Genomic DNA, 261,326 nt, shown 5'->3' with positions numbered 1-261,326 from the left:
TGAACAAAACTGAATTGAAAATGGTCTGTTCCCAGGGCTTTAGCACATGTGATAAGTAGGTATGGGTAACATAGCCAGGCCAGGGGTTAGAACATAGAACAATACAGCACAGTACAGGCCCTTCAGCCCACAATGCTGTACCGACCCTTAAACACTGCCTCCCATACAACCCCTCCACCTTAAATTCCTCCATATACCTGTCTAGTAGTCTCTTAAACTTCACTAGTGTATCTGCCTCCACCACTGACTCAGGCAGTGCATTGCACACACCAACCACTCTCTGAGTAGAAAACCCCCCTCTAATATCCTCCTTGAACTTTCCACCCCTTACCTTAAAGCCATGTCCTCATGTATTGAGCAGTGGTGCCCTGGGGAAAAGGTGCTGGCTATCCATTGTTATTCCTCTTAATATCTTGTATACCTCTATCATGTCTCCTTTCATCCTCCTTCTCTCCAGAGAGTGAAGTCCTAGCTCAGTTAATCTCTGATCATAATGCACACTCTCTAAACCAGGCAGCATACTGGTAAATCTCCTCTGTACCCTTTCCGTTGCTTCCTATAGTGAGGCGACCAGAACTGGACACAATACTCCAAGGGTTACTGTGACCATTGGTTACTTCAGACCTTTCACATCTATATCTCACTGTGTGGGGGACACTAATCCAAGCACCAGCCCCAGCCCCCATACGTACGTACTCTCCCGACTGCAGCCCTGGTTACTCCACGTGCACTGATTCCGGTGGCCAACGATAAGTATGCAATTTTGAGTACTGTCGGAGGGACGATCTTCCTGAGGGAAGCAATGGTGGCCGTGCCTCTGGTGCTGAGTCTAATGCTATAGCTCAGAAGGGCGGGAAACTGAAGAGGGACAGACAGGCGATTCTGTGGACGCAAAAAGGAAACGCGGGTGGTAGATTGCCTCCCAGGTGCCAGGGTCCGTGATGTTTTTGAACGCGTCCACAATATTCTGAAAGTGGAGGGTGAGCAGTCAGAAGTTGTGGTACATATTGGTACCAATGACATTGGTAGAAAAAGGGAGGACACCCTGAAAACAGAATACGGGGAGTTAGGACAGAAGCAGAGCAGCAAGGGTAGTAATCTCGGGATTGCTAACTGTGCCACGTGACTGAATGAGGTGACAGATAAATGAGTGGTTGAAGAATTGGAGAATAGAGCAGTGATTCAGATTTCTGGAACACTGGGACCTCTTCTGGGGCTGGTGGGACCTGAACAAAAGGGACGGATGCACTTGAATCCAAGAGGGAGCAATATCCTTGCGGGCAGGTTTGCTAGAGCTGTTGAGAATGGTTTAAACTAATATGGTAGGGGGATGGGAGCCAGTATGATAGAGCTGAAGATGAGCCAGCTGGTTTACAAGTTGATGTTCGGTGTAACGTGAATGTAAGGAAAGACAAGGCAATGATTAGGTTCGATATTGTCATTTTAAAAAATTGGATAGTTATATGGATAGGAAAGGAATGGAGGGTTATGGACTGAGTGCGGGTCAGTGGAATTAGGTGAGAGTAAGCATTCAGCATGGACTAGAAGGGCCGAGATGGCCTGTTTCCGTGCTGTAATTGTTATATGGTTATATGATTAGATACAAATGCAGACAGAGCAAAGGGCTTAGTCCTACAGGGAGGCAGAATTTGTAAGGGTGAAGAATGCAGGACTGATGGTGTTGTATCTAAATGCGCATAGCATTCGGAATAAGGTGGACAAACTCATGGCGCAATTAGAGATTGGTTATATGACGTTGTGGCTATCATTTAGTTGTTGCTGAAAGAAGGTCATAGTTGGAAGTTTAACATTAAATTATATACTTTGTATCGAAAGGACAAGCAGGAAGGCATAGGCGGTGGTGTGGCTCTGTTGGTAAGAGGTGGAATTACATATTTAAAAAGAGGTGACATCGGGTCAGAGAATGTTGAATTGTTGTGAGTGCAGTTAAGAAACTGCAATGGTGAAAAACTATTATGGGAACCATATATAGGCATCAAAATTATAGCCAATCTGTGGGGTTGAGATTGGAAAGAGCATGTAATAAGCGTAATATCACAATTGTAATGGGGGAACTTCAATATGCAAGGAGATTGGGAAAACCAAGTTAGTATTGAGTCACCCAAGAGGAAATTTGTTGAATGCCGACAAGATGGTTTTTTAGAGCAGCTTGTGCTCGAGCCTACTCGGGGAAAGGCTGTCGTAGATTGGGTGTTGTGTAATAACCAGATTTTATTAGTCTGTTCAACTAAAGGAGCCCTTAGGCGGAAGTGATAATGATATAATTGCATTCATACTGCAATTTGAGAGGCCGAAGCCTAAGTCACATGTATCTATATCGCAATGGAATAAAGGGCATGAGAGAGGAGCTTGCCCAGGTGGATTGGTCGGTGATACTGGCGGGGATGACGCTGGAACAGAGGTGGCTAAAGTCTCTAGAATAGTTCACAAAGCAGTGGATAGATAGGTGCCAAGGAAGAAGTTCTCAAATGGCAGGGGAAGTCAAGGAAAGGGCATATAATTTAGCAAAAGTAGGTGGAAAGTTGTATGATTGGGAAGCGTTTAAATTCCAACAAGGCAACTAAAACAGCTTTAAGAAAGGAAAAGATGAAGTATGAGGGCAACACACACAAAATGCTGAAGGAACTCAGCAGGCCAGGTAGCATCTATGGAAAAGAGTATAGTCAATGTTTCAGGCTGTACTCAACTGTACTCTTTTCCATAGATGCGACCTGCCTTGCTGAGTTCGTCCAGCATTTTGTGTATGTTGCTTGGATTTCCAGCATCTATAAGACCATAAGATATAGGAGTAAAAGTAGGCTATTCAGCCCATTGAATCTCCCCAGCCGTTCAATTGAGGGCTGATCATCTGCAGATTTTCTCTTGTTTGAAGCATAATGGCAAACTAGCCAATAATATAGAGTGAGATACTAGAAGTTTTTTTCAGTTATAGAAAGAATAAAAGGGAGGTGAGAGTTGATATTGGACCACGGAATGCTGGTGAGGTAGTAATAGGGGACAAATAAATGGCAGATGAACTTAATAAGTATTTTGCTTCCGTCTTCACTGTGGAAGAGACTAGCTGTATGGCAGAGGTCCGTGGGTGTCAGGGAGGATGAGTGGCATTGCTATTACAAAGGAAAAAGTGCTAGGCAATCTCAAAGATCTTAAGGTGGATAAGTCAACTGGATCAGAAGGTCTACATCCCAGGGTCCTGAAAGAAGTTGCTGAAGAGAAAATGGATGTATTGGTCATGATCTTTCAATAATTACTTGATTCTGGGATGGTCCTGGAGGACTGAAAAATTGCAAATATCACTCCAGTCTTTAAGAAAGGAGGAAGACAAAAGAGATGAACTTATAGGCCAGTTAGCCTAACTTCTGGGGATGGGAAAGTGCTGGAGTCCATTATTAAGGATCAGGTTTTCGGGTAGTTGGAGACTAAAGATAAAATTAATTAATTAAAGATTTGAGTACAGGAGCAGGGAGGTTCTACTGCAGTTGTACAAGGCGTTGGTGAGACCGCACCTAGAATATTGTATGCAGTTTTGGTCCCCTAATCTGAGGAAAGACATTCTCGCCATAGAGGGAGTACAGAGAAGGTTCACCAGATTGATTCCTGGGATGGCAGGACATTCATATGAAGAAAGACTGGATCGACTAGGCTTATACTCACTGGAATTTAGAAGATTGAGGGGGGATCTTATTGAAACGTATAAAATTCTAAAGGGATTGGACAGGCTAGATGCAGGAAGATTGTTACTGATGTTGGAGAAGTCCAGAATGAGGGGTCACAGTTTAAGGATAAAGGGGAAGCCTTTTAGGACCGAGATGAGGAAAAACTTCTTCACACAGAGAGTGGTGAATCTGTGGAATTCTCTGCCACAGGAAACAGTTGAGGCTGGTTCATTGGCTATATTTAAAAGGAAGTTAGATATGGCCCTTGTGGCTAAAGGGATCAGGGAGTATGGAGAGAAAGCAGGTACAGGGTTCTGAGTTGGATGATCAGCCATGATCATACTGAATGGCAGTGCAGGCTCGAAGGGCCGAATGGCCTACTCCTGCACCTAGTTTCTATGTTTCTATCATATGAAGTAACAAAAAAGGGTTAATTAATAATGCTGTTGGTAAAATGAGCCAGAGAATAGAGTGACAAATTTACATTAGATTCAACAATGATGCAATTCAGTTTGAAACCAACATGTTGTTGGAGGTGCCTGAAGCTGGTGTGATGTAAGCCAATTAACATTATGCTCCCAAGTTTTCTGGGCGAATACAATCCTGTCTTGTGGTCAGGTCAGTTGCAAACAATATCTCTTGAGTTGCCTCCTGCTATGAGCCTGTGCTCTTTGTTTACAATAATGTTTGCTTACAAAGCTATGCTTTAATAAAACTGATTACAGCCTCTAATTTATAGTTGAACTGGTTTTTTGAAGATTGTTAGAAAGAAAAAAAGGGAAAAAGAGAGAAAGAAAAAAATAAACAAATAAATACTTTTTTTTACAAGAAACTTAAATAAAAGCAGCAACCTGCTTCTCATTTGACCCTTTATATTCACACAATTTCATAGCTCCTAATAATCCCCCACAAACACAAAGTTCCGCAACCTTGAAGGCCTGGCAGGCAAAGACAAGAGAGTGATATTCACAGAAATATAGTCACTCCACTGAAAGGGACTGAACACCAAATGGCCTAGCTAGCAAAAGGACAAAGAAGAGGATGTCACTGGGGTGAGATCCAAGCCACCATTTAATAGTAGGCCACCTCAAACTCTCCTGAAGACAGGTCAAAGGGACCAGCCAAGGGATTTGTCATTATACTGACCTTGACATCCTCTGTCATAGCACAGAATATGAATTGTTGCTTGTGATCTTCAAACTGAGAGAATCTAATTTCCCCACAAGTGCCCCTTGCCCAGTAACTACTGACAGCCATATTCTGTAGTCAGCTATGCAGGAGGTGAGGTGGTACAAAAGCTACACAAGTGACAAAGCCACCATTTTTAAGCTTTGGATGAAATCATAACGATGGTAAAGTATATCTAAGAAGAGGCTGTGATCAGATGCCTGGAATAACATTTTACTGCTATCCAGTACTAGATTATGGCTGATAGATGGTGAACATCTAGGTCCTCATGGGGCCACAGTGGCCTACTGATTGGGGAGGTCATCTTTAATATTGCCCTATTTAATTAGATCTCTCTGTTTGACTTTGGCCTCCATTTCTGACAATGGAGTCAAGAGGAATGTGAATTAGGGATTGTTAGACATTGGTTGTCATTCAAAAATTTTGTGTTTAGTAGGTATTAATGCAAACATCAGGCAGGATGATTGGGAGTCTAAAAACCACATCTCGTGGTTCAACATAGCTTCTTCCCCATTGCCATCAAATTCCTGAACCAATCTGAAAAACTCTAATTCTACCTTGCTCTATATTTCTCTTAATTTGAAATAATGTTGTGTTTATTTTCATTTATGTATAATTTATATTAATTTAAGCTTATGTAATTTATTTTGTTACATTTGTAATTTTACTGGGCTGCTGCTGCAAAAGGCTAATTTTCATGGAATTGATGCCCTGGATATGCATGCTAATAACAATAAACGAACAAGAGCCAGTTTTCGATATAACCTGTTTAAATGTAAATTACAAGCAGTAATAAGTTTCAAAATTAAAAGGACAGCTTTGTAAATGAGCAGTAGTGATGCAGAGCACGGGCTACTGGTTCACTGCAGGAAGTTGCTCAGGACATGCGGTTTGCAAAGGAACATGACCACAATACTTGTGCACATCCTCCCTTTTCTTGATCTCTCTGTCTCCATCTCTGAAGAAAAATGTCAACCTACATCTTTTATAAACCTACTGATTCCCACAGTTATCTTTACTACACCTCTTCCCACCCTATCTACTATAAAAATGCTATTCCCCTTTCTCAGTTTCTTCATCTCCACCACATCTATTCCCAGGTTGTGGCTTTCCTGTCCAGGACATCGGAGATGTCCTCGTTCTTCAAAGAACGGAGTTTCCCTTCCTCCACAATTAACGCTGCCCCTGACCTGCATCTCCTCCATTTCCTGAACATCTGCGTTCACCTCATCTTCCTGCTGCCCTAACAGTACAGAGTTTCTCTTGTCCTTATCTCCACATCCACAAGCCTCCACATCCAACACATAATTCTCTGTAACTTACACTATCTCCAAAGGAATCCTGCCACCAAACATATCTTTACCTCCCTCCCTCCCTCCATCTCTCCATTTTCTGCAGGGATTGTTCCCTCCGTGATCCACTTTTCCATTTGTTCCTCCCCACTAATCTTCTTCCCGCATCCCTGCAAGTGACTGAATGCTACACCTGCCTATTTACCTCCTCCCTCAACTGCATTCAGGGCCCAAAGCAGTCCTTCCAAGGGAGCCAGTACTGCTTAGGTTGTCCATTGAGTCCTGCGCTCCTGGTGTGGCCTCCTCTGCTTTGGTGAGACCTGTCGTAAATTGGCAGACCGCTTTGTTGAGCGCCTCTGCTCTATCCACCAAAAACACAATTTCCAGGTGGCCAAACATATTAATTCCCATTCCCATTCCCATTCCTATTCCAACATGTTGGTCCATGGCCTCCTCTTCTGCCAGGAAGAGGGCACCCTGAAGGTGGAGGAGCAACATCTTATATTCCGTCTGGGTAGCCTCCCCCTCCACTCTTCTTCTATTTCCCTCTCTGGCCTTTTACCTCTTCTCACCTCCTGGGCCCCTTCTCCTTCTATTGTCCGCTCTCCTTTCCTATCCAATTCCTTCCTCTCCAGCCTTTTATCATTTTCACCCACTTGGCTTCACGTATTGCCTTCTTAGTATCCTCCTTCCCTAACCTCCCACAATTTTATTCTTTCCCTTTCCTTTCCAGTCCTGAAGAAGGGTTTCAGCCCAACACATTGCCTGTTTACTCAATTCCATAGATGCCACCTGATCCATAGGGTCTCAGCCTGAAACGTCGGATGTACTTTTTTCCATAGATGCTGCCTGGCCTGCTGGGTTCCTCCAGCATTTTGTGTGTGTTCGGATTTGGACTGCGTGGTCCAGTGAATGGGAGCATGAAAAGAAGTGGAGATTTCACTTAGGTCCACCACGGGAAATTAAGAAAGGCAGTGCTTATTGGCAGCTTTCAGAGTTGGACTGCACTCAATCAGTCATCAGGGTTCATTAAGGCCGAATAAAAATAAGGCAGGGGCAAGTGGAGCAGCCATTGTGTGAGAGGGCCAGTGTTTGAGAGGCTTTGGCGAGATCAGGCTGAGGCCTGATCTACTTCTTCTTTATTCTTCATTCCTCACCTGTTAGGGTACAGTTGTATAGCTGAAGAATTGGTGCAGGGACAGGGCTCAGTTTGATGGATCATTGGGATCTCTTCTTGGGAAGGTACAACCTGTACAAAAAGGGATGGGACACCTGAACCTGAGGGGGGACCAATGTACTTGCAGCCAGGTTTGCTAGAGCAGTTCAGGAGGGTTTGAACTAATTTGGCAGGGGATGGGAACTGGAGCGATAGGGCTGAGGGTGGGGTAGATAGTTTCCATACAGAGGCAGTGTGTAGTGAGACTGCTAGCAAGGACAGGCTGATGATGGTGCAAAATTGCAGCCAACAGGATGCATTGTGTAACCCCTGGTTACGAGCTGAGCGAGCCTGAGGCGACCCAGGGATTACATTGTAGGGGCTCATCCGGGATCAATGTAACCCCTGGGTCGCCTCAGGCTCGCTAAGCTCATTCTCGTCTAGGGGGACCAGCCTTCGGCCCCGCCAAACTGGGTAATCAGCTGGTGTGGATGCTGTGTGATGTCCCCGCCTCATCCAAAAACAGACAGTACACCATATGCGATTAAATGAGTACAATTTATAAAGGTTACTATAACTAAGTGATTAATAATGATACAGTATATATGCAGAAAAAAATAAAGAAAAGGCGCCAAACTTATCAAAGTCCAAACCACTTCGTGCACAACTGTTGGAGCTCAATTACTGAAGTCTTCTGGCCACCATTCGATCCCCTCTGAACTCCTCGAGTCGCAGCTTAGGACCATCCAAAGTGGTCAACCAAGCACATCTAGCTTCATCTCCTCTCCTTGGAGTACCTCCTGGCCTCGGACCCCTGCTTGGGGTCCGTTCCTCGCCCAGCTTACAGCATTGCATCCTCTCTCTCAACCCCTCGCGCTGATCTCCCCAAAAGCCCGCCAACAATAGCTTACAGACTCAGGAGAAAGAACAACATTAATCCCAATTGGTTTACAAAGGAATATAATTCTCATTATCAGTAAATTTTAACCCAAACAAGCTTCCAGCACTCTCTTGCAACAAAGGTGCATTCCTGCTTTTAACAAGACAAAGAAGCCATTTTGATTACATACACGGTAACAAAGAAAAAAGAAGAAACCCCCTTTACACTTGCAAAGTAAAAAGGGGACAAAGTTGAAAAGCGTGATGAATACAGGGCTGAAAGTGTCATATTTGAAAGCACACCATATGCATACTTACAGCACAGTATGATATTGTGGGCATCACTGAAGATTATACCTGAGAGCTTAATGTCAAAGGTTACACATTTTATCAAAAGGACAGGAAGGTAGGCAGAAGGCTGGGTTGGCTCTGTTGATAAAAAATGAAATAAAATCATTAGGAAGAGGTGACATGGGATTGAAAGGTATAGAATTGTTGCAGGTAGAGCTAAGAAACTGCAAGGGTAAAAAGATCCTGATGGGAGTTATATACAGAGCTCCCAACAGTAGCAAGGATATGGTTCTCAAATTACAATGGGATATAGATATTGCATGTCAAAAGGGCAACGTTATGGTAGTCATGGGGGATTTCAATATGCAGGTAGATTGGGAAAATAAGGTTGGTGCTGAATTTATAGAATTCCTTTGAGATGGCTTTTTAGAGCTGCTTGTGTTTGAGCCCAGAAGGGGCTCAGCTATTCTGGATTGGGTGTTGTGCAATGAACCAGAATTGATTTCAGAGCCTAAGGTAAAGGAACCCTATAGGGACAGTGATCATAATAAGATAGAATTTACCCTGAAATTTGAGAAGGAGAAGCTAATGTTAGATGTATCAGTATTACAGTGGAGTAAAGAGAATTACAAAGGCATGAGTGATAAACTGACCTAAACTGATTGGAAGGGAACACTAGCGGGGATGATGGCAGTGCAGCAATGGCTGGAGTTTCTGTGTGCACAGGTTAGAAGGCAGGATGACAGCACCATGACTGTTAAGAGAAATGAAAGCCAACATAAAAGTCAAAGAGAGGGCATATAATAGAGCAAAAATTAGTGTGAAGTTAGAGCACTGGGACGTATTTAAAAGCCAACAGAAGGCAACTAAAGAAAGTCATAAAGAAGGACAAGATAGAATACAGTACAAAGGCAAGGTAGCCAATAATATTAAATAGGATACCAAAAGTTTCTTCAGATATATAAAGTGTAAAAGAGAGGCAAGAGTAGATATCAGACTACTGGAAATGATGTTGGAGAGGTAGTAAAGGGGAGCAAGGAAATGGTGACAAACTAAATAAGTATTTTGTATCAGTCTTCACAGTGAAAGACACTCGCAGTATGCCACAAGTTTGAGAGTACCATGGAGCAGAAGTGAGTGAAATTGCCATTGCTAGGGAGAACATGCTTGGGAAACTGAAAGATCTGAAGGTAGCTAAGTCACCTGGACCAGATGGTGTATGCTCCAGGGTTCTGAAAGAGGTGTCTGAAGAGACTGTGGAGGCATTAGTAACGATCTTTCCAGAATCAATAGATTTTGGCATCGTACCAGAGGACTGGAAAATTGCAAATGTCACTCCACATTTTAAAAAGAGAGAGAGGCGAAAAGGAGATAATAGGCCATTTAGATTAACCTCAGTGGTTGGGAAGATGTTGAAGTTGATTGTTAAGGATATGGTTTCAGGATACTTGGAGGAACATGGCAAAATAGGCCAAGGTCAGCATGGTTTCCTTAAGCAAAAAATCTTGTCTGATAAGTCTGTTGGAATTCTTTGAAGAAATAACAAGCAGGATGGACAAAGAAAAACGGGTTGGTGTTCTGTACTTGGGTTTTGGGAAGACTTTTGACAAGGTGTTATACATGAAACTGTCTAACAAGCTAAGAGCCCATGGTATTACAGGAAAGGTACTAGTGTGGAGAGAACATTGGCTGATTGGTAGGAGACAAAGAGTGGAAATAAAGCCATTTCTGGTAGGCTGCCAGTGAATAGTGGTGTTCAACAGAGACCTGTTTTGTGACTGCTGCTTTTTACATTACAGTATATGTCAATGATTTGCATGACAGAATTGATGGATTTGTGGTCAAGTTAGTGAATGATACAAAGATAGATGGAGGGACAGGTAGTGCTGAGGAAGCTGAGAGGCTTCTGTAGGATTTAGACAGGTTAAGAGAATGGCTAAAGAAGTGATAGATGGTATACAGTGTCGGGATGTATACGGTCATGCACATCGTTAGACGAAATAAAAGCATTGACTATTTTCTAAATTAAGAAAAAATTCATAAATCTGAGCTGCAAAGGAACTTGGGAATCCTTGAGCAGGACTCCTTTAAGGTTAATTTGCAGGTGAAGAAGACGAATATAATGCTAGCACTCATTTCGAGAGAACTAGAATGTAAAAGCAAGGATGTGAGGTTGAGGCATTGGTGAGGTCTTACTTGGAGTATTGTGAGGAGTTTTGGGCCCCTTATCTAAGAAAGGATATGCTGACATTGGAGAGGGTTGAAAGGAGGTTCATGAAAAAAGATTCTGGATTAGAAGGTTTATTGTATGAGAAGCTTTTGATGGTTCTGGGTCTCTAGTTGATGGAATTCAGAAGAATGGGGGAGGGGGCGGGTTCAAGAGCTCATTGAAACCTAACTAATTTTTAAAGGCCTTGATAGCATGGATGTGGAGAGAATGTTTCCTGTGGTGGGGGAGTCTAAGACCAGAGGAAACAGCCTCAGAATAGAGGGTTGTTCATTTAGAATAGAGATGAGGAAGAATTTCTTTAGCTAGAGAGTGACGGTTCTGTGGAATGCATTTCTACTGACTGTTGTGGAGGCCAGGTCAATGGGTATACTTAAACCAGAGGTTGATAGATTCTTGATTAGTTGAGGCATGAAGGGATGCAGGAAGAAGGCAGGAGATTAGAACTGAGAGGGAAGTGTATCAGTCATGATGAAATGGTGGTGCAGACTCGATGGCCTAATTCTGCTCATATATCTTATGGAATTATGGTCTGTTGCATCAGTCAAATATTGGCCTTTATCAGTCAGGCTTCAGAAACTTTCAGCTAAGTTATTTTGCATTTGGTCTAAAATCTATGAAGCTTCCAGACCAAATTTAGTTTATCTCTTAGCATATCAAACATGGTTATGGAGAGTTTGCTTTGTGTACCCTGACAATCAACCCCCACAACACTGAGTGACGGGGCTTTCTGTCCTCAAAAGCCTTTAGTAAACCATGCCAACTACTTTGTCCTTGCAAAGGTGTTTGAATTTCTAGAGTTGTCTCGTTACTCATATTGATAATCTACAAATCAATTGAACAATTTATCTGCCTCGAGGGTATTCGAATAAATGTTGTCAAGGTAACGATTAAAGTGGTGTTGAATCACCTGCTGTTATGTTTCTTATTAAAAGTATAAAATGTGAATGTACTTAATGTCAGGGAGATTTTACTGAGAGCCTCTCCTTCAGAAGATGTGCTTATAGTGATTTGTAAATACCCTTTACAACCATTACCTTTGATCTCCAGCGACTTAGTCACAGACACAGCAGACAGCACTGGAGGTGTGGATCAAACCCAGGACTCAAGCAGCAGCACTGTCAGCTGTGCCACTCTACACCTTGCTGGATCTATTCAGAAGCGGAGAGAGGAAGCAATTTCCTGGGTGTCAGTATATCTGAGGATCTAATCTGGTCCCTACACATCTATGCAGTGATGAAGAAGACAAGACAGTGGCTATATTTCATTTGGAATTTGAGATTTGGTTTGTCACCTAAAACACTCAAAAACTTATACAGATGTACCATGCAGTGCATTCTGACAGAATGCAACACCAGCTGATATTGGGGTGAGTGGGATTGGGGTGCTATTACACAGGATTGAAAAAAGCTACAGAAAGTTGTAAAGTCAGTCAGCTCCATCATGGGTACTCGCCTTCGTATATCCAAGACACCTTCAAGGACTGGTGCTTTAGAAAGGTGGCGTCCAATGTCCATTATTAAGGACCCCCATCACCGAGGACACGCTCTCTTCTCAATATTACTGTCAGGAAGGAGTTACAGAAGCCAAAAGGCACACACACAGTGATTCAGGAACAGCTTCTTCCCCCCCCCCCCCCCGCCATCCGATTTCTAAATGGACATTGAACCCATGAACACTATCTCACCTTTTTAAAATTATTTCTGTTTTTGCACCACTATTTTTAATTTTAACTATTTAATATACATATACACACTTACTGTAATTCTTTTTTTCTGTATTTATCATGTATTGCATTGTACTGTTGCCGTTAAATTACGCCAAATTTCACGACATATACTGGTGATATTAAACCTGATTCTGATTCTGATGGGCACATCATTCAACCATCACGAGTACTTGTGTGTCACTCTCTACTGGTTTCAGGCTGATCATGTTCCTTCCTTTTAGTCGCCTCTACTCTATACACCTATAATAAAAACATAAAGTTTACTATCTTACAAGACCATAAGACAAAAGCAACAGTAGTTTGTTGAGCTCAGATCCTTATTCAAATGGTTGTAAATAGTCGGAAGATGTGATGCCACTCCTCAGCTTCTTTGAAATGAAGATTAAGGATAGAGAGGTCAAAGTGGAAGTGAGGTGAAGAATTAAAGCGATGGGCAACAGGAAGTTCAGGGTGACATTTTTTGACAGAGAGGGAAGATCTATGAGCGTCTTCCTAGAGCAGGATGTTTAGTTAAAGATTAGATGGACTTAGATTGTTTTCTATACACAGAGGAGGCTGGGGGAGACTTAATTAAAGTGCACAATACAATGAAAGTATAGATAAGTTAAAATCAACCTGTCAAGGGTGAAATATTTCTGTATGGCAAGTGGCTGGGATCCTTAATGTACTCCCAGGTATTGTGGCTGCAGTACAACTCAGTTGCAAAGACCAATTAGTCTACTTGCTGTACCATTTTGTGATTCTGTGAATATCTTGTAGCTGGTATTAAAATGTACATGTAGAGTAATTAAAGGATGATTATTTTTTTTCCCCACCTAGAGAATTGTGGGGTTTAGAACTCACTCTCTGAAAGACTGGTTTAGGCAGAAATCCTCATCGCAGTGAGAAGTATTTGATGGGCTTTAGCAGAGAGGTCTGTGCACTGAGAGCTAAACAAACAGAATTAAATTCAATGGTTGTTTATGGTTAGTGTGGGTGCAATACAGCGAGCAGAGTGGGCTTCTATTGTACGGTAAATTCCCATGATTCTATGATGATTAATACATATTGTCGTGGTTACTTGAAATGACCTGGTGACACAGACAATTCTTCAAGAAATTTAAACCTTTATTTGCAAACAAACGCTGGGGCAATCAATGAACTTGTCACTGAAAGCCCACCGAGCTCCGGTGTACAGCATTCTTTATAGTAATTTCTTATCTCAGCTACATTTCGGTTTCATCAGCATACCCAATCAATTTTTAATTGCATATCATCTTTATATTAACTAATCAATCGCTCTTGCCTAGCTCTCGGTGTGCCACCATTATGTTTCACCTGTTTGCATTGGGGCCTTATTCCTGGCCAAGGTTATTTTTTCCAGACAACCTCGCTCACATTACATTCCTGCTCGCACCATCCTGTCCGCCACCGTTATCTCGTACTAAACAAAGGCTGAGTGTAATACATGGGTACATTTCAGCTAATAGTGCTGCTAGCTAAACCAGGTGTTCTGTAAGTGCCACAGTATGCAGCTAAGAGAGTACAAAGTATCTAGTTAAAACAACACACAGCAAAATGTGTCTAGTAAAATAATACATAGTAATATTCAGTACCTAGAAGTGATTACATAGTATAGTAAATAGCTAATACATAGTGATTATATTCCAGGTATATATAATGATTATGTTAGGTATAGTTCTCCATATAATCTATAAAGAAAGTAATTCACTTAACAGCTATCCTGGTCTCTCTTCTAGCCCATGAAGTACTTCTGATGGATTGTAGAGAACTATTGTTTTGTAGGGGACAAAGCAGACAATGTGAGAAAGGCCAGGTGAACTATTTCAGTAATCTTGAGTGAGCAATGAAGATAAACCAGCAAGTGTGGATAACTTCACTTCACTCCTCTTCATTGTGATCCCAAGGGACCTCTTACATCATCAAATGTTGAAGGTCTGTTAGTCTGGCTTGAACAAATGTGCCTGTGCAGTCACGCAATTAAATGTAACAATTAATCATTCACCTGTAGGCTGTGGCTGCAACAGTAAGAATTGTCATTAATGCAGTATCATTAATGTAGCAAAGTTGTCCCTGGCCAAGTTATTAAACTAATTCAGTTGTCAAATGGCTGGAATTGATAGATGTGAAATTAAGCATTTGCATATGCTAAACATTTTTATTTACGTCAATACAAGTTTTATCCTCTAAAAAAAACAACAATCTTTCTTCGAAAAATCACTCATTTTTTTCTGTTTAATTAATAAGACAGAAGGCCTTGGGGTTATTTCTGAATTTATGCTTTTTACACTGAAGTTACATTGAATGATCTGGAGAATTGCTGCTGGAAATTCAACATTTCATCTCAGTATTATGTTCTGCATTCACGCCTATGGCTGTGTAGTTAAGTGTATTCTTATAATATTTGTGGTAAGTTACAAAAAATGTTTGTAACTGTACAATGACATCTATATTGTCTGTTTATTTACTCCGTAAAATGTGCTACGCCTAATAGGTTTAGAAACCGTCTGTCTGAACATCGCTCATCATAAGTTGCATACATAGATTTATATCTGTAGGCATAACTAATTCATTAGTGATATACAATTGTACTTATTTTAGTTATTTAAAAATACCGCGTGGAACAGGCCTTTCTAGCCAAACAAGCCATGCTAGCCAGTAACCCACTAGCCTAATCACACAATTTACAATGACCAATTAACCTACTAACCAAGGCGCCTTTGAACTGCAGGAGGAAACTGGAGCACCCGAAGGAAGCCCACAGAGTCAGAAGTACAACGTACAAATTCCTCACAGGCGGCACTGGAACTGAACTCTGAACTCCAACTGTGATGAGCTCTTTGGGTTTTTGCAGGGCACCAGAGAATGTTGGGCTCCGAGGTTCTTAGAGCACCTGAGCTGGTTAATTGTCGTTTAATGAGAGACATTAACCATTTTGTTTTCTCCCCCAAGCAACTCGCTCTTTGTAACGGGGCCTCATGGTGCTTTCTGTAAAGTTTATTTTGATAGGCTTGGGGATTCCGTGTTACTTGTCACAGATGCCCGATTAGCTCTAATAGCAGGGTCCTACTTTTGAGGATGTTACTTCTCACTGTCGCTCAGCCAAGACACTGGTATTTTTTGAATTATAAACTCATGCCACCATCACTACTTCAGCACCTCTTTCCTCTGCTCTTGGGTTCTGATATTGCCAGTGCATATCATGATAATGTTACCCTGAGCTGTAATAGTGTTGCACTAACTGCTATGCTACTGTGGCACACTGAGACATACAGTAGGTTCACCAAAATTCAGACCTTTGTTAACTTATAACTGAAGCACAAGTCAAATTTTAAAAAAAATTCCTTTCCTTCTGTACTTCAATGGCCATATTTTACTTCTAGTTTATCAAGAAAATAATATGCTCAAAGTTAAAGTAAATTTATTAAAAACACCACAGATAGTAGAAAAGTGAAACAAAAGCTCTCTGGAAACAAGAAGACTGAGTCGCACCACAGCTTGATACTGTTTGGATCACTGATTTGCAATGCAGTTTAGTTGATAAGGGTGACCCGGTGTTTTTCTGTCAGCTAATTCTTTAATTTTCTGTCCCATTCCCACTGCAATCTTTCGATGGGTTCCTGCATTATTGTAGCAAGAATCATTGTAACTTTAAAGAATGGTACCTTAACCCCCTTCTTGGCACATTACAGCCTTCAGACCTCAATGACAAATTTTGCAACTCTCAATAGCTCACTTTGACTGTGATAAGAACTGCCCACTTCTAATGCATCTGTATTATTGGCTTACTTGTTCTCTCTGTACTAGAATGGCCTGACGTACGAGGCATTTTTAGTTTTGTATTTCACAGTTTTAACCATCCTTACTTCAATTCCCCCTATTAGCCTATAACCCAGAAGATTTAAACTGAGCTTATCTGAGTAGGAATGCTGGCCTCATCCTATCAAGGATATTTCATATCCTTTCCACTCCCACTGTCGCTACAACTTAAAACATTTCCTTTCTCCCTTTGCCAGTTCTAAGGTCCTTAATATAATACGTTAAGCTTTATTTCACTTTCCACTAAGAGTGCCTGACATATTCAGTTCATCCGTTAGTTTGAACTTTTTATTTCAGTTTACCTGCAGTTGCAGTTTTTTTGATTTCTTATTGAAGCACCCTGGTTTCCTCGGCTGCATAAGTCTAGGGAAGACACTCTCAAGTCCCACTAAACTTGTGAGATTGAGATTGCTCAATCCCACCCCAACCCTAGTTTGTGTGGATGCTGTGTCATTTGCTACCATTACAAATTAGTGCCACAAAATAACAGATAGTACACAGCATACGATTAAAGTAATTGTATTTATGAATCTTAACTTATCTAAAGGGTTAGTAAAGAATAACAAAAAGGGCCCATTCTAATTAAACAGTCAAATGTGCACAAGGTGAGCTCACCTTGAAATTCTCTGTCACTCACTCACTGGCCTTTGGTCACTATGAACGCCCACATCGCCTTCTCAACGTTGCTCGTAATCCATCTCGGACAATCGGGTCTCCCACCAGATCTATGCTACGACTGGTTTTCCCCAGCATCTTCTCTCTTCACCTCCTGTCGAACAAAAGCCCAAGCCCAACCTTAACATCCCTCACCAGAGAAACCTCCCCTTAATTCGACCATCTTAATTGGATGGATGGCACACATTTCTCATCTTTTATCTTCAACAATAACCCAAACAAGCTGAAAACAAGCTGCTCATACAGAACTGCCAAAATGAAATACATACAGCATAACAGCAAAATATAAACCATGGCATTACATTATTGTTACTTAAAGTGGTTTCTTTCAGCCCTTGGTAACAGCACAGCATTTGATTCTATAACTTGGTTGTGAATATAAAGATAATTTACTGAACAGATTAATTTGATTTAGAATATTTCAATTGCAGAATTAAAACAAATTTGGACCACTTGAGATTTAATATCCAAAATGGTTATGTTTATGATTAAAGTAATACTGCAGTCATACAAAACTTCTCAGGTTCTTGTGAAAGTGTCATTGTCATAGTCAACTTCATCAGGAGGTAGTAATCTGACCTTTTATGCAATATTGTGAATGTGAAATGCAAACATGGAAAGAAACAACAATTTTATATCTATGTTTCCTTTCACATCCTCAGGATGACCCACAGCATGTGAAGTAAATGCAAGTGTAATCAGTTTTGCAATGTACGGAAATAGAATTCAATGTATTTACAATTGCAAACATACCCTGGGGTGATGATGGTAGGGTGCTTGACAATCAAAAAGGGGCACTACTTTAAAAATTTTTGATTAGATATAGTGAAAACAAATCTGTTTCATATTCAGAATTAACTCTCTCACAATCAAACATCAATTAATGATGTTAATTTTAAAAGTCTAATTATTAAAAGGATTGATAGGACATATCTAATCCTGATTTTCTGGAGCCATTACGCTTTATTTTGCATCCTGTTGTTGTTCACCTTGATCCACTTCACTGTGTGATGATTTTTATGTATGAACAGATAATAGGACACACTTCACACTGTATTTCAGTATATATGACAATAAAGAACAAATTCCAGTTCTAAATGAAGGGAATTACATTGACAGATTCCTAAGGTAGAACTTCAGACATGGTGATTATATGACCATAAGTCATAGGTGCTTAATTAGTCTATTCGATGCATTGAGTTCGCACAATTCCATCATGTCTTTCAACCTCATTCTCCTGCTCCTCCCTGTAACCTTTGCCACCCTGACTAATCAAGAACCTATCAAATTCAACTTTTAATATACTCAATGACTTGGCCCGTCTGTGGCAATATATTCCACAAATTCACTACCCTCTGCTAAAGAAATTCCTCGTCTCTTCTAAATGAATGTCCCTCTATTCTGAGGCCGTGCCCTCTGGTTGTAGATTTACCCACCATAGGAAATATCCTATCCACATCCACTTTATTTAGGCCCTTTAATATTTAATAGCTTTCCATGAGATTCCTCTTATCCCCTAAACTTCAGTGAGTACAGGTCAGAGCTGTCAAATACCCCTCATGTGTTAAACCTTTCCTCTCCAGAATCATTCTTGCTAATCCCCTTTGGACACTTTGCGACGGTAGCACATCTTTCCTTAGATTGGGCAGCCAAAACTGCTTATAATACTTGAAGTTCCGTCTGACCAGACACTTACAGTACAAAGTCTCAGCATTATATCCTTGCACTTATGCTCTAGTCCTCTTGAAACAAATTCTAACATTGAAGTTGCCTTCCTTACCACCTACTCAACCTGCAAGTTAACTTTTGGGGAATGCCAAATCCCTTTGCTTCTCTGATTTTTGAATTTGTTCCATGTTCAGAAAATAGGCTATCTACCAAAGTGCATGACCATGCACTTCGCTACACTATATTCCGTTTGCCACTTCTTTTCCCATATTCCCAATCTGTCCAAGTCTTTCTGCAGACCCTCTGCTTCCCCAACACTACCTGCCACTCCATCCATCTTCATATTGTCTGCAGATGTGGCCACAAAGCTATCAGTCCCTTCATCCAAATCTTTGACATATAACGTAAAAAGAAGTGGTCCCAACACCAGCCCTTGCTGAACACTTGTCACTGGCATCCAGCCAGAAAAGGCTCCTTTCTTCCCACTCTTTGCCTTCTGCCAGTCATCTATCTATGCTAACATCTTGCTTGTACCAACCTGATTTCCCCAGTCTATCTGCATATTGGAAATCCTCCATGACCATTGTAACACTGCTCTTTTTAAATGACATTTCTATCTTCCATTGTAATTTGTAGCCCACATCTTTGCAACTGTTCATAAGCTTGTAAATAACCTCCATCAGGGTCTTTTACCCTTGCAGCTTGTTAAGTCTACCCACAAGGATTCTACTTTTTCTGATCCTTTGTCACTTCTAAGGATCGGATTTTTTTTTAAAAAAAACAAAGAGCCACCCCATCTCCTTCACCTATCTTTTCAATATAATTTGCATCCTTGGATGTTAAGCTCCCAACTATGATCTTCTTTTAACCACAACCCAGCAATGCTGACATCATACTTGCTAAACTCTATCTGCACTACAAGATCATCTACCTTATTCCATATACTATGGTCATTCAAATATAACACCTTCAGTCATGTATTCTTCACCCTTTTCTATTTTGGCCCTGTTACACTTTAACTCATCCCACTGCTTATCCTTCCTCACAGTCTCACTGCATCTACTTGTATACCAAGCACCCTATCATTCCAGTTCCCATTCCCCTGCCAAATTATTTTCAACTCTCCCAACCTCCTTAGCAAACCTGCCCACAGGATATGGAACCCCCATAGTGTAACCCATCCCTTGGTTGTTTCAGTAAAGATATAACAATTCTTTATAAAGCAAATGTTCTGCAGCAATGATTGGAATTAATCCCTGACCTCAGATTACTAAGCCATAGTGATAGTAAAGGACAACCAAGAGATGAAGTTAATAGATTTATCCATCATGCCGATATTAGTTGTGTATATCATAAAAGGTTAAAAAGACACATAACCCATAATTCAGGAAGAAGGAAAATTGATTCAGGAGCAACCGGAGAACATGACACCTCAACAATATTAATAATTTAAAGTCGGCCCATAGACTAAAAGCAAAAAAATAAAAATCAAAAGCGTGAAAAAAGATCCCAACCCCCTCCCCCCACCCTTTGAAAGAAAGCCAAGCGGCAGGCGCATAATCTAATACTAACATTACCCCCATTTTAAGATGGCAGCTCCATAAAAAGATTTTTAAAAAACTATGTAATACCCAGATTTAAATATAGGGTTGCAAAAAAAATATATATATCAGTCAGAATGAAAAAACTAATATAATAAAACAAACAATCATTAATAAAAAAAGTATAAACATTAAAATTTAAAAGTGTAATATACCTTTAAAAAAAATCCATATTCAAATACAAGAAAAATGATGTTTCATAAGCAAAGGCTTATGGGAAAAAGAAACGACATTTTGAAAAGCCATATTACTAAATACAAATGTAAGTTCAGCAATCTATTAAAAGAAATTTAATAAAAAATGTTATCAAAATAGGATTAAAAAAGGATTTAATAGACACTACAATATATAAAAAAAAGACCAAAAAATCCAAAACATTCGTCCCATTTCTAAGTACAGGCAAACAAATAAATGCTTACAGAAAACAAAGTCTTACGGGAAAAAGAAACGACATCTTGAAAAAAAGTAAATCATTATTACAAAATATAAACGTATATATCTGAAACAGAAAAAAGAATAAAAAAAAGATATTATAAAAATTAAAAAGAGCATCTAAAAACAATGATGATAGTAAAAAAAAACCAGACCCGTAGATCAGGATAAGAAGTTATAACCCAGCTTCATAGGTTAAAACTTAAAATGAAATGGCATCTTCTCTCCAAAAAATCTTCAACATAACACATAGTTCAAGTTGCACTAGAAGATCGATATTCTTCAACAAATTTCTTCGCTTCTTCCGGAGTGTTAAAAAATTGCTGACTGTTGTCATTCAGTGTAATTCTAAGCTTCGCTGGATACATTAAAGCTTGTTTAAGTCCAATCGAGTGAATCTCTGCCATCACTGGTTTAAAAGCGATTCTCGCTCTCATTACTTCGAACGAATAATCTTCAACAATACGAAATGTGTTGGTGTTGTAAGAAATCATACCTTTTTTATGAGCTAATCGAACTAAAAGCTCTTTCTCCCGAGGATAATGAAGGCGAACAATCACCGCTCGTGGTTTACCAGACACAGCCGAAAATCTCGTAACTCTGTGAGCGCGGTCGATAACAGGTTGAGCTTGCAAACCTTCACCACCGAAAATTTCCCACAGTAATTTAGAGAAAAATTCAGTTAAATCACCGGACTCAACTTTTTCGGGAAACCCGATGATTCGCAAGTTCTGTCTGCGAGATCGGTTTTCGAGATCAGTAATTTTAAACTTATACTGATCTACTGTTTTAACAGTCGATTGTATCTTCTTGTCCAGCGCTTCAATTGTATGTACTTTTTCACAAATTAATTTTTCAAGAGTCGTGAACTTATCTTCATGCCGCTGAATATCCGATGCCTGCGATTGAAGCTTAGTATCAAGCGATCTAACAACTCCTTCAAGTTCAGACATTTTCGTGGTAAGCTTGTTTTCCAAACTTGCCAGTTTACTTTCCAAACTTGTTGCTTTACTTTCCATTTTACTTTCCAGCTTGCTTTCCAAACTTGCAAGTTTAGCATCCAGAAGATTAGAAATTGCGTCGATAGATAAAGGCTCCTTAGACGATTTCTTGCTTGTAGCCATTTTAAGTTTGAGAGAATTAGATCAAATATAGTTTTAGGAAAAAAAAGTTAATCAAAAGTATTCCATAGATTGAACGCTAATATTATTTTTGCACAGGAGACCCATATTAGGAGGGAGGATAATCAGCGTTTTTTTAGGTTCTGGAAGGGTCAACAATTTCACTCGAATTGTACCGCCAAAATTAGGGGTGTGTCTATTTTTATAGACCCCTCAATTTCGTTTACACATCATGAAATTATTTCTGATCCACAGGGCAGATTTTTGTTGATAACTGGTTCACTTTTTAGTCGAAAAGTGGTTCTAGTTAATATTTATGCTCCAAACTTTGACTGCCCTGAATTTTTTAAACGTTTATTTACTTCCCTTCCTAATCTAAATGAATATATGTTGATAATGGGTGGAGATTTTAATTGTTGTTTGAATCCTTCGATGGATAGATCTAAACCTATCCGTATCCTTCCGAATAGATCAGCCTCACTTATTAATTCTTTTATGGTTGATTCGGGAATCACTGAAATATGGCGGTTTTTGAACCCTAAAGATAAAGAATTTTCATTTTTTTCACATGTATATCATAGCTATTCTAGAATCGACTATTTTCTTATTGATCATCGGTTATTAACGGATGTTATTGATTGTAAATATGATTCTATTACTATTTCGGATCATGCACCTTTGAAGTTATCTATTAAGATTTCGGACTTTTCCAATAATATTAGATCTTGGAGACTTAATGCTACTTTGCTTCAAGACCCAGAATTTATCACCTACATAAAACAGCAAATTGACTTGTTTTTCTCAACAAACTATACTGAAGAAATCGACAGAGGAATACTTTGGGATTCTTTTAAGGCTTTTATCCTTGGACAAATTATCTCATATTCCGTTGGTAAAAGAAAACAAAGATATTTAGATATTGCTTTATTAGTGGATAAAATTAAGGAAATTGATAAGATTTATTCCGTGACTCCTACCAAAGAACTTTATAAGAAGAGAGTTGAGCTTCAAATGGAACATAGTTTACTATTATCTTCTTCAATTGAAAATCAATTAATTAGGACCAGGGCTCAATTCTATATTCATAGTGATCGAACTGGTAAACTGTTAGCTAATCAATTAAAAGCTATTTCGACTAAGCGACAAATTATTAAAATTCGTAAACAAGATGGTAATTTAACTACTGATCATAAAGAAATCAATAACACTTTTCAAGATTTTTATAAATCTTTATATCAATCAGAATTTGATGGTGACCTGTCCATGATGGATAATTTTTTTAACAATTTGAATATTCCTAAACTGATAGATGAAGATCGTAGCTTGTTAGATGCTCCTATCTCTATGGCCGAAATAGGTATCTCATCAATGAATTCAGGGAAAGCTCCTGGCCCTGATGGTTATATTGTAGAATTTTTTAAAACTTTTTCTTCTTTGCTTTCCCCTTGGTTATGTGAAATCTTTAATGATGCGTTTGCTAAGAAGAGATTACCTCAATCTTTTTATGAAGCTACTATCTCTCTAATTCTTAAAAAAGATAAAGATCCTACTTTATGTGCATCTTATCGCCCTATATCATTATTAAATGTAGATTCTAAGATTCTTACAAAAATTTTAGCCATTAGATTAGAAAAGGTCCTATCACAGATTATTTCAGAAGATCAAACTGGTTTCATTAGGAATCGGTATTCCTTTTTTAATGTTAGAAAATTGATTAATATAATTTATACTTCATCACCCACAATCTCAGAATGTGTTATCTCATTAGATGCTGAAAAAGCTTTTGATAGAGTTGAATGGACATACTTATTTAATACATCGAGAAATTTTAATTTTAGTCCCAACTTCATATCATGGATTAAATTAATATATTATAATCCTGTTGCTTCTGTTCTTACAAATAATTATAGATCCTCTTTTTTTCAATTATCTCGTGGTACGAGACAAGGCTGTCCCTTAAGTCCTTTATTATTTAATATCACATTAGAACTTTTAGCCATTGCTATTCGTGAATCTCCTAATATTTTTGGTATTACCCGTAATGAGAAGTTATACAAATTATCACTTTATGCTGATGACTTGCTGTTATATATTTCTGATCCTGACAGGTCTATTCCCGCTATTTTATCCTTGTTGGCTCAATTTGGTAGCTTTTCTGGTTATAAACTAAACTTGGATAAGAGTGAATTATTTCCCTTAAACGCACAAACTTTATTGAATGACAGGATACCATTTAAAGTTGTTACTGATAACTTTATCTATTTAGGTATAAAAATTACCAAGAAATATAAAGATTTATTTAGACTGAATTTTTTACCTATGCTTCATCAAATTCAACAACTTACTACAAGATGGTCTCCCTTATTCATATCATTAATTGGTCGGATTAATGCTATTAAAATGATGATTTTACCGAAATTTTTATACTTATTTCAAGCCTTACCAATTTTTATTCCTAAATCTTTTTTTGATAACATTGATTCAAAAATTTCCTCATTTGTGTGGCAAAATAAAAACCCCAGGTTAAGTAAAAAGCAATTACAAAAATCTAAAAAAGATGGTGGTTTAGCTTTACCTAACTTTAGATTTTACTATTGGGCGAATAATATTCGTAACTTAATGTATTGGAAATTAGATTTGGATTCACCACTGTGCCCGCAGTGGGTAAATTTGGAATGTAACGAGGTAAAGGGATATTCTCTATTCTCTGTTCTTGGTTCTTTTCTTCCTGCTGATTTAGTTAAATTCAATAAACAGATATCTAATCCTGTTATCAAACATACATTACGAATTTGGTTTCAATTTCGTAAGTTTTTTACTCTGAAAAACTTTGTTCTTGATAGCCCTATCTTATTTAATTTTTTTTTCAAACCTTCCTGGACAGATCAAGCTTTTAGCATATGGAAAAGGAAAGGTATAAAATGTTTTCGTGATCTTTTTTTTGAAGGTACTTTGATGTCCTTTGACCAACTTTCCAACAAATTTAAATTACCTAAATCTAATTTTTTCAGATATCTACAAATCAGAAATTTCTTACATAAAGTTCTACCATCTTTTCCCAATTCAACCAGTGGATTTCTCAGATTTGATTTTTACTTTAAACCCTTGTCAGAAGGGATTAGTAGCTTTTATTTATAATATGATTATGAAGATACAACCAGAAATATCAGATAGAATTAAACAAGAATGGGAAAAAGAACTTCGATATAATATTTCAACAGATAAATGGGAAAAATTTTTACAAATGGTTAATTCCTCTTCTATATGTGCTAAACATGCTTTAATACAATTTAAAATTGTACATAGAGCTTATATGTCTAAAGATAAGCTTACTCGATTCTACTCTTATATTAACCCTCAATGTGACAGGTGTCATCTAGAAGTGGCTTCATTGACCCACATGTTTTGGTCATGTCCCACTTTACATAACTATTGGAAGGACATATTTGTTACCATTTCCTCAATTTGGAATATCGATTTACAACCTCATTTTATTACTGCAATTTTTGGTATACCAAATGAGGATGGTATTCAGTTTTCCCCTTCAATCAGACGAATGATTGCTTTTGTAACATTAATGGCCAGAAGGTCCATATTACAAAACTGGAAAGAAGTAAATCCTCCTACCACGTCTCAGTGGCTTTCCCAAACTATTTCATATCTAAGTTTGGAAAAAATCAGAAGCACTATTTTTGACTCATCAGTCAAATTTGAAGAAACTTGGGGACCTTTTATTCGACATTTTCATATGAATTAATCTGACCTTTTCCAGACCTTCTTTCTGCTTATTCTTGTTCAGGTATGGAATTCCGGAGTTTTTTTGACACTATCACATACTTAAAAACTGTTATTATTGCCCATGTTAGCTTAGTTTAGTGTTTTTTTTCAATATACATTCTCTTTTACTTATTTTCAATTTTTTTTTCTTTTTTGATGATTATTTGTTTTTTTTCATATATAGTTATACAGACTTGATTGATTAATGTACTTTTTTCTGTTGATGTTTAACAGGATATTATTATCTTATTACCAATGTAATTTCAAGTCTATTGTATTCATAACCTATTCATTATGATGTTATGTTTTTCTTTATATATATATGAAACTCAATAAAAAGATTGAAAAAGAAAGATAGTAAAGGACAACCAATGTGGATATTTTTGTACGTTATTTAGTGAAGTAATTGCAACATCAGAAGATGAGCTTTTCAAGAAAGTTAATGTATATGATATGGCTCCAGAACCACTTGTACACCTTGGAAAGAGGTTTTCCATGTAGCATTTCACAAAACTTACTTTGGTGGATCTCTTTTATAATATGGTTTCATGTTTTGGAACATTGGTGTGCCTTATTGCAAATGGTTAAATTTATTTGTATAGCACTTCTTTTCTGTTATTTAAATTCTTTATGCAGTATAGACATGGTTTTAGGATACACAAGAGTGTACAGAGCAAACAGTAGTGTTTCAATAATCAAACAAATATTTTATTGAAATGGAGTGATACATGTAGGTCAAGATATGGGAGATAACTTCCCTTGCATTCTTCAGTTCAACATTTTGTTCAAAAAGCATTGCAGCCTTTCTGCACTGATGCATCAGCTTGGAATTCTGAATTGGTGTCTTTGACACAACCACAGCATATCAAAATGATGTAAGATATAGACTCTATAGAAATCAGCAGATTTTTAAGCTGTAATGCACCATTTCTTCCTGACGTCCAACAGGCTCATCTTAATTATATTGAACTTTATTTCAATGACTGGGTTTTCTCTCTATACAGCGAGGTAGTCTGGATTGGATCTGTTCCTCCCCTCCTAAAGCTCTGCATTACCAAAATCCTGCTCCCAGTTTTAGATTTTACCCACTGCTAGAGGGAGAAATTTATTTCTCAAGTGAGTGGACCCAGCAAACCCACTGATTTAGGGATATTGTTGATTGTCTGAACTTAGCTTTAAACTGCATCCTGTGAATTAGATATTATCAAATTTATATTATAGACTGAAAAATGGCTGCAGAAAAGTTGTAAGCCCAGCCAATTCCATCATAGGCATTGGCCTCACTAAATCAAGAACATCTTGAAAATGCAATGGCTCAAGAAGGTGGCAACCATCAATAATGACCCCCACCATTCAGGACGTAATCTCTTCTCATTACTATCAGCAGGGAGGAAGTATAGGAATCTGGAGACTCACACTCAATGTTACTCTCTGCTATCAGATTCACGCCACTGTCTGCAAGGAGATTGTATTTCTCCCTGTGACCTTGTGGGTTTCCTCCGGGTGCTCAGGTTTCCAAAGTCCAAAGACATGCCAGTTAGGTTACTTTATAAAGAAATAGATTTCTAAACAGTCCATTAACCCATGAACACTACCTCACTCTTTTGCCCTCTTAATGTACTATGTAACTCAAAGCAATGTTTTTAATGTATTGTACTGTACTGCTGCTGTAAACCAACAAATTATATGATGGATAATTAACCTGATTCTGTTAATTCAATTGATATTTACTTCTAAATGGGTAGTAGGGTTTGCCAGGGATTTTGTCTTCATTATTACAACAAATTCCCAATTGACAACACTGTAGGTGTTCTGCCATGTAGTAACTGAAATGCTCCCATGCAGCCTGTGCGCTTTCTATTCTATGTTTTAATAAAGTGTCATGCAGTTTTCAGGCAATGGTTAGTCCATGCAGCTGTTAAAAATTTAGAGGGAATGTTTGTTTGACAACCTTTCAGAGAGCACATTTAGTGCTTTCTCTTGAAATTTCAGTATCAAAAAATGTTTTCTTTCCAACAATGATAAAAGATAAGTTTATTCCATTACATGGTTAAAACTAAGCACTGATATAGGATCATTTAAACAGTTTTGATACTTTGTCAGAATTCTTTAACAAAATTTTATGAAAAAGATAAAAATTAAACTGTAAATGTTTTAAAAAGAAATGGGATGTGAAATACTGGCAGCTTATATACATTGAAATGAATTTTGCTGAGAGTATGCAGAAGAAAATAAATTAAAAGTCTATTAGCATCTGATTTTCTCTTTAATAAGGCATCTGTGTTAGTGAGTGGACTATTATTTTGTATACTCTATTTTTCCACAAGTCGATTGGTTGTAAATTAACAACTCATTTTAAACAGTTCCTTGTATTTCAGAATTGGGACATAATAAAACCGACAGATTTTTAACTATAAATACATAATCTTCAGTCCATTGGATTGACAGCAGCATGTCTAACCTCTTCCTGAGGCTTGAAGGCTGTGATAATTGGTTCTATGCTCTGCAACAAAAGATTCATTTTAAAATGTGGAGTCAGTGAGACTTCAAGAACCAGTTTAGTTAACATATGACGAAATTGCACATTACTCAGCACAGTTAAAACAAACAAATCATATAGTAACACATTCCAAACAAGTAGTAAATAAAAATTAGAACATTGCAACATGCACATTTCTGAAGGAACAGGTACCAAGAGGATTAAAGTCAAGAAAAACTGCAATGGCTAGAAATCCAAAATAAAAACAGACAATGTAGGAAGTATTGAGGGCAGGAAGCTGATGCAACTTTGATTTTTTTTGTAATTGCAGAAACCCTTGGGACAGTCATTAACAGCAGTGCATGGTCAAGTTTTTGACTGCTACCTACACAGGACTTCAGGCACCAAGTTGCAGAAATTCCCTAAACATGCAGTTGGGAATCCAGTCAAGTAACCTAAATAAACCTGCTGAAAGGGAATATTCTCCCCCACTTTCACCAGAGAGAAATTACTGTTTCCCTTAATTCCTCCAAGTTGAGTTCCTTATTTAAAAAAAAAACACTTGTTGAATGGTTTTCATTGGTTGTATTTCAGAGCTTTATTGAAAAATCAATTTTGACAATCAGCTGACTTAGCCTGTTGTCAGCCTTATGAGTTCTTTTGTAGAGAGTATAGGACAGGTCATTACTGTTGCTGAAGGCCATGTTGTTAAGTGTTGAGCCCCAAATGAGAGAGCTGGCTTTTCCCTCAAGTTTCTACTGAGAGAAGTGGGAACACTTTGTAAATCAACAGTAAGCCCATGACCTCATCTTATGGGCTTTCAGAAATTGCAACTGGAGGAACTATCATTGCGATTTCTTACCATGGACATCTGTAGATCAGCATTAAGGCAATGCACACAAACCCACATAATTTCAAAATTTCAGATAGACCATCTTGCTGACAAAACACTGCATTTGTGGAGTACTGCAAGACTTCAGAGAGCAGAAACATTACATTCCTCAATTATGAGACAAAGGGGTGAACACTCCCATTATATCTCATCAGCATTTGTAATGTAATAAAACATTAATGTTTTAACGAACACCAATTCACAAAAGGATGACCTCAAGCCATTGAAACTGTAATTAAGACCTCGGGATGCTTTAAAGCTGGGGTTCCTTACTTTTTTAAAAAAAATTAAAAGTGGCATGGACCCCTACCACTAACAGTGAGGTCGGTGGACCTCAGGTTGGGAACCCTTGCTTTAAAAGCATACATTTGGAAGGACAGATGTTTTAGGACAATATTCCAGAGTTTTGAGCCAACTGAAGGCAAATGAGGAAAAAGTAATACAATTAAATGTAACAATTCTGCAGAATCTAGAACTCACCATATTCATTAATGATTGTACTGTACCTGATTAAGCAATTCTTGACACTGAATGGACTTCTTCATCACCTTCTGGGAGTCATTTAATTTTTCTAACAAGGATCCTGAAACAAAGAAATTTATAGGATTTGTTTCAGATATAGTGGGGAAAAATGCTTTATTGAAACACTCAAAACACAGAAAAACATTTCCTCATCACAATAAAAATAAAACAAGCACTTTGGTTTGGTTAGGGTAGTTAGGAATTTAAATTAATGTGGATAACATTCTGACCAAAGTAAAAAGCAATTTCCAAGCCGGAATGGGAAAAAAAAGTGACACGAGTAAGGAGCAACACACACACAATACTGAAGGAACTCAGCAGGTCAGGCAGCATCTATGGAACTGAATAAACAGTCAGCGTTTTGGCCCAAATTGTCTACTGTTTATTCAATTCCATAATGTTGCCTGACCTGCTGAATTTCTCCAGTATTTCATGTGTGAGGCTTTAGATTTCCAGCATCTACAGACTTGCCTGTGTTTGAGTGAAGAGTCCTAGCTGAGGATTGGGAAAACATAAATCATATAACTTAACCCAATTTATTTTGAAAAGTAGTTGCAAATTATTTAAATATCTGTGCCTCTATGGACACTGAAAAACGATGATCAGAAAACATTTTTGCTCCAAAAGGACCAAATTATCTTTGTAATTTTGTAAGGTACTACAGATGTTAGAAATCCATAAGATAATGGTTCACTAGTCATTAATTTGAATTGTTAGCCCTTTCAGACCCAAGTACTTGCTGCATTTTCTATCGTTAGAAATAGTTGCAAAATTTATGAAATTCGATCACGTTTGTACTCTTAAACCATGGCAAATTTATGGAAGATTCCAGCAGTATTAGAAATCTAAAACAAATTTGAGAACATCCCTCTTCCAATATTTGCAGAATTTGTTTGGTCTGAAATTATCATGCTATATGAGGTGCAGGACGATAACCCTGTTACAATATGAAAGTTCATGAAATGCAGTGCAAATCTAATAATTTTTATGGTATCTTTCTTTACAAATCATCGTGAAGTATTTTTCTGTTAAGTACAAATCCATAGAAAAAGTACTTTTACAACACAGACTATCTCAAAATGTCTAATTTTTGATGTGGTCATTCAAGCCTGGCCCTGACGTTGCCTAGGTTGGTTTAGACAGTCTTGATGATCATGCTAGTTCTCGGCGGGTGTTCACCTTTGAATTAGATACTTTGAAGTTGCTGGTTGCCTTGGCCTACGTTGGACAATTACTGGGGAGTAGGCTGGAGTTATTGAATAGTGAATGACAAAAACAAGGTATTGTACTGCAAAGTGATCAAGTGTTGCTGTACTGAGATCATGATCAAGGTCATTCAGGGACCAAATAGTTGAAGGTAGGTGACTGCTCTTGAACCTGCTGGTGTGGGATTTTGGGCTTTCATTGCCTAATTCTGCAGGACAGTTCCTGGCTCACAAAGTTAAGTAAATAGTAACACTACAAGCATCAATAAGGTACTGCCGTTTGGAAGTGGCTAGATTGTATCCAAGCAACATGCACAAAATGCTGGAAGAGCTCAACAGGCCAGGTAACATCTATGGAAAAGTACAGTCAAAGTTTTGGGCCGAGCCCCTTCATCAGGACTGGACATATTTGGGATTTGGCCCAAAACATCGACTGTACTCTGTTTTCATAGATGCTGCGTGGCCTGCTGAGTTTCCTCCAGCATTTTGTGCGTGTTGCTTGCTTGCACTTCTAGCATCTGCAGATTTTCTCTTATTGTTCAAATCTTACCACTGCAGCTAGGGAACTTAAATTCAAGTAACTGCCAATTTGGAGTAAAAAAAAAGAGACCAATGGAAGAGACTGTAGATGTTACAAAAGGCAGGTTCAGTTCTGCTGACTGGGAAATCAGCGTACCACCTGCATCACCCCTGCAGAGCCAGGTCATGTACATGCAGAAACTGAAACAGGAAACAGCCACAGTGAAAACCATCCAGTACTGGTCCAACCAATCAGACTCAATGTTACAAGACTGCTTTGATAGCATCACCTGGAAGATATTTCAAGCTGAGAACATCTCTGAATACGTGTGTAACCCTTAGGTTCTGCTAGTGGTGTTAAACTAGGGGAAGGCAACCTCCGGCCCGGCCAAACTTGAGAAATCTTGTTTGGGTGGATGCTGCGTGATGTGTTCCTGTTACAAATAAGCACCATGAAATAACAAACAGTACACAACATGCAATTAAACCATTAAGCTTTATTTTCTGAATTTTACAACAGGGCTCCTAAAGAAAACAAAAAAGAAAAAAGGACCCATTTTCACGAAACAGTCCAATGCGCACGTTGGAGCTCACTGTTTTCCCATCTATCTATTCTCCTTCGATTTCCCAAGCGCCGACTCTGTCCTGCAGTCTACAACTACCCCATTCTAGCACCTTCTCTCTCCATCTTCCACCAAAGACTGCAAAACCTTCTCTCCGGCACACAAGAAAAACCTCTCCTCATTGGCCAGCACTCATTCCAAACCCCCATTATTTCTAGTCATAACCCAAACACTGAGAAACAGACAGAGAAACCATTACATTAGCAGTAAAACCTTTCCCAGGTTGTTACACTCCCACCCAACACCCAATTTAGTCATGTCATGACTTTGAAATAATTTGCTAACCCTTCCTGCAAAACACAAAATCTAACCCAGGCGTAAAAGGCAGTGACATAGCTCCCCAAAATGGTAGGAGCCGCACTCTGTCCCCCTGATGCTACATAGGCCAGCCTATCCAGTGGTCTTCTGATTCTGTGTGACCTTCATACCCCCTCATCTATCTCTTCATGTTCTAACATTACTGGGGATACCTCTGGTCTACTGGGCGAGGCCTCCCCCAGCCTATCACTCATGTCCACCTGCCACTCGGACCTCTCTGTCCCTCGGCTAAGCCCTGCTTCATCCCTTGCAGGGTCCTGCTGCAACCCAGGCTGCCCACAGATACTGCCACCCACCCCCACACCCCTTTCCCCGATTTCACTCGACTCAGTAGAAGGGCTGGGAGTTAGCAAAAGGCACACCCCCAGGTCCTCATCCTCTGAATCAGTATCCCTCTCAGGGGTGGGGGCCAGCCTAACCTCTCCTGCTGTGGGCCCTGCAGTCCCCCGCGTCGCAGCAGAGTCCTCTTACTAGGTGTAGGCTCCAGGTTGGGTTCTGCCATCAACCTGCACCTCCTGTCCCAGAGGCAGCAGGTGGTTCCGATGGAGAATCTTGACAGGCCCATTCCCATCCTCTGGTTTCACCCAGAAAACTGGTAGTCTTGGCATCTGACTCTCCACCACATAGGGCGTAGCTGCCCAGCAGTCAGCCAACTTATGTCTCCTAAGTAGCCCCAAATGTCTTATGAGAACTCGGTCTCCCGGTAGGAGTTGGGAGAACTTCATCTTCTGATCATACCTCCTCCTGTTTCCTTGATTCTGCTTGGCAGCCGTGACCCCAGCTAATTCATAAGCCTTTTTCAGTTCTCTTCTCATATCAGACACATACTTCAGAAAAGTCCTCAGTAGCAAGTCATGCTCGTCAGTTCTAAAACAAAGGTTAACAGGCAACCTCGCTTCATGCCCAAAAACCAGGTATTATGGCAAGTACCCGGAAGCTTCATGTTGGTTGTAAAGCAAATGGTACAGTAACATGATCTGCCACCTGGTGTTGAGTATGGCTTTAGCGATACACTAAGCCTGGAGCATGGCCCCACTAAGCCTTCAGTAATAGGGTCTTTTGCTTTTGGGAGTTCCTTGGTATATTGCTGGGAAAGGGTTCCCCTAGAGACATCAGGCTGTTCCCTCACTGGGTCTCTGAAGGCTGATTTATATTTGTGCGTTGCATCGACGCCAGAGGTATCGCGTACCCTACCCAGCAGGGTGATGTGCACCTCACCAGAAAAGTTTCTCACGTCGCTGCGACGCAGACAGCAACAACTGATTGGTCCGCTTGGTAGCATCGCATTTCCTCCTACGCATTTCCGGTTGCTTCTTCTCTGCCATGTTTGTAGGCTGTGCGTACATCGATGCGAAAGAGATGAATCAAATTGTCAAATCTACCTGCCGACATGCGAAAATGTTTGAAATGCATTTCCTCGCCCATGTCTCTTACGAAGAAACTCAACACAGTGGCATAGAAAACCCACCGCCAACCAGTGTTTTGGTGCATACCAACTCATGCTCGCTACGGTGTAGAGCAACACAGAACTGAAACTCAGGGTTACAGTGTAGCCCATACACACAAGTATAAATCAGCCTTAAGATTTCCCAATGACTCTCTCTGCTGAGGTACCTAGGGGCTCACTATCCTTTTTGTGTGACACCAGCTGCTAACAGCCCTCCTCATTATTCGTCCCCTTAGAGGATCCACCCACTCCATCATGGGGGGAGTGGGGTGTCACATCTGCTGATAATAACCGAGATATCCCAGTTCTCAACTCTGTCACAATCTCTTCCACCGCTCCTCAGGGCAGGCTATCAATGGTCACTTTACCACAGGGAACCATTACCAAGGACTGTACCCTGCTGATGGAGGCCTCCCGTGCCTACAACGCCTCCTCCTCTTCCTTTCGTACTTCTCTGAACAGTTCAACAAACAAGGGAATGGGACCGGTCTTACAAGACCGTCAGAGACACCAAACAATCAGGTCCTGGGACTGAGCACCCTTTGCTATCTGGTCTAATCTTAACTGTTTCACCTCAGCTGCCTGAATGGCCCCTCCGTGCTGCAAGCAATTTAGCTGTCTCTCTAGCCAAAAGATGTAGGCGGAAAGCTTCTCCCCCTTCTCCTGACGCATGTTCTGAAAGCCCACCATGAGATCCATTGGACTTCCTGTCGTGCCAAAAGCATTTTCCAGTGGTGTCATGTAATTGGCCATATTTGCTAGAGGGTATCGTGACACGACAGCTCTGACAATGTCAGCAGCCCACCCACTCAAACTCTCAACCAATCTGTCACTTTATGTCATCAGAGCACTGCCACTCATCTAACAATTGAGAGGTCTGCCCCACCCAAGTCTCATACTCCTCTTCACCTTCAGGGGTGGGTGTTATTCCGGAGAATAGGTGGAGTCTACCATAGCAGGGACTTTGAACCTGAGCAGTTTTTTTCATTTATTTGCCAGAGGTAAGGGCGGATACCAACTCAGAATTCCAACTCTTCCGTGGGATGGGGGCTAATTAGACATTCTAAATCCAACAACTCCTTCTCCTCACTCATCAGGAACGCCAGAACCTTGCCTTTGAAATCTCTGCCCCCAACTATGGGAAACTCGACTTGAGATTCGGCTGGCTCTGCTGTCAGCACTAGTCTGCAGTAAAATGAGAGCTGAGCCCACCATTTTATGAAACTGCTGCCAAGCAACTGCAACTGTGTAGACTACGTTAACAGTACTTAACAATGCATTCAGAGTACGAATATCTAATCCACTCAACACGTGCACACTAGTTACCAGTAACCTTTGTGGAGAACACAACCGCTCCACCCTGGTAGTACACACAACCCACTGGTTCAATGCTTAGGGCAATCACACAGCATCCAACGGAATCAATCCCGAACAATACCCCACAACTGTCATCCTCAGGTTCAGCTAGCGGCATTAATCTAGGAGAAGGCAGCCTCGGGTCTGGCCAAACTTGAGAAATCTTGTTTGTGTGGATGCTGCGTGATGTGTTCTCCAGTTACAAATCAGCACCACGAAATAACAGACAGTACACAACTAAATGATTGAGCTTTATAATTCTTAATTTGACGATAGGGTTAATAAAGACAAAAAAGGGCGCATTTTCATGAAACAGTCTAATGTATATGTTGGAGCTCAGTTTTCCCGTCTGTCCGTTCTCCATCAATTTCCCCCGAGCGACGTCGACTCCTGATCCCATTCCAAGTTCACTCCATCCTGCAGACTATGACTTCCCCATTCTGGCATCTTCTCTCTCCATCTTCCTCTGAACAGAAGACCACAAAACTTTCTCTAGGGTACACAAGAAAGAAAAACATCTCCCCTCATTGGCCAGCGCACATTCCAAGCCCCCATTATCTCTAGTCATAACCCAAACACTGCACTACAGAGAAACCATTATATTAGCAATGAAACCTTTAAGTCATTACACATGCAAGTGGTCACAAGCTTCATTCAGAAGTGCACTGAAGATATTGTTTCCCGAAAATTGGTCAGGGTTTACCCAGGATAAATGTTGCTCTCAGTGCAAGGAATAAAGCCTTTGCCTCCAGAGACCAATAGGAGCTCAAGAGACGCCAATATGATTTATGTAGAGTCATCAAGGTGACAAAATGGCAACACAAGGACAAAATTCAATCACAACTCTGTGACAATGACACAGGCAGCATATAGCAAGGACTGCACATCATCGCCAGTTTCAAGAGGAAACACAACAGTACAGCCAACATTGCTGCCTCACTCACGGATGAGCTAAATGTTCTTTTAAGTTCGATATGAGGCTGATAGGACTGAATCCCCAAGGAGAGCCACTCCTTGGTAATCTCTGAGGCTGTGGCACAAAGCGCACTCCAACTTGTCAACAGCTGCAAGGCAACAGGGCCAGCCAGTTTTCCAGGTTCATCAAAGTGTATGTGGAACAGCTGACTGGTGTGTTTATGGACATTTTTAATATTTCTTGTCCCAGGGTGTAGTGCCCTCCAGTTTCAAATCATCCATATCTCTGTACCCAAGAAAACCAAGATAGCATACCTGAACCATTGTCGCCCTATTGCATAGACCTCAATCATAAGCAAAGGCTTTGAGAGGCCAGCTAAAGGCTACATCTGCAGCATACTACACCCACATTGGACCCCCAATAATTTGCCTACTGACAGAACTAGTCTACCGATGATGCCATAGCCACAGTACTACACGCCATCCTCACTTACCTGGAGAAGAGGGATGCATACATTAGAATGCTGTTTCTGGAATACAATTCAGCATTCAACACCACAATTTCTTCCAGGCTTGATAGGAAGCCAAGAGATCGCGATCTCCACCTCACATTGTGCAGCTGGATCTTAGACTTTGTACTGGATCACCGATAGGTGATAAGAATGGGCTCCCTCATTTCTGCCCCTTAAAACAGGTCCCCCCCCCCAGGGTGTATAGGAGGAACAGAGCTTGGCCCGATCAACATCAATGGGATTGCATTTGAGAGGGTGAGCAGTTTCAAGATCCTCAATACACACATTTCTGAAGACTTCACCTGGAATGTAAACATCGACTGTGTGGCAAAAAAAAGCACAACACTGTCTCTTCCACCTTAGGTGACTGAAGAAGTTCAGCATGAGCCCCCAAATCCTTAAGACCTTCTTCAGGGGCACCATTGAGAGCATCCTGACTGTATCACTGCCTGGTACGGGAACTGCACCAACCTTGACCGCTGAGCACTACAGAGAGTGATAGGGCGGACAGCCCAACGCAACTGTGGACGTGAACTTCCCTTCATTGAGCACACTGACAGCAACAAGTGCATGAAGAAAGCCTGTAAGATCATCGGGGACACCAATCACCCCATCCACAAACTGTTTTAGCTGCTTCCGTCTGGCAAATGGTACCGCAACATTAAAGCCAGGACCAACAGAGTACGGGACAGATTCTTTCTACGAACCATAAGACTTATGAATGCAGGTATCAGCACTCTGCGACGGAGTCATAACGCAAAGATTTTTACTCCTTCACGTTGTGGGACGGATGTAAGATTTAAATAAGTAAATGCGACCAGCAACGTCCGCAGCCCAAAAATACACCTATAAGCAATGTTCTGGACTAACATCGCCAGCAGACACACCTCACCTACCGAAAGTTTCATTAACAGCCGTTAACTCAGCCAGCAGCGCCAAACAGTCTGTAGTCTTTAGTTTACCCGCCATCCTTGTCCCAGAATTCCCTGCCCTGCGCAGCCAATCATACCACGGCCAACAACTTCGATCAACTCTGCCCCCGAGCCACCTTTGATCAAGGCATCACCAACTGCCGCTCCGCCACACGCCATCTTTGATCAAGGCAAAATGCCGATTACTGCCGTCGCGTGCCGTCTTTTCGTCTGGCAATATTAACAAAATATTTTATCAGTCCGCTGGCAGCGTCGCGAACAGATTCACTAATCTTGCATCTCCTCCAACCACGATAAAACATGGAAGTAAATTACAGCCCCGCTGATGGTTTCGACCCGACAGCCGCTGGATTTCCTCAGCCTCTCCCAGGGTTGCTGCACAATTCCAGCCATTGCCGTACTCCTGCCGACCACGTGACCCGACCGGCGGGAGACCGATCACGTGATCCGACCGGAAGCGGTGGCCAACTGAGGGGAAGTGTGCCCGAGCGGAGCAGACCTGGTGAGTCTGACGGCAACTGTGCAGACGGAGAGACGGTTGTCGTTGCGGGACGAGATCCTGCATCGGGACTGCGTGCGGAGGAAGGGAGCCGCTGTTCTGAAGGGGAGGGTTGAGCCTGGGGCAGCGGAAGTGATAGTAGAATCGGGTGAGTTGGCGGGGGAAGAAGGAGCTTTGGACAAAGCAGCTGGTGAGAGATAAACAGGAGACAAGGGGGTCAGGTAGAGGGGTTGGTGAAGCTGGGGGGAAACCACGACGGATCAGGAGAGCGAGAAAAACACAGGGCTTAGAATTTGAGAAGGAGAAGGGAAAATCGGATGTGTCAGTATTACAGTTGAACAAAGGGAACCATGGAGCTATGAGGGAGGAGCTGGCCAAAGTTCAATGGAACAATACCCTTGCAGGGAAGACAGTGGAACAATAGCAGGTATTTCTGGGAATAATGCAGAAGGTGCAGGATTGGTTCATTCCAAAGAGGAAGAAAGATCCTAAGGGGAGTAAAAGGCGGCCGTGGCTGACAAGGGCAATATAAAAATAAAAGAGAAGTATAACATAGCAAAGATGAGCGGGAAACCAGAGGACTGGGATGCTTTTAAAGAGCAACAGAAGATAACAGAAAAGGCAATATGCCAAGAAAAAATGAGGTACTGAGATAAACTAGCCAAGAATATAAAGGAGGATAGTAAAAGCTGCTTTAGGTATGTGAATAGCAAAAAAATAGTTAAGACCAAAATTGGACCATTGAAGACAGAAAAGGGTGAATTTATTATGGGAAACAAGGAAATGGCAAATGAGTTGAACAAGTACTTTGGATCTGTCTTCACTAGGGAAGACACAATCTCCCACATGTAATAGTGGTCAAAGGAACTAGGGTAAAGGATGAACTGAAGGAAATTTATATTGGGCAAGAAACGGTGTTGGATAGACTGTTGAGTCTGAAGGCTGATAAGTCCCTGGGACCTGATGGTCTGCATCCCAGGGTACTTAAAGAGGTGCTCTAGAAATCATGGACGTGTTGTTAATCATTTTCCAGTGTTCTATAGATTCAGGAACAGTTCCTGCTGACTGGAGGGTGGCTAATGTTGTCCCACTTTTCAAGAAAGGAGGGGGAGAGAAAATGGAATTATAGACTGGTTAGCCTGACGTCAGTGGTGGGAAAGATGCTGGAGTCAATTATAAAAGATGAAATTATGACACATTTGGATAGCAGTAGAAGGATCAGTCTGAGTCAGCATGGATTTATGAAGGGAAAATCATGCTTGACTAATCTTCTGGAGTTTTTTGAGGATGTAACTATGAAAATGGACAAGGGAGAGCCAGTGAATGTAGTGTACCTGGACTTCCAGAAAGCTTTTGATAAAGTCCCACATAGGAGATTAGTGGGCAAAATTAGGGCACATGGTATTGGGGGCAGAGTACTGACATGGATTGAAAATTAGCTGGCTGACAGGAAACAGAGTAGTGATTCACGTGTCCCTTTCGGAATGGCAGGCTGTGACCAGTGGGGTACCGCAAGGTTTGGTGCTGGGACCACAGCTGTTTACAATATACATTAATGATTTAGATGAAGGGATTAAAAGTAACATTAGCAAATTTGCTGATCACACAAAGCTGGGTGGCAGTGTGAAATGTCAGGAAGATGTTATGAGAATGCAGGGTGACTTGGACAGGTTGGGTGAGTGGGCAAATGTATGGCAGATGCAGTTTAATGTGGATAAATGTGAGGTTATCCATTTTGGTGGCAAGAACAGGAAGGCAGATTACTATCTAAATGGAATCAAGTTAGGAAAAGGGGAAGTACTATGAGATCTAGGTGTTCTTGTACATCAATCAATGAAAGCAAGCATGCAGGTAAAGCAGGCAGTGAAGAAAACTAATGGCATGCTGGCCTTTATAACAAGAGGAATTGAGTATAGGAGTAAAGAGGTCCTTCTGCAGCTGTACAGGGCCCTGGTGAGACCCCGCCTGGAGTATTGTGTGCAGTTTTGGTCTCCAAATTTGAGGAAAGACAGTCTTGCTATTGAGGGAGTGCAGCGTAGGTTCACAAGGTTAATTCCCGGAATGGCGGGACTGTCATATGTTGAAAGATTGGAGTGACTGGGCTTGTATACACTGGAATTTAGAAGGATGAGAGGGGATCTGATTGAAACATATAAGATTATTAAGGGATTGAACACGCTGGAGGCAGGAAGCATGTTCCTGCTGATGGGTGAGTCCAGAACTAGAGGCCACAGTTTAAGAATAAGGGATAGGCCATTTAGAACAGATATGTGGTAAAACTTTTTCACCCAGAGAGTGGTGGATATGTGGAATGCTCTGCCCCAGAAGGCAGTGAAGGCCAAGTCTCTAGATGCATTCAAGAGAGAGTTAGATAGAGCTCTTATAGATAGCAGGGTCAAGGGATATGGGGAGAGGGCAGGAACGGGGTACTGATTGTGGATGATCAGCCATGATCACAGTGAATGGCGGTGCTGGCTAGAAGGGCCAAATGGCCTACTCCTGCACCTATTGTCTATTGTTACCTGAAATTGGTGGAGTATGAACTGTTGTTCATCCATAGAACAGAGAATGTCAAAGTACAGGCCCTTCAGTCCACTGTGTTGTTATAGCCTTTTAACCTACTCTCCAACCCTTACCTCCATAGCCCTCCATGTTTCTGTCATTCAACGTTCAAAATAAGTTTGTTGTCAAGATCCCAATTTACATCTCCACCTGATATATTTTCTTGAGGGCATGCTCAGTAAATCAAAGAAACACAATAGAATCCAAGAAAGACCATACCCAACAGGACAAGCAAACAACTAACGTGCAAAAGACACCAAATTGTGCTAATGCAAAAGAAAAATAATAACTCTTGAGAACATGACATGAACAGTTTGAAAGTGAGTCAGAGAAGGAAATCTGCAGATGCTGGAAATTCATGCAAGACATACAAAAAAATGCTGGAGGAACAGCAGGCCAGGCAGCATGTATGAAAAGGAGTAAACAGTCGATGTTTCGGGCTGAGACCCTTCATCAGGAAAGTGAGCCTAGAGATTTTTGGGTATGGTTCAGTGATGGGGTGAGTGAAGTTATTGTAACTGATTCAAGAGCCTGACGGTTGAGGGATAATAACTGTTCCTGAATTTGGTGGTATGGGCTCTGAGACTCCTGTACCTTCTACCTGATGAGAAGAGAACATGTCCTGTGCTGTGGGGGTCCTCAATGATGGACGCTTCTTTCATGTGACAGCAATCTGTCTAGATGTGCTCAGTGGTGGGAAGGGCTTTACTGATTATGATCTGGGCAGTATCCACTACTTTTTGTAGGATTTTTGTAGAAAGGGGCTTTGGTGCTTCCATACCAGGCCAACAAGTCAATGTACTCTCCACCACACATCTTAAGAAGTTTGTCAAAATTTTGGATGACATACCGAATCTTTGCAAACTTCTAAACAAGTAGAGGTGCTGCTGTCTTTTTTTTCCCATAAAGGTACTTTAATTCAGTTTAGTTCAGTTTCAGTTTATTGTCATTTAGAAACCACAAATGCAATGCAGTTAAAAAATGAGACAACGTTCCTCCAGAATGATATCATGAAAGCACATGACAAAACAGACTACACCAGAAAATCCACATAACGTTTGGCAATCCCCAACCCAGAGTACGGAGAGGCTGCTGTGTATTAATATTGCGCTACCCTCTTAGCGCGTTCCCAGAAAGGAGCTCCTAACCCACCAGACAAAACAAGACCAAAAACTAAAGCTACAAGACCTGCACAAAACCACATAGTTACAGCATTATACTTAATGCTGGGCTCAGGACAGATCCTCTGAAATGATAACACCAAGAAATTTAAAGGTGCTGACCCTCTCCACCTCTGATACCCCATTTTGGACTGGATCATGGACCTCTTGTTTCCCCCTCCTGAAGTCAATATATCAGCTCCTTGATCTTATTGACAGTGGTTGTTGTGGCACCACTCAGCCAGATTTTCAGTCTCCCTGTTATATGCAGATTTGACATCGTCTTTGATTCCGCCAACTTAAACATGGCATTGGAGCTGTGCTGAGCCTTACAGACATAGATATAGAGCGAGTAGAGCAGGGGCATACAGTCTTGTGGTGCACCTGTGCTGATGGTGCAAGAAATGGTGTTGCCAATCGGAACTGACTGGAGTCTGCAAGTGAGGAAATTGAGGATCCAATTGCACAAGGAGATTTTAATGCCAAAGCCTTGAATCTTATTGATTAGTTTTGAGGGGGACGGCAGTATTCAATGGAGAGCTGTAAACAATAAAGAGCATCCTGATGTATGCATCTTTGCCATCCACGTGTTGCATGGTTGCGGGAAGAGCCAATGAAATGACATCTGCAGTGGACCCAAGTTGTTTCTCAGGCAGGAGTTGCTACATTTTATCACCGACCTCTGAAAGCACTTGATCATAGTAGATATAAGTTCTTCTGAATGATAGTCATTGAAGCAGGTTCCCATGTCCTTCTAATCACCAGTACAACTGAAGCAGATGGGTACCTCAGATTGTAGAAGTGAGAGGTTAAAGATACCGGTGAACATTCCATCCAGTTGATTAATGCAAGTCTTTAGTAGTTGGCCAGGTACTCCATCTGGGCTGGATGTTTCTCGTGGGTTCACCCTGCAGGAGGCTGCTTTTACGTTGGCCTCAGTGACTGAAATTACCAGGTCATCGGGGACTGTGGGAGTTAATGAAAGTTTTTCCATGTTTTTATAGTCAAAGTGAGCATAGAAGGAAATGAACTCAATCTGGGAGCAAGCCCTTGCTGTCATCTATGTTAATGTGGTTTCACTTTGTGCAAGATGACAACATCCAAGCCCTGCCACAGCTGTTGAGCAACCTTTTGTATGGAATTGCCACTTTTCTCAATGAGATGCCAGACATTGTACCTGGATCTTACTTGGTCAGTGGACTTGAATGCCACTTATCTGGCACTTAGCAGATTATGCATCTCATGGCTCATCAGAGCTTCTGGTTGGGGAAGACTGATTTTGTGGGGACACACTCATCTAAAACTGTTTTTGTCAAGTATGTGGCAACTGTGGTGTATTCGTTCAGATCCTCTTATGAGTGCTGTCCACCGACTCAAAGCAATCCCATAGCCATTCCTTTGGTCACTGAATACTCTGCCTTCTATGGCAAGCCAATTCTATGTCAATGCAGCCAAGCCAAGTTTCCCTGGATCCCATGCACCCTGACTTCCTGAATGAGCCTACCATGGGGAACCTTATCATATGCCTTACTAAAATTGAAATGCACCACACCTACTCCCTTAGCTTCATTATTGTGCTTTATCAAAGAAGTCAATCAGGTTCATGAGGCATGCTCTCAATGGCATACTGACTATCACTAATCAGACTATGTGTCTGTAAATACTTGTAAATCCAGTCTCTGAGAAATCTCTCCTATAATTTGCTTACCACTAAAGTGAGACTCTGTCTAATTTTCAGGGTAATTCCTACCCTCCAGTGATCTGTGAAAGGCACAAAGATCATCATCAAAGGTGTAGAAATCTGTCTCCTCATTTCCCATAGTAACCAGGGGTATTGGGTATACCCTGTCTGGCACTGGGGACTTAGCTATCCTAATTTTTTTTTCATAAGTACTAGCTCATCCTCTTTCTTATCATCAGCACGTTCAGGAATATCAGCATGCATTACACTGTCCTCGCAAATGTCAAGGTCCCTCTCGCTAGTGATTACTGAAACAAAGTATTGATTAAGAACCTCCTTTACCTGCTCCAACTCCAGGCATAATTTTCCTCTTTTATCCTTGATTGGTCCTACCTTCACCTGTTGTTCACATGTGTACAACACCTTGAGGTTTCCTTTATCCTACTCGTTAAGGCCTTCTATGCCCCCTTCTAGTTTTTACAATTCCATTCGTAAGCTCCTACCTGGTGACCTTGTAGCTCTCTAGAGCCCTGTCTGATTCTTGCTTCTTAAACTTTAAATAAACTTATTTCTTCCTCTTGCAGATCTTCAACATCACTTGTCAACCATGGTTCCTTCACTCTCCCATCTTTTTATCTTTTTCCCTAGCTCATTGAGACAGACCTAGCCGAAATCCCCAGTAAGTGTTCCTTAATCAACCCCACATTTGTGTTATGTATTTCTCTGAGTCCATCTGTGCCCAATTTATGCTCCCCAATTCCTGCCTAATAATATAATTCCCCCTCTCCCAATTAAATACTTCCCCGTACTGTCTGCTCCTATCCCATTCCAAGGCCAGTTTGTACTTGGTTTCAGCTGGTAATGGTTCAAGTTCAACGATCATTCAACCATACATGAATATAGCCAAACAAAATGGTGTTCCTTTGGGCCAGGTTGCAAATTATATTACCAATAACACACTCACTGCAAATAGCACCTAATACAATTAGCACATATGGTTACGATTTCAGAAAAAAATAGAGAAAAAGTATGGAGCCCGTCCCTGAGTGGCCTGACTCTCGATTGTTCTGGCCCAACTTGTTCTTCCACAGAGTGAACACTGGAGAGCAGCACCAATAGGTGGGGTCAGCCCCCAACCCAACGTGATTCCAGCATGCCCAGCAGAGGCCTGTGCTCTCTTTCCTGGGCAACTGCAATAAGTCACTGTGTCCAAGGCCCAATCTTCGCCACTACCAAGGCAATGTAGCTCCCCTGCCGTCAATCTCCCTATCGAACAGACACAATATTCTACATTATCAATGTCCAACAGGGCCCTATGATTTAAGATAATCACTCACTCTGTTTATTGTATCTCGGTACAACAGTATGCAACAAGTCTAAGCAACAACACAACACGATTGCCATCGAGCAGCTCGCTAATGGGACAGTCCTGCAGTATGATATTTTTTGCATCCAGCAGTGACTTGCGATCGTAAACAGACAAAAGAGGAACAAATGCGCCTTTGATTGTACCCGAGTGGCCGCTTCTTCTGAGTGTGCTGCCATCGTACTACAAGTATGTGAAGGCAGACAGGTCGATGTGGAAAGTGAAGTTGAAATAATGCAACCATGGACTCAAGGTAGTCACTGTGGACAGAGAACAGGTGTTCAGAATGATATTCACCTATTCTATACTTGTTTTGCTGATCTAGAGGAGGCTACATTGAGAGCACCAAATGCAGTACACTGGGTTGGAGTTGGTATACATGAATCTTTACCTCACTTGGAGGGACTGTTTAGGGCTTTGGATGGTGCTGAGAGAGGAAGTGTAGGAACAAATGTTTCAACAAATGCTTTTGCAGGGGAAAATGCTAGAGGACTGGGAGGGCTGGCTGGGTTCCCAGGGATGAATCGATCTAGAAGTCAATTGAGGAAGTGGTCACCTTGGAAAGCAGACAAGGGAGGTAAAGATGTGACCGGTGGTAATATGCTGGATGTGGGGGCAGTTAGGGTGAAAGGTAGTGACCAAGGAAACTATGTTGGTATTTCCTGTGAGTGACGGAGAACAGACGTCCAAGATGTATTGGCGATGTAAATGTGGGCGCCATTAAGCACAGTAGAGGGGAAACCCCATTTCATAAATAAGGAAGATATTTCAACTGTCAGAACAGAAAGCCTCGTGCTCACTTAAGGTGTGGCAGAGATCAAGATTCAAGGTACATTTATTATTGAAGAATGTATGAATTATACACCTTGAAATTTGTCTACTTACCTGAAGAACCTAATTTCAAAAAGAGAAAGACCAAAACCACTGCGCAAAGAAAGAAAAGAAACAGTCATACAACCAATAGAAGCAAGGAATGGCATTCCAAACCAGACTGAATCCTTGGATCTGCCTCCTGGAGCAGCCGGAATAGGCCTAAACCTCAGTCTCAGTAGTGTGGCAGCCAAAGCAGTTCACTGCCGAGAGGTGAATGAACGGCGCGGGAGAGCAAATGAAATCAGCCCGACCATCACACTTTTACCTTCCAATCTACCTGGACTGACATTTAAATTCTCCAGTTACCCGGTGGTAGTGGCTCACTCTAGGACACAAACTCCTGTGTAGTGATAAGCTTGGAGCAATCCAACTTCTCCCCCAGGTTAGGTGTGGTGGTACAGAAACTATTCTGCAACGACTTCTCCCCAAATTCTTCACTCCAGCGACCAACTCCGTCTGTGACTCCATCTTGAACATGTTGAGCTTTGACTTTGCAATGCACTCGCATGCCCCATCCTTCGAATCAGCTTCGCCTCTTCCTGCTCCTTCATTGTTTGCATTGATATTTACCACAATTTTCTTCAGAAAAGTTATTAATAATATTTTTAGTCAAATTTCTCTTCGTTCCAACTACCAGTAAGCCTTTGGTAGCGCCACCTTAAACTTGAAACTGATAGAAATGGATGGCATCTTTTTGAGAGACTGAGTGGGAGGAAGTGTGGGGAATGTAGCTATGGGATTCAGTGAGCTTATATTAAATATCAGTGGTTAGTTTGCTAAAATTGAGATATGTAGAAAAGCAGAGATGTTAGAAAAAGTCTGAATTTGAAGATCAGATGGGTCTTTGTAATGAAGGTGATAAAACAAGTGCCCATGGCTGCAAATTTGATTTGTAGAAAATCAAGGGAATCAAGAGTTGCTCAGGATATCAAGTTATGGCAGGCAAATGATTGTGTTAGTGGAGTGGAGTGGAGCCTGTTGGATTTTTGTCCAGCCTATTCTCACCTACATCTAGATCAATTTGCAGGCATTCGACCATTTTGAGAGGTTTCAATTCCCAGGCATCTACCCCAACCTCTTCAGAATAGGCATCCAGTCTTTATAAATGTCCATCCCCCATCAGGAAGGACTTGGCGCCCTGTACTTCAATCTGGAACATGGATCCAAGCATCTCCCTTTCACTGATACTATCACCTTCCTGACAGAATTGCTTCTTACTTTTAGTCAGCATTTTTTGGGAAATGTAGCTTCGCCTTTATTGTGGTCAATGGAGCCCTCTCACATTTCATCTACGGTCTTCCTCTCCTCTTCCCAGACAAAACTGAGATGGAGTTTCCATCGCACCTCACCTTACCAGTCTTCACATCCAGATATTGGCCACGTCCATGATACAGGGTCTCTTCTTGAAACTTCCACAGATGATGCCGCTGCATGACCTGCTGAGTTCCTTCTACAGTTTTTATTTGGTTCTAGATTACGGCATCTGCAATCTCTTGTGTCTCTAGATTAAATAGTGCAGGTCTCAACTGTCCAGTCTGGTGAAGGTATTTGTTGCATTTGTGAGCTAGTGGTCTGTGTTATGCACAAGGATCCCCTCTATGCTGTAGCCTTGTCCATTTCTTCTCTAAAGTGCTTTTTTCATTTTTCCTCATGTGCCGACTTTTTGCTTGCTCATTTTATCACTTTATCAATATCTCTGTGTAAATTGTTAGTCTTCGTGCCAAATTAAGTTCCTGCTTAATCTTTTGTCAGAAGATATTCAACAGAAGTGTTCAAAGAATTTGTTCTTAAAATCAGTATCAGGTTTATTATCACTGTCATATATCGAGAAATTTGTTAACTAAGCAGCAGCAGTTCAATGCAATACATAAAATAGAAGAAAAAAAGTAAAAATAATTAAGTAAATCAAAGACAGTATATGTATATTAAATAGATTAAAAATTGTGCAAAAACAAATAATATACAGTATATTAAAAAAGTGAGGTAGTGTTCATTGATTAAATGTTCATTTAGAAATTACATGGCAGAAGGGAAGAAGCTGTTCCTGAATCGCTGAGTGTGTGCCTTCAGGTTTCTGTACCTCCTACCTGATGGTAACAGTGAGAAAAGGGCATGCCCTGGGTGCTGGGGGTCCTTAATAATGGATGCAACTTTTCTGAGACACTGCTCCTTGAAGATGTCCTAAGAAAGACGTATTTTATACATGTTGTGGTTTTTATTCTCAAATGTTTGACAGCAATGTCCTGATCTTATTTTAGTTTTCCTGGAGACCTCAGATGAACTGTGAAGGCTGTATCTCAAAATATAGTATGGATATGGAATAAAATGTGCATAAATACCAGCACGTAGTACAATGTAAGCAACATTATAAAAATTGGTTTGAAGTGTTTACAGTGCAGTGACTGGAGTAACAGAGGGCTAACAAGAGTGATTGATCAGATTAACTGCCTGCGGAAAGGAACTTGTAAGATGTCGTAAAGTTTTTGTTTTAATAGTGTTATGGCTCTTCTTTGTCCTGGGCACATGGAGGTTCTGCAGTGATGGTAGACTGCAGCCAGCTAACCTGACAGTTTCCAGCAGTTTTCATATACTGTACGAAGATGTTGCATCAAACCAAACAGTAATGGTTGATGTGTGGCTGCTCTGGGATGGCAGTGTAGGATGCTATTTTTTGTATATGACATCATTATATCTCAACTGCTGCACCAGTCTTTTTCACATCCTAGTATTTATTTTGTTTAATATGTAAAAAAAAAGTTCTTCAAATAAGTATTTTACTTTCTTCCTTGGTTCTGGTTTGGTTTTAGTAAGAACAATCCAAATATAGTTTCTGTTAAATTACAGACCAAGTCTTTGTAGCTTAATGTTAGAAATCCTCAGCAGCTAAACTGACTTTGGGAAGGGTGAAATCCACACAATTTCTTTTTCCCTGCTTCTCTACAATAAATCCAAAAGCCCATTTCTAGATATTTATCAGTATCTGATATTGTGATTTTTTTTTCCAGAGGAGTCATATTTACGTTTATTTTAAACGGCTCAATATTGGACATTTAATCTCAATGGAGAGATCAGAAAAGATTACAGCACCTGAAACTGTTCTGATAACTGGTGGGGGAGGTTATTTAGGATGCAGGTAAGACCCTTCTTGATATATTAGAGTTAAATTATAATTACATATTGTAGTTTCAGTGTGAAACTGACAAATAATAATTACATTTTAAAAGGATGTTTCTGTGCCGTGAATTTGACTTTCCATTGTGTGAAGTAAAAAAAAACATTCACAGTTGTGATTATGTGCTATTCTGTTTCTGTGCATTCTGCTATTTCAAAATTTCTTGGCAGGAAACAAAGTTAGATAATATAAAATATATTTAGTCCATTAACAGTAGAGCAATAACAAGACAACATCAAATGGATTCCATTTTCCTATATGGTTGTTCTCGAATTTTTTGTCAGCTGAATTGATTCCTATTTGATCATCAGTTCACCTTTGGAAGATAGGAGAAAAATACCAAGTAATATTAGCAAAGACGTAAAATTCAGTGCACATTGGGATTGTTAAAGATTCTAGTAGTAACCTTTCTCTGCAATTAAAAGTTGGATTAAAGATATTATAAAGGTTCTAGTGAATGCAAAATCTGCCTGCTGGAGTAACTGATGACTATTGAAATATTTAGTACCTACACCCTGCTTTACATGGTTAACTGAATGATATAGAAGTCACCAATGCGATGAGTTATCAATAAAATCATAAGTATGGAGTAAAAAGGTCCATCAAAACTCGTGCTTTTCCTTCACTCACACACCTTCCCCACATTATTTTCCTTAGCAACCTTTTAGAGAAGTGACAACCTCTCACTCTCTAGCATTGCTAACTCCAATCCCTAAACTGTATTTTCCCAGCATTTCTTACAACTCGTATACTCTCTGAAAAGCTTAGTGCAGAATTTTGTTGAAAAACATTCTTTTCTATTCCAGTAGATTTTACAGTAAGCTTGGTCAAGATCTGGAATTCTTGTTGTCTGTGATTTTTTTTTGGATGTACTTTTCCTTAATAACCAGCATATAGAGACTTCTTGCACTGTCTCAATGCTACTCCACTCGGAATGTACATCTGCTACGTGCCATATTTATTTTGTAAATAGCAATTAACTAGTTATGGGGTGGAATGCACTGCCAGGGTAGCGGTAGAGAAAGAGGGTGCTTTAAAAGACTCTTTGGCACCTGAGTGAAAGGGCTATGTGGGAGGGAAGCATTAGGTTGATCATTGAGCAGGTTAAAAGGTTGGCACAACATCATGGGTTTAAGGGCCTTTACTGTTTCTATGTTTTATTATCTAGTTTTAGCAAATACCTTTAAGCTGTCTTTTTTTCTGTGTTTTAGATTGGGGTGCACCCTGCAGAAGATGGGCCATAAGGTGATTCTGTTTGATATCCACAGTCCTTTAGAGGAAGTGCCTGATGCAGTGAGCTTCATAAAGGGAGATGTCTGCAACTATCTGGAGGTGGAGGCTGCACTCAGGAATGTAGATTGTATCTTCCATTTAGCTTCGTATGGCATGTCTGGAAGGGAGCAGTTAAATGTAAAGCTGATAGAGAATGTTAATCTTAAAGGAACAGATAATGTAATCAAGGCATGCCTGACGAATGGCATACCAAGACTTCTTTATACAAGTACATACAATGTTGTATTTGGGGGCCAAGTAATTGAAAATGGAGATGAATCACTCCCTTATCTTCCATTGCACCTTCACCCAGATCACTATTCAAGGACCAAATCTTTAGCAGAAATGAAGGTGCTACATGCCAATAGCACAAAGCTAAGGAAAGGCACTGGCGTGTTACGAACTTGCGCTCTCCGGCCAGCAGGCATCTACGGACCTGGTGAGCAAAGACATCTTACAAGGATAGTTAATTATATAGAGAATGGACTCTTCAAGTTTGTATATGGGGCAGCAGATTCTCTGGTGGAGTTTGTCCACGTTGACAACCTTGTTTCTGCAGAAATACTAGCATCAGAAGCTCTAAAAGGAGGAAGAAATTACATAGCAGCTGGCCAAGCTTACTTTATCTCTGATGGCAAACCAGTGAACAACTTTGAATTTTTCAAACCTTTGGTGGAAGGCCTTGGCTACAAATACCCCACAATTCGGCTGCCACTCAGGCTGATTTACTACTTTGCTTTCCTAACTGAAATCATTCATTTTTTTGTAGGTCGCATTTATAATTTTCAACCATTTCTAACTCGCACAGAAGTCTATAAAACAGGAGTCACTCATTATTTCAGCATACAGAAGGCTAGAAAAGATCTAGGGTACCATCCAAGGGAACACAGCTTTATGGAAATAGTGGAGTGGTTCAAAACACGCGGTCATGGGCGGAAATCATCGCGGTTTAACATTAGGCGCCTTATGTCAGATGTCATATTTTTACTGTTGCTGTCGCTTGTTATCATGTCTTGGTTTCCTGTCGTTTCAGCATAATATTCTATGCAATTAATATTTTGCTGAATGTTTCTTACAGCTCAGAGTTTACTGGTAAAATTTGATATTTGACATGGGTTTGAAAATAGAGGAAACAACGTGTTCAGTGTATTTTCACGATACAATGAGCTTCAATTATCTGACAGCCTGACATCATGAGAGTCATCTTGGTTTTAATCTTCCCGTGAAGATAAGTTAGTGGGAAGAAAAGTTGCAGTCAGAAAGGAATAAGAACTTAGATGCTATGAAATAAACAGGCAATCATGCTCCTATGTGCCTGCTGCCTTTGCCCTCCTTGTTGGAAGGGTTTCGAGATGTTAGGCTAGCTGAGGTCAGTAACTATAAGCATTGATGGTACATACTGCATCCTCAGTGAGCCAGTGGCAAAGGGAATGAATGTTAACTGAGGTTGAAAGGGGACCAGTTGAGAGCTATTTTGCTCAATCACACCAAACTACATGAGAATTGCTGGAGCTGCATTCATCCAGACAAGCATTTCTGACTTGTTATCTGATTGTTTGAGGCTATTACTGCTTTACATTTTGCCTATCATGATTATAAGTAGTATGTTTATATATTGAAATAGAAAAATGTAGAAACATTTTATTGAACTTAAGGAATTTAATCAAATCTCTAACTGAATTAATGGGAAACAAAAAGTGGAATATTAATTTAAATAAAGATATTTTATATTATTTATTTTTAAATTGCTTTTAAAATAAGTAACGTCTCATTTTTATATTTCCAAATGGCATGAAGGCCACTTGGCCTATCAAACCTGTGGCAGCTCTCCAGAAATTCCCATTTGTTTCATTTCCTCACAGTTCCCTATAACCTATCCTCTTTTATATGCCTAATAACTTTACCTTGAATCTACTGCTACCCACCTCCATTACAAATTATCCTTCTGCAAGCAATTAACCTACCCACCAGCAGGTCCTTGAGATGGGGGAGGAAATGAGTACCTGTCAAATGCTCGAGTCACAGGAAGAGCATATGAACTGTGTACTGGAAGTCAGGAGGTCGCTGGAGCCATACAACAGTAGCACCACTATTATGCCATTGCACCACCAAAAAAAAATCAATGTCTAATCTGAGTGAACTCAGTCACTAACCTTCCAGTTATTTGTTGAATGCAATAACCAGTTGCAGTGTTGAACCTGACATACGTCATCTTCTTCACAATCTTTTGCATAAATTAAAACATGTTGATGAATATATATGAATTTTAAAATAGTTGAGAGCATTTTTTTCAGTTAAGCAGAAGTGAGAGAGACCCTTGATATGAAAACATGCAGCAAAGATTATATTATCAGCTGAAGGGAATTTGGCAAATCTTTTAGCTTTTATCATGTAACTCTTAAGAGGAAAGGCAAATCTGAATTGAGGTCTTTTTAACAATTTTTATTTTAGATTTCTGGTCATTTCCAGCAATTATTTTTGTATGCAATATTTGCACTAAAGAAGGTAATCTTAAGCAAGATAATTTGATGGACTAATGTTTAGTAATAATTTCTATGTAGGTACAATGCTGCATTTTAAAATAAAAATGATTGTCAGGCAAACCTCTAGCAAAAAAAGTTATATTGTTAATATGTAGCATTTTTAAAGGTATTTAAAACATTGCATTTATTACTAATAAATTTATCTTGCAAATTTCTGTTTAATAGTTTGAATGACTATTTTGTTCATTGTGTTTTTCATATGAAAAATAGTGAGATTCAATATGGAAATAGGCCTGCATTAATCAAGTACCCCAACTAGTTGAAAATGTATGCACCTCATATTTAATGGGCTCTGCTTCGTAAATAACCACTTTGGCCACACTCTTTCAGAAAGAAATGTAACAATTATTGTGGTTGGCCAAACTTTGTTGCCATTAATATTCTTGATACCTACCAAGATTTATCTTTACATAGCACTTTTATATATTTAAGCCACTGCACAGAAACAAGAAGAGAATCCCTAATCATAGGAGGAGATGTCAGGAGGAATTGGTACGAGGTGCATTTGCCATTTGACACTCTGTTTTACAACCAAAAACATTACACAGGGCAATACACAATAATGTATATCACTTGACTGCTTGATATTGTGGTGGCCCTTGTGTGATATCGTCGATCCAATTGACTGAAAAATATGGTGTATTCACATAAGGAAATTTTGGGATACAAGCCAATAGGAAACTCTTAAGCTTCATAGTAAATGAGGCACCTACATTTGAATGTTCATGGTGTAATTTTATACATGTAATTATATAATTTTACATAATGCTCAGATACTATGGCAGTTAATATATAATTGCGAGTACTTAAATCATATTTTAGCAATTAACGTACACTGAATCGGAAACAAATATATGAATATTTATTTGTACATGTTAAATAATTGAGAATACAAAGCAAAATACACAATGTTCAGAACGGTTTTACTTTTTAAAATAGCATGAAACTACCCAAATTTATCCTTAAAAATGTTGAAATGTCTATATTTAACCAAATCAAATTTAAAGTCAACAAAGCTACTTTTTTCCCCCCCATTTTCATTTTTTTCCAGAAACAAATGCAAAAAAAGTTAACAGATTCTGGAAATAACATGACCTACCTTTCATTTTACAAGGATTGCTTCCCTTCAATTAAGTGGAATTTAACTGCCAAATTGCTATAACTAGAAATCATTCATCAGAAGTTATGTAAGATAACAGAGAAAGCAAAAAGAAAAATATAAAGACATTTTCCATCAGGTCAAGAAAGTCATTAGCATTCCTTAGATTTTTGTTTGAGCCAAAAATTCTTCACTTGTTTTGTACTTCAAATGTAGTTTTATAATTGAACATTTTAAATATGAAATGGAAAAACTGGATTGGAAGGACAGAATATTATATGCTCCAAAACAAAAAGTACTTAAAATGTAAACCAAGTATTTTGCATCGTATGCCCAGTGACTTATTTCCCGCTTACTGTGTATTTTGAGCCTTGTGGATTTGTTTCAAGTTACTATTATTGCAGTTATGCTTTTCTGTCTTTCAGCACTCGCACAATGGCTTCTTACATAATAACAGTCTAATATCTCATCTATGTACTGTTCAATTGTGCTTTTTATGGAAGAATATTGCCTCACAAAGTACAATGGTTGGATGGCTTCAATAATGTCATTTCTTCAATATGTGACCAAATCATAATTTCAGAAGTGCATGATCTCAAATTAATATTCAAATAAATTATGTATACAGCCTTTTTGAAATTTCTGCACTAATTTCTGCAAAGAATGGCCCAAAGTACACATTTTGAAGAGTGACACCAAAAGGTAAAAATTAATCAGATTTACAACCGTATTGCTAAAATATGTAATTCTGTAAATACAAAGATGTAATTCTTAAATACAATTTTAAATGATTGGAAGAAGCAGTACCTTAGCATTTTGTAACTTTGGTACTTGATCAGAAAAGGTGGAAATTGTGTTAATTATCCAGAGCAATGTTAAAAATATCTTTCAAAGAAAATTGTAACCTATTTTCAGTCTGATATTTAACAATGACTTAGACATTTATTACATAGTATTATGTAGAAGTAATGCACTCAGGAAAAGGCACATTAGAAATGTTTATATTTGTATTCCTCACATTAAATTTAGTTAAAAACAAAAAAAAACTCACAACAACCTGGTATGACTTTTGTCAGTATAAACCAGCCATTGATATTTACATATTTAAGCTACCATCACCCTCAAAGTCCCATTTTTTTCCTAAAGTAACAGAAGTTGCAAACATACAAGAACTTAATGAATTTTAAATTTTTCATTGCTGAACTTACTGAAAATCTTTAGATTTTATGACAAATATACATTCATAAAGAAATTATGTAGCGCATTTATAAGGAGAATGTACATTGAGCAAATAACTTAAATGCATTCTGCTTCTGATGAAAACAATTGCAAACATTGTAGAAATACTTGCACGGAATGCTAAATGAAGTGTCATTAAAGGATTTTTTTTAAAACTTCTACACTACAAAGAGTGTATAGAAATACTTTTCTGATTGTAATTCAGTTTTTGGTAAATTATTTACCTTCTTGTGACTTATCATTCCATATAAGATACACTTCCAGTTTTCCTTTCCATAGATGCTGCCTAACCTGCTGAATTTCTCCAGGATTTTGTGTTTCTAGCTCCATTTTCCTTAAGTCCCTGACATATTACCTCAATTATTAGTCACACTGCACATACAGGGTCTGTAGATGTGGTAGCATGCATAAAGTGATTTTTTTTTGAGCTACCACAATTAGGTAGGAAGAAGCTAGACAGTGATTTTCAAGCCGTACAAAAAGTTGGAATCAAAATTACATTTTCTTATACTTTAAATATCAAGATGCTGGGCTGGTGAGAAATATTTTTGTTTCAGAAAGTAACCAAGAAGCCAGTAATGGAATACTCTCTACATCGAGTTAATAGAGACCGTTTTAGCAACAGGCATAAAAATAGTTGAAGTTGAACAAATTAATCAAAATTCCAGTGTGGATAATGGCTTATCAAAAGGTCAAATGCAGTTTTATACCAGAGATTAATGTTTCTTGTGGGAGAATTGAATTTCGCAAGCCTATATAAATTATGTAAAAAAAGACTTTTCATTAACTTTTTCATTATAATAGGAGGAAGATGTTCATGTTTTAACACAAACTATAAATTAAAATGTACTCATATTCTTATAAATACAAAAAAGTACTTGGTTTTCTGAACTCCATTTACTTGAAACATTGAATCTTTTAACATGGCATATGCTGTGCATAATTTTCTGAATTTTCACCTCAGCCCATTGATTCTGTTTAAGTCACATAATGCAATAATTTCAATAGCTGAATGACAATCATGATCTTTAAGATAAATTATAATTTACAGTACTGTAGTATTTCTATTGAAATTATGACATAGTTGATATACTATTTTTCCTCACTACCCGAGGCCAAGCTAATTCTGTCTGTGTTCCACATTCGTTGGGTATAATCATGTTGCTCACATGACCTTTTACCAAGTTTTTTTTAACCTCTTTGGAAAATGTTTAACTTGTAAAGCAAAGCACCTTTGGTCATTTGTTTTCTTCTGCATTGAAGACATTGGATATGTCATTAACGGTTTCAGTGTATTTTAGTTATAAGCCAATATCTGAGCTCAAACCCGGACTCCATATGATATCCTGTTCTATATTGGCCCGGTACTCTGAAAATTATCTGAAGTTGGAACACAGGTAATAAGGCATATTCAGTTCTGTGCACTTTCCTATTTAACGCGTAATTCATTATGATGATCTCAACCCTTCATAAGCTAATCATATAAAATATGGGATAAACAAGTTGATCAGACAGCATCTATGGAATTAAGCACATTGTTAACATTTCAAGTACTTGACTTTTCATCAGAATTTGAGTGCTGACAAAATTATTAACTATGTTTCAATTCTATTTCTCTTTCCACAGTTACTGACTGACCACAAGTATTTCCAGTATCATATTTTCATTTCAGATTTCCAGTATCTGCAGTTGCTTGCTTCTCAACCCTTCATATTTATTCTTTAATCATTGTTTTAATATTTAAACTCTAATCAGCAATAACTTAGAAATGTTGGGTTGTCTCAATTTTATTAGAGTTAATAATTGAAAAGGACTATATCATTGCACTATAGGTTAATGTGATACCATTCAATTGATTAACATCTGTAGGACAGATTCCTTTGAAAGACTTTGGAATCAACAGACCATTTAATGTGGAAAATAAAAGGAGCTTCATTAAAGTGGGAAGGCAGTAAATTAATGATTTCAGTTACTTGATCAAAACAATAATTAGGTATAGTGCAATAAATTCATTAAATCCACTGATATACTGACCACCAATTTCCTAAAAACAAAATATTTTAATTTACAACAGTAAATACTTTTGCTTTACAATATGATGGCACCATGGACTGATGACAAAGGCAGTCTTCTTTCATGGATAATATTTGTTGTGAGCAGGTCTCTTTTCTTTATCTTTGCCTCTGAAAAGCAATAGTAGTACAGAGAGTTTTTTTAAAAATATTTAACCTAGACTTCTAAAGGTCAGTAGTGTGAAAGTCCAGCAACAAATCAAGCATGAAATGATTTCAGAATTCTCACTGTGGCAGTTTAATGTCTCAAAAATGATGCAAGCTCCTTTGTCTCTTGAAGATACAACTGAGAACCTTGTATTATTCTCACTAGAGAAGGCATGCTTAAGGGCACTTGCACAGGCATTCACTATTGCGAGGCTGCTGTTGAGTAGGATAAGCCTTTAAATGACAGATTTGTTAGAATCAAATTAAGTGTATTTGGTATAAAAATCAGTAGGGAATGCAGCACCTGCATTTAGTCTGTGAGGCATTAAGATGTGGAATACACTGCCTGGAGCAACCTCATTAGTAATATTCAAAATAGAACTGAATAATATTTCAAATACCATAGGGAAAGAGCAAGAATGTGGGACAGGTGGTATTAATAGAACCAGTGATTATACTTTATAGGCATGTAGGAAAATGAGTTTATTAGAATATAAATATTTACTCTGCAGAATATGCTTTGAACATTTCATGTCAGGAAAGAATATCTTATCTTACTCTGACCAATAAACACCCAATGCCTACTCATTTGTAGAATGTGGTATCTCTTAAGAGTATTGTTTGTGTTGTTTAGTTAAGACATTTTCATCAGAATAACTAGCTTATTTGTAATGTATTTGCATTTTATTGTTTATCTATGCAGGCTAGAAATGTTTCAATGACAAATTTCCATTTTTGAAGCATCCCCCTTCTACTTCATTGAATTTGATCTTATGTATGTGTAAAAGTTTATTCGAATGACTACACTATTATACAATATTCAGAACTTCATACTACACACAAATGACAGCTTCAAATTAAAATACCGTTATCACTGTCCACAGCATATTAGGGTCCCTAACAATCCCGGAAATTCCCCATTATACCACTGGATATGTGTTATGTGGATTTGAATTGGATGAAAGTGACAAACTATGTGCCAATATATAAAAAAAATAGGCAGTGTTTGGGTGTTTTTGACCTGCTTTGTAGCCGAACTGGCACAACACTGCGGGCTGAATGGCCTGTTCCTGCACTGTGCTCTTCCACCTTTAAGGTAGACAGCAAGTGCAGCAGTGGGCTTCATTTTTACTTTTGGGGGACCCTGGATAGTCACCATTAAACTCACCATAAGTGCCCGCAGAACGGATCGATGCATAGAGACATTAGCTCAAATATCTGGGAAACTCACAAATTAAAAGGGGCTACCAGTTGAAGTAGGCAGACAGCAGTCAGCACCATTCACTGGGATTAATGGGGGATAAGACTGTCCCTGCCTGTAATGCAGATGTAATAAGTTAAATCTACCAGTGATAGCTCAGAAAACATAGATAGTTCTTGAAGTCTATTTATTTATCTTCCCATGGATGTTCAATGATTAGAGCTTTCACATACGTACCTCCTCTTTGGAACTTCTGGCAGTTGTTCTCTCTGACCTCCACTCCTGTGAACTGGCAGTGTATTGGAATCATATAACATTGGATCGCATGCTTGCCTCTGACGGGGAGTACTGCTACTGTATAATCCTTCTAATGTCCGTTGCCTAATTGGGGCAGTATCGTATAACCCTTCAACTGGCCGCTGCCGTAACTGCTGACGCGAAGAGTAAAGGTCTTCTTCACCTACCTGCAATGATTAATGAGAGAAAGTATTGTTTCTCCAGTTACCATACTTTTTCATGGATGTGATACCAGGACACAAGAACTGCATAAGTAATCCTATCCCATCAGTCTGAATCTTACTAGAATGTCAGAATCTCATGTGCATAGAACATTTCTCACCCTGCGACTTTCTACAAATTTTATAAACTCAATTCATGTCACACCAAAAAAAGTGCTATCTGTTGCTAACTGGAAGACACTGCAAGAGATAAATTAATTCTTTTGCATTAAATTCATTTATTTTTCTCTTTTACGATAGGTATACAGTACTGGGCAAAAGAATCAGGTACATAGATATACAGTGCCTATAAAAAGTATTCACCCCCATGAAGACAAAAGAACACTCTAAGCAATTCTGCGAAAAGGATATTGAAAAACACAAGTTGGGATGGATACAAGAAAATTTCCAAGTCACTGAATACCCCTTAGAGGACAGTTGAGTCAATCATCAAAGAATGGAAAGAGTATGACAGGATGTCCTCAAAAACTAAGTGACCATGCAAAGAGGGGTTTAGTGAGGGAGGCCACCAGGAAACCTATGTCAACTTTGGAGGACTTACAACCTTTAGTGGCTGAGATAGGAGAGACTGTGCATAGAGCTGTTGTCTGGGTGCTTCACCAGTCGCAGCTTTATCGGAGAATGCAAAGAGAAAGCCACTGCTGAAAAGAACTCACATGAAATCTCGGCTAGAGTTTGCCAGAAGGCACGTGGGAGCTGGAAGAAGGATCTATGGTCTGATGAAACTAAAATTAAGCTTTAGGCCATCAAACTAAATACTATGTTTGGCTTAAGCACATCATCAAAAATACACCATCCCTACCGTGAAGCATGGTGGTGGCTGCATCATGCTGTGTGGATGCTTCACTGCAGCAGGCCCTGGAAGGCTTGTGAATGTAGAAGGTAAAATAAATGCAGCAAAATACAGGGAAACCCTGGAGGAAAACCTGATGCAGTCTGCAAGAGAACTGTGACTTGGGAGAAGACTTGTTGTTCCACAAGACAATGACTCCAAATATAAAGCCAAAGCTACACAGGAATGGCTTACTAACAACAAAGTTAATGTCCTGGAGTGACCAAGTCAGAGTCCAGACCTCAATCCAATTGAGAAACTGTGGCTGGACTTGAGAAGGGCTGTTCACTCAAGATACCCATGCAATCTGATAGAGCTTGAGCAGTTTTATAAAGAAGAATGGGGAAAAATTGCAGTGTCCAGGTGTGCAAAGCTGATAGAGACATATCCACTCAGACTCAAGTCTGCCTCTACTAAAAACTGACTTGAAGGTGAATACTTATGCAATCAATTATTTTGTGTTTTATATTTGTAATTAAATAACTTCGTAGAGATCTGTTTTCACTTTGACATAAGTCTTTTTGTGTTGATCTGTGTCAAAAAAGCCAAATTAAATCCACTGTGATTCAATGTTGTAAAACAATAAAACATGAAAACATCTTGGGGGGGGGGCCATGAACACTTTTTATAGGCACTGTAACTAGGGTGCCAAAGACTTTTGCACATACCGTACTTGTCAACATGCAGCAGCCAGCAAGTTTGTAAATGTGATGGCTGCAAAGGTTATTGGGAATGGCGAGGGCGAAGCCCCATTGGAAGGATGTGGGACAGGTGGCAGAGAAGGAGTGCCAGGGGCAGAGGGCAGCCGAGTGCAGACACACCCAGCCCTGAGCCACCTGGCAAGATCTTTTGATTCCAAACAATTTGTTTATTGATCATTACAGAATGTCCCTCTCTTGCTTCCCGCTCTCTCCCCTCTTGTTGCCCCCTCCCCTTCTCAGCCCTCAATAGAGACCCATATCAGAATCAGGTTTATTAACACTCACGTCATAACATTTGTTTTATTTTTGAGGTAGTAGCGCAGTGTAATGCATAAAATTACTATAGCATTGTGCAAAAGGCTAAGGCACCCTAGATATATGTATGTGCCTAAGACTTCTGCACAGTTCTGTAAGCATAAACATGTTTCTCTTTATTGTGACCAGTTTATAAAATGGAAGACATTTTTTATTCAAATTTTTATTCAAGAGTTCTGTGACACATTGGGGACCTGGTATTCTAGAGCATGATTCACAAAGGCCAGCAATAATGATAATACAGAGAATGTTATTATTCTTTGCAAAGGGAGTTTATGCCTCATTTACATAAGACATACTAGGATGTTACCTGGGTTTCAGCAATTAAGTTACAGAGAAAGGTTGAACAAGTTAGGTCTCTATTCATTGGAGCGTAGAAGGTTGAGGGGGGATTTGATCGAGGTATTTAAAATTTTGAGAAGGATAGATAGAGTTGACGTGAACAGGCTGTTTCCATTGAGAGTAGGGGAGATTCAAACTAGAGGACATGATTTGAGAGTTAGGGGGCAGAAGTTTAAGGGAAACACGAGGGGGTATTTCTTTACTCAAAGAGTGATAGCTGTGTGGAATGAGCTTCCTGTAGAAGTAGTAGAGGCCAGTTCAGTTGTGTCATTTAAGGTAAAATTGGATAGGTATATGGACAGGAAAGGAGTGGAGGGTTATGGGCTGAGTGCGGGTAGGTGGGACTAGGTGAGATTAAGGGTTCGGCATGGACTAGGAGGGCCAAGATGGCCTGTTTCCGTGCTGTGATTGTTATATGGTTATATACATTAATACCCACATCTGGATCAATAGGTACAGAATTGGTTTTTTTATTTTAAGATTGTTAATGTTCAGAGGTTTTTTTAGATTAATAGTTGAAAAGCATGGGTGGTTTTGTGAGGGCCGTTTGGACAACCTGGGCTGTGGTTGCTAGAGTGTATAAGAGTGAGAGATAACTTGAATAAAACTCAGCGGACCCTGAGGAGTCTTGACAGAATGAATGTGAAAAGGATGTTTCTTCTTGCAGAAGATCTAGAACAGACAGCCATTAAATAAAAATGTGACACCCATTTAGAGCAGAGGTCAAGCAAACTGTTTTCTCAGGAATCATGTCTTTTGAAATATCTTACCCAAGGGTCAGTGGAAACATTCTCTGAATATTTTCACAAATGAGGTAGCTAGGTCCTTTATGAGTAAGGGGTTGGAAGTTTTCTTGAGGTAGTCAATAGGCAGGAACGCCGTGTTAAGCTGTTGCCACGGAACAACCAATTTCATGTCATATAAGACACTGGTAATAAACCTGATTCTAATTTTGAGCTTGTGGCCACATCAGGCAAGACCTTAGTGAATGGTCGAGGGGCCAAACAACCTATTGCTGCTCCTAACATGATTGTTCTTATATACAGTATGATTGTGTGGAGAAGGAGGCTCCATCTTTGATATTGGCGGAGCCTGAAGTGCTAATGTCAAGGAAAAGGCCATCTTTAGCCAGGTATGCTTGGGCTCCCACCATCAAGGAACCAGTAGTCAGCCCTTTCAATTCACTCCATGTGATACCAAATGTGTCAAATTTTGTACCTGTTTGACAAGGTAGGGCGAAAATTCATAGCATTGTGCAAAATGTCTGAAGTAAATCAACGTCAGTAAATAAGAACAGTAGAAAAGCTATTAATACTGTAAACGTGTTCAGTGTGGATTTGTACTGTCACTTAAGAATGCCTAGCTCATTTGTCCCTGTCAATTCATTCATTATTTTATATACTAAATTGTATTATTTGAGAAGTACAAGTTTTCACTTAGAACTTCATCTGTTTTACCATCCAACAATATTTCTCATCTCTAAAACTCTGGTTATTGTGTGGGGAAGGAAAACCATACCTATAACAAACTCCAACTGGACTCCTATACCACTGAACTTCATACAGAGCAAATTCGTCATTTTACAAAGGCGACACAATTTACATCTCCCTCGAGTGAGGATGAAATAGATTTAATCCCCTTCATTTCCTGCCATTTTTGCTCCTCATAGAAACCACATAGAAAGATTTGAAATGCTGCAGGATGAATTAAGATTGTGAAAGATGCCATTTCTTTCCTTCCACACTGTTTAAGCTAGCACCCATTAAACAATTAGTGTTATGAAGATAAACACCATTTACCCCTAAATGATTCACTTCGCAATGGACTAGAAGAGCTGCTAATTCAATATCTTCATTATAACCATTCTTAAGAGGAACAGACCTGTACCCTGGAGAAAAATGGAAAATAAAAAGCTTGTTAAACATTTAAACTTATGAACACTGAAGTGACACTACAATAGCTTTTCAATTACACTGTTAACTTGATTTCACACCTAAATTCTTTGGATAGTGCAAAAGAACAACAACAAAATCATGCTCCAGATCCTGAGAAATTTAATGTATTTTTATATTATTATTTAGAGGATAATGATCAGATGAATTTGTAATCAAGCTCTTTAAGCAATTTTTCATAAAGACTGCATTTGTAGTTCACTAATAGTGTACATTTGTGTCTCAGATGTGGACATTTTGGGGGGGAAATGGTGACTGGTACACGCAGGAGTGAGGCTTACAGGGATACAAGCTGGGCACAGGAATTTGTGACCAGCTAAATGGGCAGCTGGTTGGCATAAACTCGATGGGCTAAAGGACCTGTAAACGTGCTGTATTGCTCTATCATTCTAGGACCATTACTTCTGATTCGTTTTGTAAAATTCTATGGTTAACTAATTAACTCAACTTAAATTTTCTAATCAATATGGTAGTATTTAAATTCATGTTCATATGTTACAAGGGACCATTAATCAGGTCATTTGGATTACCAGCTTAGTTACATAATCACTATGTTACCATACCTTAGTGTCTTTTGTCACAGGCACTGTTAATTAAATGTATTATTATTCTTTAACTTTAAGTATATGTAATAAAGATAAATAGACCTTATTAAAGACTTGACAAATATGTTTTGATATTTTGCCCTAAAATATGCAGATGTTTCATAGCTTATTTTATGCTAAAGAGACTTTTAACTAAATTAATGTCTTCACCATTCTGGAAGCAACGGTAAGCCCTGTGTATCTTCAGAATTAAAATGTAATATTGCAAACATACTAATCTAGATAACTTTAACCATCTGTGGAGGTTTATTCCTCGTTAGTATCAAAGCATTACTGAATTCAGTGCTGATGGCTACAATGTAGATGGTAAATTGGAACTAATTTGGATCATGTAGTTCCATATATCAGAAGGATCGTTCAATGAAACTTCAGATCCTCCATGTAGATAATGTAGATAAGAAGCATCAAAGACCTGTAATTAAGCACGAACTGTCACTGAACCATAGTGCAGATGAGAAAAAATGTGAGCAAAGAAGCAAGTTCTAAGAAATACTTACAGGAGAATAAAAGATCTAGGCTAGGAGTATTAGGTGTAAATTTTAATGTTTGTGGCCTTAGAACTCAACCTGTGATGTGATGACTTAACCTGGGGAAAATCATGAGGCCAGAATTTGGATCTTATTGAGTTATGAGAATGCAGAGATATGAAGGGGTAAACCATGGAAAAATGTATTATCAGATGAAAAGTTCAAGTTGAGGTAAACCTAATCAAGGACTGAGATAATTGGCGAGCACAGGGCTGATGGGTGAATGTGAGTAAGGCAATTTGAATAACCTCAGAAATTAGACAGTAGAATGAGGAACAAGTGTCATGGAATGAGGTTTAAAGAGCAGATGAGTTAAGTCAGGAAATGCAAACAATAAAAAGCAGTCATTTTAATGACTTACTTAGTCACTTCAATGTTTTTACTGTTTAAATACAACCTGGGTTCTTCCCCAGGCATACAGCTTCAAAAATTAATTGAACCTTCTGCAATGTTATTCAAGGACTAGACAGAAAGTGGAAATTAGATGCTGTTCTCACATACATAGCTTAAATTGAACTACTGTACTTTAAAAATGGAGACACCAAAACAATCAGGCAAGATGAGTTACCCAGATATATAGAAGTAACCAGACTTGAAAATCATGTTTTTAATGCACCAAACTATGATTGTGTGTAGCAATAAGGTTTGGTTGTGTTGGGCCTGAGATGCAGGCTGTACTTTTCCCCTGAAACTGATGCTCCTTCCAATTTAAGGTGGCACTGGTGAAGCTCAGCCACTGCAAATCAAATCAAACAACTAAATACATCTTAATTACACCTTTTCTGCTAAACAATCACTGCGAACAATGGTTCCCTGTCGGAGTTGAGCTTTTGAACCGTCTGTATGACCTGGCATTTTTGCAGCATGTACTGAAGTCCTGAAGGTACGGGACGCTGCAGCATGGTGGTGGAATCCTGACTGGAGAGTCGATGTGTGGCCATTGCTGGAGCGGACTTGGAGACAGTCCGATGCAGAAGAACAGGGATGAGGTGGAGCCCAGGCCCAAAAGTGAGGAGAGACCCAATGTTGTTTGATCAATTTAAGCATTGGGCTGAATTGAAAAGGTCGGTGCTATGGACCGAATTGAGGCTGTGGGAGCAACCCAAGGTTTGGACAGTTTAAGCACTGGGCCAGATTGAAAAGGTCAGGGTGTCGGGGCCAGAGATGAGGGTCGGCCTAGTTCAGTTCGCTGCTCTGCATACTGAGGCTGTGGACTGCAGTTATGGGCTCCTCAATCGGCTGAAGTGATGCCTGGCTTCATGTCTGTGCCTCACTTTTGGGAACTTCAGTTCTGAATGCTATTTGTTTACTTTTATTGTTTGCACAATTTGTTTTTTTTTCCCTCTCTGCACATTAGGTGTTTCACTATCTTCTTTTAAGTGGGCTCTTTTGGCTTTCCTTGTTTTGTGGCCTCCTGTAAGGAGACAAATCTCAAGGTTGCACAAAGTATACATACTTTGATAATAAATGTACTTTGAATTTAGATGTTGCAGATAATCAAGGCTCAGAATGGGGGGAGGGAGCACAGCTTTCAAGCCAACACACTTACAGACAGATTCAGTAGTAAAATACCGAATAGATTCGGCAGTAAATTATATATCAATTCATGTACAGATTCACAAGAAAAGCAGTGAAGAATTCGATAAAAACTTAAAACTAGAATTGCTGGAAATCTTAAAATGAAACAGAAAATTGCTGATAACACTCAAAGAGCCCAGCAGCATCACTGGAAGGAGAAACAAAGTTAACATTTCAGGTGGAAGACACGACAAAAGATTTTCAATCCCCAATTCTACTCTGTTTCTCCTTCCAGGGACGACGCCTTGATCAGCTGAGAGTTGCCAGCATTTTCAGTTTCCGTTACAGAGAAATATTTCTTCAGTCACCACTATTAAACACGCGTGAAAGTAATGGCCACCTGATATACATTCCTGCACACATTTGGAACTGTGGTTAAAATGCACATATCCAAGAATACTCGAGCACACATGGGAAGCTTCTGGCTTCTGTAAACTGGTTACGAGTTCTCCAACCCCATTTTTCTGCCACGGCTGAACTTCACAGGTCTTTGCTTATCTTTATGCTACTTAACACATCTGCTTCCACTAAGTATTTGATCTGTCAAACTAACCAGTTTTGATTCCTTTGATGGGGAAAGTAGCATGAGCCAAGAAGTTTGGATCGCTGAACATGTCCTCTTCATACACAACAAATCGAAGAAATGCTAAAGAGGGATCTTGGATGACAAATTCCTTAGTTGGCTCTTCAGTTGCTCCTGACCAAACTGGATTAAGGCCATTATCATCTGGAATTAAGATAATTTGAGATGAACTAGATTCCTTCTTTACAATACAAAACATTCCTAATTCTTTTTATAAATAAAGGAATATTAATTTCCAAATATTGAACATTTAACAGATATGATTATAACACAATAACTTAGACACAGAATTAAGAAAAACATTGAAATATATGCTTCTAGTCTTTTAGGGCTTTTTTTTATGAATAAATGAGGAACAGAACACAAAATGTCCAGTTCTTCAGTATGTTTATTACTGAAACAATATCCACATAATTACATGTTGGCACAACTCGTAGAGCCACTGCCTTGCAAGGTGCAAGAGACCTTGGTTCAACTTTGACCTCAGTTGGTGTTGGTGTGACATTTCCACACTCTCTTTATAACATGATTCAGTTTTCTTGCACATCTCAGTTCACAGGTTGGAGGCCACTTTAAATTGCTGTTTGTGCACAGTTAAATGTCTAAGAACGTGTAGGAAACTGACCAGAACAAGGGGAGAATCATAAAGGACTAGTGTAAATGGATGGTTGTTTGTCAACACAGACTTGGTGGGCTGAAGGAGTTACTTTTCTCTGTAATTCTATGAGTAATTATATATTTGTAGATGTTTGTGCACGCGTGCACATGCACACGCACGCACACGCACACACACTCAGACTTACTTATCACCACTGTCTTGAACTTCTTATTCTCATTCTCATTCTCAGGCCCACACAGTTCCATTTCTACAAAAGGACAAACTATACTCCTGCCAGGTTTGGGTAGATGGCGGGCACCAAGAAGCTGCAAAGTTAATAGGAACAGTAAATATCAGAACAGTCAATAGGTTTCTAAGCTAATTACTAAAGCAAAATGTGCTACAGTGATATAGAACTAATTGATAACTCTGCCAAGAATCCCACATGAGCTTCCTTTGATCTTCTCCATTTGTGATGTGGGTACGCTGACTGCAGAGGGTATTTTGAGTGAAGTGTTATTTACACAATTATCATGTAGCTTGATACCACTTGCTAAGGAAAAGGAAGCTATGCTTTGTCACTGCTGAGAAAAAGATTCAAATATGTGGCATTCAATAGTTAATGGACACTACACAGAAAGAACCATCTTCAGAGCCAAATATTTATTGTTAAAATCAGGCACCATTACTACGTTGGAATCTATGGGTGATAACACTCATGAACCTTACGGCATTACCTTGAAATGTTTTATATAATACAATAGCGTGCGACAGTGTATGTGTTACTTGCTCTTTCATCCATCATCCCTTTGCCCACTACACTGGCTCGCAGTTTAGGAAGGCCTTTAAATTTCATATTTATCATTCTTGCATTTAAATGCCTCCCTGGCTCTACATTCTGTGTTCTGGTAATGCTCTTAACAGGTTTTTCCTTCAAATCTTATATAACTTCCTCCAATTTAAAATTGGTGATCATGCCCAGGCATAAACTCTGGGATTCCCTTCCTATACACCTTCAACTAAACTTCCCATGTATTCTCACAATTCCTGCCAAATGCTTTTGAAGATTTGCTACATTAAATCAAATGTACAGTTCTATTTACAGCTGAGTTTCATGAGCTAAGTAAATGAAAATCTCAGACTGATTGTCATTTGGACAAGGGATTCTGTTGATTGGAAAGTTCTGGTTCTATTTCATACATATTCAACAGCTCCCACTTATATAAGACTTTCAAAATAGCAAAACACCCCAAAGCATTTTGTGAGAACTTAAGCAATTCAAAGAAGCCAATCAATACAAACAGTAATTAGGACAGGATTAAAATGTTTGGTACAGAGGCAGTTTTGAGGAGTTTTACTTTGAAGTGGAAAGAAAGCCAATGAGGCAGATAGCAAGTTTAGTATTTACAACAAAGTACCATATTCCTCCAGTGTGTGATGTTTATGGCGCATGTGGTAAAAAAAAGTACAAAAATCAGCTTACTGAATAAATTCAAGACAAAATAGATTAAATTTATCTGAATGAGTTTTAAAATATAAGAATAATATAAGAATAAATTAGGTACAGAGGAGGTGTAAGTAGGTACAGAGGAGATGTCAGGGGTAAGTTTTTTTTAAAATGCAGAGTGGTGACTGTGTGGAATGGGCTGCCGGCGACGGTGGTGGAGATGGATACGATAGGGTTGTTTACAAGACTTCTGGATAGGTACATGGAGCTTAGAAAAATAGAGGGCTATGGGTGACCCTCGGTAAATTTAAGGTAAGGACATATGCGGCACAGCTTTGTGGGTTGAAGGGCCTGTATTGTGCTGCAGGCTTTCTATGTTTTTGTATTTCTAATAATGTTTCTTTTGCTGTTTAGCTTACAATGGTCAAAATTAGTAAGTAGTGTTTCTTAAAGAGCTTATCCACATAGTTTTTACAAGCATTCTCTCCCAACACAATGGCTTTATTCCATAAGTAGTACTAATCTAAAACAAATACCACAATATATATGGAATTAACTTCCTTACTTTTATTTTAATGGAATATGGTCGATGTTTATTTGGATTGTCACTCCTCAGTGATTCAGGCTGTAGTATATACCCTGTTTTTCCATTCATAGAAAACAAAGCTTGATTCAGCTGCATTGACTTATCTGTAACAAAATTGAAGGGATATTTTAAAGCGATTGTTGATACAATGGGTCTGGCACACCTCTGAAATACTGCATTGCAGTCTTTGCTTACTTAAAATGAGGTACGGTACTTCTCAACGAATCATTCAGCTTCTAGCCACTGGTATAGAACTAAGTGTAAAACACCCCACCAAACATGGAACAGAAGTCATCCTCTCAACAGCATATGTCATTACTAATTTTTATTCACAGTTAATTGGGACACATCAGGAACTGTGCATTTTAGCCTAATTAAGTGGCTGCCTCAATTCACCAAAGTTTCATAGAATTAGTTAAGAAGGTATAAAAACTGAGTAACTAATTAAGTATTTAAATGAAATATAGAACAAATTTGAACACTATCAATACTACTACAGTACTATAAAACTGTTTATTAGTTCCTAATAGCTATCAATGGAGGAATTCACCCAGTGTGTATACTGCTGTTCTTTTGACTGTAAATGAACAAAATCAGCACAGACACCTAGTGCAGATAATGAACTGTTTCCATACAATGGATGCACCCTCCAAATCTTCATTTTCATTGTAATATTCAAGACAATTATTGATCCTTCAAATTCTTCATAGTTCCTAACTTGACGAAGTGTTAAAATCATTTCGTTTTCACTCCCGACTGTTTCTGGCATTTTTAAGCCTGAATGCTTGAAATCACAGTGAGCAAAGCAGTTCTGAATTGCCTGATTAGTTCTTGTAAGCCATCAGTGACAAATCACTGCCGTTTGAACACACACCCACGCAGCTGACGCTATTTAAAAACTGCTCGCTGTAAGCACAATGTAGTGTCTTAACGGCCACACAAATGCATGCGACTGATGCTCATTACAAGCTGTTCAGCAACAGTCTCCTGCCACAGTTAAGCAGCACTGTGCCCCAAATAAACAAAGGGAATTCCAACTATTTTTTCATTTAATCAGCAGATGACCCAATTAACCAGACTCCACTTTATAATGATTAAACTGATTAATCAAGTAAAATATTTTATAACAGTTTAAACTTTTCCCACAAATTTTGTTTGTGTTGTCCATTCAGTAGGAAATGGTCTATCTTAGACCCCTTGGCAATGGAGCAAGACTGCTCTGTCAAGACCATGCTGCTGTACACAAACATCCCAAAATGAATAAAATCACCTCCAGGTATCTTACAATGCCGTTTTTGGATCTGGCATGTCAGGACCTCCATGGAAAACTATCGGCATTAGATCTGAATGTCATACCACTCTCATGGCCCAGGAAATAAGGCCAACTTAAGGGACAAGTCAACTGATACACCTTCATCAAGAAGCGAAAACCCCAAGAAGAATGTTGCGTTCACAGTGGTTAGATTACCTGTTTGGATAATTAAATGTCTCAATATCCTTTGGCTTAATCTGTTACGGGATCACACACAATGGTCATTAGCAACCCTGAATCCATAAAGAAATTCTGCTCCACTCTGAGGAGTCCATGGGGGGGGGGGGGTGTATAGTGATCCTTCTAGGCAAATTCACCACGAGGACATGAACCTCTGAGAATGTGGCACTGGCAGGTAAGGCTGAGGGAAAGCTAATTCCTGGCAGAACACATGCAACAACCAATGCCCTGTTTGGTCAGAGAGATACTGTGTGTTTCACTACTTCGACACCCTCAATACAGGCATCGGTAGGCACATCATCATCGAAGCAAGGGACTGCAAGGACTACCTGTGCCACAACAGAAGTCAGACTGATCACTAACCAACCTTTGTCATGATCTTTATCAGCCTGGCCCAAACGAGGAACATAGTCAGAGGAGGAACATTGCTGAGGAACTCAAACACCACAAGAGACTTTCTACCCAACACCCAATAGCATCCCAACGAGTCCCAACCTTCAGGTGCCTTGGTGCATCCACTGTGCTGGCTCAGAGTAAGTATTAGTTTTACAATTGTAGAAAATTTATGATGTTGGAAGCCATTGGCCTATTTTGCCCATGCTGTTTGAAAATTAGCTACGCAGGATCAACACAGAGCCACATAGCCTAATCTCATCTTTTAGCATTTGCTCCTTTAGTCTGCATGACAATACAGTGTCCGTCACATCTCTGACACTCCTCAAGGCTGACAAAAGTTGGAAAGGTCAGCCAACAGCTGAACAACAAGACTTCTGGAAGTTACCCATTCTCTATCTCAAAGTACTCTAAGCTCAAACATCTAGTTACAATGTGCAGACCCTCTTTGTTAGAGCCAAGATCTAAATTGACATTGATTCGTTCAATGAAGTATCCCAAAGATGAGTGCAGTGCTAAAAACCCAGAAGCCATCAGTTCTTCACCAACCTGCACCATATTTTCCCTTCAATCAAAATCTTTACCTAACATTGATCAAGATGGATCACTTCCCATAACTTAGGAATTACCTCTCAGTGCGAGTAATCATTGATAATTATATTCACCAGAATCTCCAGTCCACCAGCACAACCTGTATATGACTAAGCTGTCAGTTCTGCGACATCATGGTCCTCTTCCTGCCCTCCTGTTCATCTCAGAAACATGGGCATAGTACAGTAGACACCTCAGGCCATGGGAGGAATAGCATCAGTGTTTTGAGGAAGCTGCCTCCACAAATCCTCCAAATCCACAGGCTCAGTAAGGAACATCAACACCAGTAGTTGTTCCTGCGCCAGCATCAAAAACCTTGATCCTGCTCAACTGTACTGCTGTAAGTGCAAAGTTCACATGGTCTCATGCATAACACTGGGCTTCCAAAATGTGTACCCTATTCTGAGTTTATTGAGGAAATGATATCAAGGAGAAAAAAAATACTCCAAGGATACACTCATGGACTCCTTGTAAGGTGCTCCATATTCTTTCTGAAATAATATACAACATAAACACCATCATGTTATTGTCTACCACTGACAAATCGACAAAGCTTTCAATAATTTTACCCAAGGAAAGAAGCTCCATCTAGAGGTGCCTGTGAGCAAAAGCAGCTTCTGAGACCTAACCACAATCGATTAAAGAAATCTAAAATGTTCTTTGTATGTGATGGACCAGGGAATAACCATTAATTTTCATCTCATATAAATATGCTGTGGAACTGAAAGATCAATTCCTCTTCATAGCCACCGATCAGGAATCATCTTAACTTTGATGCTCTCTAATTTTTGGGCACACACTCCATTTTTAGTTAATTACTTTGTTTAAAAATGCTAATCTTCCCACAATTTGAAGCAATTGTTTGCTAAGCAGCCCAATGAAAGGGAATGAAAGTGCACGGAGAAGTAGAAGAAATATGGAGTTGCAGTGGAAGAGGTAGGATTAATAGATCCGATGACCAGCTTCTAACCTAATGTTACCAGATGCTTGCAGAGACATCTTGTATGATAAGATGAGCTCATAATCTACTGGTTTATGATCTTGCATTTTATCGTTTACCCGCACTGCTTGTTATTGTTTTACTTTATTCTAGCTCAATGCACTACATAATGATTTTATCTCCATAAAAATATGCAAGACAAACATTTCACCGTTTCACCATGTAACGATGACAATAAACCAACACCAGTAGCAGTACGCACAAAATCCTGGAGGAACTCAGCAGGCCAGGCAGCAACTAGGGAAAGAGCACAGTCGATGGAAACACCGACTGTACTCTTTTCCATAGATGCCGCCTGGCCTGCTGAGTTCCTCCAGCATTTTGTGCGTGTTGCTCGGATTTCCAGCATCAGCAGAGTTTCTCTTGTTTGAGATTGGGTTACCAATAGCAATATTTACCTTAATCCTAAGAATGTAATTATGGCAGTAAAAGTCACCGTTAAACGTTTTTTTTTAAGAGTTTCACTATGTGGTTATGGGTATATTTATAGTCACTGTAAATCTATGGATAGATAGTCATAGACCTTGTCCCATAGCAGGATAAAAAAAGGCTCTAAAAGTAGTGGGAGTAGGTTTAAGTGAGAGGGAGGAGGTATAAAGGGGATCTGAGTGGTGAATGAGGAGGTGGTGACAGTAACACACCCAAGAGGCATCTGGACAGGGAACGTAGAGACATGGAAGTGGGATAAGTATAGCACAACGACTGGTATAGACATTGACACACTAGGCTGAAAGGCCTACTTCAATACTGTACAACTCTTGGATTAGACTTTCTTAAACATCATGCTTAATATGATTTAATAATGTTTTGATAATGTCAAAAACTTTATTTTGCATAAGTGAGGCACAGGGATGCAGTAAGTAGTGCTGCCCCCTCTCTGTTCTACAACCCAAGTTCAACTCTAACCCTGGGTGCTGCAAACCTGTACATTCCCCCTGTGACTTTATGGGTTTCCTCTGGCTGTTCCACTTCCCTCCTGCCCCACAAGACATGTTGGCAGGTTAAATGAGTATTGCAAATTAACCTTCCCTACTTGTAGGTTAATGACAAAACGGATCAAGGTGAAAATAAATTGCAGGGGCACAGGGAAGATTAAAGTGAGGGAAAAGAAATGGTTGGGTTGGTCTCCATTGGATCTGCCATGGACAAAGTGGACCAAAGACTTCTTTCTGTTTTTGTGATATGTATAAGACCATGAGCACTACTACTCATTGCTGTGATTACACTTATGAATTTACCCTGAAAGCACTTTGAAATATTTTTTCATCAAGAAGGGAATAATATTGATGTTTATTTTCCTTCTGTGTAGGGAGACCTAGTTGAGGAAAATAACCATTTTGTCACATTTTCCTTCAGCCTAAAAAGTTCATCAACACTTGTTCAGTCTACAATCATGGATAAATCCAAAATACAGTCAGGAATTCTTGGGTTGTAATGCTGTTGTTCATTCTTCACACACATTCAGAGTTACATGAGACTGCATGGTCTGCACAATGCTTTACACCACCAGCGACCTGACTTCAATTCTCGCCACTGTCTGTAAGGAGTTTTTATGTTCTCCCCGTGGCCTTGTGGGTTTCCTCCGGATGCTCTGGTTTCCTCCCGCAGTCCAGTAATGTACCAGTTAGTAGGTTAATGGTCATTGTAAATTGTTCTATGATAAGGCAAGGTTAAATTGGAGGTTGCTAGGCGATGAGGGCTTATAGGGCCATAAGGGCCTATTCTGCATTGTATCTCAATAAATAATCAATAAGTAGCATTCTATGAAATGGTAACAGAAATTCAGTAAGCCAATATGAAGAATATTTCATACCTGGTGTTTGGAAATTTAGAGCAGCCATTTGGGATCCATGTTGCCATAGCAGAATTGGGTCGTAGTTGGAAGATTCAATGCGTTGTCCTTTGGGATAGATTCTGGAAAGTTGCTTACGGTTGTATTCTCGAAACTCTTTGGGTTTCTGTTTGAGGATAGCTTCTGCCTTATTTTCTGCAAATGATCTCATTTCCTTGTAATCAATGACATCTTTCGCTAAAAGTGAACAGATAGCACTTGTGAGTAAGGTTCTTTCCCAGCTCTATCATTAACAAGGCAAGTGCTTGAGTTACGGGATGAGCAAAACTTGCTGTTTCAGCGGGGAAGTAAGAAGGCCACTGCGAATGGAAAGCAAAATGAAGTGAGGTGCATTGGCAATGTGTGTGGAAGTAGGATATAGTCAGCATTATGTCTTAGCTGAGACTGAATTCAATGAGATGGACTACTTGGGTAGGAGGCAGATGAAACTTTGATGCTGAAAATTGTGATGTATTACAAAATGAAAGAAAAATAAATTGTATCAATTAATTAGTTGAGAATGAAGCTGAAAGAAACCAAGGAATTGATGTTAAATATGCACAGCAACAACTTACAAGGGAAACTGCAGGTTGTATCACAGCAGGAAGAGCCTGACAGACAATACATTTCTTGAAAGCTGTGCTAAAAAATCGATTGAAATTCAAATACTAGAAATACTGAAGAGGAGAACTGTGAAGTTGGTCTCCAGTGTCATAACTCTGAATGGTGAAAAAGGACTAGAGGAGCATAGACTTCTCAATTTATAAAGAAAGCATTAGGGAAATGACCTTAAAAAAGTAGACAAGATTGCTAATGGTGAAAAAAAATGTTAAACTGGAATATGCAATCGACATTTCAGACCATGACCCTTCAGCCCGAGCCCCATACCACTTAAGCTCAAAATGTCAACTGTTTATTCCCTTCCAATAGTGCTGCTTGACTTGCTGAGATCTGTCAACATTTTGTGCGTGTTGCTTAAGATTTTCAGTACCTGCAGAATCATGTTTAATAACATGGACTATCAAATCAACCCATGTGAGCAGAATTAAGCAACATTGGTTTAAAAATTGTACAGAATTTGGGAAGCAATTCCTTGCAAGAAAGTCACCCATGTGGCCTACGATTACAAACAGACATCAGTAGCAGAATATTCTGAAGTATTGAATGAACAAATGGATTTAACTATAGAGTGGATGGATGAATAACATCTTTTCTCATCCGTAATTACTGTGGTCTTACTTTCATGTAAGGAGAGTTCTGTAGAGTGAATATTATATTCTCTTTTCTTCTTTTCGCCATTGCTACAAAAGCAGGAAGCCATTGTCTGAATCTTATTATTAAAGATATCAGGAAATAAACTACATGGCATTTGAACATAAATCCAAACAACGCTATTCCAGTAGTACTCAGTGATCCGTCACCAACATCATTAGTACTCATATAACATACAAATTCAGCAATATTATCATCTCTGTTATGTTGCAACTAGGTTTCAGGGAAATATCAGGTGAACAGTTTTGATCATTCTACTTCAACACAAAGGGAAAGGTCTTCAAAATAAACTAAGTAGTTAAGTTATTAAAACAATTACCAGTTGGAAAGAAGTCTTTGCACTTTGCTGGCTTGCAGTACACAACTAAGTCAGACAACTCTTTGGCAATCTGTTGCTTCCTCTCCATCTCATTTCGATTCTCCTCCTGTTGAAACAGAACTCATATCAGCATTTGTATTGTTCAGGAGAAAATAACTACTTCATTATTATGTACGTAATGAATTTCACACAAAAATCCATTCATCCATAAATCAGGAGCAGAAAGACATTTAATAAGACAATTTCTAGCTCAGCTCTAACTTCTCTCAGTACTCCTCCATCCCTCCAACATCCCAAATCTATCCATCTCTGATGAAGGGTCTGGGTTGGAAATATCCGCTGTTTATTCCCCTCCATGGACATTACCTCACCAGCTGATTTCCGCCAGCATTTTGCTTGTGTTCCTTTGGACTTCCAGCGCGTGTAGAATTTCGTGTCTTTCAATCTCAGTCTTGAATAAACTCAAGAATTGCACATTCACAGCCCACAGGTTTTGTTCATTCTGAAGGTCCACAACTACTTCACATAAAATATTTTTCTTCCTTATTTGGGTCTGTGACTGGTGCTTCTGATGACTGCATATAATAATCCATATTTCCTTGCAGATATGAGGCCATTTTAGTTCATCTATCTCAGATTAATTCCATTTCCCACCAATTTTTCCTGTGATCTATTCTTCCCAAGTTCCAACAAATCCCTACCACTCACCTGCATGGCATGGGTAATGAACAGTGGCAAATTAACCTACCAACATGGGCCCGTGGTGAAATCAGCCTGCATTTAGGGAAATCCCAGATACAGTAGTCAGAAAAAGGTGCAAATTCCACACATCAGAGATCAGGATTGCACTAACTGCATGCTGCATCATTCTGCTGCCCATCAATAGCATAGAAAAGCATATCCAGAATATTATTTTAAATTAAATTCCAAAGGTTAATTGAGCACAATTAACAGGAATTGTTGAATCATCTCAGTATGTATAATATCTTCCTTAACTGCAACAATTCTAAGTTTATTCAGACAACTGCTCAACACTTCTAGACCATGGCACCTGTCAGAATTCTGAATTGGTTTTTGTAATGGATTCATATAAAAGTACAGCACAAAACAGGCCCTTTAGCCCATCTAGTCTGTGCTGAAACTATTTAAACTCTTTGCTCCCATCGACTTGCCCCAGGAGCATAGACCTCCATATCCTCACGCATCTACCCAAACATGGTTTAACCAATGAAACTGAGCTTGCATGCACCATTTGTGCTCTCATGACCCTCTAAATGAAAAAGGTTCCCGTCATGTTCCTCTTTCACCCTTAACCCATGGCCTCAGTGGGAAAAACCTGCTTGCATTTATCCTATCTATATGCCTTGTAATTTTGTATACACCTATCAAATCTCCTCTCAATCTTCTATGTTCCAAGGAATAAAGTCCTAACCTATTCAATCTTTCTTTATAACTTACCGAAGAGCTTCCCATTCTTCAAATGTACACAGCAAGTTTTTCTTTGGGGAGGAGAGAAGGGTAAAAGACTACGATGATCTAAAATGCCCCTTGGTTTGAAATTAGTTTGAAACTAATGCTACCACTGCATCGTCGTGAAGAAGTACTTTGGCTAGGAAATTAGATCAACAGTAAATGCTATGAACTAAAAAGAGAACAGGAAAATACTAACTGAGGAGCCTACACATGGTCACTGGAGGAATTCTAACTTCACAGTGGACAGAAATTTCTGCTTTTAATTTGGTTGTAACAATTCAACCCAAATGTAGTAAGTTAATCAATATTGTTGATATGAGTTCAAACTCATAGTCAAAGGATAGATATCCTTTATTTACAGCTTGCTTTACTTTTAAATATGTTTTCCGTAGAGGCGTACCTGTACGTATATCTTCTGAGAGCATTGTACCACTTCATGGTACCAGGAGAACAAATCTTCCAGTGTTTCAGTAGCAATATCCAGGGCAGGTGCATCCACAGGTACTTTTGGTTGGATAGTGAACACGAAAGCCATCTCATTCATCCCATTTACCTGTTTATCTGTTTTCAAAGTAATTATTATTTCAGATCTTAGAGTGGCTCTGCACCTGTGAATTCCAACTGAAAATGACCAGAACAATCTAAATAATTACACATTTTCATTATAGTATATTTGCAGACTGGGCATACGTACCAACAGAACAGTTAGCAAGTTCGACAATCCCTCTGCAAAATACACCCAGGGGATTATCTTCTGTTATCTGAACAACAAAGTGAAAAATGAAAAAAATACAGTGATGAGATCTGCAAACTGGGCAAAGTTAATTCAAGATCGTTATAAGTTTAGAAGTTGTAAGCTCCATGGTCATGATGGCAAAAGTAACAGCAATGGAAACAAAACTACAAGAAAAATCCATCTATGGGATTGCATTGATACGTTTAAGTAGAATTGTGCAGTTAAATATATCATGGTCAAGTCCTCAAGACTATAAAAATATTGAAACCAACATTCGAACAAAATATACCTGGTTATTCACTTCCTCTTGAATTTCAGCTGCTATTTCTTCCACGTAGTTGGCTGGAAAGTATTTTTGTATTTGGTCACCATAGTCCCCTGTCCACCTAAATAAATTATACAGATAGACTTAACGAGCTGTGCGAACTAAAGCAACTTTGTGCTTGGGAAAAGAGAAAGTTGGTAGGTAACTCCTCTGAGGATTTAGATAATCTGGATTGTGGTTATATTGCTGGAAATTAAGAGACAACGTGGAGATGGTATTAGTCTTGACCTTTGTACTCCAATCACTTGAGTGGTATCTGAAAGCACAACGTTCTGATTCTGAGGCATGATTTCTGTCAACTAAGCCAAGGGTGAGATTAACAATTATACACACTCTGTGGTCGCTTTATTAGGTACAGAAGTGGAACTCAGTGTGGCCTTCTGCTGCTGTAGCCCATCCATTTCAAGGTTCGACAAGTGTGTTCAGAGATGCCCTTCAGCACGGCACTGTTGTAACACATGGTTATCTGGGTTACTGTTGCCTTCCAGTCAGCTTGAACCAGATTAGCCAATCTCTTCTGACCTCTCATTTACAAGGCTTTCTCACCCGCAGAACTGCCACTCACTGGATGCCCTTTGTTCCTAGTACCATTCTCTGCAAACTCTAGGAATGATATGTGTGAAAATCCCAGGAGATCAGCAGTTTCCAAAATACTCAAACTATCCCATATGGCACCAACAATCATTCTGTGGTTAAAGTTACTTTAGATCAAATTTTCTTTCCTATTCTGATGTTGGGTCTGAACTTCACTGGACCTCTTGACCATGTCAAGATGCTGCCACATGATTGGCTAATTAGTTATTTGCATCAACCAGCAGGTGTACGGTTGTACTTAATGAAGTGGCCACTGGGTGTATTTCCCTTCAGTCAGCCCGGAAGCTGCTTTATTTATGAATAAGTAATCTAATTTTTAAGGAAAGAGTAAGGTTATGATATTGCTTCTTAGCTGCAGTAAATTGTCGATCCAAATTGAATGCTATCTTTTGCATGAGAAAGTTCAGCTGAGATCCTATCTAGCCTCTTGTCTGGATGTAAGAAGTCCCATCACACTACTTTGAATAAAAGCAGGGTAGTCTCTCTGATGTCCTGGCTGAAATATGTATCCCTTACTAAGCATTTTGTGGGAGCTTCCTGAGCATAAATCGTGTGCCACTTTTCCACTTTACACCAATTTAGAAACCACACTGTACTGAGATACTGTGCTCATGACAATACTACACGGACGGAAGAAAAAGCAAATATCAGGCATGGAACTATTTCTAGATTAACTGAAAACATTTTAAATGGTAGAAGATGTCAGAATAAGTTGTGACATAAAATAATGAAGCAGGACGCAACATGACTTCAAGAATTCCTAGATCTTCTTCTAAGCTGCAGGCCAGGCACATTGCGTATGAAGAGACAGCCAAGCCTTACAAGACAAACACAGACCAGGAGAGGAAGGTAATGTAATACCTATTATAAAGGCAGGTGCTGATCCCAAAGGTCCTTGAAGTTGTCGGAGGCATAAAAGCAAAAATGGGAGAAATGAAGAAATTCCATTGAAGGACTTCACTTGAGTGGAGTACAATGGGCAGTTACTGCTTCATTGAAAGCTTAGTGTGTACACACACATGACAATGGGATGTAATACCCACTGCAGCTGAAGGGGAAATACTTGCTGGAGAATGCAGGAAACCCAGGAAAGAAGGGTGGAAACCTGGAGACTCCAGAGGCTGCAGATGCTGAAATGCGGAGGAATGACTAACAACCGGAGGAGCTCAGTGGGAGGAAAGGAATTGCCAATATTTCAAATCGAAACCCTGCATCGGTTTAGGGATTTGATGACGGCATATAGCTGTGAACTTCAGGGATGCTGGCCAAGGGAGATATTGTCCAGAGGGAATGAGGTACATGCAGCTCGGAGATTTGTCAAAGATCTGTGGAGGTGAAGAGCCATGATTATCAGTGCAACGTTGTTCAAAGCTAATTAGCCATGCCAGAAAACATCCAAAGATCACACTGGAGCACTGAGGCTCTACAGACTTTGCCTTTTAATATATGCTACATGTTACCACCCTCAGGATGCTCTGGGACAGTAATGTGAACCAACTACACCTTCTTCTTGCTAACTTACTAAATGAATTTATTGTCATTGTGTCTGCCTTCCTAATCAATCCTTATTTTCACTGTTCAAATGAAGAGGAAAAACCCTGATAAACTGATTGCAAAACCAGAACCCTTACCATCCTTGGTCGTGCTTTTTGACATTGAGGATGATGGCACCTCTAGGAAAAGAAAGTTCATCTGGTTGTTGACTTTGATAATGGTACAGAGCCTTCACTGAACCCTAAGGAAAAAGAAGCAAATGGTTAAAGTCTTTAGAGATTGAAGAGGACTTGTATTTATAGTCACCATACAAGGCGTGTAAGCAAATAATTTTATTACTTAAGAGTCAATGAAGGAAGCCTTTGAATAGGAATAGGACTTATATCATTAGGATTAAGGACATTTTGGAAGAAAGAAGTTTATAGGCTTGGTTCCATGCTAAGATCAAAGTAAATTTATTGCTAATAATGAAAGGGAACATTGTATATTTAATTTTATGTAAACCGTACAATCCACCTTTCTTCTATCATCCTACATAAACAAACACATCAACTCATATCAGCAAACTCAAATTTCATTGGCAGATGATATATTTGTGAGTGAGACATTTTCTTGCGTTAAAATTGCTTTTAGTGCTTTTCTTTTGATCTTAATGCATAGCATTGAAGGTACTTTCCTCCCACTGGCAATGTCTTTTAATACTTTAATCTTTTTAATCAGCCATGAATTTGCATATTAGCATGAACAAAATTGGTAAAGAGAGAATCAAAGATCAAAACTATTGGCAAACCTTTAATCTACATTCCTAGTTATTCAATGTCAAATATCACAGTATGTATCTAATAAACCACCTAGATTTTTGCATTCTCGGAAATGGCTTATAGCACGAGGCTGGCCTCTGTGCTGACAAAAATGCAGTTGCTTCAAAAGCCCTCAATTGTTCAATTACAACCCCTTCCCTACTCCTTCCACAGCCCAGAAGTAGCCCAGGTAGAAAGAGATCACAAGCCTGAATGCTTCTCTTTTTCTTTGTGTGAGGTAATGAGCTCCTGTCTTCTAAGACAAGAGAATGAAACTAAGGAGCCAGTTGTAAGGCCTGTGTCTAAATAGTGGGAAGGATGAAAATATTCTTTGGAATCCAAATTACAGTTTCCACCTTTGTTACTTTTAGTCTTGACTATTTCATAACACTCCTGACTATCCTCCCTAGTCTATTCTTTGTAAATTTCAAGACACCAAATAAGCCTGCTGTTTATTTTTCCTTTTCACCCGTACCTTAAGGATTCCCTGAGCAACAGCATGAATTTAGGAAAGGAATTTTTTATGTTTGCTTTCTTACATTTGTTTTCAAATTTAATCACTTTCCTATTTACAGTAGTGTCAACTGGTCAACACCCTGAACACTGGAATTCCCTTCCTATACTTCTATCTTATTGCCTTTTCATAGAAACATAGAAAACCTACAGCACAATACAGGCCCTTCGGACCACAAAGTTGTGCTGAACATGTCCCTACCTTGTAATTACTAGGCTTACCCATAGCCCTCTATTTTTTTAAGCTCCATGTACCTATCCAGAAGTCTTTTAAAAGACCCTATCATATCTGCCTCCACCATCGTCGCCAGCAGCCCATTCCACGTACTCACCACTCTCTGAGTAAAAAACTTACCCCTGACATCTCCTCTGCACCTACTCCCGAGCACCTTAAACCAGTGTCCTCTCATGTTAGCCATTTCAGCCCTGGGAAAAAGCCTCTGACTATTCACACTATCAATGTCTCTCATCATCTTATACACCTCTGTCCGGTCACCTCTCATCCTCCGTCGCTCCAAGGAGAAAAGGCCGAGTTCACTCAATTTATTCTCATAAGGCATTCTCCCCAATCCGGGCAACATAAGAACATCTTTAAAACTGTTTAAAAAAGCTGTTGGTAATCTTCTCTCGTATAATCTAATGAGGCTTACAGCTCCTGGGAACCCCTCAGAAATGTCTCCTATGTTAAAAATACTAAATACATTTAAATTAATGTTGTTCATCATACATACCAGTCTCAATTACCTACTAGAGTCATAGAATTACAGAAAAATACAGCACACTAACAGGCCCTTTGTGCCATCTAGTCTATGGCGAACTATTAATCTACCTAGTCCTATTGATCTGCACTTGGACCCTAGGCCTCCATATCCTTCCCACTCATGTACCATCCAACTTTCTCTTAAATGTGAAATCGAAATCACACCACCACTTCCTCTGCTTACTTGATCCTCTGAGTGAAGAAGTTCCCCTTCATGTTTCCCTTAAGCATTTCACCTTTCATCCTCTGGTCATAGTCTCATCCAACCTCAGTGGAAAAAGCATGCTTGCATTTTCCTATATGCTTCATATTTTTTTATTTCTCTAGCAAATCTCCCCTCAGTATCCTATGCTCTAGGGAATAAAGTCAACCCTTCCCTATAACTCAGGTCCTCAAGATCTGGCAAAACCCTTGTAAATTTTCTCTACACTCTGTCAAGCTTACTTCCAACTTTCATGTAGGTAGGTGACCAAAACTGCAAACAAATCAGGCCTCACCAACATCTTGTACAACTTCAACACAATATTCCAACTCCTGTACTTAATACGTTGATTTATAAAGGCCAATGTGCCTAAAGATCTTTTTACAACCCTATCTGCTGCACCTATGATGCCACTTTCAAGGAATTACGGATCTGTATTCCCAAATCCTTCAGTTCTACCACACTCCTCGGGGCCCTATCGATCACTGTATAAATCCCACCCTATTTGGTCCTCCCAAAGGTGCAACACCTCACATTTACCTGCATTAAATTCTATCTGCCATTTTTTAGAACCCACTGCAATCTTTGATAGCCTTCTGCGCTGTCCACTACATGTCCAACGTTAGTGTTATCTGCAAATTTGCGGATCCAGTTTACAATATTATCATCCAAATCATAGACATATATATGACAAACAGCAATGGAACCAGCACTGATCCCGGCAGCACATCACTAGTCACAGGCCTCCAGTTAGAGAGGCAACCATTTAATACCACTATCTGACTTTGCCCGTAAGCCAATATCTAATCCAATTTACTACCTCATCCTGAATGCCAAGCTACTGACCATTCTTGATTAATCTCCCATGTGGGAGTTTGTCATCATCCATGTAGGCTACATCCACTGCTTTGCCTTCATCGACTTTCCTAGTAACTTCCTCCAAAAATTCTATAAGATTAGTTAGATACAACCTACCGTGTACAAAGCCATGCTGACTATCCCTAATCAGTCCTTGTCTATCCAAAAGCTTCTATATCCATTCCCTTAGAACACCTTCAATAACTTTCCCAGTATTGCTGTTAGACTCAATGGCTTATTCTTACAGCCTTTCTTAAACAACAGAGCAACATTAGCTGTCCTCAGTTGAATCCAAGGTTCTTTCAGAAATCAGGAAAGAGCCAAAAACTTGTTGCTTCATGATTGATTTATTAAATGTTAATAGAAGAAAGAAGTAGCTATAACAGGAACAGAGGCCAGTAGCTGTAGAGAGAAGCGAAAGAAAGAGAAAAAAGATGGTTCTACCATATGTTCAGCTCTTTTTATACTCAGAAATGGAAATAAGAAACAATCCATTGAAATTCACAGATAAGAGTCAGCCAATCAGAAAGCCCCTATTCTAATCATCCAGCACTACAGAAGCTCAGGGCTAGGTGTAAGTCAACTCTTCTGTTTTCTGCTGTATATCATTTTGTACTTCAAAATATTTTAATGGCTGCAAGATAATGTGGGACATCCTGAAAGATTTGTGCAAGGAGCAATAACAAAGTCTTTGATTCTTTCGGAGGAGGAATGAGCTGAAGGTAAAATTTGGAGGGAATGTATTCTTATTTATATTGATTTTTTTTTTATCATTCAATAACCAATTCTACTAGAGGTTCCACTGAGTGCTTACTGCACATGGTGATGTAGTGGGCAATGTCCACTTTGCAGAGAAGTTCTTCCTTGAATATATCAAACAATTTCACTTTGAGTCAATACGACATGAGCACAAGAAAAGTCAATTTCAGAATCCTACCTTCGAAGGTGCAAGTTCATTTGGATCCACATAATTTATCCCATAGAGACTGCCATAGTCTTTTACCTGAAAGCAGAACAACCCTGTAGTTATGGAGAATAATAAAGATTGATATGCGTGTAGTTTCAGGGCATTCTAAGGAGACCTGTCAATTAGAATAATGATATGTTAACTCTTTGATTTTAATCCAAAATCCTTTTGCGATTTATGCTTTCTTTAAAAACAGAAGGGAAACATAATCTAAATTTACACAATGGTAAGGCTAATCTGCATTTAACAATGACAATGCCTCTGGATTTTAGGTATAAGATGGAGGCAAGTCCACAATTTGCTGCAGGTATTAATCAACAAGAGAGCTAGCAATAATTTCACATGAGTTTTTGGAATTAAGAGGATAACAAAAAAATCATTTAACAAACAGCAGGACAAATACAAAATGCACGGGCTCAATTGCAAAGATTAAACCCTCATTCTCTACCACCTAGAGGGCAAAGAACAGCAGGCACATTGGAAAAGCAGTGATTCCCCTGTGTACCATATAATTTTCTTATTTTAAGATATATTAGCAGTCCTTTCATCATTACTGAGTCAGAATTTTGCAAGAGCCTCCCCAGTAGTACTGGAGCTGCTCTTATGAGCTGCCCACACACACACACCTCCCCAAGAGGTGCTTGGGATGGACAGTAACTGCTAAATTCCATAAATTACAAATTAATTCAGATGGCCGCTTTCATTCCTTATAAGTAGCAGTTGAGTTTTATCCTCGAGATTTTTGTCAGGGCGCAGAAAATGTCTTTTAAAATGGAGCTGTTTGGACAAGGACAAACTACAGGCACCAAGTCTCTCCATTATCATGAATGATATTGAACTGGTGCTAAAGACAGCCAGTTAACCTCAGGGTTAGGGAAATGATTTTTTTTTCACAATTCCTTGCCTGAGGAGAGAAACATATCAGCAATAACACACCACATCAGTAAAAAGAGTATTGTTAAGAAAATAAACAGAACACTTACCACACTGTAACGCTCAAGCATTTTTTCTGTGACTGGGTAACGGAGTTTCATTTTTCTATATAACGGCTGTTTTTTATGATAACTGATAAGCTCCACAAGGCTGTCAAACTCTGCCGAGGTCCCTAGTATGTACTTCCCTTCTTCATAGTTAATGCGGCAGTGCTTAACCTTATTTTCAGCCCTGGTCACAAAATTAAAGTTTCAGTGATGGTGCGACAGATATATTTAATTAAAATATGTTTAGGAATGTTTAGTTCTCTTACCTAAAGGTAATAGCATAGGAATTTGGCTCATCTCGCTTTCGAACCAAAAAGGCCCCATCTCTGGGTATCCTCATAAGCATGTCCTCGGCTTCTCCCCGGCTTAGATTTTTATAGTACCATCTGGAGATAACAAAAAAACTATGCAGTGATTCAGTTCATTGAGAAGTTACTTTTCATTTCGCGGAGCTGTTTTGAAACTTTTCAACCAGCTTCCTGATCTTCAGCGGATCAGTTGAGGGAGGTTTCTCAACAGTACTACAACCAGCGTGCTCCCTGCCACTAAATTATAGAACTAACAGGAAACTGTTGAACCTGTACTCAACTCCAGAACCAGAATCCCTACAATCGAGCTGAAGAGCTGAGATAATGTTAACACTCAGAAGCCAAGTTCCCAGACACTGACAGCTCATTCACTGAAGCATTCAAAATGCATCTTCCAACCTGCACAGCCATGCTCCCAACCATAAAGGTCAATGGCAGGAACAATGGACAACACAGAAGGCTTCCTGTATCTTAGGAGGCACCTCTCAGAGAAGGCAAGCATTAATGGTGAAATACGCTTGTACATCACTGCCTTTAGCCTTTGACTGACTGTGGAAAATGGTGTTTGCATATTAACACCCTGCAAAATACTTGTGGCCTGCTGGGCAGTAGAGATCCAATAGACGATAGACTATAGGTGCAGGAGTAGGCCATTTGGCCCTTCTAGCCAGCACCGCCATTCACTGTGATCATGGCTGATCATCCACAATCAGTACCCTGTTCCTGCCCTCTCCCCATATCCCTTGACTCTGCTACCTTTAAGAGCCCTATCTAACTCTCCCTTGAAAGCATCCAGAGAATTCGCCTCCACTGCCTTCTGAGGCAGAGCATTCCATAGATCCACAACTCTCTGGGTGAAAAGGTTTTCCTGAACTCCATTCTAAATGGCCTACCCATTCTTAAACTGTGGCCTCTGGTTCTGGACTCCCTCAACATCGGGAACATGTTTCCTGCCTCTAGCATGTCCAATCCCTTAATAATAATCTTATATGTTTCAATCAGATCCCCTCTCATCCTTCTAAATTCCAGTGTATACAAGCTCAGTCTTTCAATATGTGACAGTCCCGCCATCACATTTGCTTCTGGGAGTTGGACTGTTAACAGAAGGCATGGTACGAACAATACTTGCTCTGCAAAATTTTTCAAATCCAGTGAACCAATATCTATGCTCTCTCCCAGCCAAACATCCCAACATGGAGGCCTTATTTACAGCCAGCTCTGCAGACCCAACTCCAGCTCCCAAAGCACGCACTCTCCTCTGTCACAGGATGAGATGATAAGGGAAAGGATGCTCATAAACGGCTTAGCAAAGTTCTCAGACTGACTGCTCAACGTGGAGAAGAATCAGAGGATGACATTGGACACTTTTATTCCATAACAGAAACATGGCAGACATGATGGAAGAAGCTCATCACCTCACAAAGCTCCCAACTACCCGTCCCATCAGGCACTTCACATTCCTTCTTGAAAAGGTCTGTGTTCCCACACTAGACCCATCAGCCAGCGCCGAACACACAGAGTCTGAGTGAAAGCAAGTTTTCTCGATCTATGGGACAACCTAAGATAAGCTTTGCAACTACTAACCTCCAGGTGTGATAATTAAACAAAGTTTGATTTTAATGATTTTTATAAATTATTTATAATGTGCCACCATAATTGATCCTTTTCCAGTTAATGGAGCTCTCACATGTTGGAACTAACTGTTTAATTCTTAGATCGGACTGTTTAATTTGTATTTTCTTTGCAGCTCAACTATTAATTGTCTGTTTGTATTTCATGTAATTGCTTATATACAAGCAACTGCTTTCTATTATTCCTAGTGGCTATACAGAGTAAGATTCTGGAAAGCCCTTAAAATTTCTATGTTCTGCATTTCTCAAAGTGCTTTCTCATTGGTTAACTAAGCACTGTAGTATTCAAATGAGTACTTTCTAATTGCTTGTCTCTTATCTACAGATTTGAATCAGTTAATCCTGAGTATCCATCTATTGGCAGTAAAAAGATATTTTTGATACGTGACTTCTAGATCTCTCTGTTTTTGGTAGATTTTCATTAAGTGCAGATTTTTGTTGGTGTACTTACTCCTGAGATTCATGAGGGTTTGGGCAAGGTACTGCTTCGGTTAAACATAATTCAAATTCACTGCATCGTAAAGGTGTATTCTGGTAGTATTGCACTAGGTCGTAGACATTGTTGAAAGTTAAGTTATCAGTCAGGAAGTATTTAATGCCCTCTTCATCTGTGACAGAGCGAATGCGACAGTGCTGAACTCTTCCGTTCCTCCTAGTTTCAAAAACACAAAGAAAAGAATTAAAGTGTCAGTTTTTATTTAATATTCAACATCTCTGTTGGAACATTAACATTGTCCATACAGTTTGGTTAGTAGATGAGAGTGTGATTAGGTAAACTGCTCTAATGCTGTTCTATTGCTATGCGTTTTATTGCAGAAACTTGTCCTCTCTGTCTTTGGGACAGACGTTGACTGTTCAGCATTTGCAGGAGCCTATCCGAGAGTGGAAGTCATCTTACAAAACATTATGATCGGATCACAAGATACAAGTTAGAGGAGGAATGTGAGAAGGGAAGAGAACTAATCACAAAAAGAGTATTTTTGTCCAGCTATCTGCACTGACCGATATAGTCTTTTTAGTTGAATCTCACTTTCCAGCTTTTGGCCAATAGACATGGAGGATTTTAAACAAAGTTATTCTGAAAACGCTGGAACTCCTGAGTAACACACAGAAAATGCTGCAGGAACGCAGCAGGTCAGGAAGCATCTATACAGAAATAAAGAGCTCGTGTTTTTTTGGCCAAGAAGATCCTGATGAATAGACTCAGCCTAAAATGCTGTCTCTTTATTCCTCTCCAGAGGTGCTGCCTGACCTGCTGAGTTCCTTCAGCATTTCGTGTGTGTCACTTCAAATGCATATCCATGCCAACAGGGACACAGTATTTCCTTCTGCAAGACAAAGTGCTCCAAACCTCTGGCACCTTTGAAAAAAGAATGCCCCCTCATCACAATCCTTCTCAGTATTAATTAGGTATTTGTACAACAAGAGCAGAATTAAGTTATTTGGCCCCTTGACTCTCATCATGTCTGATCCATTATTCCTGTCAGCCCCAATCCCCTGCCTTGTCTCGCTACACCTTCATGCTTTGACCAATCAAGAATCCATCAACCTTCACCTTAAATATTCATAAAGACTTGGCCTCCACAGCTGCCTGTAGCAACACATTACACAGATTCATCAGTCTTCGTCAAGACAACTTCCTCCTCATCTCCATTCTAAAAGGACACCCCTCCTCATCTGAGGCTGTGTCCTCTGGTCCTAAACTCACCCACCACAGGTAACATCCTCTCCACATCCACTCCTTCAAAGCCTTTCACCATCCTATAGGTTTCAATTAGGTCAAAACACATAAAAGAATTTGTTTAACTCCTCTAACATCACATTGTTCTTCAAAATTACTTCCCTGGCCTCATTCTCCTAAGGATCTATGTCAAGTTATTAACTATGCTGATAAATCATCTTGTCCAAACACTTGGTGAAATACAAATAATCATTAACTGTCAAGTTCTTAGGCAATATATATTAATGGCTATCCAAGGGTTATGAATACTAATCCATGCTACAATTAGCAGAAACAAGGCTCAAGATTGTACTGTCAAATCATTTAAAGAAGTTTATTGTGATCAACACTAGCAAATGATGACACTTAAACATTGTCAGTCCTTATTGCAGAAGCACGGGATACAGGCTGGTTAATTTGGTAATATACAGCTATATATATTAATTTGGTAATTTGGTTAATTTGGTAATACACAGCTACTTGCCTCTGCTGTTATAATGAAACTAAATACATGCTTGAGGCACACGAGTGAATCTGCAGATGCTGGAAATAAATAAAAACTAAAAATGCTGGCAGAACTCAGCAGGCCAGACAGCATCTGTGGGAGGAGGTAGTGACGACGTTTCGGGCCAAAACCCTTCATCAGGAGTGAAGTAACATGGGATGGTGTAGAGGGGATAAGAAGTGGGGGGAGGGATGAAATAGAGAGCTGGGAAGTGATAGGCTGGAGGGAAACGGGCTGGGGGAAGATGGAGAATTATGGGAAATAAAAGAGAAAGAAAGGTAGAGCTGGGGGGAGATTATAGTGAGGGGGGGAAAAAAGAGAGAGAAAGAGAACCAGGCTAAAATAATAGATAGGGATGGGGGTGAGGTGGGGCAGGGGTATCAACGGAAGTCTGTGAGTTGAATGTTCATGCCGGTGGGTAGGAGGCTACCTAGGCGGGAGATAAGGTATTGCTCCATCAACCTGCGTGTGGCCTCATCTTGACAGTAGATGAGGCCACGGACAGACATGTCGGCGTGGGAGTGGTCTGTGGAATTGAAGTGTGTGGCCACAGGGAGATCCCGCCACTGCTGGAGGACTGAGCGCCGGTGTTCGGCGAAACGGTCTCCCAGTCTGCGGCGGGTCTCCCCAATGTATAAATGGCCACATCGGGAGCACTGCATACAGTATATCACCCCAGTTGATTCGCAGGTGAAGTGGTGCCTCACCTGAAAGGACTGTCTGGGGCCTGGGATGGTGGTGAGGGAAGAAGTGTGGGGGCAGGTGTAGCACTTCTTACATTTGCAGGGATAATACATGCTTGATCTTGTTTGTTTTGTTGACTAATTTGTCCAATTGTCCAAGACATGTTTCCAACATGGGAGACTCCAGGACCAGAGGACACAGCCTCAGAATAGAAAGACTTCTCTTTAGATGAGGATGACTTAGCCAGAAGGTGGAGAATGTGTGGAATACATTGCCAGAGATGGCTGTGCAGGTAACATCAATGGGTATACTTAAAGAGAGGTTGACAGAGAGGTCAACTTCACAGAAGTGTGAAGTTGAGAAGGAAAATAAATCAGCCGTGATCAAATAGCGGAGCAGACTCGATTAATCGAATGGCTTAATTCTGCTCCTATGCTCTATGGTATGACTTTATTATTTTAATATCTTTAATGAATGCAACAGTTCAGTATTTTTGCTGCTATTTCTGCACTTCTATAATCAATATTTTACAACAACACTTTCAATCCATTACATGGATAAGCGAAAAGCTAGAGTTTACCTCTTATTAGACTGTTTACCATTTTATCTTTTTTTGCCATTTTTTATAACCTTTCTTCAAATATTTCTGCAGCTAACACTGTCATATAAACATTGCTTTTAACGGAATAATTATGACTGAGGAAACTTTGGTATATAAAGTTGCGTGAAAGAGTACAACAATACCAAAATGACAAGGTGAAGTCTCCAGGGAATGTATCACTCTCGCGGACCAAAAATGTTCCGTCTTGTCCCGATGTGTCCATACAGAGCTCCTGTAACAGCTTCTCTGCTCGCTGTCTGCCATCCTTGCCCATTTTCCCATGAAACCATTTCTCATTGAAGTGACGATTCATGCTATCGATTTTCTAAATAGAAAATTTTCATCGATTAATTTTGTAGATGATTATGAGTTAAAAATTACAGCAAAGGAAACAAACAAGAAGTAAGTCAAAGAGTCCAGCTGTCTTACTGAAATTTTGTAGAGCCCTGTACTACTGAATATAGGTCTGGTTTCTATCACTGAGGAAGAGGGGGAGGATACCTTCATATCACCATTTACTAAGAAGAACATTGTAACAGGAGAATTCAGTAAACTGGGTATGGGGGCAGGGAGAGTGAAATTCTAGAATATTTTAACATTTTAAATGAAATATTAGGTATTTTAAAGGGCTTAAAGATGGATAAAGCATGAGGACCTGATGAGATGCATCCTAGACTGCTGTAGATGACAGTAAAATTGCTTGAGTCCTGACAGAGACACCTAAATCTTAGCTGGGCACAAGTGAGGTTCAAGATCACTGGAAGGCAGCTAGTATGGTAACTTTAATCATGAAGAGCAGCAGGGTAAGCATGATAACTACCAGTGGTTGTGTGGGACTGAATGACATACACCTACTTCCATTCATGCCCTTTTGTTCCTATGTTAAGTTGTTGGGGTTCAGATCTTTGAGAGATCATGAACTTGTGTTTTTTGGGAGAAAAAGAACTAAGAGGATTTCTGAGGACAGGACAGTAGATGTTGACTATAATTCTGGCCTGGAGAGTATGATCACACGGGATACAGAGTAATCTAGCCAACTACATACAAAATTGCCCTGGTGGTAGGAGGTTTTAATTTCAGATTTAAGGGATGTGACCAGTGGTGTGTAGCGAGAATCAATGCAGGATCCTCTGTGGTTTGCTATCTCTATTAATGTTTTGCACGAGCAAATAGGTGGCATGATTAGGAAGTCTGAAGAGGACACCATAAATGGTGGTGTAGTGACCGTGAAGAAGTTTGTCTAAGGTTACAACAGGATATCATCTGGAAATGTGGGCAGGTGGACTTTAATTTAGACAACAGGAAGGAGATGTATTTTGGCAAGTCAAACCAAGCAAGAAATATACAATAAATCATGGGATCTCAGGGTATGATTTTGAACAGACTTATCTTGGGGCACAACCACATAGCTCCCTGAGATTTGAAACACAGATAGCCAGTGTGATGAAGACAGTGTACAATATATGTGTGTTGCTTGAACTTCCAGCATCTGCAGATTTGCGTACAGTATGCTTGCCTTCATTAGCTGCGGCAGTGAGCGCAAGAGTGGTGACATCACGTTACAGTTGTACACAATATTGCCTAGACCATAACTTGGAGTACTGTGTGCATTTCAAAGTTCAATGTACACGTCACCATGTACAACCCTGAGATGCATTTTCTTACGGGCAATCACAGTAAATATGAGAAACACTTTAGAACCAATGAAACACTGCACCCAAAAAGACAAACAACCAACCAATGAGCAAACAACAACGCACTGTGCAACTCAAAAGAAAAATGAAATAATAACATTAAACAAACATTAGATGAAAATTCCTTTAAAGTGAGTCCATAGTTTGTGGAACAGTTCAGTGTTGATGCAAGTGAAGTTATTCTCAATGGATCAAGAGTCTGATGGTTGGGGGGGTAATACTTTTTCCTGAACTTGGTGGTGTGGGTCTTGAGGCTCCTCTACCACCCTCCTGATGGCAGCAGTGAGATGAGAGCACAGCCTGGATGGCTGGGTCCCTGATGAAGTATACTGCTTTCCTAAGATAATGCTCCATGTAGATCTGAGCAATGGTGGGGATGGTCCTACTTGTGACGGACTGGGCCGTATCCATTACTTTTTGCAGTAGGATTTTTTATTCAAGGGCATTGGTGTTTTCATCCCAGGCCACAGTGAGAGGTTAAAGATATCAGTGAACACTCCAGCCAACTGATCATCACAAGTCTTTAGTAATTGGTCAGGTACCCCACCTTGGCCGGATGCTTTCAGTAGGTTCACCCTGCTGGAAGATCACCACACTACAGAAAGATGCAGCCAAGCTAGAAAAGGCGTAGAAAAGATTCACGGTGTTGCTGCCTGGATTGGAGAGCTTCAATTCTAAGGAGAGATTTGATAGGCTGGCTCTGCCACAGGAAGTGCAGGAAGCTAGAACAGTAATAACATGGAAGAGACATCTGGACAGATACTTGAATGGGAAAGGCACACAGAGGGATATGGAATTACTACAGGCAAGTAGTTAATGTAATAGTAGTAGTTAATGTAAGCACGAGGGTTAGCATAAACGTCTAGCTCGAAGGATGTGTTTCTATGCTGTACAACTCTATGTCTATCTGCAAAAGCTCTGTCCGAAACTGGTGATTTTGTTGTTCATAAAGAGATCTTGCAGCAGAGACAAATAAAGGGAAATTGAGCTGAGGCATCGAAAACTGATTTTTCTTCAGCTAATAGGAAGATTCCCTTGGGCAAGTGAAGTTTTAATCAGGTCACACATAATTCTTGTGATTGGAAGATATATTTGATGTTTTTTTTATTGCAGCAAATTGTGTTGTCCTGAACACAGTGCCTAAGGGAAGTTAAGTCAATAGCTACTTTTAAGAAAGAATTAAAGATACGTTTGTAAAGGAAACATTTACAGGGCTATTGAGAAAGAGCAGTGGAGCAGTCCTTTCAAAGAAGCAAGACTTCTTCAATGCAGTTTACAGCCATTGATAGAACACTTGGGCAGGGAGTGTGGCAGAAGGAAGGAAGATAAAGTTAATGCTGGGGATAGGGATCCTCTTGTCTTCAACTACCACCTCACCAGCCTTTGTGTCTAGCACATATTTCTCCACATCTTCCCCATCTACAGTAGGATCCTACCACCAAGCACATCTTTGCCTACCCCCATTTTCTGCTTTCCGCAGGGATCGCTCCTGGTGTGACTCTCTTATCCACTCATCCCTCCCCACTGATCCTTGCAAGCAGAACAAGTGTTACACCTGCCCCTACACCTCCTCCCTCACTACCACTCAGGGCTCCCAAACAATCCTTCCAGGTGATGCAATACTTCATCTGTAAGCCTGTTGCGGTCATTTACTGTATCCGGTGTGCCCTCCTGTATCTCACTGAGACCCGACATAGATTGGGAGACGACTTCACCAAGCACCTACGCTCTGTCTGCCAGAAAAAGCAGGATCTCGCAGTGGCCACACATTTTAATTGCACTTCCCATTCCGACATGTCAGTCCAAGGCCTCCTCTACCGTTTCAATGAGGCCACACTCAGGTTGGAGGAGTAACTCCTTATATTCCATTGGGACAGCCTCCAACCTGATGGCACGAACATGAATTTCTCAAACTTCTTGCAATGCTCCCCCACTCCCTTCACCATTCTCCATTCCCATTTCCCTCTCTTCCCTCATCTCCTTGCCTGCCCATCTCTTCCCTCTGATGCTTCTCCCCATTTTCTTTCTCCCATGGCCTTCTGTCCTCTCCCATCAGATTCCCCCTTCTCCAGCCCTGTACCTCTTTCACTGATCAACTTCCCAGTTCTTTACTTCACCCTCCTCCCCCCACCCCCGGTTTCACCAATCACCTGGTTCTTCTTCCCTTCCCCTCCCCTCCCTTCTTACTCTGACTCCTCATCTTCTTTCCCAGCCCTAATGAAGGTCTCAGCATTGACATCAACTGCACTCTTTTCCACAGAGGCTGCCTGGCCTGCTGAGTTCCTCCAGATATTTGTGTGTGTTGCTTTAATGCTAAATAAAGCAGTTAATTCATATAGGATCATAGGCGGCAAGGAAAAGCATTCAGATTCTGATCCATTTATTTATCATATATACATCTGAACATACAGTGAAATGCAAAGTTTGCGTTACCAACAAGCACAACCTAAAGGTGTGCTGGGGGCAGCCTGCAAGAGTTGTCACACATGGCGACCTAGCAGGCCCACAATACTTGGCAGAACAACACAGAGCACAACAAGCAACATAACTACAGCAAAAATAACCCCCTTCCCTTGCCCCCACCAATCCACATAGACAGGTAGTCCGTAATCGCTAAGACAAGCCTCCAGCTGACATTATAGAAGAGGCATAAAGATAAATTCACCAAGATAACACCAGTGACAGTGACAATGACGAGCTATTCACTAGCATTGGAAAAAGTTGGCGGATGGGTCATGAAAGACTGCAAGTGTAGAAAACCTTGATTTCAGTGTTGATCTTTGAAAATGCAATTTAGAATAAGCCAACACAAAATAAACTTGATGCTATTCACTGCAGAGAGGAAACGAACAAAAAAAAAGAGGGAAAGACAGGAATAAACACATTAAACTATACCTGGCATGATGTTTTTGTGCAGTCATTATCATCATCACTTGGATCTGAAAAATACAGCTTGCCATCTACGATTACGCAATAATGTTTGTACCATTTCTGTCAAAAGAAGTCAAGCAGAATTGAAAACCATGTCATGTTTCAAGCTGGTATGCGATTATGGTGTACAATGGTGTACAAAATGGTGTACAAAAAACAGAAATGTAGAGTTTGACAATACTACATTGCTCTGTGATGATAGTCTTTGTTTAAGTTAGTGTTTTGGGATGATCCACATTCACTGCATGAAAACCCACCAGAAAATATTGTACCAGAGTTCTTCCCCCAGTAAATACATGAAGAATGAGATGTGATTCAGGTCTGTTTCTGTGAAGAGCACACTGAAGAAAATGGACAATACTTACAGAAGCTCATTCAAGTAGCCTAGTTTCATACTGACATTAGAAATACCCTCAGAACTGCTGCTGTTTTTAAATTCAAGAAACCATAGCTGATTTTGTTTTAATACTGTCATTGCTTTACAGTGTTTTCCATAGCACAGTCAATATTTGCACATTTCTGAATTAATTTTAATGCACCTTGACCAAAATTTCTAAATTTGTCATTCCTTTGACTATATTTCCATATTCAGGAAATTAGGAATAAGAACAGTTAACAGAACTATAAATGATCTGATTCTAACCATAACTTTGCATTCCCCTCTACTTGAACTAACTTTCCACTCCTTTGCTTATCAAGAATCCCTCTACCTCTGCCTTAAAGATGTACAAAGGCTTTGCTTCTACAGCCCTTTGAGTAAGAGTTTAAAAGACTCACAACCTCAGAGAAAAGAAATTTCACCTTATCTGTGTCTTAAATGATGAATCTAATTCAAGATGATTCCCTAATCCAATGATCCCTAATTCAAGATTTTCTCCCAAGAGGAAATATTCCGTCCACATCCATCCTGTTAAGATATCTCTATAATTCCAGTCTAAGGCATGAAGAATGCGTGAGTATTGTTGCTTGGAGTCTTACCAGATCTATTGGATCCAGCATATAGAGAAATCCAGACTTCTTTTCAAGCTCCTTGTAACTGGTGTAAATAGTTGAGCTTGAATTCTCTTGCTGGGAATCCAATTTTTTGTGCTGAAACAGTGGAAGAAATTGCAGGGTGAGTATCGCAGATCTGATTGATGGTTGAGCAATCTAACCAATGCCAATCCGATAACTGGCTACAACACGCGTTACAAAGATTTCCGGGCCTCATTAACAGGTCACATCACGGCTACAAATGTGGCACAGAATCAAAGCCATTAGGCGACACTATAGGATGTGTGCAAAGCAACGTAAGCAGATGCGTTTTTGCTCAGTCTCCCTGAGATAGAACATAGAACAATGCAGCACAGGAACAGATCCTTTGGCCCACAATGTTGTGCCAAACCAGCTAAAAAGTAAATCAAAAACAGCCGAAAACTAATCTCTCTTCCCTACACAATGTCCATATCCATTCACCTTCATCACATTCATGTGCCTTTCTAAATGCCTCACATACTCACAGGGAACAAGCTAAGAGCTGGGAGCTCAGTTGAAGTTGCATTGAGCTAAAAATTGGTTTCTCGGAAACATTTGCTAATGAAGCAACATCCAGAGTGGCTTGGATTCTATTTGAGCCACAGTGTCACATGACTGATGGAGACAATTTGTTTTGGAACTAACCTGGATTATGGTTAGAATAGATTTACGCATCAAGGTATTATGATTTGTTATATTACAGAACTACATTTAGAAACTACTTGATTTTATGTCTATACGTAGAATAATTAAAAAAACTTGAGCAAGGCCAGGATATTTTTTGGCTCTACAAACATATGTCTTTCCTCTCGTGTCCAACGTTTGATAATAGAACATTTAATAAAATTGTCAAAAGCCAAGTGGGATTTTGATTCAGAGCAGTCAAATATGTATTATAAAGTGTGATGTAAAACTTATAAAGCATTAGGATTTTATGGGAGCTTTCAGGCTGCAGTAAGCTCACGTACCAGGCCTGAATGAGCTTCACAATTGAACGATTATCTCAGTCTCAATTTCTTGCTTTTTCTGGAAAAAAAAACATTTCAAATATTCATCTTATTCCCTCTTACATGATGACCGGCACACCCTTAATTGACCAGTGGGGTGAAGAATTTCTCAAATTTGCTTTGAGATTCATGTCTGTCTGATGGAAATGAGCATGTTATATGCTTTATATTCTGCTCCAAAAAACCTTTCCATCGTCTTCACTGGAATGAATCTGAGAAGGAGATACAACATGATACATTTAAAAATAAAAGTTGGAGGTTGAATATAAAGGTGCAATACAGGGTTAGTGGCAGGATTCTTGGCAGTTTGGAGGAGCAATGGGATCTTGGGGTCCACATCTATTGATCCCCCAAAATTAATGCAGATAGGGCTGTTAAGAAAGCAAATGTTGTATTGGCTTTGATTAGTCAGAAGATTGAGTTCAAGAGCTGTGAAATAATGTTGCAGCTCTATAAAAACTCTGGTTGGATCACAAGTGGAATATTGTGTTCAGTTCTGGACACCTCATTAGCAGAAGGATGTGAAAGCTTTAGAGAGGGTGCAGAAGAGACTCAGCTGGATGCTGCCTGAACTAAAGGACATGTCTTTTGGGGACAGATTGAGTGAGCTAGGGCTTTTTCTCTTTGGACCAAAGAAGGATGAGAGGTGACTTGCAAAGGTGTGCGACGTGATGAGGCATAGTTCAAATAGATAGCCAGAGATTTTGGAAATAGCCAATGAATTAGAGGGCATAAATTTAAGGTGTTTGAATGGGGAGAATGTCAGAGGGCGCATGGAATATCCAGGTAGTGCCAAAGGCAGATACATTAGGGGCACTAAGAAATTCTTAGCTAAGCACATAGATGATAAAAAAATGGAGGATTATGTAGGAGGGAAAGGTTAGATTGATCTCAGTGTAGGTTAAAACGTCTGCATATCATTATGGGTCAAAGTACCTGCATTGTGCTGTAATGTTCTATGTTCTATATTTGGTTCTAAATTTGTGAACTTCTTTCTGTGAAAATTTTCTTTTAAACTCTACTTAACAGTGCCTTTAATGCATAAATTTAAGAATTTCAGAGACAGCAATCACATTATGACAGCCTCACCTTGATGATAATTTTGTTTGTAAGCTGGGCTGGTGACGGTAACTGCTCTGCATTTGCCTCAATGGGTTTGGTTATAAGCATAGACCCAAAGGTGTCCTTGAACTTCGTGGCCATATGTCGCTGCTGCTCAATCGTGCAGTGCTCTTCGATCGAAAGGATGACTGGATACCTGAGGAACCCAGCAACAGTGTCAGTCAGCGTTCAGTGCACCGGGTAAATATTCTAACTGGAATCCAACAACTATAGTTATAGTAACAAAAATGCTCAGTAGCCAATAAAATCTGTTTCAGAAAAAAAAACTGTAAGAACACCTAAGTAGGAAACAGGTGTGTAGCGGTTACTTGGAAACAGACCAAACCGCACTGTGCATGGAAGTTAACACCGTACAACGCACTTCCAGAACAACTGCATTCTGAGTCAAAAAAAAGTATATTTGATCCTTTATTACAAAACTAGCACTAATGAATGACCTTATAGCATTAAAAAACAATGAAGCAAAATCAGTGAATTAAGAATAATTAACATTCAAATTAGCATAATTAAGCAAAGATCGTAAATAAGCAGTCAACAAGTACATATAACTCCCCAGCTGCCTCTAACAATTAAACTAACTAAAACAAAGCGAGAATAAGTAACTATACTCTTTTACCTTTATTATGTTCCAACCCACGTGACAGATTACCCATAAAAAATGCACAACATAAAGTACAATACAGACAGGCTGAAAGTAGATGCATGGCTCCCACAGGCTGGTTCATTCAGCTAGGCATCTTCACATCAGAAGAAAGTCCCCAATGTCTTATGAGGGAACTGTTTGAGTAGTCTCAGTGCATTTATAAAGAATTTGGGGGTAGGCTGCAACTGATGATGCCATTCAGACAGAATTGAAGGCAATGCTGTACCAGAGCCAAAGAGAATTTCATCCTGTACCTTGCTGCTTCATTGTGAATGTGCTGTTGGAAATGAATCCATTACCTGCGACTGAACTGCCACGTTAATGAGCACAAAGGTTATGCCAGAATTCATCCTTGGTTGGATATCACTCAGATCTATTTTCAACCTCTGAGCTTCATTACGTTGCGTTAGATATGATCAAACAGCATCTTTAACCTTATTAACCAGGGAGCATTTGTAGGCAACTGAATTAATTAAAAGGTAAGCAAACTCATGAAAACAACAGTAAAATAGCTCTTTTATTTTTTTAAAGAAAAACTTTCAAGAAAATATATTTAAAGCTTTGCAAAAAATGCTGGATATGGGGCAAAACAACTTTGCATAGTTTTATGTAAATGGAATGGACTTGACATTACAGTCCTTCCCCAGGCCCAAACAGGCTCAAAGGATTAAGCGATCTACCCTTATACTATCTTCCTACCTATTAATACTAACCTTACCTCCAAATCAATGGTTGTGTGTCTTGACCTGATTCCAACACCCTGCTACTTCAGTGGAGTACTTGGAGTCATCACAGGACAACTAACACAGGTAACAAATACCAAGTTGCCAGTGTGACCCATTTTCTAAAGGCAACTTTCTGAACACAAAGCTCATGTTCTAGAGTTCAGCTGCTTCTAATCTAGAAACAGTTCCGGTTTCCAGCTAGCATTCTCAGTGGGAAACACACTGAATAAGCACAAAATTATAAATAACAGAAATCAGAAACTGATATGATCTAGTGCTGGGTATATACTGAAACCCAGTCAGCAGCTATAAATATGAAAGATAAAGCAAGCAATTAACATTTCACATTTAAAAATTTCAGCACCAGGAACTGTCCTGTGGTCCAGAGTTTACAGATTAATGAATGGAGATAGTACCTGGTGCAACGATAGCTCTGGCTAGCAGTGACAATAATGTGCGGTAAGCATAATAAGGTAGTTCAAACTTACTCTGATGTAACAAAGGCATGGCTTTTGATGGCATCGACAACATCGTCGAACTTGATTTTGGATGTAAGTGTCCAACCATGATAAATAATGGGTTTGCCATCTGGTCCATCCCAACAATCCACTAAAACATTTAGAGTAAAAGGCATTATAAGTATTATGGAGGGGGAAAAAATCACAAAGTTTTCAAATGTTACAAAGAACAGGGCATTACGACCATACGATCATATGACATAGGAGCAGAATTAGGCTACTTGGCCCAACATGTCTACTCCAGTGTTAGATCATGGCTGATTTATTTTCGCGCTCAATCCTATTCTCCTGCCTTCTTCCATAACCTTTGATACCTTTACCAACCAAGAACCTATCAACCTCCGCCTTAAATATACCCAAAGATTTGGCCTCCACAGCTGCCTGTGGCAATTAATTTCACAGATTCATGACTCCTTGGCTAAAGACATTCTTCCTCATCTCTGCTCTGAAGGATCACCCTTCTGTTCTGTGACTGTGCCCTCTGGTTCTCAACTTGCCCACCAATGGAAATAACCTTTCCAAATCCACTCTATCAGGGCCTTTCAATTTATTTCTAACCTAGAGCCAAGTATAGAAATGCTCCAAGAATTTAAGATAATGAGAATCACTATGGATCTAGACGAGGGACTTAGAGCATATACATATTCCATATATTTGTCTTACATTCAATACATCGACATCCCATCCGCAAGCATCTAGCATATGCCTCAGTAGATGAATCACTACGAAGCTGATCTCCTGTGAGGTATCTATGAAAAAAGTGGCAAAATATGAGTTTAGTAAGGAAAATTATACTCATAAAAATTTAAATATTTATCAATATTGCTGGATTTACTAAAAAGGCAAGTAATTATTTTAAGTAATCAGATGGAATTTTATACAGCTTGAGCAGGAATACGGGGAATGCACATTTGAGGAGCAAATGCCCTGGCATTGTACTGCGCCACTTTGTAATTCAAAGTTATGTTTTCTACTTGAAAGATGGCTTGAGTAGCTTTTGTAGTTTATGGCTGGAATTCATGTTGAGTTTTAAATGTTAATATGAAAATTGTTATCAGTTATGAAAAAGGACAAATACATGTCAGTGATATTCCCAGAGGAAAATTTTGAAAGCCTAAGTAGGAGTCATGTGATTGATGTGTAAAATATTCAAAAAAAATCAAATATTTATTGGTCTTCCTTTGGTAGGATTGGTGACCAGAGACATAACTTCTATGCTCATAATGTAAATTCAATCTAATTCTGGAATTAACATTCAGAAATTTTTAGTATCAACATAACACTAGCAACATAAATGTGATGATCTAAGGAAAGTTGGACTCCTATTGTCTAGGAGTTTGTGCACCTTATTTTATCCAAGTCTCTCAATCTTGTTTGAACATCTGGTCAAACTCTGGACCATGAGGTCAAAGGATATAGTGATCAATCAGCAAACCCATTCATATTTTCGGGTAGCAGGAACTGATCACCTTTTATTAAGAGGTGCAACATCACTTTAAAAAATATTAGTTGCTCTCTTACATACAAATCCTTCTGAAATGGACAAGAATAAACTTCTTACGTGTTATGTGAAGATGAGATCCAGTAATGTGACAATGGGTTATTCATATCCTGGATGCAGATGGAATCATTCTTGGTGTCCCAGATGGTATTTTCTTTTGAAAATAGATATGACAGAAACTGCAAATGCATAGAACAGACATTATGGAAATGTAATTTCTGTTGAGAATAAATATGAATTGATGAAGCATTCCACTGATTTACAGCCAACAGATGCATTATAGGTTTTAATTGTTAGTGTTCAATAACTAATCTTTTTTTTTAAAACTGGGAAATTCTTGGGATTCCCCTGACACAATACGAAGGAGTTGTTTCCTGACAAATGGCTCAATGTGATTGTTGGTTCAAAGAAACACAGAGAATTTGCTATGATCATATTTTTTGTTTCTCTCACAAGCCTGCAGAAATTTGGACGAACAGTATTGATGCAGGAATTGGTATTTACGTGTAATGTTGGGATTACAACAAAAACACAGTGCGTGCTGGAGAGTGTCCTGATGGGTTGCATCATGACCTGGTAGGGAAACACTAATGCTTATGAACGGAAAAATCTTCACAAAGTGGGGGAATTTAGCCTCGCTCATCTCAGGGCAAAAACCCTTTCTACCTTTGAGCACAGCTGTAAGAAGCACTGCCAAAAAACAAACAGCATCTCTCACCAGCCAGGCTATGCTCCCTTTTTGCTGCTGCCAAAGAGAAGGAGGTACAGGCGCTTCAGGTCCCACATCACCAAGTTCAGGAACTGTTATTACCCTTCAACCATCAGGCTCTTAATTCACCTCAATTATTCCACAGCTTTCAAGGACTCATGTTCTCAGTTATTCATTTAAATATTTATATATTCCCTCCTCCCCCAGCGCACACACTTTTTCTTTTGCTTTGTATTTGCACAGATTGTCTTCTCTTGTACACTGGCTGCTTGTCAGTCTGTTCCTGTGCAGTTTTTCATTGATTCTTTTGTATTTCTTTGTTCTACCGTGAATGCTTGCAAGAAAATGAATCACCAGAAAGTAAATAGTGACATGTACATAATTTGATAATAAATTAGCTTTGAACTTTGAACACAGAATTTTAAATAGCTTTATTGTCGCCAAACAATTGATACTAGAGCGTACAATCATCATTGCGATATTTGATTCTGTGCTTTGCGCTCCCTGGAGTACAAATCGATAGTAAATATAATAAAAATTCAAATTATAAATCATAAATAGTAAACAGAAAAGGGAAAGTAAGGTAGTGCAAGTCAGGTCCGGATATTTGGAAGGTACGGCCCAGATCCGGGTCAGGATCCGTTCAGCAGTCTTATCACAGTTGGAAAGAAGCTGTTCCCAAATCTGGCCATACGAATCTTCAAGCTCCTGAACCTTCTCCCGGAGGGAAGAGGGACAAAAAGAGTGTTGGCTGGGTGGGTCTTGTCCTTGATTATCCTGGCAGCACTGCTCCGACAGCGTGTGGTGTAAAGTGAGTCCAAGGACGTACATTGGTTTGTGTGATGTGCTGGGCTACGTTCACGATCTTCTGCAGCTTCTTCCGGTCTTGGACAGGACAACTTCCATACCAGGTTGTGATGCACCCTAGAAGAACGCTTTCTACGGTGTATCTATAAAAATTAGTGAGGGCTTTAGGGGACAGGCCAAATTTCTTCAGCTTTCTCAGGAAGTAAAGGTGCTGGTGGGCCTTCTTGGCAGTGGACTCTGCTTGGTTAGACCAAGTCGGGTCATTTGTGATATTCACCCCGAGGAACTTAAAGCTTTTGACCTGTTCCACCTGCGCACCACCAATGTAGATGGGGTCGTGCGGTCCGCTACTCCTTCTGAAGTCAACAACCAATTCCTTCGTCTTGCTGACGTTGAGGGATAGGTTATTGTCTTTGCACCATGCCACCAGGTTCTTAATTTCCTCTCTGTACTCAAACTCAACATTACCCGAGATACAGCCTACCATTGTAGAGTCATCAGCAAACTTATATATTGAGTTTGATGGAAACTTGGCTACACAATGATGGGTGTACAGTGAGTACAGCAGGGGGCTGAGTACACAGCCTTGTGGGGCACCGGTGCTCAGAGTGATTGCAAAGGAGAGCTTGTCCCCTATTTTTACAGTCTGGATCCTGTCTGTGAGGAAGTTGAAGATCCAGCCGCAGATCTGAGTGCTAAGACCCAGGGTCTGGAGCTAAATGCAATAATTATTTTAATTAAAACAGTTAGTTTAATAGTTATGCCCGTAGGGTTTTGAGTTTGTTTTCCTTCCATTGGCTTAATTGCACTCTCTGCTGTAACACTGCACAGTTACCATCTGAGGACTTGACCTGGTCAGTTCCTGGTCCACAGCTTCACTTTGATTAAGCGCTGGTAATCTAGAGGTTTCTGTGTTGTTCACTTTGATTATCCTTCTTTTACTGCCCTGTGTCTCCACCTGCTGGACACAGCAAGATCAGCAAATATAATGCAAGGAAAATGTGAATACATCTTGGGCAATTTCTGTATCAATTGATACCTCCCTCCCCTGTAACTTTTTAAACATGATCTGCATCCTACACTTCACCAGCTATCCTAAAAATAAAACAAAGAGATTCCATGGGAGTTGAAGTATTTATATTTCTGTGAACATAACAAAATATCAAAACAGCAAATGCCAGGAGAATAAATCTAACTTACTAGTTCAGAATAAAAATCAGAATCAGGCTCATTATCACGGACATTTTGTTGTGAAATTTCGTTGATTTCTGGCAGCAATACAATGCGGTACAAAAAATACTCTAAGTGACAAGAAGAAATATCTAGAAAAATAAATAGCGCAAAAAAGAGCAAAATAGTAAAGCTATATTCATGGGTTTGTGGACATTTCCTTGGAACAAGAATTTGATGTTGGCTTGGTCAATCAGCCCACTTTCTGTTAGAATCTGTCTGGTAAGTTAAACATAACTTTCCTTATATTTGCCTTCCAATGTATAAAAAGATTTGCTTTGATTTTGATTACAATAAATACAATATTAAATTTCTGTGTGTTGTTTAAATTATCACCATGTTAGGTTTTTTCTGACAGACTAAATATGGTGTTGTTTATGGAAATAAAAATTATAAAAGCCTTCCTGCTTACCATACTTGTACTGAAATATCCCACAGGTTGAAACCCATTAAATGCTGCAAATGCCCTTCACTAGAACTTTGCAAGAGCTGAAACTTCTTTATGTTTATACTCCCCACTGCTGAACCAACTCTAGAGTGGAAACTGTTGCCAAAACTGAAACAGCCTGTGGTAAGATTCCTACAGCGATGTGACACTGTTTTACTGCAACTGTATGCACTTTGGTTTCAGAGCTGACACAGAGTCAGGTAAATATTGTAGATTATTGATAAAGGATCACTGCTGAAGGTGACATTAGAAATAAGTTAAATTGGTCCCACAAAAGGTACAATTCACATTTCTTCACTGGTAACATACCACTTTTCAAAGTTCAAAACTTCGATGTAGAAAATAAATTTATCATCCAAGTATGTATATGTCACCATGTATTACCTACCCTGAGATTTGTTTTCTTCGAAGCATTCACAGTAGAACAAAGAATTACAATAGAATCAATGAAAAACTACAAAGACTGACAAACAATCAAAGTTTAAAGGAAGTGCAAATAAACAGATAATAAAATCTTTCGCCATCCTTAACAGTTGAAAGGAGAAAACCATGGGTTGGTGAATGTGGAAGGGAAAAATCCAGCCAGTTCCTACATACTTCATTCATTACAATGCTGGTATACTTTGGAGGTAGTTACAAACAATCTGCTGGAGGAATTCAATGGGCCGAGCAGCATCTGTGGGAAGAATGGAATTGTTGATCTTTTGGATGGAAACCTTACATCAGGACCAGATCATGATCAGGGAGGAAGCTGATTAGCTATACAATGCTTTGAACATCCTGGGGCACAAAGCGTGCAGAGACAATGCAAGATATTTTTAAATTCAGCATATCTGGAGCAAATCATTGTCAACATCAAAATAAAGTGCGACAAGTCTGAAATAAAACAGAAAATACTGGAAAAACTCAGTAAGTGAGGCAGCTTTGTGGAATGTTAATTCTGCTTCCCTCTTCACAGAAGCTGCCTGACTTGTTGAGTGTTGTGCTGTATGATTCTACACACAATTGGCAGAATTGGTAACTTTCCACTAACATCATCGGCCCTCAGCAAGAACTCCCTTGACCAAATGCAACTGGCAGTTTTTAGAGTAGATGTGGAAAGGCTGTTTCCCTTGATGGGTGAGTCCAGGACAAGAGGTCACAGTCTTAGAATTAAAGGGTACCCATTTAAAACAGAGATGAGGAGAAATTTTTTTAGCCAGGGGGTCGTGGAATTACAGAATTCGTTGCCACATACAGCTGTGGAGGCCCAATCATTGAGGGTGTTTAAGGAGGAGATTGATAGGTAACTAATTAGTCGGTGTATCAGGATATGGGGAAAAAGCCGGAAATTGGAACTAGATGGGAGAATAGTTTAGTTCATGGTGGACTGGTGGAGCAGATTCGATGGGCCAAATGGCCTACTTCTGCTCCTTTGTCTTATGATCTTGTGATTGGTTGGAGCATTTAGTGGGTGCCAAGGGTCAGAAAGGAATAGCAGAGTGAAAGCTGTGTGCTGCTACAAGATCAGTTGCAAGGAAGTTTGAGGATAGTACAAGCCATTTTTCAAAGATGAGGAAGTAATGCAGTTAAGCAAGGAGGACATTAACTTCTTGTTCAGCAGACAGGACGTGATTAAAATGAGCAGATTGATTTGTGTAAATGGATTGGAGTTGTTAATCACATATACTTAAATCTACAAAACTATTGTAAAAGGTTATATACCTCATTTACATAGAAGAAGGGCTCGTTTGTTTCTCTGTAAGTGTCATAAATACATCTAGTCATCAGCTCTAGAACTTTTTTAACATCACTGGCCCATGATTCCTGTAGAGTGGAAAAGATGCACATGAGATTTAAGTCCAATTAGCTGTTCATTGTTACATGAAAACAGGATTTTCCAAACTCAGCATTAAATTTCATCTTTGTAAGTATTTACAATCTTTGTAAATCTTCAGTTGCTTAGGGAGCAAAACACTAGTGTCAAGCTTACACATTCATAGAATGAAAAATCACTTGAAGGATATTGGCTTCGAGGTCAACACATCCAGTCTTACTAAACACCAATGGGTTAAGCAAGGAGGTGTAAGTAGCTAGTGCCATGCCCTCACTTTTCCTGAGTTTGATCCTGGAATATTTCACACAACTCTACAGAAACATCTTTGGAACAAACAAATCTTCCTCTGTTTAAGGAGTAGTCACCAGTAATATCTTGAAGAGCTGCTCATGAGGTCATTTAGCAGTCGCTCTATTGGTGCACAGGAACATCGCCACAGGTAGGATGGGGTCTAATCTACATGACTAGATACTGAACTAAGGCTTTTGCTTCTTCAGGGCCACAAATTCCACAGTAGCTCAGGGCTCATGTCAGATGTTCATCTGAAGTCACCTGAACTTTAGAGGAAGCACTTTGGAAGTAGACTGGAATCGTTGTACCACTAGTAGATTTACCTGTTGACTTCACTGTATTGACAATTGTTAATATTCGTATGAGTACGTGGCCTTGAATACATTAACCAAATTTACAATTTGTTCATAACTTTAAGTTAGTCCCAATTTTTTTTCAAGGCAAGTTTGATCCTTTCTTGGGATTCTTCCCAAAAGAGATGATTCTCTTATTACCTTCTGTTCATGGATGAGGAAGCGTTGGAAGTCATGAAGGTACAAAACTGAAGACTTGAGTTTATCTGTTCTTCTGCAGGTAGAAAGCAAAGTTAGGAGTCAGACAAACCAAGCCGATTAAAAGTGACACGTGATGGGCACAACACTAAATTCCAATAGACCCCAACATTATTTGGAGAATGGGGACTGTGCTCTTTCATTATTGGGAGGTAACACCCCTCCCAGGGTCATGCACACAAGTTTTAGTCTGATGCTGTAATGCCACACTGTCAGAGGTGGTATCATCTGAATGAAACATCAAACTGAGAAGCCATCTGATCTCTCAAGTGGCTATATGAAACCCTGGACTCTATTCAAACAACAGTAGACCAAATCCTCCTGGTATCCTGATGAACATTTGATGTTGCAAACAGATCTCATATAGCACTAAACATTTTTCAATCTCGTATGCAAACTGATCAGAATATTCCCAACAAATTAAAAGGAACTGTGCATCAGAAGTGCTTAAGTGGCTGCAGAGTGGTTTGTGGTGCCTTCAGATGTAAAAGCTTAAAGTAATTAATTGCAGGACACTTTCTTGAAGGTGTTAAAATAAAAAGTAGATAACTTTAATGATTGGTAGAAGAAAGAAGAGCAACTGGAGACACCAGTGGAATTCTGAGATATGAGGGTAGAAAGATGTCCATGATCGGTTGTGGGCTCTCTGTTTCTTCTAGCATGTCCTGAACCAGGAGACTAAGCTACAAGGTTGACTTCACAAATGAAAATGAAAATGTTCTAAGTTTTAAGAAGCAAACAAAAATTTAAAATCTCTAAACACAGGGAGATAAAATTGAGCAGGTCAGCGGTGGATGAAATGGAGGAATGCTCTGTTCATTGATTGAAACTTAGGTTCATTGGAAGTTGGAATTGCTCTCATCAAGCAGATAAGACAAAATCTTTAATTCATATCCTGATAGGATAGTGGGTTTGTAATTTTATAATTTGCATTGATTATTTAACTCAGATTAAACACTTCAAAAGTCTATACTATTGGTATAAAGACCCTATGATCTCATACACTCAAATGTACAGCAGGAGTCCATGATGTCTCCCAGAACAATCCCATCATTCCCATCCTCTCATTTATTCCCCAGCAACCTATTCTCTTAGATATGCCCATTAACAAAGCTGGGTAGTTGAGCAGCCAGCATGTGTTTGGGATGTTGGAGAAAATCAAAGGGAAATGTATAAGGTCACAAGCAGAATGCCCAATTTCAATTTAAACACAACATAGGGTCAGGATTGAACATGCACCTTTAGAGCTACAGTCCTTGGACAAAGTATTCATCCCCCTTGGAAGTTCTCATGCTTTATTGTTTTACAAAATTGAATCACAGTGGATTTTATTTGGCTTTTCTGAGACTGATCAACACGAAAAGACTTTTGTGTCAAAGAGAAAACAAATGTTGACAAAGTGATCTAAATTAATTACAAATATAGAACATAAAATAATTGATTGCATAAGTATTCACCACCTTTTAATATGACAAACAAAATCATCACTGGTGCAGACAATTGGTTTTAGAAGTCACATAATTAGTTAAATGGATACCTGTGTGCAGTCAAGGTGCTTCATTTGATTGTGGTCAAAATACACCAGGAAAGTATACACCAGGAATGTCCAACTGCTAGTGGTCAGATTCCCAGCAAAAATTACACCATGAGGATGAGAATCACTCCGAGCAACTCCACAAAAAAGTTATTGAAAAGCACAAGTCAGGAGATGGATACAAGAAAATTTCCAAGTCACTGAATATCCCTTGGTGTACTGTGAAGTCAATTATCAAGAAATGGAAAGAATACGGCACAGCAGTAAATCTGCAGACTGTCCTTAAAAACTGAACGACCATGCAAAGAAGGAGACAAGTGAGGGAGGCCACCAAGTGATCTATGACAACTGTGGGGGAGTTACAAGCTTCGGTGGCTGAGATGGGAGAGACTGCACAGACAACAACTGTTGCCCGGGGGCTGCACCAGTCGCAGCTTTATGGGAGAGTGGCAAAGAGAAAGCCACTGTTGAAAAGAATTCACATGAAATCTTGGCTGGAGTTTCTCCAAAGGCATGCAGGTTCTATGCTCAGATGAAACCAAAATTGAGCTCCTTGGCCATCAGACAAAACACTACACGTCATCAAGAACACACCATCCCTACCATGAAGCAGGGTGGTGGCTTGTGATGGGAGAGTGTGAACACTTCACTGCAGCAGGCCCTGGAAGGCCTGTGAAGGTAGAGTGGAATGAATGCAGCCAAATAGTCAATAGACAGTAGGTGCAGGAGTAGATCATTCAGCCCTTCAAGCCAGCACTACCATTCAATGTGATCATGGCTGATCATCCACAATCAGTACCCCGTTCCTGCCCTCTCCCCATATCCCTTGACTCCACTATCTTTAAGAGCCCTATCTAACTCTCTCTTGAAAGCATCCAGAGAATTGGCCTCCACTGCCTTCTGGGTCACAGCATTCCATAGATCCACAATTCTCTGGGTGAAAAAGTTTTTCCTCAACTCCGTTCTAAATGGCCTCTCCCTTATTCTTAAACTGTGGCCTCTGGCTCTGGACTCACCCAACATCGGGAACATGTTGGGAAATCCAGGGAAATTCTGGAGGAAAGCCTGATGCAGTCTGCAAGAGAACTTTGACTTGGGAGAATATTTGTTTTCCAGCAAGACAACGGCCACATGCATAAATGTTTTAAAACAACAAAGTTAATGTCCTGGAGTGGCCAAGTCAGAGTTCAGACCTCAATCCAATTGAGAATTTGTGGCTGGACTTGAATCTGACAGTGCTTGAGTAGTTTTATAAAGGAGAATGGGGAATAATCACAGTGTCTAGATGTTTAAAGCTGATAGAGACTTATCTACTCAGGCTGAAGGCTGTAATTACTACCAATGGGGCACCTACTAAATACTGTCTTGAAGGGAGTGAATACTTATGCATTCAATTACTTTGTGTTTTAAATTTGTAATTAAGTTAGTTAACTGTGTCGAGATCTGGTTTCACTTTGACATGAGTCTTCTTGTGTTGATCAGTATCACAAAAAACCAAACTGAATCCACTGTGATTCAATGTTGTTAAAAAAAACATGAAAACTTTCAAGGGTAGGGGGTGAATACTTTCTATAGGCACTGTGTGAGGCAGCAGCACTACCTGCAGCTCCACTGTGCTGTCCTCAAACATTTAGCACTATAGTGATGGAAAAATTCCTATTTCCCCAAACAGACAAAGAAAAAATCTGCTTACCCAAGAATAAATACAGATCCCTCCACTTTAAACATTTCAAGAATCTAGAAGAGAGATACTTTTGAGTAATGCTTTTTAATTTTAATATTTATTTTAAACAACTATGAGGCAACCATGAAATATGTCTATATGAACAGCAATCCAAAATTACAGGATAGATTTTCTTTTTAACCAGTCAGTGCAATTCTGCAATTCATTCGCCCAAATAAAATCTGAAAATGACTACAATGTTATAAAATAGACACCTGACCTTAAATTGTGAGCCTTGATTTTATATCTAATTGGGGGGCCATAACTTGAAATGGAATGAAGGCCATGTAGTAATATGCCAAGCTCTAATGATCTATTTCTAGTGCAGAGAATATTGGGAAGTCATACAGTAGGCTTAAGAGTAGTCTACGTTTTAGAATTGGGTGTTGGACCATCCTGGAAGATCTACACAATCAAGGGCAAGGATAATAAAGTACAGGTAATAGTGAAGGTATGGAAGCCCAAGTCATTCTTAAACTATTCCTGCTTCCACTAATCCTGCATGGAAAATTAAAGGTGTAATTTTGGAGTTATTTTATTGGAACTGCTTGCACTTCCTGGCATAAATCTGGCAGCTTAGTAGAACCTGATGTTGGATTCTGACATTGTAAAGGACTTGCTTGAAGTGGGAAGCCTTTTTGTCTGCCCAGCGCAGCTGGAGAGAATTGCAGTTGGTTACTGCCACTCAGTGTAGCAATATTTCACTGACTCTGTTTCTGGCTCTTTGGAACTGACTCAAAATTCAGGTTTGATTATGTGGTCGCTCTCTGTCTCTCTCCCTCTCTTGTGCAACTGATAGTGACACCAATGCCATCTCTATAGATTGATTTGGAGGCCACAGAGACTGGAAAGAGATCGCTACATTTCTCATTGAAGAGAGCTGAAGCATTTAAAATAAAATATTAAAAATGCAGGGATGTCAAATCAAATATTTGAGTAATGATTGGAGTGTATTAAGGTCCATTAAGTTTAGATATTTAATCATTGATTAAAGATTTTATTTAGAGATACAGCATGGTAACAGGGCCTTCCAGCACAATCAGCCCACACCATACAATTACACCCATGTGGCCAATTAACCTACTAACTGTTACAGCTTTAGAATGTGGGAGGAAACCGGGGAGAACTCATGTAATCACAAGGAGAACACACAAACAGTAATGAAATTGAACCCGAGTCACTGGCGCCATAATAGCATTATGCTAATTGCTGTGATATAGATGGGGACTAAATGAGCTTTGGGGTACCCACTGATCTTTAACTGAACACCATAATAAGATAACTGAAACTGCTGACATGACTATGAATGATCAATAAGGGGATCCCACTGAATTTAGTTTAAGATGGATTTTGAAGCTTCAAAGCAATTTCACTAATTCTTTATATTTTCCACCACAGAAAAAACAGTTTTATAATCAATAGTAATAGCAACCTGTGAACAAAGTCTGGTCATACATACAAATCATCCTTCACTTTCTCTGTAAATGTAACATTATACCCTGCATTTTGTTTTAATTCACTTTTGTACTATCTCAATGTAATTATGTTTGAAATAATCTCTCTAGGTGGCATGCAAACAAAAGTTTTTCCACTGTATCTCAGTGCATTTGACAATAATAAACAATTTATCACTACCAATTAAATATCATGATACGTGAATTACATTGCCGTGATTTACTTACCATCTTCTGGCTTTCAAACATTAGGTTCTTGTAGAAGTGGTGAAAGTGTTCAAAGCTAAGATCATCTTTAGAATTCCCCATGTCCTGAAAGCATCGACAGTGGTTATTTTGGATAAAATAATGAACATCAACTTTCCTTAACAAAGAATCTTCAATACCTGGCACAAGAATGATGCTGCTCCATAAGCCACGGAGCCTGCCTTACCAGTATAACTGCGACACTGTTGTGTGCAGACTGGCACAAAATGACAGAAAATGAAATAACAGCCCGGATATAACTCTCGTCATTCTGAACATGAACAATGGCAAAGCATTTTGTTAAGATGAAACCAGTTCTGTCATGCTCTACTTTTCTTCAATAATAATGGACGAGAGAATTGCAACAGTTGATGTTCTTTCACCAGCATCGTGTGCTCAGAGTTTAGAGAACATAACGGGGAAATAGATAAATAAAGCCCACTTTACTTTGAAAGCAGTGAAAATTACCAAAAATGAACAGTAAATTTGACATGGAACAAATATTATTTCTGACTTGTAAAATGGCATACATACTTTTGAGCCTGGGTTATTAAAGAAAATCAGTTTCCAAAGTTATTAATCACTAATAGACAATTCATTACAATAAACATATTATGCCTTGATATACCAATCCAAAGAGTGTAAATAAAATGTCTATCTTGTCATGTATTTTTAAACCGGTGCTGGATAGTTTAGTCATGGGAAGATCCATAAATGTCACTACTTTACAACAGTCCTGGCACTCTTGGAGTAAGCTTCTCCACTTCTTGAACTGTTAACTGTAGCTGTATTAATCCATCAATGAAATCCTTACTCTTACATTATTGTGGTAATTGAAACATCTGCAAAAGTGCTGAATCACAAGTCATTTTGGCTGACATCCACACTAGAAAATATACCTGAATTATTATCCAAAAATCATGTTCTATTGCTCTAAGCACAATATCTTATCATTGCCCCAGCATTTGCACTTCGTATTCATTGGCTGACACACAGCACAGAGGAGTGGGCCCAGGATCTGCAAAAGACACAGCAGATACATAACAGACACCTATGGCTGTCCTCTCCTCGTTCCTTCACTTAAGGACATGGACATCCTTCATCAGCACAGCAAGAACTGTGAACTTCATGAGCACAGGAGCCTCAGTGCTCTAAAACTTTGAGAATCCTTCTCACTGTGGAATGACTGACTTGCACTCTTCCAGACATACAATGACAGTGGCCACATGGAAATCGTAAGCTCTGCATGCTAGGGATATGTGTAGAAATATATTTTGGATGGCTTACGTACCAAGTATACCATAGATTAGAAACCTAGTTTTTATTGTTAAGATGAAATAATGCAATGCCCAAGGTAGTGATTAAAAGTGATTTGGTTGTTCCTCTAACATAGCACCACATAGCATCTAGTTTACCTCACTGAAATGTTTGTTTTTAAAAATCCGGGTAATCATTTGTACAGATCTAGTTCCTGCAATCAGAGATGATTTCTATCTCCCAGGTAGCTGCAATGTGGATGCAGTATGCTAAAGTTATGTTTCAGGTAAATACATAACTTGCAAGATGCTTGTGGGCTGGAAATGTTGTGCAGTATGAGACTTCTGTGTAGCCTGTATCTGCTTTCAATTCTCTGATCTTTGTGCTAATTTTGAACTGCTACAATTATGCACCATTTTTACTTGCACATCATTAACGGTGTTTTTTTTAAACACACCAAAGATGAAAAACAACTGAACTATTCAAGTGCAATCTAGTAGAGGGCGATATTACCAGGATCAGTAATGTCCTAAATAGACTAAATGGAATGTCTGCAACTTGAGATGTTAGTGTAACAAACACGCACAATGCAGGAGGAAGTCAGCAGATCAGGTAGCATCTATGGAGAGGAATAAATAGTCAATGTTCTGGGCCAAGACCCTTCATCAGGATGTTAATTCTGTCTTTCTGTCTCAACATGAGATCTATTGAGTAATTCCAGCATTTTCTAACTTTGGGCTGAGGCTTAAAAGCAGAAAATGTACAAAATTTCTCACTTGACTCTTGTTAGAAGCTATTGGGGAAATCTAAACCTTCAATGCAATTTTTCCTGAAATATGCACCCTCAGCAACGAATGCAAGGCAAAACCCAACACAGAAATGAAAACTAAGTTTAAGAATTTTTAACAAACAAATAAAGAAGGAATAAACAAAACATAGCAACTTCAGAAACTGTAACCGGCAAAAAATGTAAAGAATAAATACCCCCATCTTGTCCTTAAGGAACTTCATATTTGGTACTTTGAAATTCACTTGAGGTAGCATTATCTTCAGCTCCTTGAAGGAGATGCTGAAAAAATGTAAGAAGTTAGTTGTTTTAATCATATGGGAAAGAAGCCAAATATAGAAATGTAAATTCACAAATCACACACTCCAAGTCATATGTGAAGGAAGCATGGGTGAGACACTAAGGTCACAATGCTTTCACTATAAGTCTTCACCAGAGAGTGAGAGCTGGGAATTTAGTCCATAAAGTAGGAGACATATCCATTGCAGTGGATATTCACTGTCTAGGGCCAAAAGGGAGCCTTGTTTTTTGCCAATCTCAGCTTTCTATATACAGAAGTTGACACTTATAAAGATCAAAGGGCTGTTTCTGAATAATTTAAACTTCCAACTAATACTCTTTGCTGAGCTTCTAGTCATAAGCGGGAGCCAGTCTTCGGTTTGTAATTTGGAATTCTTTTATTAGATCGAAATCTTCTGTGAGTTCTAAATGTGTTTTAAGAATGTTGCTTCAATTTAAACATGTATCACTGAAAGTAAATTGTGCTTAAACTGAAATTACGTTCCCCTTGGTAGGGAGAGGGGCCCACTGTTCAAATAGTGAGTATGGGCAGCTAAACTCCTCATGAAGGATATACAGGGAAGTGAACTCGTCTTTGAGGGTTGAGTAGTTGCAGTATAACCTCCCTTTAGTGGGAGTACCCGCGGCTATTTATATCAGATACAGCTTGAAGATTTTGTTTAAGCTTATGACCTCACAGTCAGCAAACCCAATATCATCACATCATCAGTATGCACAGGCTAAGGCTAAAGCAGTTTTTTTAGCAAGCAAGTTGAACGGATTAATTCTATCCTTGCATTTCAGAATGAGGATTTTTTTTATAAGAAGCTATTGAAAAGAAATTGAATTGAGAACATGTTGGAGCATTTACCAGTGATGTATTGCTATTCCATCTGGGATGGCATTTCAACTAAATCTTGTTATTCCAAAGACAAGGCCCAGAAGGCCAGTTGTCTTTTTCTGATATACCGTCACTCCCTCCTTCTTTCACTGCAAGTAAGCAATGATCCCAAAATGGTGGAAGCTTTCTTCCACAGCTGAAAATCAGTGTGTGTGAAAACCTGCAATATCAATTCATCTCAAAAGGATCGTAAATATTTCACTTAAAATTGTAAAATGGCACAGCTTTCTGCCTAAAGCAACAGAGCAAACTGTACTTTAAAGGCAGACTGTGCCTGCATTTCAGTGGAGAACTGAACCTATGATATTTTTCTAAATTGAAAAATATCTCCACTTGAAAATATTTGGAATGAATTCCAGTTTAGGTGAAATAAGTTACTAGCAAACAAGCTTGGGTTATTCCTTTCGCCCACTCAAAACTAAGCTTCTAACTAAACCACTAGTATGGCAATTCCTGAGTGAGTAAAGATATGGAATGTTGAGAGTAAAATCTAATCCAAAACAAATTTTAAAATACAAAGCAAGGTGAAATTAGTTGCATATGACACCACAGCAATAAGGATCTAAGTTTCACTACAACACTAAAACTCAGTTCTGCATAAAAAAAGCAAATTCAGTTCTTTTAAAGATTTTTAAGCAAAGCACTGTATCACAAAGACCATAAATGTAAGGATTTTTATGCTTAAGCCCAGATGAGGCACATGATGACAACAGATCTGTCAAACAAAATGGATTTCAAAGGTATAAGGAAAGATGGATCTTTCAGAATGCCTGATATAAGAAATTTTTGAACTCTGAATTATTTCCTTTCCTATCACAGTAATATAGAAAACCTACAACACGAAACAGGCCCCTCAGCCCACAATGCTGTGCTGAACATATGCTTACTTTAGAAATTACCAAGAGTTACCCATAGCCCTCTACTTTTCTAAGGTTCATGTACCTTTCCAAGTGTCTCTTAAAATACTATCATATCCGCCTCCACCACAGTCTCCAGCAGCCCATTCTACGCACTCACCACTCTCTGCGTAAAAAACTCACCCCTGACATCTCTTCTGTACCTGCTTCCAAGCATCTCTGATCCCTCTGATCATCTTAAACATAGCTATCAGGTCACTTCTCATCCTCCGTCTTCCAAGTAAAAAGGCCAAGTTCACTCAACCTATTTTCATAAGGCGTGTTCCCGAATCCAGGCAAAATCCTTATAAATCTCCTCTGCACCCTTTCTAGTTTCCACATACTTCCTGTAGTGATGTGACCAGAACTAAACACAGTATTCCAAGTGGGATCTGACCAGGGTTCCATACATCTGTAACATTACCTCTCGGCTCTTGAACTTAAATCCGTGGATGAAGAAGGCCAGTGCACCATATGCCTTCTTAAACACAGAGTCAACCTGCGTAGCAGCTTTGAGTGTCCTATGGACTCAGACCCCAAGATCCCTCTGATCCTCCACACTGCCAAGAGTCTTACCATTAATACTATACTCTGCCATTATTTTTGATCTACCTTACACTTATCTGGGTTGAACACCACTTGCCACTTCTCAGCCCAGTTTTGCATCTTACCGATGTCCAGCTATAACCTCTGAAAGCCAACACACTATCCACAACAGTGCCAACCTCTGAGTCATCAGCAAATTCACTAACCCATCCCTCCAATTCCTCATCCAGGTCATTCATAAAAATCACAAAGAGTAGGGGTCCCAGAACAGATCCGTGAGGCACCCCACTGGTCACCGACATCCATGCAGAATATGGCCCATCTACAACCACTCTTTGCCTTCTGTGGGCAAGCCAGTTCTGGATCCATAAAGCAATGTCCCCTTGGATCCCATGCCTCCTTACTTTCTCAATAAGCCTTGCATGGGAGACCTTATCAAATACCTTGCTGAAATAAATCTACGGCTCTACCTTCATCAATGTGTTTGGTCACATCTTCAAAAAATTCAATCAGACTCATAAGGCACAACCTGCCTTTGACAAAGCCATGCTGACTATTCCTAATCATATTAAGCCTCTCCAAATGTTCATAATTTTGGCATTCATAGCAAAAGGATTTGAGTACAGGAGCAGGGAGGTTCTACTGCAGTTGCACAAGGCCTTGGTGAGACCGAACCTAGAATATTGTGTCCAGTTTTGGTCCCCTAATCTGAGGAAAGACATTCTCGCCATAGAGGGAGTACAGAGAGGGTTCACCAGATTGATTCCTGGGATGGCAGGACTTTCATATGAAGAAAGACTGGATCAACTAGGCTTATACTCACTGGAATTTAGAAGATTGAGGGGGGATCTTATTGAAACGTATAAAATTCTAAAGGGATTGGACAGGCTAGATGCAGGAAGATTGTTTCTGATGATGGGGAAGTCCAGAACAAGGGGTCACAGTTTAAGGATAAAGGGGAAGCCTTTTAGGACTGAGATGAAGAAAAACTTCTTCACACAGAGAGTGGTGAATCTGTGGAATTCTCTGCCACAGGAAACAGTTGAGGCCAGTTCACTGGCTATATTTAAGAGAAAGTTAGATATGGCCCTTGTGGCTAAAGGGATCAGGGGGTATGGAGAGAAAGCAGGTACAGGGTTCTGAGTTGGATGATCAGCCATGATCATACAGAATGGCGGTGCAGGCTCGAAGCGCTGATTGGCCTACTCCTGCACCTATTTTCTATGTTTCTAGGTTATTCCTATCAGTTTGGGTCAGTCTAGGATTATTTAAGGAACATATATACAGATTTCCACTGACAGTAAACTGCAAAGTTAGTTCAATAACTGTGTAAGATTAGGCATTTCCAAAGATTCACTATTCCTTGAATGAAGAAATTTCTCATCTCAGTGCAATCTGGTTGATCCACCTCCTAAATGCAAGATCCATGCATTCTTTTGATTTCTCAATTGAACTGCTGAGAAGAGAGCATCAGAATGGAACATTTTCCAGATTGAGATATTAGAAAGGATTACCAAATAACATGAAGGATACTTTATCCCCAAAATAATAATAAATTTTGTCTGTTCAGCAGTCAATCCATCACCATTGCTTAGTTAACAGTGAAGTGGTGGAAGGAGATAAGAGCAATTTCATATACAGGGAAAGACTCACAAATATCTTGCTTACTACTGCTGAATGGCATTAGAATCAGTTGATGCTGGTCTCTATTTCAAACACCTGTATGCAAGATGTGAGTGCCAGAGGAGAGGAAAATGGACTTCACCTTTAACTGAGTATGAAAACAATGAGCCCTAGAAAACATGATGCAGAGATAATTCTAATTATCAGAGGCCTGTGATTGCAATTTTCAGGGAGTAACTTTTAGTCCAGATGTCAACAGCTTCTTAGACTGAAAACTCGCTTCAGTCAGGAGACAGATGCCAATAGTTGCTAAGAGTAAGACACGGAAGATGTTCAAGTATTAATCGATAAGTGGTGGTTTTGACATATGACAACTCAGTGGCAGACAAGGACAACCTTGCCTAACAAAAATCCCATAATTCCCCGGTCTTGGGTAACACCTGCACTTCCATATCCACACCATTATCATCAAGAAACAAACTTAAGTCTACCTAACACTGCGGTTCAAGAAGCACAGAAAGCCAATGAACTTTACCTGTTTCTCCTTGTGAAGTCCACAGAATAAAACTGTTTCCTCAGCCAGCTGAAAGTGACAGGAAAAACATATCAGAATGGAAAGAACTCACAAAAGCATTGTTACATTTTCGCTTGTGCATTTCCAGCAACAAGTTACAAGGCAGCAACAAGAGGACGTATGTCACAATGCTCTATACCAAGAATTAAAAGCAGTGCAGTGTCAAACTGCAATCAATTGCTCACAGAACTTCATGCAGCTCCAAAGAACACTTCAGATTTTTGAGATCTTCTATCATAAATGTTATTAATTTTTGTCTATGAAGTTTTAGAAACATAGAGACATAGAAAACCTACAGCACAATACAGGCCTTTCGGCCCGCAAAGTTGTGCCGAACATGTCCCTAACTTAGAAATTACTAAGCTTACCCATAGACCTCTATTTTTCTAAGCTCCATGTACCTATCCAAAAGTCTCTTAAAAGACCCTATCATATCCGCCTCCACCACCGTTGCTGGCAGTCCATTCCACGCACTCACCACTCTGAGTAAAAAACTTAGCACTGACATCTCCTCTGTACCTACTCCCCAGCACCTTAAACCTGCATCCTCTTGTGGCAACCATTTCAGCCCTAGGAAAAAGCCTCCGACTATCCACACAATCAATGCCTCTCATCATCTTATACACCTCTATCAGGTCACCTCTCATCCTCCGTCGCTCCAAGGGGAAAAGGCTGAGTTCACTCAGCCTAATCTCATAAGGCATGCTGCCCAATCCAGGCAACATCCTTGTAAATCTCCTCTGCACTCTTTCTACGGCTTCCACATCCTTCCTGTAGTGAGGTGACCAGAACTGAGCACAGTACACCAAGTGGGGTCTGACCAGGGTCCTATATAGCTGCAACATTACCTCTCGGCTCCTAAATTCAATTTTATGATTGATGAAGGCCAATACACCGTATGCCTTCTTAACCACAGCGTAAACCTGCACAGCTGCTTTGAGCGTCCTATGGACTCGGAACCCAAGATCCCTCTGATCCTCCACAGTGCCAAGAGTCTTACCATTATATACCATTTTATATGGCAGTAAACTAGTATTGAATTGAATGGACTTTATTTCTTATATCTTTCACATACATGAGAAGTAAAAATCTTTAAGTTACATCTCTGTCTGAATGTGCAATTGATAATAACTGGAACAGTCAATGTAATATAGAGTACACTCAAACCAGCGTGAGTTCATCAGCCTGATGGCCTGGTGGAAGGAGGAGTCCTGCAGTCTGTACTACATTGACTGCGTTTTGCTAGGATACCGTTTCCCAGATGGTAGCAGCCGAAATAGATTGCGATTGGGGTGACTTGGGTCCCCAATGATTTTTACACACCTGCCCTTATAAATGTCCTGAATCATGGGAGGTTTGCATCTACAGATGCGTTGGGCTGTCCGCATTACTCTCTGCAGAGCCCTGCGATTGAGGGAAGTACAGTTCCCATACCAGGCAGTGATGCAGCCAGTCAAGATGCTCTCAATTGTGCCCCTGTAGAAAGTTCTTAGGATTTGGGGCCCATACCAAACTTCCTCAACTGTCTGAGGTGAAAGAGGCACCCTTGTACTTTCTTCACCCCACAGCTGGTGTGTACAGACCACGTGAGGTCCTTGGTGACGTGGATGCTGAGAAACTTAAAGCTGTTTACCCCCTCAACCCCAAATACCAAAAGGGTATGCGTCACCCTTTTGTCTATCTGTAGAAATTTACAAGTCTTTGGTGACATACCAAATCTCAAGATAGTATGTCATTAATGAAGTAGAGCTAATATGCTCACTTCAGACTGCTACCTTCAGGAAGGAGATATGTGAGCATGAAGACCTACACAAAATATTTCAAGAACAATTTCATCTCCTCCAACGTCAGATTTCTGAACAGCGAATGAACCCATGAACACCACCTCATTATTCCTCCCTAGCACTACTTTTTTAAATTTATTGTAACGTAATATTTATGTCTTGCACTGTACTGGTGGCACAAAACTACAAATTTCATGACATGTCACCGATAATAAACCAGATTCTGGTTCTGAAATTATCCTGACTCACGGCCTGGTACAGCAATTTCAATGCAAGTGTACATAAGAAGCTGTAAATAGTGGCCACAGCTTCATCCATCAGGGGCACAGCGGCCCCAACATCAAAAGCATCCATGTGAGGCACTGCCTCAAGAAGGTGGCATCTGTCATCGAGGATCCTCATCACCTGGGCAATGTCCCCCTCTCACTTCTACTATCTGGCAGGAGGCACAGAAGCTTGAAGCCCCACACCATCAGGTTCTGGGACAGCTACTTTTTTTTTGAAACCACAAGGTTTTTGAACTAACCTGCACAACTCTAATCCTATTGAGCACTGTGGACCACCTTTTGCAGTACAGTGGTAACGCTTCTATATTCTTTGCACTAATGTCTTTGCTGTATTATATAGCAAGTGTATAATGTCGGTATCAGTTATGTTCTGTGCGTTGTCTGATTCTACGTGCATGTGATGCTGCTGCAAGTTTTGCACCGTAGCTGCACCTCACTGTACTTGTGCATACGACAACAAACTTGATTTGAAGCAGCAATGAGGTGTTCATACCCGATCATTGGAAGCCGAGGCAAGCAGAATGTTGGAATGGAGACCCATTCATTGCTCGAGTCATTGCAGTGTGTCCCAAGCTCATTTTGTCCCCTTAGTAGGTGCACCCAAAAGATCCGACTTTTGTCACAATGGCATACAACATACAGTGTAGGCAAAATGCAGAATTCCATCAGACAAGATAAAATGAGAGTGCCCAGGTTAATTACCCAATGGGCATAATTTCACCCAGAAATTATTAAGAGTGGGATGCAATTCAGGTTAAATTACTTTCTTGCAGGTGCAAAATGATTTAATTTTTCTACGCATAAATCTATACCGAAACATTATTCGCATGTTCAATATCGTTTCAGGTTTGTTTGCATAGAAGAGCAATCGACAAAGCAACTTAAACACAAGACCGCCATGCATCACTCTACCTTTCGACTAGTAAGGGTGTCGCTGCACTTTGAGCTTCTTTCTGGAGGATTTCCAGACCCTTTATCCATTTGGAAGCTTCGTCTTTCGAATTAGCTGTAGAAATAGAAGACAATTGTGAAACGCTTATTAATGCTTTCTTCAGTCAGTTCACTTACAGCCGTAGTTAGACCTGTGAGGGGAACGCATTTAACTCAAAGTAACTCGATATAAAAAGAATCATGTAGCTGTACCGTATTGACAGTTTTGCAATGTACTGCTATGAATTAACCCAGTATATGCTAGAAGGAATTATCAACACAAATTTGCCCTCTTCTTGCAGTGTTTTTTAAATATATTCTTAATGCAGTTTATATTAATTTTTATGTACTACACTTTGCTGCTGCAACCACAGAACAACACATTTCACAATATATGTCAGTGATAATCAACCTCATTTTGATTCTGAAATAAATGATTTAAACACAAGGCAAAGTAAATAAGATCTTAATTATGCAAAGACACAGATACCATCGGTTGGTGCATTTGTGGAGTCAGTCACAGAAACTGGGAATGACAAGTTTTCAACAAAATTTGCAATTGAATGTGAGAATAACAACCACACTGCTGACAGACCAAAGGGTTAATGAAGGTTTTCCTCACTCACAATTCAGAAGCAAGGGATTTAAGAATCTCAGATTAGGAGATAGTAAAATGACACTTTATGTATTTAGAAGTTACAGTTTTAATGCAGAGTTTTCACAGATCTGGCTAAAAGGTCTGTCTACATTTTAGTCTGGGATAGAGCATTCAAACTAAAAAGCAGACAAATCCTTTGCTCCCATTTGCCTGACGTCAGGTAACTCGGGCAATACTCAGCAATGTCAGAGACTGACCAACACCTCCACCCATAAACTTGATCACTACTTTATTATTTCCCATCAGTCACCTTTTGTACAGCTTAGCTTCACCTTATGGATGTAATGTATAAAAGCTATCATACGTATTCATATTTACGGGTATTGTACGTTTTCTTTTATTGTGTTCTTTATCTTTAGTGTTTTTTTTTGTGCTGCTGCAGATCTGGAGTAACAATTATTTTGTTCTCCTTAGGCTAAGTCCACACTACGCTGGATAAGTCCGTAACTGAAGCTTTTTCTCTTCATTTTGACTCTCCATCCACACTGAAACGGCTTTTTTCCTCCCAGAAAATTGAGCTTTTCTAAAACACCTTCCTGAGTGCGTAAATTTGAAAACGCTGCTTGGGCAGAGTAGTATAGATGGGGTAACCGGAGATCTCTAAATACGTTGTCATGACGTGCCAGAACAGATGGTGGCAGCAGCACAGCATTGCATTGTTTTCTGGAACACAACCCCCCCCAGACAACCTAACAATTTCAGAACAGACGGCAACGAGACTGAAGCCAGAAGTGTTAGAAATGTACTCACCAAATACTTTGACCCACAACTTACTGAATAAATAAGTATACTCACTTTGCTCTGTTTTCTGTCCTTGCTCGTATGAAGGTGGTTTACCTATTTATGCAAGTACTTCTCTGACAATAGATGTGTAACAGCCTAATGTAACATTGTATGGAAATACAAGATAACACTGATGCAGACATATTTTATACATTTAACAAGGTGCTTTATCAATGCAACAGAGTTAGTCAGTTTTTCGATGTTCATAGTCAGCCGGGTCATACTGTCCATGAACTCCCTGTCAGTTGCCTCCACACACTCCAGTATTTGTTTTTTTTTTAGTTTTAAGTCCTCCTGCACAAGAGCCAACAGCTGTCCGTCGTTTGGCAATTTCTTCTCAAGTTTTTTCGAGTCTGTAACTGCACAAATGTGCACATTCACAGCTAGATTTGACACCAAGCATGTCGCTTGTTTTCTGAAGATGTGTCCTGCGCGTGCCCAGTAGGAGGAAATTCACCCAAATACCCGTTTTAACGTGAACGGAAGTATTTTCAAAAACGCTTGGTGTAGACGCCTATCGTTTTTACACAAAACCGGCATTTTGAAAATTATCCAGTCTAGTGTGGACGTAGTCTCAGATTCAGATGTATTTATCATGTGTATGTTGGAACATACGGTGAACTGTGTCGTTTGCATTAACAACCAAAACAAGCGAAGGATGTGCTGGGAGCCGCCCACAAATGTTGCCACACATTCCAGTGCCATGATGACATGCCCAATTCTGAAAGAGAGCCAATCTCCTTCAATGGCTGACAGCTATCATAGCTATGTTGCTAATTAAAGACACTTTGGGGTTCGATCTGTGAAACCTATGCACTCGAAAAGCTCGAGTCGTGAGAAGGTATTTGGTGGAGGACAAACAGGGCAAGGACCCTACCAATGGTACAATGAAACAACACACACAAAAGGCCGGAGGAACTCAGCAGGTCAGGCAGGATCTATGGACATGAATAATCAGCTGATGTTTCAGGCCGCGGCCTTTCTCCGGTCCTGAAGAGGCGCCTGGGCCTGAAACGTTGATTCATTTCCATGGATGCCGCCTGACCTGCTGAGTTCCTCCAGCATTTTGTGTGCATTGCTGTAGATTTCCAGCATCTGCAGGATCTCTTGTGTTTAACATTTGGTGCTGTAAAGCAACAGAAAGGCGGTTCTGTGGTCATTGGAAATGAATTCTTTTCAAGTGAATGTCAGGAAGCAAAACTTCAAAGAAATCTGATGTACATTCCGCACATAAATGGCAACAAATAGCTCAAAAGTGAAGAAGTCCCTGGGAGACAGAGGTTACTTTCAACAAGGCTGAAGCACTGGTAGCAAATAGATTTTATCATTTGGTGGAGGTTGTAGATCAGAAAGCAAGAACGTCTGGAGGCTGTTGAAGGTTTGATAGAAATGGGGGTGTCTATATGATTAGGAGTTGACAACACTGTTTTAAAACTACGTTTTAAAATCTCCTTGAATGATGTATGTCTTCCATTTTCCTTTCAATATAACCCCTGAAAATGAGCAATATTTTGTTTTCTAACTGATTTATAAAGTGCGATTGCTCTATAAACTTTAATGTGGTGCAAGTTAATTTAGTATGGAAATTGCATGACACACTTGAGGGACACAGAGAGGTGAGTGAGGAAATGAAAAGTTAGTAGGCGTGTTTTCGGTGTGTGTGCTGAGAAAGATAAAACATAACAAGGTGTCAGTGAAAGGAATCTAGATTGTTTGTGTGAAAGTGCGTGCGACTGTTTGCTGAGCTGTTCCATATTTTAATGTAGCTCTTTAAAGAGTTTATATTAAGAGAAGTGCATACTCTTCTTCAGAAGTGAAAACTATTGTGATCCTGTCATTGCTTTTCGAAATGTTCAACTTTGTACAGTCTTAGAAATAAATCTGAAGACTTTAGAGTGAACAGCCTTTAACTGCAGATATTGCAACAAACACAACATGCTGGAGGAACTCAGCAGGTCTGGCAGCATCTGTGGAAATGAATAAACAGTCAACATCTCAGGCCAAGACCCTTCATAGGACTGGAAAGGAAGAAAGAAAGTGGAAGGGAGAAAGAGAAAGGAGACAAGTTAGGTGATAACTCCACCCACCTAGCTTCACTTACCATCTGCAAACACGAGGAAATCTGTAGATGCTGGAAATTCAAGCAAAACACACAAAATGCTGGTGGAACACAGCAGGCCAGGCAGCATCTATAGGGAGAAGCCCTGTCGATGTTTCGGGCTGACACCCTTCGTCAGGACTGTCCTGTGTGTTGTTCTAATATCTTCTGCCTTTCTTTCCAGTCCTGATGAATGAATCGGCCCAATATGTTGACTCTATTACTTTCCATAGATGCTGCCTGACCTGCTGAGTTTCACCAGCATTTTGGTTTTGTTGCACTGTACTTCTAGCATGTGCAGAACCTTCTGTGATTTGCAGATAATGCTCTGACTTCTTTTGCCAACAGGACTTCTTGACAACTATGAAAGATTAATAGTGTAATGAATATGATATGGCCTTGAAGACAAAATTCTAGCTTACAGTATTTGGCTTTAAATTAATTTACCTTTGTGAAGTACAACTGGACTATGGATAGAAACTATTTTTGTCGCATGCAATCCAAATTCAAATGACTAGAATCACTAACACAGTCTGATTCAATTCAATGGGAACTAGTACTTCCTATTCACTCTTTGCTCATGGACAAAGAGAAGAAACCATAGATGTCAGAAAAGAGATAAGGGAAGGATTTTGTCCTCTTCCTCGAGTATAAGTTGAAGAATTTCCTTTATACTTCAAGGGAAGGTCTTTTTGAAAAGCTTGGTTAAAATGGAAGACTTCACAAGTTGTGTGGATCTCCAACCTAGTTATCCTCCTTATACGAGAGTGTTGGAAGTTATAGTAATACAATAATTACAGTCTCCAGTATTATTTAGCACTTGTAAGCCCACAGGCGCCTAAAGAAAGAATGACAATGTTGTAATTTACTGAAGTTGATTGCAAGCATGTGCTCTCTGTCTCTGTCTCTCATTCTTTCTTTCATCAGGTAGCAAGTATTGATTTGAATTATATTTAGAGAACTGAAGACCCAAAATAATTCTATACAATTCTGATTTATGTATGGTGTGAGTTATGACAATCTCTAATTATGGATTCAAAGTGCCCACATATTAAAGCAAAACACTTTTGCAGTTGATATTTTTGGAAACAGTTCGAGAATGAGTAGGTTGTAAACTCAAATGCAAGCTTTCTTAACAGGTTTCACCAAACAAAATGAAAATTATTTTAAAAACAACCTATACAGCAAGATCAATGGACTCTTTAGTACAATCTCTTTAGCAACTCTAAAATAACAGTTATTAAGTTTGCAAGCTCTATAGCCAAAAGCTTTCACAGAGTCACTTGAAAAATGTACATAGCTGAAAATGACATGTCCCATTTTGTGAAGCCAATGCTTTGTTAATTTTAAAATAAAATATATCAAATAAATCTACAGTAAGCATTTCTGTTTTATTGGATGGGGACATAATTCTGTCATGGAAACACCTACTACCTTCATGGTCATCTCCAAGCCACACACTTTTCTGACCTGGAAATATTATTGCCATTTCCCTAAAAATGCTGGATCTAAATTCTGGAAGTCCCTCCCTGAAAACATGATGGAAGTTTCTTAACCAGAAGGACTGCAGTGATCCAACAAGGCATTTGAACATCACACACGGGGGACCAGCAATATGTACAAACACTGAACAGTAATCCAAACACAATCATGTTAATGAAACTGCACACTTTTGAGGAAACTCCATTACATTTTCCAGAACACTTAACACTTTGCACAACATCTGCCTTCCAAATTGTCAGTTTTACTTTCCCAGGAGTTTCTGCTCTTCCTAACAAGATCTTCTGTCGATTCAGCTTGAATCTTCAAAATGGAGAATGGCTTCACTACATTGACCAAGGACTCAGGGACAATGACAATGAATTATTTTCTATTGGTCTGACCACTCACCTGCCAAACTGAGATTGTTCAGAACAAACTCAGATCCATAGAACACTGTGAAGCAGACATCATCGTTGTACTTGTCTCTTTGTTCTTTTGAAATCTGCTCAAAGTCCTTTGAGTTTTTCCCAAGGCGAAGTTCTTTGATCTCTTGTAAATCAACTAAGAGCAAAGAGAATATTCATGTCAGATACTGCACATTAGCTTTTAGGTGAGAATGTTTTACACTCATCCTGGGACTAAATATCTCCATTTGCAGTTAGATCCTTGACATCCCAACCAAAAGACCCAATTGGTAAGAGTAAGCAGCAACATTAGTGCCCCAAAAGGCTGCCTCCCCAGTCCCCTACTCTACTCAAAGATTCAAAGTTCATTTTATCATCAAAGTATGTACAGTCAGCCCTCCGTATTCGCGAGGGATTAGTTCCGGTACCCCTCACAGATACCAAAAAAAGCAGATGCTCAATTCCCTTATTCAACCTGTCTCAGTGCGGTGGACATTAGGACTTGGCGGCAGAGCTCTGAATCTGCAGTGTTTCTGTTCACGAAAATAATCATGATCACGATTGAAAATAAGGTGGAAATAATAAAACGATCAGAAAGAGGTGAAACGCCATCAGTCATTGTAAAAGTGTTAGGCTATGTCGGTCAACGATCGGAACAATTTTAAAGGATAAAGTGAGAAAGGCCCTGCCCCGATGAAAGCTACAATTATTACTAAGCAACGCAGTGGCTTAATTATTGACTTTGGGGTTTTGATCCTCCACATCAACCCGGCACGTTGGAGAGCGCACTCGGGAGTGGTCTGTCACTAGATTGAACTCGGGAACTTCCGTTCCCGAGCCCGGCGCTGAAACATACATTCCTAAGTGTTTTATGTGCACAGAAAGGTAAAATATATACTATATACTAAGACAAACGTTTGACTGACTGACGCTAAATAATACTGGGTGTACCTGCTCCGACTTACTTAGTAAGGGAACTTCTGATTTTTTTCGATTCCGATCCACGATAACTCACGCATATCCTCCCGTATACTTTAAATCATCTCTAGATTACTTATAATACCTAATACAATGTAAACGCTATGTAAATAGTTGTTATACTGCATTGTTTAAGGAATAATGAAAAGAGAAAAAAGTCAGTACATGCTCGAACAAGTGCTGAAGAGCACTTCCAGGTTTTCGCGATTCGCGGTTGGTTGAATTCATGGATGCAGGACTCGCGGATAAGGAGGGCCGACTGTATGTAGAATGTAACTCTGAGTATTCGTCTTCTCAAGATAGCCATGAAACAAAGAAAAAGAAACAAAAACATGCAACCCCCAAACGTCTAACCCACTCCCTTGCTGAAAACTCCCTCTACACTCACCATTGCACGGCCAGACTCTGCTTAAACTCCAACTACAAGTTTACAGATGATACCAATGTACTCGGCCATATATCACAAATAACAATGGGTCAGAGTATCAGGAGGTGATAGACAGCAAAGTCACATGGTTTCAGGACAACAACCTTTCCCTTAATGCCATCTAAAGAGTTGGAAGGGAGGTGGTGGACATGCCTCTACTGACATCATTGATGCTATGGTCAAGAAGTTCAAGAGCTTCAAGTCCCCAGGAATGAACATCAGGAACGTTCAGGATTATCAGGAGTGCTGTGTACATGGGGCCTGTAGCATTGTCAATGATCCCTCCCATACAACAATATCTTTGACCGCCACCACTCCCCCCCTCCCCCAATCAAGCAGGAGGTCCTGTAGCACTAGGTCAAGGTACGTTAAGCTGGGAAGCAGCTTCTTCCTGAGGCTGTGAGACTACTGAACTCCCTGCTACCATCCAGGTCTCATCACATATGAAGCATTAGTACCTTAATACTGTTCGCTTTTTGACTTGTGTTGTAAATGCACCTTATTATTTGTTAATTTAACTTTACTTGAATTATTTCTGTGCCATGTGTGAGTTTTATGTGGCATAGTCCAGAGGAATGTTGTTTTATTGGGAGGTATATGTATATAGTTGAATGACAATAAACTTCAACTTGAACATCGCTAATGCTCCTGCCTGACCTGGTCCAACTACACTGACACTGCAGCCAAGAAAGCTCACCCGCATCTCAAACTTGCTCAGGAGGCTACAGAAGTTCAGTATGTTCTCCCTGACCCTCTCCAATTTTTATCGAAGCAGCATAAAATGCATCCCATCTGGATGCACCTCAGCTGAGTACAGCACCTGCTCTGCCAGCAACTGCAGAGTTACGGATGTTGTTCAAAGTATCGCAGGAGCCAGCCTCCCTTCTATGGATTACATCTGTCTACAGCACACTGCCTTGGTGAAGCAGCCAACATAACTAAACACACCACCCACCATGAACATTCTTCTCCCCCCACCACATTCAGAAGGTACAGAAGCCCGAAGATATGCACCACCAGGCTCAAAGACTGATTCTATCCCGCCATTTCCCTGATTTACAAGACAGACTCTTGACCTTATAATCTATCTCAATGTGGCCTTGCACTTTATTGTCGAGCTACACTGTACTTTATCTATAAGTGTGACACTTTATTCTGTTCTCTGTAATTGCTTTGCTTCATACTACCTCAATGCACCGTGTAATTGAGGCAATCGAAGGGCAGCACAATAGTGTAGCAGTCAACATGACTCTATTAGAGTGCCAGGGTTCATTTCCCGCTGCTGACTGTAAGGAGTCTGTAGTCTCTTGCCATGACCGTGTGGGCTTCCTCCAGGTGCTCTGGTTTCCTCCCACATTCTAAAGATGTATGGATTACGGTTAGTAAGTAGTGAGCGTGCTACGTTGGCACCAGAAACATGGCAAGAGCTGCCAGGTGCTCCTCAGACTCGGGTTGGTGTGGGCACAAAACAATGCACTTCACTGTATTTCTCATTTTTGGCGTACGTGACAAATAAAGCTAATCTTCACAAAAACTAATAGTTAAAGAATTGATCTATATAAACAGCATAGAAGATGTGATTTTCACTGTCCCTTGGTGTATATGTGGCAACAATAAACTAATTTACCAGTTACCTTAAAATATACAAAGACCAACATTCGTGACAATTGTTTAGTGAAGTGACGTGAGCATTGACATCATTCACAAAGTGTCTACTGGCATTATTGAAAACATTGATATTGTCAGTACCCCAATAGATGTAAATACTGTTTGAAGACACAACAGCCAGAGCAATTCTGCACAGTTTGATCATCTGATTATCTGCCATTTAATGAGTATCTTGATTAGGTGCAGTATAAAGAGAACTCCCATTTCCACTTAGCCTCATGTGTTCAAGCCTTTTCAGAAAGTAATGAATTGTCACACTCACATACAGTGTGTACCCATGATATCCATTTCAACACGTTCTGTTGAACATTTCCACACCCCTTTATAAAATTGGTCTTCCGTGTTAAGTTCCTCTACATGCACCATTTCCTGAACAAAGTTCAATGTTCTGCACTTGGTGCTTCGCTATGGTTCTGTAATTGACCACAAGAAGTTGCTAGCTGCTTTGCTTTCCTTTACTGAGCCAAATGACCGTACTTCTGATAATAATATGTGCCACGCCCTCAAATTGAGAAGACAAGTTACCAGATGGGAACGCAAATCAGACTGCCTTGTTGCAGGAAATTTCTCCGGGTTCCTTTCCTATTGTCATCGTTTGATCATTGAAATGTTGATGCATTTTGTCTCCAGAGTGTGCAGTTTGGGTAATGCTATGATGCCAAACTCATAATGGCATACTATTTATGTCCCTTCCTTAACAGTGAAATGGTCTCACAAGTGGGAGAAGTATATTTATCTCTAAAATTAAGATGAAATCTTCAAAACTTACTGAGGTGAGTGCCTGGCATCTGTTTCATTTGAGTACTGCAAGACAAAACAGAAATGTCTATACATCATAAATGGTGTTATTGATGCCATTCAGCCTATTGGAATAGCACTAGCTCTTTGCTAGACACTTAAAATTAAAATCTGATTCACATGCTATTCTTCCCCACTGTCCTGATCATTATTTGCATCGCTATTTGCAAAGCTGTAAATTGCTTCCAACTGGCTGCAATTGCAGGAATAAGACGGGTGAAATCCTGTCCCGAACTAAAAAGAGGTGAGAGCAAAGATGCAGGAACTAGAGATGCAGTCAAGAGCTCAGTCCACTATGAGGGGCCTCACTGTCACTGAGAAACTAAACACAGATGGCATGATCACATTGTTGAATACCTGAGTTCAGTCCACAGGAGTGACCCTGAGCTTCCAATTCCATGCCATTTTAACTCTTCATCCCAATTCTGCTAGGGTATAGTGCAATCTTCTGATTTAACCTTATCTCTCTAACTTCATTTACCGTACTCTGAATCATTTCCCCCTTGCATTCCTTTTTATCCCGTTTCCTTCCTTGTATGGTCTGGTCTTCAGGACATGTCCCAGTATACCAGACCACATCAGCTTATTCAACCATAGTACCTTATCATTGAAATTCCCTTGGCTTTCCCACATCACAACACCCCGCTTACCCATCTTTCTCCTTACCTGGCTTCACCTATCACCTGGCAACGTGTACCCTTCCTTCTCCCACCTCCTTCTTATTCTGGCTTCTTCTCCCTTCCTCTCCAGTCCCAATGAAGGATCTTGAGCCAAAATGTTGACTGTTCATCCTTTCTTCCAATGATTCCTGACCTGCTGAGTTCCTCTAGAACTTTGCACAAGTTCATCAAGATTTCCAGCATCAGCAGAATCCCTTGCATTTACCTCTTGGCTTCACCTACATTTTATTGCTACCCAGACCAAACTATTTTTTCTCCTTCCCAGGTCTGGTGAAAGGTCCGTTGTCTAAGACGTTAAATATTTATCTTTCTACAGAAACTGCCTAATCTGCTTCCACTTTCTTGGGGGGTGGAGGGGGGGTAGATTGCTCCCACTGCAATTTCCTTGTCCATTCATCTCCCTCCACTCACCACAAATCTCCCCCCCCCCCCAGCAATTATCCCTGCAAATGGCTTAAGTGCTATACCTGTCCATACACCTCCCTTAACTCCATTCAGGGCCTCAAACAGTCCTTCACCTGCTAATCTGCTGGGGTTGATTATTGTGTCTGGTGTTCCTGATGTAGCCTCCTCTACACTGGCGAGTCCTGTTGTAAACTGGGCAATCGCCTCGTCGAGCACCTCCTCTCCATTTGTTACAAGCAAAGACTTTCCAGTGGCTAAACATTTTAATTCCATTTCCCATTCCCTCAGGATGGAGGAGCAACACCTTATATTCTGTTCAGATAGCCTCCAAGCTAATGGCATGAATATTGATCTCTCCTTCCGGTAAAAAAAAATCCCCCCCACCCCAACCTTTGCTCAATTCCTCACTAACCTTTTACCTCTTCTCAGCTGCTTATTATTCCCCCAGGTCCCCTCCTCCTTCCCTTTCTCCTATGGTCCATTCTCCTCTCAGGTTCCTACTTCTCCAGCCCTTGACCTTCCCCATCCACCTGGCTTCACCCATCACCTTCCAGCTAGCCTCCATCCCCCCCCCCCACCTTTCTATCCTGGCTTCTTCCCCCTTCCTTCCCAGTCCTGATGAAGGGTCACAGCCTGAAACGTTGACTGCCTATTCATTTCCATAGATGCCACCTCACTTGCTGAGTTCCTGCAATATTTTCTGTATGTTGCTTTGGATTTTCAGCATCTGCAGACATTCTTATGCTTCTAATCTGCTTAGTTTTTTTTTCTAACATTTTCCACAGAGGACATGGGTTAAGGGCAAAAGGGAACATATTTAAGAGGAATCTGAGGGGGGTCTTCTTCGCTCAGAGGATGCTGAGAGTCTGGAGGAACTGCCAGAGGAAGTGGTGAATGCAGGTTCAATTTTAAAATTTAAGAGAACTTGGATAGGTACATGGATGAGACAGGTATGAAGGGCTATAGTCTGGATGCAGGTAGGTGGCACTGTGGTCTGGGTGCAGGCAGGTGGCGCTGTGATCTGGGTGCAGGCAGGCGGCGCTATGCTTAAAGCTAGCAGAGACCGACAAGATGGGCCGAAGAGACGGCTTCTGTGCAATAATGCTCGATGACTCTACGAATATATGACCTTTTCCATTTTCTTTTTATTTTCTTAACCTGCATGTACCAGTTTAACCTGCCAAGAGAGCATAACCATCTTACTAATAACTGTTCATTAGACAGGCCTAACAGCCTAATGTACTGATACGGTCAGGATCATAACATTATACAACATAGAAACTGGCCACTTGTCTATACTGACCATTTATACTATTCTCACTTTCCTGAATTAATTCTATATCCCTCTATACTTTGCTCATTCATGTCCAGATACACCTTAAATGTCGTTACTGTTCCTGCCTCCCATTTCCATTTGGCAACTCATTCACCACTGCCTCTGCTTCTTTGGGAGACTGAGGAAATTCGGCATGTCCCCCTTTACCTGATTTTTATCAAAGCACCAAAGGGAGTATCCTAACCAGATGCATCACGGCAACTATTCTGCCCATAGCTACAAAGAAACTGCAGAGTTCCTGTGGCCACAACTTGTCATATTACAGAAACCACCATCCCCTCCATAGACCGTCTACACTTCTCACTACCTCGTTAAAACAGCCAGCCTAATGAAGGATCCCCTCTACCTCCAACGTTCTCTCTTTTCCCAATTACCATTGAGCAGAAGACACAAAAGACTGAGGGACATACCACCAAGTTCAAGGACTACCTCTTCTCCACTGTCAAACACTATTGAATAGCTGCCTAGTACTCTATAATGGTCTCTTGATGGTTTTGTATTGCCACAATGCACTGTTGTAATGATCTGAAAAAAGGTATACAAGACAATTTATTTATTGTCTCGATGCACGTGACACCGATAAACTAATTTACATCCCTCCTCCACCTTCCATTCTACTGGAAGTCTTCTTGCATCTCTCCTTTTCCTGGTACAAAATTGGTTAGATTGCATTTGGAATATTAAATGTAGTTCTGGGCACTACGGTATAATTCTTTTCTGACTTTTATTCCCAGGCCCATACTTTGTATGTTTTTGTCTGCTTTATTTAAAATATACCTTTAAAATATTTTCAAGAAAATATCATTAAATTAAAATGTTGTTGGCTGTGTTCGGGGTTTGTTCCACCCCTTGTGATGTCTTCTGGTCTTGGAATGTCTATGGCAGGGGTCAGCAACCCGCGGCTCCGGAGCCGCATGCGTCTTTTTCATCTCTGTGCTGCGGCTCCCCGTGGTTTGTTAGTTTTTGAAATGTAATTCGAAATTTGAAGATTATGGTGATCTTGTACAATCTAAATAAAACGTTGTGGAGACCCCATTTCCTGGCACATCCAAACCGGCTCACAATTAGCCACCATTCCGGCTAAGGGAGATAGCCTACGGGGGTTTGTGAGTACGTGTCTTTTGGAGCATCCACGCCCACGGGGGGGGGCGGGTTGAGGGAGGCTTAAAAGCAAGGCTGTTTAGTTCGAATAAAGTTATCTTTGACTGCAGTGTCGTTATTTTAGCGCTGCGTGTAGCACACCACTACAATGTGTTTTTTTATCGCTATTAATATACATCACCACTGCCAATGCCTGACACCCGCCAGTGCGCGCTTTCTTTTAATTCTTCGATCCAAGGTAGGCTAACTATGGAGTAACCTTCAACCCAACGTCTTTTTTTCAGAGTTCAAAATGTTTTTGTTGCACGCAGAAATGTAATTTCGTTTTCTCTGCAGGAGTTCATCAATTTCATAAATGCAACACATTATAGTTTGTTTATACATAGCATAAAGGCAAAAAAAACCGTTGTATGCAGTGTTATTTCATTTTAAATGTCAAACGGGTTTTGTGGCTCCCAGTGTTTTCTTTTCTGTGGGAAATGGGTCCATTTGGCTCTTTCAGTGGTAAACGTTGCCAACCCCTGGTCTATGGAATCACCATGTTCTTCCTCTCCAGCAGCATGTGCGTGATTATAAACCTTTGAACTGGAGCTGACAGTCAAATCCAAATGGACCTCTGAGAGCCTTCACGGACCCTGTCTACACTTCTGAACCTGTGAATGATTCATGAGCAGACCAATGAGAAGAAGATTCCTAAAAGCACCCTGCCCAAACATGACCGCTTTCCCCCATGCCCCTGTGTCCACAGAGCAGCAGTTATGAGCAGAGTAGGTGCCATACTGCCCCCTGCTAGGGCTGAAATGCAGCCAGAACATTGTGCCTGCCTTCCTGTCAATGCATTTCACATTTAATCTGCATAGTGAGGGGCAAATGACAGGACATTTAATACACAAAATCAAAAAGAAGATCTCAAAATTGGCCTTACGTTGTATCTATTACAGCCCATTCCAGCTTTCTTGAATGACAACTCTCACTTGATTCAAGTGGACATCTATAAGGCTGTAGTGATCTAAGAATGAAGATGTCAGCTTTATTTAAGTTATGGACCTCACATCTGGGTGAATTTATGAAGCTGTGCATAAAACTAGGTCAGTACTATGCGAGCACTGGTTCCAAAAGAGCTATCTTGTGGATGAAACATTGAAATGGAGGCCACTATCTCCTCAGCTAAACTTCTTACCCAGACATCAATAATTTTTATTGAAAGAGCAGCAAATATTCTACCCTACATTTTATATACAAACACAATACTTTTCCTTTGTGGTTTGTGGGACTTTCCTGAATACAAAACAATTCCCACATTACATTAGCCATTCCACATCAAAACTACATGTAAAGCTCACAGGAAAACCCTCAGATCACAAAAGGCATCAGGAAAATACCTTACTCCTTCATTGCAATTATCCATTTCTCAGCACTAAACATCAAGGCAGGGATCAAAAATCTTCAACTAGGTGTTATAATGGCTTTAACTAAATTTGCATTACTGCTGGATATAACAAATAAACTGAATTTTCAATGCTTGTCTTCATACTTGAGGACTACACTATCAAGTCTTGATTTAATATCTTGGTCCCTTCTTTCAGTTACAAGGTAAATTCATTGACTGAGCCTAGAGGAAGTACTTGCATGCCACAAGCTGTAAAACAATTTTTACTCAGGAAAATGAAACACTTCGAAAGCGACTTTTCTATCTCCACCCTTTAACTATCAGTTATCCTCCTCTCCAGCGATATTCACAGGAAAAAGCTGCAAATTAATCCCAACAGAAACTGGTTTTTTGCTTTGCAAAAAGCAAGTAAAGAAACTGCTGCCATGTTGCAGCAACGCGAGAGAGAAACACTCAACGACTGAAATAGGAACAGCGCAAGGAAGCAGTTGGTGTCACAGCAGTCTTAACAATGAAGCAGTTAGCTCGATGTAATGTGAGAAAGGAGTGAATTAATTTCTTTCAGCCTTCAGGATGTGTAAATGTGTTGTAAATCCTGCACAGTCAGTACCTAACGCCTGGGTGTTCAACACGACTTTTCCCGCCTGATTAATCAAATGATGATGTGACTTGTATCACTTCCATCTTTCCTCAAGTTATTGCAAGCCTTTTTTTTTAAACAATTTTTATTTGGTGACTACATTTAGAAATTTTCACAGAGATCCCACTCAAAATACAAATAGTAGTATTTTAAATGCTCGACAAAATGTTTAATAATACTACTGATGTGGATTTGACTGAATTACATAAAGTGCAAAGGTTACTGGCTCAACATATCCCAAGGTAGACTAAAGAAGATCAATCCTAAAAGCAGTCTACCATGGAACTAGATAAAAACACAAAATGCTGGCAGAACTCAGCAGGCCAGACAGCAACTATGGGAGGAGGTAGTGAGGACGTTTCGGGCCAAAACCCTTCATCAGGAGTAGTCCCTCCTGATGAAGGGTTTCAGCCTGAAACGTCGTCACTACCTCCTCCCATAGTTGCTGTCTGGCCTGCTGAGTTCTGCCAGCATTTTGTGTTTTTATTTATTTCCAGCATCTGCAGATTCACTCGTGTTACCATGGAACTAGGTTTGAATGTGTGTTACTACATTCATTAAAGTCAGATTCAGCCCTTCCGAACCTCTGCAATTTGATCACTATTTTAGGCCATTACCATTTTCCTGCCCTACTGTGGTTGCTTTCTCACAGCGCTTCATGAGCCTACACCCACCCACCCTCTCTCACCTACCCATTTAGTAACTACCTCACCACCCCCCCCCCAACCCAAGCTCATAATCATAGCTTTCAATGCGAGTCAGCTAAAACATGGAAGATTTGCAATAATGCAAATGGGATACAGTGTGGAACTTAGGGACACAAGAGATATTCTGGAAATCTGGAACAGCGCACACACAAAAAGTGCTGAAAAAAATCAGTCCCGGACACGATGAAGGGTCTCAGCCCAAAATATCAGCTGCCTATCTCCCACCACAGACACTGTTTAGCGTGCTGAGTTCCTCCAGCATTTTGTGTGTGTTACTGAAATGTGACTATTTCTGCATTGCTCACCCACAAGCCACTGTGATGTAAAACTGCTTTCAATTTCATCTGCCATACCTCATAAACTCGCATTTTATCTTCTCGGTTGGTTTGGCTTCTAGATAGCTATTTCTTTATTAAGCAGGCGACACAAAAGAATGCAGGAAGGAACTGCCAGTTTTCTGGTCATAGCTTGTTGCTACCAGCTGTCAATTCATTGCCTGGGGGTCCAAGAGCGCCACAGCCTCCTTTCTATCTCAAAGTTAAAAGATTTGCCGCAAAAACCATATTCAGTCAAAGCTTGTTTGCTATGGCAAATTTAACAACTGGCATTTTGAGCAAAACTAATTTCATTTTCCTGAATTTCCTATACTCCAGAAATATTTTTTCCAGTAATTTATTTAGATAGGCATGAAGAAATGTGAAGAGACTGGAGCAGTAGGAACAGATGGGTATCAATGGATTGCCTGAAAAAAAAGTATGGGACCTATAATGGAGTCTAAGTGATCACCAGTTCACGTTGCTCTAGGTTTCCGTTACCTCTTGCTGTGTAAGTGCACCTTATTGAGTAGTGGAATAATATGGATCTTCTGAAGAGAACGACCAACCTCATTATGCTTAATCAGTCTTGCAGAGGCATGCCGCTACACACCAGGTGCCATGGTTGTGCAGTGGTTAATGTGACACTATTACAGCCTGGTGTGTTGGCGTTAAGAGTTCAATCACCGTTCCCTCTGTATGTCCTCCCCGTAGGAGGCGTGTGTTTTCCTCAGATAAGACATACGAATAGGTTAATTGGTCTTCGTAAGCTCGTTATGATTAGGTTAGGGTTAAATCGGTGTTGTCGGGCTTTGCTTGAGGGGCCTACTCCGCGTCATATCACTAATAAGCAAATAAATAAGCATTCCGGATAAGCCTCAATATTGCTTATTTCAATATCAGATTTCACGGGTATGGATAACTAACAGCGGTTCGAATAATTTACAAAGACTTTGAACTTGTCTGCATAACTGCAAACCAGTTCTCACATCTGAGAATGTACAAGATGCACAGTATCTTTAGAGGGATACTGTCCAAGATGCACAGTCCAAGTAATATCCTAATTTAAATAAAACAAAACTTAAAATGCTCTACAGATCAGGCAGTGTCTGTTGAATGACAGAGTTAACATTTTGGATTAATTCTGTAATGTTAGCTCATTCACTCCCTCCACATACACTACTTAATTTTCTGAGTACAACACGCTGGAGGACCCCAGCAAGTCGGGCAGCATCGGTGGAAACGAGCAGTCAACGTTTCGGGCCAAGACCCTTCGTCAGGACTCGGCCTGAAATGTTGACTGCTCGTTTCCACGGATGCTGCCCGACCTGCTGGGGTCCTCCAGCGTGTTGTATGTGTTGCTTTGACCACAGCATCTGCAGGGTACTTTGTGTTAATCTTCTGAGTGTTTCCAGCATATTCTGTTTTCACTGAACATAGCACTTTGATGTACTTTCACCACATCACATTAAAGCTGCATCCAGAGGTTCGGACTATTGCTTTGGAAACTTTGCTGTTTGAATCCCACCTGGGAAATTTAATTTCAAATGAATAAACAAGCCCAGAAATAGAAAATCTAATTTCACGAATAGCAATCATCTACAACTGGACTGTTGTGACAAGCAGCCTGGTTCACGGATGCACCTCGGAGCATGAAACCTACCATGCTTTCTCATCAGGCTTGTGTGTCAACTGCAGCCAAGGTGGACCACTTGAAACACCTGACCCCTGAGGCCCACATGCTGTGAACGAATTTTTAGAGATAACAAGTTTTGGATACCGAGAATGCAGAGAGGGGAAGAGAGACAAAATGAGAAGATTTGTTTGAGCAGAAGCCATGAGCAATTAAATGGCAAAGGTTAACAAAATAATGTTACAACTCGCCTTGCTGAGAGATGAAGTATTTAAGATGGTCTTGCATAGGCCACATAAGCCTGCAGAGAATGGAGGGTTATGGGCACTATGTAGCCAGAAGGCATTAGTTCAGTTATGCATTTAATTACTTCTTTAATAAGTTTGGCACAATATCATGGACCAAACAGCCTGTTCCTATACCGCACTGTTCTATGTTCTTGACAGGGTATTGTTCCTCAACTTTACTGGAACAGTGGAGGATAGGAAAGGACTGTAGAGTATTGCGTCCATTCATATATGTTGCCAAAATGGAGGCGTCATGAAAAAGGGTGTGCTGAAGTGTAAGAAATACAAACACATTACCATTTAATCTTTTGTGTGTTTCCAAAATATAGGGCCTTTCTGGATTATAGAAGAACTGACTTACAGAAATCTAACTTTATTCAAAATTCTCCCATAAATTTTTAAAGGCATTTTCAAGATAATATTAATAATGTTTCATGATGTTAATTAACAATCGTATGCCCTGATATTATTGATTCTAATATGTTTCTTGGATTTACTGTGTATGCCTTCAAGAAAACAAATTTTAGGATTGTACATGTGATCTATATGTACTTTGATAATAAATTTTGGAAATGATATACATTTCATTCATTTTTTAGATGAAAAAATTATTGGAAATGTATGAAGAGAACTATGATATGGGAAGCTAAAGAAAATGGACATTTCTGACAAATGAAATTGATCTAAGTACTGTTTTCAGGAGCAGAATTCTTGTGTAACTGAGGAATGCCCGGTCTGTTTTACTTCGGAATTTCAACATGTGCAATACTTTGCCTTTGTATTCCTAACTCCAGGAAAATGAGATAGTTGAGCTTATTTTCGACTGGTTCCAAGTTCATGAACATTCAATTGGAACGGCTGATAGAATTTAAAAGCAGGAGTTAACTCAACACAGGAAAATCATGAAAATGTGCAGTACTGACGGAATACAAATAATGTTTACAATCTATTACTGGAGAGTTCACATTTGATTTTAAGCTTTTATACAAGGTTTCAGCAAAATTAGTTTGATGATAAAGTAGCTATTAGAAGTCACATGGTCTATAATCTATCACTAAAATATTGGGAGAGAGAGAAAGTTAGAATAAGAATGGAAACTAGTGTGAGGTGTGTTATCACCAGCCATTACCCCTTATGAATATATAAATCTTCAGTTAAAATTATATTTTCAACAGCTGCTTTATCAATGGGATTAACTTTGCATTTATATGAGACGTAGAATTACGCAGAAATGTTTCACATATTTACATTCAGTCCCAATGATTGTCAGATTGAGATGCTTGCTCCTATATATTTAAATTTGACTTATTACTTTTGCCCTTTCTCTTTCATGTCTCCTCCTTTCTGTTCTCCCCAATCAGTTATTCATTCTGCTGATTGAAGAGTTTCATTTCTGGAAAAGGACAGCAAAAACTGATATCCTGGCTGCACCAGATACCATATCCGTGGTAGCAAAAGCTTTCTGTATGATGGTTGTTTCAGTAAACCACAGGCTGGTGAGCACCGTTGCAGAAAATCAAGTGGTTTACTTTCTGATCTTAATTTTTATTTTTTTATAATCTGAAAATTTACAAAATATCTGGCTAGATAGTGATAGTTGTACAATGATGTTAAGCGTTCAGTGAATAGGCATGGAAATGGCTGCTAGTAAATAATGTGAGAAAAGGAGCTTTCTTTAGACACTTCAAGATGATTTGCAACCAGGCCACAGGTGAAGGAAATACTTTCACAAATGCACCTGTTGACGAGTCCTTCTTTTTCATATTAGTGCATTTGTTTAATATTATTTTGCAAATCATCTTTGTTACATTTGAAATATTTGTTTATGCTCATCTCACGCGTACGTACACCTAGTCTACGTCTCGTTTTTACTGCTTGACGGTGCAAAACTTAAAAGCAAATGATCGGAAGCTTGTTTCAGCAATGATGTCAACTAACTTCAAACTGAAAAAATAAAATGTGAAAGTGTCAGGTGCATTAGTGGTGCTTGGACAACGACACCGAGGAGTTTTTGCAGTTTTCGCTTCTAACAGATTATAATGTAAGAAAAATGGACAATTAATATTTGAAGGGGGATAAAAATGAGCTCCCACTTAGAAAGATTACACAATGGCGCTGAATATTGGCGAAGATTCAGAGTACATTTATTATCAAAGTATGTTTGCAGAATACAACTCTGAGATTCATCATCCTGTAAGCACACACATCTGCAACGTTGGGAAACTTGCAGGAACAAAAATTCAGTAAAATCCTGGAAAGACCTAGCAACTCAGGCAGTATCTAATGAGAGAGCTACAGTTAACATTTCACTGTCATGAACATTCATCAGAAATAGGAAACTGGCAAGTCTTAACTTAGAAAGGAGGGAGAGGGGGGCAGAGAACAAAGAATCATCTATGATTGGTTGGAGATTAAAAGAAAATTAATGACCCAGGTTTCGTGTTAACTGAGAGAGGCAGCAAGGACTGATTAATAACCATTAATCACGAGGAGGCTTAAAGAAAGAAAAAGCAGAGGTGAGAAACACAAAATTAACAAAAATGTGTTGAAACAAGATACAGACAAAGCAGTTGCTAAAAATCTGAAATAATGGAGAATACTGGGAAAGACCAATAGGATCTATGAAGAAATGAAAACTGAATTACATCTAGAACTGGCCTGTACAAACAAAAATCTGCAGATGCTAGAAATCAGAAACAAACAGAGAATATCCTGGAAACTCAGGAGGCTAGGCAACATTCATGGAGGTTTAAACAGAGTTAATGTTTTAGCTAATTGTGAAAACTTCCAAAGATGGGAACATTAAAAAAACTGAGAAATTAATAACTAGTCACACTTATAAATATTTAGGCAATTGCATAACTTTACACACTCAGTGGCCACTTTATAAGGTACACCTGTACTTCTTCTCAATAATGTAATATACAATCCACCAACTGTGTGGCAGCAATTAAATGCATAAAAGCATGCAAACATGGTCAAAATGTTGTTCAGACCAAGCAACAGAAAGGGAAAGAAATATGATCCAAATGACTTTGTCCGTTGGTGCCAGACAAGGTGATTTGAGTATCACAGAAACTGATCTCTTGGGATTTTCAACACATCCATCTCCAGAGTTTATAGAGAATGGTATGAAAAACAAAAAAAAAATGCAGTGGGTAAAAATGTTGAGGAAAGTCTCAGCAGAATGGTTCAAGCTGCCAGGAAGGTGACAGTAACTCAAAGAACCATACATTACAATATGGTGTGCAGAGAGCATCTCTGAATGCACAACACATTGAAATTTGAAGTGGATGGGCTATATCAGTAGAAGACCATGAACGTGTACTCAGTGGCCACTTTATTAGGCATGGGAAGTACCTAATAAAAGTCCCACTGAATTTATATGTAAAATGAGAATTATGGCCCAGTGGTGAGCGATGAGGTAGGATTATGGAAGTTTATGAACCTGCTTGAGTTAGTGGAAAAAAATTCTCCAGACCCACAATTACTGCGTAAAGGTATTAACCCATCTTGCTACCCTTTACTGCTAAATTTCGAGGAAACTGGGAAAATACATCTGCAAAATATTGGAAAAATGTGATCTTTGGGGAAATGGTGGGTGATGAGGCAGAGACACATCTCTACCACAGGAGATGTAAGGTGCTACTTCCCTCTGCTAGCCTGCAGGTCCAACTTGGGCAAGGTGTAGCACCTACTTCGTCCACAGATCAGGGTCAAGTGAAGCTGTGTGAGCAGGTGGTGGATGGTTGTATGAGCAGCTGTTGCATATCACAGGTCCTGGTTATACAACCACTGACGCCAGGCAGACAACCTCTGAAGAGTATTGATAATGCCTGGGGCCATTTGTTGGGTAAAGAAACTGCCCAGAAGGCAGCAATGACAAACCACTTCTACAGAAAAATTTGACAAGAGCAATCATGGTCATGAGACTATGATCACCTTGTACAACATGGCTCATAATGATGACAATGATGAGGAAATGAGGGATATAATCTTCTCGAAGTCTTCTTTTGGCTGCACCAATCAGAGAGCACAGATCAGTTATCTTCTACTCAAAACAGCAACCTGAAATTTTTACATATAAAACTTGTTATGTAGATGCACCTCTTCAAAGAACCCCAATGTGTCATCAGTTACAATGTTACTGAATTTTCTCCATTTTCCTGGCTGGCTTTGATATGCAAAATAACATGGAAGAGACTGCAAGGCTCAAAATAGTTCTGTACGGAGAACTTCTCGATGCTTTCTACAATTTGTATATAACTAATTTGCTTAAAAACGAGTAAACAATGGTAACCGCACAAGCTTTATGTAAAGCAGGCCTTGCTACTATTGAGCAAGTTCTGTGTATGCCCATCTCAGGCAAATTAGTTTACTCAAATGTAGTTTGGCTCTTTTGTTTCACCCTGACTTTGATCAAAACACAGGAAGGTTTCATAAGAAAATGTTGGAAAAGCAAAAGAAATGTCAAGAGGTCAGAATTTGTGACAATGCACATCTTATTACAAATAGAGGAGGAAGTAAATTTATGTTCCTTTCATGTCCTGGCCTAAAATGTCAACTGTTATTCCCCTCCATATATGTTGCCTGACTTGGTGAGTTCTTCCAGCATTTTGTGTGTGATGCTCAAGATTTCCAGCACCTGCAAAATCTCGTGTTCATATTTAGTTAAACATTTCTTCTGTCCGGTTGAATGGTCTAGGTCTTGAATGTTTAACTCTGTTTCTCTTTACGCTGCCAGACCTCTGAGGGCTTCCAGATTTTCCTGTACTTATTTCAGTGTTTCCTTCATCCAAATCAGGAGAGAACGAAGGTGGCGGTTTTCACCTGCACGACCCCATTGGTTGTATACCAGACAAGAACTGCCCACAACCTAGAGGCTTTGGTGATCTTTGGGACTTTTTGGCCAGCAGAAATCTCAAGATCAGCAGGCAAATATTGTGGAGATGTTGAAAGTGAGGAGAGGAGGCTGACTTTGACACAAAGCCTCAAACAACTTGCACTGACAGGTAAGAAAGGAAAGAGGCAAAGATGTAGAGACTGACAAAAGATGTGATCTTTAGACAGGCTATAGTCTAGCCTAGCAACTACAATTTCCTTATCTACAAAGCCAAATGCCATTTGAGACACAAGGGGACTGCATGAATGAATAAATAGTCTCTGCTACACCAGTCAGCTTTAAAACCACATTTACAATCTCAGACTTGAGAGACCAACAAATTGCAGGTGATAAAATAGGTTGAATCATTGGCAATTAGTTCAGAACTGTACCATTCTTGAATAATGTGATACGCATCTATTCTTGGCACTATCTTGTCATGACAGAACAGTAAAATAAGATCTATAGCACCATAACACAGAGGACATGTAAATGTGATTAAAATGGCTTTAATTAATCTGGCTCATCATGTCTGTTCCTCCCCCAAGAGCTGCAATTTTATTATCCTTCAACTACTTAGAAAAGCAACAACAGTTATTAATCCTGAAATGGCAAAATTTACTCAGAAAATTGGCAGAAGGTACATCTGAACCAGTACTGAGGAAGAGTTCAGGAAATAAGAGTTGCTTTTTCCTCCCTCCAGGCAGAACCCTGACCTTAACTTGGGCAGATAAACCTGGCAGCCTTTCAAGTGAAGCAACTGTAGATATTAATCTGCATTTTGATTCTCAAATAATGGTGTAATGATGCTCAGGTTATTTAGGGTTTTTCCTTCTGAAAGAAAATTAATTATCAGCAGAAAAATATATAACTTTTTTTAATGCAGTGGCTGCATACCTTTCATGCCACTAACTTACCCCTCTCAAGAAACCTCCTACGTGGAATTTATTTTCCTTTTGACTAGATTACACGTCATCACCTTGTGGATTTCTCATGCTCCATCGCCACTAAGTCAGCCTGTTCATGACTATACCAGCTTTAAATTATGCTACTCAACTCTTTCACACTCATTTCTGAACAATGACTGGCCAACCTTTGCTCCCAGCATTCCATTATCTCATATTTAATGCTCTTGCACCTGGAAAATGATTTTTACATGCAAAGCATGCAAAAAAAGTTAAAATCCTTGTTGGCACGTTTGCAGGCCAAGTTTGCTGATCGGGAAATTGGACCGGGCAGTGCTGTGCACAGCTCACCCTAAGGAAGGTTTAAATCCCCCTTGCATTTCCCACATGTGATGACATCATTGACATGAAAAGCTCGCTCTAACTTAATGCCACTATTTGTATCAGAAGTCATGGATTACAAGCTTTGCCCTTAATTTATATTGAAACCAGGAGTACATCATGGTGAAAAAAGAAAAAAATATGCATCAATTACGCTGCATCCCCACGTATGTTGCTTTCATATTCAAAAGTTCTTTCTTGAAATGATTATTTGTAAAAATAGAAAAATAAATTCAGGGCATGGGCATCTATAAAGATTAAGTTTCTGTGAATGAGATTCACAGATCACTTGGCATCATTTGGGCGATTTCCACAGGAGATCCATATGTCATTACCCTCCCACCCTCTTTCCCATCCGCCCCCTTCACCTGGCCTCTGGTTTTGGCGATCCTTGCTCTCATTTTCCCTTTATACCTTTGCCAGCTGCCACGTGTCAGATGTGCAAGCTGGGATTTAATGCTGCTAAAAGGAAGGAAGCCAGAGTTTCAGCTTTGTGTATTTTTTTTGCTATACACAGCATTGTTAACTAAATCAAAAATACCGAAGGTGCAATGTCTACAGATGGGTGTTTAAAATCCTCCCAATCTCCATACTCTCTCCAACATTATAACTCTCTCTAACCTGTGCTCTACATTCTTCTGATTCAGCTTTCTTGTGTATCACTCATAGCTCTGACAAACCTCCACCCACTCTTCCTCTACTCCCTAGTCTCTACAAGAACACTATCTTCCTCCTTCCTTTCTACCCCCTAATGAAGGGTCTTGTCATTTGTTTGCTCACTTCCATAGATGCAATTTAAGCTGCCTAGTTTCATTTCCCGGAAGCTGTTCCTTAAAAACTTGCATTACAACCTTAACTCCACCTTCTTTCGGATCCTCCTTTTCTCTGACTAAGCTTTTGCTTCTTTAGCTTGGCAACTATTTTGAATGTCTAAAATAAAGGAACAATATAAATGTAAATCATTTGCAAGGATTAGGAAGCTGAGTGCTTTATTAGCTTTGTCAATGACTTTCCTTTGTCCCATTGCCTCACCAAGCATGTGGACATTATGGTTACATGGTAATCCAAGAGCTGAGTGCAAAGATGTAGAGACATAAACTCATGCCTGACTTAAATTTGGTGAATTAAACAATTCTGTAAAATAATAACAACAAAGTATAAAACTATTACTGCATTGTTAAAACATCATGCAGTTCACCCACAGTAATCTGGTTGACTGAAACATACCAGCTAATTGCTCAATTGTCAATAGAAAAGGGATTACTGCCAATTTCCCTTGGTCATGAAAGTTGGGCAATTAATGTCAGCTTCCTGAAATATGACCATAAACTGTAGGAGTAGAGTTAGGTCATTTGGCCCATTGAGTCTGCTCTGCCATTCAATTGGGACTGATTTATTATCCCTCCCAACCCCAAACCCAACCCCAACCCCAATCCCAACCCCTTCTCCCCATAACCACTGATGCCCTTACTAATCAATAATCTACCAAACCACACTTTAAATGTACTTAGCAACTTGGCCTCCACAGCTGTCTGTGGCAATGAATTCAAAAGATTCATCACACTCTGGCAAAAGAAATTCCTCCTCATCGCCATTCTAAAGGGACGCTCTATTCTGATACGGTGATAAGAAATGGAAATGATATTTTAATTGTGGGCTAATTTGAGCTTTATAAAGACTTTCCTACTTCTGCAGGAATATAAATCGTTTAAGATAACAGGCCCAATTAAGAACCCCCATGTAAGTGTTAGCTTTATTAACAGAAGATGAAGTGCACCAATTAGGGAAACAGTGGCAAATATGTACAGAGCTCCGCTTCCATTGATCATTATATACTCTTACATCAATCATTCAGTCCAGTCAACCATAAATTAAATGTCACAGGGTGCTAAACATCTATAAAACATAGGTTAGGTTTCAGCTGAAGCACTTCTGTGCATCAAACTTTAAAGCGGCTGAACAGGGGCAATTTTCTGGAACAGTACTGGCGGATCAGTATCTGAGCACTGGGTCTGTTGTGCTCAGAATGGTGAAGAGTAATATGTGATTGGTAAGTATTTAAAATCATTAATGACAGAATAAATAACGAGACTCTGTTTCCAGAGGCAGAAGTGATCAGGACCATGCAGACTTAAAATATCTGGCAAAAGCAAACAAGGATTTCATGCAGAAGTAAGCATTTATTTTACTTAGGAGTTCTAATGAAATGAGAACCATTGCTTTGAATCACAAGCAGAAGAAAATCTGCAGATGCTCCTGATGAAGTGCCTCGTTCAGAAATGTTGACCGTTCACTCTTTTCCACTGAAGCTGCCTGGCCTGCTGAATTCCTCCAGCATTATGTGTGTATTACCATTGCTTTGAGTTGGGGTGGAAAAAATGCAATATTAATTGCAGTGGTATGGGGAAAAAGCAGAGGAATGGAATTAATTAAAGCTTTCAAAGAGCTGTCAGACACAGTACTCTCCAGTTCTGACACCTCTGTCATTTTAACAGCCCACCAGTCTAGCATCAGACAGATGAGATTTAAATGATTTCAATTCTTTCCCATATCAGGTTTGGTGTTAGCTGTTATGTATTTAAGATTTCTGTAATATTTGAGTAATATTGTAAATATATTATTTGGTTAAGCATTCTTTGCTCATTTAAAAGATTCATTATGGGTTATACTATATGTAAAAGTACGTGATTGGCATACATCATTATGCTACCATGTCAAAAATGAGTGCCATACTAAAGAAAAGGAAAGTTAAAATGAAATAGATCTGTTATCCCCAGCTCCATGATTTTCTTTTGATGAGTTTTGGAGTTACAAATCATAACAACAGAGATAAATACATTTAAAATGAACCCGGGATGGCAACCTACCTGTTGGGCACAACAACATATTCCAGTTTTTAAAAAAGTGCAGCATGTTTATTCTTCAGAAGCAGAGAAAGAGACATTCACGTTAAAGAAAAGGCAGAAAACACATGAAATTCATCGGTTCATAAACAGCCAGTACCGAGTGATAGCAATAATAAATAAATAAAAAGCACAAATGGCGGGCTATATCAGAAAGATAAATGCATTTGACTGCACAAATGATAACTGGCTGATGGATACTGAATGAATTGTTCAGTATTTTAAAGCAAATGAAATTGCCAATGAGCAAAGAGTTCCAGTTTTGCTGAAGTGCAATAGGTAGAAAAGAATGCAGCTTGCTTTGAGGTTTGACTGCTCCAACCAAAGCAGCTGGAATGAGCTTTGCTGATACTGTGAAAGTAATGCAGGAACATTTAAAAACTGAAACCACTGGTGATTTCAGAATGCTTTATGTTTTACAAGCGGAATCAAAAGGAAGGGGAGTCCATTTCAGCTTACATAGCTGAATTTTTTTTAAAAATTGAGCATTGCCAGTTCAGTGATGGGCTGAATGATGCACTGAGAAATCATTTAGCTTTTGGAATAAAAGCATTGGAAAAAACTGCTCCTAACTGAAACACAATTCACATTGAAAAGAGCAGTTGAAATAACTGTATGAACGGAAACAGCAGTTAAAGATGCAACTGAGCTGCAGTCAGGAATGAAAGTGAGAGTGACGAAAATTGCAACATCTAAACAGAAAGCTGCCTGTCCGAATAAACTGTGTTATCATTATGGCAGGGGCTCACAGACAATACTGTATAAAAGTCTTACACACTTATATATAGCTAGGAAGCCTGAGACTTTTGCACAGTACTGCATTGCACTGTACTGCTGCCAGAGAAAAAAAAAGGACAAGTGTGAGTGATGATAAACCTTATTCTGATATGGGTCTCTCTTGTGGACTGAGAGTGGGAAGGGGGCTGGGAGAGGTGAATCATGGCTGGAAAAAGGGGGAGAGGACAGTGAGTGGGAAACACCAGACAGAAATTCTGTGATGATCAATAAACTGACACTTAGGAATCAAATTACCTTCCCTGGTGACTCAGTGCTGGGTGTGTTGGCACCCATGCCACAACCCACCCCTGGCACTTCTTCTCTGCCACCAGTCCCACACCCATCTTACAGTGCTTCACCCTCGCCATTCTTAATATCATTTGCTCATGCTAGATTTACAAACTCACTCTCCGCTCCACATTGACATATACAGTACCCTCACTATATTCCTGTGCCCAAAACTTTTGCACAACACCGTACACCAGATCAATGCTGGTTTAAAGGAGAAACTTCCTGAAAATGCCACAAAGTAGGACACATACATGTTGGGCTGACAAAGTAAACGGACTCCACAGGAAAGAGAAAAAGATAAAAAGTTAAGTTACAGTTTCAAAAAGAGCACTAATCCGCCTGCTGTTGATGAAAAACCTGATAATGATCAGAGTAATATTGGGCTGGGTAGCTTTGTTTCTTACAACATGAAAACTAACAAGTGACAAGCAATACAATTTACAGCAGAAGTGAACGGCAAACTAATTAAAATCAAATTGGGAACTGGCTCAGCTGTTTCAGTCATGCCATAAAATGAATCTGAACAGCATTTTAAAGATATTGAACTGAAGCCTGAAGATTTCCGACTAAGAACCTGCTCCGGAGAAAAGTTAACACCTGTGGGAATGACATTCGTAAAAGTGAAATGCAACATCTCACAAGCCACATTGGTAAAAACAGGAAAGCCAGCATTGTGGAGACATACAAGGCTGAGGCAACTACAACTTGATCGGAGATTGCATGCCACATCCCCTGCAACAGTGTCAGCTGAAAGTAAATTTTAAAAGGTACTACACGATGCCACAGCAGGATTCAAGGATGGCATTGGAAAATGAAAATGGCACGCCCAAGTTTTGCAAAGCCCGCCTGGATCCTCACAGCATCCATGACAAAGTAGACAGCGAGCTAGATTACATGGAGGCTGACAGAATTCTTTCCAAGGTTGAGTGAAGCTCTTGGACAATGCCAGTGGTCTCAGTAACCAAGAAGAAAGGGTCTGTCAGGATCTGTGGTGATTTTAAGGTCACCATCAATCCAGCGCTGAAAGTAGATCAATAACCTCTGCCCAGGATAGTCGATATCTTTGCAAACCTTCCTGGGGAGAAAACACTCCAGCAAAATGGATTTAGCTGAGGCCTCTCTACAGATGGAGATGGAAGAAGAGTTTAAAGTGTTTCTCACCATAAACACTCCCAAAGGGCTTTATTACTATAATTGGCCTATTTTTGAAGTATAATATTCCCAGAATCAACCCCTACAATCACTTCAGTGCCCCAGAACCTGAGTTTGTTTCACAGTCATGGTCTCTTGTAGAGCAACCACTTTTTCAGGAAAGACCTTAAGCCACAAAAGTAAGAAATCCTCCTCTTAAATCTTTAAGACCAAATGGAACAATTTTAAATATACCACAATGTGGATGTCAAAATGGTAGTTGTATTATATAGTATACTGTGAATGTATGTGCATATGTAGAGTAATATGTATATGACACACACATGGTGGGGGGGGGGGAAGAGAGAGAGTGAGGGGGGAGAGGGGAGGGGAGAGAGAGGGAGGGGGAAAGGGAGGAGAGAGAGGGAGGGTGGGGAGAGAGGGGGAGAGAGAGGGAGAGAGAATATACAGTACACATCAACATGTATATGTAAATAAGTTGATATGCATTATATATTAAGCTGGACATTATAGCAAAGTAAGGTGGAGTTTGTGCATTTAACATTTCATCAATATTAGAGTAATCTTGTAAATACATTGTTTAAGGATTCTTTGTTTATATAGTTCATTACAAGTTATATGTTAATGGCATACATTATTATGCCTCCTAATCTTAAGTGAATCCTGTACTAAAGAAAAGGAAAATAAAAATGAAATAGACCTGTTATTCGCCTTCACCCCCCCCCCCCCCGCCCCCCCACCAATTATCTCTGGTTCTGTGATTTTCCTTTGATCAGTTCTGGAGTTACAAAACATAACATTAGTAATAAAAAGGATGTAACTTTTCAAAATCTAATCATTTGGGGCAGTTTGCTCAAATCCAACTGACCAAGGTCTCACGTCTGGCTCCAGTGATGCAGAACAAGATAATCTGTCAAATACCAAATCATTGACAAGTTTAGACATTTTGCATTCAGCTGCATGTTCCCTTTTGCAAAATATGTTCATTGAAATGTAAACTGTCAAAATGCCTTCTGAATATGTGTGTTAATATTGCAGCTAAATGTCCATCTCTCTGCCTGCAGCAACAGTGGTTTATTTGCACAGCAGAGCTACAATGAAAAAGCTGTCATTATTGTGGTACATTAATCACACCTGCCTGCATATGTGCAGATTGAGAAGGGAAAAAACAAGACTGAGAGGTTATCTGAATGAACAATACTCAGCTTTATGATCCACGTGCATTTCCAGGTCGTACTCAACTCTGATACATATTAAATCTCTTTACTAAAAAAAAAGGTGAAAAACCCCTAAAAACAGATTTTTCCTTTGCAACACAAGGATAAAATACTTAAATGTTTCTTTACAAAATGCTGGAAGAACTCAGCAGGTCGGGCAGCATATATGGAAAGAAATAAAGAATCAACATTTTGGGCCAAGACCCTTCATCAAGATTCATGCATTTTGTGTGTGTTACTCTAGAACAGGGGTGGGCAAACTTTTTGACTTGTGGGCCACAAAGGGTTCTAAAATTTGACAGGGGGGCCGGACCAGGAGCAGATAGACGGAGTGTTTAGGTAATACACCTCATAAGAGAAAATAAAATATCATGGGATATGTAGAAAACATGTGCTTTAATTTCAATTGAAAATGAACAAATGCATTACAACAAAATATCTGTCTTTGAAGTCCCATGGTATTTAGCTATTTATTGAAATGACTTTTAAAACACTGAAAATTAAATGAATAAAATACAGCTTTTTTTAATAGTAACAGTTATTATTTTAAAGCACTGAAAATTCTGTTATCCTTCAAGATATTATCATCATCCCTCTCCTCCTGACTGTCTTTATTTCAAAGACGGTAGGAGATGCAGGTCTACTTGTCCTGCTCCTTCTTATTCAATTGTCCCCTGTGCCAAAACTCAACAACGACCAGCACAAGGACAGAACAGTGACAGCGCGCCAGTATGCGGAGCGCGTTATTTGATCTGGAGTGCATTTTTTATTTTGAGAATGTACGTGCACCTGCGCACTACTCATGCCCATCACTTAACAGAAATGACATGTAACATGTAAGGCTTATTGAAAAAAATATTTTCAAATGCATTTTTTACATAACACAACGAAGAAACTTATTTTTAACTTCAGTGAGAACAGTGTTGTTGGTCTCCCTTTTCAGCCAGCACATCTAAGTCTGGATTTAGTTTTGTTGTGGCGATTCTCAGGATGGATCTGAGGTGTTGGTCAGTTAACTTGGATCTGTGGCTGGCTTTGTTGATGTTCATGACGCTGAAGGCCTGTTCACACAAATAGGTCGAGCCAAACAAAGAGTAAAGCGCAAATGTGCAGTAGTACGCTGCACCTCAAAAAAGGTCAATATATATAGAGTGCGTCATCTATTGGGAAAACGCCAGAATTGCGGGGAAAAACGTTAACAATGTTTATTAATATAATTTCATCAAGTTCTGCGGGCCGGATTAAAAAGCTTAACGGGCCGCCTGCTCTAGAATCACTAGTGTCGATGATTTTCACTTACAGTAGGTAGTATAACCTTAAAAATCTAAAGTTCACTTTTAGTTTCACAGGATTCCCATTTCGGATGAATACCATGTGTACATTTTCCAAAATATTCCTACAGGAGATACAATGAACCCTGCAAAATTCATTAACACTTAAAGTAGCAAGCTCAGGAGTGGCTGTGAACTAGCAGATAAAATCAATGAAGAAAGAATAATCTTTACTTTAGAACAGCAAAAAGACTCATTACCAAAGCAAAGACTGCATAGTTACTTACAAATTACAAGGTTTGTGTTTACTTCCACAGTAGCACGCTAAATGTTGACTGATAAATTCCAAGCTCTTCAGATAATTTAGCCTTCATCTGTTTTATCAGACTGTTGGATTCTCTTTTAGTTTAGATCACTTTCATGTAGAAGCACTTACTGCAACATATTGTACCTATAACAATTAGTCACAAACTAGTTCCCATTCAGGCAGCCCAATCAGCAGCAGGAGCAGGCCATGGTGGCGAGGTTTCTCGCAGGTTGGCGACGCTTGTTTAAGAGGAGAGGTTCACAGGCGTTTGGTCGTATTCCGCAGCCCAATCAGCAGCAGGAGCAGGCCACAGTGGCGAGGTTTCGCGCAGGTTGGCGACGCTTGTTTAAGAGCAGAGCTTCACAGGCGTTTGGTTGCATTCCGCAGCCCGATCAGCAGCAGGAGCAGGCCACAGTGGCGAGGTTTCTCGCAGGTTGGCGACGCTTGTTTAAGAGGAGAGCTTCACAGGCGTTTGGTCGCATTCCGCAGCCCGATCAGCAGCAGGAGCAGGCCACAGTGGCGAGCTTTCTTGCAGGTTGGTGATGCTTGTTTAAAGGTACAGAAGGGACAAGCGGGGCGGCCATTAGTGGGAGTAGGCCAGTGCTGAGAGTAGGAGTGTCAGGCTTTGACTCAAAGACGGCTTCAGCTCAACTAGGCATTGATTCCATGTAAGTTTCTGTTAGGTTTCCCTTTTTTTCTTTCTTACTGTACCTAGTGTAGTAAATGGCCATTGTGTGTTATTCATGTCAGATGCTGGAATCCTGGAAGACCCAGTCTCCCAGGGAACTACAGCTGTGTAGAGTGCATCCAGCTGCAGCTGCTTGAATACCGTGTTAGGGATCTGGAGCAGCAGCTGGATGACCTTTGACTTGTATGGGAGAGTGAAGAGATCATTGAGCAGAGTTACAGGGAAGTAGTCATCCCTAAGTTGCAGAAGGCAAGTAGCTGGATGACTGTCAGGAAAAAAGGAAATGTGAAGAGAGAGGAGATAGGACCACTGGAAAATGAGGCCAGAGAAATAATAATGGGGGAGAAGGAGATGACAGATGAACTAAATGAGTACTTTGCATCAGTTTTCACTATGGAAGACACCAGCAGTGTGCCAGATGTTGAAGGGAGTGAGGGAACAGAAGTGTGTACCATTATTATTAGAAGGGAGAAGGTGCTGAAAAAGCTGAAAGAGCTAAGGGTACATAAGTCACCTGGATGAGATGAACTACACCCTAGGGTTCTGAAAAAAGTAGCGGTAGAGATTGTGGAGGCATTAGTAATGATCTTTTAAAAATCACTGGACTCTGGCATGGTGCCAGAGGACTGGAAAATTGCAGATGTCAATCCACTCTTTAAGAAATGAAATTACAGGCAAATTAGCCGACCTCAGTGGTTGGGAAGATATTGGAGTCAATTGTTAAGGATGGGATTATGGAGAACAGGCGACCCTCACTTTACGAATGTTCGTTTTATGCCACTTTGCTTTTACAAAAGACCTACATTAGTAACTGTTTTCGCATTTACAAACATTTTTCTCATATAAATTAATGGTTCTTCGCTTTAAGCTATTTCAGCTTAAGAAAGGTTTCATAGGAACGCTCTACCTTTGCAAAGGGGGGGGGGGGAAGAGACACCTGTACTTGGTGACACAGGATAAGACAGGACAAAGTCAGCATGGTTTCATTAAGGGAAAATCTTGCCTGATGAACCTGTTGGAATTTTTTTTGAGGAGATTACAAGTAGGATAGATAAAAGGGATGCAGTGGATGGTGTATATTTGGATTACAGAAGGCCTTTGACAAGGTTCCACATATGAGGCTGCTTACCAAGCCCATGGGATTAAAGAAAAGTTACTGACATGGTTAGATGCTTGGCTGATTGGTAGGAGACAGTGAGTAGGAATAAAAGGTTCCTTTTCTGGTTGGCTGCCAGTAACTAGAGATGCTCTGCAGGGATCAGTGTTGGAACTGTTTCTTTTTATGCTGTATATCAATGATTTAGATGATGAAATAGATGACTTTGTTGCCAAGTATGCAGATGATACGAAGATTGGTAGAGGGGCAGGTAGTGTTGAAGAAGCAGGTAGGCTGTAGAAGGGCCTAGACAGATTAGGAGAATGGGCAAGAAAGTGGCAGATGAAATACAATGTTGGAAAATGCATGGTCATGTGCTTTAGTAGTAGAAATAAATCTGTAGACTTTTTTTTAAATGGGGAGAAAATCCAAAAATCTGAGATATAAAGGGACTTGGGAGTCCTTGTGCACAACATGCTAAAATTCAACTTGCAGGTTGAGTCGGTGGTGAGAAAGGCAAAAGCAATGTGAGCATTAATTTCAAGAGGTCTAGAATACAAGAGCAGAGATGTGATGCTGAGGCTTTATAAGGCCCTGGTGAGGTCTCTCCTTGAGTATTGTGAATAGTTTTTGGGTCCCCATCTTAAGAAAAGATGTACTGGCATTGAAGAGGGTCCAGAGGAGGTTCACAAGGATGATTCGAGAATCAAAGTGTTATCATATGAGGAACGTTTGATGACTCGGGGTCTGTACTCGCTGGAGTGGGGGGGCAGGGGAATCTCATTAAATCCTTTTGAATACTGAAAGGCCCTGACAGAGTAGATGTGGAAAGGATGTTTCCCCTGGTGGGGGAGTCTAGGACAAGAGGGCACAGCCTCAGGATAGAGGAGCATCCATTTAAAACAGAGATGCAGAGAAATTTCTTCAGCCAGAGAGTGGTGAATTTGTGGAATTTGTTACCATAGGCAGCTGTGGATGCCAGGTTGTTGGGTGTATTTAAGGCAGAGCTCGATAGGTTCTTGATTGGACACGGGATTAAAGGTTGGGGGGGGGGAAGGCAGGAGAGTGGGGCTGAGGAGGGGGGAAAAAATGATCAGCAGACTCAATGGGCCAAATGGCCCAATTGTGCTCCTACGTCTTATGGAAAGCCTCAGGTATCAGGCACTCTATAAATATATGTGAGAGCCTTCACACCCTGATCAGGCATGGTTGTCAACGGCAACTACAGTAGATTGTTACTTCCCATTCTGATTAGAATTGAGTAGTGTGGACAACTGTGGCTGATTTTATGCAATGATAATTTACTCTGTTCATCTTTTCCTGGAAAATCTTACCTTGATCTACTCCCCATCTTCAATGAAAAGGTAAGTTTTTTGTGGCAGTCATACAATGCGCCTGAACTCTAGCTCAATGGTTGATGCAGTCTTGCTGGCAAATGTGGTTGCGGAACAGGTCCTGATACCAGTAAGGAGTCTTTACCAGTATTGTGGCAGACTCAGGATAGGCGAACACACTCTGCCCACCCTGGTGCTTCATCGGCTGGCAGCTTAACAACTGTGGAACTAATAGGGAGGCCTGATAGTATAAAGGCAAGCATAATGCTTTACAATACTAGAGACCCGCCGCTGACAGTGAGAAGAATATCTGTGACAATCTGAGCTTCCTGTGGGTGCTTTGGTTTCCTTCCACGTCCCAAAGATGTACGAGTTACTAGGTCACTTAGGGCAGCATGAACTCAATGGACCATAAGGGCCTTTTACCATGTTGTGTCTTTAAATAAAACAAAAATAAAAACCAACGCAATTAAGCTCAACAGATTGCAACCTTAAAATAAGTTCTTATAAAATTGAAGTCTGAGATGAGTGAGAAATTTACAAAGCATGGAGAGGTTTCAAAAGTTCACATGAAAATGCAGAAAATATTCTGAAAATTGGTAGCCGATTCAAGTCAGGATGTTTCATGGTCCTGCAGTTTCTGACTGCCACCAGAGGTGGTGCCAGAGAGTCAGATTTTCAATTGAAGCTCTGAAAGGTCTAGCTAAATCTGTTGTTTATTAAAAATTGGGATGCTGCATAGTTGTTGATTTCTGGAATCAATTAATTTCAAGGAATGGTTGTTACATGGTTTTACTTACTGGTGAAAAATATAAAATGACTTCCAGCTTTTTTATTACAGCTAACGAGATGAAAATCTCACTTCCTTACTTCCAGACCCCAGTCAGTTCAGATTGGCAAAAGCATCTCCTCCACTGTCTCGAACTGCACAGGTGCACCTCAACGTCGTGTGCTTAGCCCCTGCTCCACTTACTTGATAATTATAGTATGATTGTGAGGCCAAGCATCGCTCCAACGCCAGTGTCATATTTTGCTGATGACACCATTATTGTTGGCCGAATCAAAAGTGGGGGTGAATCAGAAAAAGACTGAAAATCTGCCTGAGTGGTATCACAACAACAAACCTGTTACTCAATGTCAGCAAGACCAAGGAGCTGATTATTGACTTCAGGAGGAAGAAACTGGGAGTCCATGAACCAGTCCTCATTGGTGGCGGGAAGAGGGGGAGAAATTAGAGGTGGAGAGCATCAGGAAATTTAAATTCCTCAATGTTATCTTTGGTATTTTCTTTGCACTTTCCCATCAAGAAGCTCTGGGGATTGGTTTTGCTGAACTATGCCCATTTGGGACCCTCTCAATAAGACTGGAAAAATGACCAAATGTATCTTAACGTTGACAAAATGGCCGAGGCTTTTGGCACAGTTCCTGGCAGCTCTCAAGGAGGAAAGTCAATGTTAACTGACATTAGGCGCCACAGAAGTGGTTAGCATGATGCTATACAACTTGGGGCTTCAGAGTTCAGAGTTCAGAGTTCAGTCCCAGCGTCCTCTGTAAGGAGTGTGTACATCCTCCCAGTGGAACACATGGGTTTCCTCCGAGCGCTCCAGTTTCCTCCCAAAGTTCAAAGATGCACTGGTTCATAAATAAGTTGGTCTTTGTAAATTGTCCTGTGATTAGGCTAGGGTTAAATTGGGAGCTGATGGTGGCACGACTCGAAGAGGCAGAGGGCCTGTTTGCACTCTCTATCTAAATATATGAGAGTGGGGAACAGGAATTTTTTGTCCTGACTTCATAGGAACTAGAGGTGTGGACTTTGGATCCCTGGGAAGTTGGAGTTTAGGTGTATTTACTAGTGTTCAATTGCTTCAGATCGAACTACAGTAAAGTTATTTAGTTGAAGAGTAAGATCCAACAGAGCAGGGACTATATTGTAATCAGATTGCTCTCACGAATATCCACCTCCCAGTATACGATCTTGTTTACTACCTCCCTTCCTCAAACCACCCATTGCCCTAATGCTCTTTCCAGCACCCGTGCATTTTACACACTATTACACTAAAGACCCTTTGGCCAGTCCAACTGTTACCTAGCCAACAGAATCAGAATCAGGTTTAATATCACCAGCATACACTGTGAAATTTGTTAACTTTGCAACAGCAGTACATGATAACTGAGAGAAATGTGAATTACTGTAGATAGATATATTAAATCGTTAAATAAGTAGTGCAAGAAAAAAGGAAATAAACAAAAGTAGTGAGGTAGTGTTCATGAGTTCAATATCCATTCAGAAATCGGATGGCAGAGGTGAAGAAGCTGTTCCTGAATCACTGAGTGTGTGCCTTCAGGCTTCTGTACCTCCAACCTGATGGTAGCAATGAGAAGAGGGCAAATCCTTACCAGTGGAGGTCCTTCATGACCGACTCTGCCTTTCTGAGGCACCACAGGATTAACTTCACAAGAAGAGCAGTGGTTTTCGAAGGCAGTTCACAATTACCTGCTCAAGGGTAAATACTGAAGTGTATAAACAGCCAGTCTTTCCAACAACACCCATGTATCCCAACAGAAGTAATAGGAAGCTGCATATTCACTTTAATTCCTTGATTCAGAGTGTCTAAAAACACCGATCGTCTACGCTGGAGAAAAAGCTGATTGATAAACTTCAACTAGCAAAAATCTCTAGAAGCAAAATTGACCATGGACTCCAGGAATCTGATTACAATTTAGACCTGTTCTGTTGGATCTTACTCTTGGACTAAATAGCTTCACCATAGTTCCATTTGAAATTATGAAAACATATCTGGAGTAGCAGAAGTGGTTCTATAGGGATAAGAGATTAAAGTTGGATTTGTTTTCCAACCATTCTTTGCAAATAGTCCAGTTTTTTGTTGCTGAAGATATTTTCAGACACTTCATCTCTTTTTGAAGTCTCTTTGAAGAAGCAAATAAGTTCTCAAAGGACAAGGGATCAAATCCTTTCATTCCTTTGATTGTACAGATTGCATGCTGAATTCTGAAAAACTCCATATGTTCTGAATGTAGCCTCTCTGCAGGAAATAAACTACAAGCTGTGGGTACTCAAATACATTGGTGTGGTTCAAAGCTCTTTCCAACTGTTGCACGTTAACAGCATTCACTCAATAAAACAAGATCTTGAGAGAGACTATGAAAGATTTTGAGACAGGAAAAATCTTAATCAAAACTAATACCCTCAGTAAATTCCCCCCATGATCTCGCTAGCTTGTTTGTTCTTTTGATTAAAGCCTTGCCATCAACTTTTAAGAAATTTCAGTTAAGTCTTGGATTGAAATGTCTACTCATTATTGCTTTCCGTAGATGCTGCCTGACCATGTTGATGCTATTAGCAAAGCTAACAATTAACATTTTTTTTTTACGAGGAACATACATTATTGATAGTAATGAAATTGTTTAAAATTTAAAACACATTTTCCCATCACAAGACCAGAATACAAGAGCACGGATGTGATGCTGAGGCTTTATAAGGCAATGGTAAGGCTGCACTTGGAGAATTGTGAGCAATATTGAGTCCCTTATCTGAGAAAAGATGTGCTGGCATTGGAGAAGATCCAGGAAGTTCATGAGAATGATTCTGGGAATGAAAGGGTTAACGTCTGCGGAGCGTTTGACGGCTCTGGGCCTGTAGTGGCTGGAGTTTAGAAGACTGAGAGGGAGATCTCAATGAAACCTATCGAATGTTGAAAGGTCGAGATAAAGAGGATGTGGAGAGGATATTCTTTTAGTGGGACCACAGGGCACAGCCTCAGAAAAGAAGGCAAAGATGAGAAAGAATTTGTTTAGTCAGAGGTGGTGAACCTGTGCAATTCATTGCCAAGGACAGCTATGGAGGCCAAGTCATTGGAGTATGTTTAAAGCAGAGGTTGACAGATTCAGGTCAGTCAAGGTGTCAAAGGTTACAGGGAGAAAGCAGGAGGATGGGGATGAGAGGGATAATATAACAGCCATGATGAAATGGAGGGGCAGACTCAATGGGGCTGAATGGCCTACTTCTGCTCTATGTCTAACGGTTTTATGAAACTTATGCAAAACAAATTTTTTGCATTTGATAACTTAGTGCATTTTTTTTTTGGAAGGAAAATTATGTTTTGACATTCACACCTGAATTTTTCCGGCAATGGGTATGTGATCCAATTAAATCCACCTTAAAATGGACAATTTAAGGGAGACACCAACTGAGTCTTGCTGATCATCAAAACGGGCACATTTCAAGGATGCATGGTTAGTCCATTGCTCCACTCTCTCTGCACAGCTCACATGCCATCTTTCAATTCACTAATGACATTGTTGTTGTTGGTAGAACATGAGGTGGTGATGAAGAGGCATACTTCCCTTTCCTGGGTGTCAACATCTCAGAATGTCTAACCTGGGCCCAACATTATCGATGGAATTATGAAAAAGGTGTGCCCTTTGTTAGGAGCTTGAGAAGATTTTGTATGGCACCAAAGACTTGCCTGAATTCTTCAGATTCATGAAGTCATTCTCCACTTTATTTTATAATGTTCATTTTGTTAATAAATCACACATTTTCTGAAATGAGATACTGGTAAGGGGTAGAATGGATATATAGAGCAATTGTAAGTGCACCTTCAGGAACTGAGTGTACCATACAATATGGTTATGATATATGATTGTACAGTTAACTTGAGAGCAGTTGCCTCCAATGAAGGAACATTCTATTTTTAGTGATGCTTAGGCTGAGAGATGCCAAAGGAACTTCAAGCATCACTTTAGCTGATGCTGATTGAGAAGACTTTGTGCTTGTTTAACACACTTAGCAGAGAGCCTAAAAGTGACACGGATACTGAGAAACAATTCCTACACTGAACAAGGGGTAATGTAACACAAAAGGTCGCACTTGTGCTGAATGTTCATTTGAACTGCACCCCAGTTAACAAAAAAGACACCAAAACATCTGTATTGAAAAATATCTCACTTTGAGGTATAATGCTTGTAGGCAATAAATACAATCAGATTTTGCAGGGATCACATCTAAGAAGAAATTACAGAATCAGGATTAATATCAAAGGCATATGTCATGAAATTTGTTGACTTTATGGCAGCAGTACGATGCAATACATGATAAATAAATATAAAGAAAAAATGAATTACTATAAAATAATAGTCAAGTTAAAACGAGTAGTATCAACAAACAGAAATAAAAAAGTAATGAGTCCACTTAAAAATCATATGGCAGAGGGGAAGAAGCTGTTCTTGATTCACCAACTGTGTGCCTTCAGGCTTCTGGACCTCTTTCATGACAGTAACAATGAGAAGAGGGCATGAGTTAAGCAAAAATAACCGGGCAGTGTTCCTAATTAAAATGTAAATGCGTTGAGCAAAAAGACCAATGTACTAAAATTTACAACATAGCTATTCAGAATAGCTAACCAGTCATTACTAATTCTATTCTGGCACTGTGCTTTAATTTATATCGGATTAGCTGGGGAATTGATAGATTCTCTGATGTTTCAGATTGTCCTTAATTAACCCAGCATCTCTGATTTATCCTCAGTGTTCAGTACTTACATTTTTTTCTCTCAGCTGTATCTTCTGACTTTATGGTTTCAGACTGTACAAAATAGATCCCGTTTGTTCCTCTTTCTAAGTTTTATTTTTGTTTACAAATTATTAAAAAGAAAAGAACTGCCTTCTTATAAAGTGGTGCAATGGTGCTTCCAGAGACCAGGGAGCCAAAAGGTTCAGTTCCCCCTGCAAGACCACACACAGAAGTATTTCAGTGTCAACACAAACTGCCCAAGATTGTAGCATTGCATCAAAGCACAGTGATGGCCCTTGGGCAACACAACACTGCATCTGAGCTGATGCTGCCCTTCAGTTCAGTGATCCAGCTTCAAGCCTGATTTCCGGTGAAGATGGCACGACCTTCCACTTGACCACAGTTACACCACCATCCAGAGTCCTCTTCCACGCCCTCACTTCAGGCGGTCTGGTCACGTGGCTGTACTTCTACTCCCCGAGCACAGGTGCAGACTGAAGACTGCAGCACCAGTCATGAGGACCAAGGAGCTATTGACAAGGGAAGGACAGGAGCACCTACAGGACTGCTTTGATACAGTGGGCTGGACTGTATTCAGGGATTCCGCTTCAAATCTGGATGAGTATGCATGTTGCTACTGACTTCATTAAGGCCTATGTGGTTGAGTGTGTGCCTATGAAAACTTACTGTACACTCCCAAACCAAAAGCCATGGATGAATGAGGAGGTTCGCCGTCTGCTGAGGAGTAGATCTGTGGCACTAAGGTGCATGACCCAGGTCTGTACAAGTAAACTAGTTAGAACTTATGGAGAGCTACTTCATGAGTGAAGAAACAATTCCTTTGGAGGTTAGTGGTGACATTGGATGCACGTCAATTCTGCCAAGGTTTGCATGATGTCACTTCCTACAAAGCAAAACCCAATATCATGAATGGCAGCAATGTTTCACCATCGGATCAGCTCAACACCTTTTATGCCCGCTTTGACAGGGGGAATATAACTACAGCTGTGAAGATTTCTGATGCACCCTGCGACCCTGTGATCCAATGTCTTGGAGGAGGGTAAATACTTGCAAGGCAGCAGGCCCTGATGGAACACCTGGCAAGGCTCTGGAAAAACTTGTGCCAACCAAACGGCAGATGTATTCAAGGACATTTTCAACCTCACACTGCTACAATCAGAAGTTCCCACCTCCTTCAAAAGGGCAACAATAATACCAGTGCCCAAGACGAGTAGTGTGAGCTGTCTTAATGACCATCGTCCACAGTAGCGCTCACATGAGCAGTGCCTCAGCAAGGCAGCGTCCATTACTAAGGACCCCCATCACTCAGGACATATCCTCCTCTCATTGTTACCATTAGTAAGGAGGTACAGAAGCCTGAAGGCACACACCAAGCAATTCAGGAACAGCTTCTTCCCCTCTGCCATCCGATTCCCAATTGGACATTGAACTCACATCGAACCCATGGACACTACCTCACTTTTTTTTATATTTCTTTTTTGCATTATTTTTAATTTAACTATTATAACTATATACACATTTACTGTAATTGAGTTACTATTCTTAACATTTGTCATGTATTGCATTGTACTGCTGCCACTAAGTTAACAAATTTCACAACATATGCCAGTGATATTAAACCTGATTCTGATTCCTTCTGCGACACATAGACTTCCCTCAAATACTCCTATGTCCTACCAGAGTTCAAAGACTGGAATTAATTGGTTACTGTAAACTACCCTGGATGTGTAGGTGCACAGTAGAATCAGGGAAGAATTGAAGAGAATATGAGGAGAAGAAAATGTAACTAGTATGAAAAGAGTGCTTAATGGTTGATGCAGACTCAATAAGCTGAATTGTTGTATAATAGATGACAAAGATTGAGGAACACCTTCTGGATGAGATGACCAAAATCTGGTACCTCAATGTATGTTAGATTGGTCAAGTAAGATGCAATATTTGTGCTACAGTTCCAGTGTCTAGACATACTATAGCTTTGCCTGTTGTACTTGCAATGAGGGGTGTTATGTCGTCCCTGGGCCTGTACTTAACAGAACTCAGAAGGATGGAGGGGTGGGGGGAATCTCAATGAAACTTCGGATACTGAAAGCCCTGGAAAGGGGTGGATGTAGAGAAGATGTTTCTATTAGTGGGAGATTCTAGGATCGAAGGACATAACCTCAGATTTTAACCAAGATGAGAAGAAATTTCTTCAAACAGAGTATAGGAAATCTGTAAAATTCTTTGCACAGAGGGCTGTGGTGGCCAATTAATTTTGTATATTTAAGACAGAGATTAATAAGTACAAAATGCTGGCAGAACTAAGCAAGTTGGGCAGCATCTATGGAGGAGAACATAAAGTAGATGTTTCAGGCTGAGATTTCGTCAGGACTCAGGAAGGATCTTGGTCTGAAACATCGAATGCGTCTTCCACTCCATAGATGCTGCACGACCTGTTGAGTTTCTTCAGCATTTTGTGTGTTACTCAAGATGTCCAGTATCTGCAGAATCTCATGTTTATAGATTGATAAGTTCTTAAGTAATAAGAGGTTAAGGGTTAAGAGATGGCAAGAGAATGCAGTTGAAAAATGATACAGGAGCCCTAATGGGCTGAATGGCCTAATTCTGCTGCTATTTCTTATGATCTTACGGCCTACCCTTGCAGGATATACTGCTCTCACTGAAATGTAAGGTACAAAAGTAGCAAGTCTGGCAATTTCTGCTCACAATTCAGTGTGGTTAAAATGACTGAGAGGGACCACTGTCTTTCTCTTAAATGAAGATAATTTATCCCCCAGTTCAAGACCACAAAATTTATTGAAACCTTGAGTTGACTTAACTTCTGTGAGAGCTTATTTGGCTCACAGAAGATGCAATGAAAACTTTAAGCAGGTAATGCAAAATCCTCACATATACAATCACCATAGCCTCAGAACATCCAGCACTGATAATGAATTTCTTTTGGTGAGCAGCTGGTGTGGTTTTGTATGTAAACAACACAGCCAGCTTATGCAATGGAAGCTTTCACAACTAATCAGTTAAACTACCAATGAATATTTTCTGGTTATGCTAAGAATTTAAATAGATCTATTTTGTTTGCTGAACAGACAGTTGGAACCTTGGCTTAACGTGAGAAGGCAGCAGTTAGTTTTATTTGAGATAATATGCATATCTTTTTTTAAAATTCCTGTAAGGGTTCAGGTCCACGGTTTCAGAGCCCAGTGTGTGCATGGCTACATTTGAGGAAGTGAATGATGTGCACTTCCTCCCGAGGTAAACACGATGAGAAGCGTCGGTAAAACAAGATAAGAAAGGGAGGAACAAAGCTGCACTACAGAGAGTAGCTTATTGAGGACAACAGTCTTTTGAACATAAACGGCAACAGGCTGAGAAAATCATTGGGATATTATTGAACAAGTTCTCAATAAAAATTATACCTTTCAGAAAGCTGGTTGGAAAGAGGGAATCTAAGGGAAATGTTAACAAGTAAGTAAGATCAAAAATAGACTAGAGAAGAAGAAAATCTTAAATAAAAGCAGAAAATGCTGGAAATGTAAAAAGAGAAAAAGAATTTTTTTTGACTGAATCACCAATATGGCCTAACTTGCTAAGTGTTCCCACCTTTTATTTCAAACATTCTGTCAGGTTTACCTGCATCATTCAGGTGGTACAATTATCTGTAAAACTCTCTTACTTTATCATAAGGAATCAAGCCTTGCAGCTTTATCCAAGGAAAACAACAAATTTATGAATCTGGCACCTGTATTATAATTAGCAATGACAAGATCTTGCAAGAACAGGATACCAGAAAGCTAAAAAAATAGCAATGTGCCAGAAATCAACACCAGTCACAGCTAATTTTGTGAAGTTTCATTGTGAGGTAGAAAGTAGAGAAGACAATGATATAAAAAAAAGTCATTCTATGGAAGAAAGTTCTATCAAACCCTGAGCCAGACGCAGCAAATAAAATATAAATACTGAATGTTGTAAATGAAGTACAAAATGTAACAGTGGCGTGATGGGGCTAGCAGTTTTTAAATGGACACCATTTTTCAATGGGCCAAATGGCCTAATTCTGCTCCTGTATCTTATAGACTTATGCACACAATTGGCATATAACAGTAAATACAAAGAACTTCACGTAGCTAGAACTTCACAACTTAATGTTGATTTTATACATAACAAAGTCCAAATATTGCAACCTAAGGCCTGTCTGAAACTTGAAGTACCAAGGAATCTGCATCAAACAGCAGCCAAGACAATTCTGGTCACCATTCTTTAGGAAGGGTGTGAAGGTGCAAGAAAAGATTCAGAAAAAAAAAGGTAGACAGTTGTAAGGATGTAAGAATTCATCTTTTACTGTTCTTGCAGTGAGGAAGAGATTTAACAAATGTGCACAATTTAGTGAATCATTTAGACTTAAAATTATACACAATATACAGTGGAAGTATAGGCCAAATGCTTTCCATTAGTTCACCTCCTGAAAGATGCTTTCACATCGGCCCCTGTGATTTCAATCCCTGAAGCCAATGCAAGGGTATCCTTCAGGAGGCTGAACTCACAGAAAGCATCCGGCCCCGATGGGATACCTGGCCGAGTACTAAAGACATGTGTTGATCAACTGGCTGGATTGCTCACTAATATTTTTAACCTCTCTCTTTGGCAGTGTGAGGTACCCATTTGCTTCAAGCAGGCTTCAATTATACCAGTGCCTTAAGAATGTGATAACCTGCCTCAGTGACTATCATCCAGTAGCACCTACATCCACTGTGATGAAGTGCTTTGAGAGATTGGTGATAAACCATCAACCTCTGCCTGAGAAGTGACTTGGATCTGCTCCAAAATTGCCTACAGGCACAACAGGTCACTACAAATACCATCTCATTGGCTCTTCACACAACCCTGGAGCACCTAGACAGTAAAGATGTATATATCAGGATGCTCTTTATCAACTACAGCTCAGCATGGAATACTATCACCCCCTCAAAACTAATCTATATGCTTCACGACCTTGGCTTCAGTACCTCTGGTGCAATTGGATCTTTGATTTCCTCTCTTGCAAACCAGTCAGTTCAGATTGGCAACAACATCTCCTCCACAATCTCCATCAGCACAGGTGCACCATAAAGCTTAGCTACCTGCTGTACTCACTTTACACTTACGACTGTGAATCTAAGCACAGCTCCAATACCACATACAAGTTTGCTGACAGCACTCCTGTTGTACGCTGAATCAAAGCTGGTGCCAAATCAGCAGACTGAAGGGAGATTCAAAACCTGACTTAGTTGTGTCATAACAACAACCTCTGATTCAATGCCAGCAGGACCAAGGATCTGATTATTGACTTCAGGAGGAGGAAAGAGGAGGTCCATGGGCCACTCCTTACTGGGGGAACAGAGTGGAAAGGGTCAGCAATTCCTGAGTGTTGTAATTTCAGAGGATCTGTCCATATAACTGCAATTACATAGAGACTACAACAATGCCTCTACCTCCATAGCAGTTTGTGAAGATTCAGCATGTCATCTAAGACTTTGACAAACTTCTATAGGTGTGCAGTGGAGAGTATATTGACAGGTTACATCACAACCTGGTTTGGAAACACCAATGCCCTTGAGTGGAGAATCCTTCAAGAAGTAGTGGATACAGCCCAGTCCATCACAAGAAAAGCCACCCTCATCATTGATCACATCTACACAGGGCACTTTCACAGGAAAGCAGCATCCATCATCAAGAACCCCAACCACCCAGGCCAGGCTCTATTTTCATTGCTGCCATCAGGAAAAAGGTACAGGAACTTCAGGACTCACCCCACCAGGATCAGGAACAGTTATTACCTCTCAACCATCAGGCTCTTGAACCAGTGAGGATAACTTCACTCGCCCTATCACTGAATTGCTCTCGCTTTCAGACTTACTTTCAAGGACTTTTCATCTCATGTTCTCTATATACTTATTATATCTAAGTTTTATTTGGTATTTGCACACGGGTCATTTGTCCATCCGGTTGGGTGTGGTCTTTCACTGATTCTAATACGTTGAGGATTTACTAGCAGGCCCGCAAGAAAAGGAATTTCAGGGCTGTATATGGTGACATACATGTACTTCAATTATAAATTTACTTTGAACTTCTTTGAATTGTTCAAAGATTGTGTAAAGGGAATCAATTGGTGCATTTGAACCAATTTTATAGGGACTCAGGAAAGAACAGTTCACAGGTTTACAGAGCTTACCTGGGAAATGGGACTGACAGGATTACACACTGTGGTGCTGCAATTGGCTCGATTGAACAAAGGACCTTATTCCAAGCTGGACCCAGCTCACTGGAGCTGAGAAGCAGCTGTCCTACTATAGCTAGACCCCTGTGCCATTTCTTCTTCCCCTGAGCACTACAGTGCAAAAGTCGGGATGGCACATCAAGATCAAGACAGTGACAGTGAACAAAGCAACCAATGGTGATATCCTGCAGACAGTCCATGAAACTACTTCTTTCAAATATGATTTTACTACTGAGCTGTTTGCAACTAGAACCTGTAATCTACATTTTGTTGGTGTATCTTTGGACTGATTGAGTGATCTGGTGCTTTGCTGTCTCCGAAGGAGTTTGGAGCAAAGCGTTCAGCCTGGAGGCATGAAAGCCCAAAGACAGGATGCAAGCCCATGATTGACTCCATTGCTTTTTTCTGATTGAGTCATTGAGGCGTAAGCCCACGGTCGACTCCATTGCTTTTCTCCAATCGAGACGTTGAGCAAGATTGAAGTCAAAGAGGACAAGAGTTGAGGACAGGCAGTTGTTTGACACCATCAGTCTGCACTTGACCGGTCTTCTTCTCCCATTTACTGTTGGACGAAAGTGCAGGAGTTTTTGTATCCACTTTGCAAGGATTGATCGGAGAGGCTGTGGATGCACTCTGGGGTCCATATTGCATGCGTTCCAGGATTCTGGCTACCCATTTCTCTGCCATTTTTGAGCGCTTCAGCAAAGGATGTTCTGCCCTGCGGCCTACAGTGGGCTAGCGGCACAACATTGAACTGAGTTCAACTGAATACGACTGGACTCCTGGTTTCATATTTGATATTCTATGTGTTGTTCGCTTGCTTTTTGCCAGTTGAGCAATTTATTCTTTTTTCATGCATTGTATGTTTGATGTTTTCCTGAACGGGTTCCATGGCATTTCTAAGTTTTGTGGCTGCCTGTGGGAGGATGAATCTCAGAGTTGCATTCTGTATATATATTTTGATAATAAATATACTTTGAATCTTTGGATAGGTGACCTTTGTTCCACTGGTACCATTTGGAAGAGGTACATAGCTGGGTATCATCTGCATTATGAAAAGCTTGGCTGGTGGAAGTAGCATGGTCTAGTCATTTGACTCACTGAATATCGATGTACTGCATGAAACAGTTACCAAAGTTACAATTTTAAAATGCTATAACTGTGTCAAATGAAAATAGTTGATAGTGCAGACCCTTATTGTAAAAGTTTACCAGCTACAGCTGGATTTTCTGGTTAAAAACTTTTATTTACATCAAGAATTTTCAAACCTTGTATTCAGACATGTGACAGAACTTTTTGATGTACCTGTGGTCTCTCTGCTATTTTTATATGAATAACAACCCACATCAGAGTCTTGTGCTTACATTAAACCATCTTTGTACATTCACATGTTGACGGTGGAGACTTCTGCAAAAACTATATGACTGAAGATAATCAGTCCTGGGAATGTATATTAGGCTTGCAATGCAAAGATAGCTGCATCTAATGTTGGTCCCATGAGCAATATTCCAACTCCATGCTACTTTCCCATAATTGTGCTTTTGAAATACTGCACATGACAGTGGTGGCCTTTTCCTGACTGACTAGATACATAAAAGGGTCTTTACTTAAAGTCAACCTGCATCTCTTAAAGGGTAGGTGCACTGTAGTGGTGTTATGAGAAGAAGACATTCTAAAACATGGCTTGGGGTTCTAATTATCTCTTACAGCAGAAGAACAATTCCCTACCCATGCTAAACATGAACTGGAAGAAGCAATGATAGTTCTTAAGGGTAAAGAACATGGGCAGCGTCAAGGGAATCCGACATCTGTGGCAAATAGTGCTTCAAGTTTAACAGTACTAATTGAGTTGGTGAGTTCTGAGGGATTTCACTGCCAGATTGAGCCTGTTGCAGATGCTGAGGAACCATCAGATCTGGTAATCTTACTGAGTCCTGTCCCAAATCCACCTGTAGGAGATAAGGCTAATCTTCACATTATTAAAAACATTGAGGAAATCTTCAAAAGGCAATGTCTCAAGAAGGCAGCATCCATCATTAAGGATCCATCTGGAATATGCCCTCTTCTCATTGCTACCACCACGGAGAAGATGCAGGAGCCTGAACACCCACACTCAACAGACTTGTAAATTGGGGGACCTCTTCGTCAAGCAGCTCCGCTCCATCTGCCAAAAGCAGAGCCTCCTGGTGGCCAAACATTATAATTCTTATTCCATTCCTGTTCCAAAATGTCAGTTCATCGCTGCTCTTGTGCCACGATCAGGCCACCCTCAGGGTGAAAGAGCAACACCTTATATTCTGTCTGTCCAACACCTATATTATGTCCAACATGATGGCATAAATATCGATTTCTCCTTTCAATAAAAAAATTCCTTCACTCTCCCCTCTTCTATTCTCCACTCTGGCCTCTTATCTTTTCTCGCCTGCCTATCACCTACCCCTGGTGGCCCTCCTCCTTCCCTTTCTGCTATAATCCACTCTGCTCTCCTATCAGATTACTTCCTTACCAGCCCTTTACCTTTCACCCCCACCTGGCTTCACCCATCACTTTCTAGATATCCTCCTTCACACCCCCCTCCACCATTTTATTCCGGCATCTTCCCCATTCCTTTCCAGTCCTGAAGAAGGGTCTCAGCTTGAAACGTCAACTGTTCATCCCCTTGGATGCTGGTTGACTTGCCATGTTCCTCTGGCACTTCTGTGCTTTGGATTTCCAGAATTGCCTGTGTTTAGGTCTTGCACAGTGCATTCACAGAAAGATACAGATGGTCTCATAGAAACGGCAAATGCAGTTTCACCCAGAACTCCACTAGCTGTGGCATTGTGCTGATGCAAGAGTGGAAGGAGCCTGGAAGTGCCTTCCTGAAAGGGTGACTGAAGAAATCCAAGTCATAGTTAAACAGCTGCTGCTCCACTCAGTCAGAAAGTTAACATTAGAGTAGTTATAATATGTGTGAGTCTGAATTTCCCTACTGATGTGCACAAAGTGTTCCTGATTATCAGCTGGGTCCTTGCCACAACATACTTACACACTACAGTATTAGGAAGCAGAATGAATGAAGTAAAGTAACAAGGGACTTTCCAATCATCAAAAATAACCTTTCCATATATAGTTAAAAATCTGATGACCATGCACTTTGGTGTGTGGACCACTGTATTTTAGTCTGGTTAAAGGTAAGCCCAGCACCTTGAGGAAACTGGGTAGTTTTCTTGCTCTCAAAGCCTTGAAATGATTAAAGTTGTGAAGATCCCTTCATGGTGTAGCGGTTAGCGTAACAATGTTTACAGCTCAGGGCGTTCAGAGTTCAATTCCAGCATCCATGGTAAGCAAGTTTCTACATTTCTTCCCAGGCACATGTGGGTTTCCTCCGGGTGTTCCGGTTTCTTCCCACCATCCAAAGAGTCCATTAGTAGGATCATTGGTCCCACGATTAGGCTGGGCAGGAGAAGGGTTGGAAGGGCCTGTTTTGTGTTGTATCTCTAAATAAATAAAGGTCCCTACATTGTGGATTAGGTTAAAAGGTCAGCAAAACATCATGGGCTGAACTGTTCTGGACTGTACTGTACAGAGGAATGGTGGAACTGCTCTACACTGGGCGAGCCTTTGGGTTGGCTGCCGGCAGTGTGAGGTAAGAGGAAACTGGAGAGGAAAATGAACTTCTACGGCAACCTCATCCTGACTAGAGGTCAAAGTGCATGACCATCAGATTTTCACCATCACCACCCTGGCCCCTGCAAATAATCAAGCTTCTGTCAACATTTGTATCTGCCGCAAACAAAACTAATCTTGCGGATCAGAAGGTCTCCTGTGATAATGTTTATTAGAAATGTGCAGGCAATGAAAATAGTTTAAAGCCACTCAGCAGTATCAAATGTCCTTGCAATTATAATCAGACCGAGAACGCACAGCTGTTGAAAGCTGCTGAGTTATACAACAGTAACATTCAAAGCACTAATACATACCACTAGTTTACTCTCCCGTGCCCATCTATAATTTATCATTTTCCCTTGCTCTGCTTAATGAAAATGCATGTATTGCAACAAACAATTGGCCAATTATTTATGTAAACTACTCTGAACATTTATTAATGCCTGTGTCGGAAGGAAGTTGATGTTTGTCTTGATACAACAGTTTGCACAGTCTTTTTGAAGCCTGTGAAGCAACTTCCCCAAAAGTAATTAGCCTTGGTTCTCTCAGCAGAAGTTCTAAACCATAAAATCAAGTAAAACAAGCTGTTTGTAACTTGCCTTTGTTCATTTTTTTAGATCCAGCCACCCATGGAAAGGACAAGCAGGTGATGGCCATCCCTATTTGCTATTATTAAGCTGTCTTCTTCAATTGTACCCCAACAATGCTGTCAGGTGGACTTCCAGAAGTTAGAGCCAAAAATGATGAAGTAATGGTGATATATTGGACTTCCAAATCAAAACTGAGTGCAACTTGGAAGAGGAATCTGCAAGTGCTGGTGTTCTATAGCCCTTCTCTCTTTGGATAGTAAGTTCAAAGCTGCATTCAAAGTAACCAAGGTGAGAAATTGCACACCATCTGGAAGAGCACACAATCTGCAGCAAGGAGTGCACCATTGGTGCAGAGAGTTAATGTTTCCGGTATGCATTTGTAAACCATGAAAAGTACGCCTCCCAAACCTACCTCCTAACACCATCAGCTGAGGATCACAAAGTGCTGGAGGAACTCAGCAGGTCAGACAGTTATCTATGGAAAAGGGAAAACGGTAGATGTTTTGATCCAAGACCCTTCATCAGGACTGGAGAGGAAGGGAAGGATTTCAAGCTGGTAGGTGATAGGTGAAACCACACCAGGTGGGTGGGTGAGGGAAGGGGGTGAATGAAGTGATAGGTGGAAGAGGTAAAGTGCTAAAGAAAGTGGAATCTGATGGGAGAGGACAGTGCACAATGGGAGGAAGGAAAGGAGGAGTGGCACCAGTAGGTGATGGGCAGGTGAGGAGACAATAAGGGTAAAAAGGGAGCTAGAAAGGGGAATGGAAAAAGAAAGAAGGGAAAAAGGGAGAAATCAACGGAGGTTGGATAAATCAATGTTCATGTCAAGATTACCCAGATTTGCTGAGTTTCTCCAGCACTTTATGTATTCCTCAAGTGTTCCAGCATCTGCAGAATCTCTTGTATTTACCATCACTTTGAAAGTTCGAAAGCTTTCTTTCAAACTACACACCTTCTTCACTTGAAATAATATCACTATTGCAACATCAGTCCTGGCAAAAGATCCCAGAACTCCCAACTCAACAATACTACTGAAGGATTTTTATCTTCTCAAGAGCATTAACTGAATAAATGTTAAAACTGGCTGGTTAAGAGGAAATCAACACACACAAAGTGCTGGAAGAACTCAGCAGGTCAGGCAGCACCTATGGAGGGGAATAAATAGTCAATACTTAGGAGCTAAGACCCTTCATCGGTTAAAAGGAAATGCATCTTTTCTATGTCATTATTAACCAATAGATTTTTGGTTAATTCAATAAAGCTACATATGTGCATCAAAGAATTTTAATTCTTCAGCTAAGTTAGCACAACCTGCAGAATCTGATTTATTAACTTGTTTAACCAAAAGGTGCTTACAATTATTAGAGGTATGGATATGGTGAACACATGTTGTCTTTTTCCACAGGAAAGAACAACTAAAAACTAGAGGGCATAGGTTGAAGGTGAGAGGTGAAAGATTTAAAACAGATCTGATGGGAAACTTTTTCACAAAGAGAATGATGCACATATGCAAGTAGCTGCCAGAGAAAGTGGTTGAGGCAAGTATATTAATATTAGTTAAAAGACATTTGGGTAAGGTCAATTTGTACAAGCAAGCTGGAGGAACTCATCAGGTCGGGCAACATCCGTTGAAATGAGCAGTCAATGTTTCAGGCTGAGACTCTTCGCCAGGACTGAAAAACGAGGGGCCTATAAAGAAGGTGGGGGGGGGGGAAGGGGGGAAGGTGCCAGGTGAAAAGCCAATCACAGGAAAGATCAAGGGGTGGGGGAGGGAAAGCAGGAAGGGGATTCAAAGAATTGTCATCACGACAGTAGAGGAGGCCATGTATGGACATATCCGAATGAGGCCAAACTCAGGTTGGAGGAGCAACACCTCATATACCGTCTGGGTAGTCTCCAGCTCCTTGGTATGAACATCGAATTCTCCAACTTCCGGTAATTCCCTCTCTCTCCCTTCTACAATCCCACTTTCACTCTGCCTCCTTTTCCAGCTGCCTATCACCTCTCTCATGATTCTGCCTTCTTCTACTACCCATACTCTTACATTCCTTCTTCACCTCTCCTGCCTATCCCTTCCCTGCTTCCCCTCCCCCACCCCACCAATCTTTCCTCTGATTGGTTTTTCACCTGGCACCTTTCCCCCTTCCCCACCTTCTTTATAGGGCCCCTGCCCCCTCCTTTTTCAGTCCTGACGAAGGGTCTGGGCCCAAAACGTTGACTGCTCGTTTCAACAGATGCTGCTCGTCCTGCTGAATTCCTCTAGCTTGTTTGTATGTGTTGATTTGACCACAGCATCTGCAGTGTACTGTGTGTTTAATTTGGGTAAGGTTGTGGTTAGGAGGGGTTTTGGCCAAACACAGGCAAATGGTCAGCATGGATGGGTTAGGCTGAAGGATCTGTTTATGTGCTATGAATAAAAAAAACAGCAGGTACTGTAAATCCAAAAACTGAATAGACATGAAATATTGATTCAACTACATCTCACATTTATTTCGCAGAAAACTATCCTCAGAATTGCCTCAGATGATAAAAGGGAAATGGTCAATGACTCAGATCCCTTACACCTACCATTCTATGCCCAGATTCCAACAATGCCTTAATTTAAAATATATATGCTGGTTTTCAAATCCCTTCATAACTTGACTGGTGAATAGTTATATTCACCATCTCTATAATCTTCTCCAGCTCTATACTCCCAGAAATTGTTTCACTCCTCCAATCCAGTCTCTTACATATTCCCCATTTTCAATATTTGTAGTTAATGCTTGCAAAGGTCCAGTTCACGTGGTCTAAAATTCCCTCCCTGTACCTCAAGATTTCTCTCCTTTAAGACACTCTATGGTGCATAACTCTCTGTCCTAATATCCCTTTCTGTAGTATTGTGTCAAACTTTTATTTATAATGCCAGAGTAAGGAAGCTTTCATATAATGAAAGTGATTGATCAGTAAGTTGTAGATGTTGGAGATCTCAAGCAGGTAGGGCAACTTCTATCTAGAGGTAGAAACCTTCCATCAGAACGGAAGCTTCTATTTATTTATTTAAAGATACAGCCCTCCAAGTCATCTGAGCTGCAATGCCCAGCAACGCCCAAATTAACCCACGCCTAATCTCGGGATAATTTACAATGACCAATTAATCTATTAACTGATACATCTTTGGACTGTGGGAGGAAACTGGAGCACCCGGAGAAAACCCATGCATTCCATGCGGAGGATGTACAGGTGACATTGGGATTGAACCCCGTTCGCCGAAGCCACAAGCTGTAATTGTGTCACGCTAACTGCTACATTAAGTTACATGGCGCCTGGTAAAATAAGAAAACAGCTGGTTTTAAGAAGTGGGGGAGGGGTGATAGTGGGTGTATGATGAGTGGAACGGGGAATGTTGTAGGGTGGTATTGTCAATGCACAAATGTGACCTTGAGTTTCCGATTACTTTTATTCAGTTAGTTCTTTATTTCATGTGTTATGATCCCAGCCCCCTCCTTTGTGAAAATCGCAAGAGCACTAGTTGAGGGGGTGGGGGGTGGTCAGTAGACCCAGGAAGTGGGAGAGAGAGAGACGTGCAGAGTACTGTGTTCCAGTGGGATGCAAAATAAGGCGACATTGACTATTGTCTCATGGAGACCACGTGTAAAGCCCTCGGGCAAGGTGGGCTGGTTGAGAGAGAGATTGCATCATCCCAACCTGATTGACACCTGCGACCCCGTGAGGAAGTATAAAGGAGGGTCTCAGGGGGACAGCCCCTTCAGACGCACCCAGAAGACACAAGAGTGATCCCGCCGTAGCGGGAAGCCATTTTGAAGGAAGCCACATGCGTTACATTCCGGGATTGGAATCTGTGGCTGGAATCACGGAAAACCGCTGTTAACTAACATCAGGGAGTTAACTATCAGTTAACTCAGTTAGTTAGTTAGTTAGTTATCAGTTACCCCTGATTCAACGAAGTGCTTCATAAAGACCCGGCAAGTTTTTCCTTTTCTCACCAATCCCTCTCTCTCTGTCGCAACACGTGAAACCCAGCGATTCCCAAAAGGCTGAAGCCTGCAGACTTCTGAGTGACTTTTATATTTCCAACGGACAATATATTATCCCCTAGACAACAGTAGAGCTCATTTCTTAATGATGATTATTACTATACCCACGCTTTAGATTGAGTATTGACGAAGTGCATTATCTGAATGTTGTATTAACCTTACTTTTGTGTCCCTTTATAAATAAAAACGTTTGAAAATAGTGACATCAGACTTCAATGGACCTTTCCATCTTTGCTGGTAAGTGATCCAGTTACGGGGTACGTAACACATGAATCAGCCCAGAGTAGGTCCTTCTGGTCACGTGAGCCTCACCACCCCAGCTATCCCCAGTAAATTTAATTTGTCCTAATCAATCACGGAACAACTTACAATGACCAATTAGCCTACCAAGTACACCTTGGATTGTGGGAGGAAACTGGAGAACTCGGGGAAAACTCGCGCATTCCACGGGTGGTTGTCCAGACTCTTGGGGTGACGGAATTGAACTCTAAACTCCAGTATGCACTGAGCTCTAATAGTAGCATGCTAACCACGGCGCAATAGCGGCAGACCAATCAATTTGAAGAGAGAGAAAGAGCTTCACACAGGTCGGGGAGAAAAGTTTTAAAAAGGAGCATTTCGTGGGGCTCGGTGCATCAGCACTCTCAAAGAGAGAGTGAGGTCAGGGAGAAGTGCACTGACACAGTAGCTCATCATTGCGCAAGGACGCTAAGGACGGTCTGAAATAGAGAGTCCAGCGGAGCGGTCGTCAGAGTAGTAGGGCTTTGGCTCATCGGGGCTTCGCCTTTGATGGGCCTAGGTGAGGTAGGCTACTTTTTTTTGCTAACAAGAATAGTGGGTATGACCGTGAGGCCAGTTTTCTGTTCTGGGTGTCAGACGTGCGATGCCCGGGAGGTTTCCAGCCTCCCTGATGGCCACATCTGCTCCAGGTGCATTGAGCTGCAGCTCCTTAAGAGACAGAGTTACGGATTTGGAGCTGCAGCTCGATGACCCTCAGCTTTTTAGGGAGAAGGTGATAAGACAGGAATACAGGCAAATAGTCACCCCGGGGCCACAGGAGACAAATAAGTGGGTGACCATCAGGAGAGGGTAGGGAGGGTTGCCCCACTTAACAATAAGTACTCCATTTTGAATGCTGTTGGGGTGGGGGAGACCTACCTGGGAGAAGCAAGAGTGACCATGCCTCTGGCACCAAGTCTGGTCCTATGGCTAAGAAGGGTAGGGAACAGAAGAGAATGGCAATGGTAAGAGGGGACTTTGTAGTTAAGGGGACAGATAGGTGATTGTAGGCATGAAAAAGAAACAAGGATGGTAGTTTGCCTCCCGGGTGCCAGGGTTTGTGATGTTTCTGAGCAGGTCCACAATATTCTGAAATGGGAGTGTGAGCAGCCAGAGGTTATGGTACATATTGGTACCAACAACATAGGTAGAAAAAGGGTGGAGGTCCTGAAAGCAGAATATTGGGAGTTAGGAAGGAGGCCGAGAAGCAGGACCTCAAAGGTAATAATCTTGGGATTGCTGCCTGTGTCGGAAGACAGTGAGTAGTAAAGGAATAGAATGAGCTGGAGGATAAATGTGTGGCTGAGAGATTGGAACTGACGGCAGTGATTCAGATCTCTGGATCATTGGGACCTCTTTTGAGACAGGCATGACCTGTACAAAAAGGACTGGTTGCACTTGAATCCAAGGGGGACCAATATCCTGTTGGGGAGGTTTGCTATTGCTACTAGATTTGCTGGAGGGTGGGAACCAAAGTGAAGAGGCAGAGGATGGGGATGTTGGAGCACAAGTAGAGACAGCTTGTAGGGAGTTTGTGAGGAAGAATAGGCAGATATTAGAGAAAAGTTACACTCAACCTGATGGTTTAAGATGTCTCTATTTTAATGCGAGGAGTATCATAAACACGGCGAGTAAACTTAGAGCGTGGTTCCATACATGGAACTATGATGTTGTGGCCATTACGGAGACTTGGATGTCTCTGGAGCAGGAATGGCTGCTGAATGTGCCAGGCTTTAGATGTTTCAAAAATAACAGAGAGGGAGGCAAAAGAGGTGGGGTGTCACATCGCTAATTAGGGAGAGTGTCACAGATGCAGAAAAGGAGGAAGTCATGGAGGGATAGTTTACTGAGTCAGTGTGGGTGGAAGTCAGAAACAGGAAAGGGGCAATAACTCTAATGGGTATTTTTTATAGACCACCCTCCCCTATAGTAACAGAGTTATCAAGGAGCAGATAGGGAGGCAGATTCTGGAACAGTGCAATAATAATAGGGTTGTTATGATGGGAGATTTTAACTTTCCTAATATTGAGTGGCATCTCCTTAGCACAAGGAGTTTAGATGGGATGGAGTTTGTTAGGTGTTTTCAAGAAGGTTTTCTTACGCAATATGTAAGATAAGCCACTAAAGGAGAGGCTACACTTGATCTGGTATTGAGAAATGAACCTGGTCAGGTGTCAGATCTCTCAGTGGGAGAGCTTTTTGGAGGTAGTGATCACAACTCTATCTCCTTTACCACAGCGCTGGAGAGGGATAGGAGCAGACAATTTGGGACAACATTTAATTGGGGTAAGGGGAAATGTGATACTATCAGGTAGGAACTTGGGAGTATAAACTGGGAGCAGATATTCTCAGGGAAATGCATGGCAGAAATGTGACAAATGTTCAGGGAACATTTGCATGGAGTTCTGCATAGGTATGTTCCATTGAGGCAGGGAAATGACGGGAGGGTTAAAGAACCATGGTGTACAAAGGATGTAGAAAATCTAGTTAAGAAGAAAATAAAAGCCTATGAAAGGTTCAAGAAACTAGGTACTGTTAGAGCTCTAGAAAATTACAAGGTTGCTAGAAAGGAGCTGAAGAATGTAATTAGGAGAGCCAGCAGGGGACACGAGAAGGCCTTGGTGGGCAGGATTAATGAAAACCCCAAGGCATTCTACAAGTATGTGAAGAGCAAGAGGATGAGCCATGTGGGAATAGGACAGTGGAAACATGTGCATGGAGTCGAAGGTGGTAGCGGTGGTACTTCATGAGTACTTTGCTTCGGTATTCAGCAGGGAAAAAGACCTTGGCTTTGTGGGGTTGACATACAGCGGACTGAAATGATTGAGCATATATACATTAAGAAAGAGGATGTGCTGCAGATTGTAGATGTTTCGTATTCTGCATGATAACAAGAGGTGTTCCGCAGGGATCTGTTCTGGGACCCCTCCTCTTTGTGATTTTTATAAATGACCTGGATGAGGAAGTAGAAGGGTGGTCAGTAAGTTTGTTGATGACACAGAGGTTGGGGGTGTTGTGTATAGTCTGGAGGGTTGTCAGAGGTTACAGTGGGGCATCAATAGTGTGCAGAACTGGGCTGAGAAGTGGCAGATGGACGTCAACCCCGAGAAGTGTGAAGTGCTTCATTTCGGTAAGTCAAATTTGAAGACAATATGGTATTAATGGTAAGGCTCTTGGCAGTGTAGAGGACCAGTGAGATCATGCCCACAGGACACTCAAAGCTACTGCGCAGGTTGACAGTGTTGATAAGAAGGCATATGATGTGTTAACATACATCAATCATGGGATTGAATTCAAGAGCTGCGAGGTAATGTTACAGTTATACAAGACCTTGGTCAGCCCCCACTTGGAGTACTGTGTTCAGTTCTGATCACCTCACTACAGGAAGGATGTGGATACTGTGGAGAAAGTGCAGTGGAGATTTACAAGGATGTTGCCTAGACTGGAGAGCATACCTTAAGAGAACAGATCGAGTGAACTTGGCCTTTTCCCCTTGCAGCGACAGAGGATGAGAGGTGACCTGACTGTGTGGTTAGCCGGAGGCTTTTTCCCAGGGCTGAAATGGCTAACATGAGGGGGTATAGTTTTAAGGTGCTTGGAAATAGGTATTGAGGAAATGTCAGGGTTAAGTTTTCCACACCGAGAGTGGGTGGCTGCAAGGAATGGACTGCCAGTGGCGGAGGTGGAAGCAGATACAGTAGGGTCTTTTCAGAGCCTCTTAGATAGGTACGTGGAGCTCAGAAAGATAGAGGGCCATACGCTACGGAAATTCTAAGCAGTTTTTACAGTAGGTTACATGGTCAGCACAATATTGTGGGCCAAAGGACCTGTAACCACCTCACTACCGCGGAGCCTCTGCTTAACTTTTCATTGCACTCCCACTCTTACCTATTTTTGGTCTGCATACAGTTCCAATGAAGCTCAGTATAAACTAATAGAACTGTGCCTCATCTTCCACCTAAACGTGACTCAATGCTGATGATCTGAGATAATTAGTCACGTTGTTGTGCTTTGCATGGTCTCGCTATGATCCAATAGGCTTCCACCCCCCACCTCAATGACATGCTGGTAGGCAAACTGACCTTACAAGGAAATAAATGGGGAATGGGACGATTTCTCTCTCTGAAGATGCTGCCTAATCTGCTGTGTATTTACACCAGGTTTCTTCCATTTCAATTGTCCAGTAGCTGCTCTGTTCTGCATCTCCCACTGCCAATGACTTTTTTTCTGCAGTCCTCATTCATCATTTCCTTTCATTTACACGCTGCTGGAGATGAACACAAATGCTATTGAATATCAAGAATCGAATCCTTGTGCTATGTAGCATCAATTACATCTGTTCCCTGTATAATCTTAATCTGCAGCTAGCCATAGACATTACTCCTGTACTCCCTACCCTTTCCTCTCCCTTCTCACATTTCTAGTTCTGACGAGACATGGTCACTTTATCCAAGGTAAGTGCAATTATGGAGAAAGCACACGACAGCACCTCTACTTCCTTAGGAGCTTGCAAAGATTCTGCATCTAAAACACTGACAAAATTCTACTGCTGTGTGGTGGAGAGTATATAGACTGGCTGCATCACAGCCTGGTATGGAAACATCAATGCCCTTGAATAGAAGTCCTACAAAAAGTAGTGGATACAACCCAGTCCATCATGGGTAAAGCCGTTTCCACCACTGAACGCATCTGCATGAAGCACTGTCGCAGGAAAGCAGCATCATCAGGGTTCCCCATGCCCAGGTTATGCTCTCTTCACAATGCTGCCAACAGGAAGAAAGTACAGGAGCCTCAGGACTCACAGCACTAGGTTTAGAAACAGTTATTACCCCTGAACCATCAGGCTCTTGAACCAGAGGGGATAACCTCACTAACCCCATCCCTGAAATGTTCCCCCAACCCATGGCCTTACTTTCAAGGAATCTTCATCTTATGTTCCCGATATTTATTTATTATTATTTCTTTCTTTTTGTACTTGCACAGTCTGACATATTGTTCAAACCGGTTGAACACCCAAGTTAGTTAGTCTTTCAGTGATTCTATTATGGCTATTATTCCATTATGAATTTATTGCATATGCCTGCAAGAAAATAAATCTTAGCATTGTATATGGCGACATATTATTTTGATAATAAATTTACATTGAATTTTGAACATCAACACCGTTTCTCCTTTCCTATACAAATGTACATTGTTCCATATTTTTAGAGCTAATTCAATGTAGTTAATACTGTCACCGTGAGGGTGAGTTCTGTGAAGCTGATCTCATGATAGGTAGATGAGGGGTCTAGCAAAGATAGCACTGGGGCGACACGGTGACCCTTTGTAGGCAGCTAATAAAATTATTAACAGTTCTACTAAATATACTTTTTCAGGATTATGATCACTGCGATTGACAGCCTATAGTTTCCCTTTGGGAGTTGTGGTTGTCCTGTCATTTTTTTGGTACCCTGAAGGATTCAGCAAACTGGACTCTCGTGAATGTAGATATGGCCACAGTGGCCTTTGCTAGGGCCGAACTGAAACTTGAGGCCGGGTTGAAGAGGCGGAGCCCAGGCCCGAGAGGGAATAACTGATTTAAGTGCCGAGCTAAATTAAAAGGATTAAGGCTTCGAGACTGAGGTCGAAGGATGAACTGGTGTTCAGTTTACAATTCTGTAAAGCTTTATTTGCCTCAGTATCAGGCTCACGGAATGGAAGTAGCGATGAACCTGGCTCCGCAGCTGTGGAATTACTTCCAGTGACTCTGCCACTGATGTGCTGTGGACTGATTGCTCTTTTTTTTATTGTTTGCACAAGTTGTTCTTTATTTTTCGCACATTGGATGTTTAATTGTATTGTGGCGTGTTTTTTTTTGTGTGTGAATCCTATTAAGTTTCTTTGTGGTTACCTGCAAGAAAATAACTTTCAAAACTGTATATGGTATACACATTTTGACATTAGGTACTTCGAACTTTGAAGTCTGTGAAGCGAGATTCAGAGGAGGAATCTTGATTATTTAAAAAAGTAATAAAAATGAAAATGGGATGGGTTAGTGGGTGTAATGTCCTAAATGCCTGACACAACCCCTCCACCTCATTGCCTGAGATCCAGGAGACTTAGCTCCCTGAACTTGCTGAAATTCCCCAGTGCCTTAATCAAGTGGAAAAATTCCAATTCTCTTCATATGTCTAGTACTGTTCTTATTAATGGAAGCAAACATGCATCAGATATGATTAAAGCTGATCTTTATTTTGATCTGCTCTGATCTGCTCATAATGGACAAAATCCAGAGCTCCTCAGTTTTGTCCTTGGATATCACTTTATTACAGAACACAGGACAAGGGTAAAGCCACCTAGAATTTATATCATGCAGCTAGACCCAAATGCAGAAGCGGTGTCATGGTGGCACTAAATTGGGACTCCTTCGTATTCATCTACAAAAACAGCTTAATTCCTACCTTTGATATTTCTCCTTTTCCCTTTCAGGGTGGATGGGGTTCTTTTGAAGACTCTGATCTGGAGTTACAATCAGACTTGGATTCTTTGTGGTGGTGGGACCCACTCCCGGGGACTCATAACCCCGAGAGCTTTTCAATATCCCCAGGGAGCAGCCCAGAAGACGAGTGTGCCTTCGGTGTTCTGAGAGTTCCCTGCCCTGTGGACAGGGCTGATTCTAAGCCGGTGCTGCCAACTGAAGCATCGTGGGAGAGAATGGAACATCGGGACTAGCTGTTGGAGGCTGTGTACTCGGCGAGTCGCACTCTCTCTCGTCAGTGGGTGAGAGATTGTTGCTGATTTTCCAGTCACAGAACTTGGGGGGGGGGGAAGGTGCTGCGACAGACTTTTAACACCGTAAAGCAGCGAGTTGTTTTGTTATGTCTCCCCTCTCTTTTTCCCTTTATTAGGGAAAGAGAGAGAAAGCCTGTGGAATGTTGAGTTGTCGATTGAACAATTTTTGTGTTGTACTGCAGATCATGGTCTTTATTGGAGGTTTTGCTAATGCAGGCTTTGTGGGCAGAAGGTGCTGATGCTTTTTTGCAGGTGGGTGGGGGAGGGCTGTAGCTTTGCTGCTGCTTGTGCACGGTGGGGGGGAGTGGGGAGGGGCTTTGGGGTAATAATGTTTTTACTGTCATTCATTCTTTGGAGTACTCTTCTATTTTCATGGATGAAGAAAGAATTTCAGGGTGTATATTGTATATATTTCTCTGACAATACGTGGAACTATTGAACTCTTGGAGTAGGTAAAAATTCCAAACATTCCTCTGTTTCCAATGTGAAAGACCTTTGTAAAACCCTTGGGTGTGTTCCAAGAGTTCTCCAGGTTACAGAGGATCAACTGAAATTCTCTGTTGCTAAACATTGCCTGAGAGTTCATAACTCCACTTTACCCTTTACACCGTAATGGAGACAGTAACGAGCCAAAGGGCCGGAAGTACATAGCCAAGGATGGAAACAGCAAACTTGATTAGAAAAATTAGCACAAAACAGAGATTTACTTTGCAGCCATTTAATAAGATATTGGCTAATTGGACAGTGAGCCCAACTTCAAATTCCAATCTATCTCACCTGTGAGCTTTCACTCTGCTGCCTATCAGTAACTTATTGATCGCTGCCTTAAAAATATTCAAAAACTCTGCTTCCACAGACTTTGATGAAAGAGCTCGAAAGACTCAATACCCATTAAGACAAAGAAATTGCCTCATCTCTGTCTTAAATATAAAAGATTTCTCTTTTTCTTTTAAATGTAGTGAATCCCAGTTTTAGATTATCCAACAATAGAAAATACACTTTCCACATCCATCCTGCCTGGAGCCCTTAAGACTTTACATGTTCTGATCAGTTTAAGGTCAAGTTCAGTTTATTGTATAATGCCAAACAAAATAACATTCCTCCAGACACAGTACATATAACACACACATAACACAAAGTAATATTACCATAAATAAAGTAACAAATAATGAGGTGCATATATGATAAAAGTTAAAGAGTTAGCAGGATAATTCTACTGCTGTTTCATATGTGATGAGACCTGAGTCGAGGCAGAGAGTTCCATCGTCTTATGGCCTGGACGAAGAAGCTGCTCCCCATCCTAACAGTTCTTGTCCAAATGCCCCTACCTGATGGTAGGGAGTCAAAGAGATTGTTGGAAGAATGGGGAGGATTATTGATGATGATAAGAATCCTGTGTACACAGCACTCCTAATATCTCTAATGGATGAAAGAGAATGCTCAGTGATTCTCTCAGCAGTACTCTCATTCCTTTGTAGGGATTTGCAATCAGGTGCCTTGTAATTCCCATGTCAGACAGTGATGCAGTCAGGGCACTCTCAATGGTGCTACTGTAACAATAGGTTAAAATGGGTCCAGGGTGGGAGGCTCACTCAACCCAACCTCCTCAAGAAGTTGAGATCTTGCTGTGCTTTCTTGACCAAAGAGGTGGTATTAAGGGACCAGGTGACCAAGTCACCTTTCACTTTTCTGAATTCCAACATATACAAACCTAGTTTGTCCAACTTTTCTTGATAAAGCTTTTAATGCAATAACATTCTTCCTTTAGTAAAGGAAACCAATACCGTACAAGTACTCCAGATGTCGACTCACCAATATCATTAGTAAATGAATTATCAACATTTACATCAATTCCCCCAACATTCTGCCAGCTTTCCTTAGTAACAAGTTAACAAATTTCACGACACATGCTGGTGATAATAAACCTGATTCTAGTTGCTCTACTTGCACACAGCCCCTTAGAAATCAAATAGAAACAGGCACCTCAGCCCAACTTGTCCGTGCAGTCCAAACTGTCCACTTGAGTTCCACTTCTCCATGCTTGGCCCTCATCGCCCCAAACCTTCCCAATCCTCAGTTCTTTAAAGGTAATTGTACCCATCTCCATCACTTCCTCTGGCAGCGTGATCCATACACATATTAACCTCTGTGTGGAAAAATTGCTAAGTAGATTCCTTAAGAATTTTCTCCTCTCACCGAAACCAATGCCCCTTCATGCCCTAGCCCCCACCATGGGAAAAATACTGCAACCATTCATCTCATCTGTGCCCCTCGCGATACTGTAAACCTCGACCTCCTGTGCTTCAGGGGAGAAAACTCCCCAACCTGTATATAGTGAGATACCCAGCTGTTCGAGAATCACGTGCTGGGCATCAGAGGTTTGCAGCTAATAGCGCCACCACCTCAGCTCCTGCAACCTGACCTCCAGTGCAGAGGTTGAATCTTCACGCTATGACCATACGAATTGCCTCCAGATTCCTCAGTTTGCCCCCACATTCCAAGTCTGGTAGTAAACTGCCCGCAGCAAATGGCCTTCATGTACAGTTGAGTGGTAGAATCTGGTAGGGTGGAGGTGTTGCTGGGAATGTGAGAAGAATAAAATGAGATTAGTATTGATGGGTGCTAAATGAACAGTGCAGTGTAGGTTGTCTGAAAGAGGCCAGTTCCATGCTGTTTGACTCTAAGATTCTACCTTTTTGCATCTCAGAACTTCATAATGTCTCACCTTTCTACTTTTCCCTTGGCAAAATGGGCAATTTCACATTTTCCCACATTATTGTTTATTTACCAGATGATTGCCCACTTACAAAGACATGTACTTTTGTAGATTTCTTTTCTCTTATTCTGGTTTAATTATTTCAGTAACATCAGCAAATTTAGCAGCCGCATTAGTGCTGCCTTTATCCAAGTCATTTATAGAACAGTTAAACAACTGCATGCAAGCACCACGTGGAGAACATTGGAGATCGGATTGTACCTGGGATTCTGCACATAAGAGGCACAAAGGGCTGCACCACTTTACTGCACAATTGGTTAACCTAGCTGCCTGTACTGGTACACCTGTCACGTTCACTCAGATATATACTAGGAGCCAGACTCCTAGCAGAGCAATTCACTAACAGAGGCATATGCTCGGTGCCTGCAGATGGTACTGAATGAAAGATGGATACGGTATATGGAAAGCATGCTTATTTATCTGCTTGTGGTCCTCTGTCTAGATCTATACTGATTTTCATTATTTTAAATAAATGGACCATTTCCCTCTTCAGCCTTCCCTCCAGATTAGAACCAAATCGAAAGGCCCAGATAGAAAGGACGTGGAGATTCTAAGAACAACAGCACACAGCCTCAGAATAGAAATTAATCCCTTTAGAAAAGATGAGAAGCAATTCCTTTAGCCAGAGGATGATGATTCTGTGGAATTCATTGTCACAGACGGCTGTAGAGGCCAAATTATTGGATACATTTAAAGTGGAGATTGGTAGGTTCTTGATTAGTAAGAGCGTCAACAGTTTCGGGAGAAGGCAAGAGAATGCAATTGAGAGGGATAATAAACCAGCCATGATAGAATAGTAAAGCAGACTTGATGGGCTGAATGGCCTAATTCTGCTCCTATGTCTTATGATAAGATTGTCTCTTGGACCGCACAGAACAAAACAGCTCATGTGCAGTTGACCAGTAATTTCACAGTAACACAAGCCCTGCTCCGTTATCTACAATTACTTTTGAAAGCAGGAAATGGCAATGTCACAGCAAATGATTTAATATCTACGAACATGATGAATGACAGATACATTTCAGTGAAGCTGAAGTAGTAACAACGTTGATTTGGAAAATTCATTGATGTGTGTGTTGATAACATCAGGGAGGTCCATTAAAGTAGAATAATTGACATTTAAACAGATTGAAAATGATATTTAGTGATAGAGGAAAAGATCATCTTCCTCGCCTTCAATATTTGACAAAGGCTTTTTTAAAAAAAACCTTGAGGAACAAACTAGAATTACACGATTGATTATAAAGGAGCTGAACAATTTGTCAGAGGTACAAGAGATAAGTGCAACCAACAAGTTGAAAGTTACAATGAAGTTTCTTGTAAAAGTTGGGTATAATTTGTTTTCCTTGCAAGTCTTGTGAATCTGATGCTATATGGCTGTCACACCAAAAAGACAAAGACAGCTGAGCCTCTCTTAATGGGGAGATTGTTAAATCAGTCAGGCAAAGGGCAAAAGATAGAGTACACAATAGGGAAACGTAAATTAGGATTTGCTTCCACTTCCTACAGAGGGAAACATCTTCCAATCACACCTGTGCATACATGTATTTGTGCATATGGGAATAAACTCAACTTTGACTTTGAGGTGTTGCCGAGCAACCACTTCAGAAACCTGACCTGTTGGCCATGTCTTCCTGCCCTGCATATTTCAGAACTGCTACAACTTTCTGTCAGGGTTCTCACTCTCTTGCTGCTCCCATTCACTCAGTGACTAGATAACCTTCCTTACATCGCATCCCCCACAATCAACCCAGTTTTATCCCATCAACGTTCACCCTCTCCCACTCTCTGTGGCTTAATGAATTTCATCTGACGATTTCCAATTCTGAACATTTTCTGTTTCTCTTCCCAACACTATGGCCTGATGCTAAGCATTTCCAGCGTTTTCTGTTTTTACTTCAGAACTTTATGGGCTACCCCGACAGCTTTAGTAATTACAACTGAAATTTCCAGTCCCACATGACTGCTGCTGCAACTTTTCTGAGCTGCCTGTCATTCGTAGGAAAAAGGATCATCATTGACATAGGTCGTAAAATTTGTTGTTTTGTGGCCGCAGTGCAAGACAAAATGACCAAGTTGCACAAAATAAATAAATAGTACCAAAAGAGGAATAGTGAGGTAGTATTCGTGGGTTCATGGACAATTCAGGAAGATGTGGCTGAGAAGAAACTGTTCCCAAGGTAGTGTGGGTTCTTCAGGATACTGCATCTCCCCTCCATTTGTAGAAAGGCAATATGGAATAAATTTAATGTATGAAAAAAATGTGGAGAAGGAAAAAATATGCAGTATGGGGGGGGGGGAATGGAGAGAGTTCAAGAAGGACTCACCACAGTGGATTTTATAGATGAAGGTGTTATTCACCAGGCTATATATTCTGTGCATTCCATGTCTTCCTGCATGGTGATCTGATTGGTACTGAATGGTTGTTAAGTAAATGCAAAAGGAAGATGCAAGAAATGGAGAACCTGCAATCTGGAGCCAGATGCAACACACTGGAGCTCAATAGGTCAGACAGCATCTGTGAAGGGAACCGGTCAATCAATGTTTCAAGAGAGGTTCCAGCCCTCCACAGATGCTGCCTGACCCACTACGTTTCTCCAGTTTGCTGTGCATTACTCCAAATACAAAAGAAACGCTGGTACACAGGTGTATTTTGTGAAATCCTAGAGCCTCGCTGGGGCTGCATGCCATCAGTTTAAAAGTCTTGAGAGAACTTAATGTCTTGAGGTTCCTGTTTTACATTGTAATGTGTGTGCATGTGCTGTATCAAAGATCTCTAGGTTGTACAGATGTTTAGCTTCATTGAAAGATGACCCAGCATATATAATCTACAGAGTACCCATTATTTGGTTTCATTTTGCCAAGTCCCTCAAAGTGTTTTTATCTTCTCTTGTACTTCTTTCTCCAGGCAGTTTCTGCCAGGGTGCTCTCTTCCTACAACTTGCAGTAGACAGTGTTCTTCAGAGATCTTGCCTGAAGAACTACCCCTCAAACCACCATCCTCTCTTCCTAGACATCCACTTTGCCGTCTATTAAACTGCGATTGGAGGATGTTTCCCTTCTGACAACTGGAAACAGATCTTGTACATTACTCCCATATTGTATACTCCATCTTTTCGAGTTTGCCTGACTGTTTGTCTTAAGAACATCCAACTATAGTCCGTACTCTCTTTGTTTTAATACCTCGAATAAGCTCTTTCCTTCATCCTCCTAGATGTGGCCACTTGTATTTAAATTAACCATTTGCTTTAAGCTCTTTAAAAGCTTCATGGTCATTAACCAGAAGGTTTCTTTATCCTACATGGTCTGTATTCAAATATTTGATGAAAATTATGCAAACTATTTAATCGGCACAATCTAACAAAGCTTAATAGCCATTCTAACAGTGTGGGAGTGCAGAATGTGCCAGAGTTATTAGCAAATTATCATCACTAACGAGTTTCCAGACATTATTTCTCACTCCACATTATGACCTTTAGTGGTTAACCTTTCCACGTCAGCAACCCAGTTTCATTGACCACATCATATGGCAGCATAACAGAAGAAACAAAGAGTCCACAGCAGTATTTTATTATTTTCCCCTCCCTTTACAGTGTAGATTACATGCTCCAAAGTGTAGGAAGTGAACCTGCAAAGCTCTGGCAGAATGACAATTCCTGAATAAGGGAAACCAGTAAAGCAAGCCAAAACTTCTGGGGAAATGGCAGTAATTCTACGCTGAACTGCAGTCAATGGTTATGTTTCAAAAACACTTAAGTACTTTGTGATATCTTAAAATACAAGAGCTCCTTTTCTGTTGGCTAAAAAAGTATTGTTGTGGTCCTGCCTTGTGCCACGAATTGAGGTTCTGCTGCAAGTTTGCTAATTCACCAAGTCAGTGGTGGAAAGAAAGGCTGAAGAGTTGGAAAAAGCTTGTTCAAAGTTTTCTTTACATTTATCTTTGAAGTAAGTTCACGTGTCTCATTTTACTTTGACATGTTGCCCCAGCCTACTGTTGCACTGATCCTCAGAGACCTGGACCAATGCAGCATGACATCCACGTCTCAACTCACGAGAGCTATCTGCGAATTCCACAGTCTCCTTTTACAAATTACGGCATGTCATACCAATTGAATAATTAACAGTAGAACTAACCACAAAGAAATCATTCTCCCCTACTCATATCAAACAAACTAATGCGCAAGCACCACTAAACAAACATATTGATTGCAATGGTTAGTAAACATTTTCATGTTGCTGGTTTTTTAAACCTTTTTAGGTAAAAACTAAGCTGTCATAAAGTGGGAGGCAGGTAATTCAATTGTCACCATGTAGTTTTAACAAATTAGGTGCTGAGAAAGTAAAATGCAGCCTTGTACATTTTTTTGTAAATCCACCTTGGAGGTCAATTTGCGGCTAATGCTCTGTACATACTACTTGTGCGGACACTGCTTGCTTGCTTCAGCTTTCGCAATAATATGAGGTTGTGGCAAGGCCATTACAAGTGTAACTGGCTGCTGCACTTCAGTTTTCTTCACAGCTACTTTGCTTCTTGGATAGTGTGCAAATTCACCTTTTTTTCTTTTCTGAACGAATGCTTCGCAACGTTTTCAGCTGACAGTAATAGGGGCACATTAGGAATTCTGAACAGATTATATGAGCTGCAAAGTACCCTAAAACTTTGCACAGTGACAGTGGTTGGATGTCAGTACGGAAGTGCACCCAGCCTACGAGTTATATTTTGACCTTCAGTGCTTAGTAGCATTCTGATAGTACGGATTGCACAAAATCAATTTCAACTTTGCTTCACTGCAGACAATAAAGACAAAAAAAAATCCTGGCTGGGGTTGGGCCAACTGCAAAATTTCTTTTGAAATCTATGATTATTTTTCAGGTTCAAACACCAGTAAGTCACAAACTCTCCACATCTTTAAATGATCAAGACATTCACAGATACACAGTCTAGATTCTCACAATATTACCAATGCAACAAATGCATCAGGGTATCAGTTTTCAGGGCATTCTTTGTTCATTGCACAGGCAGCTTGACTGGCATCCCTCAAGTTCTAATGCTGAGAAATATTTGTAAGTCAGAAAGGAACATTAACACTGTGTGGGAGAGGATCACAGAAGCAGCTGTGACAGGAGAGCGGGCAGACACGGGAAGAGCAGCAGCCAGCCAACGTCACTGACTCAGAGAATGAGTGAGTAACTCTGCTCAGCACTCCCAGTCCAGGTTAGCTTAAACTAGCCCCAACTGCGCAGCTCGTGTTTACCGGGGAGAGATGGCATCTAGAAATGCTTCATGCCATTCCCAGCCAACTGAAGATGACTGCAGCCGCCACATCCATCCACATCTGCTTGGAGAGGACTTGCATTCTCAATGGAACAGAATTAGATCAACAAACACCAGGATTTACGGCATCCAATCAGAAACTAACAGGCTTTGAATTTGGAATAAACTATCTGCTATGTAACGGTACTGTGAGTTAATATAGATCAAAGAGAATTAGAAAGCCAAGCACTTCTAACTTCTTCTTTGTGGAGTCGTCATTTATATACATGACTACGTCAACATCAGCAGAGCTTTTCCTAAACTGTGCACAACTATGCACATTTAAATCCCAAAAGTTACACTTCCTAACACGGTGTCAGTCAATAGTTACACTTAATGGTACTGAAGTTGCAGATGTTATAAAATCATATAATGGATAACAAGGTACTTCTGTTGCTCCCGCTGTCATTTGGGGAATATGAAGGCCAAAGTGTGCACAAAGGAATCGACAAACTGCAATATGATCTGCTTTTATTTTTGTGATGTTGATCGAAGGGAAAAACAAGTCATTTGCCATGTCATTACGAGCACAGCTCTGCCCTTATATGAAATCATGCACAAGCACATTTGGCAGGGCAAGAAGGGAAATGGTTTAATGCCCCATCTGACAAACCGATTCCCAATGCATTTCATCGGTTGCTGAGGCAAGGCATTTGCCCATTTCCTACTGGTAGCAGGCTCAAGAGTTCAAATTTATACTTCAAATGACAATCTTTGAAAGCAGCAGACTTACATATTTTAAACAAAATGATGAACAAAAACTAATTTAAAGTTTTAGGTGGATTACTGATTTACACTGAGTGCATTTCTTTGCACGATGCAAGAAATAGGAAGTTGGGGAGCACACTTGTAACCAATGGTGCATGCACATGAACTCTCCTTAATTAGCAGATCTGGTGTCATTTATAATTTTACTTCCAATGTTAAACCATGTGCTAAAGAAAAGCCTCTAAAATTTTATATGAAAAGGACGGAACACAATACGCTTCGTGATAGGTTGCAAGAAATGTGGGCTTTCAAATACGTCAAACACCAATAAGCTGGATACTACCCAGTAAATGCAGGCGAGTTGTTTGGTATCCCTTCCACCACCATGAACATTAATTCCTTCCAGTGCTAGTTTTCACAGAGGTTGTAGTGTCTACCACCTATAAAATGGTTAATTACTTGCCTTGGGGTGGCACCCTTGTACAGCAGTTATCACGATTGCTTTACAGCACCAGTGGTCACTGATTGGGATTCAATTCCGGCATATACCTGTATGGAGATTCCATGATCTCCCCGTGACTGCACGGATTTCCTCCCGAATTCCGTGGAAGTACAGCGAGAGTTAGGGAATTGTGGGCATGCTACGTCAGCGCCGGAAGCGTGGCGACATTTCCATACTGTCTCTACCGCAATCCATGCAGATATGGTTTGATGCAAACAACGCATTTCGGAGTTAGAATCAGGTTTAATATCGCTAGCACGTGACGTCAAATTTGTTGTTTTGCAGTGGCAGCACGTTGCAATGCATAACAATAAAAAACTATAAATTACTAGAAATATATATTAAACAAGTAATGCAAAAAGAGAGCAGAATAAAATTCATTCATGGATCAATTGTCCAATCACAAATCTGACAGCAGAGGGAAAGAAGCTGTTGCTGAAACATTGAGTGTGTGTCTACAGGCTCCTGTACCTCCTCCTTGATGGTAGCATTAGGAAGATGGCATGTCCTGGGTGATAGGGATCCTTAATGATGGATGCCCTCTTTTTGAGGCATTGCCTTTTGAAGGCATCCTAGCTGCTGGGGAGGCTAGTTCCCATGATGGAGCTGGCTGAGCTTACTGCAGCTTTTTCCAGTCCTGTGCATTGGCCCCTCCATACCAATTGATGATGCAACCAGTTAGCATGCTTTTTGCATGTTTCAGTCAGTATCTGACAAATAAAGCCAATCTTTTCCTTAATCTTTTGCTACTTACTGTTGTCACACCATCCCACCTAAATTTACAACCTCTGCCATTAAGAACAAAGACAAAAGGAGTGTTGGAGCACCAGTACTTGCAGATGTCCCTGCCCCATCCACCATTCTGACTTGTATCACCTTTCTTTCATTGTCACTTTTTCTTAAAGCCTACATCTCTCAACCAAACAACAGTGTGAGTACCTTCATTGAAAAGGCTGCCACACCCTCATAAGCCCAATTAGGGAAACATGATAAATGCTGGCTTTGTCAGCAATGTGCCAACCCAGCAAATAGATTAAGAGATGACAATCTTTCAAACAGCAAGAAGCAAAATTTACATAAAACAGCATTCTTCTATGGCAGGGGTTCCCAACCTTTGCCATTGGCTAATACCATTATGCAAGGGGTCTGTAAGGTTGGGAACCTCTACTCTATGGACTCTTCTTAACTGACTTCACAGTACCAGACTAAGTTTCTAACTTTACTGCATCTGGGATATTTGGGAGTTTTAGTAATAATCCCAAGACTTGCTGAAATCCACACACAGCTGAGAACCATCGCGTTCTCCTGCCCACTGTGAATAAATCAAACTGTCTTTCACAAGAAGAGGAACAAGATTCAGCTTAAAAATGGCAGCAAACTCAGCAAAATGCTTACAGGAGGGCATCTGCTGCATGAGCTAAATGTATAATGCAGCAATGCAACGCCACTGAAGTCCGACTCCACTGAAACCAGTTACAAAGGCAGAATTCCAATCCATCTGCTGCTTTAGCGTACAAACCGCTGCTGGCATGAAGGATGAATGTTTATTCTATTGCATTAACACACCTGAGCAGTGGATAAATTGTTCTTTTAAGTCGTTAAATCAAAATGGGTTACTTGGAGATTTCCACAAAGAAAGTAGAACAAAGCCCTCCAATGAAAAGGTTTTGTCAGGAATCATGAAGACTTACTCCATTCAAACTGCATGATCTCTAGGACTTACAGAACATTTTAAATTTAATTCAACACACACGAAATGCTGGAGGAACTCAGCAGGCCAGGCAGCATCTATGGAAAAGAGTACAGAGTTCTGTCGAAGGGCTGAAACGGTTGCCACAAGAGGACTGAGGTTTGAGGTGCTGGGGAGTAGGTACAGAGGAGATGTCAGGGGTAAGTTTTTTTTACTCAGAGTTGTGAGTGCATGGAATGGGCTGCCAGCAACGGTGGTGGAGGTGAATACATTAGGCTTTTTTTAAGAGGCTTTTACATAGGTACATGGAGCTTAGTAAAATATAGGGCTATAGGTAAGCCTAGTATAAGGTAGGGACATGTTCGGCACAACTTTGTGGGCTGAAGGGCCTGCATTGTGCTGTAGGTTTTCTATGTTTCTATGAAGGATCTCGTCCTGAAACAATGACTGTTTACAATTTTCCATTGATGCTGCCTGATCTGCTGAGTTCCTCCAGCATTTTGTGTATGTTGCTTTGGATTTCCAGCATCTGCAGATTTTCTCAATCCTGTTAATTTTAATTCATTTTATCAGCATCTGAAAATACCTTGCTTTTTAATTTCTTTTATCCTGACAATCCAACAGTAAAGAGGACACACAAGTAAAAATGACGTGACACAAAACAGTAAAACTGATCATCTGCCTTTAAACTCAGAACACTAAATTGATTCTATTATTTTAAGTAGCAATTTTTTGTTTTAAATAAACAGGAATATTTGACCAGGCCAGAGGTGTTTCCCTATTATCAGTGATAACCTGCTTCCATCTGATAACATTCCTGTGGGTATATTCACTACTCTGAATCATATAATTGTTTCTGTTATTCCAATGCTAACCAAGTAGGACTCTTCACCTCACAATCTACCTCATTATGATCTTGCAACTTATTTTCTCTGCAGTTGTTGCACTTTATTCTGCCTTGTTCTACCTCAATGCACTGTGTAATGATTTGATCCGATCAACAGAATGCAAGATGAACTGTTCACTGTATCTTGGTATATGCGACAATACTAAATCAGTTCTAATAAAACAGCAAAATTTCAGCCATTACAACAATACCAGAATTAGAATTTTGGCCAGAGATTCTCATCATTAAAAACTGGGTGGAGTGGAATAGTTCTGAAATGAGACCTTCCATTAGTGGAAGATCTGCTCTTGCTGTTAAAATACAAGTAATGGGAGAGAGCTACAAGGGTTAGGGTTTCATGCTTTTGTATCTTCTGCCCGATGGTGGAAGGGAGAAGGGAGAATGTCCTGTGAGGGTGGGGACTTTGATTATGCTCATTGCTTTACTAAGGCATAGAGGCAGGCCAGATTCGATAATGTGCTGAGCTATAACCAGAACCCTCTATAGTTTCTTGTGGCCACAGAAGTGCTTTAATAACTGCTTACTGCTTTAATCAACCTACAAAGGGTCTCGGCCCGAAACGTCGACAGTGCTTCTTCCTGTAGATGCTGCTTGGCCTGCTGTGTTCCACCAGCATTTTGTGTGTGTTGTATAAACATGATTCCGACAGGTTACAAATACATTAGTACTTTAAGAGCCAGTAAGTATTGCTGCCTTCCTCATCATGGGCTATCACATGACTAAGTTGTTAGATAAAATTTCTCTACCTGAAGCCACAGTAAAAATGCTTGAGTTAAAGTACAAGCATATTTGTTCATAGAATTCAGAGGTCATTGGCAGTGTGGACATGACTAGCATAATGAGCAGTTCCTCCAGAATATAGAGGTCAGTGTTGAACCCAAATTCAATATTGACCTCTGATGCTGCCTTTGTGGGATGTGCATCTTCTCATTGTAACCACATGGGTTTCAATTCTCTAGTTACCTCTCACATCCCAAAGAATAGAGAGTTGGGAGATTAATGGACCACTGTAAATTGCCTGCAAGTGTTTAGACAAGAATAGGGGTACGAGAGAGGTGTGGATCATAAAGTGGGATTACTGAGAATGGGTACTTGATGGTGCAAGATCAGTGGGCCATAAGTGTACTGTCTGACTCTCTGACTCTGCTGCTCAACTCTAATTTCCTTATGTACTGAATGGGTTGCTAGGTCACTTGAGAGGTCAGTCACAAGTGAACTTCATCTGTCGGACTAAGGCCACATAAAGAACAAATTAAGTATGGATGTAAGAAGTCCTGCCATGAAAGAAGTTCCAATTAAATCCAGTAAGACCTCCATGATGGAAAATGAAAAATATGGATCTTTATTTACAGACACGAGAAAATCTGTAGACGCTGGAAATCTAAGCAACACACACAAAATGCTGGAGGAACTCAGCAGGCCGGGCAGCATCTATGGAAAAGAGTAAGCAGTCAATGTTTCAGGCCAAGACCCTTCATCAGTCCTGATGAAGGGTCGTGGCCCAAAATATCAACTGTTTATTGTTTTCCATAGATACTATCTCTATTTGCCCTCTCGGATAACTTTACTTGTTTTACAAGTGATCTCTGCTCCCACATAATGTACCCAAATGCTTCTTTAACCTTCCTTCTTACCTTCTAACTCTCATCACCAGCCTGCTTTTCTGTTAACCTCAACGGTCATAAACTGGTGAAGACTTTTCGTTTGTCAGACATGATACCTGTTCTTTATACTGATGAGTCAACCAATCTGCCAGTATAGACAACCCACTTATTGCTAAATGATCTGGTATTTAAAAGAATGCTACGAATGGGTTTCTAGAATTTCAGTTTATTTTTAGCTCTGATCTCCTGTTGATTTGCTTATTAGATTCATTGACTAAATCTGATTGCTTGGATGACATTAAACTATGTTACCTTGGCCCGTGATAACAGTGCCAACAATAAATTACAAAAACCTATAAAGCAACTTGCAACAATATTAACTTGATATTACTGACTAACAGGTAGATTGGAAGTGCTGTGGACAATCAGTCTGAAACACAGAGTAGGAGGGGCTGGAGAGAAGCAGGGGACGTTTTTGGGCTGGGTGTTGGTACTTTAAATGTTGAAGTTGACCCTAAATCTGAGAACAATGTCACTAATCAACTCTACATCAGCATTGTTGTCCTGAGATTTAGGGTCAGGGTCAAGGGAAGAGGGAGCACATCATATAATAAGTGAATCTTACACACAAGAGTAGCACCAAACCCACTCAGCTTGACAATGGATAATGCACTGAAGGAGATGTTGCCAAACAGTTCTCAGGCTGCATGGAGGCTGTGGAGGAATAAGAACATAAGAAATAGGAGCAGGAGTAGGCTATCCGGCCCATGAAGCCTAACCCGCTGTTCTATAAGATCATGGCTGATCTGTCCGTAAACTCGGCTCCATTTACCTGCCTTTTCTCCATAACCCTTAATTCCCCTATGTAAAAATCTATCTCACTGTATCTTAAATATATTTAGTAAAGAAGCCTCAATTGCTTCCCTGGGCAGAGAATTCCACAGATTTACCACTCTCTGGGAAAAACAATTTCTCCTCATCTCCGTCCTAAATCTTCTCCCCTGAATCTTGAGGCAATGTTCCCTAATTCTAGTCTCACCTACCAATGGAAACAACTTTCCTACTTCTATCTTATCTATCCCTTTCAACATCTTGTATGTTTCTATAAGTTCCCCTCTCATTCTTCTGAATTCCAAAGAGTATAATCCCAGGCGTTTCAACCTCTCCTCATATGTTAACCCCTTCATCTCTGGAAACAACCTGGTGAACCTCCTCTGCACTGCCTCCAAAGTTAGTGTATCCTTCCTCAAGTAAGGAGACCAGAACTGCACTCTAGGTGCACCAGTACCCTGTATAGTTGCAGCATGACCTCCCTGCTCTTGAATTCAATCTCTCTAGCAATGAAGGCCAACATTCCTTTTGCCTTCTTAAAAGCCTGTTGTACCTGCATGCCAACTTTTTGCGATTCATGCACAAGCACCCCCAAGTCCCTCTGTACAACAGCATGCTTCAATCTTTCACTATTTAAATAATAATCTGCTCTTCTATTATTCCTTCTAAAGTGGATGATCTCACAGTTACCAACATTGTCCTCCATCTGCCAGACCCTGGCCCACTCACTTAACCTATCTATATCCCTCTGCAGACTCTCCACATCCACTGTACAATTTGTTTTTCCACTCAGTTTAGTGTCATCAGCAAATTTTGCTACGCTACACTCAGCCCTGTCTTCCAAATCATCAATGTAGATGGTAAACAGCTGTGGGCCCAGCACCGACCCCTGCGGCACCCCACTCACCACAGACTGCCAACCAGAGAAACACCCATTAATAATTGTCAAAGGTACCAGTCACATTAGATGCCGCTTGACTTTACACAGAGCTCTTTCAGAGCTGTGTGTGAAAAGGAGCCTTGGAGCATAACAAAAAAAACTTTTAACCCATGTGTACTATTGTGGTTTTTCTGTCATTTAAATACGAGTAAATATGAATCAATTGAACCATGAATGATCAATGGAATAAATTGACAGGAGTAATATATGACACACTTCCTGTTGCCTGACGACTTGAATCAACCTTTAACAGAGGGCCCTGTTCAGCTTTGGTTTGCATGTCATTTGCATTGGGGGGAGGCACGCTTTTACAATTTTCCTTTTAACTTTGTTTGGTGCTGTTACTCTACAATCCAGGCAGCACACCTGCACACTTCCTCCGTTGCCTTTGGCTTCTGTTAACTCTGAGGGCAGAAGTTGACTTTGTCGGTTTCAGGGATTCAGTATCGCTTTCCACCACAATACTTCTGCCCGCCTCCAGAAATGTCAACTGTCCAAAGCCCCAAGAAATTATGAGAAGAGCCGCTGAGTGGAACAAATATCACATTTCAATCTCCTATCACTGGATGCAGTGAGGCGCTCTGTGCAATTTCATCATTCATCAGTTGAAAGGCTTGCGTCATTTCCATTCTGGTGGCTGTTTTCTTAAATCTACAGTTACCCGTTCAACAAAATGACACATTCTTTCTGCCCTACTCTTTGACATTATTTACTTCCTTCCTTGAAAGTAACACAGTATATGGTCCCCCATGCCCCAATGGTGCCAACCACTCACCCTACAGCTTCCACACGAGGCTGGATCACAGTTCCTCGACAAGGTGCGGAGCAGAACAGGGTCCCCCTTGGTGCAGAGAAAGAACACAGCTCATAGCTGCTGAGCCCCTACCACCCAGGCTCAAAACTGTATTAATGAAAGTTTGGCAATGTCTTTGACCTTCACTAACATTCAAAATGACCCTGGACAGGTGATAAAGTATAAACATCAAAGAACAATAAAAAGAATTTAAAGAGCTGAAAGCTAGTTACAGCCAGGTAACACACAAATCTCTGCCGTACTGATGGCAAGTGCTGGGCACAGCCCAATCCATCACAGGAAAAGCCTTCCCCGCCATTCAGCACATCTACAAGGAATGCTGCCGGAGTAAAGCAACATCCATCATCGAGGACCCCCACCACCTATGCCATACCCTCTTCTTGCTGCTGCCTTTGGGGGAGGGGTACAGGAACCCCAGGACCCATATCACCAGGATTAGAAACAGTTACTACCCCAACCCCCAAACATCAGACTGTACAAGCTTGGATAACCTCACACCATCTCAACTCCAAACTGATTCCACAACTGATGGAATCACTTCCAAGGACTCTATAACTCAAGTTCTTAGTATTATTTATTTTCTTGTTTTTTTTTATTTGCACAGTTAGTCTTCTTCTGCACATCGGTTGTGTGTCATTCTTTGGCTTTGTGTAGTTTTTCATTGATTCTACTGTATTTCCACATTCTGCTGTGAATGCCAGTAAAAAAAATGGATCTGAATGTGGTGACATATATGTACTTTGATAATAAATTAACTTTGAACTTTTTTTTGAACTCACAGCACCTGCTTAGCCCCATTTACTTCAGTGAGCCTCAGGGCTGGGAAATCTGTGAAAATTCCCAGTGCGCCACCGACAAGGAGTCCGCCAGCACAGTGCAGATACCCTGGGGCTGCACGTCAGACCATAAAGAGCCCAGCTATGGGTCTAGATGCCAACAGACCCAGGCAGATCCAGCTTATCAATTTGTACCCTAGTTCTCAATTTGTGCAGCAACTAAATTTTGACATCTAACTTGACGATGAGTAGACACTGCATTTATCTTTCACTCACTGTGGCTGAGTCTTCCAAAGGCCCCGAATTCACACAATTACATAGCACCTTTGGCACAGAAAATCATCCAAGAACAACAACTTGCATCTTTTTTGCAGTGCTTTTCATATCCCTTTTGGGATATCGAAAGTGTTGCACAGCTGATGATGCATTTTTGAACTGTCATCACTTGTTGACTCATCAAACTGAATCCTTGCTGGGTGACGCTTTACGAAAGACAAATATTACTGAGAACACTGAGGCAAACTGCCTTGTGCCCCCCTGAAGTACAGCCAGGAGAATTTTTCTCATTCCTTGAGAGGGTCTTGGTTTTTGTACTGTCCCAAAGACAGGAGCTCTAATAGTGCTGTGTTCCCTCAATCCTACACTGAAGTACCAGTTTAAACACTGTGACGAACAAGGATCTCATGTTGTATATTGTATACAATCTCTGCTACTAAATGGAAATATTAACTACTGACTCTGTTTGCTAATGTCTCTGAAGTATCTTAAACATAAAACATTTTGACCCAGGGGCAAGAAAAGTCCAAGGAAATCATTGTGGACTTCAGGAAGGTGCAGATGAACCATACCCCTCTGCAAATACAGACACACATACTTTATTGATCCCGAGGGAAATTGGGTTTCGTTACAGCCGCACCACCAAGTGAAGAAATATAACAATATAAAACCATAAATAATTAAATAATAATAAGTTAATGGAAAAAATAAGTCCAGGACCAGCCTATTGGCTCAGGGCGTCTGACACTCCGAGGGAGGAGTTTTAACGTTTGATGGCCACAGGTAGGAATGACTTCCTGTGACGCTCAGTGTTGCATCTCGGTGGAATGAGTCTCTGGCTGAATGTACTCCTGTGCCTAACCAGTACATTATGGAGTGGATAGGAGTCGTTGTCCAAGATGGCATGCAACTTGGACATACATAGCTCTTCCGTCGAGAGAATTAAGTGCACCAAGTTTCTGGGAGTTCACCTCATCCGGTTCCTCAACACCATCTCCCTGAACAAGATGGCACAGCAGCACCTCCAGGAGATTGAGGAAAGTGAGACCCCCCCCCCCTCCCCACTATCTTAACTGAATTTTACAGAAGCACCACTGACAGCATCCTGACAAGTTGCATCTCATCTGGTATGGGAGCAGCCGAGCGCTGGACTACAAGTCCCTACAAAGGAGACTGAGAATGGTTGAGAGGATCATAGGGGTCTCCCTACTATCCAGCTGCAACATTTATCAGGAACGCTATATATGCAAGGCCCTTACGATCCCACCCATCCATCCAGCATCCTCTTTGAGTTTCCACCAACAGGTAGGAGATCGATACATAAAAACAAGAACAGTCAGGATGGAGAAGTGTCTTCCCTCAGACCATTAGGCTTCTGAACTCCCTGCCAAAGATTCGAAATGTCACTGGTTAATCTGTTCTGTATCTCACAATGTTTAATTTATGCACTTTAATTTGTTTATCTATATGTAATTTATCTGCAAATGTTACCCTTACTTCCCTAAATTATTGTGTGGAATGAGTACTGCTGTGCTTTACACTCTGGTTCGGAGAAATGCCGTGCCATTTGATGGTCTATATGTATATAGGTAAATGACAATAAACTTGACTTGAGTTCTACCAACCAATGGGGGTTGAAGCAGCAAAGCAGCATTATCAGACGGAGTATGATACTCAGTACAAATAGAGTTATAACCCCTCAGGAGTGAGCCAAGGAAGGAAAAGAAAATGGCTACCTAGAAATTCTTTCACTCCAAAAAAGGCAGGATAGTTTGGTGGGGACCCAGTTTTTGACAAAGCCTCCACACCACAGCCGGCAGTGAAATTCTATCACACACCAGGCACAAGGCTTTGCCCTGAAAGAGAAGATCTTGTACCCGTCAATATGCACCAAAGTTCCACCTTGGGGGCAGTAATCTGGGTTGCAGGCCATGGGAGGGGAAGTTGAAAGGTTCACGGAGGACACCCTGTGTCTGGGTTGAAATCTGGAGATAATCAGATGACAATGAGATAGCCTACAGAAAATGAAGAGAGCTTGTGGGTAGGGGGGGGGAGGGGAGGAGGACATCATAGAAATGATAGCAAACGCCTCAACTCTCTGGTTAAAGCCCGCTTTGCTGTGATTGGCCCACACTATCAGCAGATTTGGACAGACAAGTGAATGCAGAATCTTGATCTCTTTCTATGTATATCTGGTGATTTCATAATGAGATGAAGTCAAATTGACTGAATGGATAACTGCAAATTAGGAGATTATTAAAGGGAGGCTCAGGATTCTCAACAAAGTTTGTACACAGCGTTCCTCAGCAAGCAGCAGGCTTCAGAGTGAGGGCTTTGGATGTAGGGGACTTCAGTGAAATAATGTTGAAGCTGAATAGGATTGGAAATGGTTTGTTATTGTCACGTCTGCCGAGATAAACTGAAAAGATTTTCTTGCATACTGATCTGATCATTGCACAGTGCATTTGGGTAGAACAAGGTCAAACAATAGCAATGCAGAAAAACAAGGCACAAAGGCATAGTGGTTAGCACACTGCTTTACGGTGCTAGCAATCCAGGTTCAATTCCCGCCACTGCCTGAAAGGACTTCACAAGTTCTCCCCGGGTTTCTGCCAGGTGCTCCAGCTCCCCCCCCCCCCCACATTCCAAAGACTAGTAGGTGAATAGGTTACACAAGCAGTATAGGGCAGCACGTGCTCATTGGGTTGGAAGGGCCTGTTATTCAGCTGAATCTCTAACTTAAAAAAAAATGAACAGCTATAGAGAAAGTGCACTCCAGGTAAATGATAGGTGCAAGCTCATAACGGAATATTGTAGATCATGCGGTCACGAATCCATCTTATCCTACTAGGAACAATTTAATTAGTCTTATAACAGCAGGTGGAAGATATCCTTGAGCCTGAAGGCTTCATGCTTTTGTATCTTCTGCCTGATGGTGGGAGGGAGAAGAGAAAATGTCCTGTGAGGGTGGGGACTTTGATTATGCTCATTGCTTTACTAAGGCATAGAGGGAGGCCAGGTTCAATAATGTGCTGAGCTATGACCAGAACCCTCTATAGTTTCTTGTGGCCACAGGCAGAGCAGTTGCCATACCAAGCCATTATGCATCCAGGTAGGATGGTTTCTACGGTGCATCAATAAAAAACCCCAGTGAGGATTGACAGGGACATGTCCTGAGGAAGCAGAGGTACCGTTCAGCTTCCTTGGCTGTGGTGTCGACTTGGTTGGATCAAGACAGTTGATAATTACTCCCAGGAACTTGCAGTTCTCAACTTCAACACCGCTGATGTAGACAGGAACAGGTGCAACTCCTCCCTCACCCCTCCCCCTCAAAAGTCAATGCCCTGCCCTTTTGTTTTGCTGATGTTGAGGAAAAGTTCGTTGTCATGACACCATGTTACTAAGCTCTCTTTCTCCTTCCTGTACTCTGTGGTAGACCATATCTTAAATAACGATGAGTCAGAATACAGGAAGGAGGCTCAGAACTTCTAGATAGAGTTAGAGCAGAGTGCACAAGATATAGAGTAGGGGGCAGAGGAGGCAACCTTGCAGAGCACCAGTGTTTAGACAAATTATGGTGGAGATGTTGCTGCCTATCAATACCAAATGTGATGTTTTGGTCCGGCAGTCAAAGATCCAGTTGTAGAGGGAAGTGCTATCTCCCAGCGTTTGAATTTGGTAAAGGGTGCTCCAGGAATTATAGTACTGAAGGCAGAGCTGTAGTCAATAATCAATAGTAGGTGTCTTATTGTCCAGGTGCTACAGTGATGAGTTCAGGGCCAGGAAGACCTGTTTCAAAGGTAGGTGTACTGCAGTGTGGGTCAGGATTGACTGGAAGGTTGGAATTAATGCATGCCACAACCAGCCTCTCAAAGCACTTCATGACGGTGGATGTCAGAGACACTGGGCAGTAGACATTTAGGCTTATTTTCCATTGAGGCGCATTACTTCAACACCATCTATCAGCAAGTTAAGTATTATGAGTCAAAAGGTGGCATCTGTCGTTAAGGATCCCCATGACGCAAGAAATGTCCTCTCCTCACTGCTACCCTGAGGGAGGAGGTCCAGGAGCCTGAAGACTCACACTCAATGTTTTAAAAACAGCTTCTTCCGTTCCACCAAATTTCTCTAAGGAAAATAAACTAACACATGAACACACACACATCAATAAGAAATATATATTTATCTAATTGTAATTTGTAGTTTTTTTTGTGTATTGTACTGTCCTGTTGCCACAGAACAACAGATTCCATGACATATCCCAATGATATTATAGCTTATTCTGATTCTAAACAATGCAATTTGGGTCAGCGTACGGCGAGCCTTTTCTAACACTTCTATGATTTATAAATTGTTTGTCCGGGTGAAGCACAGCAGGGCAGCTCTTCCAGATGGAAGGCACTTCCTGAACCCTACGGGAGGTTCCAGATAGAACCAGATGCCCCTCAAGTTGTCTCCACCTGCAGCAGCTCGAATTCTGCATTTTGGAATTCGATTGGCAGCTGGAGTCACTGCGGTGCCCCCCCCCCCCCCCCGTGAGGCAGAGAACTTCATGGACAGCACCCTAACGGAGTGATCGCACACAGTTTAACCGTGAGCTGGCAGACAGGACAAGGGTGACTGCCACATATTAGGAGGCCTCTGCATTGATCCCATTCGCAACCAGTTGTTTCCTTTTAGGTACTATTGAGGGTGATGGTTCTTTGGTGTAGCAACACCACTCGTGGAAGGAAGAAGACTGAAAGAGCAGAAGATACTAGCTAAGGGGACCAACACAGGCAACCCTTCCAGCTTCAAGATGATACAATTCCTTCCTGTGGTTTGAACCAAGGATGTAACTGAACAGGTACAGGAGATCCAGAAAAGTTAGAGTGATTATCCAAAGGTCAAGCTGCACATCAGTGCAATTGAGAGCAACAGAACTAGGAATAGGTTCTTGCAGGACGTTTATACAGCTGGGAAAGAGGATACACCCAATGCCAAAGTTAACCCAATGCCACAGATATAACTGTAGGCAACACACACAAGAGATGTGTGGAACTCAGCAGATCAGGCAGCAAAATGATAAAAGTACTCTCAATGTTCCGGGCCGAGACCCTTAGGCAGGACTGGAGTAAAAAAGATGAGGAGTAGATTTAAAACGGTGGATGGAGGGGAGAGAGAAACACAAGGTAATAGGTGAAAATGGGAGGGGGGAGGGTGAAGTAAAGAGCTGGGAAGTTGATTGGTGAAAGAGATGCAGGGCTAGAGAAAGGGGAATCCGACAGGAGAGAACAGAAGACCATAGAAAGGGGGGAAAGGGGGGAGGAGTTCCAGAGTGAGGCAATGGGCAGGCAAGGAGATAAGGTTAGAGAGAGGAAAGGGGATGGGAAATGGTGAAGGAGAGTGGGGGTAGGGGGCATTACCAGAAGTTAGAGAAATCGATGTTCATGCCATTAGGTTGGAGGCTACGCAGACGGAATCCAAGGTGTTGTTCCTCTAACCTGTGTGTGGCTTCATCACGACAGTGGAGGAGGCCATGGATTGACATAGCGGAATGGGAATGGGAAGTGGAAAATTAAAATGGGAGGCCACTGGGAGATCCCACTTCTTCTAAAGGATGGAGCGTAGGTGCTAGGCAAAGCCGTTGCCCAATCTACGTTATAGATCTACAATATAGAGGAGCATCGGACACAGTAAGTGACCCCAAAAGACTCACAGGTGAAGTGTCACCTCACCTCGAAGGACTGTCTGGGGCCCTGAATGGTAGTGAGGGAGGTGGTGTAGGGGTGGGTGCTTGTAGGGATAAGTGCCAGGAGGGAGATCAGTGGGGAGAGATGAATGAACAAGGGAGTTGTGTAGGGAGTGATCCCTGCAGAAATGAGAAAGATCTGCCTGGTGGTGGGATCCCATTGGAGATAGCAGAAGTTCCGGAGAATTATGTGCTGGACACGGAGGCTGATGGGGTGATAGGTGGAGGACGGGAAGCCTCTTTCTTTGAAAAGGGGAACATCTCCTTCGCTCTTTGTGAAAAGGGCTTCCCTCACTCCACCATCAATGCTGGCCTCAACCATATTTCTTCCACTTCACGCACGTCTGCTCTTACTCCATCTTCCCCCCAACCTACCAGGGATCGGGTTCCCCTTGTCCTCACCTGCCACCCCACCAGCCTCCGTGTCCAGCACATAACACTCCAGAACTTGCACTATTTTCAATGGGATTCCACCACCAAACACGCTCCCTCCCCCACCACCTGCTTTCCGAAGGGATCGCTCCTTTGTCCATTCATCCTGCCCCACTGATCTCCCACTTGGCACTTACCTTTGCACCAGAACAAGTGCTATAACTGCCCCTACACCTCCTCCCTCACTATCATTCAGGCCCCTAACAGTCCTTGCAGGGGAAGTGACACTTCACCTGTGAGTCTGTTGGGGTCATATACTGTGTCCAGTGTTCCTGATGTGGCCTCCTGTATATCAATGAAACCCAATGTAGGTTGGGGCTACCACTTTGCTAAGCTCCTATGTTCCATCGGCCAGAAGAAATGGTATCTCCCACTGACCATCCATTTTAATTCCACTTCCCATTCCGATATGTCAATCCATAGCCTCCTCTATTGCCGTGGTGAGGCCACACTCAGGTTGGAGGAACAACATCTTATAGTCTGTCTGGGTAGCCTCCAACCTGATGGCATGAACATTGATTTCTCGGACTTCTGATAATGCCCCCCACCTCTCTGTCACCACTCTCCATCGCCTTTTCCCTCTCTCGCCTCATCTTCTTGCCTGCCCATTGCTTCCCTCTAGTGCCCCTCCCCCTTTTCTTTCTTCAATGGCCTTCTGTCCTCTCCCATCAGACTCACCCTTCTCCAGCCCTGTATCTCTCTCAGCAATCATCTTCCCATCTCTTTGCTTCACCCTTGCCCCTCCCAGTTTCACTGCTCACCTTGTGTTTCTCTCTCCCTGCCCCCACCTTTTAAATCTTCTTCTGCTTTTTCTCTACTGTCCTGCCGAAGGGTTTCGGCCCAAAACGTCAACTGTACTTTTTCCCCCATAAATGCTGCCTACCCTGCTGAGTTCCTCCAGCATTTTGTGTGTTTTTCTTGGATTTCCAGCATCTGCAGATTTTCTCTTGTTTGTGAATATTAAAGTAGGGGCTTCCTGGGTTTCAATAGACTTGAATATGGTCTTGATAGATTCAATAGTTCATCCAATTTATTTTTAAGAGGCTGTATCAAGATAAGACCATAAGATATAGGAGCAGAAGGAGGCCATTTGGCCCATTGAGTCTGTTCTGCCATTCAATCATGGGCTGATCCAATTCTTCCAGTCATCCCACCTCCACTGCTTTCACCCCATACCCTTTGATGCCCTGGCTAATCAAGACCCTATCTACCTCTACCTTAAATACAACCACTTGTGGACTTGGCCTCCACAGCCACTCACGGAAACAAATTCCACAGATTTACCACACTCTGACTAAAGTAATTTCTCTGCATCTCAGTTCGTAAAAGATGCCCTTCAGTCCTGAAGTCATGCCGTCTTGTCCTAGAATCCCCTACCATGGGAAATAACTTTGCCATATCTAATCTGTTCAGTCCTTTTAGCATTCAGAATATTTCTATCAGATCCCCCCTCATTCTCCTGAACTCTAGGAATACAGCCCAAGAGCTGCCAGATGTTCCTCATACGGTAACCCTTTCATTCCTGGAAAGTTAGTTACAGAAATACAAACATCTTCTGAGTTACAGAATAAGAGTAGAAGCCAGTTAATTCATAAGACAACACTCTTCAGAAAAATCTATTTACATGTAACCTCCCCACAGAAATCAAATAAAATTCAGTGCCTGCTAAAAACACCGGCTGCCACTTAAGAGATTTGCTTTGGAAACTGACAAAGCAACCACTTCTACCAGCGCTTGTAAACTACTTCATCAAACGACATAACAACCAAATTCTCTACAGACTGTGGCAGGAACTGTGCTATGAGATACAACTCACTGATCACCTTGTTGTCAATGGGCCTTTGATGGAGAGAGACCATAATATGAATGAATTGTACTTTTGCTTCAAAATGATGCAGTTCAATGCAGAAATACGATCTTAAATCTAAACAAAGGGAACTAAGAAGTTCCAAGACAAAGAGCTACTGTTGATTGGAAAAACACGTTGAAAGGCATAACAAAGACAAAAAATTGGGAGCATTTTAAGGAAAAAAATTAAAGTTGCAAAAAAATTCTATGTGGCACAAAAAATGCTGAGCAAAGAGATCACAGTATTAAATCAAAAGGGGCCTGTAAAGCAGGCTTGAGAATTGGGAGTATTTTAGAACTCAGCAATGGAGAACAAAATAGTGATAAAGGAAGATGATGGCAGCCGGTGACTGAGAAACAAAAATAAACAGCAAGGGCTTTTATAGCTATGTAAAAGGAAGACGACCAGCAGGGCAAGTGTGTCCTCTTACAGCAGGAACAGGAGAATTGAAAATGAGGAATAGGGAAATGGGAGAGGAATGAAACGATTATGTTGCATCTAAATTCATGGAAAAACACATAAAACTTGCTGGATATACAAGAGAATTGTGAGTCTACTGAGAATGAGGAACTAATGGAATTAAGTATTAGTCAAAAAATACTTGTAGAGAAGTTGTGAGCTTTAAGTCGTCAAGTCACTTTTATTGTCATTTCGACCATAACTGCTATGTACAGTACATGGTAAAAATGAGATTTTTCTGGACCATGGTGTTACATGGCACAGTACAAAAACTAGACTGAACTATGTAAAAAACAACAGAGAGAAAAAAAAACAACTGCACTAGACTACAGACCTGCCCAGGACTGCATAAAGTGCACAAAACAATGCAGGCATTACAATAAATAATAAACAGGACAATAGGGCAATAAGGTGTCAGTCGAGGCTCTGGATATTGAGGACTCTGATAGCTTGGGGGAAGAAACTGTTTCATAGTCTGGTCGTGACAGCCCGAATGCTTCGGTGCCTTTTCCCAGATGGCAGGAGGGAGAAGAGTTTGTATGAGGGGTGTGTGGAGTCCTTCATAATGCTGTTTCCTTTGCGGATGCAGCGTGTAGTGTAAATGTCCATGATGGCGGAAAGAGAGACCCCCGATGATCTTCTCAGCTGACCTCACTATCCGCTGCAGGGTCTTGCGATCCGAGATGGTGCAATTTCCGAACCAGGCAGTGATGCAGCTGCTCAGGATGCTCTGAACACAACCCCTGTAGAATGTGATGAGGATGGGAGGTGGGTGATGGACTTTCCTCAGCCTTCACAGAAAGTACAAATGCTGCTGGGCTTTCTTTGCTATGGAGCTGGTGTCTGATGGTGTACATCTCTGAATTTTGACAGAAGTGTTGTTTTATACAGATGATGTACAGCGGTTATTATGGATACACAGTGCTTTTATCTTCCAAGTTTCTACAGCTTAGAGAACTGCTGAGTTTAAGAAAGGAGGGAGGAAAAAAGGAGGCACTGACCTGTTAGCATGATAGCAGTAGTGGGGAAAAAGCTGGAGTCTGTGATATTTGTAACAATGGAACATCTTGAAAAGAACAATTGGATTGAAAGTCAGAATTTATGAATGGAAAATCATTTAACTCATCTGTTGGGTTTATTCAAGGATGCAAAGAATTGTAAATATAAGGGAGAAGCAATGGATGTGGCACATTTGGCTTTACAAAAAAACCATAAAATTTCATTAAGAAGGGCGGTTAACCAGATTTTTTTAAAAAAAGGAATTCTTAAATTCACACGCATGAGCAGGTCATCTTGCTCATTGACCCAACTGTAACATTCATCACAAACACAAGAGATTCAGATGATGCTGGAAATTTTGAGCAAGAGGACTCAACAGGTCAGGCAGCATCTATGGAGAGATCTCTCCACAGATGCTGCGTGACCTGCTGGGTTCCACCAGCATTTTGCTTGTGTCGCAATCATTCATTGTGAGTATGGCTGCTCTTTGATCTCAATACCAGTTTGCTCCACTTTCTTCACATCCCCAACTTTCTTTGATATCCGGAGATCTACTGATCTCTGTTTTGAAAGGACTCGAGCACTGAACCACCAATACCTTACAGGGAAGAGAATTTCAAAATTCACTACCATCTGTGTGAAGAAATTAAGCCACAACCCCAGCCGATGTGATTGACCTTTTTATTCTGAGCCTTTTGCCTCTACAGTATGATGTAACTGGATTAAACGTTAGAAAGACTTTCAAAAACTTAAACTTGAACTATACACACTAAAAACCTGAACAGTCACAGTAAGTGGGTTTATATGAGATATGAAGTACCAGTCCAAGATGGCGCAGAGGTAATTCTAACCCTGAACATTTTGGCAGGGTAATTTCAGAGGTCGGAATCAAGAGGCTGCATTTTTCCCACCACTGATATCACATTAACAGGGCAGTGTTTGCTGACCAGAAGAATGATGCATAATTGCCATTACTCAAGACTTAATTGGCTCTCTAAAGTTAGCTTAGCCTGCCGACGAATTGAAGGGCAGCTGTTATGTTACCATAGACCTGGAGCAATTACTGGAAATGCTGTTTCCTCTGTCGCTGGAACCACACTGATTAAGACACACGCCCTCACCATCATTCAGTAAACTGAAACATACTTCTGCTCAGCAGTCCCGGAGAAAGCTGTTAACTCAAACCTCTTTGCCATTCAACTCATCCCTAACTTTTGGGCCTGTGACTTATCCTGTTGAAGTGAGAAACATTGTGATGCCATGCATCTGAATACACTCCCCCCCACCCCCAATAAACTCTGCCAAAGGTCTCAACACTGGTGCATTAACATCCTGAGCTAATGAGTTAGAAGAACGTTATAATTGGCTTACTTCCAGTATTTAAGATTCAATTAATTAATTAACATCTATTGGAATTTTTTTCTATACTCACCAACCTTCAGTGTCAGCAGACCATCAAGATGTTTGGGAACTGCCATCTGAGGTCTAAATGATACTCCTGGGCTTTATCTGCCTGGAGGCACCCACAATAATTGATAAATTGATACCACAAAAATCACACAAGTCTGTCCCTGGAAAGACCACGGGGGAGGGAGGCAAGGATAGGGAGAAGTCTCTTTTCTACTTTTTTCTGCATTTAATTCAATCAAATCTGAAGCAGTTTTTACATCTTCCCCCTCCCCCCCGCTTTTTCCCCTTCACTGTCACACTTAACACATCTGCCCATAAGTCTCATATTTATGATCAGACTCGCGTACAGAAAATAATAGCAAAGTACGCCTAGTTTCATTCTGCCAGATACAAGTTCTCTTAAAGCTGTTTCGGTTCTAGGGTGGACGATGCCAGAAAGAGTCGAGCAGACAGTGCAAGTTTCCTGGCAACTGCTTTTTCTTTCCCCCCACCACCTCTGTTGAAAACAGGGAGGGAAGTAAAACTAAGAAATGCAGCTCACTCATTTCAAAAGGAGTTCTGTACCATAAAGTTAGATCCTGAAGGCAATCAAATTTAAAATATTGCATTCTGGTTCCTCAAAGCAGGAATCCACAACATAAAACTGCCTATACTGCACAGCTAATTAGGTTTGCTTGGCAAAGCAACTAAAAAAAGATGGGGAGGGGAGGAAATAAGTAGGACAAGCAATGTAAATACTGTATTACTGGAATGGTTATACACAGTCATTTTGGAGCAGCAACATCTTAGAACGTTTCTCCTGTAGATGATCAAAGGGTTATAAACTATCATTAGGCAAAGGCAAAGAGAAAACCTTTTTAACCCTCACCACATACATCACTTTAATGAGGAAGCATTCTGCTACATCTTCCTAAAGCTGTATTTTGATCTAATTAGAACAAAATGTAACTGGCTTTGATGCAATCTGTGCTTAGTGGCATTCCTAAGCTTAAATGGCTGCAGCAGTACTTCCCATTACATGCTAGGCCAGACAACATTTCTGTATCCTCAGCCCCTGGGTGGCAAAGCGCATTCCTTAAGAAAGTTATGAGCTGAACACACTAATAAAACCAATAGGTCCTCTACTGGTACCCAACAGTTACCAGCCTTATGTTCTCGGCAAATTGCCTCTCAACTAGTATTCAAAGCTGACCGAAAAATAGATTGGACCATGGGAGAATGGGGAAAAGGAGAAGAGGTAAGATGCCAGAGTCGGGAATAGAAGAAGAGGGAAGGGGGAGGGGAAACAATTACTGGAAGGAGAAATCGATGTTCATGCCTTCTGGTTGGAGGCTACCTAGAAGAAATACGGTTGCTCCTCCAACCTGAGTGGCCTCATTGTGGGAAAAGGGGAGGTCGTGGACTGACATGTTGAAGGCAAATGGGGATAGTTTGGTTTACTCGCCTCTAACCACCTATCTTCCCCCTGACCAGCCTCCGTCTATCACCTGCCAGCTTGTACTCCTTCCCACCCCCTCACCCCCACCTTTTTCTGTCTTCTTCTTCACTGCTTTCGGTACTCGTGAAGCTCAAAACATCAACTGTGTATTCCCCTTCTTTGATGCTGCCTGATTTCCTACGTTCCTGCAGCATTTTCTACATGGTGCTCTGGATTTCCAGCATCTGCAGAATCTTTTATCTTTATGTAAAAATTGTTCTTCAGTCGACAGTGATGAACATACAATTCAGAGCACATTGTATTCCATTCTTAAAGTATAGGGAACCTATGCTGAGATTATATTGCACAGCAATAATTTAACATAAAGTTTGTACTTTATAGAAGATTTTTGAAATATGCAATATGTATCTAGGTCAAATGATTGAGTCCTTCATTTGAATTACTTAAAATTTCCTTTAGTTATGTAATGCATCTCTATTTCTCTTGGATGATGATGTAGTTTCCTTTTTAAAGGGAAACCATGCCCATTAATCTACACCAGATTCTACACTAGCAGTGAATGTAAATCGACTGAATAATTGAGCATCTAGCCTAAAAGCAGAACTGCAGTCGTTGAAAACCTGAATTGGAAGATCAAAGGCTGGATATTTTTCTGAGGTGTGACCACACTTGCATTTCCTTGACAGATGCTAAATTGCTATATACTACATCTCCATTTATTTAATGCAATCCTTAATTTGTCCAGATCCAATGCATCCTGCTCTATTGGGTCATCAAACTTAATCAATGTCAATGATGCAATGATAAATTTGCTCTCCTAAACTCCATTTCAAGTATGGCAAAACTAAATATATCACCTCAGATTTCATATCTTGTCAAATACTATAGTATAATCTTGCTGTGTATTTGTTGGTGGAATGCAATGACGAGTGCAGGTTCTGATGCCTTGAAATGCATTCGAGGGTCGTGTTGCAAAATGCATACTTTTGAATCAATGTTTGTTCTGTTAGACTTTCAAAATTCTGCCTAAGAAACTTAGCAGCAAAAGAAAATATGAAGGAGTGAATTTCTTGGCATCAATCTCTTTTGAGCTCTTCAAAGGCTTCACTTCCTTGAATTGAAAGAATGTTGCTCTACCTGCAAAACCTGCAAAAACATTGTTCTAAACAATTTGGACTCCTCACACATCTGTAAATGAAAGCGCATGTTCATCCTCTAATCTCTGTTGTGTTTTACTCCTACATCATGCATCTTAAAGGCAGCCAGGGAGCAGACATTTAGAATTTATTTGCATGGGCAAAAAGATCCATTCAAGTTTCATAACACTTTGTTATAGACATCCATTTACATTTGTAATTGTTTGGGCATTTTGGGGGTTAGGACATATAGCGAATATTGACTTCAGTGACCAACCTTTAGACCTCAATATGCATTGAAGATTAAATCTGAAATCAACTCTAAAGGATAGATAACTCTGATTTGATATTCTTTATCTGTGTGTATATAGGTATCTATAGTACGTGTGTGAAGGAGAGAGGTGTGAAAGGGGTGTGTATTTAAAAGAAGGCATTGTTAATATGGGCACACACACAAAATGCTGGTGGAACGCAGCAGGCCAGGCAGCATCTATAGGAAGAAGCGCTGTCCACGTTTCAGGCTGAGATCCGACCCTTCAGGAAGTCGTTTGAATTTCCAGCATCTGCAGATTTCCTCGTGTTTGCATTGTTAATATGGAGTCGTTTGAACTGTCCTGAATTTTCTTTCACCTTTAGCACATAAAATGTTGGATAGTGTTGGGTCAGGCAGACCTCTTCCGCTTTCATTTACAGCCCTGACAGATGTGTGAGGAGTCCAAATTGTTTAGAACAATGGTTTTGCAGGTACGGCAACATTCTTTCAATTCAAGGAAGTGAAGCCTTTGTATCTTGCGCTGTTGAATAAAGAGGCTGCTTCATAACTATCAGTACGATTCTTTGTTAGAGAAGAACTTCAGTATAGTCTAGCCATTACTAGACTATAGGTCAGGGGTCAGCAACCTTTACCACTGAAAGAGCCACTTGGACCCCTTTCCCACAGAAAAGAAAACACTGGGAGCCGCAAAACCCGTTTGACATTTAAAATGAAATAACACTGCATACAACGTTTTGTTTTGCCTTTATGCTATGTATAAATAAACTATAATGTGTTGCATTTATGAAATTGATGAACTCCTGCAGAGAAAACGAAATTACATTTCTGCATACAACAAAAACATTTTGAACTCCGAAAAAAAGACGTTGGGTTGAAGGTTACTTTTAAGTAAAATACTCAACGTCTATTTGAGTCCTTCTTGTATTTATGAAAAACGCCAAACTTAAATTTGCCGCCAGCAGCAAACCAAAAATAACGTCAGCCAGCTGTCAACCTGAAAAATAAAAGGACTATTTCACTGAACAATGAAAACATATGAATATACGTAAAATAATACGCAATTAAAATATTTATCATACTTCTTCAGGTTGACTCACACCTGACAATGCAGTCGTATTCAGTAGGGATGGATCGATGCTTAGGGGAGTGACCGGGAAGGATAATGTGTTTTTTTCCTCTCTGAACTCACAGAAGCATTTCCCAAACGATGTTTGCATTGCGATGATTGCAGAATGTAAATACTCCGAATTTATCATGTCGTGACATTGTTTGAACTCTCTCAAATTGGGGAAGTGAGACAATGTGCCTTTCTGTAAATCTCTGGCAAGCAACGTCAACTTGCGCTCGAATGCAAAACATCCTCCAACATGTGCAGGGCTGTACGTCCTTACCCCGTTGAAGAGCTGTGTTCAGCGTGTTCAGGTGCGCTGTCATGTCTACCATGAAGTGTAGCTTTTCCAGCCACTCTGGCTGTTCCAGCTCAGGAAAGTTGAGCCCTTTGCTGCCCAGGAAAGTTTTCACTTCTTCCAGACGCGCGACAAAGCGTTTCAGCACCTCCCCTCTGGACAGCCAGCGATAAAAACACGTTGTAGCGGTTGCTACACGCAGTCAGTAAACTGCAGTCAAAGATAGCTTTATTCGAACTAAACAGCCTTGCTTTTAAGCCTCCCTCAACCCGCCCCCCATGGGCGCGGATGCTGCAAAAGACACGTACTCACAAACCCCCGTAGGCTATCTCCCTTAGCCTGAACGCCGACTAATTGTGAGCCGGTTCGGATGTGTCAGGAAATGGGTCGCCACAACGTCTTATTTAGATTGTACAAGATCACCATAATCTTCAAATTTAGATTTACATTTCAATAACTAACAAACTAACATAAAATACATATTAATTAAATACTGACCATGTAGCGGTGTGCTACACGCAGCGCTAAAATTACGACACGGAGTCGGTAACTGCAGTCGAAGGAAAAAAACTTTATTCGAAATCTTCAGCCTCACTTTTAAGCCTCCCTCAACCTGCCCCCCCCCCCCCTTGGCGCAGAGGCTCCAAAGCTCTGTGCTCGCAAACCCCCGTAGGCTATCTTATTGTGAGTCGGTTCGGATGTGCCAGGAAAAGGGTCGCCACAACCAATTATTTCCCAAAGCAACAGGGAGCCGCAGCACAGACGTAAAAGAGCCACATGTGGCTCCGGAGCCGCGGGTTGCCGACCCCCGCTATAGGTGATTGACAAAGAACAAAATATGGACAGACATCTCTCATGGTGACCTGTGTTGCAGCTGAAATAAATACAGGTTCCCCTTTAAATAGTTTTGCTAGCATGTTATTTATTTTCTCTCAAAGTGAGGAACTAACCTGCCAAAGTATAGCCATTGAGATCACAGAAATCCCTATTCTTGCCAGATATCTTTCAAAACCTTTGTAAGATGTTGGCTGCCATTCTACTTACTATTGATTAATACAATGAAGGACCAACAGGACCATCTTGCTTAAAACAAAAGATTGCTTTTAAACAAACCATCTATCCAAATTAACACACACAAATGCTTGAGGGGCTCACAAGGCCAGGCAGCTTGTATGGAAGAGAGTACAGTCAAAGATGTAGCACTTGTTCCACTTGCAAGGATAAGTGCCAGGAGGGAGATCAGTGGGGAGGGATGAATGGACAAGAGAGCGCAGGGAGCGATCTCTGCGGAAAGCAGAAAATGGGTGGGGGAGGGGAGGGGAAAATGTGCTTGGTGGTGGGATCCTGTTGGAGATGGTGGAAGTTCCAGAGAATTATGTGGAGAACGCGGAGACTGGTGGGGTGGTGAGGAGGATGGGGTGAGAGCAGACAAGCATGAAATGGAAGAGATGTGGTTGAGGGCAGCATTGGTAGTGCAGCCTAAACTCCATCCATCAGAAACGGGATCTCCCAGTGGCCACACATTTTAATTCCACTTCCCATTTCCATCCCAATATGTCAATCCATGACCTTTTCTGCTGTCACAATGGGGCCAACCTCAGGTTGGAGGAACAACACCTTATATTCTGTTTGGGTAGCCTCCAACATGATGGCATGAACATCGATTTCTCAAACTTCCTGTAGTGCACCCCTCCCTTCACCATTCCCCATCACCCATCCCCCTTTCCCTCTCACCCCTTAGCTACTGGCCTCCTCATTGTCTTCCTCTGGTGCTCATTCCCCCCCCCCATTTTTTTACTTCCATGACCTTCTGTCCTCTGCTATCAGACTCCCCCTTCTCCAGCCCTGGATCTCTTTCACCAGTCAACTTCCCAGCAATTTATTTCATCCCTCCCCCTTCAGGTTTTACCTAGCACCTTGTGTTTCTTTCTCCCCTCCCCCTCCTCAGCTTTTAAATCTACTCCTCAGCATTTTTTCTCCAGTCCTGCCTAAGGGTCTCGGCCTAAATGTCAACTGTGCTCTTTTCCGTAGATGCTGCCTGGCCTGCTGAGTTCCTCCAGCATTTTGTGTGTGTTGCTTGGATTTCCCAGCATCTGCAGATTTCCTCTTGTTTGTGATTAGTCTATCCAAATTGTCCAGGTGGTGTTTACGTCTAAATTCCACAGTTAACACTGAAAAGAGATCACATTATTTAAACTGCCATGTAATAGATTTTTTATTAAATTGGTTCTGTTCATACAGTTTACTTTGGGGTAAACACGTTAGGTGATATTTCTCCTGGACACTTCTATTGCCTCGAATGAGGTTGGAGTGAAGCCGAAGCATGTCATTAACTAATCTATAGTACATCTCCCCAGAACTCTACTAACCACAGAGGGACTATGGCCAGCAAACTGCTCCTTCCTTCCAGCGACATTAGTTTCAAGTCACAGCGGAAACATTCTACTAACATTAATCATCAAAAAACTGCATTGCAAAGAAACTGCTGAAGAATTAATAACACTTAAGTCTGTTTCTATTTTAAGACAGATTTAGTTTGATATTTTCTTGAAAACTACATGCATACATGCAAATGTAGAAAGCAACTTGGAAAATGTGTAGCCCGGGTGGTTGATGGTTGAGTTGAGTTGTTCTCCGATCTTGGCACTCCACTTGCAAACATTTCATCACCATACAAAGAGATATCATCAGTGCACTGTTCACTTGTGCTGTGTCCTCCAAATGCTTGGCCTTTATACTTTTCCAGCAGCTAATTGGTCAATGTTACAGAAATTCAACTGTGACGAAGGAAGGGGTCTTGTTGCTGAAAATGCATTTATTCTTTCAACTTTTACAGTCTGCAAACTGGAGACAGCCAGGAAGTGGAACTACAAGTGTACAGAGGGTTTAATCCAAAATTTCAAAGAAAAAGCAAAAGATCTAGTTGTGTTCTGTTGACGGTTAAGAGAGCAATGTGTGATTATAAAAAGAGCAATTGGTTTAGTTTAAATTACAGGTTGAAATAATCACATTCTTCAGCATTTGGAGTAGAGGACTTATTGAGTAACACAGCAATATCATTGTATCAAAGTCACGTTAGTGCAACATGTGTAATGAGGAGAATCAGTAAATGTTGCATTTCTTTTATTGCTGGACATCAGCGCTTCAGGAGCCACATATACCTACTTGAAGGCAGACAAGATTAGATGACGGCGTAGATAGAATTTGAACAAGTACAGACAGCACGAGAGAGACAGAGAGAAAAGAACAAAAGAGAAAGAGAGACAGAGAGAAAAAGGAGAGTGAAAGAGAAAAATTAGAGGGAGACAGAGAGAAAGACATGTCAAGAAAGTAAGGCAGATAGAAGAGGAAAATATTAAAGAATCATCTCTTCATGTAAATGGTACTACAGGCAGCCCCTGATTTTCGAACGTTCGCTTTACAACAACTTGCTGTTACGAAAGACCTACATTAGTACCTGTTTTTGCTAAACAAACAGGATTTTCACTTTTACAAAAAAAAGACATCCGCTTTATATGTGTGCTTATCCCAAGAAAGACTACAATGACCGTGAAGCCTTATGCGGGCAGTTGTGTGCGCATGCGTGTACGCGCCAATTTTTTTTTCTCAAATCCTTTTTGGCTCACTGTCTTCCTGATTCTGACAAGTGAAACTACACCGTACATACAATATTTCTACTTTACATAGGCTGTATATTTTCATATAATTCCTGCTTTTCCTATGTGTTAGTGTTATTTTAGGTTTTATGTGTGATTTGGTATATTATTTATTGGGTCTGGGAACACTCAAAAATTTTTCCCGTATAAATTAATGGTAATTGCTTCTTGGCTTTATGACATTTCAGCTTACAAACCGTATCATAGGAATGCTCTACCTTCGGATAGTGGGGGAAACCTGTATAAGGAATCAGGAATTTTCATTACATTTGTTATGAATGTACCACAGCTCTGAGGGGTCGAAGGGTGTGGGGTAGCCCCCTCCTTTGTGAGAATCGCAAGATCACTATTGAGTTCGGTCAGGAGACCCAGGAAATGAGATAAAGACGTGCAGAATGTCTCGTTCCCCGGCGATATAAAGCTACGGGACACGGCCATTGTCTCTTGAAGACGAACTTGTGTATTGCCATACTGTGCTACGTGGAAGCCCTCAGGCAAAATGGGCTGATTGAGGGAGGGATTGCATCACCCCCAACCTGACTGACATTTGAGACCCTGTGAGTCAGGATAAAAGAGGGTCTGTGGGAACAGCACCTCAGACGCACCAGAAGAAATGCTAGCGATCCCGTAATAGCGGAAGCCAGTGGGGGAGGAGGCCACGTGTGGTTGGTTCCATTTGCCCCGGAACCGGTGCCCTTTACCATGGAAAAACGGCTTTTAGCTAACAACGGGGAAACCAACTCCCAACGACTCGAAGGATTAACATCATAAAAGGATTGGGCAAGTTTCAAACCCGTCTTTCTCTGAAACCAAAACGCTGCAGCGTGAACGAACTAACAGTGACTTTTATATTTTCATCGGACAATACATTATCCCCTAGACAACGATAGAGCTATTTCTTATTGATTATTATTATACCCACGCATTTAGATTTAGTATTGACGACGTATATTATCTGTATGGTTGCATTGATATTATTTTGTGTATTTTTATCAATAAATGCTGTTAAAAGTAGTACCATCAGACTTCAACGGACCTCTCTATCTTTGCTGGTAAGTGACCCAGTTATGGGGTTCGTAACACATTCAAATGATAGCTCTGGATCATAAGGGTTGGTATATATAGTCTTCTCATTCAGAAAGGCAACTTTATCATAAGATTCATATTTTCCAGTAGTTCTAACTTAGTACTAGCAACACACACAAACTGCTGGTGGAACACAGCAGGCCAGGCAGCATCTATAGGGAGAAGCACTTTTCAGGCCGAGACCCTTCGTCAGGACTAACTGAAAGAAAAGATAGTAAGAGATTTGAAAGTAGGAGGGGGAGGGGGAAATCCAAAATGATAGGACCAGATAGGAGGGGGTGGGGTGACGCCACGTGCTGGAAAGGTGATTGGCAAAAAGGATACAGAGCTGGAGAAGGGAAAGGATCATGGGATGGGAAGCCTAGGGAGAAAGAAAGAGGGAGGGGAGCACCAGAGGGAGATGGAGAACAGGCAAAGAGAGAGGAAAAAAAGGGGGAATAAATAAATCAGGGATAGGGTAAGAAGGGGAGGAGGGGCACTAACGGAGGTTAGAGAAGTCAATGTTCATGCCATCAGGTTGGAGGCTACCCAGACAGAATACAAGGTGATGTTCCTCCAACCTGAGTGAGGCTTCATCTTGACATTTGAGGAGGCCATGGATAGACATATCAGAATGGGAATGGGACGTGGAATTAAAGTATGTGGCTATTGGGAGATCCTGTTTTCTCTGGCGGACAGAGCGTAGGTGTTCAGTGAAACGATCTCTCAGTCTGCATCGGGTCTCACCAACATATAAAAGGCCACACCAGGAGCATCGGACACAGCAAACAACACCAGGCAACTCACAGGTGAAGTGGATTCGACTTATTATATCTGCTTTTACACTATTTTAATAAAACTAATTAACATACGTATATACTTAGTGTAATTCTTTTATTTCTATATTTATCATGTATTGCTTTGAACTGCAGCTGCTAAGTTAACAAATTTCACAACATCTGCCAGTCATATTAAATCTGATTAATGTGATATAGAATCTGTTTTATTAGCATTGTCTTATATGACATGAAATTTGCTTCTGGTTGGAAACAGACAGCAGAGTTTAAGATGGGAAGTACAAAGGAGACCAGCTTGGAGAATATTGGAATAATCAAGTCCAGATTTAACAGAGAATTGAAGGATCTTTGAAGAACAAACAAACTGAAGTGAAGAGGTGAGATCAAGAAATGGTTTGGGCTTAGTAAAGAGTGACCTAGTTATGGAAATTTATACACACACAGAATTGACTGTTGGACAAGGAGTCTGGTAAAGGCAATGAAAAGGTGTCACCTTGTTTGCAGAAGTAAACTGTGTCTTTAGATGACATTGTCAAGGGAGCAGCATATTAACACAGAATAGAAGGGGCCTGGGGATATATCTTTGATGGATTCAGAGGTGTCATTGTGGAAGATGAAGTTGGTTGGGCTGGAAGGACCTGTGATCATGCCAGCTTCTTTTTTCCCCCCAGTACTTGCCTGCCTCAGGTTATAGCATGCTATAGCTATTCGTAATCTGGACAGTTTGCAAGCTGTAAACTCAAGCTGTGAACTGAATTTCCACGCAGCAGTGGATGCCTGCAGTCACACAGCACCTGAGAAATCTATCCCACCAGTCTCACAGATGCTCAGTTGTATTTAATGAGAAAACTAACAAGGCTGGTAAGAAAAGTAGATCAAAAATCATATTGAACAGATCTTAAAGGTTTGAGAACTTCAAGTTTCTAAGTGTAAGCATCAATAATAGCCTTTTTTGGCCCAACTACATTGATGTCATAGGCCAGAAAGCTCACCAATGCCTCTACTTCCTCAGGTGGCAAAAGAAATTTGCTTGCCCCCTTTCAACTCTGACCAATTTTAATTGACGCATCACAGAAACCAATCTGTCCGGATGCATAACAGCTTGCTATGGCGACTGCTCTGCATGTGACCACAAGATACTGCACAGAGTTGTAGACACAACTCAGCACATCACAGGAACCAGCCTTCCCACTGTGGACTCTGTCTATACTTCATGCTGCCTCAGTAAAGCACTCAGACCCCAACCAATCCAGACATTCTCGATTCTCCTCTCTTCCATGGGCAGAAGAGAAAAAGGCATGAAAGAGATTCAAGGACAGCTTTGGTCCTACAGCAGTAGCCTCAAGCATGGCATCTATCAGAAGCCCACTCACACGGACTTATACCTCAACAACAATAGCTAGCATCATGCCTCCCAATGTGGAGTGGTTTCTTTCTACTTTGATTAATCATACAAAAACTATTTCAGACCCGGATTCTCCACGAGAAAATAAGATGTTTATGCACAACGTTCCTACAGAATAGCTACAAGGTGAAAGAAATCAATCAGGACCCAGAAAGGGCTGATGGAATAACCACAAAACCTAGCAATGAGGAAGAACCTAACCCTACGACCCATCTTCCCTAACTTCCACGGTTTCTGGAAGGATCACCAGGACCATGAGGAAATACCAGATTAATACCATCCACAAGCCTGTAAGGAAGCTCAAATCACGGCTTATGTGGGTCAAAGGTGACCTGGGACTCAGGACAGCTGATGCTTATAGGATTCCCTGTGAATGCGGAGCAGTGTATAATCGGCCAGATGGGGCACATGGTGGAAACCTCCATCAAGGAGCAGAGGAGTTGTATCCGTTTGTGCTACCCAGTGAAGTCAGCAATAGCAGAACACTGCATATGCAATAACCTGCAGTGTTGTGTGACTTTGAAGGCACAAAACTACTGTCCCGCGCCAGTGGATCTTGGGACCACCTAGTGAAGGAAGCCATTGAAATAAGACTAGAGAATAAGAATTTCAACAAAGACAGATATCTCACTCTAAGCAAGAGCTGGAAAATGGTTTTACTCAAGGTGAGACAGTGGAAAGCTGATTGGTTGAGGAATGACCAATCAGGAATGATGGATGACAGGAGTTCAGTACATATACCACCGGCCTAGACATGCCTAGACATCATCACTGTTGAAGGTAGCAGAGGTGCTGAAGGTTGTCATCAAAACGTCAATTAAAATTGACACCTGGACACAGCTGGAAGCCTAAGAAGAATTTATGCTTCATATGTGCCAGGGAAGCACTGGACCCTTTTTTCAATCCTACTGTTATCAGACCTCTTGTAGGATAAGATGGATTCCTGGTCTGATGATAATCTTGCACTTTATAATTTACCGGTTTTAATAAACCTATGCCTATACCAAAATATAATTGCTTTTGAACAGAACTGCTGGTTTTGCTATGCACATCTTTCAAATGCCAAGTCCCTTTAACCTCACAGCAGTCATTTTAACTCTGCTGAAAGATGGTGGTTATTTAAGTTCTCTATGCTGGGACTAATTATGGTAGAGTACTGTGTCACAGAGCTTTTTCTATTCTTTCTGCACACAATCAAATTATTTTCATGGTGGTCCGAAGCACAGCACTTTAAGTTTTTCTTAAAGGAAAATCTTGCCTGACGAACCTGTTGAAATTTTTTTGAGGAGATTACACGTAGGTTAGATAGAGAGGATGCAATGGTTGTTGTATATTTGGACTGTCAGAAGGTCTTTGACAAGGTGCCACCCATGAGGCTGCTTACCAAGTAAAGAGCCCATGGTATGGCAGGAAAGTTATTGGCATGGTTAGAGCATTGGTTGATTGGTAGGAGAAAGTGAGAGGGAACAAAAGGATCCTTTCCTGGTTGGCTGCCAGCAACTAGTGGTGTTCCACAGAGGTCAATGTTGGGACCGCTTCTTCTTATGCTGTATATTAATGAGTTAGATGATGAAATAGATGGCTTTGTTGCCAAGTTTGCAGATTGATGGCTTTGTTGCCAAGTTTGCAGATGATATCATACGAGGAACGCTTGATCGCACTGGGTCTGTACTCACTGGAATTTAGAAGGATGGGGGGCATGAATCTCATTAAAACCTTTTGAACGTTGAAAGGCCTATACAGAGTAGATGTGGAAAGGATATTTCCCATGGCAGGGGAGTTTGTGGAATTTATTGCCACAGGCAGCTGTGGTCTATCTAAGGAAGAGTTTGATCGGTTCTTGATTACACGGCATCAGAAGTTACGGGCAGAAGGCTGGGGAGTGAGGCTGAGAAGGAGATAAAGCAATCAGCCATGATTGTATGGCATAGCAGACTTGATGGGCCAAATGGCATAATTCTCCTCCTATGTCTTGTGGTCTAATATAACAAGATCAGTCGTGGCAAAGTAGTTGGTTTGTAAGCTCAATAATAACTGATCTGTAATAATTGATGATGGAGGAACTAGCTTTTATCATTCTAAAGCTGCAAGGTCACAAGTGTGAATGATGGTTAAGACTGAATGAGATGGAATTGTTGTCAATAAGCATCTGGGGTGTGAACATATTGAAAGATAAGATGCAGCGTTCAACGTGCAACAACTAAGTAGAGAAAATTGGTGCAAATTTAATTTTTAGAATCAGAGCCACAGAATATCAGTTCAGGAAGTGAGAAAATTTGTTGCCGATATCTGAAATTTCATCTATAGAGTGAATGCTGTCTGAAATGGACCTCAGGACACAGAAAGATAAATAAAACACAGAACTCTACAACAGGATAAAGATCTCTTTCATGCAGGAGCTTGTGAATTCCTTGTTGATTTTCATGGTCTCGGATCACAAGTGGGCAGGGTGCCATTATCTTTTCAAGAATGGAAGAACGTGAAACAACAGCAGATTCTGAGAAACACAAAGTATAACATCCCTTACTACTATACTGAGCTGCCTGCATTCAATATGAGCTCCTGTGCTGACTCACCCTGTAAAATGAGACTCCAAACATTTATCAACTATTTTCTGGATGCAAGACAGACCAAGAGAAATATCAACTGGAAAATTAGATGTAATGATATTAAACTAGCCTTCAAAATTAAAACAAGTTTATTATGCTTTCAGAAGTATTTTGTTTAAATATTATTATTTGAGGTACATTTTCAAATATACTTTTCAAACTGGTTGTTCACAATGAGAACACTCAATGGCCGTTTTTCACCTGTTTGATAATGCAAACATCCAATCCTGTGGTAGCAGCTCAATGCATAATAACAGGGAGACCTGGTCAAGAGATTCAGATGTTGTTCAGACCAAACATCAGAATGTGTAAGAAAGCGACCTTCAACATGGAACGATTGGTGGTGCCAGATGGGGAGGTTTGAGTATCTCAGAAACTACTGATCTCCTGCGATTTTCAATCATAACAGTCTCCAGAGTTTACAAAGAACGCTGAAAAAAAAACATCCAGTGAATAGCAGTTCTGCAGGCGCAAATGCCCTGTTGGTGAGAGAGGTCAGAGGAGAATGACCAGACTGGTTCAAATTGACAGGAAGGTGACAGTAACCCAAATAACTGTGCATCACGGCAGTGGTGTGCAGAAGAGCATCTCTGAATGGATATGTCAAACCTTGAAGTGGATGGGCTACAGCAGCAAAAGACCATGAACACACTCTCAGAGCCCAGTTTATTAGGCACAGGAGGTACCTAACAGAGTGGACATTGGGTGTATATCCCACTTTGTAATTAATCTGCCACAACGCCATGGACTGCACAAGAAGTCTTGATGACTTCCTGCTGTTCCAGCTCTGTAGAAAAAATGCCACTAAACCCCAAGATTCGGTTTGAGATTAATCTGTTAATCACATGCATAATTGAAACATACAGTGAAATGTACAACCAACACACCCCAAGGATGGTCAGTGAATTAAAAACTGTTTGTATTATAGCTAACAGAAAATAAGTGTTAGGAATCAATTAATTAATTTCACTCATTTACCGCGTTTCATCACTGAGTAATAAAACATCACCCAACAATCAAACCACTTGCATTCCATGGTTATACAAGAAGTTATTGGGGTATTTTGTGTCATAGTAAGGTGTAAGAGGCAAGAGCTGAAGGATTGCAACAAGACTCCACTGCTGTGCTGAAGTCTGGGTATGAGAATGTGGAGCAGAGAATCAAACCTACTGTGTTGGGTGTCTGCCCCACCTACCACGCTCAGTCTCTGGCAGTGGAACCTCACAGACTTAACTCAGAAAATGTGTTACTTCCACTGGAGGTTCGAAGTATGCAAGATGACAAGGCATCCAAGATTCAAAGAGCCACCGACAAGGAAGACACAGAGAAGCTGCTTCATTCAGTTGGACAACCTAGAAGTGGGGGACAAAATAAAATAAAGGGTCGACCACCAGCACAGAAAGGAAGATTTTTATTTTCGTCAGGTGACTGTAACTCTTGGAATTATTTATCCCAATGACATGTAGGTGCAGAGCTATGAGGAATACTTAAGTCTGAATGCAACACATCTTTGGTGTCCCAGCGAATCAAAAACTGGGGATTGGGCAGGAAAGCCGACTTGAAATGCAGGACATGCCGTAACCTTATTGAATGGTGGAATAAGGCCAAGGGCCATCTGGTGTACCACGTTCTGTTACTTCTTTCTTACGAAGTCTAAGTAGCATGTATGATGGGACCAAGTTTCAAAAATGTGTGATGGGACCCAGTTAAAATAAAATGTGCGATAGAACTGAGTATTAAAAAAAGGTGATGGGACTGAAATTTAGTTCAGGGGTTTCAGCAATGTTAAACTAAATAAATCAAATCCTCCTACAGAGAAAATAGTGGGGGAAATGGACTGGTGTAACCAGCTCAACTGGAATCGCTGGCACCATCACAATGGCCTTTTTCTCTTCAGCAACTTTGATGATTTTATGGAAAAACAAACTTGATTTAAAATGCATTAAGTAAGATTTTCTTTCCTCTGTTTGTGCATTTGGCACAAAAATATCTATGGTTTAGATTATTGTTTTTAGTACAAGTGTGGCCCAGTGATTTGAAGTCTGCAGTCTGAATTTGATCCACCATTTTTTTTCATCTGGCTCCAGTTGTAACTTTTGAATTACAATATTTAAAACCTGACTTAACAACGGCCCCCGGAGACCAAGCAGGATGTTTCAACTGGCCTGCCATGTGCTCACGTTTTAGTTAGAACTGAGCTGGCCCAGCCATGCTCCCTACAGACCAAGCAGGAGACAAAAAGTTCAGTCAGAAGCCTGCTTACTTAACTGAACATATTCAGTGTGAAAAATAATTCAAGGTCCAGTAAGTCTGGTTACCTTCAATGGCTGTTACCCATGTCGAACGGTGAAATATTTCACCCATGGATGATGGGGGGGGGGGTGCATTTTGGTCCTAGGAGCCCAAATAATACAAGATATACTCAAGGTGTCTATGAGCTTCTGTTCCCTACTGCAAATGATTCCAATTAGAAAGCAAAAAGCAGAAAGTGCTGGAAACACTCAGCAGGTCAGGAAGCATGCTAATTGGAAAGCTGCTTCAAAGAGCTTAAATCCCCACCTCCTTGAATGCTGTGTTCCATTCCATTAATTGTTCACAATATTCCCAATGTGACATCTTATGCCCATCAAGAGGAAACTAAGACAAAAGTAAAAGAATTTGATTTGTCATTTTAGGTCAAAGGAAGATAGAATACCATCTCCAGTACCTGCTGCCACAATCTGCTGGAGGAACTCAGCACATTAGCAGCATCTGTGGTTTTTAACATGTTAAGTTCTTCCAGCAGATAGCTTACTGCTGCAGATTCCAGCATCTATAGTGTCTTGTGCCACTCTCGTGCTTGCATATTAATTATTGGGAAAATGTGCAATTGTAAATTCACTGCCTGTAAATCAGAATCACTTGATTGCCAACATGTGAAAAATACCAGAACTGATTGTGGTTCTGTGCCAAGCACAAAACTCAGGACAATACCAGAACAGACAACACAATAGCAGCCAATAACTTACAAGATAATAGCATAAACAGCCTTGAGAAATCAACAATTAGCAGAACTGTCACACACGCAAATGTCAATAATCAAACTTAAATAATTGTGAACCTATGAGCAGATTCAGCAATTATCAACAGAATAAGGAGAGCTGGAAAGACCATTTAATGGATGTTATTCAAGATTCAAAAACTTTATTGTCATTCTAACCATACATCAGCTCTGCAGGGCAGAATGCAACTGCGTTTCCCAGGAGCAGTGCAATCATAACATAACAAATGCAACACTAAATAATAAACAATAAATAGTAAAACACAACAGCCACATGTCAGTTAAAAACAAGTTATAAGTGTCCAGTGCAAGTTAAAAGTGTCCAAAGCAGAGTCAGGTAGAGCAGCTATTTAGCAGTCTGACTGCCTGTGGGAGGAAGCTGTTTAGTAGCCTTGTGGTTTTAGTTTTGATGCTCCTGTAACGTTCACCTGATAGCAGAAGAACAAACAGTTCATGGAGAGGGTATGCAGAGACAGTTATGGTATTACACCCGAGTGAGTTTTGTTGAGAAGCTGGATAGCTACAAGAAAGTTTTGGAGAAGAAGTGTGATGGACTTGTGGTATCTCCCTGACGGCAATTTGGTGATTAGGTGTCTGCTAGTGCAGATAGAGTCAGCAGTATTTTTTTCAGCCCTTTTCTTTGCTCTGGTCTTCTAATGTTGGCAGCTAGCAGCCAATGATCTTCTGTGCTGAGTCCACCACTCGTTCCAACCTGGACATTGAGTAGGAGGTGACAGGAAACCAAACGGTGATAGAGGTGGTCACAACACTCCTGAATTGAATTGATTTTATTACTCCCTCACATACATGAGGAGTAAAAATCTTTACTCTCAATGATGACTGAGTAAAAATTCATCAGGATACGCCCTGAGGTACTAAGTTTCCTAAACTAGCATCGGAAGAACAATTTCTGCTGGGCTTTCCTAGTGATGAACCTAACATGCTTCAGTGTACTGGTAATGGTAGCCCCCAGGAATTTGAATGATTCAACCATAGGCACAAACTGACCGCTAATTTTCAAGTGGAAGGATGGCGGTCAGGGGATGTTGGTGGAAACCAACCCTCGTTTCCACTGAGTTTGTTGCAGCCAAAATCAACTATCAAATTTTATTTAAAGTAGATGGTTTTAGGACTATATCAGATACAACATTGAAATTATATCTGACGGAATATTGGAGGGCACAGATTGGGTACAATGGCTAAGATATTCCCTATGGATAAAAGGGCAAGGTTCTGTTAATATTTTGGCCACCAAAATCGAATTGAAGTTTCTTCTATGTGATCCCATACTAAAAGAGCAGCACGGTAGCTTGGCAGTTAACGTAACACTTTACAGCACCAACACTAAGATCAGTGTTCAATCTCCACTGCTATCTGTGAGGAATTTGTACGTACTTCTTGTGACTTTGAGAGTTTCCTCCCACATTCCTAAAATTTACAGGTTAAGGTTAGTAAGTTGTGGGCATGCTACATTGGTGCCAGCAACACGGTGGCACTTGCGAGCTGCCCCCAGCACATTCTCAACGAAATGATGCATTTCACTGCATGTTTTGATGTTTCAATATAAATGTGACAAATCAAGCTAATCTTTAAAAGAAATCTTTAAAGAGCCGAGCCTAGAAAACCCTTTGGGCAGTTCTTGAAAACAAAGTAATGTCAAGCATTTGATAGTCAGATTTAACTGAGGCCAGTGCAACTTTGGAAATAAAAGTTGCCACTTGATAAAATGCCTGAAATCCTCAACCAGTTGAGCAACATCTTTGGAGACAAAAACATTGTCAATATTTCACGTCGCTGACTCTTCAGTGGAACTGGTGAAAATGAGAAGAACAGATTTAAAGTTACACAGAAAACGGGGTGGGGAAAACAATAAAAAGAACAGAAGGGAATTCCTATATAACTTAAGAGACCAGAAACTGTGAAGCGAAGAGTGGCAGTGACTGAAAAAGACTGGCAAAGTCTAGTGGATAACAATAGGCAGACAATGTCAATAGGAGAGAACCAATTAAAACAAAAGTCAAGTGGAAGATCCGCATGGACGGAACGGCGTTCTGCATTTTATGCCCAATTCTGGCTGTCCTTCTATCTGGTAGGACAAGATGATTCCTGAAATTTTCATCAGCATGTTTTCTTGCCCTTGCATTTATCAGCACAGAACTGATGTCAGCTTACCATTTCTGTGAGTGCACACTGTGACCTGTAGAATTCAAAACAAAATGTTCAATGGCACTACTGTGAGTGAATTATGTTTGCTGGCCCAAGTAACACAGTCCATGGACAGAATAAACATGTTTCCACTGTAATTCTGCAGCACTACTGATAGCAGCTCAGTAAGCACACCTCTCATTTTATTTTTATTTAATTTCTCTTAAAGCACAAAATTTAAAACTTGGAGCAAACTTGCAGTCCATGGACTGAAGGGCTAGGGAGAGGAAACAGAAAGTGATGGTGAATGTTGTATTGCAGAAATAGGATGCTGTGATTTCTCTAAGGATTCATACTAAGGTTCTTAAAATATCTCAAAGACATGGACACAGACATGTAGGGCACTATTTCAAGATAGAAACTCAGACATGTGATAAAAACAGGCTGATGAAATGACTGACATGTGGCAGAAATTAAATGGAAAGAAGTGATACACTTAGTAGAAAGTATGAGGCAAAACTATTTAACTCAAGGAAGCAAATCTAGAGTAAGAACAGAGAGACCAGGGTATGTAAGAGCACAAATCTTTGAAGATGGCAAGGCAGATAGAAAACTAATGAAAACAACATGCAGGCTGCAGTGATGACTGGCCGCAGCTGAGGACTCACTTTCGTGAACTTCTGTTGTTTGCTTGCTTTTATTGTTGGCACTATTTGTTTTTTCCTGCATATTGGGTGTTTGATAGTTTAATTATTTTTATGGGTTCTATTTGGTTCTTTTTTTGTGTGTGGCTGCCTGAAAGGAGACAAATCTCAAGGTTGCATAAAGTATACATACTTTGATAATAAACTTAGTTTGAACTTTGAGGATCATAGAGACACAAGCATGGAGATAAACTTGATCCTCTCTAAATAACTAGTTAGGACCTGACTGGAGAGCTGCATTCAATTCTGGTTACTGATCTTTAGGAACCAGGTGAAAACCTAAACTGTATCTATGGAAGTATTTAGGGTATCAGTCCTGGGGATGAGGAATATGGGCTGCGTGAAAAGACCGGATTGACCTCCTTGAGGTAGCTTGAGGTGCGACTTGATGGAAGTGCTCAAAACCATAGAGACTAAATGATGGAGAACAATGAGAAACTGTTCCTTTAGCAGAATGACAGAGAAACAGATATAAAGTGAATGGTAGGACAAATCTCAATGGGAAAATTATGGACGTGATTAGCAGGCAGGGCAAGTTAAGAGAACTGTGGGAGAAAGGACTCACAAGAAGGGAGGTAAAAAGAGAGCGACCAGCAATTGAGACACAAGAGGGTACAGAGGTTGCAACAAAGAACCTGCTGGAGGAACAACAGGCTGAGCAGCATCTGTGGGAGGAAAGGAATCAACGCTCCGTGTCAGAAAGCAAATCTATCTGGAAGGTGAGCGCAGTCCTGCTCAGCAGATTAAAGTCTGCCTCTTCTAACAGCACTCAATGACAGAAGCATCTCAGAACAACAGAACCTAATTTGCAAAGCTTTGACAGAGGCTGTCAGAGGAAAAGAGTCATTCCATGTGCCTATGACACAGATATCACCTCGCATGTGCAAATAACATTCAGCAATAGGTTTATATGTGCCAAGCATCATTCACATGATTAAAGTGCCAGGCAGCAAGCAAATCACCAAACCTTAATATTCACTGGCTTTACCATCATTTAATTCCACTTACATCAATATAATGAGGTTCACCATGAGATAGGAATTCAGCAGGACCATCCAGTTAAATTCCTCACAGGAATTACTTCCTAATACCCAAGGTTTTTCCACCACCTACTGAATATGTGTGTCAGAAACATGGAATGCTCTTATTGGCCTGGACCAGTTAGGACCCCTGCATCAGGATCTCAAAATCTCAACTATCCCTTTTGCTTCCATAGGTGCCACCTGACCTGCTGAGTTCCCCCAGCAGCTCGCTTCTTCTCTACTCCACATCCCAGCATTTGCACTCTCTCTTGTCTGTAACGTTGTGACTAGCCTCAGTGACTAAAGTCCAGTAGCAATGATGCCAACCATGCTGAAGTGCTTCAAGAGGTGGGTTATTGCACGAATCAACTGCTGCCTCAGAGATGACCTGGATCTGCTCCAATATGCCTACCACCATGACAGGTCAACAACAGATGCCATTATTGATGCTCTTCACTCTTCACAGATCAGGCGACTGTTCGACTAGCATTCAGCATTCAACACAATCATCCCATCCAAACTCATCATCAAGCATTAAATAATTGTGTTTTTTCTTGTAAAAATTGTATAGGTTTTATGTTTAAAATGTGCGTTTCTTGTGAATGCTGCACACATTATCTAATACCATCTGCCTGTAATGCTACAGCAAGTAGCTTTCTCATTGCATCTCTGCATATGGGAATAAACTAAACTTTGACCTAGCTTAAACTGACAGCACTTCCCAAACACACCATCCCTACTACCTAGAACAGGGGTCAGCAACCTGCGGCTCTTTCATCTCTGTGCTGCGGCTCCCCGTGGTTTGTTAGTTTCTGAAATGTAATTCGAAATTTGAAGATTATGGTGATCTTGTACAATCTAAATAAAACGTTGTGGCGACCCCACTTCCTGGCACATCCGAACCGGCTCACAATTAGCCACCGTTCCGGCTAAGGGAGATAGCCTACGGGGGTTTGTGAGTACATGTCTTTTGGAGCATCCGCGCCCACGAGGGGCGGGTTGAGGGAGGCTTTAAAGCAAGGCTGTTTAGTTCGAATAAAGTTATCTTTGACTGCAGTGTCGTTATTTTAGCGCTGCATGTAGCACACCGCTACAACGTGTTTTTTTGTCGTTATTAATATGCGTCTCCACTGCCAATGCCTGACACCCGCCAGTGCGCGATTTCTTTTCATTTTTCGATCCAAGGTAGGCTAACTATGGAGTAACCTTCAACCCAACGTCTTTTTTTCGGAGTTCAAAATGTTTTTGTTGCACGCAGAAATGTAATTTCGTTTTCTCTGCAGGAGTTCATCAATTTCATACATGCAACACATTATAGTTTGTTTATACATAGCATAAAGGCAAAAAAAAACATTGTATGCAGTGTTATTTCATTTTAAATGTCAAACGGGTTTGTGGCTCCCAGTGTTTTCTTTTCTGTGGGAAATGGATCCATATGGCTCTTTCAGTGGTAAAGGTTGCCGACCCCTGACCTAGAAGGTTAAAGGCACCAGGTGCACAGGAACATCACCACCTCCAAGTCGTACACCATACTCCAAGTTTCTCCTCCAAATCATACTTGGAACTGTATCACTGGTTCTACATTGCCACTGGGTCAAAATTCATTCCCTAAAAAAACTATGTTGTATAAATTAAGCCAAACATGACTTTTAACTCCCTGGCTAACACGAGGAAATCTGTAGATGCTGGAAATTCAAGCAACACACACAAAATGCTGGTGGAACGCAGCAGGTCTGGCAGCATCTATAGGGAGAAGGGTATCGGCCCGAAACATCGACAGCACTTCTCCCTATAGATGCTGCCTGGCCCTACGTTCCACCAGCATTTTGTGCGTGTTGCTTTAACACCCTGGCTGCTGATTTCAGGGATAATTGGGGATCAGCAATAAACACAGCCTAGCCATCATTGGCTACATCTTGAGAATGAATAGATTAGGCCAAAAAGGAAAGGAGTGGAGGACTTGTAAATGCAACTATTTTTAAAAGTGCACTTGGTCTCACAGATGAGGTCAGTTTTACCTTAGTGATGGGAAAGTTTTTAGAAACAAAAGAATTAATTTCTTCAAAGACTGTTGTTTCTAGAACTTTTCTCATCACAAAGATTGCTCACCTGAAGAAGTCTGTGTAAATAATGGGCAGCAATGGTTTAGTCAAACAAAACTTGCCTTTAATAACAACCAATGATAATTTGATGAAATAATGGTAAAGAAGGATAAAGGGGATGTGGTCAATGTAGTCTACCTAGATTTTCAGAATAAGGTTGATGAAGTCCCACACAGCAGGCTGCTAAAGAGTAAATGGATCAGGGGCACCACTGAATAGACAAAAAGCCAAGGTTTTGTGGTAAACAGTTACATTTCTAATTTAACAATGATAGACAACAACATTCCTCAAGGGTCAGTGCTGAGATTTCAGCAACATGCTGTGCCAATTAGTTCTTACATAGGAATTGCTAAACCCCAGTCATTCCATATCCAGGCCAGCTGACAGTTCTGCATTAACACATTGAAACAAGAATGTCAAATACTGTAACCTTCACATCTGGATTTGCCATTGACCCCAGCAGCAGAGCAGTGATGTGCTGAAGTGAGTGTTTAGATGCACTTCACATCCAGCTCCCAGCTTAACAGCAGTAAAAGCTGGTGCATGAACAGAGACCTCATGTAAATGGGGTCACCATTCCTGCAGCAAAGACACGAGTGGGTCATTGTGCAACTTCTATTGTTTTTTTAAAAAAAATTTGTTTGTATTTACTGTGTTTTTAATAAGTTTAACTTTCTTCCTTTTTTTTAATTACTTAAGTTTAGTTGATACATTTTTAAACCGTCCCTGCCAAACAGAGCATTTAAAAGTCATTCACAAACCTTCAACAGAGACAAGCAGTCAAGGGCATCGGGGCATGCCTTGGGCAGGGTCCCAATAGTTCACTGTCTCTGCTTGAAGTCTGCCTTACCTCTTGAACACTGTTGGGTCAGTTCGTCTGTCACTCTGCATTTGGAGAGGGTTCTTTTGGTGGCCAAACCCAGCTGAGTTGAACAAACTAACAACTTAAAAATCAATGTGCAGGTTAAAAGTGTAAACTTTAGAAATGACATTAAGTCAGGAGTGAGGTCCATAAGTCATTGGAGCAGAATTGGGCTATTCAGTCCATCATGTCTGCTCCACCATTTGATCATGGCTGACCCACTTCCCCCCTCAATCCCATTCCCCTGCCATTTTGCCCCATACACTTTCACGCCCTGACTATCAAAAATTTATCAACTTCTGCCTTAAATACACCCAATGACCTGGCCTCCATAGCCACCTGTGGCAACAAATTCCACAGATTCACTGACCTCTGGCTAAAGAAATTCCTCATCTCCAAAGTCAAGGATGAGGAGGGAAATAGCAGACTGCAAAAAGACAGAATATCCATATAAACAGAGGGTGAACTTTTATAGAAAGAAATGTAAAATGTTATGCTTTGACAGAAGAAGCAAAGAGAGGAAGGACAATATAGACTAAACAGTACAGCTTTAAAGGATGTGCAAAGACAGAGAGCCCTTCGAGTCCATATGCACACGACTTTGAAGATGGCAGGAACAGTCGGGAGTGCACATACTATCCTAGGATTCAGAAACAGAGGCAAGGAGTACAAGATTAGGCAGGATAGCTAAACACTTAAATATAAACAGTGCTAAGGACACAAAAATGTATTGCATTCAGTTCAAATCAGTACACTTTAAGAAATCTATGAAGGCCACAGATGAGGTGCAGAGCAGAAATGCAAGAAAAGAATTTCAGGCTCAAGGGGAAGAACAAAAAAAGGTCAAGAGAAGATTTGTCAGATTTGCAAAAGGAAACTATTCCCATTACAGTATTTAGTTAACTGAAGATAAAAGGAGGGCGCTTGGGGCTGGAATGTGAGGAAAAACATTTTATTTAAATGATGCTTATACTCTTTAGAACTCCATGCCTATAAAAGAGTCAGCCAGGGCTTCCTGGATAAGCTACTGAGGAAAAAATAACTTGTGGGGTTAGAAAGAAAGAGGAGGTGGAACGCCCAGAATTTTACAACGAGCTGGCAGGGATTCAATAGGTCAAATGAGTTCCTTCTGTGAGGTAGTGATTCTAAGATTCTGAGAGTTTTGCCTTGATTTCACATTGCATTTATTCTTCTGTTTATTTGAGAAAAATTTAGTATTGTTATTTTATTCCACACAACCTTCTGTGGTTCACTGCCCCAGTTCAAGGTCATAACTATAATCTGTGCATCTCTCCTGAGTTGGCTTTAGCTTCTGAAATGAAAGATCCAAACTAGTGCATGGCTGCTAATTGGAATTAGGTCGCAAGATAACAAAAAAAAACAAAACTCTTATGCAAATTATGTCACTACTGTCCTTTGAGATTATGCAGTAAAATTAATCCACAAATTTTCTTATATACTATTTGTCAGAGAGGGCGGCAAAGAGTTTGTCATAAAAAGACATTCTGTAGCTGAAATCAAAACTAACTTGTCTCTTCTCTATTTCTGATCTTCAACCTGAAATATTAACTCAGTTTCTTATTCCACAGATGCTGCCTGAGCTGATGAGCCTTTCTAGTGTCTTTAATTCAGATACTCTGCAGTTATTGCTTTAACATTGTCTTTGGTCTCTGGACAATCCCAGAAACCAGACCTAATTTTCATAAAACACACAGCATTCAAATAAGTAAACTGCAATAACAAATCCACTTATCTCGTGCGAGTATTTGCTCCACTATTTCCCTCATTGTTTTATACTTCCTCTCGCTTGCTCATTTCAACGGATGCTGTCCGACCTGCTGAGTTGATCCAGCTTGTTTTTTACGTCTTGATTTGACCACAGCATCTGCAGTGTACTTTGTGTTTCCTGATGAAGTATAGCTTCTGTCTTGCCTTCTTTATAACAACATTGATAGGTTGGGACCAGGTTAGATCCTCAGAGATCTTGACACCCAGGAACTTGAAGCTGCTCACTCTCTCCACTTCTGATCCCTCTATAAGGATTCATATGTGTTCCCTTGTCTTACCCTTCCTGACGTCCACAATCAGCTCTTTCATCTTATTGACATTGAGTGCCAGGTTGTTGCTGCGACACTACTCCAGTAGTTGGCATATCTCACTCCTGAACACCCTCTCGTCACCATCTGAGATTCTACCAACAATGGTTGTATTTATAGATGGTATTTGAGCTATGTCTAGCTACACAGTCATGTGTATAGAGAGAATAGAGAGTGGGCTAAGCACAAACCCCCAAGGTGCACCAGTGTTAATCGTCAGCGAGGAGGATATGTTATCACCAATCCGCACAGACTGTGGTCTTCTGGATAGGAAATCAAGGATCCAACTGCAGAGGGAGGTACAGAGGCCCAGGTTCTGCAACTTCTCAATCAGGATTGTGGGAATGATGGTATTAAGTGCCAAGCTATTGTTGATGAACAGCATCCTGACATAGGTGTTTGTGTTGTCCAGGTGGTCTAAAGCCGTGTGAAGAGCCATTGAGATTGTATCTGCCATTAACCTATTGAAGCGATAGGCAAACTGCAATGGGTCCAGGTCCTTGCTAAGGCAGGAGTTCAGTCTAGTCATGACCAACCTCTCAAAGCATTTCATCATTGCAGATGTGAGTCCTACTGGGCAATAGTCATTAAGACAGCTCACATTATTCTTCTTAGGCACTGGTATAATTTTTGCCCTTTTGAAGCAAGTGGGAATTTTCACCCTTAGCAGTGAGAGGTTGAAAATGTCCTTGAATACTCCCACCAGTTGGTTCGCACAGGTTTTCAGAGCCTTACCAGGTACTCCATTGGGGCCTTCAACCTTGCGAGGGTTCACTCTCTTTAAAGACAGCCTAACATCAGCCTCTGAGACAGAGATCACAGGGTCATCAGGTGTAGCAAGGATCTTCACAGCTGTAGTTAAAGTGGGCACAGAAGGCATTGAGTTCGTCTGGTAGTGAAGCATCACTGCCATTCATGCTATTGGGTTTCGCTTTGTAGGAAGTAATGTCTTGCAAACCCGGCTGGAGTTGCCGTACATCTGATGCTACCACCCACTTTGTTCAGAATTGTCTCTTTGCCCTTGAAATAGCCCTCCACAAATCATACCTGGTTTCTGATACAGGCCTGGGTCACCAGACTTGAATGCCACAGATAGAGCCTTCAGCAGGCGATGTACCTCCTGGTTTGGGAATGTACAGCAAGTGTCTGTAGGCACACACTCACACTCATCCACACAGGACTTTAATGAAGTCAGTAACAACCGCAGCAAACTCACCCAGGTTCGAAGATGAATCCCTGAATACAGTCCAGTCCACCGACTCAAAGCAGTCCTGTAGGCGCTCCTGTGCTTTCCTTGTCGGTACCTTTTTGGTCCTCACTGCTGATGCTGCAGTCTTCAGTCTCTGACTATACTCAGGGAGTAGAAGGTAATCGATCAGACTTCCCGAAGTGAGGGCGCGGATTATCAAGGTAGGCATTCTTGATGGTGGTGTAGCAATGGTCCAGTGTGTTGTTCCCTCTAGGATTACCAGTGATCTGTTGATGGCAATCGCTTAGTGATTTTTTTTCAGATTGGCCTGGTTAAAATCTCCCAAAACGATGCTGAAGGTGTCAGAGTGCACTGTGTCATGTATGTTGATCCCATTGCTCAGATCATCTAAAGCCTGATTGACATTGGCCAAGAGTTGACAAGGTGGGTCAGATGGCCTGTTTTTGCACTATATAACTAAGTTTAATCATCTGTTGAAATAAATTTAACTTGGGGGGGGGGGGGGGGTTCCCATTTTTTATGCCATGGGCCAATACCATTAAGCAAGGGGCCCAAGGACTCCAAGTTCGGAACCCCTCATTTAACTGAAAAGATTCAGCACGTGACCAGCTTTCTAGAGTTCCCCAGAAAAGTTAAATACACATTTGAAAAATGACGGTGGACTGCTCCATTGATTTGACTGAAGAACTCCCAACTGACATTATTTGCATCACAATCTTTAATAACCTGTCAGCAGCAATGTTATGGAAACTAAATTAACACCCTTCCTAACAGCAGATTCCTAAAACACATGAGCCTGCATGTTTTATAGATGCTGCATGCAAGAAGTCATAACTTTGCGTGATGATTATTTATACATTCACTAGCGGGTGTGCAATTTCCACTTCAAAGTAGGATGAGTCAAGATGAATTTAGAATATCATAAGTGCCATTCAGAGTGACAGTCAGACACCAGTACTTGTGCAATACTTAGAGCATGGAAACACCCCTTTTGGCCCAACTGGCCCTTTGCGACAACAGCAACCTCCCTGCCAGTCCCAAAGGTCCATGTCAATACACAGGAATTTAGAAGGATGAGAGGGGATCTGATTGAAACATATAAGATTATTAATGGATCAGACACAGTGGAGGCAGGAAGCATGTTCCCGCTGATGGGTGAGTACAGAACTAGAGGCCACAGTTTAAGAATAAGGGGTAGGCCATTTAGAACAGAGATGCGCAAAAACTTTTTCACCCAGAGAGTGGTGGATATGTGGAATGCTCTGCCCCAGAAGGCAGTGGAGGCCAAGTCTCCGGATGCATTCAAGAGAGAATTAGATAGAGCTCTTATAGAGAGCGGGGTCAAGGGATATGGGGAGAGGGCAATAACGGGGTACTGATTATGTATGATCAGCCATGATCACAGTGAATGGCGATGCTGGCTAGAAGGGCTGAATGGCCTACTCCTGCACCTATTGTCTATTGTCTGGCCCATAACCCTTTAAGCCCCTCCCTGCCATGTACCTTTTCTAATGCGTCTTAAGTGTCTCAATTGTATGTGCCCTGATCACTTCCTCCGGCAGCACATTCCCGGCACTCACTACTTTCTGTTTAAAGAAATTACTCTTCAGGCTTCTTTTAAAGTTCTCCCCTCTTATCTTATATCTGTGCCTTCCAGTTTTGGACACTTCGCCCCCCCCCACCCCCAAGGAATAAAAATCCATTGCGGCCAACCTCACCCTCTAACTCAAACCCTCTGGTCCAAGCAGAATCCTCATCAATCTCTTCTCACCCTCTCCAGCTTGACAATGCCTTTCCTATAACAGGGTGACCAAAACCGTACACAACACTCCAAGTCTGTCTTCACTAATCACTTATATAACGGCAATATAATGTCCCTACTCCCAAATCCAGTACCTCGATTGATAAAAGCCAGGATGCTAAATGCCTTCTTCAACACCCTGTCTATCCGTGCAGGCACTTTCGCAAAATGGTACTGGCATCTCCCATGTCTTTGAAGAGCAATTGTGACTGACAGCTTAATTGCATAACATATATTTTGGTTGCTCGTGTCTCAGTTCAGATTTCAAAGTATTCAATGGGTATTGTTGCAGCTTTTTATAAAAGTACTAAGTGTTTTTTGCTTCACCAAGCAACTGATAAATTGAGGCCACTGTAGTGCTCTGCAAGCTATCCAATTTCCTGTATAAACATAGTTAGTCCAAACAAAAAGCCAAGAAAAGCTATGAAAATTTCAGTAAGTTTGTTTGTATAGGACAACGCTATGAGGGTTAACAGCACTAGATTGATTTCAGTTGAGATGATTCAAGATTGCTTTGTTTTTGTGGTCAGCTGCAAAGTTGATCTAATATAGTAAAATGTCCCAAAACACTTCACAGGAGCACTTTTATAAATAAAATAAGACACCAGAGCCCAGTAGGAGATATTGGGGCACACGAACATCGTCCCCCTGCTTACTCAGGTGAGACACAGTGTAAAATCTTGTTTGATTAAACATTTGTGCAACTTTATAAAACAATTATGATATATGATTTAACATGAAATATGGCACTACTAGAACATCTTCATATCAATATTCCCCAATATGATCTCACTATCAGATGTAATATCACTGGCATATGTTGTGAAATTTATTGTTTTTCAGTGGCAGTACTTTGCAATACATACTAACATAAACTGTAAATTAGAGTAAAGCTAAATATAAAAAGTGAAATTAAATTCTGACGAGTATCACTGTCTGGTTTTGGGTGGAGGGGGGCTATGAAACAAGATCGAAGTAAGTTTTAGAAACTTGGACAATTTGTCAGCTCCATCATGGGTACCCGCCTCCGTAGTATCCAAGGCATCTTCAGTAACAGTACCTTATGAAGACAACATCCTTCATTAAGGATCCCCACCACCCAGGATATGACCTCAACATGAATAAAGATATAATTAAATATTAATTGCTTCACAACTTCAAGTATATAATAGCTAAGTTGTCATGTTACTAGGTTAGCAACTGAGAACTCAAAGTTCTTATTTGCCTGAGATACAAGTTCAAGTATCAGTGAAGATGCTGGTGAATTTGAATTCAAGTCATTATATAAATATGAAATAATAAGATGAGATTAACAATAGTAACCCTTGGTTAAAAAAAAAATCAAATTGACACATTAAACTAGCTGGTTCACTCATGTTCTTTAGGGAAATAAACCTGCTGTTTTTGCCCTGTCTGACCATTTATGACCAGACCTACAGAAACTTGGCAGAGTCCTAACTCCCTTTGAATTGCCTAACAATTATGGATAAGCAATAATCGCTGCCCTTACCACCAAGATCAAAATCCCGGATGAACTAAAAAGTAGCGTGTTTACATAATGAACAATAATTTCTGAACTTTCTGACAAAGTGAGGCCCTTTGGTCATTCAAGAAGAAAGAAGAAATCCAACAAAAATGAATATTTTGGGACAGACATTATTCATTCTTGAGGGATTTAGACCTAGGGTATTATTGCAGCTTTTTATAAAAGTACTAAGTGTTTTTTGCTTCACCAAGCAACTGATAAATTGAGGAGCTTCGAAACAAAGATGAGGCGCTTCTCCAGAAAGAGGTCAAATCAACTAATGGAGTTTAGGAATTACTGCACAATCTTTTAGAAAAATAAACAGTTTAAAACAATCAAATCTAATGGGAATAGTGAATGCAAAGACGGATCTCAATGTTTACCTCACAACAAAAGGCATTGTAAACACCCATTACAATTAACAATGCATTGTATAATAAACCTGGAGAGGAACTTGCATAGAAAGTGTCAAGAAATTACAAGTAAAGCTGTTGGTTCACCAAAGCCTATTAATCATGAGCTGCCAACTCTTATGGACAGTATCGTGGCTCTTCCAATGGTTCCTGTCAGGAAGAGTTTCTGTGTCAACATACCAGGAGCTTCTCCCCGAAGAGGTCAAATCAGCCTCTCAGCATGCAGCAAAACCAGCCCTAGGATTTGGTCAGCTAATTACCTTTCTACTACATCAAAGAAAAAAAAATTGCATGTGGTTTTAAAACAAAAAAAAGCTCAAAGTGCAATTCAAAAAACAGAGAAAGGGAACAACTTTGTGTTGTAGAAACCATATGCAAATACCTACAAAACATCTGTACAAGAGCAAGTTATTAATAACACATTTTGAGCATGCTGATACGTACACCATTTTCTTCAATCTCTATAGTATTAAAAACATGCTCAATATATACTTGAGGATGTAAGCAGAATTCTACCCACCAAACAGGTTATATATTTTGTTATCCGGCTTCTATTTAAACCAAAAGTGCCCTCGGTTTTCCTGTAAAACTTCTAGTGCTTTAAATAACTTGCTATGTCTTCAATACACTTCAAACAAAATAAACATATGCCAAACAATATGCAACTTTGAACAATATGTAATTTCCTCTTGCACCAACAACACTGCGAAATTTTCCATTGTGTCCAACTCACCATCAACTTCCTCGTTGATTATTACATTTCCGAATTTGGGGTCACAGGCCATCCCAGGTTATGAACACCCAAAATATAGGCACCCTTATATACAATCATACTCCAATAATATTACTAAAAAGACTTACATCAACACATTCATTCATATGAACAACAGAAATAGTTTTCTCACTCACTCTAGTTTCAGTAATTGTCTTTTCACACATATTAATCTTGTGTGCTTTTAATACCATTCATTACAATACTGTGGAAATATTGTAATAGCAAGTGATTTTGTGTACTTCCTGACTTCATCTGTAAAAACAGAACCCTGGTGTGACCCAAGGACAGCGTGTAATGTGCAGAGTTTGAAGGCATAGAAGTTAAACTAATTGCAGATATGGATAAATGTTAAAAGAAGCAGTTGGTCTATGTTCTTCTTAAGCAGGGGACCCCAACCTTTTGTATGCCATGGAGCAATACCATTAAGCAAGGGGTCTGAGGACCCCAAGTTGGCAAGGCATCTCTTCTCTCCTGGCTTGTATTAGATTTACAGTTTGAGGCTCTGAAATTCAGCTAATACAGCTCTTCCGGGGTCAAAGATTTGCTTTTGAACAAGTTAAACTTGTTGTCGGAAGCAAGTGAACAATAAGGTCCTCATTGGCTTATTATTTAATCAAGAGAAAACAACGTGGTCTGTTTCAGCTTAATTACAGAAAACATTCATCCAGTCTGATGAACGCAACTGAAAAACATCACATATGTGTAAAGTCATCAAGTCAGAAAACACAGTATAAATTTTAGAGAGCGGTTAGGCTTCTTAGGAATAGTAAAGGAACAGCAAGAAGAATGTCAGAAAAATGTGACGACTAGAATCAATTCATTTATTTTTGATTTCTGTGAGGGACGACTCATTCATTGGCAACTTCATGATACGCCATTTTAGTTTGTAGGAATTGCACTTGTGTTTTGGAATTCCTTTGTGTTTTAGATATAGATTATAATTTTAGAATATAGAAATCCTCGATGAGTTTTAAATGTGTTTTTAAGAATTTTATCTAAATCGATACACATATCACTAAAAGTAAATTAATTGTGTTTAAGCTACTTTGTTAGCTAGAAATACCTCCTCATGGTGGGAGGGGGTACTCACCACTCAAACAGTAGGCATTGGCAACTAAACACCAGGAAAAATATTAAAATGCTTAATTACTCCAATAACTTCATGAATGTGACAGCTAAGTTGATGTGTTATTGGGCTGATAATTAAGGTGACTAAATTCTTTTTATCAAGATATATAACAGCATTGCTATAGCAGCTATAGCATTTAAATGCAATTGATTAAATTAAAATGAAATAAGATGATAGCATAGTGAACATAATAAACACTAGAGATTTGCAGATGCTGGAAGTCCAAAGAAACACACACAAAATGCTGGAGGAATTCAATAGGTCAGGCAGCATCTATAGAGGGGAATAAATGGTCAATGTTTCAGGCCGACACTCTTCACCAGCACAATGATGGAAACAGAGAACCTGATAGAGAAGGAAAAGTTAAATACACAAGAGATTCTGCACATCATAAACATGAGAAAGTCCATTTTGTGTGCTGGAAATTCAGAGAGACTCACATAAAATGCTGAAGGAACACAGCAGGTCAGGCAGCACCTATGGAGAGGTGTAAACAGTCGATGTTTCAGGCTGAGATGCTGCCTAGCCTGCTGAGCTCTTCCAGTAGGGTAAACATCTTTTAATCGGGCATGATCAGGACTTTGATGGTGCTGGACTAGAAGGTTTTCCAATAAAGTTCCATCACATATTTAATTGACCACTTCTTTAAATGTTACATAGTAAAGAAATATATTACCCAGGGGAACTTAACTTTAAAAGACAAAATGGGTAACAACGGCCCAGTACGTTTCAAGGGATTGTAGGAAGGGAACAAGCTAAGCTTCAAATGGGCTCAGTCATCAGAACCAGGCGAATGGAAAGGAAGCAGAGGAAATGGGGCATTAATGAATGGAGAACAGAAGGTGAGGGAATCAGAGCTCTAGGAAGTGTATGGAGTGCAGGATCAGCAGCCCGATGAATGGAAGAGGGTGCAGAAACAGGACTTGCAGGAAAGGGAGAGAGACGGAGGTACAGGAACCTCTCAGTGAATGGAGAGAGACCCTGGAAATGGAGTCCAATGTGTGGACAAGGGTGCAAAAGCTGAACTCCCAGCAAAGGGAGAGCGAAGAGGGCACAGGAATCAGTGCTCACTGCATGGATGGGAAGCACCGATTGTCAGGAAAATATTGTAGGCTACCAAAGTCCTGATCATACCAGATTAAAAGATTTGATACTATGCCCCAGGATTACGCCATTTTTATTTACTTAGTAGAATTTAAATGCCACAGCTGCTCTAGTGAATTTTGAAGTCACATCTTCAGATATCAAATGAGTGAATAGGAGTCGATGAACTCGGGCCCAGTGACTGGATTGTGGGGGAGCTGGAGCCCTGATGAATAGGAAGGGAAAAGTGGTCCAGGGTCGGTACAATTGGAAAGGACAATGGGGTCAAGGGTTGAATCAAATGGCCAACAAGAATGGCAAACATCACCCGTTGCTTTTTAAAACAGGTAATTTTGGCCAACCGCACTCATTCATTCACCTTATTGTTTTCCTTCACAAGCCAAATGGTGATTTCAGATGGTAAAGCAAATACTGAACAATTGATCAGACAGCAGATTAACAGACTATAACTGTAGCAGTAATGGCAACCATAAAACAGCCAGATTAATTTGTCAAGTTCACTTATGTCCTTTAAAGAAAGGCATCAGACCAATTCATGACTTCAGACCTACTGATTCCTAGCTGTCCTTTGATAAGGCCAGCAGTTATGGATGGGCAATAACTGTTGGCTTTACCAACAATTACAACATCCCAGGATGAATTACAAAGCAGCATGTTTACACGCTGTATGACCATTATAAGCTGATAAGCAAACTGAGCAACATTGAATGTTCAAGCAAGGGGGAGGCAATCATTAAGAATTGATAACTTGGAAAGATGTCTGGTTAAGTGGGTTTTAAGTCCTTGTTTGACTAGGAAGGTAAGACAATGGCTATATTTCATTAGGAGTTTGAGGAAATTTGTTTTGTCAACTAAAACACTCAAAAACTGCCACAAATATACCATGGTGGCATCACTGTCAGGTATGGGGGAGGGTTGCTACTGCACAAGATCAAAGTTGCAGAAATTTGTAAAATTAGTCAGCATGGGTACTAGCCTTCGTAGTATCCAAGACATCTTCAAGGGGCAAAAGTTTAGAGGTAACACAAGGGGGAACTTCTTTACTCAGAGAGTGGTAGCTGTGTGGAACGAGCTTCCAGTAGAAGTGGTAGAGGCAGGTTCAATATTGTCACTTAAGAAAAAATTGTATAGGTACAAGGACAGGAAAGGAATGGAGGGTTATGGGCTAAGTGCAGGTCGGTGGGACTAGGTGACAGTAAGCATTCAGTACGGACTAGAAGGGCCGAGATGGCCTGTTTCTGTGCTGTAATTGTTATATGGTTCTATGGGTGGTGCCTTATTAAGGACCCCCACCACCCAGGACATGCCCTCATCTAATTGTTACTACCAGGAAGGACGTACAGAAGCCTGAAGGCACACAATCAGTGATTCAGGAACAGCTTCACCCCCTCTACCATCCGATTTCTAAATGGGCATTGAACCAATAAACAGAACCTCACCACTTTCTAATCTGATTCTGACATATTTAAATAATTGCCGCACAATATTTTGCAATATTGAATTTTGTTCAAAAACAAACACATCCTATGGGAATAATGAATGAAGAGACGGATATCAATGTTTACCTCACAACAAAAGGCTTTGTAAATACTTATAACAATATACGTATACAGTATAGTAAATTACTGCTTAGGGATTTGAATAGAATGTGATAAATATCCTGTCAGGAGATTATAAATGAAGTCTGCAGTCCACATCAGCCAAGTAGTCTTCTGGTTCCCATAGACAATGCTGCAGTTCTACCAATGATGCCCAACAGAAAGCGTTTTTGGATCACTGTTACCAAGGAGCTACTGCACAGAGATCAGGTGGTCTCTGGAGAGACTTAATCAACAAAGTCCTGACGTTTGGTCAATTTCCTGCCCTTCAACCAACTCAAACAAAAATATACATGATTTAAGCAGAGGAAATAAACATGCAAACTGAGATAGGAAAGCAATCTTTAAGGAAGGTTTGGTGTTGTAGAAATTATTATGCAAATTTCTGCAAAACATCTGTACAACGGCAACTTATTAATAGCACATTATGTACCTATTCAAATATGCATCAGATTCTTCTATTTTCTTTTAATAATATAATATTAATGCACAAGTCCACAATGGACAGAAGATTGCAAAAAGAATCTCAGACATCACAAAGATTATCCAACATTTTTTTTTAAAAAAAGCAAAATAGTGTCTTGCATTTTTACGGAAATCTGCTTTGAAATAGCTTGCCATGCCCGCAATACATTGTCAAAAACAAAACGAATCCATACAACATGTAATTTCCTCCCTCATCATGTGTCTCCAACTACACTGAAAGATTTTCCATTGTGTCCAACCCACAATGAACTTCCCCATTGTTTATTGTATTTCTGAGTTTGGGTTATGATCAGACTTTGAAATCATGTCACACATTAGTGATTCCAGATCATTAATAAATATCAAAAGAAGCAGTGGTCCCAGCAAAATGCCCATGAAGCCATCACTTACCAATGTTACGAGAAAGAATTGCTCACCCTCACCATCTGCTCTCAGACCCCAAGGCAATTTCATAGCCACGCAGCTGTAATTTCATCAAATAACAAAGTATGACTCCTCAGAGCAGCTGCCTCACAGCCCCCAATGAAATGGATTCAATTCAGGCCTCTGACACTGTCTGTCTGTCTGTGCGGAGTCTGCACGTTCACCGTGGGATAGCATGGGTTTCCTCCCAGTGCTTATGTTTCTTCCACATTCCAGAGACATGTGAGTTGATTGGTTAATTGACTGTTGGTAAATTTGGGAGGGAGCTGATGGATACGAAAGGGAAACAGAGCGGCAGAGTAGCATAGTGGTTAAAACAACGCTTTACGGTACCAGTGATCTGAGGTCAATTCCCACTGCAACCTGTAAGGAGTTTGTACGTTCTCCCCAGGACCAGGTGGGTTTCCTCCAGGTGCTCTGGTTTTCTCCCATAGTCCAAACACGCATCGGTTGGTAAGTTAATTGGTCATTGTAAATTGTCACATGATTAAACCAGGGTTAAATCTGGGGTTGTTGGCAGCGCAGCTCAAGGGTTCAGAAGGGCTTGTTCCACACTGGATCTTCAATAGTTTCAATAGCCATACTGGATATTAAAGAAATTACATGCAATATTCATCCTGATATTCTTGTTCTTCACAGACATCCATGAAAATAGAAAAGTGCCTCAAAGAATGAATGACAGTTAAAATGTTAAAACCCCAAAGCCCCACCCCCGCCCCACCACGCACAAGCGGCAGTAATGCCCCTTCCCCACCCCCTTATAATAAAACTGCTCAGAGTAGAATTAATGTAAATGGTGCTTGATGATTGTATGGATTCAGTGAGCCAACAGCTGTGTTTCTGCACTGTAACTCTCCACAGCACTTTGAAAATCAACTCTATGAAGTTAGTCCAACCAGAGTAATCTTTATAAAGTCTCTCAATTCCTCTGTCCCCACCGCATCTGCTCTCAGGATGTGGCCTTTCATTCTAGAAAGAAGATGTCCTCCTTTTTCAAAGAAAGGGGTTTCCCTTCCTCCACCGTCAGCGCTGCCCTCAACCACATCTCTTTCATTTCACGCACACCTGCTCTTACCCCATCCTCCCACCACCCCACCAGGGATTGGGTTCCTCTTGTCCTCACCTACCACCCCACCAGCCTCCACATCCAGCACATAATTCTTCAAACTTCCTCCACCTCCAACTGGATCCCACCAGCAAACATATCTTTCCCTTCCCCCCTCCACTTTCTGCTTTCCGCAGGTTCACTCCCTACGTGACTCCCTTGTCCATTTGCCCTTCCCCACTGATTTCCCTCCTGGTACTTATCCTTGCAAGCGGAACAAGTGCTCCACCCCCTCACTACCGTTCATGGTCCAAAGCAGCCCTTCAAGGTGAGGTAAAACTTCAGCTGTGAGTCTGTTGGGGTCATATACTGTGTTTGGTGCTCCCAGTGTGGCATTCTGCATATCGGTGAGACTCAATACAGATTGGGAGACCGCTTCGCCAAGCACCTATGCTCCATCCGCCAGATCAAGCGGGATCTCCCAGTGACCACCCACTTTAATTCCACTTCCCATATGTCCATCCATGGCCTCCTCCACTGTTGTGATAAGGCCACACTTAGGTTGGAGGAACAACACCTTATATTCTATTTGGGTAGCCTCCAACCTGATGGCATAAACATCAATTCTCAAACTTCCAGTAATGCCTTCCCCCTCCCTTCAACATTTCCTAGCTCCTTTTCCCTCTCTCATGTTATCTTCTTGCCCTCCCATCGCCTCCCTCTGGTGCCCCTTGTCCCCCTCTCCCTTTTTTCTTTCCTCCTTGGCCTTCTGTCTCTTTCACCTTTCAACTTCCTAGCTCTTTGCTTCATCCACTCCCCTCCAAGTTTCACCTATCGCCTGCTGTTTCTCTCTCCCCCCTCCTCCACCTTTCAAATCTATTCCTCAGCTTTTTTTCTCCAGTCCTGCCGAAGGGTTTCGGCCCAAAACGTCGACTGCACTCTTTTCCTAGATGCTGCCTGGCCTGCTGAGTTCTTCCAGCATTTTGTGTGTGTTGCTCAGATTTCCAGCATCTGCAGATTTTCTCTTGTTTATAAAATCTCTGTTAACTTTCTCTTGCTAATCAAATCCGAGCGACTGGTGTGCCATGCTATCTTTGCTAAAGTCCCCAATAGCGGTATTTAATTGACTGGTGAATGTTTACATTCTTCCCCCCACTCACTTTCTCTCACTCTCTAAATACATCATTTCCTAATCTAACTGAAGACTGGAAGTATATTGCAAATCCCTCTACAATTTCAACCTTGTTTAACTACAGAACCTTTGGATGCATACAAGTATATATAGACCTGAAAAAGCCAGCATTGATCTGATAAGGACAAATTGTTTCTAATTAACTTGACAGACTTCTTTGGTAAAGTACAAAAGAAAGCAAGTGAAGGAAATGGAATCACAAAAGTTCCAAAAACAATTTGATAAGATAAATTAGATGGCTTAATTCAAACAAGATCCAATAATTGAGAGATGTGGAAATATTTGTTCCAAGTTCATTGGATAGGTTGAAAAAACATCTGAGATAATGGTCTTTACAAATACAAGCTTAGAAATCATGATACATTGCAAACCACAACTGGAATATTCTGTTCAGTTCAACATGCTACACTTTAAGAAAGACAACGGGTTTCAAGACAACATAGAAAATATTTAGCTAAATATTTCCAGGGGTGCTTAACCATAGCTACCTTGTTAGAGTGGTGAAACTGGGGTTAACTTTGAAACAGAAGTGTTGTGCGGATATCTGATAAATCTTTCTTAAATGACAAAAGGAATACACAGAACAGACAGAAATGGTTTCACTGACGAAGGTGTCAAGAGTTGGAAGAAGTAAGTTACCAGTAAAAACTGTTCTAATGCAGTAAGTAAAGATCTGTAATGCACTGCTAAGAGCTGTTTTGGAGGAAAATTTAACAGCAGCATTTAAAATGGATCTGAAAAAATAAATATCTGAGAAGAAAAATTTTATTGCCTCTGAGGAGATGGCAGAGAAAATGGAATAGTTGGACTCTATTGCCTCAAAGTGGTTTAAACTTGAGAGACCATGTGACCTCCAGTTACCCAGTATGATTCTTATTTCAAGCTCTGACAATCAACTGTCTACTCTTCATCTATTTTCACCCAATCAAATTTCTGAACTATCTCCTTTCTTATTGTCCTTTATACCTCTTCTTTAGTGAATACAGATGGGACACACACGCATAATACCTCAGCTATGTCCTTAAGCTCTACAAAAAGACGCATTTTGGTTCTAGATGGCATACCCTTCCTTTGAGTATCTCTTATTACATAGATTTTTTCCATCTCTTTTTATATTTCCCACTGATTTTTTCCATACATTTTCTTTGCACTTAAAATGTGTCCAATCTGTATCTGCAAATCTCCTCTCAGAGGAATTCTTATTGACAATTTACTATTTCATTTACTAGTCTGTAATTCCAAATCAATCAGGCAGATCTACTTCAAGCTCATTTGGATTAACCCTTCTTCAGTTTGAGTATTTCAACATTGGAAATGAAAAGAGCATAACCAATGACTTCTTTACCATAATGAATGCTGTTCCTTGAAGGTCCTTCTAGTGCACTGTGCTCACCTGTCCTAGTTCACCTTCCAGATCTAGATTCTGCACCCACACCCCTTCTTTTCCTCTACTGCTCAAAAGATTGCCCTTTGCACTGTTATTTCCCCAGTTTCTATTCAGATATTGAATGATTTTTTTTTATCACAGTGCTGTAAGTCTCAACCAAAATCAGAAGATATTGCAAAGCCTCAAGACAAGCAGCAGCTATGGAGAGAGACAATCAGTGTGAATGCTTCAGGTCAAAGTTCCCACTTCTCAACTCATCAAGAGGCCTTCAACCTGAAAGATTATCTTCTTCTCTCTCCATTGAAGCCGCCCATCCTGTTGAGTGTTTCTAGCGTTTTCTGATTTGATTTGAAGTTGATTATTACTGCAGATGTGAAAGATAATTCTGTGATCTGCCAACAAAATTACTCTCCTGTCCTAACCTAAAGTACAAAACAGGCTGTAATAACAGCTCCACTATTGTTCCTTAATTCTAAGCAAATATATTCTGTCTTTGAGGTCTTAAACAAATAATTATTTTCTTTAGTGTAGATGTGGTTTTGATTAATGTGACAATTCTAACTGCTACTTTTCTCCTTCCTTGTCTTTCCTGAATGCACAATGGTGAGAATGTCCAGGTAATCATTCCCAATTTTAGAAGACTCTGTTAATTACATTATGCCACAATCCAATGCAGCTACTTGTAATGAGTTTCTTGGGTTTTCTGCAAATGCATCCGAACTTCATCACAGACGGCTTTAATATCCCCATCCATGTCCTCCAATTGCAACACCGCTCTATCCTATCTCATTATCTCCTTCCACCCTTCTTTTTCTAACTACTCATTGTTCTAATACTTCTTGCTTCCTCCAGGCCTATAAACACAAGTATGCTCCCTCATACTTTGGCTTCATCCCTTTTCCAATTCTCTCACAAATTAAAACCTACCTAAGAACACACACCTCTCTCACTCCCCTCCCTCTACCAACTACAGAACTAATTAACCATACTAAAACACAAGAACACGTGAAAATAGAAGTAAAGATAGCCACCTGGCCAGTGAGCCTGCCACCCCCATTCAATGTGATCATGGTAGATCTACACTGGGCCTTACTTCTTGTGTGCATTAGTTTTCCTCAGATCCCCAAATTTATGTTATCTCAAACATTGATCTAACACTTTGTTCAAATTCTCCAGCAATCTAGACTCGATAGTATTTCTAGGTAGAGAAATCCAGAGATTCGCTGGCAAACTACCTTTTGAAAATGCTGCCAGTGAGGCATGACCTGTCCATTAGGCGCTTCCCAATACTGGGTACAAAGCCCCACGGCACAGCAGCTTGATACTGATGACTCTGCAGCAACACTGCTGAATGTCCATCCATTTCCCATAATTCCAGCCGCTCTTCAGGCTGAGACTTCAAAGGCTTGAGTTTGAGCAACAGAAACTACAGACAGCTGTCCCATTATTTTGCTTACCGTTCTTCTGGAATTGGAGTTTTTTATCATTGTCACATGCACAGTGAAAAGTGCATTGAGGAAATACGAGGTAAAACCATAACAAAATGCAGAATTAAGTGTAACAGCTACAGAGAAAGAGCAATGCAGTTAGACAATGAAGCAGAAGATCATAATGAGGGAGATTGAAAGTCCATCTTATTGTCCTTAGTTAAAGTCTGTCCCGAGCCTTATAGACTCATCAGGCCGGTGCTTATGCTGGTTTCCGTGGCGTGATTAGAAAAAAAAACGTAGAGAAACCTACAGCACAATACAGGCCCTTTGGCCCACAAGGTTGTGCCGAACATGTACTAAGGAACCATTCAAAAGTCTTATAGAGCAAGATAGAAGCTGTTCGCGAAGCTGAATCCAAACAAAGGTTCAAAGTACATTTACTATTAAAGTATACAATCCTGAGGTTCATCTTCCCCACAGACAGCCACAAATCAAAGAAAACCATGGAACTCACTCAAAGAAAAACATCAACAAAAGAAAAAGAAAAAAAAACAACAACAAATCACCCAAACAGCAATGGAAAAAAACGAGCAAAAAAAAATGCAGAATATAAAGTCCAAAATCAAAAGAGCCCAAGCATACTCAATTCAGTGTTTGTTATCTGTAGACCATACCAATTCAAAATTGCCCAAAATAGCGACAAAAAAAGTGACCAGAATCCAGAAACACATCATAACGTGAACTACAGAGTTCAATCCACAACCTTCCTAATTATCAGAAACATGTCTCAGATTTTCATTTAATGCAATTCAGACCCCTTTGATGTGGGCTTCGTCCATTTACTTAATTAGTAATTGGTTCATTATTGTCAAACGTACATACAGTAACAAAACACAATGTCTGATAACGTCCAGACAGATCACCGCAGGTGCAGGTACACTGAGGCAGTAGAAAAGGAATGCAGAATATAGTGTTACAAGTGCGGAGAACGTGCACTGCAAGAAGACAAAAAAGCTGCACGAGCTATGATGAGGTCGATCAGGAGACCAAGTTCTCACCTTTATCATGAAAGAGTTCCGTTCTATTTTTAATCATTCTTATTAAAAATCACACACTATTTAAAAGTGCCATTTGGTTTAAGATACTGAGCATCTCCATCCATCTCTGCAAATGCTTCCAATTCTCACCAAATGTATACTTTCATTTTGTTCAGGAAGCCAAGCAACTTTGCTTTCACAGCACTTTAACTGAGGTTCGAACTCTGGAAGATGTACAGAATTGAAATCTTTAACATGAAGCACAAGGCCAACATCTGGATCAGTTGCTCCTATAACTATGAACTACATTGAATAACTAAGTCCTGCATATGCAACAGTAGAATGAATTGTAGAAAAGCAAGCTTCTTGAGAAACCCCTAGTGCCACTTTAGATGTTTTGACACAAAAGAGGACTATTCACAAGTCTTAACAAAGACGTGTGTTGTTTCAAGGGATTTGCAGAGTTAAAATGAACATACTGTTTCCAATTAGTTGGCATTAATTTTTTTCATGAATGCCAAACTGCGAACATTAACTCAGAAGTAATGCATTTTTTCACAAATTTCATTATAAAAAGTAATAAGCACATAAAAACTGATGACTTAAATTATTAAGGATCCATAGCAGGGCAAATATTGCGAGAAAGCAATAGCAAGAAAGTCACGAACGGGCCACAGTTACAAGATGAAGGGCCAGTTATTTACAAAGAAGCACATCGGTATTTCTTCTCTGGGAGGTGGGTTAACCCCTGGAACTCTCTGCCTCACAGCGTGGTGAAGGCCAGATCATTAAAAAACGTATGGCGGAAATAGTCAAATATTTAAAAAAAACAAATGAGAAATTGACTGATTTGGGCACAGGAGGGGCCCTGATCACATTGAATGGCAGGACAGGCTCAAAGGGTCTTCCCCTGTGTTCACCGTCCCCTGGGGTTGCTGGCACACCTCCAGTGCAACTAATGAGGTTTATAGTGAGGAAGCCGGAAGGTAACACTCATCCCCATTTTTTATTGGCATGCATTTTATACTTTCATGTTGCAAATTCAAGAAATTAAGTTTATGAAAACCATTTTTTTCATAAATTTGTAGATATTTATGAGGCAGAAGGAGACCTTTCTGTCCATAATGGCCAAAAATAGCCATCAGTTTGATCTTACACTCCATCTCTTCACATCCCTAAGAAAGTACCTTTCAGGTGTGGTGAAAATAAGCAAGCAGCCAATGCTGTCTATGCAATACAAATTAATGGTCATAAAGTAGTTATTTTCTTCATAATAATAATAAATACTTTGACCCCCAAGTGGGAAATACTTTTGCTACAACAGCAATGTTTAAAAACACACTTATCAGTGTGCAGACTTAACTGATAATAAAGTACAAAACAATTATACACAATAATTTACCAATGCCCAATAATTTACAAAGTAATAAAACAGAGACTATTGTACTATGATGTGTGTTCTCCTGTCACACAGAGATGAACTGTTGTATTTGCTCATTGCATTTGGTAGGAAAGATTTTCTGTTAACAATCCTTGTGACAGCAGAGCTGAATGAGTCTTTTGCAAAGGGTGCTCCACTGCTTACTCAGGAGATCATGGGGAGGATGTGCCAGATTGTTCCTAAAGGATAACATTATCCTTTGCAGTGAGTTTCATTACATCCCCACATGTCGGGCGAAATCCTTCACCCTTCTGTCAATTACCTGAAATCCATGCCTCAAGTTACTGACTTCACCAGAAAAGGGTAATACCTCTTTTCTATCTTGGAACCATGTACACTCCAGTGAAACCCCCCTTCTGTCTCCTTTGCAGAAGGGAGATTTCAAAGGGGTGGTTACGGCTCCTAGATAGCAACTTCAACCTCTCAACAGTCATTAACGTATCCCTCGCACTTCCTGGGATGTAACGGGAGGCCCAGAGTCACAAAGCCAACCAAGTACATCCCATCCACAGCTCCCGCCTCTACATTAGAACCAAACGTTTCAAGACACACTGAACTGGCCCGAGCCAGCAAGCAATAAGTCAACTTGAAAGGACGTGGGTTCCACAAACGGGAGCAATTTTCCAACCCACACTTCAAATCAAGGTTTCTCAACTTTCCTTTTAATGTCATGAACCACTACAATTAACCGAGGGGTCCGTGAGCCCCCAGGTTGGGAACCGCTGCCTTTCGTCAGTCACAAGCGACGGTGAACTCTATCAAATCGACTCATTTTCTGAACGGAAACGATTCAATACGAGATAAGCAGAGGATGATTTTTGAGAGGGTCCTTTTAAACTGAACTCAAGAGTACAACAGAGTAGTGGTTTAAAATAAGGAGCCCCTTGAAGGCATTGCGAAGGAAGGCATTCAAATACTCACGGACACCCTCGATCTTGTCCGCCGTCCTGTTCCAGGACAGTTGTTGAGTTTCCATGATCACCTGCAAGGTTCTCCTCTCGGGCTGGGACTTTTTCAGGCTAAATACAGTCATAACGGCACCCAACTCCAAGGTCCTTTTCAACTGGCTTTTCTCCGTCTCCGACATGCAATCCAACCCGTCTCTAATCCAAGACATTGTTCTGCTGTCTTTATCCGGCTCAGTTCTCAGAGCCACACTCCTTCCGACACTGAAATGAAACCAGTTCGGCGTCCTTCTCCCTGCCGCCTCTTGAATGCACAGCAGAGGTTACAGATTAATTTGCGCTCAATACCATTCTCTGGGAAGTTATGCAGGAGGACAAAGGGGCGAGGAATCACCTTTTGGGTCACTTTAAACACTCAAACGAAGCCCAATATAGAGCGTTCTTCATGACTGCACCACTATATCATCTTGCATGTTCCGCTATTTAGCAGCATGAGGAAGTTGGCCGAAATGCTTAAAAAAAATCTTGATCCGGAAGCGGCGTTGATACGAACTATATGCAAATCGACGAAGCAGTCCAAAGGTATGTACTAGTTGCCAAATCATGTGTGTCGCTAACAGGTCTCGAGCGCCATCTGCTGTCTGTCATCCCACTCCCCGGCATTACATCGAATTACTGTTCACGCAGTGGCCATTTCACCTGTTGTTAATGCAAATATCTAATCATGCGACAGCGATCAATGCATAGAAGCATGCAGGCATGGTCAAGAGGTTCAGTTCTTCTTCAGAGCAAATGGCAGAATGGGGAAAGAAATGTGATCTAATGACTTTGACTGTGGAATAGTCATTGGTGCCAGATGGGGTGGTTTGAGTATCTCAGAGACTGCAGATCTCCTGGGATTTTCATCCACCATAGTCTCTAGAGTTTGCAGAGAATAGTGTGAAAAGCAAGAAGAAAAGAACAGTGAGCTGCAATTCTGAAGGTGAAAATGCCTTGTTGAGGAGATAGAGAAATGGCCAGACTGGTTCTAGCTGATGGGAAGGTGACAGTAATTCAGATAACCATGCCCTTCAACAGTGGTCTGCAGAAGAGTGTCTCTGGGTACACATGTTGAATTTTGAAGTGGGTGGGCTACAGCAGCAGGAGAATATGAACATACATTCAGTGTAGGTTTAATATTAATTTTCATTTCTACCAAAATTAATGTTGATAAGCTAGCAAAATAATGTGGAACACAGTAGAGTTTATAGTGTATCCCATGATAAAGCACTCTGAACTTCAAATTCTGATTTATTTATCAAAGGGACATTGAAGAATACAGTGAAATGCTTCATTTGTCTGAACAACCACAACACAGAAGGGTGTACTGGGGGAAGCCTGCAAGTAACACTACATATTCGGGTGGTAACATAGCGTTCAGCAGAACAGCACAAGCAACAACAATGACAAGACAACAACTGTAAAATGTGTAACACACAAAAAAATGCTGGAGGAACTCAGCAGGCCAGGCAAAATCTGTAGAAAAGTGTAAACAGTCAACATTTTGGGCTGGAGAAAAAAATCATCGTGGCTGGAGAAAAAAAGATGAGAAGTCAGAGTAAGAAGGTGATGGGAGGGGAGGAAGGTGAATTAAAGAGCTGGGAAGTCGACTGGTGAAAGAGATAAAAGACTGGAGAAGGTGCGAATCTGATAGGAGAGGACAGAAGGGTAGGGGGAGAGGCACCAGAGGAAGGTGATGGACAGGTAAGGAGAAAGGTGAGAGAGGGAAATGGGAAAGGGGAATGGTGAAGGAGGGAATGTGCTGTTACTGGAAGTTCCAGAAATTAATGTTCATGTCATCAGGTTAGTGGCTACACTGATGGAATATAAGATGTTGTTCCTCCAACCTGCGTGTGGCCTCATCATGGCAGTAGAGGAGGCCATGGACTGACATGTCATGGGAATGGAAAGTGAAATTAAAATGGCAGCCACAGGGAGTTGCTACTTTTTCTGGCGGACAGAGCGTGGGTGGTCAGCAAAGCTGTCTCCCAATGTATGTTGTGTATATTGGGCACCCATTTTAATTCCACTTCCCACTCCCATTCTGACATGTTAGACCATGGCTTCCTATATTGTTGCGACAAGGCCACATTCAGGTTGGAGGAGCAATTCCTTATATTTTGTCTGGGTAGCCTCCAACCTGATGGCATGAACGTTGATTTTTCAAACTTACGGTAATTCCCCCCCCCCCCTCACCATTCCCTGTTCCCATTTTCCTCTCTCCATATATCATTACCTGCCCATCCCCTCCCTCTGGTGCTCCTCCCCCTTCCCTTTCTTCCATGGCCTTCTGTCCTCACCTATCAGATACCCCCTTCTCCAAACTTTTATCTTTTTCACCAATTGACTTCCCAGATCTTCACTTCACCCCTCTCTGGGTTACTGGTGGTGAGACTTGTGTGATCCTCAGAGTGATGCTGTCTGGAGCTTAGCTCCTAGTAGAGTCACCCATGGTGGTAACGTCAAGGGGGAGGATCCAGAGAAATCATGGTCCAACCAAAACCTCAATGGTGGACCAGGCAGCGGATTTTGGTAAATTTGAGTCTCCGGAATCTCGGAACAATGAGGACCACCACAACGTTGCAAAGACAGAGAAAGGCTGCAGCAGAAAACAGCCCCCCAATCATCTTGGTCTCCAAGCCACTGGATTCTGGCCCCTTCTCTGTCAAGGACTGTGTGGTGGCTGCTTGTGTATCAGTTTCCTCACACACAGGGACTTCTCCTGGTTTGGTAATCTGATCGACCAACTTGGACAAAGCCCTGTGACAATCAGGAAGTGGTGACAGGGGCAGGACAGTGAAGTCTGAGAGCTACCAGCCACAACCTGGCACACAGGCAATGGGTGTTAGATACAGTTGTCTTGCTCGTGGTCTGAGGCTGATAGAGTTTTTCAGCAGCTGCATCCATGACTGAGCAGCCCTGCTCAGGACCCACTTTGCTCATCCCACACAGGGAAGGGGCTAGAAAAGATGCTCTAAAAATAGGCTGTCTCTTTACTCCTGACTGGATTACTGCATCTGGTGGGATCACCAAACTGCAGTCTGAAACAAAAGCATAAGAGTTTTGGAGCCTGCAATGTGCAGACACTTATGGACAGCGAGACTAGCGATTGTCCTGAAAGACGTACTGCCATCATCTCAAGAGAGCTGAGAAGATTCCAGATTGACCTTGCCACACTCTCTGACAAACGATTGACCGGGGAAGGACAATTGAGGGAGAGAAGGGTGGAGACACCTTTTTCTGGAAAGGGAGATAAGTAAATGAATCCAATATCCACAGAGTTGGATTTGCTGTAAAGAACAGCATCATTAATCACCTCTCTGAGTTACCGATTGGCATCAATGAACGCCCCATGCCCGCGCGCCTTAAGCTCGCTTACAACCAAATGGCCACAGCTGTGAGTGCCTACGACTCTAGACTCACCAGACAATTGTTAAAGAGGCCTATCGTAGCTCACACTGAGGAGGACCTGCAGTGCATAATATATGCTTTTGCCAGAGCATACAAGCTCCTGTGACTTGATCTAAACATCAAGAAGACCCAAATCCTGCACCAACCTGCTCCAGATCAAGCTCCTAAACCTCCAACCATCGAAGATGACAACATCTCTCTGGAGAACACTGAGCATTTCTCGTATCTTGGCAGCTTTCTTTCTTCAAGAACCAACATTGACCTTGAAATAAATTGCAGAATAAGCTGCGTGAGTGGAGCTTTTACCAGGCTGAGAAAGAGGGTTTTTGAAGGTCAGGATATCAAGACCAACTGGTTTCTGGTCTATGGAACTATAGTCCTCCCTTCCTTGCTATATGGAGCGGAGATGTGGACAGCAGGCATATAACATCGCTGGAAATTTATCATCAAAGATGCCTCCAAAAAATTCTGATAGT

The 261,326-nt window shown here is 40.7% G+C and overlaps 2 protein-coding genes and 1 long non-coding RNA gene across 6 annotated transcripts; 2 read left to right on the top strand and 1 right to left on the bottom strand.

The window, feature by feature from the left end:
• Positions 1-37,689: 37,689 nt before the first annotated feature.
• On the top strand, positions 37,690-59,992 carry sdr42e1 (short chain dehydrogenase/reductase family 42E, member 1). 4 transcript variants are annotated; one of them, XM_059993149.1, is made up of 4 exons: positions 37,690-37,754; positions 48,399-48,526; positions 49,777-50,276; positions 58,897-59,992. In XM_059993149.1, exons 2-4 carry the CDS (start codon positions 48,453-48,455, stop codon positions 58,929-58,931), a joined length of 609 nt encoding a protein of 202 aa, XP_059849132.1. In that variant the 5' UTR covers positions 37,690-37,754; positions 48,399-48,452; the 3' UTR covers positions 58,932-59,992. The 4 variants fall into 4 exon arrangements, 3 of the variants coding, with proteins under 3 accessions (XP_059849132.1, XP_059849130.1, XP_059849131.1); XR_009516323.1 differs by having other exon boundaries at positions 37,693-37,754; positions 49,777-56,115; XM_059993147.1 differs by lacking the exons at positions 37,690-37,754; positions 58,897-59,992 and adding an exon at positions 37,761-37,899 and having other exon boundaries at positions 49,777-53,085.
• Positions 53,228-257,892, bottom strand: LOC132406973 (1-phosphatidylinositol 4,5-bisphosphate phosphodiesterase gamma-2-like). The gene is made up of 32 exons (XM_059993146.1): positions 257,417-257,892; positions 128,029-128,181; positions 122,582-122,675; positions 119,560-119,607; positions 114,977-115,061; positions 112,718-112,801; positions 111,006-111,049; positions 107,722-107,794; positions 106,825-106,926; positions 101,987-102,105; positions 101,089-101,174; positions 100,396-100,516; positions 98,507-98,675; positions 96,375-96,485; positions 95,361-95,456; positions 90,915-91,096; positions 87,713-87,913; positions 85,589-85,708; positions 85,326-85,506; positions 84,313-84,378; positions 80,380-80,483; positions 78,119-78,215; positions 77,788-77,854; positions 77,494-77,654; positions 75,621-75,726; positions 74,012-74,227; positions 68,702-68,826; positions 66,895-67,015; positions 66,062-66,235; positions 62,646-62,734; positions 58,376-58,602; positions 53,228-56,901 (listed from the first exon to the last, which is right to left on the bottom strand). Exons 1-32 carry the CDS (start codon positions 257,610-257,612, stop codon positions 56,853-56,855), a joined length of 3,867 nt encoding a protein of 1,288 aa, XP_059849129.1. The 5' UTR covers positions 257,613-257,892; the 3' UTR covers positions 53,228-56,852.
• Positions 173,513-184,917, top strand: LOC132406976 (uncharacterized). The gene is made up of 3 exons (XR_009516324.1): positions 173,513-173,573; positions 173,665-173,925; positions 184,422-184,917. It is a non-coding gene; the product is annotated as an uncharacterized LOC132406976 (long non-coding RNA).
• Positions 257,893-261,326: the final 3,434 nt, after the last annotated feature.

The sequence above is a fragment of the Hypanus sabinus genome, chromosome 17 (genome assembly GCF_030144855.1).
Source record: "Hypanus sabinus isolate sHypSab1 chromosome 17, sHypSab1.hap1, whole genome shotgun sequence".
NCBI lineage: Eukaryota > Metazoa > Chordata > Chondrichthyes > Myliobatiformes > Dasyatidae > Hypanus > Hypanus sabinus.
This window is presented reverse-complemented; position numbering and strand designations above follow the sequence as displayed.

Bases quoted from the DNA above. Each gene is read 5' to 3' on its own strand.
- sdr42e1 (XM_059993147.1), top strand. From the start codon at position 48,453: ATGGAGAGATCAGAAAAGATTACAGCACCTGAAACTGTTCTGATAACT. The intron at 48,527-49,776 runs GTAAGACCCTTC...TCTGTGTTTTAG, and splicing joins GGAGGTTATTTAGGATGCAG to ATTGGGGTGCACCCTGCAGA.
- LOC132406973 (XM_059993146.1), bottom strand. From the start codon at position 257,612: ATGTCTTGGATTAGAGACGGGTTGGATTGCATGTCGGAGACGGAGAAA. The intron at 95,457-96,374 runs GTAAGACTCCAA...TTCTTTTGACAG, and splicing joins TGCTGGATCCAATAGATCTG to AAATGGTACAAACATTATTG. The intron at 85,507-85,588 runs GTAAGAGAACTA...TTTTGTGACCAG, and splicing joins TCCTATGCTATTACCTTTAG to GGCTGAAAATAAGGTTAAGC.